The sequence below is a fragment of the Melanostigma gelatinosum genome (genome assembly GCF_949748355.1).
Source record: "Melanostigma gelatinosum genome assembly, chromosome: 22".
Classification (NCBI taxonomy): Eukaryota; Metazoa; Chordata; class Actinopteri; order Perciformes; family Zoarcidae; genus Melanostigma; species Melanostigma gelatinosum.
The window spans coordinates 7,976,608-8,264,965 of NC_136655.1; the positions used below are offsets into that span (position 1 = coordinate 7,976,608).

General features: G+C 43.4%; 8 protein-coding genes across 16 annotated transcripts in view; 3 read left to right on the forward strand and 5 right to left on the reverse strand.

The window, feature by feature from the left end:
* Positions 1-38,485, forward strand: part of wnt5b (wingless-type MMTV integration site family, member 5b) — a gene marked incomplete at its 5' end in the record, with an annotated part of 62,707 nt that extends 24,222 nt beyond the window's left edge. Inside the window, 7 exons of one of the 5 annotated variants that reach the window (XM_079294675.1) lie at positions 20,907-21,097; positions 27,920-28,083; positions 29,216-29,303; positions 29,616-29,775; positions 32,618-32,910; positions 37,901-38,059; positions 38,167-38,485. In XM_079294675.1, coding sequence (XP_079150801.1) covers positions 27,968-28,083; positions 29,216-29,303; positions 29,616-29,775; positions 32,618-32,910; positions 37,901-38,059; positions 38,167-38,466 — 1,116 coding nt within the window. In that variant the 3' untranslated portion in view covers positions 38,467-38,485. Of the gene's footprint in view, positions 1-16,457; positions 16,562-20,906; positions 21,098-22,800; positions 22,829-27,907; positions 28,084-29,215; positions 29,304-29,615; positions 29,776-32,617; positions 32,911-37,900; positions 38,060-38,166 lie in introns of those variants that run through there. The other 4 variants (XM_079294676.1, XM_079294677.1, XM_079294674.1 and 1 more) reach the window with 4 other exon arrangements.
* Positions 11,499-15,176, reverse strand: fbxl14b (F-box and leucine-rich repeat protein 14b). Its single transcript, XM_079294687.1, has one exon. The coding sequence runs from the start codon at positions 14,604-14,606 to the stop codon at positions 13,404-13,406; it is 1,203 nt and encodes a 400-aa protein (XP_079150813.1). The 5' UTR covers positions 14,607-15,176; the 3' UTR covers positions 11,499-13,403.
* Positions 38,486-44,551: 6,066 nt separating the features above from the next.
* On the forward strand, positions 44,552-62,333 carry LOC306795941 (adiponectin receptor protein 2). Its single transcript, XM_079294672.1, has 8 exons — positions 44,552-44,639; positions 51,650-51,944; positions 57,034-57,210; positions 58,331-58,502; positions 58,933-59,119; positions 59,227-59,414; positions 59,790-59,983; positions 60,255-62,333. Exons 3-8 carry the CDS (start codon positions 57,145-57,147, stop codon positions 60,381-60,383), a joined length of 936 nt encoding a protein of 311 aa, XP_079150798.1. The 5' UTR covers positions 44,552-44,639; positions 51,650-51,944; positions 57,034-57,144; the 3' UTR covers positions 60,384-62,333.
* A 23,500-nt stretch (positions 62,334-85,833) lies between these two features.
* On the reverse strand, positions 85,834-114,659 carry LOC306796168 (protein PHTF2). Of its 2 annotated transcripts, XM_079294974.1 has the most exons (21): positions 114,506-114,659; positions 111,579-111,638; positions 105,847-105,927; positions 99,426-99,482; positions 96,053-96,122; positions 95,652-95,810; positions 94,717-94,882; positions 93,316-93,477; positions 91,985-92,213; positions 91,743-91,889; positions 91,482-91,638; positions 91,269-91,339; positions 90,973-91,101; positions 90,774-90,859; positions 90,463-90,655; positions 90,187-90,318; positions 89,980-90,066; positions 89,663-89,818; positions 89,477-89,572; positions 89,219-89,344; positions 85,834-89,034 (listed from the first exon to the last, which is right to left on the reverse strand). In XM_079294974.1, the coding sequence occupies exons 3-21, from the start codon at positions 105,889-105,891 to the stop codon at positions 89,014-89,016; spliced, it is 2,289 nt and encodes a 762-aa protein (XP_079151100.1). In that variant the 5' UTR covers positions 105,892-105,927; positions 111,579-111,638; positions 114,506-114,659; the 3' UTR covers positions 85,834-89,013. The 2 variants fall into 2 exon arrangements, with proteins under 2 accessions (XP_079151100.1, XP_079151101.1); XM_079294975.1 differs by lacking the exon at positions 93,316-93,477.
* Positions 114,660-115,062: 403 nt separating this feature from the next.
* LOC306795953 (transmembrane protein 60-like) lies at positions 115,063-117,369 on the forward strand. The gene is made up of 3 exons (XM_079294692.1): positions 115,063-115,144; positions 115,465-115,556; positions 115,783-117,369. The coding sequence occupies exons 2-3, from the start codon at positions 115,473-115,475 to the stop codon at positions 116,098-116,100; spliced, it is 402 nt and encodes a 133-aa protein (XP_079150818.1). The 5' UTR covers positions 115,063-115,144; positions 115,465-115,472; the 3' UTR covers positions 116,101-117,369.
* Positions 117,370-118,795: 1,426 nt separating this feature from the next.
* LOC306796094 (uncharacterized protein) lies at positions 118,796-141,191 on the reverse strand (the record flags this gene model as incomplete). Its single annotated transcript, XM_079294872.1, has 9 exons — positions 118,796-122,873; positions 123,228-123,336; positions 123,454-123,624; positions 127,108-127,250; positions 127,575-127,712; positions 133,305-133,463; positions 133,593-134,182; positions 136,521-136,655; positions 140,606-141,191. 9 exons carry the CDS (start codon positions 141,189-141,191, stop codon positions 121,110-121,112), a joined length of 3,795 nt encoding a protein of 1,264 aa, XP_079150998.1. The 3' UTR covers positions 118,796-121,109.
* Positions 141,192-143,537: 2,346 nt separating this feature from the next.
* ptpn12 (protein tyrosine phosphatase non-receptor type 12) lies at positions 143,538-176,450 on the reverse strand. Of its 4 annotated transcripts, none has more exons than XM_079294129.1 (18): positions 175,907-176,450; positions 163,327-163,435; positions 162,565-162,641; positions 162,279-162,374; positions 161,803-161,841; positions 161,385-161,456; positions 161,164-161,223; positions 160,677-160,819; positions 159,555-159,621; positions 159,383-159,460; positions 158,768-158,866; positions 156,793-156,878; positions 152,859-153,033; positions 151,635-152,568; positions 148,902-148,973; positions 148,017-148,070; positions 147,013-147,096; positions 143,538-146,724 (listed from the first exon to the last, which is right to left on the reverse strand). In XM_079294129.1, exons 1-18 carry the CDS (start codon positions 176,006-176,008, stop codon positions 146,663-146,665), a joined length of 2,409 nt encoding a protein of 802 aa, XP_079150255.1. In that variant the 5' UTR covers positions 176,009-176,450; the 3' UTR covers positions 143,538-146,662. The 4 variants fall into 4 exon arrangements, with proteins under 4 accessions (XP_079150255.1, XP_079150257.1, XP_079150258.1 ...); XM_079294131.1 differs by having other exon boundaries at positions 147,009-147,096; XM_079294130.1 differs by having other exon boundaries at positions 146,657-146,774; positions 147,009-147,096.
* A 5,410-nt stretch (positions 176,451-181,860) lies between these two features.
* Positions 181,861-192,995, reverse strand: LOC306795920 (uncharacterized protein). Its single transcript, XM_079294629.1, has 24 exons — positions 192,398-192,995; positions 191,147-191,334; positions 190,775-190,879; positions 190,473-190,568; positions 190,222-190,332; positions 189,418-189,541; positions 188,776-189,199; positions 188,406-188,473; positions 188,064-188,310; positions 187,746-187,903; positions 186,781-187,003; positions 186,535-186,683; positions 186,125-186,216; positions 185,790-185,947; positions 185,554-185,699; positions 185,172-185,424; positions 184,959-185,074; positions 184,646-184,874; positions 184,416-184,555; positions 184,034-184,283; positions 183,524-183,642; positions 183,071-183,314; positions 182,769-182,875; positions 181,861-182,598 (listed from the first exon to the last, which is right to left on the reverse strand). Exons 1-24 carry the CDS (start codon positions 192,435-192,437, stop codon positions 182,591-182,593), a joined length of 3,795 nt encoding a protein of 1,264 aa, XP_079150755.1. The 5' UTR covers positions 192,438-192,995; the 3' UTR covers positions 181,861-182,590.
* Between the last annotated feature and the right edge of the window lie 95,363 nt (positions 192,996-288,358).

The window sequence follows — 288,358 nt, forward strand, 5'->3', positions numbered from 1 at the left end:
GTGTACGAGCCAGATTTGGCTCCGTCCTCATGTCTGCCATACGGTTGATTCCCCCCCGCTGTGCACACCCTGCAGGCCAAACACACAGCTCTCTGAGTGTGTGTGTGTGTGTGTGTGTGTGTGTGTGTTTGTGTGAAACTAGGGGGGCAGCAAAAGACCTGTAGAAGAAGACAGAAACATATTTTACCACAAAACCATGTTTTAAAAAGTAACATTGTTTTCACTGTTAACCTGTTCCTGTAATGTTTCCTTGTGGGATGAATTCACCGGTATCCTCCACACTAGCTGTAGAATAATGGACATGGATATGTTAGAAACTAGAGGAGTGTTTTACACTTTGGGAGCAACAAATAGATTTTCTTTCTTGGCATGTGGTTTGATGGGATGGGTATGTGTTTTCTTTGGTTTTGATCTTGGGAAATGTCGAGGAAAGTGAATATTGCAGCAGAAAAACCGCCTTCAAAGACAATTTAAGACAGAGATTCCTTTTTTAATAAGCATGGCAGGTTTTAGCTTTGACAGATGACAAGGAAATGGGTTGTAATGACCATAATGTGTCACACAAGTTTGCTCCTGCATTCGATGCTGTAAGGCGACTTTGCCAGAATAAAATAATGATTTCATCGATGGATGCAGGACCTTTCTGTTCACCGTGCTCAACTGACAATTAGGTATGTCAACAACAACTACATTGGTTGTTACTGTAGTTTACAACTATATTGAAGCACAAGACCGGTGGAGAAAGCAAAATCAAGATGCTAAGATACACAAATGCAGCAGAGAGGAAGAAGACAGAAAGAGAGAGTGAAGGTGGATAGACAGCAGCCTCTGTGAACCTGCATAGACAAGCTCAGTCAGGCTGCTTTGGTGAGAGAGAGGGAGGGAAAGCAAGGCTGTTTTGACAGCTCGGAGCCATCGCAGCAGCAGAAGGCAGGCTGTGTGTGTGTGTGTGTGTGTGTGTGTGTGTGTGTGTGTGTGTGCGTGTGTGTGTGTGGGTGGCTGTGGGTGCAGGCGTTTGTGCGTCTGTGCACGTACTGTATTTGCGTGTGTGTCTGCATGCACACAAAAGAGTAAGAGAGGAGGCAAACAGAGACGTTTCTCCTGATTCAGAGACAAAGAGGGTTAAAGCAAGTCGATGAAGGACAAATAAAGTAAAAGATGCGAGACCGTATCTGTGTGTGGTGTGTGTATAGATTTGTCTCAGGGCGCCTGCCACCAGGTCCCATCATGCATCATTCTGGCCACGTCGAGTAAAACCTCCTCGTTAGAGGGCTGTTGACGAGCAGACGAATGTGCCCACAGCTTGTTTTGAAGGCATTCCTCCACACGATGTCCTCTCCCTCTCGTCGTCACCGTGAAGACAGAACAAGCGGACGGCGCTCTTCATCAGCCTCGTCCCTCTTCACCTTCACACAGCTCCACGCAGTCACACTGGGGGCTGCTCTGAACAGACGCAGTCCTTCTGCAGCTGCCGCTGAGCAGCTCAGGAGCAGTTGGAGGTGAGGTGTCCTGCTAAAGGGAACCTTGACTTGACTGTATGTGTTTTTTTTCATGTGAAGGACTCATTCACACCCACTGCATCTTCCCAGCCAGTTCTGGGGATTTGCACCATTGACCCTCCAGTCTCATCCCTGCTACTTGTTGGTGCTGGCTTCAGGCTACTGTTGCTGCAGCTGTCTGTCACTGAAAGCTAATGTTTTGTGACCCAAAGGTTTTGGAAACAACGGCTTTTCGAACATAATGCGACACCATAGCTTTCTGCAAAACACATGGTGGTTAGCAAACCGTTGCCCGTTTACACTTCCAGCATTCATTTGAAATGAAGTTTCCAGTCACCTGAATAAATCCAATATTCACTCTCTTTTTGGCTGTTTTTGGTCTCCACGATCTGCCCTTTTGTGTGAGCCTGGGCCATAGTGGGTTAATAGTTATTTTCACTGACCATGTAATGTCACGTGATGCTACGCCTCATGACTCACGTGACGTTACATCTGCAGCTTAAGTTACATGACTGACTTACTTATTGTAAACCAAACCGCGATCTTTCACATACAAGTAGTCACGTGATCCACACAAAGATTTTGATTGCAGGCGCTTTCAATTTAGGTTCGGCTTCATTCAAGCTAAACTGATCTCAGTAACATCCAAACCATACACTGTTATATGGCAGTTGGTGGAAAATCAAACGATTTCCAGAGAAACAGGCGAGATTCATGAATAAGGTTTGTACGCCGAGTTTTCTACCGACGGTCTGTCTCGCAGATTCTCCTTGTATCTCCCGCCTGTGTGCCAGACAGCCAATGCACATGAGCAAACAGTGTGTGTGTGTGTGGGTGTGTGTGTGTGTGTCAGAGAGAAGATGGTTGTCATTTTAAGAGGCAAAATGATAAGAGGATTGCATGTGTGGGTGTATGCTCATGCTTGCACGTGTGTTAACAATGTACCCCTGTGTCCCCTGTGTCAAAGCCCGGCTCAATCAAGTCAACCATGCTGCGTGTGTGTGTGTGTGTGTGTGTGTGTGTGTGTGTGTGTGTGTGTGTGTGTGTGTGTGTGTGTGTGTGTGTGTGTGTGTGTGTGTGTGTGTGTGTGTGTGTGTGTGTGTGTGTGTGTGTGTGTGTGTGTGTGTGTGTGTGTGTGTGAGAGAGAGAGTGTGTGCCAGTCCAGATCAATAAGAACTAATCAATAGGAGAAGACAGCTAGAAGGACCTTGGGGACGGCAGATAGACACACACACACACACACACACACACACACAGGCCCTCTTTGTATTCCATCCTGACTTTCTCTCTTTATCTTCTCTCACTCCACCTCCCCATGTCTCTTTTCACAATGCCTCTCTCTTTTATTCTCTCCGTTTTTTCAAGTCTCTTCCTCACACAAACACTCAATGATCTCACTCTTTTCCTTTTCACTCTCTTCAGGCGACGGTCAGACGCGTCGTTATTGTCCTGCTCTTTCTCCTTTCTTCCTTTTTGCTTTTCTGCTCCGTAAGTTTATTTAGTTTTGTTTGAATTATGGCGGCTGGTTGCGTGAGGGACTGAGTTTACACTCCTCGGGTCAGGTCTGACTTCACAACCAAGATTCAATATTAGAGACTCGCTGTTCAAGTAGCAAACAAACCTTGTACCGCAGGTTGTTTTCTTCTTTTCTTTAAAAGTCCGATCACATCTGTTGAAGCAGCAGTGGAAAGATGAGGAAAGTTCAGCTGCTGGTACACATCTGAGGGCAGTCTTGAGCACATGTGCTGCATTTACTGTACGTCGCATGCTCCAAATGCTTTTCAGAAATTACAACACATGTATGGAAGCAAAGTGAGGCTGTAATCATATATTTTTGTTTTTTTAAAACCATCTGTCTGAGTTTACATGGTTTGAATTCCCCTCTTTGAAACTCCCAGTAGGTCTATTGAAGTTTAGAAAATGTCTTTTTAAGGTTTCTTTTATCTTCAATAGTTCAGATTCAGAACATTCAAACACCATCGTGTGGTAGACAGAGCTCACCGAGCTGAAGGGTTTAAAGGTGTCTGCAATCAATTTTGAGTTACTTAATTTTTGACTTGATTTTGGGGATTTTTTTGGAACATTTTTTTTTGGAACATTTCTGAAAAAATGATAAATAATTAAAATTGAATTTGAGTAATATAGTTCAAGTTCAACTTGAATTGGTTGTGAACTATGACAAAACAAACATACAAGTCTTGTAAATTGCTCCATTTCGGATAACCTATTGGATTATTCAAACTAAATGAATTCAGATGATTTTCAAAGTAAACATATTGTAATGCTATGGATAATTTGAATTCCAACATACAGTATTTAGTAGTAATTCCATTTCACAATCAGTTTCTTATGAGATTCAAAACCTTACATCCCTTCATTGCTTCCATACATGCCCATCAGAATTGATGTAAACTGAGAGAGTATGTTGTGTCCTCAACCCTGGGCCACAGACTTCTTACACATCTTCACACCTATAGGTCAATCAGAAGAACGGACCTTATTTTTGCACGAGTGTAAATCTAGTTTATGCCAAATCCTGAAATGGCAGCCTGGTTATCAGCAGGCACACCACAGCTCTGGTGGACGCGCCGGGTCTGAAGCACTTTCAGTTCAATTCACTCAACATGCAAATTTTAACTCTAATTCATTTACTGGCAGATAAGCGCGCTACTCTGTCTCAATAATGCCTTTATAGATTGAATATTAAATAACCTTTTGATGGGGATTTTCTTGTGGTTTGAATGTCCACTTCCTGGGTTAATTGGATTGAACGGAAAGTGACCTAACTCTCGGGCTCAATCAAATGCAGTGCTGGTGCAGACAAGTTCAGACCTTCACTTTATTTATCAGTACAGTATATCAGTTAATTGATATGAGTGGTCTAACTTAGAGCATGTGAAACGCTGCGGTTTCCTTTCTGTGGCGTATAATTCCTCCAATTTATATGAAAACTAATAATTCAAAGAAGAACAATTTGTGTCGGTTTTGTTCATCTGATTTTCACAACTGCAGTACGGTCACGGCTGTTAGAAATTACTCATATTTTAGGGCTCCAAAGATTATTAAAATGCAATGCAACCGAATCAAACTTTGACAAATTACATTTCATTTTAAACAAACTGAAATTTATCTTCTCATTTTTTTGTGTAAGGAAATACAGTTTCCTGTTTGAGACATTCGAGAGCTGGTGTTGGGACCCGAGCACGTCTGAGCCCTGCATAGCCTACGAACTATGACAGGAGACGGTTTCTATCCTTTCTCAAGAAGCACACACAACGTTGTGTCAGCTCAAAAGTTCACTCTATTCCTTTAACAGCTGTGTTTTTTCCACTGGCCCACAACGTATCTCAAGTGAATGATGCTGTATCATCATGAAATAATGAATTCCTGTCAATGTGGGGTTTGGTTTTTGGGTGAAGCTGTAGTCCAACACTGAGGGTTTAGATAGGAATCCAGCTTCAGCCTCCATCTCATGTTCCTCCTGCCTGCTGTTTTTCTTCCCTCCACACTGTTGTCCTCCAAACACTCCAAACTTCTACCCCAAAAAAAAGGCCCTCCTTGTTAACGTCGTGAAATCTCTCTGTTGCAACACACAGCGTTTCCTGTCAAACATGTTGCTGCAGTGTTCTGTCTCCCTTTCTGTCCGTTTCCCCTGCATGACACATTTTAAACCGAGTAGAAGAGAAAGGAAAAAGTTTATCTTTATTGATGCTTGAATGACAAGCTGAGCTTGACAGGAAGGTACAGAGAGCCCGGCAGAGATGCGCAGACGCCACCGAGTGTCTGCGTACATGCATTATGCACAGACAGGAAGACAAGCACACACAAACGCGCCACACCTCCCACGCTACCAAAACACTGTCTCGCCTGACAAATTAGAATGGGTGCGAGCCTGTCTGGGTTTTTTTTTTTTGACATTGCAGGTATCTGTCACATTCCTGTCAGAGCTTCACGTGGTTTCACATCGAGACAAAGAAAGCCAAAAAGAACCCACATGTCATCCCCTCCTCACTCTCTCTCTCTCTCTCTCTCTCTCTCTCCCTCCCTGTCCGTCCTCTCCTGTCGTTCTGCGCTGGGTACTGTCGAATGAAGCGGGAATATGGTGCAGAAGTCAATGTCACGTGCTGCATAATTCTCAGTTTTCCATTGTAATTGCTGAGGCTTTTATAAAAGATTCAGCGACAACGTCCATGGTTTGATTGTCAATGAAGCAGGGTCTTATGGTTCCAAATGAAAGATTTAGTCCGCTGTATTCTCATCCAATCCGTTGGATCCAACATTGATCACGCAGAACTGCACAGAGCGGCTAATGCTAGGGGTATAAAATGTAACAACAATGATGATTCGAGCGACGTGGCTCATACTAACGGCATAAATATTGAAGAAAAAGTCGGAGGATCTCTATCACGCTAATACAGAGAAGGATCTCTGGGGCTAATATAGCTGTGATGCTGGCGTGCGATGGATTAATATCTGCGTCTGTTGCCTAATGAGAAAAAGGCCTACAGCAGTAAGTGACCTGATAGAATAATAAGCAGCTGAACACCCAGAGGAGCGAATGAATGAAGGGTTCTCCAGTCGAGAGGCTGGAAAATAGTGTTGAAACGATTCTATTTGGATTAGTGATGAATTTTAATTTAGCCGGTACTTCTGTTTATGACTGCAAAACGATGGGCATTTCCATCAGCCTCAGTCGTACTTTGCATTAAGTGGTAATTAACAAATGTTAGCATGCTACGATGCTAACCTCAGACGGTTATTATAAACGTGCTCGCATCATCGTTGTGAGCACGTTAACGTGACATCACAGAGTCAGCTGAAGGAGGACAATCATGTTGCCTAAACTGCAGTTCAAACCACACTGTGGGGTTGTTCTTGTAGAGAACGAGCTAAGTGTGATCCACCGACTTCATCTTCAGAGAAAAAGCATAAATAGTTAATCACTTTGGGCTGGGATGACGTAATTGTTCCTCCTTTGCTGCAGAGTTCGACTTTCTGAAATGGTGAGAAGGATTCCTGACCTTCGCCTAACTTCTTACCTTTTGTAGAAAAGCAGCTCATTACTTTCTGAGGAATGTGCAGCAGAGGTGTGTGCGTGCCCGGTGTCCCACTGAAAATAATTAGCTGGTCTGTTGGGCACCGACATCTGAGAGAGGTAGAAGCAGGACTTTAGCTTTAACTTTTAGTGTGTGTGTGTGTGTGTGTGTGTGTTTAAGTGTAGGTGAGTGTTGTGCCAGCCATTGTTGAATATTAGGCAGATTTCTGTATTTTGGAAGAGTTTCTGCGTGGGTGTGTGTGTGTGTGTGTTTGTGCCCAGACGGTATTTTAACATGGCTAGCCGACTTTTAGCAGCCCACAGTTAAACAGTGACTCACAGATTCCTCTCTCTGTCTCTCTCTCTCCCTCTCTTTCTCTCCAACCTCATCTGTTTCTCCCTCGATTCTTTTTCCTTTTTCTTTTTTACCACTCCCTGGTTTTCTCTCGTTCTTTCTCTGCCTCTCCGCCCCCTCTCTTTCTCTCCCTCCAGGTTGGGTGCTGACCATAGCAGACTTCAGGACAGAGGTGATTTTACCTCTGCTCCCCCCCCCCTCTTATGCTGCGTTCACACCGGTCGCGTTGATTTTTTAACGCACTGCAAAATCGCGTCCAATGACAGGGGGAGCAACTCAACGCTGATAGGCTATCGCGCCACAGCGTCACGCGATTATTCCGCAGAAGTTGAAAAATTTCAACTCGCGCGTTGGCGATTTTGCGGCGTCCAACGAAAAAAAGCGTCCAACGCGCCGCGCCATCGCAAAATCACGCCGCGCCAGTCTCATCGCGTCTGTGCACAGACTTTGTATGTAATCTCGACGCGCGTCAAAAAATGAACGCGACCGGTGTGAACGCAGCATTACTCCGACTGTTCCAGCCATAAACCTAGTAAGTTACAATATGACCATACTATAATGGTGTCTTCTTTAAATAGAAAATGTACGTTTCATATCCCAATGGGCTCATAGAATCTAATCAAGCTCATTTTACAAAGACAAAAAAGTATAGTTGTCCCATTACATTACTTAAGTTTTTAAAAAGACTTTCTGTCCAGCTTTGATTGGTTGAGAGGCAAAGAAAGACCAGTAATAGGGATTTAAATCCCCCTGCTATATATAATCAGGAAATATATGATGTAAAATCACTTGCACAGGGAAGGTTGCTGAAACGTGAGAGACGCCCAAATCAAAAGCATCGCAAATGCTCTTGACTGGAGCTGCTGATTATATAAAAAAAGCTTCCTGACACACACACACACACACACACACACACACACACACACACAGCCCCCGGGGCTCCCGGGACTTCAAAGAGCCATCTACTGTAGGCCCACCTCAGCGACACCTCAACACCAGGTGCCGCAGAGAGGAGGAAGGAGGGGCGATGGAGGGTAGGAATGGAAATGGTGAGAGGGGGAGAAGGAGAAAGAAGAGAGAGAGAGAAAGGGAGTAGGAGGGAGACCACAGGCATTCGAAGAGGGTGAAAGAAATAACGTCAGAGGTGGAAGGAAGGAGTGAGGAAAAGCTTCAAAATTAGAAATGGATAAGTTGAGAAGAAAAAGAGAAAAGGATGAAAGCCAACAAACGAAAAGGCAGAGGCCGGACAGACGGACAACACAGCAGACAAGGAGTTGCAGCCAAAGACGGAGAGATAATGGGGGTGGAGAGCAGTAACACTCTGCTGCTAATACCTCTACTGCTTTGTTGTGAAGAACCCCAGTTCCCCTTTTAACGGTGAACAATTCCTTTAATGACAGCAGTAAAACACACACACACACACACACTGCTGTTCCTCCCAGCCCTACAGGAAATGTGGTTCAGAGCACAACATGACGAGTCACAGTTCAACTTTTACGACTTACGGGACCGATGCGCACTCACTCACACACCAGAGTTCAAACGCAAAAGCAGCATTTATAGCATGAAATGGTTTTGTTTCCCATGTTAGTGTCCTATATGGGGCAGAGATTCAGAGGCCTTTGTCGAATTTGGGTGCCTGTAAGCTTTTGAATTGACTTGTTTGTGAGCTGTCAATCATGCAGACAGGCAGGCTATGGGAGTTGGAAGAGTGACTCGCACTGAGAGAGAGTTATATTCCAGAGATGAAGCCATTTGGTGAGCACTTTGATCCCATGCAGCTACTTCAAAAAGGCACAGAGTTCTGTATGGCTTCCACAGTGAAACCTTTGAGTTACACAGGAAGAAAACGAAACCCCAAACCTGGCAGTGTTAGTGCCTTGCTCAATCTGTTGGAATATTCATCCACACAGCTCTAAGTCTCGTCCTCAAGTTGTTGATTTCTCCCCGTGAGCCAAGTGGACGAGTCATTCCGGAACGTTTTGTTCATAAATGTGTTGATCGGCATGCGGTATTTTACACATTCGGTCATCTCCACAACAAACTGTAAACACTCTACAGCTGTAAGACTTGATCCCCAAAGCACCTGGTCGAGCCCAGTATGTCTTGAAGGAATAGTTTGACATTTTAGGAAACATGCTGATTCGCTGTCTTGCTGAGAGTCAAGACAAGAAAATCAATACTGATCTCATGTATGTATTGATATGAATGTAAAGCCAGCAGCGGCTTAGCTTAGCATAAAGAATCGGTACAGGGGGAAGACTACGAGCCTTGCTCAGTCTATTTTATTTTTTTATTTTATTCAACCTTTGGTCGGAGCCAGGCTAGTGTTTCCCCCCTGCTTTCAGTCTTCATGCTAAGCTAATCGTCTCCTGGCTCCAACTTCACATCCAATGGACAGATATGTGAAAGTGGTATGAATCTTCTCTTCTGACTCTCGTCATTTTCCCCATTCGTTGGATTCAAAACGATTGAAATGTTGTGCTTGAATCCCAAAAAAACTACATTCAGATGGCATAATCAAAAACTGAATTTCATCTGCAGGACAGTGGATTTACTGGGTTTAAATGTGTGTTAACTGTTACAAAGAGAAAGCGGAACTGTGCTAAAGTGTACAATTACAAAAGCGAAACGCCAAAGCTTAATTCACAATCAGCGCTCCGTATTCAAAATGCAAATGGAGACGGCAACCTATGCAACAAGGGACGGGGCTTTGCGTTCCCCTCACAGGGAGAATTGTGTCGTCAAAAGAAGAGTTTCATCCTTTTAGAATCTGTGCTTCACAGGTGGCCCCCGCTCCACCGCCAAGGACTCACAAACTGCACAGCGAGGGAGGACAGTGAGGCGAGGTGACCGAACGTAAAGGCACGACAACCCTCCGCCTCGCTGATGTGTCCTTGGGTAAGACACACCACATCCCCCGTATAGCTCCAGCAGTGGGGATCTGGAGCCCAGCCTGACCTCTGACCTCCCTGTGGAGGGTGGCAGACAAAAAGAGATTTTCCCTGTGGGGATTAATGAAGTATCACATTCTCATTTGAATGCAGCTGATTGTATCGTTGTCCGTCTACATTTCGGCCTGCGGACCTCTGTTGGGAAAGGTCTGCAGACCCAAATGTCAAATGACGAAGAAACAATCGGCGACGTTGTCCCCCTCCCACCGCTCTGTTCATTTATCAGTATTTAAGCTCCGACTTTCTACGTGGCACACGTGTTCCCTTCTGTTTCTCTTTGTTGCCTCGATGCAGCGTTCAGGATTCAACCAAACCGACCGGCGTACAGATTGACCATGTTTGACGGTGGTCATGATGAGGCGCAGAGCACTGTATGGGCAAAAGACATAAGCATGCGTAGCTCAACTGTTTAGTCTACAAAATATTCTTTCTATTGTTCCAGACTCATTTTCAGTGGGATGCCACAGACAAATCTTTCACATCTTAGTGTGCACTCATTGCAGAGTTATTGCACAAGACCAAAGGCCAGCTAAAGCAAAGTTAAGAAACAGCACTGACATTCTCTCTCTCTGTGTGTGTGTGTGTGTGTCCTCTTTCTTTCTGTCTCCCTCTGTCCCTGTGGTCAACAATCCCTCTGCTGGCCTTTATCCCCAAATCCCCATGGACAGAGTCAGGGGAGGGAGAGTGCTTAAATGCTTTGAATGATGGTGTGGAATGCTAAAATGTGTGTGTGTAAGGGGTGGGGGGGGGGTGGTCTCCTGCCTGGTCTCGGATCTGGTATGCGTGACTGAACAAGGAGGAGAAAGAGAGGAAAAGAAAAAAAAAATCCCCCACCAGAAACCTGCCTTCCTAACTTCTAAAGACAGACAATGGCTACTGACTGGTCTGCCAACCCTCTGTGTGTGTGTGTGTGTGTGTGTGTGTGTGTGTGTGTGTGTGTGTCACTTCACACACAGGACACGTCCTGATAGAAAGCAGAATGGGGGAAATCTGCTTTAGATCTCATTACTCCACACGTGCAGCAGCACAGACGCAGCTCTGCCACATGTGAAATAAAACATTGCAAAAATAACCAAAACTAACAACCAGAACCTTCCATGCAAACCATGAAATCCAGCAAAAACACAACCCCAACCTACTTTGGGGCTTTGACACTTTCGAGACTTAAACTCCTGCATATTTGCTGCATTTACCAAAACAGACGTTGATGATTAAAAAAGTCAGCAGGGTAGAACAGCTTCCTATAATAAACGCCCCGGTGATAATTAATTACACAGGCACTGCAGCCAAATCAAGACGGCAAGCATCCATTTTGAATCTCCTCGTAAATAATAAAACAACACAACAGATTTTTCCTTTCTTGTTTTTTTTTTTTGTTCATCCCTTTTGAGAGGCAAAGGCTGGAGCGTTCAGGGACAATACTCAGAAATGCGTGGGCGGCTATTAGCACCAATACATTACAATAACAGCCCTTATTGTATTAAATGCGCTGGATTATGGACAACATGATTGTAGAACAAGCACCACAGCAGCACTGGGTGAGTGCCTTGTGGGAATAAACAATGTCAAAATGACCATGTGGAAACAGACAGCATGACAACACTGGAGAGCTACAGCTACACAAACGTAGTCCACACACCGCTCTTTTCGTTCATTATATAAATATCTTTAATTGTTTTAACCGTAAGAATATAAAACAATTTCATTTTGGGATTCTGCATTTTTTTCTTCTTTACAAACACATAATATACAGTACATCTTTTTTATTTTTCAAACACACACACAGCTTTTTCAGCAGGACGCACATCCGTATATTAATTTTTCGAGCAAGTCATTGCATTACATTAAAACGCGCACACACAGGCCTCCGTGTGTGCATGTGTGTGTGTTAATGTGTGTGTGTGTGTGTGTGAAAGAAAGATGGGGAGGTGAAGAGACGCAGTCCGCTTGTAACCCGACACGGAGAGAGAGCAAGAGAAATAATCGATGGCTCCTTATTCTAAGCATGTCTCAAGATGGATCGGGGGTATTTTTATTCAGGGAGAGATGGGGAAAAAGAAGAGGAAGAAAAAAAGATATTCTTGCCCTCCTCTCTCTCGCTCGCTCGCTCTCTCTCCGGTGAGAGCAACATGAATATGAATGCGACCTGTGTTGCCGTTAACGTGGGAAAATAAAGCCATGAGACAAACCCTGATTTGTTTGGATCAATAAAGGGTATAAGATACAGAAATCACTTCAATTTGAAGTACGGCGCTCCGAACAACATCCACTGACATTTATTTCCACCAGCATCCCTCAGAAGAAATACCGAATATTCCTACAACATGGATGTACAATGTGTTTACTAACGGCCCCATCGTGTTTGTATCTCGCGTTTTAGCGCTAATGTTCCTATACGTCTATCGCATTATTATAGGAGGTCTACAGGTATTTATTCTAAGGGAAAGCTGATGATCTCGTCTCCTTTTTATATTGACCAAAGCTTGAACACAACACAGCTCTAAAGGGTGTGAAAGTTGGACTTTATCCCGAAGGATGAGGAAAACAATAAAAGAAAAGCTCTGGCACACAAGCGGATTCATGTTGAGTTTTTTGCCTTTTTTTGCATAAAGCGTCGTCATTAAAATCTGAATAGATTTTACAGCTTGCCGTCGCTTCTCTCTCTCTGGGATATTGTTGCGGTTTATGGGGGTAAATTAACAAAAGGTAGTTAGATTGTGTCCTGGTCTCCTTTCTCCAGCTCTGCTCATGGAGGGAGGGAGGGAGGGATGGGGGGAGGGGGCAGACACAGTCCCTTTAGGCACATTTTCTCCCAGTCTCTCATTCTCGCTTTCCTTCTCTCTCTCTTTTTTTTCTTCTTTTTTTTTTACAGTATACACCCTTTTGAAAACAACCACATACGAGGTAGCCAAATGTTTTAGGCGTGATGGCTGTAGCGGAGATTAGTTGTAAAGGTCTCAAATCCAGACTCACTGTTTAAGAATAAAAAATAAAAAGTTTTCAAACCTCACTTTGCTTTAAAGCTAAAAGATGGACGCAACTTCGGATGGATGCAAGCTTCACTTTTTAAGAATTTTCTGGAAGCAAGTGCCAGTAAGCAGATTATTCAAATGACATTCTTCTCCCTTTTTTTTTAAATATGTGAAACGAGCTGATTTGCATTGCAAGTTATTCCAGTTTGATGCCAGAATGTCTGAGATATTAAAACTCAATCACGAGATCAAAGCAATTGTTAACGGGGATTTTCACGAGCTCGCAGCAAAAGTAAGTTTTAATTGCTTCCTACCGGGCAGAATATTAAGTCGTAGAAAACACTAATTGAAATCCTGCAAGGCCAGCAGAGAGAAAAATAAAACATCTGAACACAAAATATTGGTCACATGGGGAGAAGCACACCGTACACAACCACACAGAAGGGGAAAAGGGAGGTTTTTCTCTCTCTCTCTTTTAATAAGAAAAGAAGTTTACCCGCCCATCTAATACCCCTCCTCTTCCTCGTGTCCCTCTCTGTCCCCCATCCAAAAACAGAAAGAACAAAAACACGGGAAACACACTTCCAATCACCTCACTTTCTCACTCTCTGTCATCTGCCAGAGTCCCAGGTTCAACACTTTAAGGCAGGGGAGCTGCGTGATCCTCTCCAGTCCCCTCTTGGTGATCTTGGTACATCCATACAGGTCGATGCCCGCCAGCTGGGTCAGGTGGTCGGCTATGAGCTCCAGCCCTTTGTCCGTGATGCGCACACACTGTCCAATGTTCAGGGTCCTCAGCTCGTGCATCTGCCTCACCATCCGGTTTATCCCGTCGTCGGAGATGTGGCACGAGCACAGGGACAGGGACTTGAGCTGGTACAGCCCCTGGGCGATGTACGCCAGGGTCTGGTCTCCTATCTTATCGCAGAAGGAAACGTCGAGCCCGGAGAGCCTCAGGGTGCCCATGGCGAGGTGCATGGTCCCCGTGTCGCTGATGTTGTCGCAGGAGCGTAGGTTAAGACTCCACAGGGAGGCCATGTGGGAGAGGTGGATCATCCCTGCGTCTGAGATACCCCCGCAGAAGCTCAGGTTCAGTACCCGGAGCTTGGTCAGCCCCTTGGAAATGTGTTTGAGTGACAGGTCCGTCAGTTTCTGACAGTCCTGGAGGGTCAGGTACTCCAGGTTCAAACAGCCCTCTGCCGCGCTGCGGGTCATGCCCGCCAAGTGTCCAATGCCCACGTCCGAGACGTGCCTGCAGGACCTTAAATTGAGGCTCTTGAGCCTGTGGAGGCCCCAGGCTATCAACAGGAGCCCGGTGTTGGTGATGTTGCTGCAACCGCCGAGCTCCAGCACCTCCAGGTTCTTCAGATACTGAGCTATCCTGCCCAGACTGGAGTCTGTGATCTGCTTGCACAGACTCAGGTTCAGCACCCTCAGCGATGGGATCTCCTGAACGAACGCGTGACCCAGCCCGTTGTCCGTGAGGTTGTAGCAGCCGGACAGATTGAGGGACTCGATGTTGGGCATCCCCTGGATCACATAGCTCAAGCTGCGACGCAGGGACAGGATCTGGACCCTCCGGATGCCCCTGGCCTGGAGGCTGGGGAACAGGGAGGGATTGGCCCGGCGGAGGTGCAGCTTGGCCTCCACCCCCCTCCACACTGACTTGTGGTAGGATGCGTCCCTCCAAGTGATACACACTTGGGCTACCCTGCCTTTGTCCCTCACATCCAGATAGCTGAAAATCATGGCCAAAATTTCCGGGAAGAGGCACGAAATGTGCGTCTCCATTGTTTTTCAAACCCCAGGCATATAAGAATTAATACTCCACACCTCCAAGGCTGACAAAAAAAGAACCCACTCCCCTTCTCTTGCAATTATGAAAAAGTGTCAACAGTACCAGTTATCCACAGAAGTAAGGGGGGAAAAGAAATAAGAGTAGTTTGTTTCTCTCTTTTTCTCACATTGAACTGTGCAAAATCGATCCAACTCTCTCCAACCCCACGTGATCCTGTCTCGTTGCGCAGTAGGATTCAAATGCATTAAAAAAGGGGGAAAAACTAAAAAAAAAAGCGTTTATTCCTGCCTCAACTTCTCTCTCCGCCAAAAAGAGGAGGCGAGGGGGGCGAAAGGAAGGAGGAGGAGAGGAGGAATAAGCGTCAATCCTTCCCCCTCTCGCTCCCTTCTCTCAGACGACGCTTCCTTGTATTATACCTACAAAAAGCCTTCCTCTCTCGGCCGAGCGGGGATCCAGACGGTCGTACATTTCAGTGTAAGAAAGTAAAAAATAAAACCAACACTCTTAACGCCGCCTATTGGAAAACATTTCCATGATAGAAAAGCAGGAAAGATAGAGCTGGGTTGGCTTTGTAGGCAGAGTGACAGAGAGAGAGAGGGGCGTCCTGGGCTCAAAGCCTTTGTCTGCTCTTTTCAAACCGACTTGGCAGGGACCCCGGCACTCTCCCAGCACGGGAGGGGTGCAGGCAAGAAAAAGTATTAATGGTACGTGTTAAAACATATATAACAACAAATAACGTCGCTATAAGCGCAGTAAGTAACTGCTCGTACACGGAAAAGATGTGTGTTAATATTCTATAAATAACGCAGTGCGATATTAATTCGTGATTTTATCAAGGCACCCCTCTCTCCTCCATGTCAGGCAGTTGGTTTGTCCCGCCTCAGCTGGAACGGTGCGAACAGTTTCCCTTGGAAACCAACTTCTGACAATTCAGTTCACTTTGGGCTTTAACCCTTTGAGCGGACCACACAAGAAACACAGGAAAGCCAACTGGAGAAGCCCTTTTTACTCCGCTTACTTGGCATAAATGTGTAGTATTTCTTACTGCGATATCGCTGTTGTTATTGTTGTTGTGGAAATAGTGGTAGAGGGTCTCTAGAAGGGTTACAGAGCAGAATACAGTGCTCGTTGTCTCTTGTAAACATAATGTTTTTATCCACTCTCCTCTTTCACACTTGCAAAACCTCCCCCAAAAATATATTAAACACTCATTGGCTAATTGTGTTGATGTACAATAATGTACAAATAAGTAAAAAGCTGTCTAAACTCACTTCAACACACTTTATTGGCTTGGTAGGCTGCTGACTGTGCCGGTGTGTGCGCAAATGTGAGTAGTGAGTGTATGTATATATAAATCATAAAGTACCAAACTAATCACTTTGAAGCAGCTGCCTCACATCTGGCATTGCTTGAACTAATTTCTCTCAGCTGATAGTACTGAGAGTGTGTATGTGTATATCAATAATAGCTATTTATGGCAGATATATTTTCAAAAATTGCTTGTCAAAGCATTCAAATCATCAAATGCCACAGAAAAAGGTTGTGAGAACATTTTCTACTCTACCAAGTTTTAACTGTCATCCCTACAGTGGGCCTCTCTCACCCCCATAGTAGCCGTCTTAGCGTGTGGCTCAATGTATATCTATATAGGGCCGTGTGTGTGTGTGTGTGTGTGCACAAAGATAACATATGTCTGTGCATATGGGGGTTTTTGTGCGTAAACAGTATATTTTTTATATGGTTGCAGTGCTCCCTCTAGCTTTTTGTAGGCTTCTCACTCGCTCTCCCCCTCTTTGTGTGTGTGTCTGTGTCTGTGTGTGTGTGTGTGTGTGAGAGATAATATGACAGGGGAGCCGTTTGCTGAAGCCAGTGAAGTGTGGCAGAGAGGTTGAGAAAGAGGAAGGAGAGAGAGAGAGAGAGAGAGGAGGAAAGAGGCAACAGTGATCAGGTGAGGATAACAGAGAGGGAGAGGAGCTGCAGAAACAGGCCTTTTTACATGGAAAGAAGCAGCCGAGCACAACTGACAGCAACTCTCCTCTCATCCTCTCTGTTCTTCTCCTTACCAATATATTTTTTTCAAGTCTCTCTGAAAGTAATATATACGTGTAAATGTGTTTTTTTTCCTCGCTGTAATCTTCCCTCCTGTGCATACTGGCTATTAAAGGATCCCATCCTAACATGTCTACAATTGATGTCCTTTTTCTTTGTGCTAAAATATATTTCAAAGTTTATCTGAAGTCAGCAGTCTGAGTAAAACAAATACAAATTTTCAAAGTTAGTCTTTTTAGTGGAAAAAAAAGCCTTATTTTGTGTCTCTTAAAAGATTGTAAAGACTATTTCTTCATCTTCCTCGTCTGAACTTCTGTTTCTGTCTTTTGGTCCTCTCCTACACATCAACTTGCTTTTTGCTTCTTCCTCCTGCATGTCTCTTTTTCTCAACTGCAACTCATGGGTGGGTTGTGTTAGTTTCTCCCTCCCTCTCAAATCCAAATTATTGGCATGAATAATGCCCTCAATGAGGTCACCATATATTTTCATAGCAAAATGTATTAATAACAATAACCAGAAGAAAACATATATTCCAGATTTACAATCCCGTAGACATATTAATACTTGCAAAACACAAGCGGGAACTCTTATGTAATCAGCGTATGAGTCATATAAACAATGTGTTATAGAACAATCCATGTTGTTATCATGGTCAGATCTATCTGCACTAGAGGTCTGACTACACACGTTTTCATTGTGCTACAGCGCTCTGGATTGTTTGTATTTTGTCAAACCAATCACGATCGACCCTAAGCACAGGATGCATCGGCGGTGCAACACAGTGACACGTAAGAAGAGGAGAATGCACGAAAAGCCCTTTTTTTCAGATTAAGGACAACAAAATGTCTCGCAATTAATTCAGCATCTGTCATGTGTTATAAAATGTAAAATATGTACTTTTTATTGAAGTTATTTAATGCAGGTCTCACAAGCTTTCACAAGTCTATAAAGGCCCATTTAGAGACTCTTGACGTAGCGTGATTTCTATTTCAGGTTGCCATAAAAGCAACTCCCTTTATGGAAAGCTGTTGTAAAAAGCATACAATTCTTTGGTGTAAACATGGATTTGAATGTTTCAAATGTATCAAAACGACCGAAACTTCTGGATTCTAAAGTGCAAGGATTCTAAAATCGACTAAAATTGTCTGGTGACTATTTTTGATGCCCCTCTCTGCTTTTAACTTATTTCCTGTAACTTCATCAAGGACACAAACCGAGCAGTTAACTTGACTGTCCCCTGTGGCTGTCAACGCCTATGTCCTTGATGCTCGGGCGCACAGTGTGTCATGCATTTTCAAAATAGAGATCCTGCCATGAATACCAAGCTTTATAATGATTGTGTTAACGCCTTGAGTTACAGAGTAGGAGATAAACACCAGCTTCCAGCTAAATGTGGCTAAATTATGACGATGGCTCGTCAGTCAGTTTGCTGTACAGTCTGGGATTAAACAAGAGGCTCAGAAAGAGGCTTGTTGGGTTCAGAATGTAAAGAAATACCCAGCCAACATGGGTTTGAGAGTGGCACCAACACTGTGTTGTGTTGGAGGTTATGAGCAAACTTTTTAATGTCCGTACAATGTCTCTACAGCAAGATGATCGCAGACAAGAAAAGTAAAGGAAAGAGAAAGAAAGAAATAGAAAAAAAGATGGAGGATGTAGAAACAGAGAGGCGGATCTATATGCCACAGGCTTTTTCTCTTCAGCAGCAGTAGCTGAGTCTCTCTCTGCATGACCTGCCTGTGTGTGTGCGTGTGCGTGTGTGTGTGTGCGTGTGTGTATTTTTTCAGTTTTTCTGTCTTCCTCTGTCTGCCTCATATCACTGTGTGTGTATGTGTGCGTGTGCGTACTTGCACAGCATGCATTTTTTCAGTTTTTCTGTCTTCCTCTGTCTGCCTCATATCACTGTGTGTGTGTGTGTGGTGTGTGTGTGTGTTTGTGTGTGTGTGTGTGTGTGTGTGTGTGTGTGTGTGTGTGTGTGTGCGTGTGTGTGTGTGTGCGTATGCACTGCTGTGGTGTGTCATACCTCTCCCAGAAAACCTGCTGGGCCCTAGCTAGCACACACACTGAGTCTCTCTGTGTGTGTGTTTGAGTGACTAAATGTGTGCGTGTTTGATCATTCAGGGGAGGGCTCTAACTGCATAATTGCAACAACGTGCTTCATCTTCACCCCTGCAGCGGCTGCTGGTTGCCAAGGTTACGTGGGCGTGTGTCAACACGTCGCCCTGAAAGCCGACACCTTCCTGAATAGATATTACTATGACTCTGTAGATTCTCTCCCGCACGCACACACACACACACACACACACACACACACACACTCACCAACATATGAAAGAGAAAGCAGACATTAACAATGCCCTGAGGTGCACTAAGCTTATGTGTGCGTGTGTGTGTGTGTGTGTGTGTGTGCGCATGTATGCACGCACATGTCCGCCAACTGGTTACGCTGTAAGTGATGAATCTTTTATGCTGTTATGGTGTTCCCTTGCTTCACACGGGCTTCACCTGTGCAGCACTGAAACATGGCCGCGGTGTACTCCATCAGAGCTGCGTCAACACTTTTGATTAATGATGGTGATTATGACGAGATCTCGTTCAGAACTAGTTTGTAACCATTCATCAAAAGTGTTGACACAGTTCTGATGGAGCGGCCTGGTCACCCCCACAAATTAAAAAAAGCAGAATTCCTAACCAAAGTCAATTCACTTCAGTAGAACCGGCATTCGTGAATTGGCTCGACGAGGCAAAACAAGTCCGTGCTGAGCTTTTGCGTTGAGTTCAACTTGGGCGACGTATGACACGCGAATGTGTGCTGCTGACAAATTGCAAACCGTTTTGACAGAGCTGACCTTTGAAGGGAACAGAGAGCTGGAGGGTCCAAACTCGAACAAGCTATCATATTTCCATCAAACCTTATACAACCCTGCTCTGCTGAAGTACGAGCGTCTCCACAAAGAGACGCTTGGTGCGCAGGCACTCATGCCTGTGCATGTGTGTGTGTGTGTGTGTGTGTGTGTGTGTGTGTGTGTATACATAGGTTTGTTTGTTATGCACTGCCGCCCTGCTCCAGTTTTTGCACCACACAGGCTGCCCAGGTGAATGTGTGTGTGTGTGTGTCCTCAACAATGCTTTTCTTTTCTGCCAGCTCTGCAGTCTGACATGGCATTTTTTCAGCCTTGTGCTCTCTCTCCCTCAGTAGTCAGCATTTTGGCATTTTCTCAATGCGCTCTGTCATCTGGTGGCATGAATAGGCTGCATATTTTGTGTGTGTGTGTGTGTGTGTGTGTTTATCCGGCTGGTTTTAACTCTGTTTGTCTGTGTTTGTGCGCGGAACCATGAAGGTGGTAAACAGCTCTTTTTCAATCTCAGAAATGGCACTCGGTAGGTTTTTGATGTGGACATACACAGAGGCTTCCAGAGTTGTTGGCAAGATCACTAAATGAAGCTCAAGGCACGCGTTAGACCAAGCAGAGGCAAGATTGATGGAAAGAATGATCGACAAGGCAAAATCCAAAGGATTTAACCGGCATCTGCTCGATAAGTGTTCTCTCTGTTATGACGGTGTCATGCCACCCTTGTGATTCTCACAGGACAATGCATTTGATTTCAATATGAGATACAGAAATTGGCCGAGGGCGTGGTCTCTCCTGATGTATTGGACTGTCAATTTAAACTCTAGACCAGGAGTTTTCAAAGTCTCCCCTCAGACGAGGCGTGAATGATTCACTCATATGGCTTCAAGGAAGACACAGAATAAACGTGTGATATTATGAGACGCAGTGGAGTACCAGAGGGTGCACCAGTGTGTGCCTGACACAGTGCAAGGCTCCCTGGGGATTTATAGACCAAACAAATGAATTCAGAGACAAGAAGTAAATCAGGCCAGACCAGCGCAGCCTCATCCCCTGATGAAAGTTGCTCTGATTCACATCGTAAGTGTGCGTGTCCCTCTTTTAGCATCAGTATGTTCATCTCTTTACCAGATGAGTACGAGTGCCGTTTTACAATTTGTGTGTGGGTCTGTTAAGTATTCAGAGAAAAAAGTTGTACATACCCAGGGCTGAGAAATTGACATTAATTTGCTTACTTAGAAGCAGTGTGTGAGAGTATGTGTGTAATGGCGACAGAAGCAGAGAGCAAAACTGTGTGTGTCATTCAGCCAGTGTTTGGGAGTATGTGCTTGTGTTTCTACATGTTTGAGCATGTGTGTGTGTGTGTGTGTGTGTGTGTGTTAATCTCTCCAGGGAAGGGATCAGGAGGCCAGTGTAGTTTGACCAGCGGAGCTCCGGGGCAGCAGGGGCGAATCAGGGGACCTGGCTCAGCTTCAGTGGCTTCTCCTTCGGCTTGCTGATCAGGGACCCGTCTCTCCCTTGGTTCCCATCCAGTGCCAGACAAGGGCAGCCAGAGCGCTCTCAGCGGCTTCGTTTCCACCGAGGTGCCAAACATGGCCCGGCCTGCATTTATTTATCTGTTTAATTTAATCACACATCCAAGCCCTTTTGTTGGGAGACTATAAAACTTTTTAAAAGAAGAAACCTCACAGTCTTACTTTTACTAATGAAATAAAGAAGCTTATCTGACAAGCACAAGATAACAAACTGCTCTACTTGTGCTGCTGTTACACTACTTTGACACATTGTGTCCCAGATAAACATTTTAATGTTCCACAAAAGTAAAACAGGAAGTCAACATACGGCGACTCGACAGAAGTTTGTTGTTTTCCTGCATATTCTCAGTCAGTTTGCCCAATGAGGATGTTTTTAAAGCAACTGGAAAGGGTTTTAAGGCAGCATCGCCTTGTAATTGTCACACATGGCCACCGGTAGCTAAAGCAAGCTGTGAAACATTCACTTTAATGTCGTGATCGCCCCTCTGTAACATGTTAGCGTGGCAGTGGATGCTTACTGGCATTGGCTTCGCTGTTAACTGTTAACGACAAAATGAGTTCATGTTCTCTTTGCTGAAAATAAGATTTAGGCTACATCAGCTTTAAATCCTGTCAATGAAAGTGGACTGAATTTTGTTTTCCACTGGTGTAAAAAAAAGCTTCGTTTTTAGCAAAAAGCATGTTTTATTTTGAACTGCATCATGAAAATACCCCAACACGTCATCTCCATGCAGCCACAATACCTCGCGTTTACATTCTAGATCGACAGTTTATCAGTAGCTCTCAATGCACTCAAGATATGAAAAGCCGAAATACATAGCCGCCATATGCAGACATGTGAGGAGTGACTATCAATGTGGAGAGTGAAAGGAGAGTCTGCGTGTTTCGAAACATCACAGATGAGAGACGAGGGAGCGTGAGAACAGCTTTTTTTTTAGGTACCTGGATGCACTATTGGAGAGAGAGAAAGCGAGGGAGGAGGAGAGGGACAGATAGAAACATAAATGGCTGATGAATCTGGCTTTCAGTAAGAGAGGAAGGAGGAGAGAGCTTGATAGTGGAGCGACAGAACAAAGCAGAGAGACAGATGGTGATGAGCGCAGAGAGAAGTGGCTGAGAGAAGGAGGGAGAAAGGAGACATAGAAAGACTGGGAAGGAGAAGTAGAGAGGAGATATATTTAGAGGGAGAGAGAGAGAGTTTTAGCCTCCCAGCTAGAGGCATGACTCATCTTCTGCCAGCTGACAGAAGGATGGATGGAGGGAAGAAGGGAGGAGATGGACAGAGAGTCGGGTGGGGGAGAGAGATGGAGCGGCTGAAAGAGGAGAGGGGAGAGCAAGCCTGACGAAGAGAGGACAGAAAGGGGGACAAGAGAATGTGGGAGGAGGGGGGGAGGGAGGGAAGGGAGAAAAACAGAAAGAGGACTGGTTTCCATAAGACATCGTACACACAACCACACATGTAAATCAGGAAGAAAAACTAAAAGACACATAGAAAGCCCAAGGCCTCTCCAAAGCCCCTCTCAGCCGCTTCCAAGTCCCACTGCATTTCCCCCAGGGTGTGTGTGTGTGTGTGTGTGTGTGTGTGTGTGTGTGTGTGTGTGTGTGTGTAAGCAGTAAATTTCCCCGCAGGCAGCTGCATTTGGCAGTTTGTAGCTGCACGTGTGTGTGTGTGTGCGCTTGCATATGTGTGTTTTTGGAAAAGGAACAGACAAAAGGCACGAGAGCGACCGAGAGACGGGCCGAGAAAGAGATGCACATCGTGTGCAGAAAGAGGAGCAGGTAGTTTCATCATCCCATGGGTTTGCTGCGGTCGCATTAGCTTTGAGTCCTTTGCTTCTTACAAATGTATCCGTGTGTCTGCACAAACTTGGCATGTATCCCTGCGTCTGTTCTAAAGAATGATTTGAAGGATAAAAAACCCCACTGTGAACCCTTTACGTTGGAGTTAGCATGTGTTTTGTGTGTGTGTTTGTAATGTGGGAACGATTATGGATTCGACTTTCCCATGGTGGTTGAACCCCCTCTATATACAAACATCTGCCCTACTGAACTGTTCTTGAGCAAAACCACAAATCCCTGCAGGTCCCAGGGTCACTGCCCCGCAGCTGTGCCTGGCCTTTGACCCTATCACGGAGGCCGCAGGAAAAAAACAGAAACTTGTTTTTGTGTCAAATGCAAAAAAAAGAAGATGTTCAGGTCGCTCGTTGTTGTAGAACATCACGCCTTTCATTGTATAGGTAATGTGAAATGGATACATGTTCACCACTCAAATGTACAGTTTTACAGCAGTGGTGGACATGTACTCAAGTACAGATTTGAGGTACTTGTACGTTACATAAGTATTTCTATTTCATGCTACTTCTACTGCGGAATAAGTACTTTTTACTCGTCAACATTTATTTAATTGTTTTAGTATTGATTTACACACAAAACACAAGCTTATGATATGTTAAACTACCCAGCAGTATAACAATTTTTTAATTATTAGCTCCATTTTGACCAGCTACATCAGTAAAACTCGACTTAAATGTTGAGTAATATGATGTGTAATAGTGGGGCCATTTTTATGAAATATGAGTATATTACTTTTTCATCTGTACGCACGTTTTTTTAATTCAGGAGTATTTTCATGTTGAAGTATTATACTTTTGCTGAAGTAAACTGAATATTATGACAAACTACAGACATTTCTGGACTGTAAGCAGGTATGTGGATACATCTGAGCGTGTCGAGGAGTCAGGGGCAAAGGGGTTTTTTTGGTCTTTTTAACTAGAGGGTGATCAATTTTTAAGTGGCTGCCATTTCTAAAAATGGATATATGGCGTTTTGGCATGAGCCGCTTCCAGGGGATTAGCTCACACCTCATCAGCCGACCGCAGCTGGTTTCTCTGCCGGAGAGAGCTGGCTGGTTGGCCTGCTGTAGTCTGGCACCGTTGGCAATAAAAAGCGAGGTTGCTGTTAATCCAGAGAGGCGCTGCCGACTTTCTCAGGCATTGCTCCCTGTTGCATGGCTATTGCACATATCCTCTAGGGGACAAGTCCTCCCTCGCTCCCTCTCTCTCTCTCTCTCTCTCTCTCTCTCTCTCTGTGTATGTGTGTATCCATTACTTGGACACTCCCTCTCTCTTTCACCCTCTCTGTTCTCCCTCCTGACTCATTCTGTCTTCATCTCACTAGGTCCAAGTTTTGTCTCTATGCCCTCACTCCCTCCCTGCCTCAGTTTACCCCCTTTTCTTCGGCTGCTGGCTGTGCTGTAGCTGAACTGCTCCTCCTTGTGTTTCAACGGGTACATCACAAGTTACCAGTAAAAAAAAACACAGCCACGAGCAAAGTGTGGCTGTTCCAGTCCAGCATTTCTGAATCTCTGGGTCATGTCCCAGAATAAGCCGCTGGCCTGCAGAGACAATGAGCATGTTTTAATTAGCGTTTAAATTAGTTCTCAGGAGGAGAAACCTGATTATTTCAGTTTGTCTCTCAGATGTTTCAACCAAAATTACAGATGTTAAATGCATCAACTGTTTTCAAATCAGTTTTATTGCCAGGTGTGTTTCCACATACTCCTGCAATTCTTCTCAACACCTATAATGTACATTGTAGAACAAAGACTGTGTGGTAGGGGAACACTAGGGGGTGCTGTGGTGTCAGTTACAGACTGTCAGGAGTCACTGCTGTGCCCCATTCTTTCACTGTGCAGAACGTTTCAGCTGCTACAGTGCAGGCCATTGACCAAGGCGGTCAAGCATACTTTGACCACAAAAGACGAGTACAAAGACACCCTGTATGCTGAAGTGCAGTGAAAGCTGTGTGTCTTTGATCCGTTTCCTCAACATCAAATGTTTAATATTCAAGACATTTTGGACCCTTGTTGAATTGTACTTCTGAACTAATGTTTGAATACATTGGTGGAGGAAGTACTCCGATCCTTTACTGAAGTAAAATGCACATAAGTATCAAAGTGTACGTGGACAAATGGCCCCTGTGACTGGTGTATTATTTTATGTGTCATTATTAAATAAGTGATGCATCAGTGCTTCAGTAATATTTTACTGCTGTAGCCGGTTGAGGTGAAACTAGTTTTCAAGTAGTTCCAAAGTAGAAAAGAGGAAAATAACAACTTCTGCTTCACAAACTGTGATTCTTTTTTCTTGTTCATTTCTCAAACAGTTGTTTAAATGAAACCATCTGAGAAGTCCAGAGGGGCGTTCTCTATTTGGTGGAGCTGCTGACAGCTCATTGACGTCTGGAACGAGATGCATGTCTCGTAACTTATTTTTCACAAGAGGGCGGTCCAAAAAGTTTGTTCAGTCTTCAACAGTTTTGTGGATGGAAATACTCAAGCAAAGTACAAGTACCTCTACATTGTACCAGCAATACTAACCGTCTTCACCATCATTGCACTGCGTACAACAACAAAAACAGTATAATAAGCCATAAAATGATACTTTAGGTAAAAACTCCAATTAATAATCCAATAAGTGGATCCTTGTAATGTCACTGGAAAAAGCAAAGTGGGGGTTTATGTTGGGAGATGATATGTCTACGTTTAACCGGATGAGAGCGCTGTTGTCATAGTAACCTCCTCAGCATGTGACAGAGTGGTGTATAACGTGGATCGCCTTCTCGGCTGCAGGACGAGACGAAAGAAGCAGTTCAGCCGCCGTTATTTACTGAGTGATCGGTTGGACCAGTTTTAACGTTGTTACATATTATAATTATGTGTCTGTTTCCCAACGTGTATCTCATTGTTTCACTGTTTATTCACCCGCTAAACCCGACTTTGACCCGATACCCGCCCACTGCATGAGATCAATCAGATGTATAGGCAGCCAGTTAGATCACTTTGCAGAGCTGTGTGTGTGTGTAGGTGTGTGTGTGTGCATGTGTGCGCGCGTGCGTGGGGGGAAGTTTAAATCCCCCAGGAGATGAAAGGTGTGCGGTCTCTGCTTAACATTGCTGCGGGTCTATTATCATGCAGAGGCGAGTGACATCCGATTCTCTGCTGCTGCTCAGTCGCCACAAATGAGAAACGCCCACATAAATCCAGTGACGCCCAAAATAACACACTTTACAGGAATATTGTTGAGAAGATTTTAAAAAAGATCAAGAAGTATACAGGTATAATAAACCCACATCGTGTCAATGGTAAAACTGTCCACTGTGACAATTTACCACACAAGTGTGAAGCAGCAGGTTGTTAAAACAGACATTCTGTATTATTTTCAACGTATTGACGCACGCAAAATATGAATCGTTGAAATCCAAATTGGATGATTATTCTCTCATTTGTATCAGTGTTTATCAAATTGAACGAAGTTAATGAACATTATTTTCAGGAGCAATATTCCTAAAAGTAATCTAAATTGATTACAATTATTTGTGAGGTTGGTGAACTCCATGGGGACCTTTTGCTTTCTTATTGTCGAATAACGGTTATACTAAATGTAATAACTTTCCATATTTATTTTATTTTATTTTGGGGGGTTAACCTCCAACCAATTTCTCCAGGTTTTGGAGGTTTCCGTCTCATCCACCCTGCGTCCAGCGTTGGTTGCATATGGACGCACTCTTTTAAGAAGCACTGAGTCAGATCAAAGAGCCTGTTCCTCTGCAGGTTGGCCGCCCAGTTTGTCTTTGACCGGGATATGAATTGAGGAGAGCTCGCTTCAACACGCCTTTTCTTTACTCCAGGACTTTTCAGGACTCCTGGCCGTCTGCATGTGTGTGCGTGTGTGTGTGTGTGTGTGTGTGGAGGGGGCTTTATTGTCGCTGACCAAAGAGGGGATTAGACGATTTTGAGGCACTCACCTTTTATTCAAACAAATTATCCACTTCAGCTAATAAAAGGAATTTCACGCACGTGAACTCTTTTGAGGTCGATGGGGTTTTTGCAAAACGTTCAACCCCCATCGCTCCACTTTAAAACACTGCCCTGGCCATATTGTACCCACTTTAGTGACCGTATGCATAAAGATACACAAATAAAATGTTTAGTATACGGAAGTAATGGAGGATCCCTGGATGGAAAATGATCTGATGACTGGTCATATGAAGAAGGCCTTGTTTGGAAACGCGTATCAGCTGCAGTGGATATTTAGTTGAGTTGCTCAGGGAGTGATTGCCCAAAGAACACAACTGAGCTTTATATTCAAAACCTTTGAAAGCAACATCACAGGTGCTTCCAGTCTTGGCTCGCCATTCAATTCACTGTTGACTATATGTCGAATACCCATTTGGTTTAACTATATGCGCACGCACATGCAATCGTATACGCCCCATGCGCGCGCAATGTATGGCGAGGGAGGGAGAGGGCAGGAGGGTTTGTGAGGTGAAGTGGGGGTGAGAAGAAGAGTGTAAAGAGAGAGAGAGATGTGGAGTGGTCGTGAGGGGATAGGAAGGGAAGGAACAGTCGCTTTGCTGCTCAATTAGCGTTTTAATCTCCTTGTTAATCTTTTCTCAAAACAACAACGGGATCACACTTTTCCCATTGCAGCTTTGCTTTATTTTGTCTTTTTGGAGGGAGACATCCGCTTGCACTTTGCGTAAAACCCAACCAAATCATTTTACGCACGACTTTGAACTGGAGTTTTCAAGCAGTAAACTGGATTCACGTTTTTTCAACAAGCAACTTCTGACCTTTTGGATTATTACCTCTGGCCGTTTTTTCTCTTGTCTTTTTTCATCTTATTTTTAATGTCAGTGATGTTTTATAGTTTTAAATCCTAGAGACTGGAAGGACAAGTGGTCCACAAAAAAATAGACAATCCACAAGATACACTCGAACTCACTGTGTCGCCAGCACTACAGGGCTTGCGTCCAGACCCAGCGGGGCCGAGCAGGGCGCCGCCTGATTTTATGCCCATGTCTCAACAGCAGAGCACTTTCCCCAGCACCGGCTGTGCGGCGGTGACGCGGCGGACCATGGACAACAGGCCTGTCCGGAGAAAGCGAACCGGTGCCGTTCGACATCTGCTGCTGGCAGCCGCCTTCCTCGCCTGCAGCGCCCAACTGCTGGTGGTGGATGCCAACTCATGGTGGTGAGTAATGACCACTGGTAGTGCATTGATTGCTTTCTTTTTTTTTTTGGTCATTTCTTTTGTGGTGTTGTGGCTCATAAAAAGTAGATTAAATATGGCCTCCATTTAGTGGTAACAATAGGTGAGCAACTTTTTCAGAATAGGTTTTTTTTCTTTAAGTTCTACATGTTACAGCCATTCATTTGTATCTGAACGATGACAAAAGCCTTAAAACGTGTTCAAATTGTTTTTCTTTTTGCTTCTATGCTGTTGATAAGATGGCAAATGGAAAAATGTGAACTGTAGAGTTTGTGTTGCCTCTTCTGTCTCTGTATGTGTGTGTGTGTGTTTTGGGGGTGATGTCCCAGTCTTGGGTTGAGCCCTTACAGTGAATGGAACAAATGTGAGGGCTCTGTCACAATATTGACCCTGGCTGAGCCCCAAATGGCACTGCATGGCGGCCTGCTGCTGTGCCTATAGCACCGTCAATTAGCCACACTTGTTCTTGCCTTACAAGACCGCTCGCTATACGCAACAATGCCGTTCAGTTGGCTTTGTGATAATGCAGTGGAGGATGTGTGCAGGTCAGTGGAGTTCACCTTCCTGTCAGTTTATGTAGAACCAGAATAGGTAGTTCATAGTTTCCATTTAGCGGTGTACTTCTCCAACCAAATGCATTCTAAAGACAGCACCCGTGTTGCCCAAATCATGCCATAGTTTCATACATGCATTTATTATGATACATGAACTGATCTTAGCTCTTAAGATTGGGACAATCTTCACACAATTTCATTTCCCTTTCTTTAGAACGCCTTTAGGTGGCCACAGTCTGTGTGTGGGAACTCAGTTTTTCAAAGCAAAAGTGATTAAAATTGTACGATACGGGTACAATTGTTTGTGTGAAGAGGGCAGGAAAGGAAACACAAGGGGAGCGGTTGCAGAGATGAACACCAGAAGAGTCCGTCTACACTTTACAGGCCAGTTGTACTAATAAACGTGTCTGAACTTTGTCCTCTACAGCGCCAACCTCCTCTCAGAGAGGGAGAGAGAGAGTCGTTTATCGCACAGACCCTGTCTCCAGCACTTATCTTTGATCGTAACCGATTGAGTTTACTGGTTAAAATTTAGACTTAATATGGCGTCTGTCTCTCAGGTCACTAGCTCTGACCCCGATCCAGCGGCCAGAGATGTACATCATTGGAGCACAGCCTCTCTGCAGTCAGCTGTCCGGTCTATCTCAAGTAAGTTCCTGTCTGCCTGTTTCAGACCTCTTTTTAATACATTTCAAATGTCGTAAAAACTCCTCTAACAGCTGTCACAACTTGAATTCGAAAATGAATAGATTCTGAAGGATTTAGAGCTCAGTTGTGCACGGTGGGGCTCTACAACATCAGCATCAACAAGAAGAATAACGCAGAGTCTTCCTCCTCTGCACCCTGACTCTGAGGAAATCGTCAAATATAGTTGAATTGTCCCACAGGGACCACGAACGTGTTAAACCATTAATGTGCTAATCTCCGCTAATCTCTCCTATGATGCTGTGCTGTCTGCAGGGCCAGAGGAAGCTGTGCCAGCTGTACCAGGACCACATGGTCTACATCGGAGACGGAGCCAAGACGGGCATCAAGGAGTGCCAGTACCAGTTCCAACAGAGGAGGTGGAACTGCAGCACTGTGGACAACACATCCGTGTTTGGACGGGTTATGCAGATTGGTGAGTTTATTGTTTGATGGAATCAGAAGCAGAGTTAGCAAAGGCTGCTGTTATTGTCTTTCTCCCCTCTTAAAAGAACTGGCAATCAATTTGAGAGTGATTGCAGGTTTTAATTCTGTTTATTTTTTTTTTATTGTCTGCCTCCAATGGTGATTTTGTCAAGCATGCAAAAGCCCAGACGTTACACACAGACATGTCAAAACAGCAAAACACATCAAAAGCTGTACTGTGTTGTTGGCTATTTTGACATATAAAATAAGCAATGACAAAAAAGTTATTTAACAGACTGGAATACTAATACACTGTTCACTGCATGTTATTGTTTCGATGGGAAATGAGTTGAACAGTATAGCCCCAAATTGAATCCAGCAGAGTAAGTAGGGTCGGTAGAGACACTACTCCAACAACTAGACCAGTCATACAGCCTAAGACTGAGGGACAATTGTCATAATATTCCTCTAATACTGATTTATGATGTCTTTGTTTGCAAACTTTGTCGTGTTTGTTTCTTTTTTTGATCTTAGTGGCCCATCATTACAATATTCAGGGCCCACATTAACGTTCACGTTGTAGTATAATCACTACAGAATTTAAAGTAAGCTATTCTTATGTCTTTTTTACTGTCGATTTGTTCCCAATTCCTGTGAGTATGTGGAGTTTTTCATAACATCCATTAGCCTGTATGATTACAGTTGATTCAGCTGTTTTGTTGAACTAAAATAGAGTGTTAAGGCCTGTTGATTGAAATACTAATAACATTTGAGGTATTGATTTTGTATTATGTGGAGATCCTGTGATTGTAAAAAAAAAAGCACAGGCATTTCTTTTGCGCGACAGTTTAAACCACTTGTCGTTCCTACTTTACGCATGCGCAATGAAACTGATAATCTCCTCAGTCGAGTAAAAGCGACGACTCGGAACTTTTGCGCAAGGCAGTTATCAAGACGCATGAAAACTAGAACAAACAAAAAAAAAAGATTTGCAATCGCCATGCAGCAGTTTCAGTAAATCTCCACGTGTCGCTCAGATCCTGGATCAGTTTCATGTGCGTGTAATTCCCAGCAGGCGATGTGGGAAACCTCTCATCAACAAGTAAGTGTCAAATCCGCTGCGGGCAGTCAGACGAGGTGTTTGCTGCTCTGCCTCTGTCTCCGTCCCTCTCTGCCCGTCTCTCTATTGACAGTCAGTGTATCTCCAGGTTTATATGGAGGTGTTAGTCGATCCATTGTCTCGCAGCTCCCCTTTTGAAATGCGCTGATGAGCTGACACCGAGCCGGCAGATCCGGACCTGCTATTTGAAGTCTGGGCTCCGCAGTCTCATAAACCTCTCGGCCTCCCTCTCTCTCTCTCTCTCTCGTCCCCTGTCTCATTATCCTGCTGCATAATATGTGCATCAGCAGCATCCTGACTGGGGAGAGAGCTCCTAAAACCTCGAATGAATAGCTCACGCGCCTCGGCTCCGCATGCATACCTGCCTGTCTGTCTGCCCGGTGTTGATTCCAGGCTGGGGGGGGGGGGGGCTGGGGGGGGCGTCCTGTAACGATACGATAGCCTGCAAAGTACCCAGTTCAAGTATTAACCCTAACCTAAGCATAATAATATGACAATAAAATCACAAACAATCATGTCTGTTTAATAGAAGCACCCCAAAAAATAGAAAATCAATAAAAAGCCGAATATATGAAAACAAAAAACAACCTTGAAGAATGATCAAAACCACCACACACTGGTAATAAAGTGCAATTACAGCAATGTTAAAGCATTAAAAATGCAATACAGGCCAAACATATGACACTGTATACAGTTGCCAGTGAAACCAGTAATCGTCGTAATAGTCACGGCGGAGGGCAATAAGGGCGTTTAGTTGTGACTTCTCTGTGGTATCATTTGAAGGGAGAGATGTCACCTTGTATTATACGACCTCACTGTGGTCTTTTGTGAATGCAGTCTCAACCAGAAATACCTCGAGGCTGTTCACATGTAAATGTTCCGTTTCAGAGCACTTCACCTGTCAGGCCATCGCCTTTGTCCCCGAGTCCTCCTCGGCGGTTTGTGTATCAATGCAGTGAATAGACATGCAGGGTGTGTATTCCTCAGTGTTCGACGCTGTTTGAGTGAACAGAAGAGTCCTTTTGATGGACTTGTGTGTGCATCAAGGCAACTACAAAGAGTAACAGCAGTCTGGTTGTTTATTCAGAATCCTCTGTGGTTCAACATTAACATCATAAGTGTGCGTGTAAGTACGGGAGATTGGCCATTTACCTGCACCGTAGGTCTTCGCAGTGCAGCGAATCTGAATTAGTTTCTGGCCTGGAGCTCCCCCCAGGGTAAGAATGTTCTGCCTTTACCCTGATACAGCCGAGATGTTTTTAATGGTGGCGCTCGCTGAAGTACAATTATCCGCAGCATGTCTTTACTGCAAATGTGCGCTATGAATAATCCAAAGAACAAACTGTCAACAGAGTAACAGGAACATTTGTTGCCGAAAAAGAGGTTTACCATTAGGGTTGACCAGCCCAGAACTAGCACAGGTAAACAAGGATTTACCTAATTAGCTGCTGCATATATTTCATGGATCTGGTGTTTGAAGTTTGACCAGGGTCAGAGTTAAAATCACATCTGTTGTCTGTTGTTGGGTGAAGTGGTGTGGGGCTGTTTGCTGTTTGTGTGTTGGGGGGTTAACCTGAACAGTTACCCATGTTTCCTGTCAGTGAACACACACATTCCCCTAAACCCTCGGGGGGGAAAAAAACCCCAGAACACAGTGTTCCTCTACCTACTAACTCAAGTTTACAAGTTATGAATATCTATAATTTGAATGTTTATTTTCCTCTCCTCTCAGGCTCCAGGGAAACAGCCTTCACTTACGCCATCAGCGCAGCTGGGGTGGTCAACGCCATCAGCCGGGCGTGCCGCGAGGGCGAGCTCTCCACCTGCGGCTGCAGCCGTGCCGCCCGACCCCGCGACCTGCCGCGCGATTGGCTGTGGGGTGGCTGCGGCGACAACGTGCATTACGGCTACCGCTTTGCCCGGGAGTTCGTGGACGCCAGGGAGAGAGAGAAGAACTACCCACGGGGTTCTACTGAGCACGCCCGGACACTGATGAACCTGCAGAACAATGAAGCAGGGAGACAGGTACGGAGGGACACGACACACCTGTGCAGTTTTTGTCTTAAAAAATAGAATTGATATGTTCTGGAGGTGAAACTTTAGCGAAGAAGTGTGCGTGTCCTCGCTTCTTAACCCCATCCTATATCTGAATGTATCCCAAGGAATGCGTGTGTGAGTCGAGGTGGCCTGACCTGGCAGTATTTCTGAGTGTTATTTATTGGGAGGGTCCAAATGGTATAACTGCTAACACCCCTGGAGTCTGGCTAGTTCGCCAGGTCAATGCACATTCCAGTGAAGTAACACACACACACACACACACACACACAAGGTCACAATACACACATATAAATGCAGCAACACAATGTACAACAACATGCTTGATTGTAGCTCAGAAGTGAAACAAAAACAAATGTGCAATAAAGCAAGAATGAAAGTACTGGATGGATAGATGGATGTGGTTTGTTTTGTCATACTAGCATGTTCTAGTTTCTGAGGTTTTTTGGCCCTCTCTAGTTGCCATACAGCAACTATTAGAAGCTCCACAGCTGATATCGGAGCTAAAGGTGTTTGGAACTTCTTTCAGGTGGGGAGAAATGCACTAAAAGAAACCTTTCACCTTAAAGTAGGCTACACGCACGCCGACACACACGTGCACACCTTCCTCGTAAAAGGTCCATTTGCCAGTTCTGGTACACGCTGGATCAGGAGAATGTCTTTATCTTCAGTTAGAGGAGCTTTGTTGAAGCTGTTTGCGAGACAAAGACGCTGTGTGTGTGTGTGTGTGTGTGTGTGTGTGTGTGTGTGTGTGTGTGTGTGTGTGTGTGTGCGTGTGTGTGTGTGTGTGTGTGTGTGTGTGTGCCCGTGCATGTCGTCTCAGCTCCATTTGATTTGTGTGAGAGACATTGAGCCTGGTTTTGTGAGAGTGTGTGTATCAGGGGTCAAAGGTCAGGGTCTGGAGAGGTTGTGTTTCTGCTGAGGGTCCCATTGGGGCTATAGTAGAGTGTATAAGAGAGAAAGATCTATTGCTACAGCCTTGTATTGACACACACGCACACACACACACACAGTCCCTCAGCCTTTCTGTAACACACACACTCACACACTCACTCTTTTGAGTGACTTTTCCTCGTCTCTCCTGTTTGATCCCTTGTTTTCATTGTCGTCTGTCCATCGAAACGGAAGAGAGGAGAAGAGAGAGATGAAAAGGAGGAGAGCGAGTGAGAGGAAGACCGTTTTTCTTCTCCTCTTCATCCCTTCTTCTCTCTTTCTTTCGTGGACACGCCGGTTTGTCCCAATGCGGGATTTGTCTTGCTTGGTTGAACAAGGCAAACCGCGGGGCTTTTGTGGAGGTGACAGGGGTGTGCCGCTGTGTGTGTGTAGTGTGTGTGTGTGTGTGTGTGTGTGTGTGCGCTCGGCTTCATTTGATTTGTGTGTAAGGCGGATAACGTGGTCGTCTGTGTGTACAAGCGTCTGGAGACAGAGACGCAGGGTGAAGGATGGACCTCTGTCACACTCCCTTGACTCTGAAAGACACACACACACACACACACACACACACACACACACACACACTGCCACCCAGGTCCACTGTCTCCGTTTCACACAAATCAAATGAGGCAGACTTGTCACAGATAGAGACCAAAACAACGAGATGTACATTCCCAGTCTGAAGACAATACCAGGCCACTTTCGTGCCGCCTGTGCTCTGAACACAGCAGCTAACTTTCAGATTCATCTCAGCCCGTACGTCACTTTGTTGCCTCTTTTAATGTCATTACGTGAACACAAATTTATAAAATAAGGCACAACAAATAGTTTTCTTTCTATTTGATGTAGTGGTGTAGCTATTTGAAATGCCATCTTAGGCTTGAATATTTAACTCATTAGGAATGTGATACAGCTTCAATTAATTGATAAAGCAGATACAGACTATTTATGAGTATTTGCTTTGTCTTTCAGGCTATTTAAAGAAACGTTTTAGAGAAACATCTGATCCTTAGTTTGTCTTGATGCTCTTATGTCATTTCCAAAAATGATCGTTGTTGGAACGGTCTTTGATCTACAGAAAGAAGAATGAGTTACGAGCAGCATTCCGCAACAAATGCTCTCGTCTCTATCTGCAATGCAGTCGGCTGACAAAGAGCCGTCATATCTCCTCATCACGCTCATCAGCCTCAAAGGGGCTTTACGATCTGTACAGCATGCGATCCAACAGTCCAGATAAGGAAAAACTCCCCAAAAAAGCAACAGAGACGGGACACGCATTAGATGTTCACACAGAACAGTAGCATGACACCATGGAGATACAATATGACAATATACCACAGCAACAATCTGCGTGTCAAGTCCGTTTCTTTACAGCTGCAAAATTCCTGTTGCTAAATTGAAGTTGCAGTTGAACAATAGTAGAGCACGAGCTGTGTAAAAAACAAAAAAAAGCAAAGCGCAAGTCACAAAATAACCTTAAAACAAAAGGTAGGATTGAAATTGATAACAGGATTCTGACAACAAGAAGATCCGACAGGAAAATGTGTCTCTTCTTGGCTGTCCTTACTCTTCATTTATTGCTTATTCTGCCACAAAGGATGAGCTATGTTCTCTATTTCTGCCCCCCACACACACACACGGCTCCTAACCCCTAACCCTGTCTGAGCAGAAACTATTGTGCCTGACACAGAGACCGTGTCACCACCACGGATGACTGACCTTGTGTGTGTGTGTGTGTGTGTGTGTGTGTGTGTTTTTACAGGTCCAGTGTCACTGTGCCCAGCAGGCACGACCCACCAAATTGCTCAGCTTGATGCAGGACACACACAGACACACACCGATTTTTGGGGTTATTGGCAGCTTGTAATATTGATAATAGGAATAATAATCAGCTGTTACTATAACCATGTTGCTCAATTCACAAAAACAACAGCAATGGCAGTAAAGTAAAAACAGAACAGTAAGTAATAAAAGAAAAGAATACTGTAGCTCAAAACCTCCCACTGATTCCTAATATCCTTGAAAATGTTATCCACAATTTTGGGTCATGGATAAAAAAAGAGTTGCTATCCTAATTGTCTTGTGGTTCTGAGCCTGTAATAAACCTCACAGTGGGGGATCTGAGGAAACACGAGGGCTCGTAAAACAACAAGGAGTCATAAAATATGAGGATTTTCTCCTGATGATGTTTAAAACTAATTCTAACTTTTAAAAAACCAAAACAATTTACTCCCCTTAACTCATCACACCGTGAGCAAAATAGAGGTAAAAAGAGAAATACTCAACACCTTCCGAAAGCAGAGGCAGCAATTAAGAAGATTGCAAGAACCTTAAATGCTCAACACAAGGCTTCTAGCTTCACAACATGTCATTGTCCCCTGCTCTCAGTGTCTCTCTGATGGGGGGGTCACGGGGGTCGAGTCACAGGATTGGAGGGTGCCGAGTGCTATGCCTGCTGGGTAGTAAAGTAGAGGAGAGGGGGAGCGGGGTCGGGGGTGTTTGGGACGCCGGGGTTAACAGAGGTGAGAAGGTAATCGAGATCAGGCAATGTGAGGAGTGATGGGTTTCATTTGTGTGAGGGGAAAGCTAGGAATCAGAAATAATTGATTCAGCAAGTATGGTGGGAACGGCATCGCTGCAAACACGAAACATAACACAGTACATGATTAGTGACATCGTACATGGGACGTGTGTGTGTGTGTGTGTGTGACTTGTTTATTGAATGCTGCTTATTAACTAGCCTGGTTTAGCTGCAGGGGTGTGAAGGGCTTCCCCTGAAGTCCACCGCTGCCACGGCCATAAATCTTGTATTTCCTGTTCTGTTTTCTTAGCATATACGCATGTGTGTAAAAAAGAAAAAAGAGAATCATTTATAATGTTCAGACCCAGCCAAAAAAAGTGCAAACTCATGTTGCAAACAAAGAGATGAAGATGAAGATAATGGAGCAATCTGGACATAACGGGTCGGGGTGTTTTTTGGTCAAAATAGGACGTTGAGTTTAAAAGTATGGCGGGATCTAGAACAGCAAATTATGCTTCATATTTATATTTCAGTGCTCTTGTCTAGAATGTCAGTCTCGTGAAAACAAAGTAATAAGTGGCAGATTTAGGGCGATTTCGCTGACTTTATAGCTAAACTAATTATATGTCATGTTCTACTTGTCCCTTTTTAAAATGACTGCTTCCTAGCGAGGAGCTGTGTGGGAAACTAGATTTACAATAGAGCCACATTTCCTCTGGTCAGCAGCAGCCCGTCTATTCTCAGTCAGCTGTTTGTTTTAGTTTGGTGGAGCAGTGACGACGGCCGTGTCAGAGGAACAGCGTGTATGTGTGGGGCGAACATCTTTTCTTTGTTTTGCTTTGCTTTGCATTCAACTCTTTTGGTCATCTATTTTTGCCGCACATTTTAACAGGAGGGCGTTTTGCATCAGCGCACAATGGTGACAGAAAGCCGGAGACGGGAACATTTCTAAATTTGTCGCTGTTCAAAGCTAATTTAGGAGAAAATACCCTCAGAAAGTGTAGCAATGCATGTGTACCTGCGCAGCTGGCGCCTATGGGGTCTTGCCTTTTAGCCATTATTCAATGTTTTTCCCTCATATTTAATTTGGCAAATTAAAATGACCCAAAGCTCCAGAGTTCATAAATGAAAACTATATAAACTTGAGCGTTTATATCCATCATCTTGATATCCTTTTTCTTTTTTTGCATGGACAGTGTTATTGGGCACATTTATTCTGTGTAAATCGAAGCAGTTAAACATGTCGACCACTAGATGGCAGCAGTGCTGCAGCATATATAGTAGATCCACAGCACAACATACAAGTTACAGAGTTTATAAGTCTTAAACTACCAGCTTAGATGCAGTCTATGAAGCAATTTCATAAGGCCTGAGGTTTATTTTTCAGAGTTTTACTTTCCTATACACCATTGAAAACAGGAGTTTCTGAAAGGAAGTGATGAAATCAGGTATGCGAAGCACAACCACATCTGTCTACCATGTTGTCTTGTTCTCTCACTCCACCAGGCGGCCTATAACCTCGCAAATGTAGCCTGTAAATGCCACGGCGTCTCGGGTTCCTGCAGTCTGAAGACCTGTTGGCTCCAGCTGGCCGACTTCAGACGCGTTGGCGAGTTCCTGAAGGAGAAGTACGACAGTGCGGCTGCCATGCGCATTGGACGCAAGGTAACGAGCTCATAGCAGAGGGCGTCTCTTTGATGTCATGAGCAAAACAATGAACAGAATTACACAAAAGAAATAATCCCAAATCCCATTCTTTCCACTTCTACCAGGGCAAGCTGGAGCTGGTCGACAAGCGCTTCAACACCCCGACCGCGGATGATCTGGTCTACATTGACACCAGCCCCGACTACTGCCTCCGCAACGAGACCACGGGCTCGCTGGGCACGCAGGGCCGCCTCTGCAACAAAACCTCGGAGGGCATGGACGGCTGCGAGCTCATGTGCTGCGGCAGAGGATACGACCAGTTCAAGACCTACAAGCACGAGCGCTGCCACTGCAAGTTCCACTGGTGCTGCTACGTCAAGTGCAAGCGCTGCACGACGCTCGTGGACCAGTTTGTGTGTAAATAGCACGCTGGCAGATGATGGAACGGATGGAAGGGGATGGGGGGGGGCGGAGGAGAGGGAGAGATGAAGAGGTGACGGGATGATGGAGGGTGAGGGGTAGATGAAATTTCAGGGGTTTGTTCAGGATAAGTTAAGACACACAAGGTCCGTTTTCTGACCAGTTTCCCTTCTCTCCTCCATTTATACATCGCTGCCTTTTGCACATGAAGAGCAAAAGCTGCTTTACACCCGTGTGGCCCTTTTTGTTTGTGTGTGTGTGTGTGTGTGAACAGCACAATGATGGTGATGAGAGATGGGAAAGAGGACCAGACGGATGTGAAGATAGACAAAAGTAGGGAGCAAAGGAGGCATGTGATTACTTCCATGTTTTTCGGACAACTCTGATATTTGTTCTTCAGCGGAGGCATTCCTGTTTCTCACCGCTCCACCGTTACATTCTGCTTTCCTGTATGATGTCCTGATCTCAACCCTGAAAGGAAGGAAGGACAAAACACAACGGATGCCCACAGAAGGACATCAAGGATCAATGGACCTAGCAAGTGGAATAACTGGATCCGAAAAAAAGGGGACACATATGACGAGTGCGACGACAGAAATATGAGAGATGAAATAAATATATGAATAAATAATAAATAAGCATACAACTCTGATTGTTATTTAAAGAGACTTAAACGAACCTCAGGCACACTTTGGACCCATACACCTCATGTGTTCAGGAATCCCACCGATCAATACAGACATGCGAGTGTCACCGTGTCTCTTTCAAAGAACTTCTGACCTTTAACCCTGCGAGACAAATCCTCGCACACGTGAGCTGTGCCGACACTCGCGATAAGACCCGAAATGCTTCAAAGTCCACACTAAAGCAGGCGAATGAGAGCGAGGACTCAAGATATAGAAAGGGAATCGCGAAAAAGGGGATTATCTTGCCACAAAGTTCAAGGGGACAGTTTCAGAAGCCACACCGATCAACTTCCAGCTACTGCTGTTCAATAACGTCAACAGTAAAAAAAAAAAAAAACACTTAATCTTCAAGTCCAGATGGACTAACGACTTACAGGACACACTGCAGTGTAACTACTGCTGTTGGAGCAGATTTCCAGCACCTGTGACCTGACAGGTGGGTCTGAGCAGGGTAATGAGTGGACCTCTTCATCTCATGTTATGCAACTTGTTCAGTCAACAACAAAAGCCCTGTGGTGTCGTTTATTTTTTTTGGCAGTTTGGCCACCAGGTTAACACGTTATCATGCTGGTATACCATGAATTTTGCAACTTGTATGGGATGGGTTGAGAGTACTTCAAGTGTATAATGTAATGCAATCAATAGAAGCAGTATGATAATAAACACGAGGACAAAGTGAACAGAAGAGGACCGAACATGCTGTGGAACAATGAATGTGTCGGCGTGGAAAAACAGAGAGGACTGCAATTTATTAAGTGCTACTGCGGGGAAAAAAAGTAGTCGATGAGAAAAGAAGGTATATTTTATTATTGTTTTTAATTTTCTGTTTTCTATGTTTTATACATGAGTATTATTGTGTATTCTTTTGATAAACTAGTCTTCGACAACGAGGCTGTGTTCTGTTCTTGAGTGTGCTGCGCTTTGGAAACGTCTGATCCCGGCCAACAGCTTGACGGCTACAGACAAGTCTTTGTCATTTCGAGGGTGTTGTGGAAAATGATGCCTGCAGTTGTAAAATGGGGAAGTGAGGCAGTACAGGGAACTGCATTACAGCGGTGCCATTCACAGCAATGCCAAACATTGAATAGCAAATCCACACTTAATAGAAAGTGACGCAGAATTGGCTTTCACAATCAACTGAGTTTAGTCAGTTTTTTGTAATTTCATCGTCACCTCAACACTGTGTATCCAACTATCCGCTGAAAACCACAAGAACGTCGAGGAACACGCGAATATATTTGATGTGGCTCAAATTCCTGTATGCTGGAGGAAAATAGATCATTTGTCCGATGATCTCAATATTTTCACATCAATAATGTTTCTGTAATGTATTAAATACAATCAAAAAATAGGAAATTGTTCAAACCGTTTCCATATTCCGAGTTCCAGATTCATTTCATGGAGTTTTTAGTTTCAGTTCCTGATACCTGCTCACAATTAGCATTTTTTCTTTGCATTTACAGTAAAAAAAAATCCCCTATGAATCCATCCTTATTGATCGTATCAGTATTACAGTCCGACTGTGTTTATCTTTAATACTACATCACATTGTGTTTATATGTATGTATTGTTTTCTCACATAAAAAAGTAAAATATGTACGTTCTTAAAGGTGTTCGCCGTCTTCTTGCACTAAAGGATGTGACTTATTATGGCGTTCCTGCTTATTCTTTATTTTCTCACGCCTCTTCGGGACCTTTGACCCCCATCAGATGGACAAACAGCTCGTCCACTCATTGAGTCCTAATCTGCTCCATGGATGCCAGGTTGCTTTTAATTCCCTGTGTACATTTTTTTGTCCATATTTTTTAGACTCTCTTGCGATTACTTCATGGCACAAGCCGTGTGACTTCAGCTGTGTGTGTGTGTGTGTGTGTGTGTGCTTGCTGAAGATCAGACAAGTGAAAGTGTAACCTGCTGGTGTCTCGAATCCTTTTCGCCTGACAGCCATCTGCTACTGTGACTCTGCTAATTTCATTGTGCTCGTCGTCTCTGAAACAAAGGAACAAAAAGTCAGGTTGTCTTTCTTTCATTGGGCCTTTTGTTGCTCTGAGGTTATACTTTAATATGCTCGTTGTTAAATCTCTTCTGGCTGCGGTAGCCGACTTCTGTTGTGCAGGAAAGTTGGCTCTAAAATCAGGGATTTTTTGCTGACTTCACCATCAGTCTGTCTGCAGCTTGTGTGCCTGAAGTCAATCGTGTATACAAGTTCCCTAAGGGGCCACTTATTAAAAAGAAAGTCACCGCTATACCTTGGAGTTTGACTTATGTCTCCTCAGGTGTTGAGTGATCTGGAGCTTGTCCTGCAGGTTAGACCTCTTTAAAAACATCCCCCTTATCTTTCTCTACGCAGCTTTGACTCTGCTCTCAGCTAAGCAGCAGAGTGGGATGAGACATGTCGCCGCGGGTCTCTTTAAAAGGCCAAAAAGCATGAATTGCTCTTTTTGCAGTTGAAAACTAACAGTGACACCAGAAGGTATGCAAAGACTCGCTCCAGGCTTCGTAAAAAGAATAGTTTCTGAACCATCACACTCAAATGTGATGGTTCACTAAAATAATACCATTCAATGGGTAGAATTTACATGTACTGCATTATTCATTTTAGCAACTAGATATCATGAACAACAAAATGTATCATGTGTTCATCTCGTTGTGACAACTCTGATAAAAACTTTCCATGGTCCTGTGAATGAGATAATGAGGTAGGTGTGGACCTGTTTCCATCTCTTCTCTTCTGTCACACCCTGTTTGTGTGAGTGTGTGTGTTCGTTTAGGGCGTTGATATGTGGGATGGTATGTGTTACAATCGGGCTTGTCTTGCCGCGGACGTCAGCACTGTAGCTCCTGAGCTTCCCCAGCGTTTACGGAAGATGCATGTGGAAATTTGTTGTGAAGACAAGACAGTTCCTCATTGTATTAAAATCTTCACAGCAATCATACATTTGTAATTTATCGAACATTTTAGACTGACAGTTTGTTTTGCAGTATTTCAAATGAAATACACGAAACACAGATGCACCTAATGTCAGGCGTGTCTGCCTGTTTTGACTGTTCCCAGCAACACACCAGCCTCTTTAACACACATCACTGCCATCAAATGGAAAGGGTAATCCGAAGGAAATTATTTATATTGACATTAGATATTGTGTCCACTGTACATGGGGGCAATAGAAGTAGATGAAAGCAACACACAAGGTTTACAGACACATTGAAAGGTGTTCATTTAATCTTTAACATTACTTTAACCAAACTCAACGATACGTTTTAAGTAATCCACAAAGCTGTAAATGGGATTTGTTGCTCAGGTTGGTACAGCAGCTGCTTATCTAAATGATCACATTACCTTTGGAAGGGTAGTATGCCCACATACACGCAGATAGAGCAACAAAGAAACATTTAAATTCTGGATTAGCAGTGAGAACATGGTGCAATCATAAATCAAGGTTATGCAAACACCCTGCCAATTGCAGTACGTGTCGTTCACCGCGGGGCTGTAGAGCTGAAGGTCTCCCTTTATAACCAGCAGTTCCATGTTTAGAGACATGTTTAGAGGAAAAAGGCTGATTTATGAATGAGAATTAGCGATCACCATAACACAGAAGTCTCAAATTCTACCCTTTCACATTAAAAGCACAGACAATACAGAAAATGTGTTTTATAAACAGATGATGCAGTTTGATTACATTTTTTAATTCTGAGAAAATCACAATGATGCTGAGATTTCTTTTCCTTCTCTGATATCTGGTCATTCCGCTGTTATATTATCTATTGTTCCCAGAAGAAAGAAGGATAACTGAGACAAATTCCTAGAACAGACAGTATGAAAGGCCCCATCCATTATTCACAAGCGTTTTATCCTGTGACTTCAGAGAAACAACTGTTGAACAACACCATCAGGACTAGGCCATGTGCAATCACATCAGAGTATACGCTTTAGCACATTACTCTAAAAGCACATCAGACATATTGTAGAAAAAAAAATCAATGATTTGAATCTTGAGGGTTAACAAACTCCACGCCATTAACTTATTAGTTCAAAGGAAAGAAAACTTTACTCTCATCATAAATGATTCTTATCAATCAGATATGCTGATAAATAAACTTCATGCCCCAGCAGAACTCAACAATGATCCGATCAAAGTACGAACATAACGTCACGCACTATCTTACCAGAGATATACATACCTGCATTGGCGCAGCAAGATTTTCAGTCACCTCTTCCTAATGATATTTCTGAGGCCTCTCCTCCCCTGAAAAACGTGTTGAACTTGTTTAGTGGTGATGAACCAGACCGATGATACTGTCCTGAACTGAAATGAGGCAGGGAGTGTAGCAACACACCCTGCCAGAGCTTTGCATCACAATAAACTCATTTGCACAATCATGCCATCAGAGTTAACCATAATAGCAACGCAGCGGGGTGTTGGTATGTGTGTGTGTGTGTGTGTGTGTGTGTGTGTGTTTAGGCAGAGTACATCCTTGGATATGTGAACCCCAGGCCCTGGGAGCAGAGAGGGCATAGTGCAGCTGATCCAATGGTGGTGTCATTTATATCACAGTGCAAACTCCGATCACAGATATGGTAGAGTTCAACTGTCACACCACATACACGTGTTTTATTTGTGTAGCTGCTCATGTGGTGAGGATCAATGACCTGTCTGCAAGAATTACTGAAGAACGTTACTTACAATTATTATTATTACAATCGTCAACACTTTTGTTAATTAATTAATTGTAAGTATTTGTTCATTTCAGCTTCTTAAATGTCAGGACTTGCTGTTTTTCTTTGTTTTTTTATCATTATAAATTGATTATTTCTTTGTTTTTGGACTATCAGACGACATCACATTTACACATTTACCCCCATTACACATTTACCCCCCCAGGTTTGGGGCGGTATTTACATTTTGTTTTTTACCCTACATTTTTAAGACTAAATAACGTAATCATCACATAGTCTATACAGTGCTGTATAGACATATTTCACCTACAACTCTAGGCATTCGTTGGCTGACCCAACATTGTTGAAAGTTTCTTACAGAAAGCAACGCAACTAAAACCCCATTGACATAATATTCAGAGTGGCACTGCACACATCATATTTCATAACCCCCCCCCCCCCCCCCCCCTCTCATATATTTGTTTAATCTTAGAAATGTTCCTATATCCACACGTTTTACACACTTATCTATCGTGTTATTCCACACCTCATTAGAAACTACAAACAACGTTGCTCAATTTCTGGAACGTCTCTTCCTGTTCCTGGTCGTTAGTGATTGGTCGTTGGTTATCGTCGAGTGATCTGATTGGATGACTGTCCCTCATGCGCGTAGCGTCACGCGGTGATTGCCTCCCTCCGACGTCGCTGAGTCCAGTTTGGTCTAGCGACAGTCAGAAAGCGTTCAGAGTACACGAGAGCACAGCCGCGACTACAACTCTTCTAACTGCGTGACATTACGCAGAGGACGCGTTCACCGCCACACACCAGGACCAGGTGAATATCACAGCTGGCATTGTCCGCTACTGGTTGTTGTTTTTGGTTTGTATTTTGTTTCAGACTGTTGAGTTCAACCTGTACTTTCCCTGCGTAACGTCAGCGCCTCTCTGGCTGTGCAACCTGTCAGCTAGCAGCTTTGCTATCCAGCTAATTCTGGCTGTCAAAACAACACAGAGAGGCATAATCTGCTAGCCAGCGAGAACACACTGCTTTGCTCTCGCTCTCTCTCTACGAGGCGTTATCACTCACACGGAGGCAGTTTTTTTTTGGTACATTCACAGGCGAATAGGTCGATGTGGTGAGCTGTCAAAATACACACAAGCTCTGTTAAATAGTTATGTGGCTTCTTTGGGATGTCGCAGCTTTTGTTAGCGGACTAACTAGCTCGGTGTAAACAAACCATCATCACAGCCTGTCGACGGGCTGCAGTCCGTGTCTTGCTTTACCGTGGACGACGCAGCTTGGGTGACATGTAAGGTGAAATGTTTCAGGCCAAACATGTAAAACCGCTTCTTGTATACGCATGTTGATGGTGTGAAATGTCGACAGGGAGGTGGTCAGACTGGAGCTTTGGGTTTCTTTGTCCTGCTTGCTTGCCGCTGGTTTGACTCTGTAGTGTCACTTTGTGTGTGTGTGTGTGTGGTTGAGAGCATGGTTGGTATGTCTCAAGTTGCTGCTGTTTTATTAAACGTATTTGTTTTTAAATGTCAGTGGTTGAGAGAGCATGTATTACATTATGAACAACATGCTGCAAGTCGCTGCTGGAAATGGTTTTAAAACGTCATACAGTAAACTGCAATGTGTGTTTTGTTGCTCCGAGCAGAAGCTAGCATTTTCCTTAATAACCAGCCAATATTCACTGTTTTATCCTATAATTATGATGCCTTTTTTAATATAGCCAAACTCAGCAGCTCAAGTCATAGTGTTTGATTCTCTTGTTTTGTGTCTTGACATTTATATATAATTGTATGACTGCACATGCAGTATTGCATGTGTGCCCATCCCATTTCAGTGTTCCTCTGCCTCAAAGCATGAGGTCATCTCATATATATTTCACGGGCTGGGTAGCTGATAGCCTATTTGTCTTGAACCCAAACTTTATATGTACAAAAAAACACTCCCAGCCGTCCCCCCCGGCTGGAGATTAGCACATGGATATTTCATGGAGCAGCGTTTTATCTGGTGGCTGAAACGCATTTTGCAATTTTCATCAGTGGCTTCTTGTGCAGTTTGACCCGTTGTCATTATGTCCCGGGGCGTTTGCTCCTCTGCAACTTACTCAACAGCACTGGACACTTATAATACCACCCATCCCTGCTGTTATACTCAATTTGCACTTCTGCTTGTCAATGTACTTCCGTGTGCATTGAAAGAACCCACACAGGGATGCAAAGCAGATCCATGCTGCATCATTTTCATGTATAGCAACTGTGTCCCTTCACATTCATCAGGAAATTTGCTGTAATTTCCTGTTGAAAGATATTGCTATACAATTATACGAATAATTAATTCAGAGCTTCCATTGCCCGAGCTGACGTGTGCGCTGACTCTCACCCCGCTAGACATGGCTATCAGGAAATATGTCATGTTTTTTTTACTGGAAGTACAACTCTCAAGAGAATTTAATGTATAATGAAGTCAGTCTTTGACAGCGTGTCAGGCAGAACAGCAGCTAAACATAGCGTCTAAGAATAGTAGAGAGAAAATTGATTGATCATAAGACAAAGTTGCTGCCTCTCTTTCTTTTATATTGCTCCTCTTGTCTCGGCCGGAGAGCTTTCTTTGTTTCCCTCGCAACTCAAAACAGGACTGTGTGTGGTGCACAAAAACAAAACAAAAATGCGCTTTTCTCTTGTTATGTTGTTGCCAAAGTAAAAATGTACATACACGATTACACACGCATGCAGATAAGCCTGTCACTGGTTAATTACAGTGTCCATATGGACAGTAGACATCTTATGCCCTCAACACTTCCGAGCATTAACAGATCGAGTATGTTTCTGTGTGCACTAGCTTCAACAGCTTTTGTGTATTCACGTCGGTTTGCCAATATTTGTTTGTAAACGTGACCGTTATCTGATTTAAAATGAGTTAGCGAACAAACTGTTCTATGCTCTTGACCCCTCTCTGTTTTCCTCAGCCTTTATTTAGACAGAAGGCATCGGTGTCTAATTATAGTCGGTAGCTTAAAGTTCCCCTTTCATCTGATCATTTAGGGGACCTATTTTTATCTTTATGTGACCCACCTTTGGATTACCACCCAGGGCTTGAAAACCACTGCATTTGATTGCACAGAGCAGACAGAGTCTGCATGTTTTTTTGGTGGTAACTCGGACAGCTTTCGAACCAGCTTTCAGGTGAGCCTCAGCATTGTTACACCTGTTCAGAGATTCACTGCTTTAGTTATGTGGGCTTCGTTCAGAAATACATTAAAACACGCTACTGTATATCTCAGATTATCTCAGATGTCTTGTTGTGGGTACATGTAGTTTTAGCCTTTTTAAATACCATACTTACAGGTTATTAATGGAATCGGTATTTAAAATAATCGAATGATTCCCACCTTCCACCATATCTGTCTAGCAACTTGGTAGTATCTTTGCGATGTGGCTGGATGTTGTGTACACTGTGAATGAGAGAACCGTGGTGTGTATGCGCGTGGTTCACGTCACACTGGTTCTCTTTGTTTATCTCTCCATCATAAGACATGCTGGCATCAGTAACTCACTCACTGTTGTACCAGGACTGAGAAGTAACCGGGACACACGCACTTCAACAGACAACCCAGATATGAGTTGTTATTGTCATGAAATATAGATGCAGTAAGATTATTGTCTTGATATAATTACTTTATTTTAATACTGTCATTTTGTTAATGTGGGTTAAAAAAGGATAATTCTTTTGACTAAACTGTCCTGGCGTCTGACGTCTCCGTCATTCTTCATTTACTTATTACAGGTGTGTTTTCGCTAATGTCATGGTGCGGTGGATGTGGATGTTAAAGTGCAGGTCTCCGTGTGATTAGATTGTCCTATGGTGAACAGTAACAGCAGTCACATGGTCTCCAACAGCAGGTTCAGCCATTGTATATCTGCCCCCAAATACAAAGGGAGGCCTATTCCCCACCATAGGAACACACACGGCACAAAGCGCTGTAAGTCAACTGCGCCACTGAATGATTTGAGTTTGACTCTAGAGCGACGAATACAATTTTGGGGAAATAAAATGGGATTCCCAACCCTGCAAAACAGCCAATAGATAGAAACCTTTTCTTTCTACCGTAGTAAGCAAGATCGTGAAAGCAGAGACAGACGTGACAGCCGGTCAGCGGCCATGTGCAACTTCACAGTGTTTATTAAAGAGCAACGTGCGAAATCTGCTGTCACGAGACGTTCTCTTATGTGATATGTTTGTGGCTTTTGGACCGACCTTAACCGTAAGAACGACACTGCTCCCTGTCTGAGCTCTGTGTAACTAATGCTCGGCTGATTTCACAGTGAAATTTAAGTAAATATATTCGATGCCAGCGTAAGCCTTGATGCTGACTGCGAGGTTGTGAAACTCTTGCGAGTGTGATGGGTAAATACAAGATTGGGGATCAGTGTAAACCTGTTTGGACTGATTTTAAACAATGTCCTGTTTTAACATGCTCTTGTTGACTGTTGCGGGCCTCTGTCAAACCTGAAACATGTCATGGCAAAGCTCACCGTCGCGCTGCAATGCAAATGCTCTCTGTGTGTGTCAGAAAAATGGTGATCAGACAGAGATCACCATTTCACAGCAGGGGGGACGAAGCCACAGACCATATCTGACAGAGTGACTCAGGGAGTGAGGCAAGGCATGTTGCTCGACAGCCATTCACACGTTTAGTACAGTGCAGACATTCACAGGCGTGACAGATGGGGTCCGCAGTATGAGAACCAAGAAAACGGGTCCGTCTTTGTTTTCACTCCACCTCTTCTAACAGGAGAACAAATCAAGTGTCATTGACATTTCCTATTTTCTGTCTCTCCTTCGGTCTCTCTTTCCCTTTTCATCCGAGTTCCTCTTGTGTTTGTCTGTCGGTTGCCAGCATTGATTTTTTAATTTTGTTAGCCACTGATTCACGGCTCTACAGTGACAATGACTGACTCCACACTGGTTTGGAGTGAAGTCAGCTGTCTTCTGTGTTTGTGTGTTGGAGGGAGGGAGGGAGGGAGGGAGGGAGGGAGGAAGGAAGAGGGAGGGAGGGAGGTAGAGAGAGATGATGATGACATTGAGCCTGAAGAAATGCTGCAGCACATTTCTCATGTCTGTGTGGAATGATGCACGTGAATAAATGTGTGTAAACTGTTAGCATGCTAATTTTAGGAGTTAGGCTATTAAAGGACAATCTTCTCGGAGTCACTTCAGAGCTGCTTCATGGTGTCCAGAGAATAAAATATTGAAAATTAAAAAGAGGAATATATATATCGCTGACGGCACACAACCTTGATTGCCTGGTCTTTGTTATTTATCTGGGGAGAGGTTGAGAAACAATGGCTACGGGGCAGTTTCATCAGCCAAGAAAGGAAAGTGTTGCTCGATGGCACATCAGTAGAGATGTTGAGTTTTGGTGGATCCCTTTCCTACAGAAAATTCAACATTTGGGGTTGGCTCAGACCCTGGGAAGCCCCGGAGTGGGAGATGTGAATCCGTCTTTTGGTATATTATGTTCCATCATGTTGAGTCCTTTTTTATCTCAATATGGGGTCAGTCTACTCCACTCTGTCCGTCCTGCTACTGCGGAGTTGTTTTTTAAAGGCAGTGCCAACGAGTGTGTGTGTGCTTGTGTGTTTTATTGTTTTTACCCCTGACTGTAGAAGAGTACTGACAATCAAGCAGCTATTGTTGGAAGGACACGGAATGATTATTTTCCAGTGAACTTTGTTATAATTCCCTCACCACGTGTTTGTCTATCCGGCCTCCATCAGGGTGGTGCCGGAGTTTGTGTCTGGCTTCCGTGTGTGTGTGCATGTGTGTGTGTGTGTGTGTGTGTGTGTGTGTGTGTGGCGTCGACTCAAGTCTCTTAATGTTTTTTTCTTCTTCTTCCACTGCTTCCAGACTCTTATCAGACCCGCACAGAACAAAACTTCTCAGCTCGTTCAATTGTCGGGAGAGCTGTTTGTTCTTGTGTGGCAATCAGACCACGAGACTCTTATCGTGAGAATCGACTACAGCTGCAAAAACAACAAAAAAAGATCAAAAGTGCTTTATTCCTCTTATTCCCTAGTTAATAAGGAGCCAGCGTGAAATCTCACTTCTCATCATGACAGAGAATCACGGTGCAGTTACTCAAAAAGCGCGTCGATGTAATTTTCCGAAATAGTCGATTGGGGACAAAGAGGAAGGAGGACAAGTGAAGCGATTGATTGGACGGTCTCTGACTGTAGAAGTGTTTGATTTTGATTGTTAGGGAGCTCGCCCACAGGCCAGCCTTCTCACTTCAGCTCAAAGAGTCTTCTTATTCACAATAGTTTATCATATCTGTCGGTCGATGGCGTGATGAAACTTTCTGCATTTTTCCTGTGGCTCTTTCAATGATTTTTGTCTTTTTCCGTTGTGTACTATTGTCTCTTTGACTCTTCAGCCGTCTCCTTTTGTTTTAGCGTGACAATGTTCTTTCACAACCACCGAGCTGTGGTTTCTTCTCCAGAATAATCATCACACACACACCTGTTCTATGTTAAAAAAAAAAAAAAAAACCCTCAATGTCAGAATATGTTATCTGGACTTAAGAACAGATATTTCAAAAGAGATGCTTTGTGCATGTTCATAAACAGTCAGGTGCAGAGTAGCGTGTGAAGAAGGCAACTTTCTTATAGCTTTATTTACTTCAACGCTCTCGTGTGTGAGCTTGTTACCTCGTTCTTGAGTTGAAGCACCACTGGCAGCTCTACATGCTTCGATCAGCCTTTCACGAATTATGTTTTTAACAGTCCGTCTGTGTATGTTTATAAGTACATGCACAGGTGTGTATGTACATGCTTTTTGTGTTGTTGTTCCCCCCCCCCCCCCCCCCCCTTCAGTGCGAGTATAATCCCCTAGTGTATGTTTGTGGCTGCACTGGGATGGTTTAAATGAAGTGCTCGGGGACTTGTTCACATTGACTCGGCGTGTGTGTGTGTGTGTGTGTGTGTGTGTGTGTGAGAGAGAGACAGAGAAAAACAAAAACAGATCTCAGCAGAGTAAGACATGCTGACATAAATGTGCAGCTGCAGCTTTCATCATTTACGGTACATTGAAGCTTCGGCCGTGCTCCTGAGCGAGTGTTTGGAAACAAGCTGCAGTACAAACATGCAGATATTAATGGGTCTAGGTCAGGTGACCATGAGCTTATTTATCCGCATGAAGGCCAAATGTCTTCAAAAGGACTGAAAAAATAAACCTTAAAAAAAAACAAGGACTTTTTAGAAGGCTAGATTTAAAAAGGATTCATGTTAAAGTAGCTTCGTAGCAGACAAACTGAAGTGTTGAGAGAGCGATGAAGTAAAGAGAGATCTTAAGTTCTCAGCACGTCTACTTCCTGCGTGTGGATCTCTTGTTCCTGTCCTTGACACCTCTCGTCGCTGAGCAACTCGCCATGGCAGCAAGTTGGCAGCGGTACCCAATTGGCCGCCGGTGTTAGTCGCCCCAGTATTTTAAGGCCTTGATGCCACGGATTTATTAATTGACATAAATAAACCAACATCGTCTTTATCTGTGATGCAGACTAACTTGTGACCCGTTAGATTATGCCTCCACCATCATAGTTTATGTCCGGGCACTCAGGCCCAAATAAAAGACTACCTAATGATACGATAGTGCTTCATTTTACTGCGTCTCATTGCTCAGGTTGACAGCGACATTTATTGGTTATATTATGGGCTTTTCTTTTTTTCATTGTTTGGGAAACTGCTCAACATTGTTATTTCAAATTTGAGGATTAACCAAACCATGGAGATTAATTCATTTTTCCTTTTCTCTTCCTTCTCTTTTCTGCCACATAGTCCAAAAAGATCCAAAGGCTTCAAGTTTTGGTCTCATCTGGATTTTGTCATCATCATCGTCCATTAAGTCTTCTCTCCGTGGAGGCCGGTCCAGCGTTTCAAGCTGGACGGAGGAGAGACGAGCGGGGCCGAGGGCCCCGCCTTCGTGCTGCGACACAGAACTTCAAACCTCGTTGAACACGCGACGGATAGCGCGCCTACAGATCCCTTGAGGCCCCGGGAGAACGCCGACACGCCCACCTCAGGTTCTCCAACCAGTCACCTCAACACCGCAGAGTGCAACTCCCACAATGGGGTGAGCATCCAACACACACGCACACATGCTGTCATCTGGTTGGTCGGGTGCGGTATGGGTCGGCTGGTCACACAGTAAAACTATCCTACCGAAGCACACACCCTCACATAACTAATTAAGTAGGTGCTGTTAGCTGGGAAGTATATTGTTTCACGACAGATGCTGACCGGCGAAATCTTTCATCATAATAACAGAAGCATAAACGTGAACTATGTTCTTTTCCATGTTAAGAGTCACTTAAACTGAGCTTTTTGGACAACATGTGAGACTTTGGCGGGTGAATTATCATCAGAGCATTGAGAAATAAATTCATACAAGTATGTGTAACCATGCAGGTAGTTGTGTAACACATTGTCTGAGACAAGCCACTCATGACTCGACTGAAAACAGGCACGCAGACCTGTGATCTTCAATTCAATTCAATTCAATTCAATTCAATTTATTTTTGTATAGCCCAAAATCACAAATTACAAATTTGCCTCAGAGGGCTTTACAATATGTACACGTTTGACATCTTCTTGTCCCGGGACCCTCACATCAGAATCTTGATTAAATGAAAGTACCGACGTCTTCCTGGAAGGAAAACAAACCAAAATATCTGTGTGATTAGCATCCCAAGAAGGCAACCTATTGCTCCGATCAAACAAATGTAACAGACACTCTCCCCCAGAGGCATCGCTCGTGTTCCCGTTCAGACTGTGTGTGTGTGTGTGTGTGTGTGTGTGTGTGTGTGTGTGTATTGTGTCTGCTCGCGTGCACTCTCTTTTTTTCTTCTACCTGCTGTAACACGACTCTGACACCTGAGAGGACGTCGGGCCTCTTTGCCCTAATCAGCGAGGGCAGGCTGTCTTCACACCCCGCAGGCTGCTCTGTGAATCTTTGGGTATTTTAGGTGCTAGTGTTGCGTCTCGAAAATGTGTTTGTGAGCGTGCGATACAGCTTCAGGCTCGGTATCACACTGTTACTGTTTTGCAAAAGAAAAAAAGAAACAGTGAGGCGTCTCATCCGATCTGAAAAAGCTACAGGGACGATGTCTTCTTTCCAACAGATATTTGTCCCAAGTAAAATTAGTTTCCTGTTTTGCAGACCTTTCTGAACTCTTCCCTGTACGATTGTGGTGTCTGCGTGTCTTCCTGAAAGGAATTTCCAAACAATGGCGGTTTACCTGCCAACAATCTCAGCCTATTAGTAAGACATGTCTGACATGGGAATTTGGTTGTCAGACGTGTTTCAAAGAGGCCGTTACACTTGAAGCGCATCATAACGATGCCTCTGAAAGTAACACTCTAAAACACTATAGTGTTGAGTTTATGTCTTCAGTGGGGATCTATAAGTGCCAAACGTTAAGGTGTCATTAAAGTTCAGTCGACTGTCTTTTACGGATTGTTTAATTCAATTTAGGTTTTTAAGGCTTGGAAGGATTGTTGATGGCGTGAGCTCTAGGTGAGTCGGCTTCAATGCAACGTTTGTGCTCGTACAGCTAATGCAAATTAGATTTTCGGGAGAGTGAGATCATGTGACAGACACACACACACGCAACAAAACAAGGGAAGTACCAATAGAGTGGCATCAAACCTTTCATTTCATTTAAGAACGGAAATAACGCAAGAAAAAGTTTGAAGTGGCTTTTAAAAAATGAATATCCTTCATTTCAAACCCTTCAACTGAACAGTTATAAATCAGTTTTATTAGCCTGCTGATGCCGATTGTTCATGGTCACGGGCAAGAACAGAGAGAACAGTTTGTCACGTGTGCGTGTTTTGGAACATACTGTCTGTTTTTCAGGGTGGTGGCGTCTTTTTCCAAATTCTTACAATCCCAAGAGAGCATGAGTCACATGTCGAATCTCTCCGTCTGTGCTGTGCAGGGGTTTCTGTGTACAGGGGTGAGCTCTTCTCTCTTTGGTCCGTTATTAGTTCTGCTGTCATTGGTCCACAGAGTTTCAGCTGGATTCTGATTGGCCGGCAGCCGTTTCCTGGATCCCTCCCTCTACCAAACTGCTAAAGTTCCATGTTTCGCTGGAAGATTTTTCCTCGAATGTCTTCCCCTTCCTTGTTTCCTAAAACTTATCTTCCACTAACTGACTGTAGAGCTCAACACACACACACACACACACACACATGCAGAGTAGTTCAGATGTGTGTGCATGTGAAGAGTCATTGGCCAGGTCTGCATACAGAATGGTAAATGAGTCTGAGGGGAGCTGGATTTATGTTTTTTAAGTATGTGTTGGACAGAGGGAGAGATTGGTCTTTAGTGCCTCATTTAATCTTGAGCCGTCTCGAGGTTCCCCTCTTACAGGTTCTATAAATGTCCCTTCAGGCTTTTCCCAGAAAAATGTCTGCCTAGAAAACTGCGCTCTACCGAAGTACGACAACAACCGAGATCCTGATTACGCGACGCTTGTGACTGTGGCTTTGTGTCAGACGAGCAGCCAGACGGTTTTAGTCGCACACGACGAGCTGTTGCTGTACATAGTGATCTCTCAGTACTGAGAATGGAAACATGTGGTCATATCCTTGCCCGCATGCACACTTAACCTCCCTAACCTCGGCCGTAATAACTTGCTGAAGGCCGGGCAGCTGGGGTTGAATCACGTGCGGCGGACGAACTGCCTTCGTCCATGTAACGAGCGTCTAAATGCGTTCGGGATAGCCGCACTTCCGAGAAGTCCTCGGGCCGCCTGTCTGCATCTTGAGTTGTTATTAGATCTGAGTACAGCAAATCCAGCAGAGCAGTTGACGGGCAGACTCCCTGCATCACCTGCTGCTGAACATCAGCTCCGCAGCTTCCACTTACCGGATTCAGTCTGGTGCAGCCGAACAGATGTTTTTTTGCGGGAGAAAATCAGTTTCTTCTTCATTTTTTCAAGCTGACTGCTGAATATTTCTCAGTGTAGTTATTGTCAGAATATCTGCAGACAACCACAGCTTCCTCTTTCCAGCTAAACCCTGCGCGTATCATGTGGTCCTCTGAAGAATCTGTAAATTGGCTTCTTGTGAAAACATCGGATGTTGCACGTCAACGTCTCACTTCCAGTCCCGCATCTCGAGTTGCTCATCGGACTGTAAACAAAAGAGCGGCGCACAGAAAAGGAAGCGTTGGCCAGTTTAATCTGCAGGTTACACCGGAACCCCAGAGGCTTCTAGTGGTCAGACCGAGAGCCGACGGGGTTCAGAGATTGAGAGTGATGCGACTCATTTTCAGCAAGCGCACATTTTGTCTTTCTACTTCTCACGAAACAAAACCGAGCGCGACTGTACTGGTTCAGTATAAAGGCTTGTTTTCATTGAGAAGGTGGCTGATCGTAAATCACTGAACAGTGCAGGTTTGTAGGCAAAATGCTTTCCAGCCATCTCAACCTCTCCCTATCTACGTGAGTGTGTGTGTGTGTGTGTGTGTGTGTGTGTGTGTGTGTGTGTGTGTGTGTGTGTGTGTGTGTGTGTGTGTGTGTGTGTGTGTGTGTGTGTGTGTGTGTGTGTGTGTGTGTGTGTGTGTGTGTGTGTGTGTGTGTGTGTGTGTGTGTGTGTGTGACACACTGTCCTCTATTCCAATCCGTCCTGGGAGCATTTACTGTGACAGGGCAGTAGCTGTCATCCTATGTCCCTGTATGTATTGTGGGAAATGGCGGTGGGAACGTCATGTGTATCACTGTGCTTCATGCCAACATCATGTGTATATGATGCAGTGGCAGCATCCTGTACACCTAGAGGACACCCTAATGTCCCCCAGCAAAAACTCACACACACCCTTCAACAATAACCTCACAACCCACAGCGAGACTGGCAGCATCTGGATTTCTTTACATGCATGCATGGGCACACACGAGAGGCTAGTATTACTGATACACACGCACACACACACACACACTGGAATCAATGGCAGGTTTCACATCTATCTCAGAGGCCGTGGTTTTACAGTCGCTCGCCTTCAGGTGTGTTTTTAAGCTGTTTGTGTGTGTATGCGAGTGTCTCTTTCTTACTATATACAGCTGCAGACTGAGGCGTGATTAATCACAGACTATACACTCGCACGCACAGAGGCAGATATCGGACTAACAAAGTCTGACTTTAGGAACCTGAAAGTCTTGGCCCGTCTACAGACTTTGAATATGTGAGACATGTAAATGTCTCGCATGACAGACATCGCGGTCATCACACGCCATGCAGTGTGAGTTTGCTGATGGGTCTTTTAAAATGGGTTGGTCATGCATTATATATCCACAACAGGGCTTCTCTCTTGTTCTATTATCTTTCTCTGTCTCACTGCTTTTATCTACGTTTCTCACTCTTCTGTGTTCTTTTCTTTTGTTGTTCGAGTATAAAAGCCCATCTTTTTCTAATCACTTCCTTTCAGCTGAACGTGTGTGTGTGTGGTGAAGATTCTGTGTGTGTGTGTGTGTTGGTGTTGCCTCCTCTTTGTGTGCCAGCACATTATCATTTTTTTTTTGTGTGTATACCTGAATCCAAACCTAAATTTAGTGGATCAGCGTGCGCTCAACTGTGTGTTGTTTGTCTGTCAGTTACGACGAACGACTGTATTTATCAAAAAGCAGCGTATTTAATTCTGTCCCCAGCTGTGACGGCTATTGTGTTGGATTGAATTCACACCGCCCGTCTAATCTTCTCTTTATAAATGGTGTCGACATCTGTTCAATCCAAAAATTAGCTATTTGGTGTGTGTTAACTTTAGCTTGTTCTAATTCTAGTAATCAGATTTGATGACAGTGCATGCAGTTGGAGCGAAAAAAGCCCAATTGACACTAATCAGTGTTGTAATCGGCATTAATTCAGCTCTCGCACTGTGCGGTCTTTACAATGACTCGGTGCGCTGACTCAGCTGTATGAAGAACATCATTTCTGATCATATTAGGATTATGTGTACTGGGAATTGATCAAATCACAGACATTTCTGAAAATGGATATTATGCGTTTGCAGCAGGTTCAAATTAAATTTAGGACATTGATGTTCCAGTTCCATTTCACTTCATCTGTCCAATAAAGCTGAAATAATTAAAAGACGAGAGAAAATGTCCAAAAACAACAAAATCTCTCCGTCCTAACAATGTGTCCGTGTCTCTTCCTGTCAGAGGGTCCCGGAGTGCGACGAGGAGAGAAGAAGAAAAGATGAAGAGGACGACAGAGGAAGCGAAGGAGAGGAGAAGGAGGAAGAGGAGGGGAGGAGCAGCGACGAAGGTTTCATGGGAATGACTCCGCTGCTGCAGGCTCACCATGCCATGGAGAGGATGGAGGAGTTTGTACACAAGGTAATGAGCACACACACACACACACACACACACAGGTGCATGAAGTCATGTTAAAATGATAGAAATATCCTTAATTTATCTCTACAGACGTTTTGGAGCGCCACACCTTTAAATCCACCGCCCACTAAATGTGATTATCGTCCCAACAGAGATGTTTGTTTTACTACGGTGGTTTGATACAAACACTCAATAAACCACGTAGTATAATAAACCAATGAAACCATAAAAAACACGACGAAAACAGAGTTTGTGCCCCGAACAGACTGCATATGCTGGGGTTTTGCATTTTATTATTTTTCTATGCTCTGCGTTATCTCTTATACATGACATGTTGAGTGAGTCTGGGCACAAGCCAAACTGGAAAATGTCCAAAATACACGGCAGTCACTCGCAAAAAACAGATTACTAGTCACAAGTGTTTTACAGTCATTTGAGAGTGCAGAGTTACTAACAAACAGCAGATTATTGGCTTGTTCTTCTACCATTTACTTTGCCAGAGCATCATTATGGTTTGATCGATTTCACAAATTCTTTAGAAGCCAGTTTATGTCTTGTTTATGTTTCTTTATCAATATCTTTCATTATTTTGAAATGAAAATGAACTAAAAGGCATTAAGACATTAAGCGTTAGAGTGTCTGTTTGTAAGATGATACTACTGGAATGTTGACTTAATACAGCAGCTCGGACTAATATTCACACACGCACACACACACACACACACGCACACACACACACACACACTGAGAGTCTGCTGAAATTGCAAACAGCAGGTTGTAAATTAGGGAAATGAATCACTGGAGAGAAACTGTCAATAGAGTCTCTCTGTTCTCTCCATTAAGGGTGTTTGGCGTGTCGGACTACAGTTTATATATTTACGTCACTTGACCCTGATACTGTTCATTTGATACCTACACCACACACACACGTGATCACATACTGTACTCCTCCTCTTATACACACACACACACACACACATCCTATTTCAAGGGCATTCGGTAAACAACCAGCTGCTTCCAATGAAAGGCAATTTGATCCGGAGTTATTTTCTAATCAACATTTACCTTTCTCACCAGCCTTTAGGCTGATTTTCTAACCTTGTGTCCTTTATTAACCAATCAGGTGTGGGAGGGCCGGTGGCGCGTCATGCCTCACGACGTGCTGCCCGACTGGCTGAAGGACAACGACTATCTGCTTCACGGCCACAGGCCGCCCATGCCTTCGTTCCGCGCCTGCTTCAAGAGCATCTTCAGAATCCACACGGAGACCGGGAACATCTGGACACATCTGCTAGGTAACACACACACACACACACACACTCTCACAAATGCTTTTTTATTTTGACTGAGCGCCATTAGAATGAGTTGGATGTTTGTGCTGCCAACGTTGGTTTAAAGCTGCTTGTTGTTTCTAACTTTAGTTGAAGCCAAAGAGCCAGTTAAGTGTTGTCTGAGTTCCTGCTGCCACCTAGTGGTTAAACACATATACTGCACCTGCATGTCTTTGTGATTTGAGTGAGACTGCGTAAATAGTGAATACTGTTGGCGCTATTTTTCCTGTTTTGGTGTGTTTGGTTTGAATAAACATGTGATATGGCTGTACCTCTGACATCAATTACTGCATTCTGGTTACCTTAGAGGCAGACGGCATATTTGTATTTAATTATCTTGATTAATACTGAATTCTCACTTCTTGTCTCTCCCTATGATTTGCTTTCTCTGCAGGCTGTTTGTTTTTCCTCTGTCTGGGTCTGATGTACATGTTCAGGCCCAACATGTCTTTTGTGGCTCCGGTCCAGGAGAAGGTGGTGATCGGGGTGTTTTTCCTGGGAGCCATCCTCTGCCTCTCCTTCTCCTGGCTCTTCCACACAGTCTACTGCCACTCTGAGGGCGTCTCCAGAGTCTTCTCCAAGTAAGATGCACATCCTGTAAACTCACTATCTGGGATTCTACAGTAAAAAGTCCTTATGGACATCTACAGTGTCTGTAATCATCCACTCTGTGTCTCCCTGTGTCTAGGTTGGACTACAGCGGGATCGCCTTCCTGATCATGGGCTCATTTGTCCCCTGGTTGTATTACTCCTTCTACTGCTCCCCTCAGCCCTGCTTCATCTACCTGATAGTGGTGTGCATACTGGGATTGGCCGCCATCACCGTCTCCCAGTGTGACTTCTTTGCCACGCCGCAGTACAGAGGAGTCAGAGCAGGTAGCGTGAGATAGAGGACACCGCTTTATTGTGTACATTAAAGCAGCTCTCATCACAGTTTTACATGTTAGCAGTGTCTCATATTAGCAACGGATCAAATGACCATGTGTAATGTGAATGGGGTCGATTGTTTCGTTGTGTTTTAGCTCGCAACTTTACTCTCACCGCTGTCATCAGCAGACAATCAGTTCAACTCAATCGATTGAGACAGTCTAAAGCTAACATGTTTGCTGTAACGTTTTTCTGATGCGAGTATACCGGAAGAGGGTGTTGTGTTAGCATCTTTCTGTGATTGCCCTCGAGTGGCCAAAAACAGATCTTTTAATGCCGGTGTAAGTATTGACGATCTGTCTCTCTTTCACTGTCTGCGTTTAGGAGTGTTTGTGGGTCTGGGTCTGAGTGGCGTGGTTCCCTCCCTGCACTTTGTCATCAGCGAGGGTCTGATCAAAGCGACCACCATGGGTCAGATGGGCTGGCTGCTGCTTATGGCGACGCTCTACATCACTGGAGCCTGTCTGTACGCCGCTCGCATCCCGGAGAGGTTCTTCCCTGGCAAGTGTGACATCTGGGTAAGTGACTAACAAACACACACACTCGCACACACAGGGCAACAACATATTAGGGATGAGTTCTCAAAGTTGAAGCCACTGTCCAGTAAAATGAGAGGCGTTCTAAAGGGGATTTGGTGCTCGTAAACACTGCAACTTTCGTCCACGGGGACGGCAAAAATCGACACAAAATGAAAGTTACGTATAGTAAAAGCTAAAGCAAAACCAATATCTCTCTTTATGTCACTCTGTCTCTCACACACCTTTAATTTACTCTCTCTCTCTTTCCTAGTTCCACTCCCACCAGCTGTTTCACATCTTGGTGGTCGCAGGAGCTTTTGTTCATTTCCACGGCGTCTCAAACCTGCAGGAGTTTCGCCACAAGGCAGGAGGGGGCTGCGCCGAGGACGGCACTCTCTAACGCACAGAAACTGACTCAGCCGTTCACTCACACGCACACACAAAACCTAAGATACTCACACACTCTCGCCCTAAACTGAAGACCGACGTGGCTTGTCTGGTGTCTGTGTGCGTAAATCACAGGATTGCCTCCAAAGGGGGCGCCATTAAAACTGACTGACGAGGGTTTTTGTTCTCTTTCTGTCCCTCCGTCTGTCTCTTTCCGTCGATCTCCACCTCTTCCGGCTTTGTTGCTTCTGTAAAACCGCTCCAAGATGGTGTGTTTTATAAACCAGTTTTTGAGATTCTGCTTTCTCAAAGGAAATATCTCTGTTTGTGTGTGAGGGAGGCAAGGAGTTCAAAGCCTCCCTTCAGTCGTGCAACATTTTGTTCTGTGTCGAGTTCTGACATTTAAGAATTTGATGGTTTGATTTGAAAATGAAGCATAATTGTGGCTTTAAAAAAATACATTTTGAAGTGTTTTTGCTGATGCTGTTTTCTAAATCACACTTAAGAGCATTAGAATAGGATGAAAAAGAATTGAGTGGATTTCTTCCATGGTGGTGAAGGTTGCAGGGTGAGATGTTGGGAACTGGGGGTCACTTTTAGTAAAAAAAGAAAGAAAAAAAAAAAGTTTTCCATGTAAATAAGATTTCTAAATTTTGGGTTATAGATTTGTATGAAATATATATGAAAAAAAATGGAGGTGTTATATCTACACTTACTGAGGTGCAATGGTGAGAATAATACAATGTAACTGCGGTTGGTGGGAAGCGCTTCATGTAAACTTCATGTAGTCTGTATATGTATCATGTATATGCAAGGACGACGAGTGGAGGAAATATACAGCACAACATCAGAATCTTATTTAACAAACCGCAACTTCAAAAGTCGCTGATATTGACAAGTTAGTCACTTTTCTGGCCTAAAAAAAACTCTAAATATAAAGGAGGAGACAGCTGAACGACTGTCCTCGACTCTGTAGTTTCCACTTTTGTGTTGAACCGGCACCCTCGTGTTTGTGAAGCATCACAAAGCTGGAGAACAGATCTCAAATCAGGCCTCGTGAAGAAAAACGTTCCCATGTGAACATTTGCGCTTGAAACCAAATCTAAAGTCAAAACTATGATGTATAAAAGAGTCGTCTTGATATGTAGCCATTTTTATTTATCTTCTCATTGTAAATTGTCTGAGAAAGATAAAACTAATTTCCATGTCATCAACATAAGTTGACTCTTTTATTGTACATGCCCTGAACTGATTTGTGACATGTCAAGCATAGCTGAAAGATATTTTTTATAACAAGGCCCCAGAGTCATATTTATGATTTTTTATTTTTTTTTGTTCATTTGGATACTCTGTCTTTTTGATTGGATTGCATTTGAATTCATTCACTGCTGTTTTTGGTATTACACTTTATTTTCTACTATTTATCACTTATTTCTTGCATTTAGCCAGAAGTCATGTGATGTTAGAGTAGAGAGGCTCAGAGTACCAAGTCTCTCTCATGCTACAAATGTCAAAAAACAAGTCTCCTCTTAAGAGCTGATGGAGTTAACTACTTTAAGGGCACATGAACTGCCTCATATATGGAGACTTGGTGATTAAAACAAGGGGAACCTTTTATAAATGTGTTTTCTGGCAATACCAAAATCTCGCTCCAGCACAATGGAAACACACAACGCAACAATTCTGAGCGTATCATAGACTGTACGTCTATGATTGTTTGAAATTGAGGTTTGCACGTTTCTATTTGATGGCAGCTTTTTCTGAGCGGGAATTTGAACACAATTTCTCAGTGTTCCTTTTCTGTTCTTCATTTTTTGTTTTATCTAGTTCATTAATTTATTTCTCTTGGTGAGCGCAAATTGTCTGTTGAAGCACACGTTCCGTTATGATGGGATGAGTGATTGTTTGCAATAGACCTTTATATCTGCTGTATTGTTCTAATAAAAAGGTTTTTTAAATCTGTCATATCTGTCTTGTGGTTGAAACTGTTTTTGACTTTTTTCAACATGCTATACTATGACTGTTTTTTACTTTTTCAACATGCTATAATATGACTGTGTTTGACTTTTTTCGACATGCTATACTATGACCGTTTTTGACTTTTCGACATGCTATACTATGACTGTTTTTGACTTTTTTCAACATGCTATACTATGACTGTTTTTGACTTTTTTCGACATGCTATACTATGACTTTTTTTTGACATTTTTCGACATGCTATACTATGACCGTTTGACTTTTTTCGACATGCTATACTATGACCGTTTTTGACTTTTTTCCACATGCTATACTATGACCGTTTTTGACTTTTCAACATGCTATACTATGACTGTTGACATTTTTCGACATGCTATACTATGACCGTTTTTGACTTTTCGACATACTGTATGTACGATGACCGTTTTTGACTTTTCGACATGCTATACTATGACTGTTTTTGACTTTTTTCGACATGCTATACTATGACCGTTTTTGACTTTTTTCAACATGCTGTACTATGACCGTTTTTGACTTTTCGACATGCTATACTATGACTTTTTTCAACATGCTATACTATGACCGTTTTTGACTTTTCGACATGCTATACTATGACTGTTTTTGACTTTTTTCAACATGCTATACTTTGACTTTTTTCAACATGCTATACTCTGACCGTTTTTGACTTTTCGACATGCTATACTATGACTTTTTTCAACATGCTATACTATGACCGTTTTTGACTTTTCGACATGCTATACTATGACTGTTTTTGACTTTTTTCAACATGCTATACTTTGACTTTTTTCAACATGCTATACTCTGACCGTTTTTGACTTTTCGACATGCTATACTATGACTGTTTTTGACTCATTTCGACATGCTATACTATGACCGTTTTTGACTTTTTTCAACATGCTGTACTATGACCGTTTTTGACTTTTCGACATGCTATACTATGACTGTTTTTGACTTTTCGACATGCTATACTATGACGGTTTTTGACTTTTCGACATGCTATACTATGACCGTTTTTGACTTTTCAACATGCTATACTATGACTTTTTTCAACATGCTATACTATGACCGTTTTTGACTTTTCGACATGCTATACTATGACTTTTTTGACATTTTTCGACATGCTATACAATGACTGTTTTTGACATTTTTCGACATGCTATACTATGACCGTTTTTGACTTTTCAACATGCTATACTATGACTTTTTTCAACATGCTATACTATGACCGTTTTTGACTTTTCGACATGCTATACTATGACTGTTTTTGACTTTTTTCGACATGCTATACTATGACTTTTTTTGACATTTTTCGACATGCTATACTATGACCGTTTGACTTTTTTCGACATGCTATACTATGACCGTTTTTGACTTTTTTCCACATGCTATACTATGACCGTTTTTGACTTTTCAACATGCTATACTATGACTGTTGACATTTTTCGACATGCTATACTATGACCGTTTTTGACTTTTCGACATACTGTATGTACGATGACCGTTTTTGACTTTTCGACATGCTATACTATGACTGTTTTTGACTTTTTTCGACATGCTATACTATGACCGTTTTTGACTTTTTTCAACATGCTGTACTATGACCGTTTTTGACTTTTCGACATGCTATACTATGACTTTTTTCAACATGCTATACTATGACCGTTTTTGACTTTTCGACATGCTATACTATGACTGTTTTTGACTTTTTTCAACATGCTATACTTTGACTTTTTTCAACATGCTATACTCTGACCGTTTTTGACTTTTCGACATGCTATACTATGACTGTTTTTGACTTTTTTCAACATGCTATACTATGACTGTTTTTGACTCATTTCGACATGCTATACTATGACCGTTTTTGACTTTTTTCAACATGCTGTACTATGACCGTTTTTGACTTTTCGACATGCTATACTATGACTGTTTTTGACTTTTCGACATGCTATACTATGACCGTTTTTGACTTTTCGACATGCTATACTATGACCGTTTTTGACTTTTCAACATGCTATACTATGACTTTTTTCAACATGCTATACTATGACCGTTTTTGACTTTTCGACATGCTATACTATGACTTTTTTGACATTTTTCGACATGCTATACAATGACTGTTTTTGACATTTTTCGACATGCTATACTATGACCGTTTTTGACTTTTCAACATGCTATACTATGACTTTTTTCAACATGCTATACTATGACCGTTTTTGACTTTTCGACATGCTATACTATGACTGTTTTTGACTTTTTTCGACATGCTATACTATGACTTTTTTTGACATTTTTCGACATGCTATACTATGACCGTTTGACTTTTTTCGACATGCTATACTATGACTGTTGACATTTTTCGACATGCTATACTATGACTGTTGACATTTTTCGACATGCTATACTATGACTGTTTTTGACTTTTCGACATGCTATACTATGACCGTTTTTGACTTTTCAACATGCTATACTATGACTGTTGACATTTTTCGACATGCTATACTATGACTGTTTTTGACTTTTCGACATGCTATACTATGACTGTTTTTGACTTTTTTCAACATGCTATACTATGACTGTTTTTGACTTTTTTCGACATGCTATACTATGACTTTTTTTGACATTTTTCAACATGCTATACTATGACTTTTTTTTGACATTTTTCGACATGCTATACTATGACCGTTTGACTTTTTTCGACATGCTATACTATGACCGTTTTTGACTTTTTTCCACATGCTATACTATGACCGTTTTTGACTTTTCAACATGCTATACTATGACTGTTGACATTTTTTGACATGCTATACTATGACCGTTTTTGACTTTTCGACATACTGTATGTACGATGACCGTTTTTGACTTTTCGACATGCTATACTATGACTGTTTTTGACTTTTTTCGACATGCTATACTATGACCGTTTTGACTTTTTTCAACATGCTGTACTATGACCGTTTTTGACTTTTCGACATGCTATACTATGACTTTTTTCAACATGCTATACTATGACCGTTTTTGACTTTTCGACATGCTATACTATGACTGTTTTTGACTTTTTTCAACATGCTATACTTTGACTTTTTTCAACATGCTATACTCTGACCGTTTTTGACTTTTCGACATGCTATACTATGACTTTTTTCAACATGCTATACTATGACCGTTTTTGACTTTTCGACATGCTATACTATGACTGTTTTTGACTTTTTTCAACATGCTATACTTTGACTTTTTTCAACATGCTATACTCTGACCGTTTTTGACTTTTCGACATGCTATACTATGACTGTTTTTGACTTTTTTCAACATGCTATACTATGACTGTTTTTGACTCATTTCGACATGCTATACTATGACCGTTTTTGACTTTTTTCAACATGCTGTACTATGACCGTTTTTGACTTTTCGACATGCTATGCTATGACTGTTTTTGACTTTTCGACATGCTATACTATGACCGTTTTTGACTTTTCGACATGCTATACTATGACCGTTTTTGACTTTTCGACATGCTATACTATGACTGTTTTTGACTTTTCGACATGCTATACTATGACTGTTTTTGACTTTTTTCAACATGCTATACTATGACCGTTTTTGACTTTTCAACATGCTGTACTATGACCGTTTTTGACTTTTCGACATGCTATACTATGACTGTTTTTGACTTTTCGACATGCTATACTATGACCGTTTTTGACTTTTCGACATGCTATACTATGACCGTTTTTGACTTTTCGACATGCTATACTATGACTGTTTTTGACTTTTCGACATGCTATACTATGACTGTTTTTGACTTTTTTCAACATGCTATACTATGACCGTTTTTGACTTTTCAACATGCTATACTATGACTTTTTTCAACATGCTATACTATGACCGTTTTTGACTTTTCGACATGCTATACTATGACTGTTTTTGACTTTTTTCGACATGCTATACTATGACTGTTTTTGACTTATTTCGACATGCTATACTATGACCGTTTTTGACTTTTCGACATGCTATACTATGACTTTTTTGACATTTTTCGACATGCTATACAATGACTGTTTTTGACATTTTTCGACATGCTATACTATGACCATTTTTGACTTTTTCGACATGCTATACTATGACCGTTTTTGACTTTTCAACATGCTATACTATGACTTTTTTCAACATGCTATACTATGACCGTTTTTGACTTTTCGACATGCTATACTATGACTTTTTTCAACATGCTATACTATGACCGTTTTTGACTTTTCGACATGCTATACTATGACTGTTTTTGACTTTTCGACATGCTATACTATGACTGTTTTTGACTTTTTTCAACATGCTATACTTTGACTTTTTTCAACATGCTATACTCTGACCGTTTTTGACTTTTCGACATGCTATACTATGACTGTTTTTGACTTTTTTCAACATGCTATACTATGACCGTTTTGACTTTTCAACATGCTATACTATGACTGTTTTTGACTTTTTTCGACATGCTATATACTATGACTGTTTTAGACTTTTTTCGACATGCTATACTATGACTTTTTTTGACATTTTTCGACATGCTATACTATGACTTTGTTTTGACATTTTTCGACATGCTATACTATGACCGTTTGACTTTTTTCGACATGCTATACTATGACCGTTTTTGACTTTTTTCCACATGCTATACTATGACCGTTTTTGACTTTTCAACATGCTATACTATGACTGTTGACATTTTTCGACATGCTATACTATGACCGTTTTTGACTTTTCGACATACTGTATGTACGATGACCGTTTTTGACTTTTCGACATGCTATACTATGACTGTTTTTGACTTTTTTCGACATGCTATACTATGACTGTTTTTGACTTATTTCGACATGCTATACTATGACCGTTTTTGACTTTTCGACATGCTATACTATGACTTTTTTCAACATGCTATACTATGACCGTTTTTGACTTTTCGACATGCTATACTATGACTGTTTTTGACTTTTTTCAACATGCTATACTATGACTGTTTTTGACTCATTTCGACATGCTATACTATGACAGTTTTTGACTTTTTTCAACATGCTGTACTATGACCGTTTTTGACTTTTCGACATGCTATACTATGACTGTTTTTGACTTTTCGACATGCTATACTATGACCGTTTTTGACTTTTCGACATGCTATACTATGACTGTTTTTGACTTTTTTCGACATGCTATACTATGACTGTTTTTGACTTATTTCGACATGCTATACTATGACCGTTTTTGACTTTTCGACATGCTATACTATGACTTTTTTGACATTTTTCGACATGCTATACAATGACTGTTTTTGACATTTTTCGACATGCTATACTATGACCATTTTTGACTTTTTCGACATGCTATACTATGACCGTTTTTGACTTTTCAACATGCTATACTATGACTTTTTTCAACATGCTATACTATGACCGTTTTTGACTTTTCGACATGCTATACTATGACTTTTTTCAACATGCTATACTATGACCGTTTTTGACTTTTCGACATGCTATACTATGACTGTTTTTGACTTTTCGACATGCTATACTATGACTGTTTTTGACTTTTTTCAACATGCTATACTTTGACTTTTTTCAACATGCTATACTCTGACCGTTTTTGACTTTTCGACATGCTATACTATGACTGTTTTTGACTTTTTTCAACATGCTATACTATGACCGTTTTGACTTTTCAACATGCTATACTATGACTGTTTTTGACTTTTTTCGACATGCTATATACTATGACTGTTTTAGACTTTTTTCGACATGCTATACTATGACTTTTTTTGACATTTTTCGACATGCTATACTATGACTTTGTTTTGACATTTTTCGACATGCTATACTATGACCGTTTGACTTTTTTCGACATGCTATACTATGACCGTTTTTGACTTTTTTCCACATGCTATACTATGACCGTTTTTGACTTTTTTCAACATGCTGTACTATGACCGTTTTTGACTTTTCGACATGCTATACTATGACTGTTTTTGACTTTTCGACATGCTATACTATGACCGTTTTTGACTTTTCGACATGCTATACTATGACCGTTTTTGACTTTTCGACATGCTATACTATGACTGTTTTTGACTTTTCGACATGCTATACTATGACTGTTTTTGACTTTTTTCAACATGCTATACTTTGACTTTTTTCAACATGCTATACTCTGACCGTTTTTGACTTTTCGACATGCTATACTATGACTTTTTTCAACATGCTATACTATGACCGTTTTTGACTTTTCGACATGCTATACTATGACTGTTTTTGACTTTTTTCAACATGCTATACTTTGACTTTTTTCAACATGCTATACTCTGACCGTTTTTGACTTTTCGACATGCTATACTATGACTGTTTTTGACTTTTTTCAACATGCTATACTATGACTGTTTTTGACTCATTTCGACATGCTATACTATGACCGTTTTTGACTTTTTTCAACATGCTGTACTATGACCGTTTTTGACTTTTCGACATGCTATACTATGACTGTTTTTGACTTTTCGACATGCTATACTATGACCGTTTTTGACTTTTCGACATGCTATACTATGACCGTTTTTGACTTTTCGACATGCTATACTATGACTGTTTTTGACTTTTCGACATGCTATACTATGACTGTTTTTGACTTTTTTCAACATGCTATACTATGACCGTTTTTGACTTTTCAACATGCTGTACTATGACCGTTTTTGACTTTTCGACATGCTATACTATGACTGTTTTTGACTTTTCGACATGCTATACTATGACCGTTTTTGACTTTTCGACATGCTATACTATGACCGTTTTTGACTTTTCGACATGCTATACTATGACTGTTTTTGACTTTTCGACATGCTATACTATGACTGTTTTTGACTTTTTTCAACATGCTATACTATGACCGTTTTTGACTTTTCAACATGCTATACTATGACTTTTTTCAACATGCTATACTATGACCGTTTTTGACTTTTCGACATGCTATACTATGACTGTTTTTGACTTTTTTCGACATGCTATACTATGACTGTTTTTGACTTATTTCGACATGCTATACTATGACCGTTTTTGACTTTTCGACATGCTATACTATGACTTTTTTGACATTTTTCGACATGCTATACAATGACTGTTTTTGACATTTTTCGACATGCTATACTATGACCATTTTTGACTTTTTCGACATGCTATACTATGACCGTTTTTGACTTTTCAACATGCTATACTATGACTTTTTTCAACATGCTATACTATGACCGTTTTTGACTTTTCGACATGCTATACTATGACTTTTTTGACATTTTTCGACATGCTATACAATGACTGTTTTTGACATTTTTCGACATGCTATACTATGACCATTTTTGACTTTTTCGACATGCTATACTATGACCGTTTTTGACTTTTCGACATGCTATACTATGACTTTTTTCAACATGCTATACTATGACCGTTTTTGACTTTTCGACATGCTATACTATGACTGTTTTTGACTTTTCGACATGCTATACTATGACTGTTTTTGACTTTTTTCAACATGCTATACTTTGACTTTTTTCAACATGCTATACTCTGACCGTTTTTGACTTTTCGACATGCTATACTATGACTGTTTTTGACTTTTTTCAACATGCTATACTATGACCGTTTTGACTTTTCAACATGCTATACTATGACTGTTTTTGACTTTTTTCGACATGCTATATACTATGACTGTTTTAGACTTTTTTCGACATGCTATACTATGACTTTTTTTGACATTTTTCGACATGCTATACTATGACTTTGTTTTGACATTTTTCGACATGCTATACTATGACCGTTTGACTTTTTTCGACATGCTATACTATGACCGTTTTTGACTTTTTTCCACATGCTATACTATGACCGTTTTTGACTTTTCAACATGCTATACTATGACTGTTGACATTTTTCGACATGCTATACTATGACCGTTTTTGACTTTTCGACATACTGTATGTACGATGACCGTTTTTGACTTTTCAACATGCTATACTATGACTGTTGACATTTTTCAACATGCTGTACTATGACCGTTTTTGACTTTTCGACATGCTATACTATGACTTTTTTCAACATGCTATACTATGACCGTTTTTGACTTTTCGACATGCTATACTATGACTGTTTTTGACTTTTTTCAACATGCTATACTATGACTGTTTTTGACTCATTTCGACATGCTATACTATGACAGTTTTTGACTTTTTTCAACATGCTGTACTATGACCGTTTTTGACTTTTCGACATGCTATACTATGACTGTTTTTGACTTTTCAACATGCTATACTATGACCGTTTTTGACTTTTCGACATGCTATACTATGACTGTTTTTGACTTTTTTCGACATGCTATACTATGACTGTTTTTGACTTATTTCGACATGCTATACTATGACCGTTTTTGACTTTTCGACATGCTATACTATGACTTTTTTGACATTTTTCGACATGCTATACAATGACTGTTTTTGACATTTTTCGACATGCTATACTATGACCATTTTTGACTTTTTCGACATGCTATACTATGACCGTTTTTGACTTTTCAACATGCTATACTATGACTTTTTTCAACATGCTATACTATGACCGTTTTTGACTTTTCGACATGCTATACTATGACTTTTTTCAACATGCTATACTATGACCGTTTTTGACTTTTCGACATGCTATACTATGACTGTTTTTGACTTTTCGACATGCTATACTATGACTGTTTTTGACTTTTTTCAACATGCTATACTTTGACTTTTTTCAACATGCTATACTCTGACCGTTTTTGACTTTTCGACATGCTATACTATGACTGTTTTTGACTTTTTTCAACATGCTATACTATGACCGTTTTGACTTTTCAACATGCTATACTATGACTGTTTTTGACTTTTTTCGACATGCTATATACTATGACTGTTTTAGACTTTTTTCGACATGCTATACTATGACTTTTTTTGACATTTTTCGACATGCTATACTATGACTTTGTTTTGACATTTTTCGACATGCTATACTATGACCGTTTGACTTTTTTCGACATGCTATACTATGACCGTTTTTGACTTTTTTCCACATGCTATACTATGACCGTTTTTGACTTTTCAACATGCTATACTATGACTGTTGACATTTTTCGACATGCTATACTATGACCGTTTTTGACTTTTCGACATACTGTATGTACGATGACCGTTTTTGACTTTTCGACATGCTATACTATGACTGTTTTTGACTTTTTTCGACATGCTATACTTTGACTTTTTTCAACATGCTATACTCTGACCGTTTTTGACTTTTCGACATGCTATACTATGACTGTTTTTGACTTTTTTCAACATGCTATACTATGACCGTTTTGACTTTTCAACATGCTATACTATGACTGTTTTTGACTTTTTTCGACATGCTATATACTATGACTGTTTTAGACTTTTTTCGACATGCTATACTATGACTTTTTTTGACATTTTTCGACATGCTATACTATGACTTTGTTTTGACATTTTTCGACATGCTATACTATGACCGTTTGACTTTTTTCGACATGCTATACTATGACCGTTTTTGACTTTTTTCCACATGCTATACTATGACCGTTTTTGACTTTTCAACATGCTATACTATGACTGTTGACATTTTTCGACATGCTATACCATGACCGTTTTTGACTTTTCGACATACTGTATGTACGATGACCGTTTTTGACTTTTCGACATGCTATACTATGACTGTTTTTGACTTTTTTCGACATGCTATACTATGACTGTTTTTGACTTATTTCGACATGCTATACTATGACCGTTTTTGACTTTTTTCAACATGCTGTACTATGACCGTTTTTGACTTTTCGACATGCTATACTATGACTTTTTTCAACATGCTATACTATGACCGTTTTTGACTTTTCGACATGCTATACTATGACTGTTTTTGACTTTTTTCAACATGCTATACTATGACTGTTTTAGACTCATTTCGACATGCTATACTATGACAGTTTTTGACTTTTTTCAACATGCTGTACTATGACCGTTTTTGACTTTTCGACATGCTATACTATGACTGTTTTTGACTTTTCGACATGCTATACTATGACCGTTTTTGACTTTTCGACATGCTATACTATGACTGTTTTTGACTTTTCAACATGCTATACTATGACTGTTGACATTTTTCGACATGCTGTACTATGACCGTTTTTGACTTTTCGACATACTATACTATGACTTTTTTCAACATGCTATACTATGACCGTTTTTGACTTTTCGACATGCTATACTATGACTGTTTTTGACTTTTTTCAACATGCTATACTATGACCGTTTTTGACTTTTCAACATGCTATACTATGACTTTTTTCAACATGCTATACTATGACCGTTTTTGACTTTTCGACATGCTATACTATGACTTTTTTGACATTTTTCGACATGCTATACAATGACTGTTTTTGACATTTTTCGACATGCTATACTATGACCATTTTTGACTTTTTCGACATGCTATACTATGACCGTTTTTGACTTTTCAACATGCTATACTATGACTTTTTTCAACATGCTATACTATGACCGTTTTTGACTTTTCGACATGCTATACTATGACTTTTTTCAACATGCTATACTATGACCGTTTTTGACTTTTCGACATGCTATACTATGACTGTTTTTGACTTTTTTCAACATGCTGTACTATGACCGTTTTTGACTTTTCGACATGCTATACTATGACTGTTTTTGACTCTTTGACATGCTATACTATGACCGTTTTTGACTTTTCGACATTCTATACTATGACCGTTTTTGACTTTTCGACATGCTATACTATGACCGTTTTTGACTTTTCGACATGCTATACTATGACTGTTGACATTTTTCGACATGCTATACTATGACTGTTTTAGACTTATTTCGACATGCTATACTATGACTGTTTTTGACTTTTCGACATACTGTATGTACGATGACCGTTTTTGACTTTTCGACATGCTATACTATGACTGTTTTTGACTTATTTCGACATGCTATACTATGACCGTTTTTGACTTTTTTCAACATGCTGTACTATGACCGTTTTTGACTTTTCGACATGCTATACTATGACTGTTTTTGACTTATTTCGACATGCTATACTATGACTGTTTTTGACTTATTTCGACATGCTATACTATGACTGTTTTAGACTTTTTCCGACATGCTATACCATGACTTTTTTTGACTTTTTTCGACATGCTATACTATGACTGTTTTTGACTTATTTCGACATGCTATACTATGACCGTTTTTGACTTTTTTCAACATGCTGTACTATGACCGTTTTTGACTTTTCGACATGCTATACTATGACTGTTTTTGACTTATTTCGACATGCTATACTATGACCGTTTTTGACTTTTTTCAACATGCTGTACTATGACCGTTTTTGACTTTTCGACATGCTATACTATGACTTTTTTCAACATGCTATACTATGACCGTTTTTGACTTTTCGACATGCTATACTATGACTGTTTTTGACTTTTCGACATGCTATACTATGACTGTTTTTGACTTTTTTCGACATGCTATACTATGACCGTTTTTGACTTTTTTCGACATGCTATACTATGACCGTTTTTGAGTTTTCGACATGCTATACTATGACCGTTTTTGACTTTTTTCAACATGCTATGCTATGACTGTTTTTCACTTTTTTCGACATGCTATACTATGACCGTTTTTGACTTTTTTCAACATGCTATACTATGACCGTTTTTGACTTTTTTCGACATGCTATACTATGACTGTTTATCACTTTTTTCGACCTGCTATACTTTGACTTATTTCGACATGCTATACTATGACCATTTTTGACTTTTTTCAACATGCTGTACTATGACCGTTTTTGACTTTTCGTCATGCTATACTATGACCGTTTTTGACTTTTCGACATGCTATACTATGACCATTTTTGACTTTTCGACATGCTATACTATGACTGTTTTTGACTTTTCGACATGCTATACTATGACCGTTTTTGACTTTTTTCAACATGCTATACTATGACTGTTTTAGACTTATTTCGACATGCTATACTATGACTGTTTTTGACTTTTCGACATACTGTATGTACGATGACCGTTTTTGACTTTTCGACATGCTATACTATGACTGTTTTTGACTTATTTCGACATGCTATACTATGACCGTTTTTGACTTTTTTCAACATGCTGTACTATGACCGTTTTTGACTTTTCGACATGCTATACTATGACTGTTTTTGACTTATTTCGACATGCTATACTATGACCGTTTTTGACTTTTTTCAACATGCTGTACTATGACCGTTTTTGACTTTTCGACATGCTATACTATGACTTTTTTTGACTTTTTTCGACATGCTATACTATGACTGTTTTTGACTTATTTCGACATGCTATACTATGACCGTTTTTGACTTTTTTCAACATGCTGTACTATGACCGTTTTTGACTTTTCGACATGCTATACTATGACTGTTTTTGACTTATTTCGACATGCTATACTATGACCGCTTTTGACTTTTTTCAACATGCTGTACTATGACCGTTTTTGACTTTTCGACATGCTATACTATGACTTTTTTCAACATGCTATACTATGACCGTTTTTGACTTTTCGACATGCTATACTATGACTGTTTTTGACTTTTCGACATGCTATACTATGACTGTTTTTGACTTTTTTCAACATGCTATACTTTGACTTATTTCGACATGCTATACTATGACTGTTTTTGACTTTTCGACATGCTATACTATGACTGTTTTTGACTTATTTCGATATGCTATACTATGACTGTTTTTGACTTTTTTCGACATGCTATACTATGACCGTTTTTGACTTTTTTCGACATGCTATACTATGACCGTTTTTGAGTTTTCGACATGCTATACTATGACCGTTTTTGACTTTTTTCAACATGCTATGCTATGACTGTTTTTCACTTTTTTCGACATGCTATACTATGACCGTTTTTGACTTTTTTCAACATGCTATACTATGACCGTTTTTGACTTTTTTCGACATGCTATACTATGACTGTTTATCACTTTTTTCGACCTGCTATACTTTGACTTATTTCGACATGCTATACTATGACCATTTTTGACTTTTTTCAACATGCTGTACTATGACCGTTTTTGACTTTTCGTCATGCTATACTATGACCGTTTTTGACTTTTCGACATGCTATACTATGACCATTTTTGACTTTTCGACATGCTATACTATGACTGTTTTTGACTTTTCGACATGCTATACTATGACCGTTTTTGACTTTTTTCAACATGCTATACTATGACTGTTTTTGACTTATTTTGACATGCTATACTATGACCGTTTTTGACTTTTTTCAACATGCTGTACTATGACCGTTTTTGACTTTTCGACATGCTATACTATGACTGTTTTTGACTTTTTTCAACATGCTATACTATGACCGCTTTTGACTTTTTTCGACATGCTATACTATGACTGTTTTTGACTTTTTTCGACATGCTATACTTTGACTGTTTTCAACATGCTATACTCTGACCGTTTTTGACTTTTTTCAACATGCTATACTATGACCGTTTTTGACTTTTCGGCATGCTATACTATGACTGTTTTTGACTTTTTTCTACATGCTATACTATGACCGTTTTTGACTTATTTCGACATGCTATACTATGACCGTTTTTGACTTTTCGACATGCCATACTATGACTGTTTTTGACTTTTCGACATGCTATACTATGACTGTTTTTGACTTTTTTCGACATGCTATACTATGACTGTTTTTGACTTTTTTCAACATGCTATACTATGACCGCTTTTGACTTTTTTCGACATGCTATACTATGACTGTTTTTGACTTTTTTCGACATGCTATACTTTGACTGTTTTTGACTTTTTTCGACATGCTATACTATGACCGTTTTTGACTTTTTTCAACATGCTATACTATGACTGTTTTTCGACCTGCTATACTTTGACTGTTTTTGACATGCTATACTATGACCGTTTTTGACTTTTCGACATGCTATACTATGACTGTTTTTGACATGCTATACTATGACCGTTTTTGACTTTTCGACATGCTATACTATGACTGCTTTTGACTTTTATAGTATAGCATGTCTTTATAGTATAGCATGTCAAAACTCAAAAGCGGTCATAGTATAGCATATCGAAAAGTCAAAAACGGTCATAGTATAGCATGTCGAAAAGTCAAAAACGGTCATAGTATAGCATGTCAAAAACAGTCATAGTATAGCATGTCGGAAAAAGTCAAAAACAGTCATAGTATAGCATGTTGAGAAAAGTCAAAAACAGTCATAGTATAGCATGTCGAAAAATCAAAAACGGTCATAGTATAGCATGTCGAAAAAAGTCAAAAGCGGTCATAGTATAGCATGTCGAAAAGTCAAAAGCGGTCATAGTATAGCATGTCGAAAAGTCAAAAACGGTCATAGTATAGCATATCGAAAAGTCAAAAACGGTCATAGTATAGCATGTCGAAAAGTCAAAAACGGTCATAGTATAGCATGTCAAAAACAGTCATAGTATAGCATGTCGGAAAAAGTCAAAAACAGTCATAGTATAGCATGTTGAGAAAAGTCAAAAACAGTCATAGTATAGCATATCGAAAAGTCAAAAACGGTCATAGTATAGCATGTCGAAAAGTCAAAAACGGTCAAAGTATAGCATGTTGAAAAACGTCAAAGTATAGCAGGTCGAAAAAAGTGAAAAACAGTGATAGTATAGCATGTCGAAAAGTAAAAAACGGTCATAGTATAGCATGTCGAAATAAGTGTAAAACAGTCATAGTATAGCATGTCGAAAAATGTCAACAGTCATAGTATAGCATGTGGAAAAAAGTCAAAAACGGTCATAGTATAGCATGTCGAAAAACAGTCATAGTATAGCATGTCGAAAAGTCAAAAACGGTCATAGTATAGCATGTCGAAAAGTCAAAAACGGTCATAGTATAGCATGTCGAAAAGTCAAAAACTATGACCGTTTTTGACTTTTCGACATGCTATACTATGACTGTTTTTGTCTTTTTTCGACATGCTATACTATGACCGTTTTTGACTTTTTTCAACATACTATACTATGACTGTTTTTGACATTTTTCGACATGCTATACTATGACCGTTTTTGACTTTTTTCGACATGCTATACTATGACCGTTTTTGACTTTTCAACATGCTATACTATGACCGTTTTTGACTTTTCGACATGCTATACTATGACTGTTTTTCACTTTTTTCGACCTGCTATACTTTGACTTTTTTCAACATGCTATACTCTGACTGTTTTTGACTTTTTTCGACATGCTATACTATAAAAGTCAAAAGCAGTCATAGTATAGCATGTCGAAAAGTCAAAAACGGTCATAGTATAGCATGTCGAAAAGTCAAAAACGGTCATAGTATAGCATGTCAAAAACAGTCATAGTATAGCATGTCGAAATAAGTCAAAAACAGTCATAGTATAGCATGTCGAAATAAGTCAAAAACAGTCATAGTATAGCATGTCGAAAAGTCAAAAACGGTCATAGTATAGCATGTCGAAATAAGTGTAAAACAGTCATAGTATAGCATGTCGAAAAGTCAAAAACGGTCATAGTATAGCATGTCGAAATAAGTGTAAAACAGTCATAGTATAGCATGTCGGAAAAAGTCAAAAACAGTCATAGTATAGCATGTCGAAATAAGTCAAAAACAGTCATAGTATAGCATGTCGAAAAGTCAAAAACGGTCATAGTATAGCATGTCGAAATAAGTGTAAAACAGTCATAGTATAGCATGTCGAAAAGTCAAAAACGGTCATAGTATAGCATGTCGAAATAAGTGTAAAACAGTCATAGTATAGCATGTCGAAAAATGTCAACAGTCATAGTATAGCATGTGGAAAAAAGTCAAAAACGGTCATAGTATAGCATGTCGAAAAAAGTCAAAAACGGTCATAGTATAGCATGTCGAAAAATGTCAAAAACAGTCATAGTATAGCATGTCGAAAAGTCAAAAACGGTCATAGTATAGCATGTCGAAAAGTCAAAAACGGTCATAGTATAGCATGTCGAAAAGTCAAAAACAGTCATAGTATAGCATGTCGAAAAGTCTAAAACAGTCATAGTATAGCATGTCGAAAAGTCAAAAACGGTCATAGTATAGCATGTCGAAATAAGTGTAAAACAGTCATAGTATAGCATGTCGAAAAATGTCAACAGTCATAGTATAGCATGTGGAAAAAAGTCAAAAACGGTCATAGTATAGCATGTCGAAAAACAGTCATAGTATAGCATGTCGAAAAGTCAAAAACGGTCATAGTATAGCATGTCGAAAAGTCAAAAACGGTCATAGTATAGCATGTCGAAAAGTCAAAAACTATGACCGTTTTTGACTTTTCGACATGCTATACTATGACTGTTTTTGACTTTTCGACATGCTATACTATGACTGTTTTTGTCTTTTTTCGACATGCTATACTATGACCGTTTTTGACTTTTTTCAACATACTATACTATGACTGTTTTTGACATTTTTCGACATGCTATACTATGACCGTTTTTGACTTTTTTCGACATGCTATACTATGACCGTTTTTGACTTTTCAACATGCTATACTATGACCGTTTTTGACTTTTCGACATGCTATACTATGACTGTTTTTCACTTTTTTCGACCTGCTATACTTTGACTTTTTTCAACATGCTATACTCGGACTGTTTTTGACTTTTTTCGACATGCTATACTATAAAAGTCAAAAGCAGTCATAGTATAGCATGTCGAAAAGTCAAAAACGGTCATAGTATAGCATATCAAAAAGTCAAAAACGGTCATAGCATGTCGAAAAGTCAAAAACGGTCATAGTATAGCATGTCAAAAACAGTCATAGTATAGCATGTCGAAAAGTCAAAAACAGTCATAGTATAGCATGACGGAAAAAGTCAAAAACAGTCATAGTATAGCATGTCGAAATAAGTCAAAAACAGTCATAGTATAGCATGTCGAAAAGTCAAAAACGGTCATAGTATAGCATGTCGAAAAAAGTCAAAAACGGTCATAGTATAGCATGTCGAAAAATGTCAAAAACAGTCATAGTATAGCATGTCGAAAAGTCAAAAACGGTCATAGTATAGCATGTCGAAAAGTCAAAAACAGTCATAGTATAGCATGTCGAAAAGTCAAAAACAGTCATAGTATAGCATGTCGAAAAGTCTAAAACAGTCATAGTATAGCATGTCGAAAAGTCAAAAACGGTCATAGTATAGCATGTCGAAAAGTCAAAAACCGTCATAGTATAGCATGTCGAAAAGTCAAAAACGGTCATAGTATAGCATGTCGAAAAAAGTCAAAAACAGTCATAGTATAGCATGTCGAAAAGTCAAAAACAGTCATAGTATAGCATGTCGAAAAGTCTAAAACAGTCATAGTATAGCATGTCGAAAAGTCAAAAACGGTCATAGTATAGCATGTCGGAAAAAGTCAAAAACGGTCATAGTATAGCATGTCGAAAAGTCAAAAACAGTCATAGTATAGCATGTCGAAAAGTCAAAAACAGTCATAGTATAGCATGTCGAAAAGTCTAAAACAGTCATAGTATAGCATGTCGAAAAGTCAAAAACGGTCATAGTATAGCATGTCGGAAAAAGTCAAAAACGGTCATAGTATAGCATGTCAAAAACAGTCATAGTATAGCATGTCGGAAAAAGTCAAAAACGGTCATAGTATAGCATGTCAAAAACAGTCATAGTATAGCATGTCGGAAAAAGTCAAAAACAGTCATAGTATAGCATGTCGAAAAGTCAAAAACGGTCATAGTATAGCATGTCGAAAAGTCAAAAACGGTCATAGTATAGTAGTGATGTTACGAGATGTGCCGACGCTTCGAAGCGTGTGTCGAGTAATGGAGGGGGCGTTTCCTCGAAGCGCGTATCGAGGCTTGCTTCATTTAGGGGAGGAGCCACAACTGATGACGTCCGAAGCCTCGCTGCCCGGCTGTACCACGTGACTGCTTCGGGAAGTGGTTCAGATTTTGCCGGGAGGTTTGACAGCAATAGAAACCCCTCAGGCTCCATTCAAAATGTGGGTTGTTGGTGGAGAGTTGCGGTCAGTTGAGAGTTTGGATAGCGTTCATATAGTTTGGAGAGTTTAGAGAGAGAGAGATAGTTTGGAGAGTTAGGAGAGTGAGAGATAGTTTGGAGAGTTAGGAGAGTGAGGAGAGAAGGATAGGTGATAAGATGGAGCCAGCTCGGAAGAGGAGGATTTACCCTGTGTGGGAACACTTTGATTTGATAACTCCTAATAAGGTAAGCTTCATCTAACTCTATTTCAGACACATTAGGTTTGCTTATCAAGAACTGTATTTTTCACAGTTTCTTATTTTATTCAAAGGTGAGGTGTTTATTGTGCTCCAAGGAGTTGGGGTACAATAACAACACCTCATCCATGCTAAGGCATAACCGTGCTTTGCATGAGAATAAGGAGGAAACTGGAGCTTCACCCAGCCATGGTAAGTCATTACAATATTACAAATGCACCATCACAATTTTTCCCTGTTCACTTTTGTTTATTGTGCAAATAAAGACAGGTAACAGACACTGTATTTATTCTCTTTTAACCAGCCGAAAACAAGAGCTGGATGAAGCCCTCCTCTCCATGATAGTGAAGGACACACAGCCCTTCAGTATTGTGGATGATGTTGGATTCAGGGCGTTTGTGTCCAAACTGGATCCCGATTTAAAGTAATAGGATTTTTCAGCCAAACAAAAGCCACCGAAGCAATAAAACGACTGACCTCCGAGTGTGCCACCATTATACGGTCAAAACAAAGCAGAGAGGAAATCCCCCAGGCTTCCACCTCTCATGATGTCACAGGAGGTAATCTATTATTTTACATTTTGAGATCAATTATTCCGATGAGAACACTTAGTAACGTGATCTGTGGTTTCCTCTTAGGTAGCAAACTGTGGCATCGTTTAGACACCAGCGTCATGGAGGCACGGAAGACTCAAAATGTAACAGCAGATGCCACTGTGGAGGTCCAGCGCTACCTTTCCGAGCCAAATATAAGCAGGCTGGAAAAGCCTCTGGAGTACTGGGAGAGGCAAAAATTCCTGTATGAAAATGTATATAGACTTGCTCTTGCGTTTTTGTGCACGCCAGCATCTTCTGTAGCCTGTGAAAGGGTGTTTTCAAAGGCCGGAGAGGTTGTGTCAAAAAAAAGGAATTGTTTAAAACCAGAAACTGTTGATAAACTGTTATTTCTGAATAAAAATGAATAAAATGTCCCCTGTCCTGTACATCACTGTCCAAGTTACACAAGCATATTCAGTCCCCTCTTCCTAGTTCCACAAGCACTTTCACTGTCCTCTGCCTGCTTAAGCCCATGCCATTTTCCTAAAGTGACATAATAACATTATTACACAACCTGCCATATCATGATACTACCATTTTGGGAAAATTTACACACAGAATACATTCAAAAAATATTTTATTATGCACATATGTGATCATTTATGTACAGAAATTATTTGGTCATACATTTTTGTAATTCATAGTCATTCCCAACAGCCATAACAGACACAAAAATTCAATGCATCACATTATGTGGTTCAGATACAGCTGCCTGTGATTTTACACTTGGCCAGTAGGTGGTATCGTGTGCACATGAAGCTTCGAGAAATGAACCCTTTCTCGAACCAATTGGCTGAAGTGGTTCGATGCGTCATGAGCCTTCATCTCGCCATCACTATAGTATAGCATGTCGAAAAGTCAAAAACGGTCATAGTATAGCATGTCGAAAAGTCAAAAACGGTCATAGTACAGCATGTTGAAAAAAGTCAAAAACGGTCATAGTATAGCATGTCAAAAACGGTCATAGTACAGCATTTTGTAAAAAGTCAAAAACGGTCATAGTATAGCATGTCGAAAAGTCAAAAACGGTCATAGTACAGCATGTTGAAAAAAGTCAAAAACAGTCATAGTATAGCATGTCGAAAAAAGTCAAAAACGGTCATAGTATAGCATGTCGAAAAGTCAAAAACGGTCATAGTATAGCATGTCGAAAAGTCAAAAATGGTCATAGTACAGCATGTTGAAAAAAGTCAAAAACGGTCATAGTATAGCATGTTGAAAAAAGTCAAAAACGGTCATAGTATAGCATGTCGAAAAGTCAAAAACGGTCATAGTATAGCATGTTGAAAAAAGTCAAAAACGGTCATAGTATAGCATGTCGAAAAGTCAAAAACGGTCATAGTATAGCATGTCGAAAAGTCAAAAACAGTCATAGTATAGCATGTCAAAAACGGTCATAGTATAGCATGTCGAAAAGTCAAAAACGGTCATATTATAGCATGTTGAAAAAAGTCAAAAACGGTCATAGTATAGCATGTCGAAAAGTCAAAAACGGTCATAGTATAGCATGTCGAAAAGTCAAAAACAGTCATAGTATAGCATGTCAAAAACGGTCATAGTATAGCATGTCGAAAAGTCAAAAACGGTCATAGTACAGCATTTTGTAAAAAGTCAAAAACGGTCATAGTATAGCATGTCGAAAAGTCAAAAACGGTCATAGTACAGCATGTTGAAAAAAGTCAAAAACGGTCATAGTATAGCATGTCGAAAAGTCAAAAACGGTCATAGTATAGCATGTCAAAAACGGTCATAGTATAGCATGTCGAAAAGTCAAAAACGGTCATAGTACAGCATTTTGTAAAAAGTCAAAAACGGTCATAGTATAGCATGTCGAAAAGTCAAAAACGGTCATAGTACAGCATGTTGAAAAAAGTCAAAAACGGTCATAGTATAGCATGTCGAAAAAAGTCAAAAACGGTCATAGTATAGCATGTCGAAAAGTCAAAAACGGTCATAGTATAGCATGTCGAAAAGTCAAAAACGGTCATAGTACAGCATGTCGAAAAGTCAAAAACTGTCATAGTATAGCATTTCGAAAAGTCAAAAACAGTCATAGTATAGCATGTCGAAAAGTCAAAAACTGTCATAGTATAGCATGTCGAAAAGTCAAAAACTGTCATAGTATAGCATGTCGAAAAGTCAAAAACTGTCATAGTATAGCATTTCGAAAAGTCAAAAACGGTCATAGTATAGCATGTCGAAAAGTCAAAAACGGTCATAGTACAGCATTTTGTAAAAAGTCAAAAACGGTCATAGTATAGCATGTCGAAAAGTCAAAAACGGTCATAGTACAGCATGTTGAAAAAAGTCAAAAACGGTCATAGTATAGCATGTCGAAAAAAGTCAAAAACAGTCATAGTATAGCATGTCGAAAAGTCAAAAACGGTCATAGTACAGCATGTTGAAAAAGTCAAAAACGGTCATAGTATAGCATGTCGAAAAAAGTCAAAAGCAGTCATAGTATAGCATGTCGAAAAGCCAAAAACGGTCATAGTATAGCGTGTCGAAAACTCAAAAACGGTCATAGTATAGCATGTCGAAAACTCAAAAACGGTCATAGTATAGCATGTCGAAAACTCAAAAACGGTCATAGTATAGCATGTCGAAAACTCAAAAACGGTCATAGTATAGCATGTCGAAAACTCAAAAACGGTCATAGTATAGCATGTCGAAAAAAGTCATAAGCAGTCATAGTATAGCATGTCGAAAAGCCAAAAACGGTCATAGTATAGCATGTCGAAAACAGTCAAAAACAGTCATAGTATAGCATGTCGAAAACAGTCAAAAACAGTCATAGTATAGCATGTTGAAAAGTCAAAAACGGTCATAGTATAGCATGTCGAAAACAGTCAAAAACAGTCATAGTATAGCATGTCGAAAAAAGTCAAAAACAGTCATAGTATAGCATGTCGAAAAAAGTCAGAAACGGTCATAGTATAGTATGTCGAAAAAAGTCAGAAACGGTCATAGTATAGCATGTCGAAAAAAGTCAAAAACGGTCATAGTATAGCATGTCGAAAAAAGTCAAAAACAGTCATAGTATAGCAGATCGAAAACAGTCAAAGTAAAGCATGTCGAAAAAAGTCAAAAACAGTCATATTATAGCATTTTGTAAAGAGTCAAAAACGGTCATAGTATAGCATGTCGAAAAGTCAAAAACGGTCATAGTACAGCATGTTGAAAAAAGTCAAAAACGGTCATAGTATAGCATGTCGAAAAGTCAAAAACGGTCATAGTACAGCATGTCGAAAAAAGTCAAAAGCAGTCATAGTATAGCATGTCGAAAAGCCAAAAACGGTCATAGTATAGCATGTCGAAAAGTCAAAAACGGTCATAGTACAGCATGTTGAAAAAAGTCAAAAACGGTCATAGTATAGCATGTCGAAAAAGTCAAAAGCAGTCATAGTATAGCATGTCGAAAAGCCAAAAACGGTCATAGTATAGCGTGTCGAAAACTCAAAAACGGTCATAGTATAGCATGTCGAAAACTCAAAAACGGTCATAGTATAGCATGTCGAAAACTCAAAAACGGTCATAGTATAGCATGTCGAAAACTCAAAAACGGTCATAGTATAGCATGTCGAAAAAAGTCAAAAGCAGTCATAGTATAGCATGTCGAAAAGCCAAAAACGGTCATAGTATAGCATGTCGAAAACAGTCAAAAACAGTCATAGTATAGCATGTTGAAAAGTCAAAAACGGTCATAGTATAGCATGTCGAAAACAGTCAAAAACAGTCATAGTATAGCATGTCGAAAAAAGTCAAAAACAGTCATAGTATAGCATGTCGAAAAAAGTCAGAAACGGTCATAGTATAGCATGTCGAAAAAAGTCAGAAACGGTCATAGTATAGCATGTCGAAAAAAGTCAAAAACGGTCATAGTATAGCATGTCGAAAAAAGTCAAAAACAGTCATAGTATAGCATGTCGAAAAGTCAAAAACGGTCATAGTATAGCATGTTGAAAAAAGTCATATTATCGCATGTTGAAAAAAGTCAAAAACGGTCATAGTATAGCATGTTGAAAAAAGTCATATTATCGCATGTTGAAAAAAGTCAAAAACAGTCATAGTATAGCAGATCGAAAACAGTCAAAGTAAAGCATGTTGAAAAAAGTCAAAAACAGTCATAGGATAGCATGTCAAAAAAGTCTAAAGCGGTCATAGTATAGCATGTCGAAAAAAGTCAGAAACAGTCATATTATAGCATGTTGAAAAACGTCAAAAACGGTCATAGTATAGCATGTCGAAAACTCAAAAACGGTCATAGTATAGCATGTTGAAAAAAGTCATATGAACATAATAGTATAGGTCTGAAAAAGTGAAAAGAATTTCTTTGTATCGTATGTCGAAATAAGTCATGAATTAGTGTATGTTACAAAAAATGTAGCATAATATGACATAAGAAAGTCAAAACAGTTTTGTTCCTTCATATTTGAGTGTACACTGTTGTGAAATTCCATTATCCCTCCAGCAGAAGATAATACAGAAAGACAACAAAACAATCATTGAGTCAACATCCATTTATTTTTATTATAAAAATGTAGACCTTGTGGACAAACCAGTTCACAAAAAAAAAATCTAAATTTTTAGACTCTGAAAACAGAATGACAACATCAGAGTCCTTTACCTAGATTCATTTTCATACATACATTTTAAACTTATTTGTTCCTCAAAAACACAGTAAATCATGCCTCCCAAACGAGCGTGAGAAACAACTTTTACAAATGAATGATGAAAGCACAAAAAGCACAATGCCAAATTAAAAAAAACAATACAACTTTCCAAAGGGAAACAAATATATTTTAAAGCATAATGCTGCAAATACATTCTTTTTTTTCCAGCAGAGACAAACTAAAAGTAAAATAAGGACTTTGGTCTTCTCCCTCAAACACACTGAAGATGATTATGCTAGCAGTTAGCAAAATGCTAACTCATTAACTGAGGCAACAAAAGCATTTTAGTCACATTTAAGATATTTTCTGTGGGTATGATAGCTTCCTGTACCATGCGGGATTTACTTCAGTGATGTGAATTGTCAATAAAATTCATAGCTAGCATTCGCTTGAACAGCATACACATTAAGCTGCTGAGGTACAAAAAAAAAAAAAAAAAATCTTTTGACATTGTAACATGACGTAATATATATACTTCCATTTTAAATGTTTTTACAGTGCATATCTTCATTCAGACCTGCTTTAACTGCAGCGTTCAGAAACCTGGGACAGACAGAGGCTAGCCGACTTTCACCTTTTATTACCGTCGACACTCAGAAATCACTCATTTATTGTCCCGCCTTCTTCTGACACAGGCTGTCAAATCAAACTGCGTCTGCCTAACCCCGTCTCCTTGATCTCGATGAAAAACATCATGAGGTCAAGGAAAGACACTGACGACTGCACTTATAAGAGGCTACGGAAATATGCAATGGCGAATGTTATTGTTATGGATTCGCCTCGAGGAATCGGGGGACGGCATGATCTCCTTTTCTTTCATAAAGGATGGCTCAGCGTACCGTATGATGGAGATCAGAAAGGAAGCATTGATGCACCTTTCCTTAGCATCTAAAGAATCCAAAGAGCTCTCATCATGGCTGCCACTTAGTATAACAGAGTGAAATGACCTAGAAGTATCGAAGTAGAAAAGACGATTGGACCTCAGCCACAGTGTCAGTTTGAGAGACAAATCTGTGTTATTTTACACAGAAACAACAAATCGGGATCATCACGAAAACAAAACCACATGTGACTCAAATCTAACAAAAGGAAATGATCTTATGTTAAGTCATTTAGGAAGTAGCTTCACGCGGGAGTAATAGGCTAATGTCCTAATCTGCCCTTAAAAGTCTGCATGCTCTGCTTATAGTTATATTAAGCAGATCATTTCTGTGAGGACGTGTGACTACAGCACACACGTCTTACCACAAATACTGTCAAATCCATTGATGTGGGACATGAAACTGAAGTCGGTAAAAAAAAAAAAGATGTCAGAGGTTTGCGTTAATGCCACCTATCATCTATGGTCTATTGTTTCTTTGCATTGCTGATGTCATGAGACATTTCACCTCCCCAGTCTTCAATCTTAATCTTCAATTAAACAAAGATAAAACAGAAGTAATTGTTTTCGGTACCAAGGACGAACAATTGAAAATCACCGCTCAGCTTCAGTCACTGATGTTAAAACCCACAAACCAAGCCAGAAATCTAGGTGTAGTTATGGATTCAGACCTCAACCTGAACAGCCATATCAAGACAATTACAAAATCAGCCTACTATCACCTGAAGAATATATCAAGGATTAGAGGACTTATGTCTCAACAGGATTTGGAAAAACTTGTCCACGCATTTATCTTCAGCAGACTGGACTACTGTAACGGTGTGTTTACAGGTCTCTGTAAAAAGTCCGTCAGAAAGCTGCAGCTGATTCAGAACGCTGCAGCTCGAGTCCTCACTAAGACCAGGAGGGTGGACCACATCACTCCAGTTCTGAGGTCTTTGCACTGGCTTCCTGTCCAACAAAGAATTGACTTTAAAATCCTGCTGTTGGTTTACAAAGCACTGAATGGTTTGGGACCAAAATACATCTCTGATCTGCTGCTACCTTATGAACCATCCCGACCCCTCAGGTCGTCTGGGACCGGTCTACTTTCTGTTCCCAGAGTCAGAACTAAACATGGAGAAGCAGCGTTCAGTTTTTCTGCTCCACATATCTGGAACAAAGTCCCAGAAAGCTGCAGGTCTGCTGAGACCCTCAGCTCCTTTAAATCAAGATTGAAGACTTTTCTGTTTGCTGCTGCCTTTAATTGAACCACATTCAATTAATATATTAATCAATTTCTTGCACTGTTTTTTAATGTCTTAATTGTTTTTAAATCTCCTTTTCTTTTGCCTAATGTTTTGATGCTTTTAATGGTTTTATGTGAAGCACTTTGAATTACCTTGTTGTTGAAATGTGCTGTACAAATAAACTTGCCTTGTCCAGTAAGAACCAAACCTGGGAACTATTTTCTCAGGTAAGTCAGCAAATGAACTGTAGTTTTATGAGGATATGCTCTGCTTGCATCTGTAAAGTAGGGTTAGGGTTGAGTTGAACTCAACTGGAGACTCATCTTCCACCAAATTTACTTTGTCTGAAGAAAACCACTGGAGTAGAATGGGTATTAAAAAAAGAAGAAAAAAAAAAGACTCACGGTTGTAACAGTTTGAAATTCAGTTTTAAAATGTACTTAACATATAAATAATAACTTTACGTTATAGCAAATAACGACACAATAAAACGATAGTTGTCCCATCGGCAGCTCGATACTTTGCCTTCAAACATTGTCAATGAGCTGAAATGAAAACGGAACCGTTGCGAATGCAGCCGAGATCCTAAACCGTCACATTAAACATAACTTACGCTTAGTAACACTAACACTTGTTGTAGGCAGGTCAAATATAGCATTTGTTTGTGTCATAGAACACAAAACGTTTAACAAACTACAATTCAAATAAACCCTAAGTAGAAAACACTGAGTGGGTAAATAAATATGCTTTGAATTGCACAAAGTGAGAACGTTGAAGGTGAAAGCACTCAAATATGTCGAGACATTCGGTCTTTCAGTCAGTCGACCCGTTTAAATCAGTCAGACGAGCATTCACCGAGTCAGTCAGTGAGAGTGAAGGCCGACGCCCGTTCTCCGTTCACTGTCACGATTTAATCTTCCACAGCTGTGAACAGGAAGTAAAGGAACAGGATTAAGACACAAACAGGCAGTGGCTGGAACAAATATTTTGTTGAACAATAGGCTGTGTCCACACAGCGTCGTTTTCTGAGCGCGAGTGGTTTTTTCTATTCTCAATTGTTCCCAATGAGGAACGTCACAAGCTTCCTGGTCCGACCTGGCACACTTACCTTCAGGTTAAATCCTAACAGGTCAGATATGACTCCTGACACGGCAGACAGGATGACCACCTGGGTGATGTTGTAGAGCAGAGGGTTCATAGTCAAACCGTACAGCCTGAAAGGAGTATCCAACTCCTGGAGGGAGAGAGAAGAGGAGAGAGAAGAGAGGAATAAACAGTTAAGATTTTAAGGCATATTTAAAAGTTCATAAAAAGACTGTTGGTGCAGGTATCACAACAGAAAGAGCGTTTTGAAGACAGGCGGCACCTTGAGTAGTTTGGTAGCCAGTTTTAGGACGTTGTTCACCAGTGTCAGCTCCTCTTTCTTATTTGGCTTCTTCTCCATCTTCAGATACAGGTTGATCTGTGACGCACACACACACACACAATGGATCGACGTCAGTGTTTGGCGACATGTCGGCTGCGGGGTCACGCGTGTAAACTCTGCGTGTACCTGTTCGGTGAGCAGTATGGAGGTGTTGCTGTACTTCTTGCTGGTCTCAGAGCCCAGAGTGACGAACCGGAGCAGGAACAGAGACAGACTGGAGCACCAGATCACCAGCTCCCAGTTATAGTGACACTCCAGGAACGTTTCATGGATGTGGAGCAACTGGAAGGAGAGAGGAAAGTTCATTTATCCGTCTGTAAAAGTGGTTATTTTGGTGTAAATTGTGTTTTTTTTAGTCTAAGGCGTCGAGGCTTTCTGATGCACTTAAAGCCGCTATGTGTAGAATTTAAAAAGTTCGATGGTTTGACCCACTCAGAACTTACCTGGGCACAGCAGATGAAGACGACAGACAGAGTAAGCAGGAAGGCAGACGACACGATCACATCCACTGACCGCTGAGGACCCCGTCTCTGCAAAAGCAACAGTCCAGAGTTACACTCGGGTGTTTACGTCTCGGTGTTTCAATCCCCACAGCCGTGAATGAGCCCAACTCCCGAATGAACAGACATATATTTCACAAGGGAGGAAACCTTGAGGTAGGAGCGTAGCGACAGCCACATCTTGATGTTCTGGACTTTCTTCAGTCTAAAATGGGGGACCTCAGACTTCCTGGCTCTGCGGGCCGACGTCAGGTGACCAAACAGTTTGGCAAACAGCAGCCTCTGAAACACACGCGTATGAACAATAACCGGTTTAATCAGAACTGACAGCAGAGTTCATACTTAAAGCATCCGACTCAACGTTGGGCTTCAGTAAAGAACTCTCGCAGCTTCGCCATCAACAGCAACAGCAGGTCTTCGTCTCACCTGCTTGTAGGTCCTCTCTGCCACACTGAGCAGGAAGAAGAAGAGCCATATCAGGCAAACGCGTACCAGGAAGCTGAGGGTTACCATGGTGATGACCAAGGGGTCCGATCCAGACCCGCCTCCCAGTGCCACAGACAGCAGCTCATTGGCTGAGAGCGTGGTCAGCTGATCAAAGTCGCTGTACTGAGCCAGCCTGCAGAAACCGGACAACATTTGTACTTTTCTAACTATTAGTGAGAAAGCACGTGTCTCAAATCCCTCAATTTCTTAAATCTATTATATTTAGATGACGCGTGTTGTGCCAGCAGTACCTGTACACAAAAGGTGTGAGGCCGAGCGTCACTGAAACCACGTTCCCAAAGACCTGGTAACCAATACCAGGCGTGTAGAGATTCACCTGTGTAGGGAGGAGGACAAACAGAAAGGAGTGAATCCTTCTTTGCACAAATGTAGGTAGGCAAGACATAAGATGTATGCGAGTCCTTTAAGACCACGAGAGTCGTCACTCACTCGGTTCATGATCATCCCGCTGATCTCCAGAACGGACATGTCGGCCTTCTTACACTCGTTTCCCTCCCACACGATGGCGCTCACTCTCTCCAAACCGGGATTGGAGCTGTGCAGCCAGGGAGCGTGACCCTGAGGGCACAAAACAAAAACACACAAACATTTACATTACCTTAAACAAAAAAACATTTATCAATCAAATTAAGCGTTAAGAGTCCTATTAATATGTAGAAGTGCAAATCATCAAAACTGTCTAGCACCGAGCGAGCCACACGTCTCATGTAAGAGGCCTTACAGACCTGGTGGAAGGGGTCGTCTCTGTATTCCTTTTTAGCAGGAGGACAGACAGGCGTCCCTCCTCCTTCTCCCTCTGTAAAGAAAAGGAGTCACAGTGTTAATTCCACTACAAACACCAAACGATTACCGATGAGCAGGGACTTTAGCAGGGTCATCAAAACGAGACAAGTCACAAATGTTTCTTCAGCTGTTCTATGCCCATCCCATCTGCAGACCTGTCTCTGACGTGCAGGAGGATCTGCACTCGGCACAGTGCAGGAAGTCTTCCCACATCAGGTCCTCTGTCTCGGACTCGTGTCGAGTGCTCTCCGAGTCCTGAGTCCTCAGACTGGAACATCTGGAGCTGCAGCTGGTGCCAGACTTGGGAACGTCCTGACAGACATCAGAGACGATTGTTGTTTATTTTTTTTTTTTTAGAAGGATATGAAACGATGCCTTTGTCCCGTTTCCACGGGTTGCCTTTTGTGTGCGTTTACCTCCACAGCAAAGTGTTTCTTGTAGTGGTGTGCGTTCTTGCGGTTTCTGAGCGTCGAGTCGCTGTTCATCCTTTCGACTCCCCTGCGGAGGGCGCTGTAGGACGCTTCAGGGTCCTCCTCGCTGGACGCCTCATCCGATGCTGGCTCCTAAAAGACAGAATCCACGAATCAGCCACATCCCGCAGAGACAGACATGCTGTGGGTCTGTCGCCAAAACAGTGCTTCTGGTTCAGCTGGATCACCTTGTTGCCGCTTGCTAGCATCAGTCCCGTGCCGAGGGGTGCGAGAATGTGCGCGGGCTGGACGTGAGAGTTCCAGCACACCTCATCGGCCCGGTTCAGCAAATCACAGCGCGGCTCGTGGAGCTGAAGCCCCTCCTCGCTGCTGCGATTCGTCACCCGGCCGTCCAGCGACACGTAGCCGTTGTCCGTCTCGGTCGACTTGTCGATGGACAGCTTGGACTTCTTGGATCTGAAGGAGGAAGCAGAGGAAGGGAAGGAGGACAGGTAGAAGGACCAGCGAGAAGGAGAGATCGATAGAAAAAAAAGATAGACGTGTGCTGATGGATACAGACAGATATTTAGATAAAAAAAACACACAACGAGGCAGTGAGTTCATGCGGTGAGATAAGTCACACTGACAGGAAGCATTCAACACATCACTGTGGAACATTCATACAAAACAAACGCAGATATTGGAGATAAAATCTTGCGCAAAACGCGATGTACTGGAGCACCGACGATCAATGAACTATAGCGTCATCAACGTGCAAAACCTGGTGCAACGGAGAAATAACTGACTGAGGTGGAGGCGTCTCTTGCACAGGCGAGCGTGGCAGATAAATCGAGAGATGAAGAAACCAAATCAGGAAGTTATTTAGTGCTCTGAATGTTCCACACTGTTGTTGAAGCTGCTCAAAGTAGAAGCCTGGGGCGTAAGACAGTTACGGTCAAATTCACTTCACAGGCGTGGAATTGTTTTAGAGAGGGAAACTCTCAGATGGATGATTTTTGGGAGAACCACGGCCCACGCTTCTTTTTAAAACACACAGCTCGGTCAGCAAGTCATGCACATCAAAGTCAGCCGCACGGTCCCTTCGTTCCTCACTGGCAAAGACAAAGAGAGTGTTTTCACTGTTATACTGTTGGTGGCTCGGGAATTTAACAGTGGCGCAGACGATGTTGCTTGTCGACATCAAATGTGATGTATTCGGGTCGACCGATGAGAAATTGGGCAATTTTATTGGGGAAGATAAAAGTCAACGATGCGATAAGAAAGGAAGAGACGTTGCAGCTGACGATGCCGAGGTAAGGTCCGACTCCGGGCCGGGGTTCAGTTCTTGACATTTCAGTTAAAAGATAATGACATTAAGAGCACGTGTTTAAGAGTAACCAGTAAGATTACGAGACAAAATGTAATTATTTGACGACATTTGTTGATTTTACCAACAATAAATAAATAATATTCTCACTGAAGTTGGCAAAAACGAGAGAACTTCAATCGGTGAACTGAACCCCGGTCCCGTGTTTGTATATCATCTCGTTTTAGGAAGATGAGAAACGAAAATACACACCCAGCTTTACAGATATCATGCCAGAAATCTTGGAAGAGAGTGCCCAGGCTGTATGTGGTGCTGGCTGAGTGGGAGTGTGGCGCCCCCTCCTGTGTGTTATCGGTAGTGCTAGACCCGTCGCCTTCCCTATGCACCTCCATCTGAGATGCCTTCCTCAACTTCCTTCAGTTTGAAAAGAATAGAGAGTGGAGAGAGACTTAAAGAGGAGACTAAGAAGACTTGGCACGAAAGCAGTGCGTCCACTGGGAACCTTGGCTGCATTGTCTTATTATAATGTAAACTAGCGTTAGCAGTAAATAATACTTTAACACCCGCCAGACACAGACGCCGATACAGTAAAAAGGCAAATTCTACCAAAACCCTCATTGAGGTTGTTATTCTGCAAAAGTAGATATTTGAAGCTTGTAGATTTGAAACAATGTGATCAGAAAACATCACATTTCCACTTATAGCCTTTGGTTGCGTTACGTCAACTTTTGCAGTACATGAACGTAAACGTCGACAGAGGAGACGTGAACCCTCGGTATGATAATTGTTGTATGCGATCGTATGCAGTTTCTCTGTTTGTCTATGAGATGAAATGTCTTGGACTACAAGACGTGGATGAGGAAGAGAGAAAGACAGATATAGAGGAATGTACAGAGGAACAGAGTCTTGTGTAATTATGATTCTACCCTTAATAAAAAGAGACCCACAATGTATTCACTGAAGGCACAAAACGCGAGTAACTCCCAAAAACCCTTTCCAAAAACTGTGGCATGGTCCAATTTTCTTCCCAAGAGTCTGAAAATTGTCTTTAAATGATTATGAACCAGAAACAGCAGCCAACACACTGATGAGCTGCAAACCGACAGAGAGAGAAAACTACAAACTGCAAGTCTAAGAACTACAAAAACACACCAAGTAAAGCAAGCTACGTCCTACTTTCACACACAATGAATCCCGTCTGTCTTTAACCAGCGGCATTACATTTATCATGGAGAGACTCCAAGGCCGGCACGTCATCTAGAGATAGTAAAAGATAAATAAAAGATCCTTTAACTGTCAAAATGACTCATTTAGAAAGATTAAATGAAGACTATATTACGTCGGAAAGCTGAGAAGAGTCTGTTGATATTGACAGGAAGTCTCTCCGTGATAAATATGCTTTTATTCAGTTTGGGTTTTTGTGAAAGAAGCTGACTGAGAACTTGTCAGAAAGCAAACAGTGAGAACAAACGCAATCCAGCACTTTCTACATCTCCTGCTTGTTATCTCCATTTCCCCTTCTCGTCTTGATCTCCTCCCGTGTTTCCCTGGCTTTGATCTCTACTTCCCTTCTTTTCCACTCTCCACCCCGGTTCATCATTTCCCCTTTTATCTTCTGCACCGCTTTCCCTCAGTTCTCTCCCCCGGTCTTACCTGCGTCTCTTCCCCCCGCTGCTGGAGACGGGTTTCGGGGTCCTGGTGGAGACGATCTGACAGTGGACGGTGCCCAGCAGCAACATGAGCCAGATGGCTCCAAACACCTCGGTGGTGGGTATCCCATGAGGCTGGGGGATGATCGCGTACAGCGCTGCTGCTGCAACTGCACGTTTGGAAAATGGCATCCATTAAGAAATAGAAACGGAGAAATCAGATGACAGTTTAAATGTTGTTTGCAGTTCTTCACAGCTTCAAAACGTCATCGTTTGGGTTTTTCAGTCACAATGGACCCGACATGGATGCCCAATAGCCTTGCAGCTATATGCGATGTGCGTATAACTTCAATACTTCTATGCAAAGAAAGTCAAGGTGCTAAAGATCCAGACGTTTGTGTTTGTGGAGACCAAAAAGCGGGTAAAGATTCCACATGTGATGCTTCGTCTGCTGAGCAACAACACAAGCCATAACGGCTGCATCTTGGGTTTGTGCATCTGCACTCTGGTGCTCAAAATTAACTTGGTGAAACTGTGGTAATAATTCAAAAAGGGAAGGTTTGCGAGTGTTGTTATGCACCATGTGGGGGAAGTTAGCAGGAAGGGCGGAGGGTTAGCGAGAGAGACGAAAACAACAGTCTGCTTTCGACAGGGCTGTAAAGGGCCTCATGGTGTATGCGGTGCAAAACACTGCTCAGACATCTGAACAGCGTTTGTGCAGATATGGAGGCGTAACCTGGGAGTCCACTGCGCTTTCAAGACATTGTGCGTACCGCATGTGCGTTCTAAGAAAAGGTGCCGAAGCCGTTTAACATTTTGTGAACTTGGTTTTCGGTAAAAGATTTAAACATCGAATGAGGTTAAATTCAGACGAGATACCAGTAAACACTGACGACGATGCTACTCGAACCATGTTGTCACACACACACACACACACACCTTGCAGCAGATAGAGAGCCAGCAGTAAGAGGTAGATGGTTCTGGAGGTAACCTGGATCCACCATCGATAAAAGAACGGGAAGAGGACGACTCTGACGATGCCTTTCCGGGTCAGGGACGTCCACGGACTCTCTGGTTTGGCCTTGGCAAAGGCTGAACCTGCAGAGGAAGAGAACAAAATACACACACACTTAGTTTCTGGCTGAATTAGTTATTCTCGTTAAAAGTAATAATTTCTGCAGATCTGTTTTCTACTTCCGTCTATCCCCCTCTTTCTCGTCATCCTCTCTCGTGTGTGTGTTTTATGTTCTGTGTCTTTTAGCTTTTGCAGAAAGCCTCTGAGGTATCTAATCTAATGAATGGAAAGGAAGTTTGCACACACACACAAAATATTTTCTCACCTCTAACCAAATCCACGTCTATAAGGTCTGGTTTGACATGTCCCGTCTTCTTTGGCTTGTTCCTAAAACCCTGCAGGGGGGAGACAGAGCAACACGGAGTCAACGCCAGACAAGGAAAGAAACAGAGAAACACATTATTAATGTACACAGAAACACACACACACGGGAACTCAACTACAGGAGGCTTCTCATGCACATATGCCTTCATGAACACACACACACACCATCAGTGTTTGAGGAGGCTCACACGGCTAACTGCTCTGAATTCACTGCATTAGCATCTACTCGTACATCTACAAGATTTAACTCAGCACGACCTGGAAAGAGGTTTATACACATTAGAGCATTGAGCCGGTCTAAATGTTCATTCATCTCCCTGAGGTTTAAAGTTATAGCTTTAAAGTTGGTGCTTTGTGCAGTTTATGAGCCTGGGAGTAAAACTCCCCTGTGGCACACTGGCTTCCTGTGCCAACCAGTCACTTCCTCCTATAATGCGTATTACACTGTGTGTGTGTGTGTGTGTGTGTGTGTGAGAGAGACTGCTAGGTCAGCTGTGATGACAAACTGTACTGAAACTTTATGAACAGCTGTAAATTACGAAATTGACATGCTATTTGGTGCAAGGACTGCCTTTCAGTCAGCGACAGCAGAAAATAATAAATACAAATGAACAATTAAAGGTGTGTGTGTGTATATATACTTGTACAGCTATCTTTGGAAGGGCCATTTTGAGTTTGAGGGGGGGGGTCAGGCATTGAGTTTAATTTGCCTTAATTTGAGCGCAGAGGAAGAGACGGGACGCGGAGAGGGGAGCACCCAACATTAAAAAAAAAAAAAAAAAAAAAAAAAAAAAAGTACTTTCAATCAATACTCTGCTCTACTTGAAGGCACATTTTAACATTTTACGTTTTTCAGGATGTAAGTCACATTCAACAGGCCCGTGAAATAACACAAATCTGTCCACTTGGATCGGAGCGGATCATTCTAAAATTTACATACAGGCCAATCAGGTCTTGTGTTATCAGTAAATGGCTTGATGGAGGCCCTTCTCTCCAAATAGCCCATCCAGCAAGCGATTATGCAGTGCGTGTGTGTGTGTGTGTGTGTGTGTGTGCAGGGCTAAAAGAAGCCGATCAATAGCTTCCTCTTGGCAGTAGCTTTACCGCAGCATTAACGTCCTTCACAAATATCTGGCCTGGCCACAGCTCTTATCTCTGTGAGACTCAGAGTCTCTTATCTTTATAAACTAGTTTCTCCTCCAGTTACAAGCTGTGATGTTGCCTCAGTGACCTGGTCCCACATGCGTGAACGTCATTCATTATCAAGGAAACGGCACATATTTTAAAATGCATTTCAACAATGACAACACGAACACAAACCCAGCAGGATATGCTGTAGTTTCCCGTTTGTACCAGCGGGTGGCGACTGGTCCTTTATTAGACATCTGTTGTGCTTTTGCAAATTAACACTGTCCATTGTTTTTAAGAAATTAAAAACAGTAATCTACAGCATGATATCCTCCACGAGATTAAAAGGACGAATTGGTTATCTACATTTTCAATGAGGCTGTAAACATTACGATAAACAGTTCACACTGTGCATCTACGCAAAGATAAACTCTGCGCTGTCTGCTGCCGATACAATCTGAGAAACCAATTACTCGACAGGCGAAGAACCAAGATCGCAGCCTAGTGTTTTATATGTGTGTAGACTTTGAGCTCATTAAAGTCTCACTGCCGTTTACAGGACAAGAGGTACAGTAGAAGGAAGGAGGAGGTAGACGTACGGGGACAGAAAGCAGATATTGCTCATCAGAGGCCATCTTTATACAGATGTACACATTGAAGATCTCCTGTCACAATTATTCATTTAAAAACAACTAAACTAAATGTAATCTTGCATCAGGTACTCGGACCCAAATTTGGGAATGTTGGTTAAAAGAAAATCTCTCGTTCTATCTGAGAAGGGAGGGATTTAGAGGTGAGATGTCACAGCAGGCAGGTGAAGAGGCTCTAGTTTCCACAGCTCTGGACGAAGAGCTTCAAGCCACACACACACACACACACACACCTCTGTCCCATAAACCTCTCATTTAAACCCACAAAGTATTATCATGGGGCACTGCACATGGGGGTAATTATTATGTATCGTACTCCACAAGAGCCAAACAACTCTGACGGCCGAGTTGTATTTTGGGTAATGTCGGCAGGTGGAGTCGTCTTTTCAGAAAGTGGCGGCTATGGAAGAAAACCACCTCTGAAAACTGAACGTAAAAGTGACAAAGAGAATCTTGTTTCCATTGACAATACCTCTCCGCAGTGTCTCCACTTCCTACTACTTCCCTGTTCCTAGTTTAACCTGCTTACATACAACAGTTTGGAAAATCATAGCGCTGAAGATCCCAACAAAAAGCCACAATTGTGAAGATCATTAATATGTGCCTTATTTTGTAGCGTTGCTGTATTATGATATATTGTTATGTGTTAATGTCGCATTCAACAGACTAGAACATGATAATTAAACAAGGAAGACGAGGGAGCAAATGCACATGTCGGCTCACTAGAAGCTGGGAATGTACCTCCCTACCTCAGGTTCTTTAGTCTATTCCCAGAGGAACGCACACAGAAATGCAGCCATATGACCCTGAAATAACAGCTTTGTCTTACGTCAATCTTTAAATTTGTGCTGACCTTTACATCTGCATTGTTGCAGTTCTTTACACCCTAAAAGTGCCACCCTGATCACGTGACTCATGCTAATCCGTCTGTGTGCTCAGTTCCCTTAATTGTCTGACTGCAGTTAAAAAAAAACAAAAAAAAACACAAGTTCTTCCTGCAGCCAATCACGAAGCAGTGTTGCTACAGTGTGACTGCAGCAGAGTGGGGGTTAATAAACACAGGGCGACTGAAATGAGCGATCAAACCAACCAATCACGGTCTAGCTGGCTACAGCGTGGGAAGCAGGTGTGCACTGTGGGACAACAAGAGGGACGTCCTCCCCCGCTGTATACTCACCAGAGAAATAAACTGCAGAGAGAAGGAGGAAAAGACGGATGGAAGAAGAGGGGGATGGAGGTGAAGAGAGGAGAGATGGGCACGTGGACACCCAGCCGGGAGGGCAGAGAGGAGAGTGTTAAAAATAAATCATTGGAAAAAGAACTGGCAGCATGGTGAGAGACAGCAAAGGCAATTAAATGAAGAAGAGGGAGGAAGATGGAAGAGTGAGAGTCAAAGAGGAGAACAACTTGACAAAAAGGGAGCCAGAAGAGATAGAGGATGAGGAGAGACATTTAGACGAAGCAGAGCACAGAAAGAAAAACACAAACAGGAGAATGAAGAAAAAGAAAAGAAAGCCAACAATGAAACAAACGTACCTTTATTTCCCGCTGCTCCACTGACTTCTCCCATATCTGTTGGTCATAGGCGCCAATCTGGAAGAGCAGACGAGAGGAACGATGAGTTGGGGAGAGAAGCGCAACAGAAGGTTCTAGTTTCCAGATGCACACGTCATCGTCGAGGAACAGAAGTAATGATCCGAACCACAAGAAAAGGTTTCCTCAGACGCAGCACAAAGCTTCACTTCCCTTTAAGAAAAGGATTCACGTAGAATTAAAAAAGTTTAAATCAAAGTGAACTGCCAACGCCCCGTAGCCGCCGCGTCATCATTATTTCAAGACGGATTATATCCCCATAACAACAGATATTCAGTATTGCGATGAGTCGGCAGGAACGGATCATTATGGTTGGCGTCGTGTTTGGGAGTTCAGGATTCTAAATCTGGAGCAGTCGTGATCTCATAACACAAGTCGGATATTTACAACCGTGTCACTACATGACATGGTGATGAATCATTTCACCACAAATTAGGATTTTAATTTAGCAAAGTGTTTAATTGTTCCCGGAAAAACTATAATTAACGAGTGTAAGGGGTGCAAGTGGGTTTAAGGGGTTAAGTAGCTTAATAAAAATCCCATTGTGCCGCAACCTTTGACAATATTACATATTCGGTATCAACTTGTTATAAGCTGTCAGTGAAACTACATCTACAATGTTAACACAGAGTTAAATATTCAACCCGTGACTCAATGGTTTTATAGTCTGGATGTCTAGTGTATCATTTTGTGACTTTTTGAAAAAGAACACGATATCTTTAGCATCACTTTTCCATATTAGTAAGGCCATCTTTGAACTCTACAGTTCTGTTAGGCTGGAGTTGAAAAGGTTAACATAGTGTCGCACTAACCCACACCTGCTGAGTCGAACACATCTGACACACAAACAACAACACAGTGTTATCTACAGAAAGCCTTCTTTCACCGTCACGCTTTATCGTCTCTAAAGTTGAGTTAAGAACCTGTGAAACTGGTCCAAAAGAGTCATGGTCGACTGGAAGAAAAGAAACCCTCTGACAGTATGACACACACACAAACACACACACACACACACGGTGAAGGGGGAAATGAGACTCTGGGGAAATGCATGCAGCACCACCTGTCACTGTCTCAGAGATCAATAGACCTGCAGAGTGTGCGTGTGTGTGTGTGTGTGTGAGGCTAGTGGAGTGGTTACTATACACTTATGCAGAGTGTGTTTTTATGAGCGCAGTACGACACAGAGATGGACCGTTATCGTGGAGACGAGATGGATCTGTACCTCGTCCAGATATCGAGCCCTGAGGACGCACAAAACAAACGCACTCCCAAGATCAGACGGTGCCAATTTCACACCACGTAGCTACGATTAGCAGATAACATTGAAGGAGTAAAAAAAAAAAAAAGAAAAAAAAAAAAAAAAAGACGTGTGTGTAAGGCATCGAGTCTGGGTCAGCACGCCAGTGGAAAGTCTGCATGTTTAATGACACGTCATTAAACATGATTAGAAAGAGCAGGAGAGGAAAAGGGAGGTCAAAGAAGAACGTGAAGAGAGACGGAGTAATGGGCGGAGAGAAGAGAAAGTGTTCATGTCGTCAGTTAAAAGGCTTATTTCATAAATATCTTTATATCCCTCGATAATAAGTGTTTGTGCCTTTACTGAAATAGCCCCGACGACTATTTAAGTTCATCTGTTTCCACGTCACGGACACAGAGTTAGCACAAATGGAACATATGGTTCATCAAAGGCCTGATATATTCTGGTGTGTGCATGTCTTGTAAAATTGACGTTTTCATATCATCTACAACACTGAAAAAATATACTACACATTAAAGCTCTGTGTTATTATAAGTACTATTTCTGCTACAGGAATGAACAGCTGATCTATGCCCCCAAATGTACTTCTGTTAGTGCCGCAATACGTTCTGTTCTTTCAGCAAAATAACTTGCAATCTAAAAACCCGACAATCTGACTGGGATTTATTGACAAACGTGGGTCCTGAGGCTCCGCCAGTTGTGAACAAATGGGATATTCTCGGCACCGGAGAGCATTAAATCTGACGTCCGTCTGACTGATTGTCTGTCATTTGGGCCGGCTAATTTTCCACATCATTCAACCTATTAAAAAAAAAATACACACACTGGAGTGTGTGCGGCGGACAGCCAGAGGGCAAACATGAGCAGACTACGCAGCAGGAAGATGAAGAAGCAGAGAGGGAGAATATAGAGGAGGAGGGCAGCTATGGACAGAGGAGTCATTCTCAGACACGTACAAATCCCTCGTTACATCGTGGCGTGATGCCGTAACTGAGATCTGACAGAGTGGAATTAACACTGGAGATCCTCTTATCCACACACACGGCGAACTGATTTCATTGAGAAAAATCAGAGTTCTGCGATTTGACAAGCAAATCAAGTGCAGAGAGAGAGAGAGAGAGAGAGAGAGAGAGAGAACCAGAAGGGAAGGAGACGAGGACAAGTGTGCCGCTGCGGCAGTGCTGGGGTCACCATGACGACGGATGGAGGAGGGGGGAGACAGAGGGATTATGTCGGCGAAGCAACAGAGTTATATAACAACTGCCTCTGCAATGGAGGGCGTCTCTCACACAGATATGCTGGTTTGAAGAGGTTTGTTTTGAAGCGAGTCTCCAGCAGATAATCACCAGATTAACACGTTATCACTCGTTGATAATCGTGTATCAGTGACAATTATTTCCATTCAACTGCTCCGTTATTGTAGATGAGCTGGGGTTCAAACTTGTGGCTTCCAGCTAATCACAAACTGGATTATCAGATACTAGTGGAGCATGTCGCCCACACACACACACACACACACACACACACACACACACACACACACACACACACACACACACACTTGACTTTAAAGATGCTCCACAATGGCTCAAAGGTGTCATGGAAAAAAAAAAAAAAAAAAAAGGTGTAACTCGTAGTGACAAATCAATAGAGACTCATCACCCAGCACTGCTCATTGTTTTGGTTTCAAAGCTCACGACTTCATTATTTCGCTTCAGTCTCTTGCTCTCGCACCTGTTATTTTCAGTCACAGCAGGGTTTTTGTACACTCCCTGCTCAGCACAGACAAAGTCAGCAGCTGGTGAGCACAGAGGAGCATCGAGATGCAGAGTGAACGTTTGACTTCCATTCATCAGGCGGATCAGAAACACGACTCCTGATGAATCCTCTGTGTGTGTGTCTGCTGCGTGGATAGATAACGTGTCGTTCACACTTTATAAACCTTGGTACGCTCCACTGTGGACCAGGCTGTGATGGAAAACGCCTCAGCTGCTTGTGGGAGTCACCTATGTGCATATGTCAGTTGAGGTGTGGTGAGCGAGCTAGAAGGGTACTCTCATTTCAGAGAGGAATGTGCAAATGACTGAATGAATGAATCCAATGTTACATTTCAAAATCCTGAAACTCTGGATTATTTTCAGTGTCGGTCCATTTGTCTTTTTTGGTGAGTCATTCATTCAAGATATTCAGTTTACAGTGATACAACATATGTTTAACAAACTAATCATCGGAATTGCTGACAGTTGACTTATCAATTAATCAACAAATAATTTCACCCCAAATCCCCAAAACTACGTGGCAGCAGATTAACCCTCTGCTGTGTTTTCATGTGTGACCGTGTGTGTGTGTGTGTGTGTGTGTGTGTGTGTGTGTGTGTGTGTGAGAGAGAGAGGTCTATTTTAAGCTCAGACAGGCGTGTGTGTCAGGTTGAAAAATCCCTCCACTCGCTTAAACGTCCTGCAGGCGATTCTAGCTGCTAAAATGTTCAAATGTTCCAACTAATAACTACATATTACTGTCAATTAATCTGCCAAAAATCACAATTTTTGACTGTCCTTATTCCAGAGGACCCAAGGTGACGATTGTCTTTTGTTTGACTTTAGTTTAGTATCACATAAAAGACAAAGAAAGCCGCCAAATCCTCTCAACATAGAGGCTGGAAACAATAACAATAGAAGAAAGACAAGTATAGGAAGGTGGAACGAGACAATTTCTGTTCTTTTTTGCTTTAAAAAAGCGATTGAAACAATCTAAATTGGATTATCGAAACAGTTGTCAATTCATTTTCTGTCTACTAATCGTTTCAGGTCCAATATTACTATTAATAACTGGAAGATTAGAGCAAATTAATAAGAGTCCACCTATGCCCGTTTTGTCTGGAAAGCTGTCGGAAAGAAAAGTCCAATAACTGTGTGCATTATCCAGATTAAGAGACATGTTTTGAGGTGAAAGAAAGACAGCCTATGATATAATAAATGTTATATAAATAATACAGGAAGCTACTTGATAGATCATGTGTTGTCTCTCTAAATACAGTCATGTCCTCCGTATATAGACTCTTCACACAGAGACTTAACGTCCACAGATCGAGGATATGAATTAAAGGTGCTTACGTCCTAAAAAAAGGCCTTAAAGCCCCCACAGGAATAAACTATAAGCCGATGTATTTAACTTCAAATATATCACCGACATGCACACAGGAAGCTGGCAACACGAGACTATTAGCAAGCACTGTGTGTCAGACATTTCAAAAAAACAAGCACGTCTGTCTGGTGCTGTAGCAGCTCTAGACTGCACGGCACCGCGGTGGGAATAAAACACAACACACAGTCTATAGCGCAGGAATAGCGCAGTCAGGAATACACTGCGAGTCATAGGAGCGTGTAGGCCGGAGAGAAGAGGATCTCTGCAATGTCTTCAGGTCAGTGGGACGTCAGCTCTCATTACAGCACAAAAATAAACCTGCCCCATTGGTTTGAGACTTTTCTACCATAGTTCTAGTTGCTTAAAGCTAAACTAGACTATCTCCTGATCTCTCTCTCTCCATCGCGTGTTTGGCATGAACTTGACGGAAATTGTTTTAGAGCTGCAATGGACCCGCCTTTACCCGTCGAGGCTCGTCTACCTGCAGTGTTTTGATCAGCCCGTTAACAGTTAGCAGAGAGACAATATTTGAACCATTGGAAGGAAATCATCCTGTCCTGTTGACTCAAACAGCACAGACAAGAAAGCTCCGGTTATGACGTCGAGCAGAGAACGTGTGTTCTTAAAAACACGGAACTTTACTCCGAGAGAGACGTCGGCGACAAAGACGCACCGAGGACAGCCAGACGGGTGTCATCTGCTCATTAGAAAAGCTTTTCTCTCAGTCATGACTCAGCGGTTGTCATCACTGGTCCAGACAAGCTCAGCTAGACGCACACACACAAGACACACAATCAAGATTTATCAAAAACAATTCAGAGAAAACATTGATTTTCTGTTTTAGATCTTGGACTAATATTACAGATCTGCAGAGCTGAAAAGGTCTAATTAAAGACTTTACCTGCAATTAAATTCAGGACTTCTTTAAGAACCATAATAAAGACGCAAAGCTGAGAAAACCTGCTATTTTCAATTGACAATAGTCGTTTGTCTCGAGCAGACGGCCGTGTTTAAGAGTTCAGACCTTTAATTGGAGGCTGTAACTTCTCATACGAGTCATCTTCAGAGCGATCCGATTCCAGTGAAAGCGTGTTGACGTCCACGTCTGCCAGGTGCAAGCGAAAGATCACAGAGCGACAGGTTGTGATGACGGGACAAAAAAAAAGAAAGCAGACCCACAGATACGGAGACAGAGAAGTCGAGGAGCAATAACAACAGCAGACGAGCAGAAGAGGCCCGAGAAGAGACAGACGGGGTCGTGACGGATAGACGGGTTTGTGGGGTCAGACGGGTTTGTGGGGACAGACGGGTTTTGTGGGGACAGACGGGTTTTGTGGGGACAGGCTGGGTGTGTAAGCCGAGAGCTGCAGGGGGAGCAGCGCTGGAGTCCAGCAGAGGATCTGATATCTGAGACCATGGAACAAGAAGACACACAACACCGGCCTGGTTTCACACTGTGCCGAGCGGACCTGCCGACAGCGCCGAGGAGGTCGCTGCCAAAACACTGCGTCAGAAAGAGTCTGCACACGAAAATGTAATGACTTTTTTTTTGTTTTGTTTTTTACTCTATATCTTGCCGTGTTCAGAAAAATGAACAAATGTTTCAGCTACAATGATTTAAACAGAACTGGAGGCAGATTTGTGTGACCTAAGTTGCATATTTAGGTCATGACAACTGAGCAAACTCGGCTTCAGAAAAGTGTGATGCAGCTGAACGTTTACTTTGTTCATGCAAAGACAACATTGACAGCTGAAGGATTTTTCCAACAGCTTTTTAAACTTGGAATCAAACCGCACCGTCCACGGTGGCTCCCTAGGGACGCTTTATTTCCTAAAGCATAGATGCAAAACACTGAACAGAACATAGGTTGCAAAATACCACTGCCACAGATATTCTAATATCATTTTCTTCTCAAAAAACAAAGCAGCATGCAAATGCAAATAAAATGTACAGTGTCTTACCTTTTTCTGGTACCACACCACAGCATCTTTTACTTTGGAAGCCATTTACATTCCCCTTCTCCCCGCCTAGGGCATCTTAGACTGGAAACACACAGCGGGAGAGAGAGAGAGAGAGAGCGAGAGAGGGAGAGAGAGAGAGAGAGGGAGAGAGAGCGGGGGAGAGAGAGAGGGAGAGCAGTGTGAGTAATGAGGAGAGCGAGGGGAGGACTGAGGTCTATGTACCTGGTAGGAAGGTGTGTCCAACAAATGGAGAGAGGGAGGGAGGGATGACCCCCCCCCCCCTCCCACACTTGTATTAATAAGGCCAGCCACCTCCCTTGACACCCATCTTACAGAAACAAAAACAGTCTATTCGCCGACCTGGTTGCTTCCACTGAATCACATTGTGACACACACACACACACACACACACACAGACATGTGTTTTCCGGAACAAAATTAGGGAAAGGATGTGACTTAACTGCGTGTTAAGGTGTGTGCATGTAACCGTTATGGGTGTATATGTGAGCGTGTGTCTATATGCAGCACCAAGCCAGCACCGGGTTAGCTTAGCATACAGCTTAGCATTACATACTCGTGTCCATTGGTAATAAATTCCACCTAGCAGCTCACTTAGCACATTAGGAGCGTTCCCTCGTGAAGCCTCGCGTTGTATTCTAATCAGTTGATTGTCGATAACTGCGTCACCGACGGGAGGTTCACGTGACAGAGAGCCGGCGTGCAGAGTGTACATTGGGCCTGCAGCGTGTCACTGTTACAGTCCCAGTGTGATTACACAAACATGTCTTTGAAACAGGATCCTCTGGTGATGTGAGCTCGTTTGTTGTGGTTAAAATACAAAAAAAAAAAAAGGAACCAGAGCAGACGGAGTTTTAACTGGATCCACTTTAACAAAACCTGAGCTTCAAATGGCATTCGACACGGAGAACAACCAAATAGGACTCATTGAGCTAATCTTATATTTGATAACAGCAAACTCCCACTGCTTATGTGGGCTCAAACGTTACAATTAGAAACCTCTCACGCGTGGGTGGAGGTGGAAGACGAGGAGCCAAACGTTTGGTTACTCAGAGAAGCTGTAAAACATGGAGGCTTTGGAGGTTAGCCACTCTCCTCCCCCCTCTTCTTCCTTCCTCTTCTGTCTCTCTTTGTTATATAAGTGCAAAGTGGTGTCCTGCTGGAGTGATGGAGGGGCAGATGGAGAGTGATGGAGGTCTAAGGACAGAAGCTTACCAGTTTCCCCTTTGGCTCCGTCGGTTATCAGGAAATAACACTCAACCCAACAGATTTTTGACATTTTCTTTTCTCTTATTTGTCAAACTTTCCACTCAGAGTTTGAACCTTAAAGAGTGAAGACGTCCTGCTGTGCATGTGAAGACTCGTCGGGAAGTCAATCCCTCACGTTTGCGTCTCCAGTAAATTATGAGTCACCCTTTTCCTTCTAACATCTGTGTGCTTAGAAGTGCTGCTCCTATATTTTTCAAAATAAAGCCAATTGTGTTGCCTGTGCTGCACTTTACTTTGAAAGAAAACGTGTGGGAGAGTCATAATACTGGACCGTTAAGTCAGCTGCGCAGCTTATCTGCAAACAAGCAAACCGCAACACTTCAAGTGTTTATAAGCAGCAGGAAGGAGCGAGAAAAATGCCTGCTGTGAGCCAAGTGTGAACCGCTTCAACGTCGAGCACGGAAGTCTGCCGGCGTATGAACCAAACACACCCACAGACGGTAACGCACCAGCTGATCAATGCACAAAACTCTAAAAATCCCTGTTCCCATATCGCTAAATGCTGCATGCACGCTGCTCATGAGGTTGCAGAGTCGTGCGTGCATTTCTTCCTGTGTGTCTGTGTGTGTGTGTGTGTGCGCGTGAGTGCGTGCACTTTTGACCAAGAAGGCCAGAGACATTTTTAGCAACAGGAAGAGAGTATCTTGCTCGTCGTCTACAATTACGATCATCCCTCCTTCCGCTATCTTTCACTGCTGAACGTCTCTATTCTCCACATATGATGCACTTGTTTTTTTTTGCCGGTACTCATAAAGCATATTTAGTTCAACTTAACAGGGGGGATGCTGGTATTCACTATGCTGGTTTGTCCTTTTGATGTGCAGTGGTTACACAAGTGAATGGGTGTCAATAGAGGCCTTCGTGTTAAAACTTTTGGAGATAGAGGCGGTGAAAGAAAGGGAAAATGGCCAGACCAAGAAAAAGGGAGAGAGGAGGATGTATGTGAAGACCAAACCCCGTATGAAGGGTGAGGAAGCAAGAAACGTTTCCTTTCCTTCCTTTGTTCACATAAACACGAGACAGAGAGAAAGAGTTTACCTCTCATTCACACTGGAGTAACCCGACCGTCACACATTCACAAGGGTTTTTTTGCTGCTCTTAAACTTTTCGCAAGAAATTTAAATATTAGTGTCATATGACACTGGTGTTGGCTAGCTTACACATCGGAGGAAGAGAGCAGCTTGCAATGAGATCAAACTAATGTCGCTGATGAAGCCACATGAAATAAATGCGCTGGTGTCCAAATACTGCAGAGCGACGACTGCTGCTGCTTTGAAGAGATGTGAGATTGCACAACAATCAAAAGCATGACCAGAGAGAAGAAGAAGAAGAAAACAGACATTCATCCAGACAGACAAACCAATAGGAGCTCCACCCCGTCATTAGTGGAGCAATGTTCTCTGTTTTTAACTCTAAGACTCTCAGGCAGCTTTAAGGCTTCAAATCCTCACCACGCAGAGACGCGGCGAGAAAGAAAACAGGCAGATCGTCCCCGTATTAAGCCTCAAAGTCCTCTCATCGTAGCTCTGTGGGATGACGACACTAACACACACACACACACACGTCGCACACTATTGTCTAATGTGACTTCATACACAGGATTAGCTGTAATGTGCCGGGTTTTTTTTTATTTATGCTGGAAAAACATCAGGAGGAAATGGGCTCGTGAGTTCTTTTTCCAACACCGCACATTCACAGTGTTCCCAAAATACACTCTGGTTCACTGAAGAGTATTTAGGGAACGGAGCCGAGACAACAGACGCACACACACACACAGCTGTTTTCTCTTCAACGCCTATGAATCCTGTGACTCACACAGGTTTTCTTGTGAACCTCCTAGATTTGAGGCTACATTTCTGACCCCAAATCATATATTTCAAAACGGTTTTTAATGAATTCCTCTCAAGTTCATTTTCACACCGATTGCTCTGCTCACGGCAAACTCGCGTCAACAAGAAAGCTTCACAAACGCACGGCCATTACAAAGCTCTCAAAGAATTAAGAGAGCACACAAACACACACGGACTATTTGTGTTGCATATTATATCATATACTATAGTGGCGTTCAATATAAAATGTTTCATATCGTGATTGTTTTTGTGAAGCTGAGCTCCCTCACACTGGACACTTCTTACTCTCAATCACAGCTGTTGGTTTTCACCGCTGTGTTTCCGAGTGTGCTCCAGTAAACATCACCTCTCTAACGACTATAAACAGGAATCTATAAAAAGGCCGACGGCGGTGCCTTCAAATTCCTCCAAGTTCTTGAAATTCCGTGTTGTGTTCGAGTAACAAACCCAAAGATATTCGGTTTATCATCATACATGAAAGAAATGAAGCAGAAATCTTATTTTTCAGTTTTAAAATAACCTAAAACTTTTGAGTTTATTGGGATTTTCCAGCCACCAGGCACACAAACATGCAAAAAATCACTACTAAATGGGTGTCGAGAGGGAGGCCGGGGTGAGTGTGTGTTTGTGTGTCTAATGGAAAGTAGGTGTGTATGTGGAAGTCATGCCATGTTTTTTTCCTCCTCATTTCATTTAAGGTAATTTGTTACGCAAGCTGCCACCCGTGCCAGACTTTTTAATCCGACACCTCGCAGCTACTCTCTTTCACTCTCTCACACACACACACACACGCTCGCTCGCTCTCTTTCAATTCTTAATGTCTCACGTTATTGCAAATGACTCGGATTGGTTTCCCGTAACCGGTTACATTTTGCTCTCGGTTCAAAGTTGTTACAACACCTCATCTGTGAAGCTCCGACTACAACGTAGCGCTCATTAAATATTTTATGTCCTCTCCTCCTTTATTAAGAAAGAGCACAATTCTCGAAACATTCCGGCAGTCAACGAAAACACACGCAATTAAAAGCAGACGAAATTATTATTAGTTGATGAAATATCATTTAAGGGTTATTAAGCACTGGAAAAAACATATGTAATGTTGGTGTGTGTTAAAAACGCGACACCGTTTCTGTGGGAGTATCTTAAGTGGAGCAGAGGAGCAACACCTTAAGGTCGGCACGCTTCCTAAACCTTGTGATGTGCAGCTGTGTATACGCTTCTTGGGTCACGTTGGGTTTTAGATTTAGGGTGGTGAGGAGGTTCACGTGACAGGCGTCATGTGCTCTCTATATGGAAGCAGGGGGCTCTCACCGTCTGCTGACAGCCCCCACTCACAGTGAACGGGTGGGCAACCTTATAAATCTAACAGAAAACCATCACTGTGGGTTCATCCATGGAAGCGGCTAAATTTAGCCTTCAAAAAAAAAAAAAGAAAAAAAAAAAAAAAAAAGAAGCAGAACGTGGCAGATTAGATTGCAACTGAGCATGAGGCAAATACTGCAGGAAGGGCCTCGGGCGCTGATCTCGATCAGAGGAACGCTGTTTCACACCGACCAATGACAGAGTAGCACTTTTTACGCAGTACGTCAGAATAGAGAAGACTCCTCTTCTTCTGCTGCTTTTCTATCAGTGTAGTGTTTCTCTGGGACGTCTAATGAAAACATGAGAGGACAAGAAGAGACCTCCTCCACGAGTCTGGTAACTCGTGATGTGTAACACAAGCTGCTCTCTCTCTCTCTCTGGGTGCTCCATATTTCATGATGGGTGCAGGTTACATCTCTGAGTTGGGCAGAGGGGGGAGGGCATGTGTGTGTGAGGGCATGTGTGTGTGTTTAAGTGAGTGAGTGTTTGTGACGCTGCTCAATCGACGGTGAAGGGTCGGCGGTGCTCCAAGAGTGTATGTGTGTGAAGCAGAGGGGTGGTGGGAGATGGGGGGGAAAATCAGGTTTTCCATCTTGTAGGCGGATTCCCTGACAATCTCAACTGACACTATACTTGACCTATACAGGGCTTGATGATCATATAGCAACAGCACACACACACACCATCACGCAATGAGCAGTAAAGCATGAAATTAACTTTAGTCTTTAATGACTTAACGGCCTTTTCTCTTCAGGGAGACCGTCTCAAAGCGTCCCAGTTAAAGATCAAATCAATCATCTTATGTATATTATAATTAAATCATGCTTCTATCTATCTGCGTATCATTCGGAGGGTTTTTGTCAAATTTGGGACAATAGAACAACAATACAATGCATTTCTGGAAACACTGAGTCACATCAATACACACGCAGAACAAGAAAAAGCCTCGGATCTCACGCTCCCCTCAGACGGGAAGTATGGCCTTTTCCACATTCTCCTATTTTTCAATCAATCTTTCTCACGCAGACATAATAAACAGTACTCATGAACTACTGTGTGTGTGTGTGCGCGTGTGGGCAGCTGACACCCTCTCAGCAACAAAACATAAGTTGTTGAAGCATGTGGCGCTCATACAAAAACTGACTGTGGGATTTAATGTGGGGGGGGGGGGGGCTACAAACTAGTAAACACACACTGTCTCTCTCACACACACACACACACACAAAGACTGACCTCTTGTCAGGCCGCGTAGCCAACTGGTGTTTTGTCCTCACAGCCAAATCAGGACAGGAGCTGGACATTTGGAAGAGAGAGAGAGAGCGAGAGAGAGAGAGAGAGAGAGAGTCAAGACTGTGTGGCCTTTGTGGGAAAAACCACGTTTGAGATTCAAAGCAATGACTGTGTGTCGCACACAGATGAAAACATGTCATTCAGGAGAGACAGACACTTCATTTGGTCAACAACTACAACTTCATCCGGTTTGAAAAGGGGATCTCACACACACACACACACACACACACACACACACACACACACACACACACACACACACACACACACACACACACACACACACACACACACACACACACACACACACACACACACACACACACACACACACACACACACACACACACACACACACACACACACACACACACACACGTTTAGTCAGAAAAACAACCGGCATCATCAACATAGTCTTTATCCTTCACATTTCCTGATGATGACAGACTAACGAGGAGGGTAACGCATAGTTACACTGCGCTGTATATCTCCTTAAAGCTACAACGAGGAACTTTCATTTTGCCCCGCGGACGAGCACCAGAGTCTCTTTAGAAAACCGCTCATTTTACTGCAGCAGAGTCCGACAGTCTGGCTCCACGCAGACCTGGTTCTGGTTCTCCCGGGCCTCCCTTCCCCCTCCAGCGGGCCCAGCAATACGGCCCCGGTTCTCCAGCAGCATTGGTGTTGGTTCTCCAGCAACGTCGAGGCTGAATTTGAGGGGGCTGATTTGGGCATTTCTGATCCCCCCCATCCTATCTGTGACACTTGCTCTCATAGACTTAAACCCGAGCAGCAATGCTGCAGGCCATTCTGCAGCTGTAATAATACAAGACGATATGGCGGTCCGTGTTGTGATGTAACTACAGTGCAGCGGGTGATGCAGATTGAAGCTGCACAATGAACACAGCATCCTCAAAAAGACGGGCAGAAAGAGTGAGAGAATAAGTAAAAGAGACAGACTGGGAGAACAAAGACATACAAAGGAACACGCTGGTCAGACAATAGACTGCAGTCTGGCTCTATAGATGCTAGAACAACACACACACACACACAGCAAGCACTGCAGAACTGCTGCACAGCTGTGCTGACTGACAAGTGCTGGGCTGTCAATCAATCAATGTCTCAAAGGCTATGTAGTCCCATCCACACGTGTGTGCATGCAGGTTAGGGAATCCCAGGTCTGTAAAGCAACCCGCTGGATGAAACACAATGCCGGTCTTGTCCACATACTATAAGCAGCAGCAACGGTGATTTCATCTCCCGTCTATGGACAAGTCACAAACACACTACCCGTGTGCAGCTTCCTGCTATTTCCCACTGAACTATACAACATAGGTGGCACCTCGTGGCATGTTACATACACGACTGAAATCAAATTTGTTTGCTTCACAGTTACAAAGCAGTGATATTCATAAGTGTTTGATTTTTAGAAATAGTTAAGTACTTCTTGAACTCTTATGATTACACAATGCTGGTACACGTGTCTGATTTGTATACTTGACCCCGTATGCAGGTGACAGGAAGGTATTAATAAATGATTGGCTACAGCCCGAGCATAGTCTCGTCCAACAACTGCGACAGTAGACGGTACTGCAGACGGTTAGTTTCTGCTTGTGTCATTGTTTTACTAATCTAATACAGTGTGATCTGAGTTTTCTGCTCTTTCAGCCTGTATGGACATGTTTTGTGTACAAACTACAGGTTTGATGGGAAAAATAGTAATTTAAAGCTTTATATATATTCGCCTGTCCCGGCTCTGCTGCACGTTAACATTATGGATTTGTACACAGAACGCAGTCAGGAGTAGTGAGGACCGGTTTATTTAGGGGTGACATTATGATCACAATGGAAAATGTGGGTGAGTGATGAGAGCGTTAGTCGGACACGAGAACAGACGGGCTGGCTGGATGGCAAATCATGTTGGATAATCAAGTGACCTGCCAAACTGTGAGCCTGACCGCCTGAGACTGTTTCCCCCCCACTGCTACCTCAGGGACACAAGATAAGTAGAGGAAAAATAAATAAATAATATATATATATATATATATATATATATATATATATATATATATATATATATATATATATAGTAGAATTTAGACCTGAAATTAATCCATTAGTCGACTGACATACAACTCATTATTTTAATAATTGATTGAATGTTTTTAGTGGTAATGCAAGCTTTTAAGAGCTTCCGGTCTCTGAGAATGATGTATTGGTTTTCATGAGTCTTGCTGCCATGCAATGTTCTGCATAGCTTAAGTCTAGTGACCTCACTAGTGAAGGAACCCAATAAACCCACTCGGATCCTTACGCATCTCACCTTGTGTGACCCATTAAGTAGGTAGATGACACAAAATAGCAATAATTACATCGATAACATTTGGTGTGTGTGCCAGATTAACTGTTAAGATTGGGGTTTTTTTTTTTATCATAAAATATCTTTTAGATTTAAGGTGCCTCACCGTGGGGACTCCTGTAATGGGAATAATGGTTTGTTGCAGCTATAGTAGGATTTAGGTGAGGCTAGATAATGGTAAATGAAAGTGAAGTAGCCGAGTCAGTAATGTTACAGCTGTGAAGTAACGTTACAGTGTGTCCTTCACTCCTAAATAGGGCATCACGACCTGTGCAGAGCTGTGAATCAGTTAAAAGGCAGCTAACCGCTTAGCTAGCCTCCGTTAGGATGCTTTCACGGTATTTTTTAAACACTTTCCATGGTTTAGTTCACACACACTGCTCTCCTCATGACGCTAGCGCAGGTCACGCTAACAACATAGCGAGCTAGCGTTAAGCTACCGGCAGGCACAAAGAGCCCCACACAGCTGGCCCCATTAAACCCTGATCAACATGCAGCCGCTCAGTCGTACCTGCTTTCCAGAGACGGAGGCTCCAATGTCCCTGCGCGGATCCACACTGCGCTTTATAAACGTGGTTTAACGCTACACTGAGCTAGCCAGCCTGGTGCAGTGTCTGGAGGAGATGCTCGGGGTCTGCTCACCGATGTTTGAAGAACTAGCTTTTACTTTTCAGGCTCTCATGCGTACAACTTCAGCCCTGGCCCGTAAAACACCATATAAACGCGCCACGAAAAAGAATGTAAGCCGATAAACGTCGGCGATGAAGTGTAAACGACAGAAAGCGGGCTCACGTGACACTCTAATTAACAAATTCACCAAAAAGCAAATGCATATCAGAGCCTAATTTCACCGTTTAATGTGATGTCACGGTAAATCGCATATTACACACAACCACCGTGAGCGGTAGATATAACTTTACCGACCTCTAGTGGACTTCAAAACACACTACATGGGAAAAACGAAATGACGAGTTTGCGCTTTTACAAAAATGTTACGGTACGACCCCAAGCATGATGGAGGCTAAACACACGTGACATACAAAACCAGCACCAATTGGCTTCCAGGGGGCGTGGCCACAGATAACGGACTCTCCGTCTGTTCTCTTTAACGGACACGTCTGTAGACAATCATGTGAATTATCAAGAATCGGTGAGTTTTTGGTGTCGCGTTGTGCCGCACAGGGAGACGGAAATGACGGCCACTGATGTAGAAACACGCTGAAGTCAGTCAGACGATGTCTTACATTAAAACACCAGCTTTAGCGTCATGCTATCGAGCTATAAAAGCTAGCTGCTAATTATAACACAAGCTAACCATCGATGATTGAAATCAATTGATTTAATATTGATGCTAGATAGTATTTGTGGGATGTGGTTGGAGGTGTTTATAGCTATAAGCAGCTGTTTTCTTGCTGGGATCACAGTCATGAGTGTCTTCATTGTGTGTCTCCTCCTCTGATGTGTCTTCAGTCAGTGAGATGTCTCTGGCTCAGAGGGTTTTGTTGACCTGGGTCTTCACCCTGGTCTTCCTCATCATGCTGGTCCTGAAACTGGACGGGAAGGTAAAGGTTTCGCTCTCTTGATGCCTGTCAGTGTGTCCTTGTAAGCTTCCTATTTGTTCACCCTATACTTTAGCAGTTTGGCCATTTACTGGTGTGTTTACTCAATCCCATCCTTTCAGGTTTCACATCTTTTCACCCAAGCAACAAATGGACCCATCCCCACTGAAACAAATGGTAAATAATCACCTTGTTTGTGTCCATCTTCTCCCCTTTCCTTCCTCTCCAGGTGCAGTGGAACTGGTTCCTCATCTTCCTCCCGGTCTGGGTATTCGACGGCATCCTCATCCTCATGCTTGCCATCAAGATGGCGGGCCGCTGCAAGCCCGGGTACGACCCTCGCAACGGCTCCCCGGACCTGCGCCTGCGTACCTGGTACCTGACGGCCATGCTGCTCAAGCTGGGCTTCTGCCTGACGCTGTGCGCCAAGCTGGAGAAGCTGGCCGACGTCAAGCTGACTTTCGTGTGCATACCGCTGTGGACCATGTTGCTGGGGGCGCTGGTGGAGCTGGGGATGAACATCTTCCCTGAAAGGAGAGAGGCCTAGGAAAGGATGCATCGTTACACACCAACGCAATCATCAGTTCAGACATTAGTATTCATTTTAAGAAGAGACTTTGTGTAGAAATACAAATCAGTGTGTTCAGACCTCGGTGGAGTCTGCTGTCTGTCCATTCGTGTTCAAAATAACAAAACAAAAAAATGGCAGTATTTTCCTTGCCATGCCAAAAGGGGATCAACTGTAAATGTATAAGACTACTGTGAATCGAACACTGGAAGACACAATAAGCTCCTCTGATGTCTGCTTTTTGTTCTGAAGATGTTTTGGGAGGAACTGAGTGGTGTTTAGTTGTGACTTCCTGTATTTAAGTTTCATAACATTGAAACTCTTGGTACTCTTGGCCATTATGCTTCAGGCAGTGGCGGCTGGCAGACAATGTTCTAGGTAGGGCCATCCTATCAATTTCAGCAAACATCCCAGTATGATTTAATGTAAGTATCAAACACGCATTATTACTTGGCGGTTAAATATTTAACATGTATTCCAACACGAAAAAAATCAGTAAATAACTTATATAATATAACATGTTCATTTATTGAGATGCCCCTATGGACCTTGGATATCATATTTTACACATTACTGGGTACATTCCATAGTTCAAAAACACAAATATTGACAATTTGTATAATTTATGATTATCATTTTTTCCTTTTTTGTGTGGCTCGTGGTGGGGCCATGCCCCATGGCCCTCTATTGACCAGCCGCCACTGGCTTCAGGTATTGTGTGGCTGTATTTAAGCACAAACTTCTTTTTCATTCCCGATACTGTGGAGATTAGTTGGCCAAATATTATTTCACAAGTTACAGATTAACTTGAGGCGTTGAAGCGACGACGGCTCGGATTGGCTGCAATTGTATCATTTAAGAAATTGTTGAGGACATAAAAGCATTTTCCCGCGGGGCTGCCCTCCCTGCTCTGTACAAGGTCTCTTTTGTAAATCACCTGCTCCGTGAAAATCACTGAGCTGTTATTACTGTTGGTATGACGATAAAGAACACGTTTCTTACTGTATATTACGTTTAACTATTGGGGTTTAAATGTGCATCACAATACTTCTATCGGCAGTTTCTAGTGTTGTCATCATGGTTCCATATTTCAACTTTATGGTACGGCTGACACTGTGCATGAGTGACATTTGTTTTGTGCCATTCAATTGTTTTCATGAGTAATTCAAAGACATTCTTTGTATTGTTTTGCACTGTGTTGAAATGAGGAGTAAGTGATTTGATGAGTCGAAAGTGTTTGATATTTAATGCACGTCTTGTGAAAAAATGAATGGATTTATGTACATTGAACTGTGGGTATTTGTCTCAAACGGTCATGCAAATACACATTCAAGTATTTCCATACCCCGAAGGATCGAGTTAGGTACCGGCTATATAAAGCAAAGTATTGTGGGGTTAGCATGCTAGCTGCTAATGTAAATTAACTTCAGCCTGCAAAAATCTAGTACTATGTAAAGTACTATGCCGTAGTGAAGGTAACTAAGTACATTTGCTCAGGTACTTTTTCATAGTTACAATCTTGAGGTATTTGTTCTTTACTTTATAGTTCCACTACATTTCAGAGTTAAATACAATACTTTTTACTACACGACATTTATTTGACAGGTAAAGTTACTGGCCTCAAAGAAGTGAAATGACAATCTTTTAAAAAAAGAGCAAATATTAGAGTAAAAAGTAAAGTAAAAAAATATTAAACTTTATATAAAGGAATAAAAACCAGTTCCAAACATCAGTATATACTATATAAAATACTTTTACTTTTGGTACTTAAAGTATATTTTTCTGATAATACCATCATTTAAGTAAGAATTTCACTGCAGGATTTCTACATTTTATTATTCAGTATTTTTATATTTTTGTAAAGGCACTTTACTTGTGGAGGATCTTAATACTTCCTGTACTCAGTGTGTTAGAGTTAGGAAATAGTTAAGCCCACATTCATTTCACAGCTTCACTATTGATGAGTACCGTTTCTGTATAATTAGTACAATGACAGTCTGTATCTCAAGATGTTTTCCAAGTATTCCCTCCCAAACTCTCTCTCTCTCTCTCTCCCAACTTCCTGCCTCACTCCCACTCCCCAGTCTGTAAAGGTCAGCTGAGCGCCGCTGTTATTCCTGCTGTGTGTGTGTGTGTGTGTGAGAGAGGATGAAAAGAGTTTAAAAAAAGGCTGTTTTGAGTCGCCGTTGACCCGACACACACACACACGCCTTGAATTATGGGGCTCTACTGCACTGTGGTGTGTTTGAGTCGTCTGCTCACATCCCGCCAGGTAAATCTGCTGAGCTCATTGCTGCAGACTGCAGTGAGTGGGCGGCTTGCATAACAGCAATACACAACGGGAACACAAAGGCGGGTATACGCCACACAAAAGCATGTAATTCATAGTACTTTCATATTTTATTTGTGTATATTTTAGCTCTTATTTGAACTATTATATTTTTTTGATTTTAATTGTGCTTTTACTCATTTTTTGAATTTCTTTTGTTTTTAAACCGATGGCTTACATACGAATCAGGGACTCCACTTGTAGAAACACTGCTCTGTAGCGCTACTAGTGGTCAAATACTCCACCGAGTGCCTTTAAGTTTGAGGACTTTTCCCGACCAGCAGACCAAGAAACATCAAGTCGTACCACAGCATGTTCCATACATTGAACCTTTTATTAGCTAGGCTCATATTTAAAGTAGAAACCACACCACAAGTTGTTTTTCCTCTTTACAAAACGTTGTATGTACACTCCAGTGCTGACAGTTACAAATCACAGAAATAAAATAGAAAGAAAAACTAAATTTCTTGAGATAAATAAACTGAAAAGAAACGGCGGCCCATGAAAACTTGTTTTCAACCATCATTTTGTCACATTTGTACAAAAAAAATAGACGTTCCTGTCATTTTTTCTGTAACATCAGAAACCCAAAAAGCATACAAAGAGCTGCAGAGTTAATATCACCTCGCTCTCCTCAAAGCCACAAGGGGAAGAGTTCTGTCTCTGAAATGAAGTCCTCTGAGTCAAACTGACTAAGAGAGCTGAAGTATTAAGTTTCATTTCCCCAAGATTCTCCACGCTGGCGGTGAAACTAATCATTAGAACACAAGCCTGCTTTCAGGACACGGTCTCGCCGAGTCATCCCGAGTTACGCCGCAGATATTTGGAGACTTTTCAGCAGCTTTAGAGACCAATTTAAGGCTTTGCTCTCATTTTCCAGGGAAAACTTAAATCTGGGACTCTTAAAAAACATTAAAAAAAACTTCAATTGAAGGACAGAACTCCTCGCTCCGGCTCTGGACCATTTTAGGAGTTCACAGTTAAGGACAGGCACTGGGGAAATGTTGTGGGCTACATTAGCATGTAGGCTATACTCCGATAGTGATGGTAAAATCAAGACATCAATGACAAAAAATAATAAATAAAAAACATCAAAATGAGATGGATCTGAAAATCTAAAATCAGACGTTATCACTCTGAAAAACATAATTCATAGTTGCTAACACAGAATTTCAATAATTTATTGTACTTTTTAAAAACAACAAGAGGTCACTCCAGTCCCCTGGTTGATAACTAAAACATTACAACAGACAGGACGCTCCACACTACTTCAGATAAATACATAAATAGTGCTTTGGGAAAGAATTCTCGACGGCGTAGCTTCTGTGTCCATAAAGAATAAAAGCATTCGTATCAGAGATGTCTGAGGCCGGAATGATGAACATAATATGGTGTCGGAAGAACCGGAAACTGCCCCGTTGATCCTCCGACATTAATTAGTATCTTCAATAATATCAACAGTAGTGGATATACATCCATTTCAGTTATTCTTATCCCTGAACAGTAACCTTAAAAAGGTAACTAAAGATTCAGGATTGTGTTTTAGGAGACCAGTATATTCGTGGATGTGTGTCCTGACTGTATTTCTTTTCCTGAGACTCTGAAGGCCGGTCTGTTTCACAGCCTTGGCTGGGTCAAATGTGTCCTTGGCTGTACAGCAAGTGCTCTGTTTCCAAAATTAGGAGAGAGCCTGGTGCACATCCAACAGACACTGAACTACACTAAGAGCTCCGGCTCTGGTGTTCAGGGCTACCGGTACAAGACAACCGCAATACGTTTAGGGAGTAGCTTGACATTTATTGGAAATGTGCTTATTTGTTTTTTTTTTAAGATTGTTACGACTCTGATGTCTGTGTGGTAACTATGAAACTACCGGCTTTAAATACGCCACACAAACACCATAGGGACTGATTACAAAAACCCCATGATTCAATAGGACACGACCGGCCTGTTATCAATCGCTTTGAAATTAGAATAAAAATACTGATTTGGGGAAATGCATTTGCATTTATATTCAGCAGATTATTGCTCAAAGTACAATATCTTTGGAACATACTGCGATATATTGTAATGTTTAAGGTGTATCCGTACAATCGAGTAGAGGAACTGTCGTAACATGACACCAATACAATAGTGTGTATATCATTATTCCACAAACAGTCCTGGGCACAAAGTATAAACTCGGAAAAAAGCCACGGAAATGGAAGCATTAGCTGCAAGTTTCACAAAAATGTCGTCCTCACGACCCTTTTGTATATAAATATCTGACACAATAATTACTTTTTTTTCTCCTTCCGACCTCTGATGACTCACTTAAAAAACAGAAGCAGACAGCAGTTTGGCAGAACGGGGAGCTCAAACCGTAAGCTTGAATATTATCTTCCTCATAGTCAAACTGGTGTAACACATGACTGAAATATCAAAAACTACGAATAAATGCGATCACTATTCAATATCTGTGACCCACAAAGCATTCAGTATAATGTAAATCAGTCCAGTCAAGAGGTCTGAGGTGAATAAAGTCCGACTGTGTTCATCACGGTACACACAGTCTTCCTCGTCATTTCCTTTTTACATCGCTTTATACAACATCACAACCAAAATAAAACCTTCTACATATACAGTCGTTTAAAAACAGCTTCGTTAAGTACAAAAACGTCTATAAAATCAGATTCTGCTGCTCGTCGTGGCTTCGGGGAGGGAGGAGGACCGAAGGGGAGGGTTGAGGGGGAAGAGGAGGAGGAGGGGGAGGCGGCGAGGAGGAAGGAGGAGGAGGAGGCGGGTAAGGGAACGACGGAGGCTGGTACTGCGGTTGCAGCGGGTAAGGGCTGGGGGGCTGGGAGAGGTAAGACTGAGGGGGGGGGAAGTGGTGAGGGGACAAGTGGGGATGCTGAGGGGGGAAGAAGGCGTTGGTGTGCGGGGCGAACTGGTGGTGCTGGGAGAGGTGGGGGGGGAGAGACTGGGAGCCGACGAGGGGGGTGTTGGGAGGCTGGTAGTACGGCTGAGACGGCGCGCCGATGTTCGGTTGGTGCGGCGGATGCAGGTGCAGCTGGCTCATGTGAACCGCTTTCTGACTGTGGTACGAGTTCAAAGGCTGGGGCTGAGCGGGATGACTGGACAGCGGGTTCGGGGGGAGGATCGGCGGCCTATGAGGGAGATGGGAGTGTGGCAGGAGAGGGGAGAAAGAGGGCGGGAGCATGTGAGGGAGGTGGGGAGGCGGGAGATGCTGGGGCGCGTATTGCTGCATGTAAAGTCCTTGCCTCGTGGGGCCGTGCGCCGGACGCATCTGCGGCTCCTCGGGCGTCCTGGCGTCGGCGCCGTGACCCCACCTCTCGTGGAGCGCTTGCGTCCACAAGTCTGTCGCCGCTCGAGCCGCCGGGTGGGTCCGCACGTCGGCTTGCGAACTCGCGCAGCTGCGCGTTTGTGCGTCCGTGGCGGGCGACCCGTGTGGCGCCCGTACGTCCGACGGGACGTCCGGGTTCAGGCGGGGTGAGGCTTTCGGACGGTCCGACGGAGAGGAGGGAGGTTGCCGAGAAGTCGAAGACACGCTGGAGGGAGCGGGCGTGGAGAAACGCGAGTCCGCTGCGGGCTTGGGACGAGTCAGGGGAGATGGAGCCGAGGTGGACATGGAGGAAGATGGAGAAGAGGTAGAGCATGGAGGAGCTAAAGAGGAGCGCAAAGGAGTGACGGCTGAAGAAGAGGAAGACTTGGAGATGGGCAACTTAGGAGCTGAAGAGGAGGACTTCCCACTGGAAGACATCATTCTACCGTCCAAATGGTGGTTGTGGTGATGATGAAGGTGCTTTGACGATGCGGCTTTGGGTTTTGTGTTCTGATGAGGAGGATGAGGCGCAGGAGGGAGCGATGAAGGCGATTTGTTCTTGCAGAGAGGAGGCGCCGGAAGTTCTGCTTTCACCTTTGCAGGAGGTGAATCCTGCCGTTTGGGTTTTCCTCCTTTCACCCTCTCATTGTCCACCTCTTTGTCTCGAGGGCCGCTCGTGTTCGAGTCCACTGAGAGAGCCGGCGGAGACAAAACAGGCGGGCGATGATGATCCCGTTCCTCCTTTTTGACCGCCGGCAACGTCCCGTTTTCTGCCACACCAACCTCCTTCTTTATACTCTCCATCACTCTTTTCTCGCTCTTCTTTTTTCTCCTCTCCTCTTTTTCCTCTGCCGTTTTTCTCTCCTTCAACTCAACCTCCTCTTCCTCCTCCTCCTCCTTCACCTCCTCATCCTCCCTATCGTAGTATTGTCTTAAGCGGACGTGCCATGCCAGGCTGCAGACGGACGACAAGGTCTTGAACTGGTGGACCACGTTGCGAGGGATGAAATAGACGTCGTTGTGGCACAGGCGGATGCGGGCGTAGTGGATGCCCTCGCGACGCATCTGGTTCAGTTTGGCATCATCGACCCACTGCACACACTGTAAAGAGAGGGGGGGGGGAACGTACGCTCCAAAATTAAGCCTAAAGAATAATATATTTAATTACTCTGTACAACCTTTCTTTAGTACAGTAAATACATATTTATGGACCAGAAATCCTTATAAATTGAATTAAATTAAACTCATCCTGTCTGCAGTTCAACCTTGCTCCACCATGTGGCAGCATCCACAGATACATTTAACTCTACACCTACAGTCAGTGTTACACAGAAAGTGTTTAATTAAAGAATGAGGAACGACCCTGTCTGATTTGGGACATAATAAAGGGTACGTCACTGTCTTCTCTGCCGTATAAGCAGCGCAATGCCTTCTGTGTGTGTGCAATGTACACACCTGAGACAGCGGAGGCTCGTATAGGTCCAGCTGCAGCCTCTCAACCACCTGAGGGAAATCACCAGCGTGGAAACACACGACGTCTTTGGTTACACGAGGAGGCGCCGAGCTGAGAACGAGGGAGGGCCCGAGTAAGAAGGATCACACATCCCTTACTACCTGAGAGTGTGATATCCATCACTACCTGTACCTGCACAGTGTGATCACACGTAGCTCCACCTCCTACCTTTGTCCGGCCCGTACGGCCTTCAGCACCCCCACTGCCGCTGTGGTCTGTCGTTCGAAGCCCTGACCGATGTGGTCTGCGTGGGCCCGGGTCCGGTCCTCAAACAGCATCTCTCGGGGCTCGCTGGCCCTCGGCAGCGACTGCAGCAGGTTCTTCACCTCGTTGGTGGAGCTGCGGCAGGACAGATAATAAAGACTGTAGAACTGTGTGGAGACTCTTGTTGTGGTTCTCGTCAGAGAGATTCCCCGTCTCGAGTTCCCTGCTGTCTAAATAAAGACTAAATACGACGACAAGGTGAGAGGGCAGCATTGTTTATTTCTTTTGTTTGCTGTCTGCGGGGGCAAAATAAAAGCACCAGACTTACATTATCAATAAATTAATTCAATATCAAAGTAGTTGCTGATGAATTGTAATTTTACTACATAACAGCAACAATTATTGGGCGCTTTGCAGCAATTTTGGTAATCAAATAATAGCAAAAATACATTTTTGTTTGATACTTTTAAAGTAATATATTATATTACATTTGTTGGTTCTTATTTCTTAAATGTCAGAATTTGCTTCTTTTTTAAATTTATCTCATTGTAAATTAAATACCTTTGGACATAAACTGAGGATAACCTTGAGCATAGGAAAATACAGTTTTTTATTTTACTATTTTCTCACATAATAAAGAAAACGATCAATCAATAATGATTTTAATTGTTCATTGCAGTAAGAACAGTTTTAGTGGACATCATTAAACATCTTTCTGGTGTACTCAACGAATGTGGACATCCTAACTCGATGTTCCACAGCACACTAAAAACATAATCAACGTCTTATTTAAATTCTTCAAAACACTGGTAACAGAGAAAAGAGGCCGAAAAACTGGAAATCAGTGATATCCTCTATAAAATAAGCATTTTAAATAATGAAACGTAAAGTGCTGGAACACGACGACGGTTTTGCTGCATGCATACAGACCGAGGAGCAGGAAAAAAAAAAAGGAGCGCTGTTGCCAAACAATAGAAGTACTGCAGTCAGCTCACTACTGGATCAGTGACTCACACTGGAGCTGCAGTCAGATTCAAACAAGAGTGGAAACACACACACAGTCTGTGAGAGATTCCTTCGAGAGTGTAACACAGACAGAACAGCAGTGAGACTACCGGTGTCGAACACTTAATTGTGCATTCATTCATTCAGAGATAAGAGCAGAGAGGCAGGAGTTGGTGGAAAGGGAAGAAAGAAGCAGAGGAAAATAGTGGGGGGGGGGGGGGTGACAACACACTCTCTCACAAACACAGTTCAGTGTGCGTGAGCTGACTACAGGCTGACAGTATTGAATGTAAAACCAGTAAAGCCGACATACATACATACATTCTCACACACACACACACACACACACACACACACACACACACACACACACACACACACACACACACACACACACACACACACACACACACACACACACACACACACACACAGACACACACACACACACACACACACACACACACACACACACACACACACACACACACACACACACACACACACACACACACACAGTCCTGTTGTTCTGACTCAATGTGCGTCAGGATTGCAAGCGGGCAATCCGTCTCTGCACAAAGTCGTTGAGGTAGATCCCTGTACGTTTATGGGCAAATAAAGTGGTGGAGAGAGAAGAGAAGATGATGGAGGGATAAAGAAAGGGGGGGAGAGGTGGAGAGTGGAGGGATAAGGCGGTAAAGGGAGTGTAAAGAGGGAGGAAGGAGAGACGGAGGGGAAAACGTCCTCGGACAACAAACACGGTTACAAGTCCAGATTTAAATGTCTTGTTTTGCTCAACCAAAATAACCTAAAGATATTTAATTGAGAAAAGTAGTGAATCCTCTCGACGGAGAAGCTGAAACCACAAAAAGTGTTTTCTTAAAAAATGTGGCTCAACTGACTGATTAACAGACAGAGCAGGCTGTGGTTTGACGTCTTACTGATGGCCGCCCGGCTCTCCATGGCCGTCTGTCATGCAGCTTGTATCCGGACAGGAGCAGCGCGCTCTGCGTCAGTCTGACCCGTTTGAGATGGAAGGTTGCTGCTGTTGCTCTGCAATTATTGTAAAAATCTCTGGCAGCGTGGCGCTCCTTCACTACGAGCTGAAGTACTTTGTTTTTATGTTTTTTTCATCGTCTGACCACCATAATCAGAGTCTCACAACAGCTCGACCTTCTCACTGAAACCACACACACGAGCAAAAATAACAAATAACATCACGTCCTCTCTTCCGATACTTCTTCACAGTATTTCTTTCAAACACTTCCTTGTCAAATTCACACACACACAGACGTAAACAAAAACATTTGCACAGCTCTGACACACAGAGTCTGTGCTTTTTTATAGTTCCTGAAAATAACGGCATAGCAACTACAATAAATCAACTTAAAGCAGGAAACAGAAGACGGACCGTAAGAAAAACAGAGAAAGAAAGAGAAGAGTGCACCTTGGTTTGTAGATGACACTGTTTACATCATGGTGATATATAATAAAGGGATGAGAAGAGAATAGTTTAACCACCTCTCTCTATCCATCTGTGTCTCTATAAAAACAGATTCCTTCAGCCCCAGCTGTTGCACAAGTGCTTCTGACAGCACACGCACACGCACACGCGCACACACACACACACACACACACACCTTTAAAGCCATCCCCGTCTAACACCGATGCTTTACGTGTTCATGTCTCGACAGGCTGGATTCAGGTGCAGACGACTGATAGAGTGGCTTTACTTCCTTTATCGCTTCCACTTTTGTTCACACAGGAACGTTTGAATGAATGAAGCTCTCTTAGATGAATTTATAGACAACGCGGTTATTAAGGTGACACCTTTTTTTTGTCCAAACAATAGTCCAAAGATATTCAGTTAATTATATAAAAACGGAGAAAAGTAGCAAATCCTCACAAACCAGAAGCTGGAACCAGTTTGGCATTCTTGCGCTAAAATCAGAAATTATATTTAAAATAAATCCCCAAATATCACTATTGATGTGACTACCAATCAGCAGAGAAGAGAGAGAAATAACTGCTGAATGTGTGCGGCGTGTGGCTGGCAGCCACGTGAAGTAGCGTCTGATGTCGACTCTATTAACACAGCGATGATCTCATCTGAGCGGTGAGCCGCATACTGCTCACATCACACACACACACTCTCTCTCTCTCTCATGGCCTCGCTCACAGAAACCCCGTGCTTGTGAGACGGAGCTTATGTGTGAGCAACAATGACTCTGTGGCAGACACCAACAGAGAGGGTGTAATTGCCTCGGCCGGCGCTGCTCCGCTACAACAAAGCTTCACGCTTCCACCACGGCTGTTGCTTCAAATGTGCGAGCGTGCTTTGATACCGTTTTTTCCCCGTAATCAGTCCTCGTGGGCTGTGCGTAGAGTAGAGAGACAGGCCGGCTCAATAAAGGTACACACACACACACACACACACACACACACACACACACACACACACACACACGAACACCAGAGACTTGTAGCCCGTGCAAACATTCATAGAGAGCAAAAATCGCAAAAATTGCAGAGCTTAAGGAGGATCAAAAATATTGTCTGGCTTGGTTTTGTGTGTGTTTTATCGGTGTGTTGGGTAAAGCGTGGTGTGCTCACCGTTTCCTTTTAAAAGGGGACTTTGGTATGTCGGCTACAGGTATCATCTGTTCTCCCGGTCTGACCCACATTATCGGACCGTCGTCACTCTCCGTGGGATTCATCCGGCTCAGATTGGAGAAGGTTCCCCAAGGGAGCGTCCGCTGCAGCCAGACAGAAGAAGAGAGGAAGGGGGGGGGGGGGGGGGGGGGGGGGGACAATCAAAGCAAGTTAGCACATCTTCCTGAACGGAAAGCTGCATCAAGTCGCTGACACACCTGACAACTCAACAGCCGTCACTTAGAATATTAGGCGGGTCGTTGATGTTTGTGTCGAGCAGCATTTCTTCCATCTGTTCCGTTTCCAAACAGTCACGTCGGTGTAAACGCAGTTAAACGTTCGGTCGCATCAAGTTTATACCTCAGTCACTCGCCCATCCCACAGCGCTCTGTTGCTACGTAGACGCTGTTCATCCCGTCCCGACTCACCTTCAGGAAGGGCGACTCCTCCAGCATGCCAAGGAATTCTGGGAAATAATCGCCGACCTCCTCGTCCACGGCTCCCACCAGGCTGATCTGTCTCATTGCCCCGGCTCTGTATGTTCCATTGCTGAAGGTCTTCTTCACCTGCAGCAGGAGGAACACAGCATTAGACGAGGACATCGGGACGCTACTTTAACACCACAGCAGCAATGTGAGATTGGTTACACTGCAATCAATTATCAATCAGCGGTACAGGTTGCACACATTGGTACACATTTCAAATGCATTTAGTATTGTTTGACTGAAATAAAATCCAGAGGAATAACAATAAAAAAACAACCAGACACTGACATGGAAGCTGTTAATCTCTACTGGGTGTCAAAACAGAAATAGTGTGTGTGTGTGTGTGATGTTTCTGCTCCACTGGCATGACTCAACAGACTGTTTGCTGCTCTTTACTTGGCTGAGCATAGTGTGTGTGTGTGTGTGTCCCATACCCTTGGCCCTCAACAGCGTCTTTGTGTGTCTGTGTGTGCGGTGCGTGCAAAATGTGGCCTGCACTCTTGGCTGATCAGTGTGTGTGTGTGTGTGTGTGTGTGTGTGTGTGTGTGTGTGTGTGTGAGAGACAGGACAGTGTGTGTTGGCCAGATCTTTGGCTGCACGCCTCTAGTGAGTCATCACTTGACAACAAGGCAGAGAAAGAGAGAGAGAGGGTGAGAGAGACGGACCAGAGGGAGGAGAGCGCGAGGATCCACTGGAGGGAAGGAAAGAGGGACAGATGGAGAGAAAGAGGGAGAGGAAGTTTAGGAAGACAAGCTATCAAAGAGACAGAAAGGGGAAGATGGAAATAACTCGGAGGGAAGAGCAACGGGGGAAGAGGGTAAGCAGGTGAAAATGAAGATACCATTTTTTTGGGAATATAAAAGACAGAGCAAGGACAGGAAAAAAAAAAGAGTTGAAGGAGAGAAGAGGACAACAGAGAGATCCATCAGATAAGAGAAAGTGAAAAGACAAAAAGGAGGGAGGCGGAGCGAGGGAGTGTGAAAAGAGATGAGGGCAGGTTAGACAGGATGGGAGGAGGGAGGTAAAGGAGGAGAAATGAAGATGGAAACGATGCATTGTAAAAAGCCTGAAGGGGAAGGTGCTCTGAGGCTCCCAGGTGAGTCCTTGAACAAGACACTAAATCCCAAAACAGCTGCTCAGCGGCCAATCATGCAAGAGTGCAGCTCATGGTGCGCGCGCGTGTGTGTGTGTGTGTGTGTGTGTGTGTGTTACTTCTCATAAGGGATTGTCGTTGGTCCAGTACCGTGTTATTTATACAGGCTGGATAATTAGTAGAGAATGACCGGAACAACTGGATTACAGATCACTGTAACGTTTAGCTAAATTAAAATACTTCAACAAAAGAAATCGTTGTCAGCCGACATCATTTTTTAAAAACTATTCACAAAATGTAAACAAACACTGTAATCTAAAACACCAAGATATTTCATTAAAAGTGACATAAAACAGAGAAAAGCGCCAAATCCAGACATTTCACAAGCTGGAACCAACAAATGTTGAACTTGTTTTGCTTAATAAAAGATTCAAAATTGTCAATTCATCACCTGCCGATGGACTTAACCATGACTCGACTAACTGCTTCAGCCATAGTTTGAAGAACATTCTGTTATTACTCAAACCGGTCCTCACTGCACATAGAAGACAAACTACATATTTAAAAGTCAGCATGCTGTCTTGTCAGCAGTAATGAGCTTTGTATAAAGATAAAAAAAAAGCTCCTGCCTGTGCACTTGCAAATCAATCTAATTACATGCATCGAATAACTGCCTATTGGTGTTCATCCAATCTATCATAAATGAACTAAATAAACCAGTTCATCGTGTACAGATGTGGTGCGTTCGTTCACTTCATTTCACTGCATCTGTGTAATATCCTCCTCAGACGATGATGACTAAAGGCTTGAAATACTCACTCTCACACATCACAACTTTAAATCGTCTCACCGAGTCAATGACCTAGATACTGAGAGGAAACTGTGTTTGTCTGCACACATGGATGCAAATGCCTCCATGCTTACAAGCGTGTGTGTGTCTCAGCCGGTGTAGTCGTACTTACGACTGTGTGCTCATGAGCGCCTGTCTCCTCTTCATCAGTGTGCGTTTACATGGTGCATAATGAAAGAGCAGAATAACTCTCATGTCGTTAGCAAAGGGAACGCTCTCTCACTATCACGGGAGAGGTTTCAAATCAATGGAAACATTTAACAGTCGGCGATTCGCTCACACACTCCGACGATAAGTGAAGACAAACAGAAGGAAACAGGAAATGTGACAGATTTCCTCTGAGCGCTACTGTTCAAGGCGCACCAGTGCTTCCTTGCCTCAGCGTACCGTGCACGTTGCACAAATGACCAACAGCGTTTAGGTTACTTCTACGGGTAAACGTGACAATGGGCTTTGTTTCAAATGGGCCGATACTGCTGCACACATGCAGAAGACGTTGAATGAATACCAACAAGTAACAATAAAATAATAAAAATCATGTACACAACAGAAACCGTTTATTTACATCCATCTATAATATACTGCATCTCGTTTGGTATTCAAGGGCCGCAGTTTTAGCAGATTGAAAAGACGACGTCATTATATGTAATTATCATTGCTGTCATCACTGTATTTGGCTAAAAGCAGTAAGTCTCCCTCCTCGTCTACTTCTTGCTCAGATTATCTCTCTCCCTCACAATACTCACGTCCCTATTAGATCAGGCCCGTCTCTGTCCTGGTCTCTGGTGCAGCCCCTGTGACCACTTGTTTATTCTATAACGAGTTTCCCTCCTCCCGTCAACACATCCTCCACTCTCTCCGGCCGAGTTCATGTCATGACATCGTCTGGCGGCTCTAGCTGACCTCAATAAGACCTCTCTACGTCCGTCCGTTTCTTAACTCTCTTTCCGGATCATTACGTCCACTCCGTCTCTAGAGCACTCTGCATATTAGCTGTGCCTTCATCACAACTAAGTTATCTGCTGACTGGTGCTTTACACACAATCGCACAACTTGCATAATCTCTTCCTCAGCTGACCCACAGACACAGCAGGCATGTGAGCGCACAAACACAAATATAAAGAGAGAACTCAAACGCACAGGGGCTCACATGCACCGTGTAAACAAAGCACATAAACTCAGATTACAACACACACACACACAGCGGGAGAGTGACTTCATCAGTCATTACGTCATCATATCATTACATAGGTAACAGTAGTTTGTTGCTATTGCGATCCTCTGATAATTAGCCTGCTTGCAACTACTTTACAAGCAGATTCTGTTATTTTTCCTGCTTTCTTTACCTCTTCGGATAACATTCTGCTGATGAACCATTTCTAGTAAATGTATCAGTGAACTGCTTGGTGCCTCCATCAGATCTGATAATAACTGTTCTAAAGGGAATTATCATATAGATCTATATATATAGATATATCATATCATAGAAACCGAACAGTTGAAATTCATTTTAACAAAGAATTCTCCAGAATTCTCCAAAGAATGTCCCTAAAGACCAGTGTTGTGAATGCTCTGACACAGCTTTGAGTATAAACATGAGCGCAATACGAGCATAGATTCATATGAAATTGAACGACGTCAGAATGAGGCCTAATCTGATGTCGTTAAAAAATAATGACTTGGTAACTGAACCGGAAAGACCAAACGACCTCACTGTTGGAGCACATCTTGTATAGAGTGTCGGGCTGTACTCGCCCTGAGAAAATAGAGTGCTCTAATCTTCTATAAGCCTGCCTTCAGTCAGGCACTGAATACAAAACACTCACAGAGCAGCTCGGATACCTGCAGTCAAGGGCTGAACACGCCCGGCTCGTTATAGAGTACAAGTGATTGTGTGTTACACTCCAGCAGCCCAACAATAAGCAGAACTTTACGGCAAACACCAAAGAACAACGATAGGCCTTTTCCTCTCTCACACACACTTACAGAAAGCAGCTGTCCAGTCGTTTGCATCTGGAGCAGAGAACCAAACAGAGAAGAAACACGAAGAGGAGAGGGATAAAAGAGAGAGAACGGCAGAGGAAGAGCCGAGGAGAGAGAGAGAGAGGTGAAGGAAAAATATGTGAGAGAAATCATTAATCTGTCTGTGTGAGCGTACCTGTGGTGTGTGTGTGTGTATATATCAGAGAGGATGCTCACATCTGTTAGTGTGTGTCTGCTTCCCAAGGTCACTGCTGAGAGCTAGGGGGGAGGGGGGGGGGGGAATTAACAAGACCAGTGGACAATGACGTTAGCTCTGCAAGGAACACTACTCTTAAAGGGACAGCTCGGGACACAGGTTTGCAGGGAAAGCTCAATCTAGATGTGTAATTCATTCATTATCTTAGTTTCGTTAATGCAGCAACATGCAGACATCAACGGTGCGTTTGTTGAAGCAGAGCTGGCTGAAACTGAAACAAACACACAGATTAACGTCATGAATATTTCATGAAAAGAAATGAAAAGCCAGGAGAGCGAAAGAGAACATAAACCGCTCTACCCCCTGTAGTCACACACACACACACACACACACACACAATTGTTGCTGGCATTGGTAAGTCCAATCAATAGCATCAATGTTAAAAGCTCAATAGCTCCCGTGATTAAAGGACAATCACCTCAGAGCAGACAGCCTTGATTGCCTGGTCTTTGTCTGTTATTTGGGGAAAGGTTGAGAAACAACGTCTACGGGGCCGTTTCATTAGCCAAGAAAGACTAACAGGGAAAAAAACAAAAGGTGTATATACGACATCCACGAGGCTTTCATGAGCCTTATGAATGTGTGTCGGCAGTTCTCGCAGTACTAGAAATTCAACATTTGGGTTTGGCTCAAACCCTGGGAAGCCCCATTTGTTGTGGGAGATTATTTGTTGGGTTTATTATGTCCCATCACGTTGAATCCTTTTTATCTCAATATGGGGTCCGTCTGGTAGCTGTGGGGCCGGCCCTCACGTTGGAAAAGAGAAGGTTGTGTCTCAATACGAAGCCACTCGGGGAGGTTTGAGGCAACAAAAGGCCTTTTATGAGTGAACTATGGACGTGAGACGGCTCTGAACGAAGAGGTCTGGCTGGAGGCAATCCAGACACCAACCGCAATACAACACAGACACACACTTCTTGTCTTTCCAGTTGTCCTCAAACAGTTGTGCAGTATGCGAGCAGTGGGAAAGAGGCTGCCATACTTTTGCTTTAGGAAAGAAAAGGAGAAAAACTACTTTTCGTGTTAGTTTTGACTCTCGAAAACAATCAAGCGAGCCGTCCCCGCCTGTGTGTCCGGCACACGACTCTGCCGCCATTGTTCATGTTGACATTTACTCTGAGGAATCGGACATCAGTATAAATGCCAAACGCTAATTAATGCGGGACAGATCGAGGCAGATGCACACAGCAGATGGCCTCAGCAATACAACTTTTCATCTGCATACAGCAGTACTCCGGTCTTTTCCTTCAATCGATCAGGTCCTGTTCAGCCAAATAGATTATACACAGAGGACAGAATGGAAGAGGCTTGGAAGCATTGCTGCTGTGCTATTCTGAACCTTCTTTTCAATTTTCAATGTCTGAAAGCTCACCGTCTGTTCAGTGCTCTCTGTGTCAACCGACCAAAGACAAACAAAACGGTGTAGATCAGTTTTTCTGTCCCACCCACATGTCCTCTGTGTGTGTGTGTGTGAGATTGTGTCCGACTGACCCGAGAGTAGAAATTAGCCATAGTGGTGGTTTCTATGTCCTTCTTGGCCAGTATTTCCAATTTGACCGGAGCCGATGGGAACTTGGTTGAGAAGTAGTCCAAGAAGTCCGGCAGGTAGCCGGCTTCCCCGTGGACGATCCCCATGACGTAATGAGCTGCCTGGAAAACAAGGACAGCAACAAAATCTAAATATTAGAAACAAAAAAATACAAATGAAACAAATTCTATAAGGTGAAAGCACTTGACTGCACTGAGCTCAACACCCGTGGATCAATATGTCTGCCGTACCTGGGAAGAGTCCTCACTGAACGCCAAGGTGACGAACTCCTGGGCAAACCTCTGCCTCTGGCTCATGGAGAGAGAGGACAGCTGGGATGCGTAGGCATGGGCCACCAGGGCTCCTCCGTTAGGCTGGTGCTCGACGTGGATGTACGGAGCAAACTCCAGGCCCGCCATGCCGGGGTTGGTGCACCGCGGCTGGCGTTTGGTTTGGGAAGGCTGCGGCATCTTCATGGAGCACGACGGAGAGTTGGGAGAGTCGAGGGGGCAGGAGTTAAAGGAGGATTTGGGGGTGAGAGGAGGGGAAGAAGGTAAGAGATGTGCAGCTTTGTTGTTGGGCGGAGGGTAAACCGGCAGAGGGGACTTAAACGGAGACAGGGCGGAGTTGTGGGCGGGATCAGAGGAGGAGGAGGAACAAGAGGTGGGAGGTGGAGAGGACGAAGGGAGGAGAAGCAGGCCGGTGCAAACGGTTTGGCAGGAGCGGTGGTACATCTTCACCCGCTTGTGCTTCTCCCCCTCTTTGTGTTTCTTCTTCTTTTTCTTCTTCACTTTTTTGATTTGCAGCTCCTCAGAGTTGATCTTCGCTTTCTCCTTTTCATCTGGACGGAGTGACAGCGAGAGAGAGAGAGAGAGAGAGAGAGAGAGAGAGAGAGAGGGAGTATGGAGACAAATCATTCATGCAAGCTTTGTAAAAAAAAAAAAGAAAAAAAAAAAGAAGAAATCTATTCGTCTGCTGTCTGATGGATCAACAAACCGACCCTCAGCCCTCTTCATTCCCTCGCTGTAAGAAGACCATTTTCACTGAATTAAGTCCCCTCAAAATGACGAAAGCTCAGAAAGCACTTTCAGAAAAAGCATCTAAATAAAGGTGAAGAGAATCAGGAAAACGTGCTGATTAAGCGGAGTCAATAAAAAGAAACAATACACAATTTACTTTTTTTTTAATGATCAAAACAAACGTGATAATTCCCTTTTTAAAAACACATAAAACAAAAATAACTCCTAACTAGTTGTAGCGTGGACAGATGACTCATAGCGTCTCCCAGATGGGGTGCATCTCCTGGGGGTGCATGCGGTGAAATAAATGGCATCCCTGAGAAAAGCAGATATGAACGAGGCAGGAAATACGCTTTCCAGTGACATATCTGAATGGAGATAATACCGTACATGGTGGGCCGTCTCTACGAAGCCTGAGGCCGGACAGAGCGGAACATGCAAATTTATGCACAGCGCTACTGTTAGTAGTGTGTGTGTGTGTGTGTGTGTGTTAGAGCTGTTCACATCTATTTGGAAATGTGTTGCTGGCTGGCCAGGAGCGGTTGTGTAAACAAGTGGACATAGATACATTTACAGGGTGCGAGTGTGTGTGTGTGTGTGTGAGAGTCGCTTTGATAGCTGCTGCCTCAGCATAATTCAAATATCAGATATCATCTCATTCACACACACACACACACACACACAGCTTCAGTGTAGTTTGTACCCCACACACGTTCATCGCCAGATAAGGCGGGAATGAAAGACAATGAAAAAGACCAGAGTGTGCGTGCGTGTGTGGAAGCAATAAAGAGGGCAACAGCGAGAAGGTATTTGCCATACAATACCTAAGCTACTAATCCAAAAGCTCTTTAACACCCTCCCTCCCCCCCCCCCCCCCACACACATACGCACACACAAACAAACACACACAAACCTTAACCTTCAGCAATCCACAGAAGAGCAGTGAGATATGGAAGAAATGTGCAGTGTGCGATAAATTTGTTGGATCGGTGATATAAAATGTAATAAACAGATATAAGGATGCAAGTCTCACGGCTCGTACAAACTTCAAATATAGATACGGACAATAAATCTATTTTACAATGTAATGAAAAGATCATTTCAAACTTAGGATCAGATTACAATATTAACAATAGTCTACTTATCCAACATTCAGACACACACTAAAACGCACTATAAAAATGTACAAATACAGATGTAGTCAAAGTACTCAGTGTTGACTAAGTATAACATGTGTGAGTTTGTCGTGTGCCTGCGGCTGCTAATAATAAACCTTCCAGCAATGGCTCCTTCGTGGCCAGTCGATTGCAGGTAGATGGAAAAACCTCTCCAGCGAAACACGTGTTGTGTAAGAGGCACACAGCCAGTACATCTATACGGTCTGATGGGAGCTTCACAATATGTTTTACACATTCTTATCATGTGTGTTTATTATGTCCAATGGTACTTCTCTCTCTCTGACTGAACATCTAACTTCTCCCCCCTCCCTCCCTAAAACTTAAACTTAACTTGAGAAGGTTCAACTTGTAGAACGACTTCCTTTTTGAGATGGATTGAGCAAAAATTATCTCGAACAGAGTCAGGAGACAGACTGAACCTAAGTGAGTCTCATGGTGCTGCTGCTGAACGTCTCTCCGGGAAATTGTTATCGAGACGAACAGGAAGATTGGAGCAACAGGCCGTCTCTCTCTCTTTTGTTACTGCGCTGTCGTCTGTTGTTCATCTTCTATTATTTGGCCATTTCGCTCCGTTCAGTCTTTCTCAAAAGGAGGAGAAATTAGAGCTTCTCTGCAGAGTCATCGCGGTCATGTTTTTAGTGACCGGACTGAATGACATAATGCGTCCAGTGTTTTGTGTGTACTAATTGCTTTTTGTACTTACTTCCTAGCAGTACATTCTGTACATTACCTCCTAAATGTATGCAACCTGGATCCAGATAAGTGGCCTAAAATGGATCGCCGGATTAACCAATTAAGGGTGACATTTGTCCGTTATGAGTCGATAAGCAGTAGTGACAGTGTGAGCGATAGATCTCATGCTGCTGACTGAAGAGGCTCCTCTACAAACAAGTTCACCAACGACACACCAGGTCATAGCGTGTGAAACGTCTCCGACCATAAATCACCTGGTCTGCATGAATGCGTGTGTGTTTCCACCAACCTCTAATCGGCAGCTTGACTCCTCCGTTCTCCCTCTTGATCTCGTTTATCACTTTGTGCTTCTTCTTCTCTCCGTCTTTGAGCTTCGGCTTCTCGCTCTCCTCTCGGCCTCTCTCGGTCGCCTCGTCGGAGCGCTCTGTGGAAGCAGAGAGAGAGAGAGAAAAGGGGCTTTTGGGTCTCGATGGTTGAAACACTTAAAGATTTACACACACGTACGCTACGCTGAACACACTCGATTTACTTCGATTTTCTTCTTCTAACCCCTTAAACTAAACGCTCGCCAAGTGCTTCACCTTGGCCATCACCCTCACCCTTAATCGTGTTGGTCTTCCTCCTACAACAAATCCACCTCTCCACCGAGCCTCTGCTCGTATCTCTCGTGTTTCCACGGCGCTGTAATGACCTTCCGATACTCAACCGTAAGAGCTACATCTCGTCAACACACACACTTCACGTGTCGTCGCCCTAATTTATCCCCGTGTTCAGAAAAGAGCTCAGAAAACGTCACCTTTCATAAAATAACTTTCATTTGATCAAACCTTTTATACATCTCCTCCTTTGATTCTTTCTTTCCTTTCAAACGCACATTTAAAAAAAAAACTCTTGTGCTGATTCTCTCTCTCTTTTCCTTTCCAAAGAACTTTTTGTGGCTTTGAACTCAGTCAGATCCATCTTTTAGAAGAGGAAGCTGTGTTCTCTCTCCTGTGGACGTGTGGAGTGGGCAGAGTGAACACAGTGGGGTTGGACGCGCTGTGTGCACGATCAAAAGAGAGAATGCTTTGAAAGTAAAAAAAGGCTTAAAAAGGAGCAGTAGGACAATTAGAGGTACATCGATACACTTACATTTCAACAAACACCTCGGCATTCTGAAGCTCAGTGGCTCGGTTTTCATTCACTACCTAACATGCAGGTATAGAAAGAGGAGACTATCACATGGAGAATCACACGTTCCAAACATGTAGAAACTATTTGACCCTTTGTCGGGGCAACGTAACACAACACCAGAGGTGTGAATGAATCAGATATCATCGGGATCCACGCAAGTGAAACTGCTTCTCGGTGTTTTTGATTTTGTTTTCTGACTTTCTTGCCGCGGCCGGCGTTTGAAGGGGAACTCTCGCTGTGTGGATGATCACAGGAGAGAAAACACTTTGAAAGACACTTCACTAACTCCAACTGCACTGGTCCCCGCTGAAACATGGGGCAGAGACTCATCAATCCCGAAAGTCAACTCCTCGTTGCGTTTGCTTTTTCAATTGAAGTCTACAACAATCTTCCTCCAATCACCAGTTCTCAAACTTAACTAATGAATTACATGTAACCTGTGCTTACAGGAGCAGCATAGCGTTTAATGCTGTAGCCCAGCCACTGGGTCAGCAAGCCAAATGCATGCTGGGATACGCGAGACAGGATAACCTGATCAAAAACAATAGATTCAAGATTTCCATTAAACCTGCGAGCGGTAAGGTTCCAAAGCCCTTTTAATATTATTAACATGACTTCTATTTAGCATATTGTCGGATCTTATTATGCGATTTAATGATTTGTGAATCTTAATTAACAAATAGATAAAAACGGTGCCATATTGTAGGAAGACATGCAGTAAAAACATCACACGGCTGACGTTAAACTGAAGCGGATAGATTTTGAGCTCTTTTTTGTTTTTGGACTCGCTGTAACAGGACAGGTAAACCTGCCCGCTGGGAGCATCCTGCTAGTCCAGATGGTCGGGGATTCTGTCAGCACGGTGCATTTACATGCACACACACAAAAAAAAACTAAGTACTTGAACTACTCCCAATAACTAAATCCCTAACACAAACTAAACAGCCGTATTACTCGTTTAACAAGCTGTTTTGCATCAGGTACCAGCCTTAATCTGTTACAAACGTGTAATTGTAAGAACATGTAAATGCAGCAGGTGTCAACGAACAGCTCAACTTGGTCTCAGTGGGGATTGAACCTGTAACCTTTGAGTTAAACTATTTATTTCACGCTAGATCCGCCGGCCTAACGCAGTGATGTGTCCCTGTTCACGGTACTTAAGTCAGGACTCGTGTCTCTTATTTCAAGACCAAATGTAAGCAGGAGTCACTGCTCCCTGCCAGTTGGCTTAAGCCGCGCTCCAACCGCCAAGCTAACACTAATAATATTATTGAGATGATGCGATACTGTTGGAGAAGGTCAGGGCACCATCATCTTCAGAGCAAAGCCGTGTCCACATGTTGAATGGCAGTCTGACTAACAGGCGTATATTAGAAAACAACATTAAAATTGTGTTTTTCCAGCGTCACCATAAGCCTGAGGTGTGTCACAGTCAAGGAAGAAGACTGACACACGGTTACCGGCAGCTCAGAACGGAGCGTTTTTAATCCTCCAAACATTTTTTGCTTCGGGATTAATGTGTGATTTCCAGCAACACATTCACACGCTTTCTCATCTTCACAAGCCACTCGCTGTAATTACAGTTTCCCTACTGCTGGCCATTGAGCGGCTCACTACGGCAATTACAGGTTCAGCATTTTTTTTGCTCATGAGCACCTCAGCGGGGCTGTTGAAAGAGTGCAATTATGTATTCTTACTTAAGGCTGCATCTCAATTCCCCCCTCCAGTCAGGTTCAGAGATGGTCTTTTTTTAGAAAATATTCTCAACAAGCTCGCATACACCATTAGCAGTTTAAAGATGAACATAATGAACGTAATAAAACTGCACTAATTGACTTTTAGTCTTATGATTGCTCAGTAAAAAATGGATTATTTACAGAGTTAAAAGACACGGTTCATTTAACGTCAACATTGTTTTTTAAATACCCACTGTTGTGTTGTGCTTGTGTGTAAAGACTAACACCAGCCTCTACCTGTTTGGATGCACATCCACCACAGGCTGCTTACTCAACCGTTTGTGGTGTGTTGGCGTTCTCGCCGACTGTTCAGAGCATGTTGTGACCTCCGAAACTACCCAACTGGAAAAAAGGGGTGGACATCATGCACTCACACACTCGCGTGTGTGTCGACTCAGTGCCACCGCGAGTGTCTAAAAACACTTGCACACGAGTAACGTTTACACACAGCAAATGCAGAGATTTTGAAAACACTACACTGGTGTTGACGATGACAAGAACAAGCCACAGAAAATATAACAGCTCAAATCAAAACGCCTACAAATGACACAATGGCTTCAGCACTGTGACCCTGTAAGTCATTTAAAATGATTCCTACCCAGGAACAAAAAAATATCTTATAATGTAAACAATTTGTAATTTTACTAATGAGCCAGTGTACATTATGTCTATGATGCCACATGCATGTTGATCATTGATTTATTGTATAATATATTCATGATGCATAATAAATGTAGGCTTTTATGTAAAAAAATTAAAATAAATAAATATATATATATATACATATATATATATATATATATTTTTTTTTTGTATTATTTTATTCTACGGATTAAATGTATTTTCCTATCAAGTAACGTAGCAGTGGTTGAATGAATCTGCTCTGCCTGTCGAACATGGAGTAACAACACGCTGTGGCTCTCCGTCTGTCTCCATACAGCCGGAGGTTACAGAGGGGGGCGTGGTGCTCCACCACAACAACACTTACCCTATAATGGCGGGCGGCTGTCATATTGTTATGACAGCAGCGTGCAGGAAATACAAAATACACAAGGCGCATGAATGTAACATGATAATTGTCCACATTCGTTGCGTTGATTATAGCTTTTTTATGCCGTTTATAACACGTTTGATTGACTCGGTTACTGTTAAACATATAAGAATAAAACGAGTTATATGTTTGCAGCTACGACTTAACTACGTTAACAATTCCGCAGCAGCTGGTTGTAATTGTAATGGCCAGGTCGCGCGACTACTGCCCTGGACCGTCGTAGTGGCGCTCGAGGGGTTCACGAGCGGGTGAACACGCGACGAACGCGCTGGCAGCCATAGCCCGCAGAAAACATCGACTGAACCGGGCTTTATAGAGTTGTGTTTATTACCTGCTTGTAATAAACACAACTCTAACTTTATGAACTCGCTTTTAAGTACAATTTAAAGAAAAATAAATACACCGATGGCCTACCTTTCGGTGGCAACATGACATCCCCATTCTCTCTCGTCACTGCAGAAGTGTGATTAATTCTGCTGATATCGTTGTGGTTGTTGTTACTAACGTTACTCGCGGGTCCGGAGGTCACCGATACTTTATTATATTTCCTTTTCTCCTCTCCGCCTCCTTTCTCCTTCTCTCGCTGTTTATCTTTACTCGGTTTCTTGGGTTTGTGGAGGAAGAAATCGCTCTGTTTGAATACTTTATGTGTGTTAGTCGGTGGTTGGAGTCCACCGGTAGCAGGCACCGGAGGATTGTTGCTCGTCTTCACCGGGCTGAAGCTCCACACGCCCGCCCCGCTGCTGCTGCCGTAACTCTGCTGGAGTTTCTCGCCTCCCACTCCTCCGTTCCCGCTGAGTTTCTTGGGCTTAACACTCCGCTCCTCGACTCGGACCTTCTTGGGCGGCGGTGCGTTGAAATCCCGGGAAGACAGCGTGCGGTTGTCCGGGGCTCCTCTCGCCTCGGTCGGCTTGACGAGCAGGCTTCTGGCGGAGGCGACCGCCAGCGCTACCGCAGTAGCAGCTCCGGTGGGGTGAACGGAGCCCAGCGAGTCAGCCATCTTGAGGCTTCTCTCTATTTACTCTCTTCCCCCAACGGCCGCCGCTGCTGTTTTTTTTTTTTTTTTGCGCGACGAGCAAGGAGGCAGTGAAGGGGCGGTGCTTAATTTGATAGACAGGCAGTCAGGCAAGGGGGCGGGGTTGAGGCTTGACTGACAGGCAGAGGGGGAAAAACTATAGGCGGGGCTTAGCAGCAGTGTGTGTACTGTTGTATTTTGAGAACATTATGAGGAGCAAAGTAAATAAAAAGCATCACGAGAAACATTCTGAATATTTTAATGTTTTAAATGTCATTTAACAACCAAATATTTGTAATCCTTATCTGTTCTGGAGGGAAGGAACTTCAAACTGTTTTGGTTGACATCCGAATCATTTAGTTTGCATTGAAAGTAAATGGTCTGCAGATTAAATGATAAAACAATTAGCTGCAGCTATAGTTTAAAGCACTCAATTTCATTGCAAAATAGATGACCAAAAAGTCCAAAACATTTTGTTTTATTTCAGCTTTAGTCTTAAATCCACGTTCACCTGACCACAACTAATTGACGGAACATGTAGGGAAGTGTGCTGGCGGCAAAACATGGGTTCACTGAAACGTTCCCATCAAAGGGATAAGTCTGCCTTTCATCTGATCTTCATAACTGGATGTGATTAACACTGTCACACACACACGAGGAACACATCATTATACATCACTTTGGATCCCCCGGAGCTGTAAACACTTTGATTTATCGACATGAAAACATGTTCCTTCCCTCAGACCGATTGGCCGAGGCCCGTCAGTGACAGCCAATGTCTTGAACACTAAACATGAGGCGACTGCACGGTCATAAACACTGACAGGATCATTGTACGATGCCATTATATGCCCTGTGTGAACAGTAACCATCTCTAGAAGAACGCCGTGAAGTTAGTGTCTGCATCACATTCTTCCAGCATATGTGACTCATACGCCTAAAAATAATTCTTACTGTATATTCGAGGCTTTTGAAGCTGACACAGTTTTCAGTTCCTTCGGATGGCGGTGCTGCCTGCTGCTACTGCTCACACACACACCCTGAACACTGATTGGCTATATTTATAAGTCATTACATAAGATGTTAAACTGCTCCATGGGAAAACTGAGGTGACCCAGTTAAAATAGCAACCTGGCTTAATTCATACAACACAGAGAGAGGGTGTGTGTGTGTGTGTGTGTGTGTGTGTGTGTGTGTGTGTGTGTGTGTGTGTGTGTGTGTGTGTGTGTGTGTGTGTGTGTGTGAGAGAAAGAGTGTATTTAACACATCTCAGAAAAGGCAAGGAGTGAAATACAGGGAGGCAGTTTAAAAACTGTGCAGGTGGAGTGGTGCGAGGTCTGTGGAATGAAAGTACTGTATCCTTCCTTTTAATGCAGAATGAGCGTGAACTGCTATTTTCATAATACATCCATTTATAAGAGTGTTATAAAGTCGTTCTTCTCAGATAGAGTGTGCCCTTTTTGTATTTTTCTTGTTGGATGCTTTCATCAAGACTTCAAGTGATGTTTCACTATTAGAGCAAACTGAAAATCCATCAATTAATGTTTTCCTTGCATCTTCACTCGTGATCTATACTTTATTCCAAACATCCCTTTACAGGTTTGTAGGTCTGCAACAGGTGCTTTTAATCAATTGCCGTTACCAAAGAGGACCGACACAAAGCGGCCTAAACTCTGCTGTACCATAAATATTGTAATAAACGGTATACTTGATCTGAAATGAGCATTGGCTACGTGTCAGCAGAAGCAAATAATTACATTATGTCTTCCCACCTGCTGTGCCTCTCTGTGTGTTTAGTGAACGTAAATGTGAAACCTTCAAGCTCTTTGTAAGACGGTGAGCGACTGTTTATACCACCTGCAGGGATTAATTAATCGGCATATTAGTGTGTGGATACATTCGTCTCACAAGATCTTCCAGGCGTGAGAGGATCTCCTGCTGTGACCCCCCCTCTATACACACACACACACACACACACACACACACACACACACACACACACACACACACACACACACACACACACACACACACACACACACACACACACACACACACACACACACACACACACACACACACACACACGTGCAGAGCTATCAGCAAGTAGACAGAATAAATTACTTCATTCCTTGTGGCTTCAGAGACAAGTCAAAGTGATTTATTAACCGATCTATACTGTAAATAAAAGCTGTCTACACATACACACACACACACATACACGTACACACAGACACATACAGAGTCAAAAACAACCTGCACACGTACTTTTTCATACATCATCTCATACGAATAAAAACAAAGAGGCGTCTTTACTTAATGTTGATTTTTTTTTAATGATTGATTTCTGCAACATACAAACATTTGTGTGTGTGTTTATGTTTGTGTGTGTCAGGAGGGGCACGAGGTGTGTGTGTGTGGGGGGGGGGGCTGAAGGAGAGTCCCACAGTAGGCGTTGAGCAAGCAGCAGCGAATCACATCGTTCACGCTCACGCCGCTATTGATGATTGGAGGAAATGGGACAAGGGGAGGGGCAGGCTCTCACTTAAAGGCACAGGTGGGCTCTTTTTCTGAGATCAAGGCTAGTGTGCATGTGAAGGGGTCAGGTAGCTGGAGGGGCAGGTGGTCGGTAAACAGAAACAAATGGAGTTGGAAAAAACGTTTCCCTCAGAATGTCTATTCGTCAGTTTTATTCAGCGTATTTCGTAAAGTTGACCCACTGACTAGTTAGAGATGCATTGCTCGAGTGAATTGATCCGATGGCACAAAGATAGGCATGTTGAAAGCGAGAGACGTTTAAAATTAGAAGAGCAGAGAGGACGGTGGGAGGGGGTTGAAAGAGAGGAAACAGCAAAGGTGAAGTCTGAGCGAAGTGTAAAAGAGTGAGACGCTCCTCGTCCAGGACAGGAGATCCATCTCTGTTGCATGTTCTACATTAAAGAGCTGAGAGACAGAAAAACATAAATCAAAAAGGGGGGAAAAAAAGAGAGGAAATGATGAAGAGGTGGAGAAAGCATGTGAGAAGAGGAGAGGGAGTTTGGCTGGGGAGCAGTGGACCTGTGACGCAACAAACAACCGTGTATACAAAAATAACTTTTAAAATGCCATTTACAAAAAAAAAACACCATTATTATTATTATTATCATCATTGATATTATTATTACAATCTTATTCGAAGCCCGTTGTAGCTATCTTATTAAGGGGGGCTGGAAGGCAGTCAATGCTTCTCTTCTGCCAACCAATTAAAACACATTTTTTTTAAATCTTTTGAAGCATATAACTCCAACATAGGAAATAAAAACAACCCTGAAATATTTGCCAGAAGCAAAGACAAATAATTTACAGTTCGAAGGGGAAACACTGCGCAGGGGAGGAATCATCATCATGCACTGACTTTCTTACATCTTCTGTTAATAAGAATATTTAAAGAGATAACAAAAGATCTGAAATATTATATCCCGAAACTGCCCTGTACAGTTTTTTTTATCTTTATAAAACAATGCATATACTGTATAGTTATGGTAGCTAATGACGTTAGCAGAGAAAAACAGTAGTCCTGGGTCCCTATCATCGTTGTCTCACACAGACAGAAGCAGATACAGTATGATTTAAAAAATATTTGGCCCTCAGATGAAACACCACACAAGTCGGATTTGAAGAGAATTCGTGGGGAAACCAGACTTCATATGAATCTGTCGAGTCCCATAAGAGTCTCGGGTGATGTGTAACATTCCTACTCCCAAACACTGGAGGTCTATCGTGAGTGAACCGGCTGCTAAAATAAAACCATTGACTCGCATGGTCGATCATCCAACAGGAGAATGAGAACAGAACAAAAACAGGATGGTGCCGAGGACAAAAAATAAATAAACAGGAAATATGAGTCGCATGTAGCAACCAAGAGATGCCAAATCGACACAGAATAATGAACTGATGAGAGAAGCCAAATTAAGGAGGACTGTCGTTGGCCGTCGCCTCTGAGAGGCAGACTAAGGCAGGCTCATGTTTCTGCTTTGCCTTTCTAACTAATCTTTGCTTTTTATGATGAGAATTTGAGAAGGGGAACGTCACTCTTTGGTTCAACTTTTTGCAAATCATGCATGAAGTGTGACAGAACTCCGAGGTTTCAGTTGGCAGCGTCTCTGCATTCAGCTTGGTTGTCTAAGACGTCAACATGATGATTTCACAATTAGCAGATATTCAAACGAACAGTTCGACATTTTGAGAAACAGGCTTGCAGCCGGTTAGCTTAGCTTAGCATAAAGACTGGAAACTAGAGGGAAAAGGCTAGCCCGGCTGAGTTCAGAGTTCTTAAAGTCCGCCGACCGACACTTCCACAGCTCACGAATTAATGCTTCACATGTTATTTATTTTATAAGTGCAAAAAAAAACAACTGAAGTGTAAAAACAAAAATGTACAAGTGTCAAGTCTAAATGCTAAGCTAAGCTAAGCAGCTCCACACACAGACACGAGAGACATGAAACTTCTCAACAAACACTCGGCAGGAACGCCAAATACGCGGAAAACAATTCCGTTTCCAGCCAGTTAAAAAGGAGCCAGCCGACTACCGCAATGACCAAACTACGTCAACCTATGACTCTGGTAAACAGCGAGGTCAGCATAGAAATATAAAGTACTAGAGCTGAAGTCACTGCAGCTAATACAGGAATAAATCCTACAGGAAACCACAACGGGAGTGAGGAACAGGTAATAAGGTTGTTAACATTCAGCTTTAGTGCCTCCGTTTCTATGCTGAGCCTTTGTAATGTAGCACCAGCACACTGAAAGAGAGGTGGGGGGGGGGGGGCACCCTGGCAACCTGTACATACCCAACAGAAAAGGTTGCATCATGGGTAATAGATTATCTAGGCTTGCTTTGAAGATTGTTGTTCATTCAGAAGAAGGGATCCGCTTCCCACAGTAGCTTTTACGATTAAAGATAATTCCTGATTTATGATGAAAAAAAACGTGTTTTTCCCCCTTATTTGGCGTGAAAGACAATTTCTATTGACCATGTAAGGGTCCCTCTTAATTTTGCCACACGCATTTTTTTTGATGAGTCTAAAGCGCGAGAGAAAAGCAATACGTTTTCTTTTTTTAAACTCAAGTCACCAAAACAGGAATTATCCTTTAACCGTTAACAGGAAACCAGCGTCTATAGAAGTGAAAACCTAAAACATCAGCAAGCGGAGCAGGAAACCGTGGACGAGCCACTTGACCAGTAAGTGTTCATCTGCTTTGCACAATGTCACTTTGAAGGAAGGACTGAGGAGGAGGAGTTGCACAGAGTTACACAGAAGGCGTTTTCTGTGTAAAACTGTGCTGTCTGTGTAGCATCTATCAACTAGGTTTTTTTTTTTTTTTTTTTTTTTGGACCAGCCAGGTGAGATCGGTAGCATCCCATCTCCCGACAAGGGAGGACACCGTTGTGTGGACGGGCAGTCGGACCGTCCCATCATGTCCACTCCAGAGGGGGTTCCCGAGGGCCTTTGGGCTGAATGCAGCGGTTACCGAACCCTGACGGAAGACGGAAAATAACTGCTTAGCTGGGTTTGTTTTGCTCCAAACTGAAGAAAAACACATGCAGAAATCTGGTGTGCCGTCAACTGTTGCCTGGTCTCAAAAAACAAACTTTTTTCTGCACGCGCAGCTAATGCCGCACGTCACATAAGAAAACACGTTTGTCAGCAAAGTTTTCTGCAGAGAGACTTTAAAAATCATTACTTGATGTTTTTGAATGAAAAGTAGAGCAACAGTCACAGAGGGGGAATCATGTAAAAGAGGTAAGACAGCAGACTTACCCACCCAGGTCTGCCTTGCTGTCTGTTGCTGTGGTGCCAGCAGATGCAGGGTCAGCTGGAGACGTCTTCTTAACACACTCCGACACGTCTACACACAAACACACACACACAGGCCGGAAGCATTGTGTGAATATCAGCGGTGTTAAGTGCTCAGGAGGTGCTGCATAACAGTTTGAGTGAGGTAAGACATATTTAAACTGCATTCGTTTTACTGCGAGAGCTCCTAAGTTTGATATAATCACTACCAACCTTTTCTATTTCTTTATTTCAGTTTAACGTAGTTGGTATTGGAAATACTAAACGGCGGATCAATCAAGTGTTCCACTCACAGATCATTTCATAATTAGGTTTGAATGTATGTATTAGTGCGATACATTTTGGGATGATTTCACACACGTAGGCGTCCACGCGTTTAACCTCCAATGCAAAAAAACACCACAGCACACGTACGAGAACATGTACATGACTATGTGGAGCTTTACACGCTGATGAAAGAAACTTAGTTCGTGACAACTGAAGGCCGTCGACCAGCAGGAACAGGAATGAAACTACATTTGTATTCTTTGTAAACGCTCCTGTTGAGTTACATTCATAGCCAGTAAAAACAAATCATTGCAGAATTCAAGTCCAACAGTTTCTTTCGATTATTCTCTCTCTGTCTCACACACACACACACACACTCTCCGGTACTGAAACTACTGAAGCACTAAATTGCCATCATCACACAATCATTGCGTGACTCGGCACACACACATTTTTCATTTCACCTCTCGACAGACATGTTTTATCTTAGCCCGCCATTTTCTGCATCTCTTCCTCTCTTGTTATTACTCTCTCGCCCCCCCCCCCCCCCCCCCATTTTGACGAATTGCCGTCTTATCGCGGACGGGCTAATTTGTAAAAACACTGAAGGTCCGTCTTCCCGCTCTGCTCCGCTGACTAGCTACTGTGAACCAGCTTATGAACACAAGGGCAAACAAGCAGGGACTCCGGCGCAGACGTCCGTACCTTTATTTGAACCGCTCCATTCAGCCGCGGCCGACGTTTTCACTTCCAGAGGGTCTGTGGGAGAGAGAGACAAAGAGTGAGATTCACAAAGAAAGGACCGATGTCAAGTGAACAACTACACTTCACCTCGACACACATTCATACCTCTCACGCACCCACTCGCCTCCATTGAGCCACCTTTTCCCCTCAATACAGCGTCACAGTGGGGATGAAATCCTCCACTTTGGGGCTTAAAAAAAAAAAAAGGGAACTAAGGCCTCATACTCATCTGTATTTAGACTGAGTCTGTGCACACAAGTCAGAGCTATGATCCTTCTTGATCATAAAACAGCAGATGATGAAAATACAGATAATGTCCGGCAGTACAGTCAAAAATCTAATTTTTGTATTTAAGTATGCATGCTGATGCTTTTGAGGATACTTTGTTGAATGTAGTATGTATTTGCCACTAACTAGTCTTTCTATTAAGATGGTCTCCACAGGAACCCTGCAGGTCTGAAATGCAGTCTGCCGATGGTGCCCCCTAGTGTTGTAAAACTGGTAAAGCCTCACAAAAGAAGTGTGGCCAGAGGCCTGATTCCTGCAGTGTGTGTGTCCATCTGACAGCTTGAAGCGAGGATGAGAGAGACTGCGGTCCTACCTGTTCGAACATGGTAAGGTACCAGATAAGAGGAGCAGATACAATGGGAATAGAAAACCTCCTTTTTCAGACCACCGACTGCATACCAACCATTAGTTCAGTCTCAAGTCAAAAAGCCTCATATATTCAGTGATCCATCCACCTTCTGTGACCAGCCATATAAACACACACCAGGTCCGGGAGGAGACCCAGTGGATCCACTGCGCCGGAGACACACCTGTGAATCTGGACCAATGCAAACGCACCTGTGGCCAGCAGGAAGGACTCGGGGGTTCTCACTGGGAGGGGGGGAGGGGAGTCGTCGCTGTCCCAGCAGTCTGGGTTAAAAAGGTCAGAGGTCAGATGAGAAGCAACGTTAAGTTAACAAGTGGCCCGAAAAAAAAAAAGACAAGAGATCGATCAGTCAAATGTTAACGATGCAAAGAAAAGCTCACGAGCTGAAACCGTTTCCTTGATTCCTTCTCTAATGATAGGGGATTACTAGAAAACAAAAGTGATACAAAATGTGTTTCGTCACCTGACAAATTAAATTTAAAACGGACCGATATCTGTATTCCGTCATTACATACTTTTTTGTTTATTTTTTGTTTCTATTGCAATTTTGAGCAGTTTTCAGCAACATAAAAAGTGAAATCAGCTGTTGAAAAGCACTTAAATTACATTTGATGAATTGCTAAATACACACGTCGTTTTTTCCTTTTTTATTTATTAACCATGTTCTCAACACAACATACTTATTGCTTTGGTAACACAGCATCGGAATACGTTTATGCCAATAAAGCCATTTGAATTGGAATTTTAGAAGATACACTCATTTGCTACAAAGCCTGAAAATGCATTGATTCTGCATTTTTATCGTCCGTTTTCCATAACTGTGAGGGATCACATGGAACTCATCAATACTTGTGTCTGTAAACAGACAGAAATGCATTTACAGATACCAAATACTGAGAACTGTGTTCACGCTGATATTGATGCTAAGAACTGTAGAGGTTTCTGTTAGTTTCAGGACTTTGTTTGACGCGTAACCATAAGTAATAATTCACATTTAATAACTGACTTTTACTGGTTAATAAATAAATGTGTGGTTTAGTTACAAGTTGTTTGAGTTGCAACTAAAATCGTTGACAGTCATGATTATATTTCCTTATATTCTCCTAGTTTGATCCTTTTAGCATTTGATAATATCTATGTTGCCTTCAGATAAATCACACATGGGTCACTATTGTTATGATTAGCTCCTGCTGCGACATCTTACGAGATAGGAGGCAATGCAAGAGGGACGTGTAGAAGAGGTCTTCGCCTTCGAGTATGTCGTCGTCATTGAACATGGCAGAGATCATCCATCGACTGCGAAATAACGGCTCTTTTATGGCTAATCGTCTGACCTGCAGCCGGTCGTTCCCGCTGTGATGATTTTATCTTGCTGGTAGTTTCAGCCAACAGTGGAATTACTATCACGTGAACATGTGAAGCTACTAATGATAACTGAATACTGAGCGTTTAAACATCCATTACTGATAGCAACGCACGTCTTTTGACTGGCATGTTTAAGATCATTTTTAATTGTTTATTTCATTGTTGTACTTATAATTGTTCATTACATTTTCAGATAGGAGAGTTGAACTTTAGTCGTCCCATAGTTTTAATATTGTAGCTTTATATAATTGTAACACTAACATAGCACGCATTGGTTTCCCACTTCTGAACCGTTTATATTTCCTCTCGTTAGTCAGAGTGCTAAAGCCTCTTGACCTGCACTACCCCGTATAAAATGTGCAATTTAAATAAAGTTTGACCGATTCATTGACAATTCAACCAACAGAACAAGCAGCCACCAGCCTTCGCTTGACAACAAGCAGTCGTTAGATTGTTGCAACCAAACAAACAAGCAGCCGTCAGCGTTTCATGACCCGACTCCAAAGCCCCAGCACATGATGAGCCAGAAAAGCCAAGCAGACCAAAAAAAAAACCCCAAACCAATCGTCACAGGAGGCTAAATTGGTTCAAATCATGCACCTGCACAGTAAAATCCAAATATCTAAAAATGCAGTTAGGTTGTAGTTCATCACGCTTTGAACCCAGTCGAGATCAAAACCGTTGCAAGACAAAGTCCACTTCAACCACAGCAAGAAATCTCTCACAGCACAACATCTCGGGGTCGCGGTGGTGACAGTGAGGCCGTTACCGCAGCACAAACAGCGCGACGCGGCTCTGCTCAACCCAACGTGCGCAGAGTCGGCCAACGTGTGTTTATCAGTCTCATGCAGTGTTGATCCTTCACCATCCAACATGCGAGCGCGCACGCACGCACGCACGCACGCACGCACGCACGCACGCACGCACAGGAAATAGGATTTATTTTGTTCTCTCCCGGTCGAAAATCCACTCACTTTGACAAAAACACACACAAGCTGAAAGAGAAGGTTTGACAGATGTTTGCCCGTTAACATTTGCAGCATTCCTCGCAGACTAACCAATTAGTCACACAGCCATGCTTGAAATGAGACTGGAACTACCTCACTCTGTCTCTCTCACTCTTTTCTTGTTATTCCTTCATTCCTGGTCTCTCTAAGCCAAGCAGTATAACAGTGTGTGTGTGTGTGTGTCCACAGACATAACTTATCATTAGCATGTGGTCTGTCTGAGACCTCTTGTCTCCTTACTGACCCAGATGATGACTCTACCGTGTGGTTTCTCTGACTGTGTGTGTGTGAGGATAATAAAGAGTTACTCTCAGTGCCTTCACCAGTTTTAGTGAGTAGAACTTAACTGGACTCCTCAGAACTGGGCTGAAACCCCCATCAGTGTTAAGTTAGTCAAATGTTTCGCGAACAAATCAATCTGATGTCTAAATCTGATTTGTTTCGTTACTCCAGACGCTTATTTATCGGACTTCCTTCTAAAGTGGTTAATTGATTTTTGTCAGGAAAGCAGCCAGTTCGTTAAAGGACATTAAATAAAAGCAGCTGACATACTTGCAGAGCTCTGCCCTGCGATGGACATGGGCGACACCTTCCGCACCGGCTGCTGGTCTGCGTGGTGAGACGATGTAACCATGGCCGTCGCGGTGGAGACATTAGTACGACAACCCTCCTTTCCTCCGGTCATCTCACCGTCCCCCTCCTCCTCCGAATTATCCGAGTGCAGGGGGTTGGTGAAACTCAGGGCAGTCCTAACGGGTGTCGAGGAGGAGGACGACGAGGAGGAGGAGCGGTGGGAGGAGGAGGACGAGGACGGGGCGACGTGGTCCGAGGAGGACGACGAGGAGGTGGTTTTGGGGAAATGTTTTTCGGGGCTGCTGCAGGCCTGAGCCCACGCCGCGTGGCCGGCCTTCACCTCCACGCTCTCCCCTCCGTGCGTCTCCCCCTTCTCGCTCATCACGGGGAGGTGGTTCGGTCTGGCTAGCACGACCACGTCCGCAGGACTCTCCCCACACCCGCCCGCTCCCCCCTCCGTGCCCGAGTCCTCCGACAGCGAGGAGCTAGACGTCAGCAGGGATTGGCCGGAGCGGGCTTTGAAGGCGTGGGTTCTCTGCAGCGCTGCGGCGCTGTTGGGGGAACTGCTGCCCACTCCGCCCGCTACTACGACGGAGGAGGAAGTGTCAAAACTACGAGGTCCCTCCTGCAACGGCACCTTTTTAATCTCAATGCTCAGCTTCCTCTCGATCCGAGGGACCCCGGAACATTCAACAGCCGGAGAGAGGGGCGAGGAGGGAGTCAGAGTCTGGCTTTGGCCCGATTCGGATTTCGTCGATGTCGATTTGTTGTTGTAGTTGTCATTGAGGTCCAGGTTTGAGACCTGAGTCTGTTGCTTTTGACTTAGTAGATCTGGGTCTTTCTGCTCTGCGGGACTGGTCTGATTGTTGGGACTGGGTTCTGACTGGTTCTGCTGCTGGTCCGCGTCTTTATTCTGAACGGAATAAAAAACATTCAAGCACTTTTTGCAAACGCAGCATCATCTAGAAAAATGTAATTGGGGCATGTCTGAAAGGGAGGCAAGAAAAGTTGATCCAGCAATTTCTTCCCCCTAAAAAGTGTTAAACTCCCAGAACATTTAACTACAGGATCGCCAGGTTAAGATTGTAAAAGGACACTACAACGAGATCAGCGCTATTTCACATATTTTTAGTAATTGCTAACAAAAGAAAAAAAAAACAACATAATATTTCAGGATTATCATTTGCAACAGAAGTAACTCACCTGTGTGGTATCCAGGACGTGTATGACAGGTTTGGGGTGGTAGCGGTCGTTGTCCTGCCGCACGTTGGTGACGGTGGGGAAGGCTGAAGGTGGAGACGGGGTGAGAATGGGGGGCACGGGGTGAGGCTCCGGGGGCTGGAGGATCTCCTCCTTCACATCACCTTCTGCCTGCGAACTGGACAGAGAGACGGAGAGAGACAGAGAAAGAGAGAGAGACAGAGAAAGAGAGAGAGACAGAGAAAGAGAGAGAGAGACAGAGAAAGAGAGAGAGATCATTCATTGGCACGCTATTTTAAGTTATTCTAAAAATAAATGATGAAACTAGGATGATGAAATGTACTAATACTAAATATATTACATGCACCAATGAAACTAAAAGGTAGGATCTGTTCATGTTCATGAACTTTCCCACCACGAGGTGGCAGAATTTAAAAACTTGGAGGCAAATTACATGTCTTCAGATGTTACTTTATATTTCGCTCATTTAGTTGATTTGAGGCGGACATGCTCCGATATTGTTCAGCCAACTGAAAACAGACGAGTACAGTATAGTATCTGCATAAAGATGTGATATTATATTATACTCATTGTTCACACGCACAGTAATAAACCACTTATAACCACACTTATAGGTAAACTGTGTAGGAGGTGTGAATTATACACAGGATACTGAGGTTGTGACCACACAGCAATGGAAAGTTAAACATTAAGATAATGTTCCACTCCACAGAACATATACGGTACATGCATGCAAATATACAGAGTAAAAACAACTAAACAGTGAAAGGATGTGGTGGTGTACTAAATCAGAAGTGCATGTCTGAAGCAAGAGATAACGTATGACTGCGTGTGTGCGCGTGTACGACATACAGATAGAATGTCAAACAGAAGATGTTGAAAGCTAGGAGGACAGGGGACTTCCTTTTGTTGAGCAACATTGGAGTTGCAGTCACTTCCTCATGAAGCCACAGAGAAGCTGCCATTGGCCGACGCTCCTCTATGACAGAGGCTGCGATCCGCCGTGTGTGTTTTTGTTTGTTAATGCAAAGCATGTAATGATTAACACTGAATCACCAGACTTTTATATCTTTTGTTATAGCCTGAGTGGGGAGGTCAGAGGTCATGATTGCTGGATTCCTGTTGAGATTAAACTCAGGAGCTTTTCTAACGTAAAGTTTTCATTAACGAGAACATGAATTACTCTCGACAGTTTCTCCCTCTATTTACCGTCTTCATTGCCCGAGCAGGCAAAAGATTATTCACAATATTTAACAAGAGCACAGACGATTCCCACTGGCGCCGATTGTTTCCATGGGGATATGAATCATTTATTCTCTACGATGAGATAAGATTCAATTAAAAATCTGTCCTGAAGGAAAGCTGAGCGATCACAGGAGCAAAAATAAATGTTTGTATTTTCTTTATAAATGCCGTATAGCGGGATCTCTAAGCATCTGCGACTATTTTAAAACCCGATTCAAAACGCATCACACGACACTAACCATGCACTCCGTATTCTTCTACCTAAACTCACCCGTATGTATGCATTGCAAACAGATGCACGCCTTCACAAGAACTTAAATTATGCACCACCCGCACACACACACACACACACACACACACACACACACACCACAAGCGCACTGTGCCCTCAACACGCATGTCCTCCAGATTGAAGTAGCTGCATTTGTAATCAGTGTTGGGTCACAGTGGCGAGATGCGCTAGAAGGAGATAAACCTTAAAGAGACACTTCGTGGTTTCAGGTTGTGACGAGGACCGATTCATACGGACACCGAACAGAAGAGCAGCAAACCTCAAACCACACAGATCATGACTGAAACAAACGTGTGTTTTGGCTTGCTAGATAAGATGATAGTCAATGTGACTGTCTGCAAATAACCATGAACAACTCTCTGTGTGTTTGAGATGAGTCTCCTCTTCAGCACAGCGTCACAATAGAAACTCAAAAATAATGTATTGTATATTCATTTATGAATAACAAGCCTTCGAAGATGGGTGTGGTCCAAAGAGAGGGCGCCGGAAGGAGCTCGGTAAATAAAGAGGCCGTGCCATATTTGTGCTAATATGAAAGAAGGTTTTCAGGACAGACAACTAAATGATTCACTTTGAGAAATGGCAACACGTTTGTCGACAAAACCCCTTTTTAAAATTTAAAAAAATAGCAACATTTTAATGTAGCAACACAGCGACTGTACAAAAACAGACCAAGAATCTGACAAACCACTATGCGCCACCTTTTGGTACTTGAACATCTGAGATATTTGAGACGCTACAGACACATTCTGGTCTGAAAGTTTGGAGGATATAACTCTTCAGGGTGTGGCTGTGAATACGTGTGTGTGAGAAAGCCATGACTCAGTATCTGCAACCTTGATGCCAGCCTCAATGGAGTTCCTACAGTACGTTTCTCTCTCTAACACACACACAACAAAAATGTCCTCTTCCCCCTCCACACACACACACACACACACACACTCTTACACTGCTGAAGTGACCCAGGGGGAGTGTGGCCGACAGAATGTGGACTATGTTGTTAAAAATAGCTCTCACCATCACTAAAATACTCCCAGGCTTAACGTAGGCCCTATTATTCCTCTAGGAAACACACACACACACACACACACACACACACACACACACACACGCTGAGATTTAGTCTTCCAGGGAAGCCACGTATTTTGGCAGCAACTCAGAGCTCAAATGTGTCTGTTTTACTTCGAGCAGGAAAGAACCTCTTCAGTAAACAGATCGCTTGCAGCTACATCCCAAAATTAGGACCTCTGGGAAAAAAATGAAAAAAGTGTGCTTTCCCATGAAAGCGGCGGCTGAGTACGGAAGAGAAATAAAACACACAAAAGGTCATATTGGCTGCGATACATGTTTTTTTTTTTCCTGTTATGAATTAGGATCATTTAAATATGTAAATTACATTGTTAAGCACAGAGCCAATGATTCACACACAGACACACATGATTTCAAACTGGACGTTTTTAGACAATGCTTTTGGCAACATGTAATTAAGTGAAAGCGTCTCCTGGCATCAAGATGTCCCCTGTGACTTTAAAGCCACAGCACTGGGGCAACACATTGAGCATCAACCCGGCTCCTTTTAAAAAGCTGCAAAACGTATGTTTTGTTTTTTCCCGTTTCAACAACCTTCTGTGGATAAATCACAAGAAGAGGGAAAGGGGGGGGGGGAATGATTAAAAAAAACGAGAGGAGAGGGAGGAAAATGGGGTGGAGAGAAGGAGAGGATAAGAAAGGAATGAGGAAATGTGGGACGTGTGCCAAAGAAAGAGTTAATTAAAGAGGAAAAGTGATAGAGAGGGTAAACTGTGCGTTTCTGCATATGACAGATACCAACCAGATGCCTGCAAGTGTGAAAAAGTGCATATTTGTTCTCAGTGGGGGTGAAAGCAGATATAGCAGTTCTACTTCAACTAGCCGAGGGTAGTGGAACACGCAACGCCACCGAGTGTTGCAGAGTATTCTTAATAGTTGCAAAATGATCTATAAATACGGCTCCTCCTCGGGCCACGGCAGAAGTTAACTTCAGTGAAGTGGAGGCTGGCTGCATCTGTGGGCTGACGGGGGAACTAATGTGTCAGAAAGCTCTGGTGAAACACACACACACACACACACACACACACACACACACACAACGCCTGCTGCTTCTGTTCGGTCAGTTTAACAGGTTTCCATTGTGCGCTCCACACAAACTGTTGTGCCGTGATTTCTTTCTGTTGCTGCTGCGTTCCTCTCACTAAAAACACAACACCCACTGTGTTCTGTCACAGGCCACCTCACACCTTCTGCGTGCGCCCGTTTCATTCATCAGTGTGGAGGATGAGCGCATCCGTTTTTGGGAAGTTTTAGGAGCTTTTACCCGTCCGAGCGTGGAACGCGTCTTACCTGCGTACGCGGGGAGGTTTGGGAGGAGGGGCGTCCCATCTCTCGTCATCCGACTGCTGGGCCGCTTTATCTGGACTGCTCTCGTTCTGGACACGTCACACACAAACAGAAATAGACACGCGCGTTTGAGTTTAATGTGCAACTAAATACACAAACAGCCAGAAGTGCTGCTACTAAATAAAAAGAAGTGGCAGTTTAGAAATGTCAAAGATTTGTTTTAGGTAGTTTAGAAACATTAGAAAATGTGTCCCCCGCACTGTTTATGTCCCACTTGGCACATTCTTTAATAACCAACAAAAGTCATAAAAACATCTGGCTGCTGCTCGGCAGTGTGAGTTTCTCTCAGATTTGTGCTTCTCTTATACATTGTTGCTCGGGCCACATTAGTACATTTTACTTCCAAAGTTTTTAAGAAACTTCTGAGTCGGCCTTGTAAACACCTCCATCGAGCTTTGAGTCGCAGATGAACACGCCTGAGCTGCAGTCAGTGTGTGTTTGTAAATATATCATCTCCCGAGGAACCAACTTGAAGGAAAGACGGGAGGATGCGATTACATCTCATTTAACTTCATGTGTTAACGAAGACTCAATCTGGTAGGACGAGGCTACTTCCTGCAAAAACGACAGCGCCTGCAGAAACACCCGTGTGCGGGATGCGTGTGCGTGTAGGCTTATTGTTCGTACCGTCATTGAGAGCACCTATGTGGGTGTTTTAGTCACCAACAATGGCTGACTGTACGTGAGTCAATGTGTGTATGGACTGAGTCAGCGCAGCACACTGATAATGTTTTGAGTGCGCGCCGCTGGACTTGCAACTTTGTGAGATAATGACAAGGTCATAAAGAGAAAACTAAAAATGCGCGTGTCCCTGTGCATGTCTTCTGCAGAGATCTCCCTTTCCCAGACGGATGCGAGTCTATTCTCAGACTTCTCAGAGTGCATCATGGGAGAGGGGCGACGTCATCGGGGCTTCCTGAGCAGGAAGTCGACCCCTGGGTCGCGGCCAACGCACTCTGTCATCGCCCCGCCGCCTTCAGTTTGGTCGGTCTCAGCACACTGTCTCATTGATGCTTCTGACGCTCTGGCTTTTGTCTTCTCATATCTACATGACTGAGCTGGGGAGCAGCGGCTCTGCGACTTTAACTCTATGTTCCAGTCGCAGTGCGGTTTGGAACCTTTCCAGGAAAGAGACGCTTATTTTGTTACCAAGTAGCAGGGAATCCCCCAAATTCGACCTGAATAAAATATGCATTTGTGAATCATAACATTACTTCTTGTAACGCTTGGTGTGAAGTAACGAAAGTGGAGCGCTTCTGGAGCTCCACTTCTTCTAGCTAGCAGCCTCGTGACTTTCAAAGGCGCTTCGCCAACTCTGCTCCATAATGATGGGCGATGATGGACGTTTTTTTCCCGTCCGTCTGTCACATGCAATATTCCAACACCAGGTTGTGATGCAATCATTGCAGCAGTGCAGTTAACACCGGGGCTGCTTCTTTTTAGGTTTGGTTGCACTTCTGGGGCAATGGGAGGAGGAACGGGGACAATTAAGGATACGTTGTATACCGTGTGTGTGTGTGTGTGTGTGGGGGGGGGGGGGGACAGCGGTGAGTGACATAGCTAAGCCTTTGTCTAGCTCTTTAAAAACAGGTCTGACTGTATGCGGTCCTCTGAGAGTACCCTGCAGAGGAGAGATCTCTCATTTCGGCACAACCTCGGAAACTCTTCTTTTTCAGTCTGTGTACAGAGCAAACTTTTTTCTAAAGGCCTCTCTTCCCTCTCTCCTCTGCTCCCTCCTACCCTCTCCCTCCCCTGTGACTAATTTATTGTGAGTTTTCTTTCTCCACTCCAAGTGTGTTACTCAGCAACATCCTGTCTTTCTTTAAACACCAGACAGCATGCACAATATGCTGCGTTGTGTGTGTGTGTGTGTGTGTGTGTGTGTGTGTGTGTGTGTGTGTGTGCGAGCGTGTCATACCATGCCCTCTTGTATCTTCGTGTTGGTGGGGCTCTCCAGTAGCTGCAGTTGTTTCTCAAAGAGCTGGGCGATGGCTCTGTGAACTAACTCGTACTGCTCCTGGAGAGACAAAAGACGAAGACGTAATGAGATGAATGGAGGAGAGACGAACGAGGGGAAAAAACGAAAGGCTTCCAGCAAATCAATAAAAATGCAAAAGCGTTCTCATGTCTAAGCTCAAAAACATCCATTTACAAGGCTGTGGAATACAACCTGTGTGAAAACAATAGAGCGGCGCTTCCCTGATGCACACTGATTGAATCTCATTACTCTCCCCCGTAAGGCAGTAAGTGTATTGCTTTTTCGGAAATGACATTAGAGTTACCGGCTTCCAGCAGTCTCTATCAAGGCAATTCTATCAAGTACCTAACGGGGCTCGGTTTCCCTCTCAAAGCCGGGACACGTGTGAGGGAGGGGAGATCATGAAATAGGCATGAAAGCTACAGAGGAGGCTGGGTGCTTTGTTAAAAGTCAAGACGTTCGTCACATTTGAATGGATGCTCGTTAAAAAAAAAAGAAGGTACAAATAGGACAGGAGAATGTAAGTGATGTCCAGCTGAGGCCACTAGAACAAACCTTGGTCTGTACAGCGGAGTGTCGTTGCGTCCTCATCTCTTGGATCAACCGGAAAACATTAAAATCTTCTGGTATTTTCTTTAAAAAGCACACAAAACATAACAGTCATTCTCACTTGAACCTAAAAAGGTATGTTTTAGGTATGTGTAGGAGTGTGTGTGTGTTTACATACCCCAGCTTTGAGGAGGTTCCACGTGTAGTCGATAGCACAGATAGCTCCCGTCCTCCCACAGCCGGCACTGTGCAGTCACAGTCATACGGATTAGATTCAACAGAGGAAGAGCACGTGGAAGTAAAGACACAAACACACTTTTTCCAGCTTCCTTCCTCATCACAAACACCACCTCTGGATTCAACTCTGTTCTCAACCACATGTATGAACGTTTTGTATGCAACAACACGTCGACTAGACAGGATGGAGACAGGAGCCAAGCATCATGTGGCATCACGCATACAACTTTATCTCATGCTGTCAGAGAGCCTCTGCTACTCTAACGAGCACAGTTTCTCCACCCACAACCACACACACACACACACACACACACACACACACACACACACACACACACACACACACACACACACACACACACACACACACACACACACACACACACACACACACACACACACACACACACACACACACACACAGCTCTAAGTCCTGCTGTGTAACAGAGGAACCAGGAAATGTCCTCCGGCTGCTCATTAGAGTTCATTACACACACACACGCACTTAGAGAGGACTTAAATCTACAGCCTCATGAATCAGTGAGTTTCATTCCTGTCGACGACGTCGCCATCGAGTTGTTTATTGGTGGAAACGGTGAAGTCATCCTTCGTCATGCACGTAGCATTGCTCAGAAGGCCTCCAGCAATCGTATCTAATAACTACAGCTGCTATTAGATTCTCAGCAAGTAAGTCAAAACAATGAAATGTTCAATATGAGATCTAGCTTTTTCCAGGAGTAGACGTGTAGTAGTTGTTGCGTGTCGGGTTTAGCCGCTGCTGGAACATAGATTTAAAAAAAAACACACCAACCACCCGGCCACCTGTTGCACATTCTCACTGCCTCCTCACGATGAAAACACCGTCAGTCTCATGAATCATTCAATTCGAGAGCACGTGCAAGAAAAAGTGTGATTCAAGAGTCAACTGGAGCCAGCGATGCCAGTGCGAGGCTTCATTTCATGCATAATATATACACTTCTCATGAGTGTCTTCTTCCCCAGACGTTGTCTTAGTTACAGTATGTGCGTACGTGTGTGGGAGGACGTTCTGCACTGCACCTACCTGCAGTGCACACATATCGGGACGTCGTCGTTCTCTTGGTATTCTCTCATTAGTGCGATCATATCCAGTATGGAGTCAAAGGACGAGGGGACGTCGTGGTCGGGCCAGTTCATGTAGTGGAACTGCGTTATCCTCCGAGTTTCCTGCAGGGGAGACGCACGCATGGATGTTTTCAAAAGGTTTAAAGAGGGTTGATGGAAGGTCAGCGAACTGAACCACAGGGCCAAGAGGAGGAAGTGAATACGTGGGCGATATTTAAATGTCAGCATTTATTAGCTTTTAGTGGAGCTGTGCGGGGATGATATCAACATAGTTCTGTTTCTGTGCAAAATGTCATTGCCCAAATGTATTTCTGCATCGTTATGTGAGATACTTCGACATAAACACTTTCAATATAGATTTTTTTGACAGTGAGGACTGGTTTTATAAAAAATGCTTTCATCAAGTAGTCTGAAGAGCAGACGGAGCAACAAGTCAGAGAACTCACGTTCTCATTCTCCACCGTCAGAGTCCGGAGAAAGTAGTCTGTTCTGGTCTGCTCAGATTCCTAGAAAACAGAGAACATTCACACAATCCTTGACTGAAGCGGTCATTAGAACAAAATGTGAGAAATGTGGGAGTCCAGAACACCAGACCCCCCCCCCCCCCCCCCCAGCTCTCTCTCACACACACACACACACACACACAATCAGAGATTTGTCTACTCACACAGGAGATTCTGAAAGGGCCAAAACTCATTGGCTCCTCCCCGTGCAGCGGGAAATACCGCTCACACTTTTTCTAACCGGAGAAGAAACAGGAGTTAGCTTTGGCTGAGACACAACATACCAGACACACATCACAGCTTCCTGTGCACGCACACACACACACTTTCTGGCTTGAAATAAACAATTAACGTCACATGTGAAACGGTGGCATTTACAGAAGGACTAAACACACGGATACTATACTTTATATACATACCGGTACATGTGCAACACAGACAAGTATAGAGGCATCAATGAAGGCGATGATAATTATATTTTCCGTGTTAAGACAAACAGGCCGATGGGGCTGTACAGACTCATGAACATACACATTCACGCACGCAAACATTCAACAAAGGGATTGAACATCGCGGCCTTACCCTTCCCATCTCAAACTCTCGACAAGCCATCACAATAACCTGCGGAGACACAAACAGGAAGGATTACAGTCGATATTTACAGCCAGCCACTCACAGGTAAGTCTTACATTTCACTAAATACCTATTCCTGTGTGTTCTATTCATGAAATGCTGAATTAAATTGTACACCGCTACAGCAGCAGAGCGGACTTCAGATATTTCCGGAGCGCTACGTTTCACTCTTGCATCTTTATCTCTCATCATTCAGGAGCAATCATCGCACCTTTCAGAGGGGCTGCGGTAGTTAAAACCGAATCACAGGCCCCTCCCCTTTCTGCCCATCTGGTTCAAGCTATAAGCACTCCCCACCTGCCCCCGACAAGCATATTAAACACTTATTCATATTGCTTTAATCATCACGCCCGACGCCCGCAGTAAGCAACAGCTTTCTGTCGCTATACTCAGCGACATCCGACCAGCCAGCGAGCCACACTCACAGCGACGTTGTACTCCCAGTTCATCCTCCAGAAGTCGATGACAGTGTTCTGCAGCGGGCCCTGAGTTGCAATGTAGGCCTCTGGGCCGTCCATACCCTGAAGGGAGGGATGGGGAGAAAGGGGGAGAAAAGGCAGTGTCACATTCTGCAAAGAGACTTTATCTCCACACTGGATGTTCCTGCGATTCATATATGGCACTTTATTCCACGAGAATGTCTCCCGCGCTGTAATCAAAGTGTCAAACAACAAAGGAAAGGAATTTCAGCAGCTTTTTTTTTTTTTTTACCTTGACGAAGTTAGCATTTACGTAATCTGTGTCCTGATTGGTCGTTTTTAGCGTCAGCTTCACCCTGGTGTGATCAACTGGGGATAAGAAAAGAAAAGAAAGAAAAAAGAGAGAAACGTATTTACTTTGATGCATTTGAAATATTTTCTACTTGCAGAAACAGTTGATGAAATAAGACGAGAGAGAAAAGAACAGACGGAAAGACAGACAAATGGATAGAATGTGAAATACTGAGAGACACAGACGACAGACGAGGACAAAGTGAAGAGAATTGTAAAATAAAGAGGTTAATTGACACACGCAGCTACATCCTCATTCCTAAGTGTGTGTGTGTGTGTGTGTGTGTGTGTGGACACATCTGTTACGGATGAAGCGGTTCTTCCTTTGCCTTACCAGCAGCTCATTCACTAAAAGCCTTAATGAACGGATGAAACGACAGAGGAGGAGAAGAGGATACAGATATAAAGGAGGATACAAATATACCCCCCCCCCCCCCCCCCCCCGAGGTCATGAAATACAGCGAGACCATTACACAACCTATCACTACGTACTGGCTATCTGTAACAGAAAGTAGAAGTGAAACGAGACACCAGACCACACCGGCTGATACAGCCAGACACATGATGCTACGACGCATGTGATGTTCTGTTGCATGCAGCTAACAGATGCATTGTTTTCATGGTTGGACTTTTAACAGCACTTGTAGTGCGAGTACTAGAGGCCACGCGAACAGACTAATTGTCAGCATGCATTTGTACTTACATGGCAGTATATCTTTATATCGGTTCTTCTTGACATTCTCCTCCTTCTCTCCTACGTTGGTGGGGTAGATCTTCTCCGTCCGATATTTCGTCGACAACCGTCGTAACCGCTGGAATAAACAGCACAAGAGGGAATGTATTTAGTGGAACGTAATAACGTATCTTTCCTTTTCCTCCTCTCTCCCGCCTGCACAGATTAATACGGAATTTGTTCGAGAGTATAAACGGAGCAACGCGGGTTCCACTCGTGGAGGCAGTACTTTTGTTCGACGGCACACAGATGAATGACAGCGGGGCAGGGTCAACCTGTGATACAGGTCAGACAGAAGTCGGAGTATCGCAGCGCTAAAGATACAAAGAAAAGCTTCACGACAGAGATCCAGAGAGCAGCGACAAAAGCGTTGGACGTGAAACTTAAACCTGTGGTGTTGTACTGTTAATCTGAGTTTCAATTAAGCTTTATTTAATGTATATTTGCTCAGAAGCGCACATACGTATGTATTATAGTGATTAAACTCTTCTGACACACTCATCCTTCAACACAGCACCCCCCCCCCCCCACACACACACACTGCTGCTCCACTTTGCATGATAGCGCATCAAGATAAGAAGATAAATGCAGCCAAGTCTAACAGGAGCCGACATTGATGAAGACACATGCAGTTAATGGGAGGAGAGTCTGGCAGCAGGTGTCTTAGACCATTGCAAGTTCATGTTTTTAGCTCAAATCCTTTCTCATACAGAAGTGGTTCAAGGTGCTTTACACCATAATAATAAAAACAGAAAGGCCAACTGGTGAATGCACGCATACAAATACAAAGACGTGCATGTAGGCGCCGATGCACACGCACAGTTTTTATGGCAGTATTTGATTTACAGGATGTTTTGCATCAAAGCGATGAGGTGATTTGTCAGATATTTGATTTGTTGCATGAAAGGACTTTTCAAGGCCACTTTCTCTCTGCTAGTCCCTTTGTGGTGCCTCTACACCACCAGGTCACACTGCGACATTAAATTACATAAAGCAGGAAAGCAGATTTTACTACCAACAATATACCAGGAAACATTAACAAAACGTATCACATCCTGCTGAAGTCACCACTGAGTCAGTGTGCTACAGATTTCTATTGTACTCCTGCATCAAGCATCCTTTCTGAGAGGAAAGAGGCTTCGGCCGCTGAGCACAGTTGGGGTGCTGAAAACACTTTGTGATCAGATGTTAAGGGTGCTTTCACACCGGACCTGCTCGGTACAGTAAAAACTAACTGGGGTCCGTTTGCTCGGGTAGTTCGGTTCATTCGGGCGGGTATGAAAGCTGCCAATCCAACCCAAACAACTGAACCGAGACCGCCTGAGAAGCAGGATCTCGGTCCGCTTCACCCTGTTGGGGTTCATTTGAGATGTGAAAGCAAGCGAACAGCAGGATTTTATGACAGCAGATGTGTGATTTTAGAAGATTTTAGGCCAAACTACCAATAAAAACATCTGTTCAGGAAGCGACCTCACCGACCTGTAGAAGGCCGTGCATATAACCTTCACACAGCTGCTGTGTTTGTATCCGACTCTGTACCGACAGCTCATTAAGTCCATTAAAAAGAGTGTGACGGCCATCAGTAACACGCCTCATGCACAGCTCTGTGTGCTCCTCGACGTTCGCATCTGTGAGTAGACTACTTGCAGTCTAATAATATTAATAATACTTATAATCAGTTATTTCTTCGTGGGCTTTGCAACACCGGTTTAAATGGAATTTGGTTCCCCATGCGACGGTAGATGCGGGACGACAATTTGGTCCGGATCAAACCAAGCGAACTACAGCTCAACTACAGGTTTAGGGGACTTTCTGAAGCTTCCAGTGAATTCCATCACTCATGCCTTCTCTCTTTCTGAGACAATTAAGCGTCACTCTACTGTTTCTCTCTCTCTCTGAGAAAGTCAGTGTGGGCGTTCGGAGCCTCGTGTGAAAAACCGGTCCCACCTCTTCTCTCTGGCACCAACTGCAGGCTTTCCTCGTGTTGCTCTCACACACACACACACACCCCTGATTTCCTGAGAACTCTCAAACCTCAAGACTCGTCTTCCTGTCCCCGTTCCTCTTTTCATTTTTGTCGTAACTTCGTAGCTATTGCGGAGGAATACGCAACAACACGCACGCAGACACGCAATGCAAAGACACATACCGACAGAAACGATTGCAAAAAACATGGATGTGATGAAAATGATAACTACAACATCAACGACAGCATTGCATAGTTGAGGATAGGGATGCACTGAGACCCGGGTAATACGGACTTAAATGGTCGGATCGGGAATTGTGACAATGGAGCCGATCTATTCAATGTTTAGATACCAAATACATTATATACACTTACATTTTTATTCCTTGCTGGATTAAAAAGTTGTTTTTTTTAAGTGTAATAGCTGTTCATTTTGAAGATGTTTTACCAAGTTGCTGGTGTACGATTTTAATGAATTCATAACAAGTTGGTTCATTTGTATCGATGTCTTCATTTAAAAAGGTTGGATCGTTGCCAGTTGAGAACTTCTTTCCTTTAGTTACAGCTGTTTGTCGTACATATTGTTTTCGTATACACACCGGTATCTTCCGTGCATTACATGTCAATCTAAACTGTGCATAAGTTAGAAACACTTCAAAAGAGATGATTCCCAGAAACCACCACAACTCTCACTTCCTGTCTTCTGTTCATTTTTTTCCTCTGAAAGTTGTCTGACACGGGGCTTCAGTGCTTTCATAAACTGACGAGCTGACTGCTGTACTCACTTAATACACTACTGACATGCACACACACACACATAAACAGCTTAGACTCGCGGCACAGAGGCACCCTAAAGACATAATGAGTTTTTCGGCTTTCATTTTGCATCACTCGTCTTTCTAAACCACCACCACGACGACGAGCTGAGGGAGAGGAAACAAGGGAGAGGAAAGGAGATGGGGGAGGAAGAGAGGTACACACAGAGACTGTGGGCGGCAACACAGCTGTGCATGAGTTCATTTGTGTCTGTGTGTGTGTGTCTGTGTGTGTGTGTGTGGTAATAGCGTTGGAGCTCCTCTGGCCCCATGTGAATTACATTTCTAACAGAGGTCTGCTTCTGTGCTGGGCCAGAGCCCGGGAAGACACACACACACACACACTAACACAGGAAACCACAATGAGCAAGAGAAGGCAGGCAACAGGGATTCGTGATGGTTTGTGATTCTCCCAACCCACAAAACGCATTATGTGGAGACAAACACGTGCACTATTGTGCCTTCTAACGCTGTAAAGATCACATGTACTTTATTTGAATGTACCGTTTGAAGACCATGAAATCTGGCATTTCGCAGCACCTCGTCAATGATTCGTTTCGGCCCTGAATCGCTGGTTTTCATCTATACGTGATAAGACTACGTCAGCTCACCACTTGTATAATCATGGGGTCAAATTGAGGATTAGCAACAGAAAAACAAAAACCGAGGAAATAACTTCAGTACCCCGCTCAAAGACGAGAGAGGCACAGGTGTATCAGCCGACCGTCTGTTTAACGGCTGACATCAGGTTAAAAAAGCCACATCAGACGCAAACGGTACATGTTTTGCTTCTATGTACCTTATTTGACTGATTGTGGAAGAGGCCTTTGTAATATGTTTATGGCAGTATGCCCACTTACTACAGCTGTCAACTTACCAACAGATGTAGAGAGGAGCGGTTGCTTGAAAACTAGAATTGTTAAAAGCTGGTTTCGCATCCTCCATTTGTGCTCGAGCAGCAACGCAAAGGGAATGACACAAAGATTAGTAAATGCATCGGTGGTTAGAGTTGCGTTCCATGATAATGGAAAATAAACATCGCACATATGAAAGCTTTATTGTATTGAAAGCTTTTTTAAATTTGATACATCATTATGAAAAACTAACTTGGATGGAGACCCAGCTACCTTCTGTCTTGGCATTTTTCTCTGTACTTTCCACTGTCACGCAGACAGACCCTGTTTCTAATTCCTCTTACTTCCTGTTACGTAAAACACACACACACAAAGATAAATAATGGGTAAGCCTGGAGGATGCAGAAGAAATAAAGCAGAGGGAGAGAGTACCTTTTTTTAAACAAACCAAGAGAGGTGGGGTGTATGGGAACGAGGAAAAGAGCGATGAGGAGGAGAAGAGGTGTTTAAGATAAAAGGAGTGGTATGGAGAAAGAGGGGGGAGAAACAAAGGGGAGGTGAACAGGGAAGAAAGAGGGAGAGCCAAGGCTTTTAAGAGGCTCTTGGTTACTAAGCCAATGGGGGTTTTTTTTACTCCTCGTCTCTGTCGTCTATTCACACACGCTGTCGCTTCGCACTAGCTTATGATCTGCACCGATTCTCATAATAAATTCATCCTTTAAGTCATTTTTTTCAAGCACAATTGCCAAATATGTGGCGGTTCTAGCTTGTTAAATATGTGGATTTGATGCTTTTCTTTATCATATACGATAGTAAACTGAACATCTTTGACTTTTGGATTGTTAGTTGCATAAAACATAAGTTTGAGCTCTGGGAAAATAGTGTATTTCTGATATAAATCCTCTTATTTAACAACAGTATGTTACGTGTACACAAACACGTAGAAAACATTTCTCTTCACGGGAAAGGGAAGTTACTGAACCACTAGAAAACCCATCAAACCATTTTCTATGGTTTTCACACAGTAAAACACTAGAACGCACCTACGCTGCACTGTTGTGGTCTAGTCTGCAAAATAAAAAGTGCAAGGAATATTACCCACATTTTAACAGCTGATGGACATTTCTTAGAAGAAGATGTTCACTTGCTTAAACTAGTGTTCAACTTTTCGGACAAACTGAGTTACAGTAGTTTGGTCAGCCGAGGTCATCTACCGGTGTATCAATGGTGGTTTTTGTTTTCTCCTTCGGTCTTAGAATTAAAAGCAAAAGTGATCGAGTGTGGAAGGAACAGGAGCAACGCGAAAACGATTTTATATTTCTACCTTCCTACTCCCTTCTGCACCTATTATTTTTGCAACTTCCCATCAGTTAGAGGAGTAAAACAGCATGACTGAGTTGGGCAGTTTCCTGTGAACACTCGACTTCCACCATCTCTCACACACACACACACACACACACACACACACACACACACACACACACACACACACACACACACACACACACACACACACACACACACACACACACACACACACACACACACACACACACACACACACACACACACACGGCGTTGCCCCAAAAGAGCCCAGTGCCTACTTCACAGACCCCCTTCAGGGTGTGACTGAGTCATGTGTGCGTGTGTTCGCAGACACATTTCTTCACAATGACTTGACTTGGCCTGAAATAGCGCCGAGGATGCCGGGCCAGTTACTGGACACAGAGCGAGACAGATGGAGAGACGACAGAAAAAGAAGATTGGGAAAAAATGTCGAGAGATGGAAAGAGCAGCGGAGAGGTAAAAGAGAGCGAGAGAGAGAGATGTAGCTGTTCGTGGGTCTAACCTACTTTCTGTCTCCTGCCTGAATAAGTCAGCATCGCTGTACTTCACACTGAATTATTCACACACACACTTTTTTGAAGTCAGCCGTAAGCACTGATCGGCAGAAAATATGCTCTCCCTGCAGAAGCCATGGGAAAGTGTGTGTGGGGCCAGGAAGTGAAGGTGTCGAGCGCCAGAGAGAGGCCGTGCTGACGGTCACCTCACACACACACACACACACACACACACACACACTAAAATAGGTCACCTCTTACAAAGCACTCTGAAAAATCAATCTCCCGTGCAGCGAGCATGCACGGAAAAGATGCACTGCTAAAAGGGTCGGTATGAAATCAGACAAAAAGGCTGCAACGTCATGTTTAGTTGTACAGAAACAAAGCGACTGAGCGCACGAAAAAACTAATGTGGAGTAGTGCCAGGAAGGGGGTTGTGATATAAAACCGGCAGACACTCTAAGAAGTTCCTTCTCCGGTCCAAGAAATCGTCCAGCAGTTCAGGTTAGTTTAACGGTTAAACAGAGACGAATAATCAAGCTTGATCACTCAGGAAATAACATGAGACACAACCCTGACCTTTAGCAAGAGTCAGGGGTCCTGGACTGTGTGTGTGTGTGTGAGACCTCGTCGTTAGCTAAAGATCCCGACAAAGATAATGTCCGACGACAAGCATCAGTTGCCAAACTGCATACTCGCATGCACACATCCATGCATTGTGCAGTCATTTCCACTTCATGGCTACTGGCCAATGTAGGTCAGTGGAGCACTGATAGCATGAGTGGGCATGAACGCAAGCACGCACACACACACACACACGCACAGCAGAATGTGCTTTCCTTTAATTAGCCATCAGGCTTCCCTTTATCTGTATCCGTCACTCTTTCATTTTCAGTTCCTAAACCATCCAAATGTCTGACTCTTATACAAATCACTCAGGCAGAGATGAGAGTACAGTCGCATCTTGTATGTGTGTGTGTGGGGTCGGAGATAGAGGGTCACACTAACTGCTGGAAACACCTGGCCTGAACCGAAAGCAACCGGTTCAACCAGCCATTTAAAACCACAGTCACCTCTGGGTGCCCACTTCCTTTGGGACCTCAAATCTCTGCTCGGCATGTAGAGTACTCGGTACACAGAAAGTCCTTCTCATTTGGCTTCCTTTGAATAACGAGTCAGGGATGTTGTGGCTTTTAAAAACGTCGGCGGACAAAACAAAGTGGACAGAGAAAATAAACGCAGGAGGAAGGACGTAGTGGGGAAAGAGATGAACTGAGAGATGTGGAAAAACATTCATCTTCTGGTTAAAGTGTCAGGATATCTGTTCGGGTGTGTAAATGCGTTTCCTCCACCTGTTTTTGTGTACGTTTTCACGGGTCAAAAAGGGTCTTACGAAATATGACACACTGGAAGAAGACACGTGTGGTTTTATAGTTTTAAAACCACACGTGTCCTGGAGTGAGACACTGAACCCCCCAGTAGTGCTATTCTGCAGCTGACCACCATGTGACTTTCCCTATGAAGATCTGAATATCATTATCTTCACAGCGTGACCTCCTCTCCCGTCACCATCACGTCTGTCTCTGAACATCAGCTCAGAAACAATAAACGCTCTCTGAAGCTCACTGCAACTCAAAACACAACACATTCGATATCATCCAGGAACGCATTACTGACCGAGAGCGGAGAGGAACCCACGACTCTTAGAAGTGTGACGTGTTGGATTGTCAGTTACCATTGTTGACTCCGCGGCCACACCGAAGCAAACACACAGTGTACATTTTTTTCAGGTATGTGCCTGGTGGTGGTTTCCCGCTCTTGGGCTCGGCCTGCTGCAGGAAGCAGATGTGGTTAAAACCGCATGTAATCCCAATCAGCTGGGACAGGAGCTCATTGTGCGTTTAGTGTTTGTGTGCATGTTTTTAATCACTTCCCTGCTCTGATATTCATAGTCCATATATGGGGGGGGGGGGGGAGGCTTGTGACACCAGAGGAAATTGGGAAGTCTTGTTACAGTAACATGAGGCGGGCTTACAGTGGTTGACACACACACACACAGCAGCCGACCCCTGCAGTGTACCCCCTCTCCACCCACGCACGCAAACAAGCTAATAAAAGCGTACAAACACGCACACCAGGTTTCTCATTCCGTAGCCAGTGATGGAAGATGGCAGATTTGAACAATTATGAACCCAAATTAAAAACTTAGGATGTATGATTTTCTTTACTGTCTTAGCTGAGTTAATCTCAAACAACCCTGAACACAAGTCCACTGAAAACACACAAGATATAAACTGGCACTTGCCTGCATCCCTGACCAGTGAGATGTGTGTGTGTGTGTGTGGGCTTGTAATACATGGGCATAAAGGCTTCCAGATCATGTGCTGCAGGCTCAGATATGTGTGCAGCCACTTAAAATGCAGACACAAAACTCACAGAAGACGAGGGGAAGCCCCCTGGTGACTCTGGAAACAGCTACTACACACAAACCCACAAGAACACACACAGACACACACACACACACACACACAAGCATGTTAGGCATCGTCCCATCTCATTTTCTTGCCTCCCCTCTGAGTATTTTATGTCTGCCCAACAGGACACACGTTTAGAGAAGTGTGTGTGTTTGCACTTTTTCACTTTCTTTGATGTGCAGCTCGGGAGTAATCTGCTTGCAAAGGTGAGGCAGGAACACACACACACACACACACACACACAGATCACACATGACTAAACCCTTTCTAGACTACAATGTTGAGCCCAGTGTTCCCAAAAGCAGGTACGCGATTATGCCCGTGTATTTAGAAACAATATCACGCAGAACTGATCACACAAGTTAGATTGTATTGTTAGAGTGGTTTATTTACATCGTGCTCTTTATTTAATCTCTCATTTCCAACTTGAACCACTTCGTAGCTACATTTTACTGGACCTGTGAAATGATTCTTAACACCTCTATAAAAGACACTCAACGTGTCTCCTTCTAGCTCATAAATGGGTCGCAAAACACCCAGGCATCTGTTCATATGCAGACGTCTGCTCATGTGCCACACGGGGACGCATGAACAGACGCCAACATCTCAACGTGTTTGGAGAAATGTATTCTCAGCTCCGTGTTTGACAACAAGTTCGATTTTGCATACGAGCCGGCTGCTGCCAGCTAACGGTGCTTACAGCGCTAACAGCGAAAGAGCTGACACAGCAAACACTGTTTACCTGAGGGTGGGGTGCCACGCTTTCGTGACACATGTACAGCAAACACGGTGAGGCATTGTTTTTTTTAAAGTCTTCTGTAATTGCACGTTTCTTTCGGGCTGCGTGGTGGCAGAGGGTTTCCCATAACACTGAGGTCACAGGCTCTACCCCTGCAAGCTTGCATGTCTGTCAACAGCTGTGTGCGCAATCAACCTGGTCTCGAGCTAAACTCCACTCCTAACACCTCTCACTCACTGCCACCGCAACACAAATACAGGACTCTTCATAGATCACCGTGTGCCCTTAAATGTGCTTTGTAGCGAGTAATGTAGCCAGTATTAAAGGTTGTCTTGTATTCAGGCCAGTCGCAGTTTACCTCAAGCAATCTTACCCGGATCTTCAAAATAAAAACGGTTACATTTCCTGTTATATTTTGACAGAAGAGGATACATTTATGTAAACCCAAATGTTGAATCTGGATGTGCCCATATCGTTGCCTCTGCAGCTGGCTATTTGTCTCGGTCTCTCTTACATAAGCGCACTAATAGCTGGTTTTGGGAAGTCGTGGGTTGACGGAGCCGGTTGATAACCCGCCCTGTGACACAAGTGAGATTGCCATTGTTTGGTTTTGTGAAACCAGCGACTGCAGAGATGCCCCGTATTTTACAAAACCTGCGTCATGAGACAGACTCCGGCACTCGACAGTACATGTTTGGCCTTTCATCCCATTTGTATCCCTTAAAATGACGCGATCGTCATCGGACCAGATTGGTTACAATGATCATACGTTTTAGTGATGTGTGACGATAAAGGTAATTTCATATCTCGATAACAATATCTATATTACGATATAGCACGTTCTATGGCAATTCAATAAATGAATAGTATATGTGAAAAAAGAAGACACTTTTCACATGCCAGATGGAAAAAACAAACAAATTCAAGTGTTCGTGTGCCATTACAAACAGCTGCAGAAGGAGTATCGAACGGAGCATATAATATCCGCCTTGTTGCCCTTTCCAGCGCATTGTAATTATGCCAATAAAATATTCCATATTTAAAACAATAGGCAGTCAGAGTGGGTGTTCTGGTGACTCAGTGTGTGCAAAGGAGCACACCCCATGTGCGTGTGGCGTTGTCAAGCTCGACTCCAGCAAGCGAGAGCTTCACGCGAGGCCGGCAGCAACCGGCTGAAGCACTGACTTCACATGTTGGCTGACGAGTCTCGACCGCGCTCGAGACTCCGACCACCGGAGCTCCATCGTCTTCATAATACAGATGAAAAACTCTTAATTCACCCGCAGATGTTGCCATCTGAAGGCAAATTTAGCTTGAAGACCCCATTCACATGAATACCATGAACCTAAAGCTTCCATGCACAAAAATATAACTGGATTACTATAAATGTATTTCACAAATAGTTGAAATAGAAGCCTTTACATGACATTTACGCGAGCAGTTTTATAGTCGTGTTGCTGTCTGGAGGGATGTGTGATAGCCAAAAGGCTGAACAGGAAATGTGTGTTTCACTGTAGAAAGGAATTATTGTGTTTCATGCCAATGAAGCTCATTTTGAAAAGGAAAACTGAACAGACATCACGTGAAGAATCGAGGCATGACGATTTTACAGTAGTAACCCGGGCTGAAGGGACGTTTTGTTGGGAACACTGATAAAGAAACCGAAAGGTTCCCGCCCACAAGCTATAAGATCGCCTCTCCTACGGTTCCTCCCAATGTCGAGCAGCACAGGACTGTGTGCAGCAGGCGGTTTGACAAGTTGTGAACGAGAGGCGCTTAAAGAAGAACCTACGTTTACACCAGTCAACTCTACACGAAGAATGTACGATTAAGAGGAACCAGCAGCCAATAAAATGTTCTCTGAAGAGATACTACAAGATTGTTCCATCTATGTGTCTGTAATATAGAAGTTCATCCATAAAGAGCTTCATCAATGCCTCCCGCACAGCACCAACGCCCCTCGTAGTCTTAGGTTGAAGAGCAACATACGCTACCTCCCTGTTTTACGACACACGATCATCCCCACGTCGTCAGCACACAACTGGACACACATGAGAGCTTTCCTCATTTTCCGAATTTGATACAGTCCTATTTTCAGCGTGAGGAGCCTGACAAATTGTGTAGCTTTTATCCAAAGTGTGCCCGGGAGTTGATAAAGCTCCGGGTTTAAAGCCAGGACAAAATGTTATGAAATCGACCAAGAAAGAATGTTGCAAGCTCCAGCAAGCAGCTCGGATGAAGCAGGGAAGTAAGGAGAATGAAGTGTGTGTGTGTGTGTGTGACTGTAGGCAAGGTTAACCCAGACACTGATTCACCTCTTTCACAAACAATCAAACTTCTGTACAAAAAACCCCCCCACCAAACCAACATTTAACTTCCCTGTGACATGATGTGAATCAGAAAGGAAATCCAAACCTACAGTCTGCAGCTACAACTCGTTCAACTGTTTCTTTCTGAAACCTTCGGAGGCTTTGCTCGGTTACATTAAACTCACAAATGAAGTGTGCACGCGTCCTCCAGCTAGCATTCCCTAACGTATCCCCCCAATCAACACCTAATATGACCGCATAGTGATGCAAATGGTGTTACAGGAGCACCGTGCTGGTTGTGGCTATTTCAGCAATTTCACAAGCCTGGGACGAGTCCCGTTTGGTGTCCTGGAGTTGCAGAAAAACAACATCATCCAGCGATGCATTGTGGGTCTGACTGCAGGTCAGCGGTCATCACGAGGCAAACAAAATATGTTATTGTCTCTTTCCACATGTAAGAAAGTAGTAAAGTAACAAAATACAGCACTGTAGAATTTGGTATTATATCCTTGTCAATGTTGACTAAAACATGGAATCACAATCACAAACAGGATGCATGTTGCAGACCACAACTATGGAGGGACAGCAAGAGAAAAGAGAGACAGATTAGGTTTTGTTTGTATCCCCTCGAGGAATATACACTCAGTTGCCAGTTTATCAACATGGCCGGTCTAATACAGCAGCCCTGCTCTCAATCCAACCCTCATGAAGGCTATGATGTTAAACTTGAATCAACTCCATGGTCATTTTGGAGACTAGATTGTGGTGCAGTTCAATTTGATGGCATTATATTGTGTCTCAAATATGTTGTGCACCCTATAAACTGAGTGTATTGAGCCTGAAAGCTGGGGAAAAACTATATTTAGCAAATAAAGCTATCGATTCAACGGTCTTTAGGTTAGATTTGTCATCCACTACCGTACACATCGGCCCGAAACCTCTACTAAGTAAGCAACTGCAGTCATTGTATAAATATTTCATATAGATTTTCTAGCAATAGGCTAAATACAAAATGATGCATTTTACAGGTACACCACAGGAGATGATAGTAGAATGAAGCTCAGTGGACGGTCACTGCTCATTGAGTGTGACAGAGGACAATGAATCACTGCACTGTATCCTAACAATCAGGCATGGTTATCAGACAGTGAGCAATAATAACTGCACTTTAGCACAGCATTTACCTACAAGCTAAGCTATCCCTGGAAAAAAAAAAAACAGCCCAGGGGGCGCTGAGAAGTCACGTGAACGTGTCTTGTTTTGCTGTTGTCTCTTAATTTTTTTGAATAAAAAGGAGTCGGTAGTGTTTCTGTGGTTTGGGAGACAATGCTAGGCCGCCATGTAAAGCCTGGAAACGGGAAGGGAAGAGGAAGAGGGCAGTGTGGCCGCCCCTGCCTCACCTCCTGGGGGACACGGGAGACCAGGAGACGGGGGGGTGGGGGGGTATGGTGTGGAGGAAAAAGGGTGGAGGTTATGATGGGAGAGAGGTCTGGTGGAGGTGGGTGTATGGTAATAGGAGGCTATAGGTAAGCTCGTGTAAATGTTGACCCACCATGAAGTCGCTGCCGAAGTTGTCCTCTCCCCTCTCCTCGTCCCCCTCGCTCATGGCCTTCACCCCCTGGATAAACTTTCTCAGGATGCCGGCTTGGTCCATCCTTCAGTCCTCTTGTAACGTATCCCGTTGCCTTTTTGTAAAAAAATATATATCAGCCTCCCAAAGTAGCAAGGGAGGAGAAGAAAAAATAAAACAAAAAAGGGACACAAGGGAAAAGGGGGGGAATAAATAAAAATAAATAAGCTTCACGGATCTTCCCAGAGACTCATCGTCGGTTCATAACACAACACCTTCTTCTTCTTTTTTTTATTATCGCCCCATGTTGTTTCTCCCTTTCCTTCTTTCTTCTGGGCTGTTTTCCACAACGGTAACGATTCGTCCCAAAGAAAAGCCGCCGCGGCCGGGCGTTCACGTCCGCAGACAAGTGTGCAGCCGCGGTGTCACATAAAGAGTGCACACCGGGCTCTGTGGGGAAAGAAAAAGAAAAGAAAAAGGACAAAAACCTTCTGGTCCGGTCAGTCTATCTACCCCTCCCTGTCTACCTCGGTTGCCACATTCACACACACTGCTGCTAGTTTATTCGCTACTGGGGAACATCCGGACTGGGCAAAGCCGAGGGGGAACAAGACCCTCCCCTTCCACACTATAGCTGTCTGTGATTGGACAGCTGAAGGCAAACAGGGGAATTCCATTGGCTAACGTAGATGTAGCTCTGCCAAAGCACCACGTTTGATTGGATTGAATGTGTGTCTCTCGTTTTGATGCGGTTCGTAGTCGGCATCGGTATAATAAACCACATTTCTGTGAATAAAAGAAAGAACCAAATTACTGTAAAAAAACAACAACTAGATAATAAGAGATATATAATTATAAGAATATGTCCAGTAATCCTTTTTTTCCTGGAAGTATTTTATTGCTTGGAGTATTTATACTTCAAATGTGTTGTGTGTGTGTGTGTGTGTGTGTGTGTGTGTGTGTGTGTGTGTGTGTGTGTGTGTGTGTGTGTGTGCGTGCGTGTATGTGTATGTGTGTGTTTTAATATGTAATTAACTGCCAGATAGACCAAAGATCATTTTCCAACTTTCCATAATTTCTACTCAAATATAAAAGTTTTGTCACTTTGCAACATGTTTTTATTTTCTTGTCATTCCAATAAAATATTGGATTTTGTCTTTGGAACATATGTCAATTGTGTTCATTTTCCAGCCATATGTTATCCTATGAAAAGACTGTATATATATATATATTATACAGTTTCCATATGTATTACTTTTTGGAGTTAAATCTGATTGTTTTAAACCTGCCGTGTTATGATTTTAATTTTCCCATTAACCTCTGGTCCAAAAGCAATCCTGACTAACTTTATACTCTTACATCTAACCTTACTGTCATTTGTCTAAAACAGTTGCTTACCCAAGTAGCAACCAAACAAGCAGTAAAGTGTTCTGTGCTTAGTCGTCACTGAGAATAATCCTGTTCAATTACTGTAAATCATTGATGCATTGATGTGAAAGCATTTCTGTTATGTAAGCGGTCCAGGTGGCGCTCTGTCTAATTCCTTCAAATCGTTTTAGTGGTGGTGGGAGTCACATGTAACACATTGAAGCCACTGACCTGCCCCACTATCTCCAAATATTACACAAACATACACGTTTGTCTCTGTCAGGAGATACAGGAGAGTACAGGTTACAGTAAGCCTCTTTCTACCGTTTAATAATCCGGTCATTCAGCCATAACGCTGTTATTGATTCAATAGCACTAACACAGTTAGATGGACGGACGGACGGACGGACGGACGGACGGACAGACAGACAGACGGACAGACAGACAGACAGACAGACAGATCGATAGATAGATGGATAGATGGATAGATATTTGAAGGCCAGAGTAAATAAGCAGCTAACAGCCAACAGATTAGTAAAATATATAATCTGGATGAAGATACAGACAGAAATAGAAACAAACAAATTCATCATGAAACCTCCCCACCGGTGGTCACTCTGTCACATACGTAACATATGTTGTTTTACACTGAAGTGATTGGTGTTTTGCAACTGAATTTATATTAATATTTATGCTAATTATGAGCATCCAGGTCATTTACTTTTAGTGGAATTGACAAACTGGTGAGAAAAACAGAGCTACGGAGATGGAGAGAAGAAACAAAAAACAAATGGTGAATTGGTATTCTCGATAGAGCTTCCGGGGGACGGAAACTCAATAGACACTTCTGCATGATTAACTCTCTTTCGATAAGCACACACAGAAGGGGAATCAAGTGACATTGTTGTCCTTTAGTTCTACCAGTGACAACAAACAAACCCGTCTATTCAGGCCGAGGAAGAGGGAGAAGGAGAAGGAGACGCTGTCACTGAGCCAACAAGCTTTCCACACACAAGCCGCTTCTTGTTGCTCTCGTCTTTAAATGTATTTGCTTGTTATCCTCGGTAAATTTCCCATGTTTTCCTTCTGTGTTTCTGTCCTCTCTTCAGTTGCCAGACATGAGCAACACAGTTGATTTCCCTGTCTGACAACAGAGTCTTCATCCCAGCCAATAATTGCACAACGTGGAACATTAACAAGACGGAGAGAACACACAGCATGCAGTCTGTCAACAAGCACAAGGTGACATATTTACGTATTTTGTGCAGCCAGCAGTCGAAAACGCAAAGATATTCAGTTGACTCACAAAAACAAACCTTTTTACTTCCCTGTATCAACGTGATCTCTAATTCTCTAATTCATATTTACAGCCACAGACAATACAGTCTTTGATTATTTGCCTGAAAATGGAATTTAGTAATAATATTCATGTGCAGACAGAATTGTTGAACGGGCACTATTTGCATGTTTTCATTTGATCTCTTAAGTTATTTCATATTTTTGTGCCAATAAACTCTCTAACTGACCGATTGCAGTGAGGTCAGCTCTGTCTTCATGTCACATTTGTGTCCATGCAGTGTCTGTACAGAGGAGTGCGACCATGTGACTGAATCATTATGCGTGTCTGTGTTTGGGGTGAGATTTGTTTCTTTTCTTCCACAGTTCAGTGGAAACAGGTCAAGCAGACTGAAGCGATGAACACACCGAGTACTCTACTTAGTGAGTGTGTGTGTGTGTGTGAGTGTTATGGTTATATGGGGAATAATATTTTAAGAAAAGACCTCGTGGCCTCCTGTTCTCAGCACTTTTTCTGTTTTCTCTGTACTGTATCTGACCCTGACCTTTGACCTCCCGGTGGAGAAGAGGGGTCAAAACAGGGATCAATTACATATTTTATTAATATCCCCGTTTTCTTCCTTAGCCACTCGCCCCTGTCTATCCTCTTTGCCTCAATTACACCCCCCCTCTCTCACTCCCCCTTTGTTCTTACTCCCCGCTTTTATCTCCCCCTCCTCTTCTCTTCCTCCCTTTCTCTCCCCTTTTACTCCCTCTCTTTTCTCTTTCTATCTCTCCCTTTCTGGAATGTGCTGCTCAGAAGCAGCTGAGTGGAGGAATGTCGCTGTAACAAGCCCATACACAACCCCGAGGGAGGGAAGGCTCCCTACACACACACACACACACACACACACACACACACACACACACACACACACACACACACACACACACACACGCTATCTTTCTTCTTCGTGGCGTGTGTTCTTTGACTTCTTAGCCACTGCTAAACGACAAACTCCCTCCTTCCTCTCTCCCTTATGTTCTGCCTTTCACACATGTGTGCCTGCAGTGGCGGGCAGAGAATGAAGCTGCATTTTTGAGGACATAGCAGGATGCGTATATCTGGCCTGGGCACGCACACACACACACACACACACACACACAAAACGAGAGAGAGAGAGAGAGAGCGAGAGAGAGAGAACGTGAGCCTGCCTGTTGCAGTAATGAAGTAGGGTGTAAATGTCTGCCCTCAGGGAGGAATGACTCAGTTGCATGTTACACAACCCCGCCATGCCCCCCTCTGTTGTAGGCTCACTCAGAATTCACTCCTATACAGAGTTACCAATAAGAAAAAGAATAAAAGAGAGGGGAACCATAACAGATGATGCCTCCATACATGTGACATTATCCTATCATGCTCTGTGACAGGTGACCACATCCACAGGGCACGAAGGGTCACTGAATGGTTTGATGAGTACGAAAATCACAACATGTGGTTTTCATGCTATGGCCTCAACATATATCAACGTAATTGAACAGCTATTTTGAAGAGCACTGTAAAACAAAACGGCAAATGACAAAAAGAAGCGGGAACATAGAGCTCCAGAGGCTTGGAGAATGTGTGTTGTGCTGGCCCAACTTTTTATAAAGGCACTTTATACGTTTTTTTCCCTTACATTCCTTAAAAGGAGAGGAAGAAACTGGAAAATATATTTCTATCTGGAGGCCCAGAACGTGCAGATGTCAGGTCGAATATCAAAAGTATTGCGATGCCTCACATAAAAGTAACACGTTAAGTCTAAAAATACAATATTTATTGTCAAACATCAGTAAAGTAAAATATGTAAAGCATTTTACTGAAGGACGGTACTTGTTTCAATGTAGTTTGATTGCAACACATTCGCAAATAAATGTTAGCTGGCAGTATCTCAGTATTACAGGGTTCGAGTCTTTTTAGGTACGCTGAGCACTGTGGTGCCGCGTGTAATGCCAAAAATTGCCAAAACAATAAAATAACAATATATATATATGTATATATATATATATACAACAATACACATATATATATATACTGTGCATAAACATACAAACAAAAAAGTCAACATCACTGGAGTTACATGGACTTATTTAATGGTATCACACGTTTGAATCTCAGCCTTATTATCGATTATATTATATATTATACATCTATTATATGTGTGATATGAGTGTAGGAAACAGTGTGAGGGTGAGGTGGGTGATGTGGCACTGCTCGGCCTTTTATGTGCATTTGTGTGTGTGTGAGTGTGTGTGTGTGTATATAACCCTTCCCTCAAAAGATTCCAGCCAGCCTGTCTCTGTCTTCACCAACGTTACACACACAGGCACAAGTACTTACACACACACACACACACACACACACACACACACACTGGCAGGCAGCCAGACATTGGCGGTTGGACGCTCTGTCAGATTTAGACACGTAATTACTGTCCCAGCATTTTGAGAGCTGCATGTGTTTGTCTCTGTCTGTACTGCATGAGTGTTTTACATGGAGTGTGTTTATGTCAGTGACACTGGTACACCGCTTTCCTGCTTGGATATCGACACATGATTGTAAATGGTCAACAGTACCTGAAGTACATTCTGACACACTGTTTTAGGTCCAGTCACTGTAGACTAACTAGTTATCCACTGGCGCCACCCAGTGGGAAACCTTTTGAGAGTTGCAGTGCAAATAGATGATGTTTCAATTAGGAAGAGGTGAGGGCACTGAAGTGAAAATCAGTTGGTTCAGTGAGATCCAACATCACAAATGATCCTTTGTAATATTTTTTTTATGATATTAGTGGAGCACTTATCCTTGAATGAACAACAATCTCAGTATCTGACCCAACGTGATAGACAACATTTCTACTTCCTGGGATGACAACTCGCTGGGAATGATTCGTCTGTCAGAGCTGGAGGAGGATGAGCTTCACCCGCCTCCTGTTCAACGCCAGCTTCAACGTGACGTCTACACGGTCCTGTCAGAGGAAGGTTCCTCTGGTACCCAGTGGTGCTGGGCTGGTTGATGCCAGCGAACCCAACATCATAAATGAAAGGAAAGCCTGTACCTCTCTGCTTCAGTGTCCGATACACTATTAGTGTGACTATGGTTACTGTGCATGGGAGTTTTTTTGTCATGTCTCAACAAAACAACACTACCGGTATGTCAAACTCATGGCCTTGTGGCAGGATACCGTTGGCTGAACTTGTCACGCAAAAAACACACACAACAAATCACGGAAATGAATCCTCAATCAAACATTTGACGTTTCTTTTAATGGGTGTAACAAAAACCTAGACACGTTTGTGGAAAAAAAGAAATGTGCTGAAGAGGAACATATGCGAAGGAAATTATAAAACTTTGGAGAACATGCGTAAACAATAATTTAAATAAATACAACATTGGCCCAGATCAACTCATACCGTGTAAAAAATAAGCTCGGTGAACTCAACTTTCACCGCTCGGATTCAAACATTGTAAACATGTGCAAAGACAGAAGATTTAGGTGAAACGTAAATTAAGACCAAAAAGCAAACGTGCGCTGTGGTTACACAAGAGGCCTGGCGTATATTTCTTTCTTTGTGCGTGTGCTTTGAGTCGCTCACTATAGTTCAAGTACAAAATAAATAAATACTGGCAAAAACAGCATTTTCTTTGACTCCCACTACATCAAGATCAGAAATTACTTTTTGTCCCTGTGAGCCCTGAGCTTCCTGGTTTGAGTTTCATGGCTCTATTGTAAATAATACAAAGACACTCTGGAGGAGGGACGCGGACACACACACACACAGACACACTACAGTGTGTATGAAGAATGTTAAAGTATTTGAAGCACATACAGAGGCAAACGTCATCCGTAAACAACTGCACACCACAGCTCTGAATGTTAACAGTTCCTGCTCGAGTGTCCTTGTTTCTTCCCTTCTGGATGTTCCTCAGTCGCTCTGCGGCTGCTGTGTCCTCGTGATTTCACTCTACGACGACGGACAGTTTCAGGTCTCTAGATCGGACATTTCAGACATAAAGTTGTGATTATGACTCACAAGCAGTGATATTTTGAGAAATACAGTTATTTGTTTTCTTGTTGAGAATTAGATAAGAAGATCAGGTTTTTATGTATGTAGCTAGAGCCAGCAGCCAGTTGTCTTATCTTATAATGCGGCTTCTTACCTACGCCATCAGCTGTATCGTCGGCCAGGGGGTCAGAGTTCATTACATACTTGCTGCCAAATATCTGCACCAACTGGTCAAAGAACTTGCATTCCTGTTTCTCTCCTCTGGAAACAGAATTTCAGGGATTGTTATGAGGAGACAGCAAGTTTCTTCCACAAATGAAAGTGTACAACTGCAGTGGATCAAATGTTATGAGGTTCGAAAACTGTATCAAGAATGTAGAGGTTTAGACCTGCAGCCTGATCCAACCACATCCCCCCCCCCCCCCCCCCCCCCAGCATTGAACTGCGGGTACTTACTTTCTGCCTTCTAGGAAGTGTCGGAAATTGGCCCTCAGCCTCTTTATTCTGGTCTGACACTGTTCAGGAGTGCGCAGGTAGCCCTGGCTCGCCATGACCTCGGAGATCTGGATGAAGATGTGTTTGTTCTTTGTGCAGCCTTTCAAGGTCTCCTGGATCTCCTCGCTCCCCCATATGTCCAGGAGGACCTCGGTCTCCCCGTCGCTCCAGGCCAGCTTCGAACTGTCCGCCACCCACTGGGCCCCTGAGGATACGAACAGAGTGGATGTCTCAGAATGAACAAAAACAATCTGTACAGTTTATAGAAAACAATTACAATAATGACAAACGTCTACAGGCAATTGCATACACTTATAGATCTACCATATACCTTAACATGAGAAACAGGCTGTCATGACTGCTGGAATAACTGTATCATAGTCAGTTTGATGGTTTTATTTTGAAAGGTCTCACCTTTCTTTTGGGTGCAGTCGTCTGGCTCATCTGGGACGGACGTGTCTGGGACCAAGTCGTCCATTTTCAGCTCCCTCCCGAAGATTTCATTCATCTCGTTGAAGAATTTATATTCCTCCCTGAATTCAAAGTGAAACAAAACTGGCAGTTAGCTTGAGATTAGCTGGCAACGCTAATGCTAACCAAATCCCAAACATTGTTTCAAGACATTTAAACAACACTGAGCAGATTTTAACAATGAAAGTTGGTCAAAGTCAAATACTTGTGGTCACATCAAAACAAAACCTATTTTAAAACTGCTTTTAAAGTTTGTTTTAAATCAAATGGAAACTACTGATACAAAGGAAAAGCTGCATGTATGTATGTTGGTATGCATGCATGTATGTATGCATGTGTAACAGAGTTAAAAACATACATACATGCATGCATGCATGGCTCTGTACAGAAACTGTACAAACCAACAAAACCAATCACATAAAGAAAATGATTCATCGTGTTGTCATCACTGACTTTTCATGGAGGAAGCCATGTTTAAGGCGTTTGATGCGAGTGTAGCACTGCTCCGAGGTCCTTATGAATCCTCCGTCACTCATCTTCTCAGAGATGTACTGAAACACGTGGCGGTTCTTCAGGCAGCCCTTCAGGGTGAGCTGCACGTTGTCTTCACCCCAGACCTCCAGCAGGGTGCGTGTCTCCTGGTCGGACCAGGGCATCTTTCTGCTCTGGTCAGCCAGGAGGTGGCTGGATGAGGGCTGCTCGTCTAAGTGGAGGAACCACAGATTTATTGTTGGGCTTGGATCTTTGAAGGGAATTTATCATCTGCACAATGACGCCGTGTACAACTGCAGAACTGGTGTGGTGACACTAATCGATTGATCAAAGTTGAACCTACACATGTCAGGATCGGTTTCCATCAGGGGATCCAAGGAGGCGTCAGCGACAGCACTCTCCACTTCAGGACACACAGAGTTATCACCCAGCACCGGAGCCAGGAGGTGGAAGTATCGGAACACAGTGGGCCGTCCTCCATTTCTGGAAAACGTAAATAAAATGCAAGCTGTGATACAGCCTGCTTGCGTGGGGGACGGTGGTCTTCATTTTGACCAGGCCATTTTATTTTACCTCCAGCTGTTGCAGTAACGCCTGTAACTCTTCTTCAACCTTTTGATCCGGGAGTGGCACTGCTCCGCCGTCCTCGGGTATCCCGCGGCGGCCAATTTCTCCGATATGTCGGTGAATATGTGCCCGTTGCGGACGCACGTTTTCAGGCTGTGCTGCACGTCGTCTGCAGCCCACACTTCGACGAGAGCGAACGTCTCCTGCTCCGTCCACGCTGTGTTCACATCCGCACCTATTCCAGGTTGACGCAGCCGTTAGAAAGACTTTGTGTCGACACAGTACTGCCGTGTGAATGAATGAATGAAGACGACTGTACCTGGGTCCTGGTCCGCTTGCTCGTCTTTTTCATCATAATCATCAATAGAAACCTCCTCCTGACCGAGTATTTGTTCCAGCTGGTGGTAGAATCTGCAATCTACTCTTCTTCCAGATCTAGACGGCATGACCAGACGTAAATACGAACCATGAGAGTCATACTGGATTATACATGCAAACAGATATAACATGCAAACTGAACATTTGATCTCACTTCTTCCTGTCGTAACACTGCTGAAAGTTGTTCCTCAGCGACTTGATCTTGCAGCGGCACTGCTCTGAGGTCTTCGAGTAGCCGAGGTCGCGCATCCTCTGCGAAATGTCGGCGTAAATGTGTCCGTTGTGGATGAAACCCCTCAGCGCACTCTGAACGTCTTCGTCGCCCCAGATCTCGATCAGCACCAGGGTCTCCTCATCGGACCACGAGCCAGTCGCCGGTTTCTCCGTTGACGTGCCGATTTCTCCATCTTACAGCAGAAACACGGCACTCGTCACTCTCTTCTATCAGTTTTGGTACGAATGCACACAGTGTAATCTTGCGTAATGCTGCCCTACTATTCACCGCATGAACTCGATGAAGGAATATCGTATTTTACCCGTTTCAGCCACCGATTCACCGTTGGAGTCTTCCGATATTTCGATGGAGTCTGTCACCACAGTGGAGGATGTCGACGGCTGCTTGTCCAGGATTTGTTCCAGCAGATCATAGAATTTAAAGTCGACTCTGTCGGTCCCCGATGAGCTACAGGCAGTAGAGACAGCTGTATTAACACACAGATGTCCTGCCAACAGCACAGCGTACAAAAGGAGTGTTCGGTTTGCTGCTTCTTACTTCAGGTTGTCCTGACAATGCCGGTAGTTGGCTTTCAGGCGTTTGATCCGGGTGTGGCACTGCCCCGCACTGCGGGAGTAGCCGTTGGCGGTGAGTTTCTCCGATACTTCGGTGAAAATGTGACCGTTGTGTGGGTAGCGTCTCATGCTCTGCTGGACCTAAATGTGGGGGAAATTCTTAGCAAAATGTGGCAATATACAAAAAATATGACAATTAAAACGGATGAGGATAGCTTGCACATAGAGGCTCTACTTAAGGACTGCATATATATCGCTCTCATTTCTTTTTTAAACGTGTTATTATCTTTGTGGCCTATGTAGGTCCTTGTGCTCTACCTGTGGGTCTCCCCAGATCTCTAGCAGGATGACGGTCTCCTTGTCCGACCAGGGGACTTTCTTCCTGTCCTCCTGAACGCCCACAGCAGACTCTGATGTGACAGATAGAAAATTGAACACTTTAAGGAATAACTTCATTGAGTTAATTGTTTTGTACTAGCCACACTGCTCGACAGCTGTATTTTTGTTGAATATGCCATGATGCTGTTTGACGACGTTTTGAACGATAACGATGAATGTAAGTATACTGTGCATGCCATTAAAGTGCCATTGAATCATTCAAAGTGATTATAATGGTGTTATAATCTTGTTGTAACTAAACAATAAGTAAATAAATGAGACATTGACAACAGAACTGTTTCGTATTCTATTCATATTTATAATGTAGTCCCGCTGTCAGTAGGGTTTACCGATATCCTGATGGGAAAAAGGTGGTGAGTCGTTGTCTTCAGGCTCTCCTGTTATATCCTCCAGCTGCGGCACTGAAGGGAAGTCCTTCACTAAAAAGCTTCCCAGTTCATTGTAAAACTTGCACTCCACTTGCTCCTGTCCCTTCATGCTGCATCGAGAGATAAGAAGAGTGCAGATGTATACTGTGAATCGGCAAATACCACAAACGTTTCCTTTCATTCCTTGTTTGCTGGAAGTATACATACATGTTTTGGTAGCATTGCCTGAAATTTGATTTCAGCCTCTTCAGCCTCGTTTGGCACTGCTCTGGCGTTCGGGAGAAGCCCTGGGCGGCCATCTTGTTGGATAAGATGGAGAAAATGTGTAACGTCCTGTGCATTCCTCTCCTCTCCTGCTGCATCTTTTCTTCCCCCCACGTGTTGATGAGGGCCAACGACTCAAAGTCTGTCCACGGGACGCTTCTAGTTCCTGAAACGAAAACATGGATCACATTGTTTCTCAGTACAATCTGTGAAACAGTCCTTTTACTGGAACATGTCATTTTAACACAACCCTGTGTTATGTTTATTATTTTTGTGCTTTGGGAAGCTCATGAGTACTTTGGCGCATTAGGCCATTGAAGGACAAAAATAACAAATACCTAAATTGGGAGCCGGGTGAGGGGACAAATTATCTTAAAAAAAAAAACTGGAATTAAGACAAAGTTAATTTTCTTATTTTTATCTCAGCGAATATCCAAGTTTTTTCCTCCTGAATTTACAATTTATATCTATATATTTTTTTATATTCGCCCCCTTGTATTATTATTTATTTAGTTTTACCTACAATTGCCCTAATAGATCGTTGTATATATGCATATATAGGCCAAATATCAGACATATAATGCCTGCTTTGACTTGAAACGTTGAATAAAATAAACTAAACTGGAGCTGCAACAACTGGTCATTTAATCAGTTGGTGGGTAAAACAAAAAATCAATTGGCAGAAATTATTATTACCGGTAGTTATTTCTCAAGCAAAAACATTGTCTGGTTGCAGCTTCTTCAATGTGAAGATTTGATGCTTTTTTTGTCATTTATGATCATAAAATTATCATATTCAAGCAATCATGAATACATGCAGTGGGAAGTTATAACAGGTATTTTTCACTATGTTCTGCTGCTTTCCTAAACAGACCCCCCCCCCCCCCAATAAAAAAGTGAAATTGTACCGATCCTATGGCCGAGAAACTGCAATTCCTCATCGCCGTCTTGTGACTCATCTTCATCGATGACCTCTTCGACATCATAGGTGACCTCCGGAGCAGCCGAGGGGCCGAGTACCCGCTTCAGCTGCTCGTAAAACTTATACTCCAGTTTGGAGTTCCTCCTGGTGTTAGAAAAGGTAAAAAAAGGCAACGGGGGCATTTTGCTGTTTTACAAATTACAGCTTTGACATTTTCGGAGGGAAATAAAGTTATCTGATAAACTGCAACGATCGGACAGAAAGACGAGCGGCGAGGAAGGAGGACAGTTCATTTAACACCTACTTGTTGTTCTTGCGGAAGCACTTCTTCAGTCGCTTGATCCTGGTCTGGCACTGTTCCACCGTTCTCACGTAGCCTCTCTCTGCCATCTTCTGAGCGATCTGCGTAAATATGTGACGGTTTTTCAAGCAGCCCTTTAAAGCCCGCTGCACAGAGTCCTTCCCCCAGATGTCGAGCAGATTGAGTGTCTCCTCGTCCGACCAGGGAACTTTTGTGTCCGTCACAACCGGGAGGGAACCTTCCTGAGAGTCTAAAATACAACGAGCAGAGTTAGTCAAAGGCCTACGTTTAGATTGATCCGACTGACAGCATCCAGTGATCCATCAAAAACAAAAGGCCACAAACCTGTGTATTCTCCCCATATTGAGATGAGAGGAGATTCACCTGAATTCTCATCATCCACTGACGAATCCCTGTGACGGTGGAAAATCACAAAAGGATCAAATTGACAGATTGACAGACACGCTTTCTCACTAAAGTCATGGGACGTCATTCTCTGGCTGCAATGAATATCTGTGCCAAATTTCATGGCAATCCATCAAATGGTTGATGAGATATTAAAATCTAGATCAAAGCTGGTGGACTGACACGGTCGTCCTCAGAGCCATGCCGCAGATATGGATGAAAAGGGAATGGAACCCCGAGTGATGAAAATAAACCAGAAGTGATTACTGCCCACAGAACCAATTAAACACAACGTTTCTGGTAATCTTACAAGAAAGCCGTCGCCTCCGCAGGCTGTTTTTTGGGAATCTCCACGCCTCCGCTCAGCTTCCTCTTCCTGAGAACCCGCCCTCCTCGCAAGCTGTGGCTGTTGTCATTGGCTGCCGAATCCTTGTTCGCAGTCTCGTTGGACGTAGTGAGGTCTATGGAGTCTTTCCCGTCTCTAACCTGCAGCTGCCAGCTGCCCGAGTCTCTCGTCTCCTCCAGCCTTTGTCTCACGGTCTCGGAGCTCCTCCTGATCGCCCTCTCCAGGCTGCTTGTGTCGAAGAGAGCGTCGAGCTGCCCTTTGTGCTCTGGAGGGTTTGAATCTTTGGAAGCAGGTGTGCATGAGGCGGTGGCGTTTGTGACAGGTTTGGTCCCAGGAGGCAGAGACAGGGAGGAGAGGATGCAGTCATCCATCGGTAAAAATCTAGATTCTACAATTAAGAAGAAATAAGGTTGGTTCAATCATTATTGAACTGACAAGAAAAACTCTCAATTCGATCAAAATACAAAGAGGAAAATGAGCGGTTGCTCCAAGTGCATCTTCGCTGTCTCTTCCAACCTTTTATAATTAATGCTTTAACACATTTGGTCTTCTAATCTGCGATTATTTCCGTTTCAGTGTCGACCGTACAGTTACAGCACACGGTACCTTTCTCTGCAAAATGGCCGAGGTTTCTGTGATGTTCAAGTACACCCTTCATGTCGTCTGGCGGGAAAAAGGATTGTAGACATTCGTCTAGGAATGACGGAGTGTCTCCAAGCCAAGCTGCCAGCTGAGAAGAGAGATCAAGTTCCTACCTTTAGTAATCCTGCACTCATTATTCTTTTATTTGCACTGCCAAATGACTCACGGTGAGTTCAAATAAAAAACAACAACTCGGTATCACGAGGGGTTGTGTATTTCCCCCTGAGACACTGTGTTGCACCTGTATCCAGTTAACCCTCCTCTATATCTGTCTCTGGGTCAGTGGTGCAGACAGAGGAGCCCCTGCACTGAGCCTGTGTGCCGCAGTCAGTCTAAGAATAATGCCAGAGCCATTTCCTGGTGACACACTTCTCTTGCGTTGCATTTTGGTGTATTGTGGTGGAGGAGTAAAACAAGTAGTGCAGACCTCCGACAGGGCCTGGCATTCTCCCCTGGTAGCCTCACATCAACACTGCAGAGGGCAGGTAACAAAATAGGGATATAACAGAGGCCGAGATACGACCCCGTTACATAAGCGTGAATGTGAGCAGCAGCGTGGCTGCAGAAAGAAGCAATGGCGTAAGGTCGTAGGGCCACTAATGTCTGCTTTGAGTCTAAATGTAGACAGTATATTTCATGCAAAGTGTATCAGACATGTTGGCGACATTCAAACAAATAAATAACACACACGATTAAGATCACAGACGACTTCTGCAATTATTACAAATTCCTTGTCGTTATCATTATGTCATTTCTGTAATGTGGCACCTGTGTGAAGTCTGGAACTGGCAGCAGCTCCTCCAGTCTTGATATGAACTCCCACACCAGCATCTCAAGTGCAGCGTTATACTTTGGCCCAAAATACGCGGGGAATATTTCCTGCAAATGAGAAAGAGAGGCAGACAGATTAAGAGAGAGTGAGAGACATTTAGTTGGTGGACAGTGGACAGGACAATGTGGAATTACGATCAGGCAAAATGAAAGAAAAACAACGCAATAAGGAGTGAGTCTTCTCTCACTTGGAAAAAATATTTTCTTTCCGAGGGATCCTCCAGTAATGAATGAACCAACTCCACAAAGTTCACCTCCGATTCCTCCACCTGGTTTATGGTTACCTGTTCCACAAACAAACACACACACACACACACTCTCAAATCAAGGGCACCGATGACAAACGCCATTTGAGCCGACTTTTACAACTCAATACAAATTCTAGAAAACAACTGTTCCCACCGGTCGTGAGACTCGATCGGTCATAACCGAGTAAACTTCCACACCGGACAAAGAAAAACCGTGTGTTTGCCAGCGACAGTTTACTTACATGGTGATCCTTGGCAGTGCTGACGGGAGCTTTAATTCTGTCCAGATGTGGCTGAATGGTCTGCAGGTCCACTGGGAGCTCACCTCGACACATCTCCAGAACCAGCTGGATGTGCACACACACACACACATAAACAATAGTCCTGGTTCATAAAGCTCCTGGTGTAACACCGGACCTGTTGCTACTCTGCCCACCTGATTTAGTATACGAAATAAATACACATATAAGTGAGATACTACCCTCACGTCACTCATCGTCTACTTAAAAAGATTGTTTATACATTTTAAACCTGAGCTTTGACCCGAGACAAATACCTAGAATAAGTACACGCGTCACCTCGGCGTGGTTCAACAGTGATTATATATGACTGACCCTGGCCCTGAGTCCCAGGATGAGCTGAGCCCTCTGACTGTAGCTCATCAGCTCTGGGACCAGTTCCGTCACCATGGTAACAAACTCCTCCAGCATCCCATAGTGGTCCACGAGTCCCTGCTGCACTACTTGCCACACTGCGGCTGACAACAGCTGCAAGGGCGGGGCGAGGAGGCGTAGATAGTGGACTGGAAGATCATTACCGGCGGTGGAGGAGGAGGAGGAGGAGGAGGAGGAGAGAAAAGTGTAAAAATAAACATGTATCAACATTTCATGTAACTGGCAATTCAAGTTGTTTTGATGCAGCCTGTTATTACCTAAAGAGGATTAATGTGCATCCACAAGCAACAGGTTCACATTACCCCACAACCTGATAGAAACCCAGAGCAGGAGTAAACAGCTCAAGGCAGGTAACCCAATAACCAGGTAACATGAAACACCTGCACACATGTTATCTGGACTCCTACTTGTGAAAGGTATATAATTAAAGGCCACATACTAAAACTAAATATGTATTTCAATGGTTCACATATAAAGGCTGCTGGCTACATAATGTCGCTTCTCTAACGTGCACTACTGGATTATTATGCTGCGGCAAAAGGAAACCGTTTCGTGAATATCGTCTGCTGTAGTATAAAGACAGTAGCTGCTCAAACATTGACCTGCTGGACCTCAGTCTGTCTGGTAGGAGACAGGCTGATGTGTTTGTTTTTCTACCCACTAAGCTGAATTTTGTTGTTTAGACCAGGACGAGTGATCCAAAGCCCACTTCAGAAATGTCACTTACTACACTACATATAATTCAACAAGCAATCTGTGTCAACAACGACACATTACACACTATGCATGAGTGAATAAGATGTATTGTGGCAATATGACATGACAAGTGCTGCTCTCAGGTGCACCGAGAACAGCATCCATCAAACTCACAACAAACTCGCATCTTGTTGAATGCTGGAACTATTCAACCGAGCAGGAGATTGGATTTCTGAAATAGGACTCTAATGACATTCAGATCGATGTTATACAGCAAAACTATGCCGGCAGATCGATGAGCATCTGATGTGAGTGATGGAAGTCAATCAGCGCTGGAGATGCCACCGTAATAATAAGATCATTGTGGTTTAGGTTGACACGCTGCAGGAAACATGTCACAGAACATGAGCACTTCATTTAAGGTCACTGTGAACTCACTGGTAACACAAGAGATCGCGCGGATCGTTATGAAACGTGATTTTTCACGACACGCACCTCGACTGGTTCCACTTTCAGTTCCCCGGTTTATTTCCATTTAGCAGCTGACAAGAAGGAAGAAAAACAACCCGAGCCGATGTCTCCCCCCTCCGGGTTGTAGCGATGAGGAAAAAAAAATATCACAACAGCTAATGAATGAATTCTGCTAATTTATGATGAGTAAAACATCCACGAGCGATCGCCAACCCGCAGAAACGCGATCGCAGTTTTGCAGGAAGCATTGAGAGGCTCCTGGTTTTTTTCAAATCTCGCTTCAGGAGGAGATACAGAACAAAGGGTTCTGGTCTCATCCGCCTCAGTCCAGATCACGGAAAGCCCTCTTTCCTGGTTGGCTGACGAAGACCGGATCAACTAGGACGTTCAGATAGTCAGACTAGAGGGCGCCATTGTCTATCCATTTAGCAAAGGTCTGAGGTGGATGTTTCCTGTTAGAGAAGTATGCAATTGTTTACTGAAGTAAGTGAGCAATACCAACATTTAATAGCACTGCATTACATGCAAAGGTGCTGCATGATCAAAACACTTAAGTTAAGTGCATTAATGAAATGTACTTAAATCACTTTCCACCACTGTATGTATATATGTATGTAATTATTTTCTTATGAATTTACTTTTTAGACCCTGAACTCCACCTCCTCAGTACCTGTCTGGCTAATGTCCTCCATCTATTTATGTGTGTGTACATGCATATATATATATATATATATGTACATATACAACGGTTATGTGTAACACAAATGTAATTCACGTTAATCTTACGCTACTTGAGATGAATTGCTCTTCATTATCTTCAAGTCAGCAAAATGAGACGTCAACTTCTCACTGACCTCTTATTTTGAAAACAAGGAACCGGAAGTGCTAGCTAACGAGTTTTTATTGTTGCCTAAAACGTTAGCTAGAGTAGTAGACTATCCTCAAAGCATAACGTTAGGTGAATGAAGTCTAATGGAATGAAGCGTACAGGTTTACTTACAAGCTCTCAACTAAATCAATAACCTGCTATAACGGTTAGCAAAGCTAAACTAGCTTACGCGCTCCTGAAATGGAAAAACATCCTGGTCTGTAGCTTAGCTAACGTTATAGCTAGCTAACTCCTGAGTAGCGTTATGAGTATAGCTAACGAATGTTAACACTACTTATTTGAGACCATTTAGTAATGTTATGCCGTTCTTAGTAGTTCTGCTTGGCCGCGGTACAGCTCGATTTGGTCGTAATGTAGCGATCAATTCAGAGACGAGTTGGGGTTGTTGTAACATTGCTGCTTCCTCGAGTAAACACTGACCCCTGTTGGACAGGAAAACACAGACAACAAGCTCATTAGGCTCATTACCGCCCCCTGCTGCTTCGGAGTGTAGACCAGAAACTACCCATTAATCCCGTCTGCATAATAAAACCACAGAAAATTAAACTGCATGCACTACTTGATCATTAATTATCTTTGTATTCAATTATTTGTCGTCCAGCTGTCCATTTTTAATTATAACAGCCTGAAAGAACATTTCATCTGTATAAAAGTTCATGTGATGTTGTGTGGACAAAAAAATTAAAATGCAAGTTGCAGTTTTGATAAAGTAATTTATGAAACACCAATGGTTCCAGCATCCAGATGTGAGGGTTTGTTGCTTAATTGCTCATTGTAAATGATAATGTGGTTGAGAAAAATGACAACTTTCACTTCACCTAACCATTCTTTCAATGGTAACTTGTAGTTAAGTACCTTCAAATTAGCATTCCCTGACCGGGAATCGAACCCAGGCCGCCGCGGTGAGAGCGCCGAATCCTAGGCACTAGACCACCAGGGGCACTCTGGCTCAAATAAAAACTGCATGAAATTATGTTAATAAACCATCACAGTGCCACAAAATGTGGCTGACAAAAATGACAAATTTCACCAAACCATTCTTTAAATGGTAACTTGGAGTTAAGTACCTTCAAATTAGCATTCCCTGACCGGGACTCGAACCCGGGCTACGGCGGTGAGAGCGCCGAATCCTAGCCACTAGACCACCAGGGACACTGTGGCTCAATTATAAACTGAATGAAATTATGTTAAGAAACCATCACAGTGTCACATAATGTGGTTGAGAAAAAGGACAAATTTCACTTCACCTAAACCATTCTTCCAATGGTAACTTGGAGTTAAGTACCTTCAAATTAGCATTCCCTGACCGGGAATCGAACCCGGGCCACGGCAGTGAAAGTGCCGAATCCTAGCCACTAGACCACCAGGGACACTCTGGCTCAAAGAAAAACTGCATGAAATTATGTTAATAAACCATCACAGTGCCACATAATGTGGTTGAGAAAAATGACAAATTTCACTTCACCTAAACCATTCTTCCAATGGTAAATTGGAGTTAAGTACCTTCAAATTAGCATTCCCTGACCGGGAATCGAACCCGGGCCACGGCAGTGAAAGTGCCGAATCCTAGCCACTAGACCACCAGGGACACTCTGGCTCAAAGAAAAACTGCATGAAATTATGTTAAGAAACCATCACAGTGTCACATAATGTGGTTGAGAAAAAGGACAAATTTCACCCAACCATCCTTTCAATGGTAACTTGGAGTTAAGTACCTTCAAATTAGCATTCCCTGACCGGGAATCGAACCCGGGCCACGGCGGTGAGAGCGCCGAATCCTAGCCACTAGACCACCAGGGACACGCTGGCTCAAAGAAAAACGGCATGAAATTATGTTAAGAAACCATCACAGTGTCACATAATGTGGTTGAGAAAAAGGACAAATTTCACCCAACCATCCTTTCAATGGTAACTTGGAGTTAGGTACCTTCAAATTAGCATTCCCTGACCGGGAATCGAACCCGGGCCACGGCGGTGAGAGCGCCGAATCCTAGCCACTAGACCACCAGGGACACTCTGGCTCAAAGAAAAACTGAATGAAATTATGTTAAGAAACCATCACAGTGTCACATAATGTGGTTGAGAAAAAGGACAAATTTCACTTCACCTAACCATTCTTCCAATGGTAACTTGGAGTTAAGTACCTTCAAATTAGCATTCCCTGACCGGGAATCGAACCCGGGCCACGGCGGTGAGAGCGCCGAATCCTAGCCACTAGACCACCAGGGACACTCTGGCTCAAAGAAAAACTGCATGAAATTATGTTAATAAACCATCACAGTGTCACATAACGTGGTTGAGAAAAAGGACAAATTTCACTTCACCATTCTTCCAATGGTAACTTGGAGTTAAGTACCTTCAAATTAGCATTCCCTGACGGGAATCGAACCAGGGCCACGGCAGTGAAAGTGCCGAATCCTAGCCACTAGACCACCAGGGACACTCTGGCTCAAAGAAAAACTGCATGAAATTATGTTAATAAACCATCACAGTGCCACATAATGTGGTTGAGAAAAAGGTCAAATTTCACTTCAGCTAACCATTCTTTCAATTGTAACTTGGAGCTAAGTACCTTCAAATTAGCATTCCCTGACCGGGAATCGAACCCGGGCCGCGGCGGTGAGAGCGCCGAATCCTAGCCACTAGACCACCAGGGACACTCTGCCTCAAAGAAAAACTGCATGAAATTATGTTAAGAAACCATCACAGTGTCACATAATGTGGTTGAGAAAAAGGACAAATTTCACTTCACCTAACCATTCTTTCAATGGTAACTTGTAGTTAAGTACCTTGAAATTAGCATTCCCTGACCGGGAATCGAATCCAGGCCGCCGCGGTGAGAGCGCCGAATCCTAGGCACTAGACCACCAGGGGCACTCTGGCTCAAATAAAAACTGCATGAAATTATGTTAATAAACCATCACAGTGCCACAAAATGTGGCTGACAAAAATGACAAATTTCACCACACCATTCTTTAAATGGTAACTTGGAGTTAAGTACCTTCAAATTAGCATTCCCTGACCGGGAATCGAACCCGGGCTACGGCGGTGAGAGCGCCGAATCCTAGCCACTAGACCACCAGGGACACGCTGGCTCAAAGAAAAACTGCATGAAATTATGTTAATAAACCATCACAGTGCCACATAATGTGGTTGAGAAAAATGACAAATTTCACTTCACCTAAACCATTCTTCCAATGGTAAATTGGAGTTAAGTACCTTCAAATTAGCATTCCCTGACCGGGAATCGAACCCGGGCCACGGCAGTGAAAGTGCCGAATCCTAGCCACTAGACCACCAGGGACACTCTGGCTCAAAGAAAAACTGCATGAAATTATGTTAAGAAACCATCACAGTGTCACATAATGTGGTTGAGAAAAAGGACAAATTTCACCCAACCATCCTTTCAATGGTAACTTGGAGTTAAGTACCTTCAAATTAGCATTCCCTGACCGGGAATCGAACCCGGGCCACGGCGGTGAGAGCGCCGAATCCTAGCCACTAGACCACCAGGGACACGCTGGCTCAAAGAAAAACGGCATGAAATTATGTTAAGAAACCATCACAGTGTCACATAATGTGGTTGAGAAAAAGGACAAATTTCACCCAACCATCCTTTCAATGGTAACTTGGAGTTAGGTACCTTCAAATTAGCATTCCCTGACCGGGAATCGAACCCGGGCCACGGCGGTGAGAGCGCCGAATCCTAGCCACTAGACCACCAGGGACACTCTGGCTCAAAGAAAAACTGAATGAAATTATGTTAAGAAACCATCACAGTGTCACATAATGTGGTTGCGAAAAAGGACAAATTTCACTTCACCTAACCATTCTTCCAATGGTAACTTGGAGTTAAGTACCTTCAAATTAGCATTCCCTGACCGGGAATCGAACCCGGGCCACGGCGGTGAGAGCGCCGAATCCTAGCCACTAGACCACCAGGGACACTCTGGCTCAAAGAAAAACTGCATGAAATTATGTTAATAAACCATCACAGTGTCACATAACGTGGTTGAGAAAAAGGACAAATTTCACTTCACCATTCTTCCAATGGTAACTTGGAGTTAAGTACCTTCAAATTGGCATTCCCTGACGGGAATCGAACCAGGGCCACGGCAGTGAAAGTGCCGAATCCTAGCCACTAGACCACCAGGGACACTCTGGCTCAAAGAAAAACTGCATGAAATTATGTTAATAAACCATCACAGTGCCACATAATGTGGTTGAGAAAAAGGTCAAATTTCACTTCAGCTAACCATTCTTTCCATTGTAACTTGGAGCTAAGTACCTTCAAATTAGCATTCCCTGACCGGGAATCGAACCCGGGCCGCGGCGGTGAGAGCGCCGAATAATAGCCACTAGACCACCAGGGACACTCTGCCTCAAAGAAAAACTGCATGAAATTATGTTAAGAAACCATCACAGTGTCACATAATGTGGTTGAGAAAAAGGACAAATTTCACTTCACCTAACCATTCTTTCAATGGTAACTTGTAGTTAAGTACCTTGAAATTAGCATTCCCTGACCGGGAATCGAATCCAGGCCGCCGCGGTGAGAGCGCCGAATCCTAGGCACTAGACCACCAGGGGCACTCTGGCTCAAATAAAAACTGCATGAAATTATGTTAATAAACCATCACAGTGCCAGAAAATGTGGCTGACAAAAATGACAAATTTCACCAAACCATTCTTTAAATGGTAACTTGGAGTTAAGTACCTTCAAATTAGCATTCCCTGACCGGGAATCGAACCCGGGCTACGGCGGTGAGAGCGCCGAATCCTAGCCACTAGACCACCAGGGACACTGTGGCTCAATTATAAACTGAATGAAATTATGTTAAGAAACCATCACAGTGTCACATAATGTGGTTGAGAAAAAGGACAAATTTCACTTCAGCTAACCATTCTTTCAATTGTAACTTGGAGCTAAGTACCTTCAAATTAGCATTCCCTGACCGGGAATCGAACCCGGGCCGCGGCGGTGAGAGCGCCGAATCCTAGCCACTAGACCACCAGGGACACTCTGGCTCAAAGAAAAACTGCATGAAATTATGTTAAGAAACCATCACAGTGTCACATAATGTGGTTGAGAAAAAGGACAATTTTCACCCAACCATCCTTTCAATGGTAACTTGGAGTTAAGTACCTTCAAATTAGCATTCCCTGACCGGGAATCGAACCCGGGCCACGGCGGTGAGAGCGCCGAATCCTAGCCACTAGACCACCAGGGACACTCTGGCTCAAAGAAAAACTGCATGAAATTATGTTAAGAAACCATCACAGTGTCACATAATGTGGTTGAGAAAAAGGACAAATTTCACCCAACCATTCTTCCAATGGTAACTTGGAGTTAAGTACCTTCAAATTAGCATTCCCTGACCGGGAATCGAACCCGGGCCACGGCAGTGAAAGTGCCGAATCCTAGCCACTAGACCACCAGGGACACTCTGGCTCAAAGAAAAACTGCATGAAATTATGTTAATAAACCATCACAGTGCCACATAATGTGGTTGAGAAAAAGTTCAAATTTCACTTCAGCTAACCATTCTTTCAATTGTAACTTGGAGCTAAGTACCTTCAAATTAGCATTCCCTGACCGGGAATCGAAGCCGGGCCGCGGCGGTGAGAGCGCCGAATCCTAGCCACTAGACCACCAGGGACACTCTGCCTCAAAGAAAAACTGCATGAAATTATGTTAAGAAACCATCACAGTGTCACATAATGTGGTTGAGAAAAAGGACAAATTTCACCCAACCATCCTTTCAATGGTAACTTGGAGTTAAGTACCTTCAAATTAGCATTCCCTGACCGGGAATCGAACCCGGCCACGCGGTGAGAGCGCCGAATCCTAGCCACTAGACCACCAGGGACACTCTGGCTCAAAGAAAAACTGCATGAAATTATGTTAAGAAACCATCACAGTGTCACATAATGTGGTTGAGAAAAAGGACAGATTTCACCCAACCATCCTTTCAATGGTAACTTGGAGTTAAGTACCTTCAAATTAGCATTCCCTGACCGGGAATCGAACCCGGGCCACGGCGGTGAGAGCGCCGAATCCTAGCCACTAGACCACCAGGGACACTCTGGCTCAAAGAAAAACTGAATGAAATTATGTTAAGAAACCATCACAGTGTCACATAATGTGGTTGAGAAAAAGGACAAATTTCACTTCACCTAACCATTCTTTCAATGGTAACTTGTAGTTAAGTACCTTGAAATTAGCATTCCCTGACCGGGAATCGAATCCAGGCCGCCGCGGTGAGAGCGCCGAATCCTAGACACTAGACCACCAGGGGCACTCTGGCTCAAATAAAAACTGCATGAAATTATGTTAATAAACCATCACAGTGCCAGAAAATGTGGCTGACAAAAATGACAAATTTCACCAAACCATTCTTTAAATGGTAACTTGGAGTTAAGTACCTTCAAATTAGCATTCCCTGACCGGGAATCGAACCCGGGCTACGGCGGTGAGAGCGCCGAATCCTAGCCACTAGACCACCAGGGACACTGTGGCTCAATTATAAACTGAATGAAATTATGTTAAGAAACCATCACAGTGTCACATAATGTGGTTGAGAAAAAGGACAAATTTCACTTCAGCTAACCATTCTTTCAATTGTAACTTGGAGCTAAGTACCTTCAAATTAGCATTCCCTGACCGGGAATCGAACCCGGGCCGCGGCGGTGAGAGCGCCGAATCCTAGCCACTAGACCACCAGGGACACTCTGGCTCAAAGAAAAACTGCATGAAATTATGTTAAGAAACCATCACAGTGTCACATAATGTGGTTGAGAAAAAGGACAATTTTCACCCAACCATCCTTTCAATGGTAACTTGGAGTTAAGTACCTTCAAATTAGCATTCCCTGACCGGGAATCGAACCCGGGCCACGGCGGTGAGAGCGCCGAATCCTAGCCACTAGACCACCAGGGACACTCTGGCTCAAAGAAAAACTGCATGAAATTATGTTAAGAAACCATCACAGTGTCACATAATGTGGTTGAGAAAAAGGACAAATTTCACCCAACCATTCTTCCAATGGTAACTTGGAGTTAAGTACCTTCAAATTAGCATTCCCTGACCGGGAATCGAACCCGGGCCACGGCAGTGAAAGTGCCGAATCCTAGCCACTAGACCACCAGGGACACTCTGGCTCAAAGAAAAACTGCATGAAATTATGTTAATAAACCATCACAGTGCCACATAATGTGGTTGAGAAAAAGTTCAAATTTCACTTCAGCTAACCATTCTTTCAATTGTAACTTGGAGCTAAGTACCTTCAAATTAGCATTCCCTGACCGGGAATCGAAGCCGGGCCGCGGCGGTGAGAGCGCCGAATCCTAGCCACTAGACCACCAGGGACACTCTGCCTCAAAGAAAAACTGCATGAAATTATGTTAAGAAACCATCACAGTGTCACATAATGTGGTTGAGAAAAAGGACAAATTTCACCCAACCATCCTTTCAATGGTAACTTGGAGTTAAGTACCTTCAAATTAGCATTCCCTGACCGGGAATCGAACCCGGCCACGCGGTGAGAGCGCCGAATCCTAGCCACTAGACCACCAGGGACACTCTGGCTCAAAGAAAAACTGCATGAAATTATGTTAAGAAACCATCACAGTGTCACATAATGTGGTTGAGAAAAAGGACAGATTTCACCCAACCATCCTTTCAATGGTAACTTGGAGTTAAGTACCTTCAAATTAGCATTCCCTGACCGGGAATCGAACCCGGGCCACGGCGGTGAGAGCGCCGAATCCTAGCCACTAGACCACCAGGGACACTCTGGCTCAAAGAAAAACTGAATGAAATTATGTTAAGAAACCATCACAGTGTCACATAATGTGGTTGAGAAAAAGGACAAATTTCACTTCACCTAACCATTCTTCCAATGGTAACTTGGAGTTAAGTACCTTCAAATTAGCATTCCCTGACAAGGAATCGAACCCGGGCCACGGCGGTGAGAGCGCCGAATCCTAGCCACTAGACCACCAGGGACACTCTGACTCACAGAAAAACTGCATGAAATTATGTTAAGAAACCATCACAGTGTCACATAACGTGGTTGAGAAGAAGGACAAATTTCACTTCACCTAAACCATTCTTCCAATGGTAACTTGGAGTTAAGTACCTTCAAATTAGCATTCCCTGACCGGGAATCGAACCCGGGCCACGGCAGTGAAAGTGCCGAATCCTAGCCACTAGACCACCAGGGACACTCTGGCTCAAAGAAAAACTGCATGAAATTATGTTAATAAACCATCACAGTGCCACATAATGTGTTTGAGAAAAAGGTCAAATTTCACTTCAGCTAACCATTCTTTCAATTGTAACTTGGAGCTAAGTACCTTCAAATTAGCATTCCCTGACCGGGAATCGAACCCGGGCCGCGGCAGTGAGAGCGCCGAATCCTAGCCACTAGACCACCAGGGACACTCTGGCTCAAAGAAAAACTGCATGAAATTATGTTAAGAAACCATCACAGTGTCACATAATGTGGTTGAGAAAAAGGACAAATTTCACCCAACCATCCTTTCAATGGTAACTTGGAGTTAAGTACCTTCAAATTAGCATTCCCTGACCGGGAATCGAACCCGGGCCACGGCGGTGAGAGCGCCGAATCCTAGCCACTAGACCACCAGGGACACTCTGGCTCAAAGAAAAACTGCATGAAATTATGTTAAGAAACCATCACAGTGTCACATAATGTGGTTGAGAAAAAGTTCAAATTTCACTTCAGCTAACCATTCTTTCAATTGTAACTTGGAGCTAAGTACCTTCAAATTAGCATTCCCTGACCGGGAATCGAAGCCGGGCCGCGGCGGTGAGAGCGCCGAATCCTAGCCACTAGACCACCAGGGACACTCTGCCTCAAAGAAAAACTGCATGAAATTATGTTAAGAAACCATCACAGTGTCACATAATGTGGTTGAGAAAAAGGACAAATTTCACCCAACCATCCTTTCAATGGTAACTTGGAGTTAAGTACCTTCAAATTAGCATTCCCTGACCGGGAATCGAACCCGGCCACGCGGTGAGAGCGCCGAATCCTAGCCACTAGACCACCAGGGACACTCTGGCTCAAAGAAAAACTGCATGAAATTATGTTAAGAAACCATCACAGTGTCACATAATGTGGTTGAGAAAAAGGACAGATTTCACCCAACCATCCTTTCAATGGTAACTTGGAGTTAAGTACCTTCAAATTAGCATTCCCTGACCGGGAATCGAACCCGGGCCACGGCGGTGAGAGCGCCGAATCCTAGCCACTAGACCACCAGGGACACTCTGGCTCAAAGAAAAACTGAATGAAATTATGTTAAGAAACCATCACAGTGTCACATAATGTGGTTGAGAAAAAGGACAAATTTCACTTCACCGAACCATTCTTTCAATGGTAACTTGTAGTTAAGTACCTTGAAATTAGCATTCCCTGACCGGGAATCGAATCCAGGCCGCCGCGGTGAGAGCGCCGAATCCTAGGCACTAGACCACCAGGGGCACTCTGGCTCAAATAAAAACTGCATGAAATTATGTTAATAAACCATCACAGTGCCAGAAAATGTGGCTGACAAAAATGACAAATTTCACCAAACCATTCTTTAAATGGTAACTTGGAGTTAAGTACCTTCAAATTAGCATTCCCTGACCGGGAATCGAACCCGGGCTACGGCGGTGAGAGCGCCGAATCCTAGCCACTAGACCACCAGGGACACTGTGGCTCAATTATAAACTGAATGAAATTATGTTAAGAAACCATCACAGTGTCACATAATGTGGTTGAGAAAAAGGACAAATTTCACTTCAGCTAACCATTCTTTCAATTGTAACTTGGAGCTAAGTACCTTCAAATTAGCATTCCCTGACCGGGAATCGAACCCGGGCCGCGGCGGTGAGAGCGCCGAATCCTAGCCACTAGACCACCAGGGACACTCTGGCTCAAAGAAAAACTGCATGAAATTATGTTAAGAAACCATCACAGTGTCACATAATGTGGTTGAGAAAAAGGACAATTTTCACCCAACCATCCTTTCAATGGTAACTTGGAGTTAAGTACCTTCAAATTAGCATTCCCTGACCGGGAATCGAACCCGGGCCACGGCGGTGAGAGCGCCGAATCCTAGCCACTAGACCACCAGGGACACTCTGGCTCAAAGAAAAACTGCATGAAATTATGTTAAGAAACCATCACAGTGTCACATAATGTGGTTGAGAAAAAGGACAAATTTCACCCAACCATTCTTCCAATGGTAACTTGGAGTTAAGTACCTTCAAATTAGCATTCCCTGACCGGGAATCGAACCCGGGCCACGGCAGTGAAAGTGCCGAATCCTAGCCACTAGACCACCAGGGACACTCTGGCTCAAAGAAAAACTGCATGAAATTATGTTAATAAACCATCACAGTGCCACATAATGTGGTTGAGAAAAAGTTCAAATTTCACTTCAGCTAACCATTCTTTCAATTGTAACTTGGAGCTAAGTACCTTCAAATTAGCATTCCCTGACCGGGAATCGAAGCCGGGCCGCGGCGGTGAGAGCGCCGAATCCTAGCCACTAGACCACCAGGGACACTCTGCCTCAAAGAAAAACTGCATGAAATTATGTTAAGAAACCATCACAGTGTCACATAATGTGGTTGAGAAAAAGGACAAATTTCACCCAACCATCCTTTCAATGGTAACTTGGAGTTAAGTACCTTCAAATTAGCATTCCCTGACCGGGAATCGAACCCGGCCACGCGGTGAGAGCGCCGAATCCTAGCCACTAGACCACCAGGGACACTCTGGCTCAAAGAAAAACTGCATGAAATTATGTTAAGAAACCATCACAGTGTCACATAATGTGGTTGAGAAAAAGGACAGATTTCACCCAACCATCCTTTCAATGGTAACTTGGAGTTAAGTACCTTCAAATTAGCATTCCCTGACCGGGAATCGAACCCGGGCCACGGCGGTGAGAGCGCCGAATCCTAGCCACTAGACCACCAGGGACACTCTGGCTCAAAGAAAAACTGAATGAAATTATGTTAAGAAACCATCACAGTGTCACATAATGTGGTTGAGAAAAAGGACAAATTTCACTTCACCTAACCATTCTTCCAATGGTAACTTGGAGTTAAGTACCTTCAAATTAGCATTCCCTGACCGGGAATCGAACCCGGGCCACGGCGGTGAGAGCGCCGAATCCTAGCCACTAGACCACCAGGGACACTCTGACTCACAGAAAAACTGCATGAAATTATGTTAAGAAACCATCACAGTGTCACATAACGTGGTTGAGAAGAAGGACAAATTTCACTTCACCTAAACCATTCTTCCAATGGTAACTTGGAGTTAAGTACCTTCAAATTAGCATTCCCTGACCGGGAATCGAACCCGGGCCACGGCAGTGAAAGTGCCGAATCCTAGCCACTAGACCACCAGGGACACTCTGGCTCAAAGAAAAACTGCATGAAATTATGTTAATAAACCATCACAGTGCCACATAATGTGGTTGAGAAAAAGGTCAAATTTCACTTCAGCTAACCATTCTTTCAATTGTAACTTGGAGCTAAGTACCTTCAAATTAGCATTCCCTGACCGGGAATCGAACCCGGGCCGCGGCAGTGAGAGCGCCGAATCCTAGCCACTAGACCACCAGGGACACTCTGGCTCAAAGAAAAACTGCATGAAATTATGTTAAGAAACCATCACAGTGTCACATAATGTGGTTGAGAAAAAGGACAAATTTCACCCAACCATCCTTTCAATGGTAACTTGGAGTTAAGTACCTTCAAATTAGCATTCCCTGACCGGGAATCGAACCCGGGCCACGGCGGTGAGAGCGCCGAATCCTAGCCACTAGACCACCAGGGACACTCTGACTCACAGAAAAACTGCATGAAATTATGTTAAGAAACCATCACAGTGTCACATAACGTGGTTGAGAAGAAGGACAAATTTCACTTCACCTAAACCATTCTTCCAATGGTAACTTGGAGTTAAGTACCTTCAAATTAGCATTCCCTGACCGGGAATCGAACCCGGGCCACGGCAGTGAAAGTGCCGAATCCTAGCCACTAGACCACCAGGGACACTCTGGCTCAAAGAAAAACTGCATGAAATTATGTTAATAAACCATCACAGTGCCACATAATGTGGTTGAGAAAAAGGTCAAATTTCACTTCAGCTAACCATTCTTTCAATTGTAACTTGGAGCTAAGTACCTTCAAATTAGCATTCCCTGACCGGGAATCGAACCCGGGCCGCGGCGGTGAGAGCGCCGAATCCTAGCCACTAGACCACCAGGGACACTCTGGCTCAAAGAAAAACTGCATGAAATTATGTTAAGAAACCATCACAGTGTCACATAATGTGGTTGAGAAAAAGGACAGATTTCACCCAACCATCCTTTCAATGGTAACTTGGAGTTAAGTACCTTCAAATTAGCATTCCCTGACCGGGAATCGAACCCGGGCCACGGCGGTGAGAGCGCCGAATCCTAGCCACTAGACCACCAGGGACACTCTGGCTCAAAGAAAAACTGAATGAAATTATGTTAAGAAACCATCACAGTGTCACATAATGTGGTTGAGAAAAAGGACAAATTTCACTTCACCTAACCATTCTTCCAATGGTAACTTGGAGTTAAGTACCTTCAAATTAGCATTCCCTGACCGGGAATCGAACCCGGGCCACGGCGGTGAGAGCGCCGAATCCTAGCCACTAGACCACCAGGGACACTCTGACTCACAGAAAAACTGCATGAAATTATGTTAAGAAACCATCACAGTGTCACATAACGTGGTTGAGAAGAAGGACAAATTTCACTTCACCTAAACCATTCTTCCAATGGTAACTTGGAGTTAAGTACCTTCAAATTAGCATTCCCTGACCGGGAATCGAACCCGGGCCACGGCAGTGAAAGTGCCGAATCCTAGCCACTAGACCACCAGGGACACTCTGGCTCAAAGAAAAACTGCATGAAATTATGTTAATAAACCATCACAGTGCCACATAATGTGGTTGAGAAAAAGGTCAAATTTCACTTCAGCTAACCATTCTTTCAATTGTAACTTGGAGCTAAGTACCTTCAAATTAGCATTCCCTGACCGGGAATCGAACCCGGGCCGCGGCGGTGAGAGCGCCGAATCCTAGCCACTAGACCACCAGGGACACTCTGGCTCAAAGAAAAACTGCATGAAATTATGTTAAGAAACCATCACAGTGTCACATAATGTGGTTGAGAAAAAGGACAGATTTCACCCAACCATCCTTTCAATGGTAACTTGGAGTTAAGTACCTTCAAATTAGCATTCCCTGACCGGGAATCGAACCCGGGCCACGGCGGTGAGAGCGCCGAATCCTAGCCACTAGACCACCAGGGACACTCTGGCTCAAAGAAAAACTGAATGAAATTATGTTAAGAAACCATCACAGTGTCACATAATGTGGTTGAGAAAAAGGACAAATTTCACTTCACCTAACCATTCTTCCAATGGTAACTTGGAGTTAAGTACCTTCAAATTAGCATTCCCTGACCGGGAATCGAACCCGGGCCACGGCGGTGAGAGCGCCGAATCCTAGCCACTAGACCACCAGGGACACTCTGACTCACAGAAAAACTGCATGAAATTATGTTAAGAAACCATCACAGTGTCACATAACGTGGTTGAGAAGAAGGACAAATTTCACTTCACCTAAACCATTCTTCCAATGGTAACTTGGAGTTAAGTACCTTCAAATTAGCATTCCCTGACCGGGAATCGAACCCGGGCCACGGCAGTGAAAGTGCCGAATCCTAGCCACTAGACCACCAGGGACACTCTGGCTCAAAGAAAAACTGCATGAAATTATGTTAATAAACCATCACAGTGCCACATAATGTGGTTGAGAAAAAGGTCAAATTTCACTTCAGCTAACCATTCTTTCAATTGTAACTTGGAGCTAAGTACCTTCAAATTAGCATTCCCTGACCGGGAATCGAACCCGGGCCGCGGCAGTGAGAGCGCCGAATCCTAGCCACTAGACCACCAGGTACACGCTGGCTCAAAGAAAAACTGCATGAAATTATGTTAAGAAACCATCACAGTGTCACATAATGTGGTTGAGAAAAAGGACAAATTTCACCCAACCATCCTTTCAATGGTAACTTGGAGTTAAGTACCTTCAAATTAGCATTCCCTGACCGGGAATCGAACCCGGGCCACGGCGGTGAGAGCGCCGAATCCTAGCCACTAGACCACCAGGGACACTCTGACTCACAGAAAAACTGCATGAAATTATGTTAAGAAACCATCACAGTGTCACATAACGTGGTTGAGAAGAAGGACAAATTTCACTTCACCTAAACCATTCTTCCAATGGTAACTTGGAGTTAAGTACCTTCAAATTAGCATTCCCTGACCGGGAATCGAACCCGGGCCACGGCAGTGAAAGTGCCGAATCCTAGCCACTAGACCACCAGGGACACTCTGGCTCAAAGAAAAACTGCATGAAATTATGTTAATAAACCATCACAGTGCCACATAATGTGGTTGAGAAAAAGGTCAAATTTCACTTCAGCTAACCATTCTTTCAATTGTAACTTGGAGCTAAGTACCTTCAAATTAGCATTCCCTGACCGGGAATCGAACCCGGGCCGCGGCGGTGAGAGCGCCGAATCCTAGCCACTAGACCACCAGGGACACTCTGGCTCAAAGAAAAACTGCATGAAATTATGTTAAGAAACCATCACAGTGTCACATAATGTGGTTGAGAAAAAGGACAAATTTCACCCAACAATCCTTTCAATGGTAACTTGGAGTTAAGTACCTTCAAATTAGCATTCCCTGACCGGGAATCGAACCCGGGCCACGGCGGTGAGAGCGCCGAATCCTAGCCACTAGACCACCAGGGACACTCTGGCTCAAAGAAAAACTGAATGAAATTATGTTAAGAAACCATCACAGTGTCACATAATGTGGTTGAGAAAAAGGACTAATTTCACTTCACCTAACCATTCTTCCAATGGTAACTTGGAGTTAAGTACCTTCAAATTAGCGTTCCCTGACCGGGAATCGAACCCGGGCCACGGCGGTGAGAGCGCCGAATCCTAGCCACTAGACCACCAGGGACACTGTGGCTCAATTATAAACTGAATGAAATTATGTTAAGAAACCATCACAGTGTCACATAATGTGGTTGAGAAAAAGGACAAATTTCACCCAACCATCCTTTCAATGGTAACTTGGAGTTAAGTACCTTCAAATTAGCATTCCCTGACCGGGAATCGAACCCGGCCACGCGGTGAGAGCGCCGAATCCTAGCCACTAGACCACCATGGACACTCTGGCTCAAAGAAAAACTGCATGAAATTATGTTAAGAAACCATCACAGTGTCACATAATGTGGTTGAGAAAAAGGACAGATTTCACCCAACCATCCTTTCAATGGTAACTTGGAGTTAAGTACCTTCAAATTAGCATTCCCTGACCGGGAATCGAAACCGGGCCACGGCGGTGAGAGCGCCGAATCCTAGCCACTAGACCACCAGGGACACTCTGGCTCAAAGAAAAACTGAATGAAATTATGTTAAGAAACCATCACAGTGTCACATAATGTGGTTGAGAAAAAGGACAAATTTCACTTCACCTAACCATTCTTCCAATGGTAACTTGGAGTTAAGTACCTTCAAATTAGCATTCCCTGACCGGGAATCGAACCCGGGCCACGGCGGTGAGAGCGCCGAATCCTAGCCACTAGACCACCAGGGACACTCTGACTCACAGAAAAACTGCATGAAATTATGTTAAGAAACCATCACAGTGTCACATAACGTGGTTGAGAAGAAGGACAAATTTCACTTCACCTAAACCATTCTTCCAATGGTAACTTGGAGTTAAGTACCTTCAAATTAGCATTCCCTGACCGGGAATCGAACCCGGGCCACGGCAGTGAAAGTGCCGAATCCTAGCCACTAGACCACCAGGGACACTCTGGCTCAAAGAAAAACTGCATGAAATTATGTTAATAAACCATCACAGTGCCACATAATGTGGTTGAGAAAAAGGTCAAATTTCACTTCAGCTAACCATTCTTTCAATTGTAACTTGGAGCTAAGTACCTTCAAATTAGCATTCCCTGACCGGGAATCGAACCCGGGCCGCGGCGGTGAGAGCGCCGAATCCTAGCCACTAGACCACCAGGGACACTCTGGCTCAAAGAAAAACTGCATGAAATTATGTTAAGAAACCATCACAGTGTCACATAATGTGGTTGAGAAAAAGGACAGATTTCACCCAACCATCCTTTCAATGGTAACTTGGAGTTAAGTACCTTCAAATTAGCATTCCCTGACCGGGAATCGAACCCGGGCCACGGCGGTGAGAGCGCCGAATCCTAGCCACTAGACCACCAGGGACACTCTGGCTCAAAGAAAAACTGAATGAAATTATGTTAAGAAACCATCACAGTGTCACATAATGTGGTTGAGAAAAAGGACAAATTTCACTTCACCTAACCATTCTTCCAATGGTAACTTGGAGTTAAGTACCTTCAAATTAGCATTCCCTGACCGGGAATCGAACCCGGGCCACGGCGGTGAGAGCGCCGAATCCTAGCCACTAGACCACCAGGGACACTCTGACTCACAGAAAAACTGCATGAAATTATGTTAAGAAACCATCACAGTGTCACATAACGTGGTTGAGAAGAAGGACAAATTTCACTTCACCTAAACCATTCTTCCAATGGTAACTTGGAGTTAAGTACCTTCAAATTAGCATTCCCTGACCGGGAATCGAACCCGGGCCACGGCAGTGAAAGTGCCGAATCCTAGCCACTAGACCACCAGGGACACTCTGGCTCAAAGAAAAACTGCATGAAATTATGTTAATAAACCATCACAGTGCCACATAATGTGGTTGAGAAAAAGGTCAAATTTCACTTCAGCTAACCATTCTTTCAATTGTAACTTGGAGCTAAGTACCTTCAAATTAGCATTCCCTGACCGGGAATCGAACCCGGGCCGCGGCAGTGAGAGCGCCGAATCCTAGCCACTAGACCACCAGGTACACTCTGGCTCAAAGAAAAACTGCATGAAATTATGTTAAGAAACCATCACAGTGTCACATAATGTGGTTGAGAAAAAGGACAAATTTCACCCAACCATCCTTTCAATGGTAACTTGGAGTTAAGTACCTTCAAATTAGCATTCCCTGACCGGGAATCGAACCCGGGCCACGGCGGTGAGAGCGCCGAATCCTAGCCACTAGACCACCAGGGACACTCTGACTCACAGAAAAACTGCATGAAATTATGTTAAGAAACCATCACAGTGTCACATAACGTGGTTGAGAAGAAGGACAAATTTCACTTCACCTAAACCATTCTTCCAATGGTAACTTGGAGTTAAGTACCTTCAAATTAGCATTCCCTGACCGGGAATCGAACCCGGGCCACGGCAGTGAAAGTGCCGAATCCTAGCCACTAGACCACCAGGGACACTCTGGCTCAAAGAAAAACTGCATGAAATTATGTTAATAAACCATCACAGTGCCACATAATGTGGTTGAGAAAAAGGTCAAATTTCACTTCAGCTAACCATTCTTTCAATTGTAACTTGGAGCTAAGTACCTTCAAATTAGCATTCCCTGACCGGGAATCGAACCCGGGCCGCGGCGGTGAGAGCGCCGAATCCTAGCCACTAGACCACCAGGGACACTCTGGCTCAAAGAAAAACTGCATGAAATTATGTTAAGAAACCATCACAGTGTCACATAATGTGGTTGAGAAAAAGGACAAATTTCACCCAACAATCCTTTCAATGGTAACTTGGAGTTAAGTACCTTCAAATTAGCATTCCCTGACCGGGAATCGAACCCGGGCCACGGCGGTGAGAGCGCCGAATCCTAGCCACTAGACCACCAGGGACACTCTGGCTCAAAGAAAAACTGAATGAAATTATGTTAAGAAACCATCACAGTGTCACATAATGTGGTTGAGAAAAAGGACTAATTTCACTTCACCTAACCATTCTTCCAATGGTAACTTGGAGTTAAGTACCTTCAAATTAGCGTTCCCTGACCGGGAATCGAACCCGGGCCACGGCGGTGAGAGCGCCGAATCCTAGCCACTAGACCACCAGGGACACTGTGGCTCAATTATAAACTGAATGAAATTATGTTAAGAAACCATCACAGTGTCACATAATGTGGTTGAGAAAAAGGACAAATTTCACCCAACCATCCTTTCAATGGTAACTTGGAGTTAAGTACCTTCAAATTAGCATTCCCTGACCGGGAATCGAACCCGGCCACGCGGTGAGAGCGCCGAATCCTAGCCACTAGACCACCATGGACACTCTGGCTCAAAGAAAAACTGCATGAAATTATGTTAAGAAACCATCACAGTGTCACATAATGTGGTTGAGAAAAAGGACAGATTTCACCCAACCATCCTTTCAATGGTAACTTGGAGTTAAGTACCTTCAAATTAGCATTCCCTGACCGGGAATCGAAACCGGGCCACGGCGGTGAGAGCGCCGAATCCTAGCCACTAGACCACCAGGGACACTCTGGCTCAAAGAAAAACTGAATGAAATTATGTTAAGAAACCATCACAGTGTCACATAATGTGGTTGAGAAAAAGGACAAATTTCACTTCACCTAACCATTCTTCCAATGGTAACTTGGAGTTAAGTACCTTCAAATTAGCATTCCCTGACCGGGAATCGAACCCGGGCCACGGCGGTGAGAGCGCCGAATCCTAGCCACTAGACCACCAGGGACACTCTGACTCACAGAAAAACTGCATGAAATTATGTTAAGAAACCATCACAGTGTCACATAACGTGGTTGAGAAGAAGGACAAATTTCACTTCACCTAAACCATTCTTCCAATGGTAACTTGGAGTTAAGTACCTTCAAATTAGCATTCCCTGACCGGTAATCGAACCCGGGCCACGGCAGTGAAAGTGCCGAATCCTAGCCACTAGACCACCAGGGACACTCTGGCTCAAAGAAAAACTGCATGAAATTATGTTAATAAACCATCACAGTGCCACATAATGTGGTTGAGAAAAAGGTCAAATTTCACTTCAGCTAACCATTCTTTCAATTGTAACTTGGAGCTAAGTACCTTCAAATTAGCATTCCCTGACCGGGAATCGAACCCGGGCCGCAGCGGTGAGAGCGCCGAATCCTAGCCACTAGACCACCAGGGACACTCTGGCTCAAAGAAAAACTGCATGAAATTATGTTAAGAAACCATCACAGTGTCACATAATGTGGTTGAGAAAAAGGACAAATTTCACCCAACCATCCTTTCAATGGTAACTTGGAGTTAAGTACCTTCAAATTAGCATTCCCTGACCGGGAATCGAACCCGGGCCACGGCAGTGAAAGTGCCGAATCCTAGCCACTAGACCACCAGGGACACTCTGGCTCAAAGAAAAACTGCATGAAATTATGTTAATAAACCATCACAGTGCCACATAATGTGGTTGAGAAAAAGGTCAAATTTCACTTCACCTAACCATTCTTCCAATGGTAACTTGGAGTTAAGTACCTTCAAATTAGCATTCCCTGACCGGGAATCGAACCCGGGCCACGGCGGTGAGAGCGCCGAATCCTAGCCACTAGACCACCAGGGACACTCTGACTCACAGAAAAACTGCATGAAATTATGTTAAGAAACCATCACAGTGTCACATAACGTGGTTGAGAAGAAGGACAAATTTCACTTCACCTAAACCATTCTTCCAATGGTAACTTGGAGTTAAGTACCTTCAAATTAGCATTCCCTGACCGGGAATCGAACCCGGGCCACGGCAGTGAAAGTGCCGAATCCTAGCCACTAGACCACCAGGGACACTCTGGCTCAAAGAAAAACTGCATGAAATTATGTTAATAAACCATCACAGTGCCACATAATGTGGTTGAGAAAAAGGTCAAATTTCACTTCAGCTAACCATTCTTTCAATTGTAACTTGGAGCTAAGTACCTTCAAATTAGCATTCCCTGACCGGGAATCGAACCCGGGCCGCGGCGGTGAGAGCGCCGAATCCTAGCCACTAGACCACCAGGGACACTCTGGCTCAAAGAAAAACTGCATGAAATTATGTTAAGAAACCATCACAGTGTCACATAATGTGGTTGAGAAAAAGGACAAATTTCACCCAACCATCCTTTCAATGGTAACTTGGAGTTAAGTACCTTCAAATTAGCATTCCCTGACCGGGAATCGAACCCGGGCCACGGCAGTGAAAGTGCCGAATCCTAGCCACTAGACCACCAGGGACACTCTGGCTCAAAGAAAAACTGCATGAAATTATGTTAATAAACCATCACAGTGCCACATAATGTGGTTGAGAAAAAGTTCAAATTTCACTTCAGCTAACCATTCTTTCAATTGTAACTTGGAGCTAAGTACCTTCAAATTAGCATTCCCTGACCGGGAATCGAAGCCGGGCCGCGGCGGTGAGAGCGCCGAATCCTAGCCACTAGACCACCAGGGACACTCTGCCTCAAAGAAAAACTGCATGAAATTATGTTAAGAAACCATCACAGTGTCACATAATGTGGTTGAGAAAAAGGACAAATTTCACCCAACCATCCTTTCAATGGTAACTTGGAGTTAAGTACCTTCAAATTAGCATTCCCTGACCGGGAATCGAACCCGGCCACGCGGTGAGAGCGCCGAATCCTAGCCACTAGACCACCAGGGACACTCTGGCTCAAAGAAAAACTGCATGAAATTATGTTAAGAAACCATCACAGTGTCACATAATGTGGTTGAGAAAAAGGACAGATTTCACCCAACCATCCTTTCAATGGTAACTTGGAGTTAAGTACCTTCAAATTAGCATTCCCTGACCGGGAATCGAACCCGGGCCACGGCGGTGAGAGCGCCGAATCCTAGCCACTATACCACCAGGGACACTCTGGCTCAAAGAAAAACTGAATGAAATTATGTTAAGAAACCATCACAGTGTCACATAATGTGGTTGAGAAAAAGGACAAATTTCACTTCACCTAACCATTCTTCCAATGGTAACTTGGAGTTAAGTACCTTCAAATTAGCATTCCCTGACCGGGAATCGAACCCGGGCCACGGCGGTGAGAGCGCCGAATCCTAGCCACTAGACCACCAGGGACACTCTGACTCACAGAAAAACTGCATGAAATTATGTTAAGAAACCATCACAGTGTCACATAACGTGGTTGAGAAGAAGGACAAATTTCACTTCACCTAAACCATTCTTCCAATGGTAACTTGGAGTTAAGTACCTTCAAATTAGCATTCCCTGACCGGGAATCGAACCCGGGCCACGGCAGTGAAAGTGCCGAATCCTAGCCACTAGACCACCAGGGACACTCTGGCTCAAAGAAAAACTGCATGAAATTATGTTAATAAACCATCACAGTGCCACATAATGTGGTTGAGAAAAAGGTCAAATTTCACTTCAGCTAACCATTCTTTCAATTGTAACTTGGAGCTAAGTACCTTCAAATTAGCATTCCCTGACCGGGAATCGAACCCGGGCCGCGGCGGTGAGAGCGCCGAATCCTAGACACTAGACCACCAGGGACACTCTGGCTCAAAGAAAAACTGCATGAAATTATGTTAAGAAACCATCACAGTGTCACATAATGTGGTTGAGAAAAAGGACAAATTTCACCCAACCATCCTTTCAATGGTAACTTGGAGTTAAGTACCTTCAAATTAGCATTCCCTGACCGGGAATCGAACCCGGGCCACGGCGGTGAGAGCGCCGAATCCTAGCCACTAGACCACCAGGGACACTCTGACTCACAGAAAAACTGCATGAAATTATGTTAAGAAACCATCACAGTGTCACATAACGTGGTTGAGAAGAAGGGCAAATTTCACTTCACCTAAACCATTCTTCCAATGGTAACTTGGAGTTAAGTACCTTCAAATTAGCATTCCCTGACCGGGAATCGAACCCGGGCCACGGCAGTGAAAGTGCCGAATCCTAGCCACTAGACCACCAGGGACACTCTGGCTCAAAGAAAAACTGCATGAAATTATGTTAATAAACCATCACAGTGCCACATAATGTGGTTGAGAAAAAGGTCAAATTTCACTTCAGCTAACCATTCTTTCAATTGTAACTTGGAGCTAAGTACCTTCAAATTAGCATTCCCTGACCGGGAATCGAACCCGGGCCGCGGCGGTGAGAGCGCCGAATCCTAGCCACTAGACCACCAGGGACACTCTGGCTCAAAGAAAAACTGCATGAAATTATGTTAAGAAACCATCACAGTGTCACATAATGTGGTTGAGAAAAAGGACAAATTTCACCCAACCATCCTTTCAATGGTAACTTGGAGTTAAGTACCTTCAAATTAGCATTCCCTGACCGGGAATCGAACCCGGGCCACGGCGGTGAGAGCGCCGAATCCTAGCCACTAGACCACCAGGGACACTCTGGCTCAAAGAAAAACTGAATGAAATTATGTTAAGAAACCATCACAGTGTCACATAATGTGGTTGAGAAAAAGGACTAATTTCACTTCACCTAACCATTCTTCCAATGGTAACTTGGAGTTAAGTACCTTCAAATTAGCGTTCCCTGACCGGGAATCAAACCCGGGCCACGGCGGTGAGAGCGCCGAATCCTAGCCACTAGACCACCAGGGACACTGTGGCTCAATTATAAACTGAATGAAATTATGTTAAGAAACCATCACAGTGTCACATAATGTGGTTGAGAAAAAGGACAAATTTCACCCAACCATCCTTTCAATGGTAACTTGGAGTTAAGTACCTTCAAATTAGCATTCCCTGACCGGGAATCGAACCCGGCCACGCGGTGAGAGCGCCGAATCCTAGCCACTAGACCACCAGGGACACTCTGGCTCAAAGAAAAACTGCATGAAATTATGTTAAGAAACCATCACAGTGTCACATAATGTGGTTGAGAAAAAGGACAGATTTCACCCAACCATCCTTTCAATGGTAACTTGGAGTTAAGTACCTTCAAATTAGCATTCCCTGACCGGGAATCGAACCCGGGCCACGGCGGTGAGAGCGCCGAATCCTAGCCACTAGACCACCAGGGACACTCTGGCTCAAAGAAAAACTGAATGAAATTATGTTAAGAAACCATCACAGTGTCACATAATGTGGTTGAGAAAAAGGACAAATTTCACTTCACCTAACCATTCTTCCAATGGTAACTTGGAGTTAAGTACCTTCAAATTAGCATTCCCTGACCGGGAATCGAACCCGGGCCACGGCGGTGAGAGCGCCGAATCCTAGCCACTAGACCACCAGGGACACTCTGACTCACAGAAAAACTGCATGAAATTATGTTAAGAAACCATCACAGTGTCACATAACGTGGTTGAGAAGAAGGACAAATTTCACTTCACCTAAACCATTCTTCCAATGGTAACTTGGAGTTAAGTACCTTCAAATTAGCATTCCCTGACCGGGAATCGAACCCGGGCCACGGCGGTGAGAGCGCCGAATCCTAGCCACTAGACCACCAGGGACACTCTGGCTCAAAGAAAAACTGAATGAAATTATGTTAAGAAACCATCACAGTGTCACATAATGTGGTTGAGAAAAAGGACTAATTTCACTTCACCTAACCATTCTTCCAATGGTAACTTGGAGTTAAGTACCTTCAAATTAGCGTTCCCTGACCGGGAATCGAACCCGGGCCACGGCGGTGAGAGCGCCGAATCCTAGCCACTAGACCACCAGGGACACTGTGGCTCAATTATAAACTGAATGAAATTATGTTAAGAAACCATCACAGTGTCACATAACGTGGTTGAGAAAAAGGACAAATTTCACTTCAGCTAACCATTCTTTCAATTGTAACTTGGAGCTAAGTACCTTCAAATTAGCATTCCCTGACCAGGAATAGAACCCGGGCCGCGGCGGTGAGAGCGCCGAATCCTAGCCACTAGACCACCAGGGACACTCTGGCTCAAAGAAAAACTGCATGAAATTATGTTAATAAACCATCACAGTGCCACATAATGTGGTTGAGAAAAATGACAAATTTCACCTAACCATTCTTTCAATGGTAACTTGGAGTTAAGTACCTTCAAATTAGCATTCCCTGACCGGGAATCGAACCCGGCCACGCGGTGAGAGCGCCGAATCCTAGCCACTAGACCACCAGGGACACTCTGGCTCAAAGAAAAACTGCATGAAATTATGTTAAGAAACCATCACAGTGTCACATAATGTGGTTGAGAAAAAGGACAGATTTCACCCAACCATCCTTTCAATGGTAACTTGGAGTTAAGTACCTTCAAATTAGCATTCCCTGACCGGGAATCGAACCCGGGCCACGGCGGTGAGAGCGCCGAATCCTAGCCACTAGACCACCAGGGACACTCTGGCTCAAAGAAAAACTGAATGAAATTATGTTAAGAAACCATCACAGTGTCACATAATGTGGTTGAGAAAAAGGACAAATTTCACTTCACCTAACCATTCTTCCAATGGTAACTTGGAGTTAAGTACCTTCAAATTAGCATTCCCTGACCGGGAATCGAACCCGGGCCACGGCGGTGAGAGCGCCGGATCCTAGCCACTAGACCACCAGGGACACTCTGACTCACAGAAAAACTGCATGAAATTATGTTAAGAAACCATCACAGTGTCACATAACGTGGTTGAGAAGAAGGACAAATTTCACTTCACCTAAACCATTCTTCCAATGGTAACTTGGAGTTAAGTACCTTCAAATTAGCATTCCCTGACCGGGAATCGAACCCGGGCCACGGCGGTGAGAGCGCCGAATCCTAGCCACTAGACCACCAGGGACACTCTGGCTCAAAGAAAAACTGAATGAAATTATGTTAAGAAACCATCACAGTGTCACATAATGTGGTTGAGAAAAAGGACTAATTTCACTTCACCTAACCATTCTTCCAATGGTAACTTGGAGTTAAGTACCTTCAAATTAGCGTTCCCTGACCGGGAATCGAACCCGGGCCACGGCGGTGAGAGCGCCGAATCCTAGCCACTAGACCACCAGGGACACTGTGGCTCAATTATAAACTGAATGAAATTATGTTAAGAAACCATCACAGTGTCACATAACGTGGTTGAGAAAAAGGACAAATTTCACTTCAGCTAACCATTCTTTCAATTGTAACTTGGAGCTAAGTACCTTCAAATTAGCATTCCCTGACCAGGAATAGAACCCGGGCCGCGGCGGTGAGAGCGCCGAATCCTAGCCACTAGACCACCAGGGACACTCTGGCTCAAAGAAAAACTGCATGAAATTATGTTAATAAACCATCACAGTGCCACATAATGTGGTTGAGAAAAATGACAAATTTCACCTAACCATTCTTTCAATGGTAACTTGGAGTTAAGTACCTTCAAATTAGCATTCCCTGACCGGGAATCGAACCCGGGCCGCGGCGGTGAGAGCGCCGAATCCTAGCCACTAGACCACCAGGGACACTCAGACTCAAAGAAAAACTACATGAAATTATATTAAGAAACCATCACATGGTCACATAATGTGGTTGAGAAAAATGACAAACTTCACCTAACCATTCTTTCAATGGTAACTTGTAGTTAAGTACCTTCAAATTAGCGTTCCCTGACCGGGAATCGAACCCGGGCCACGGCGGTGAGAGCGCCGAATCCTAGCCACTAGACCACCAGGGACACTGTGGCTCAATTATAAACTGAATGAAATTATGTTAAGAAACCATCACAGTGTCACATAACGTGGTTGAGAAAAAGGACAAATTTCACTTCAGCTAACCATTCTTTCAATTGTAACTTGGAGCTAAGTACCTTCAAATTAGCATTCCCTGACCAGGAATAGAACCCGGGCCGCGGCGGTGAGAGCGCCGAATCCTAGCCACTAGACCACCAGGGACACTCTGGCTCAAAGAAAAACTGCATGAAATTATGTTAATAAACCATCACAGTGCCACATAATGTGGTTGAGAAAAATGACAAATTTCACCTAACCATTCTTTCAATGGTAACTTGGAGTTAAGTACCTTCAAATTAGCATTCCCTGACCGGGAATCGAACCCGGGCCGCGGCGGTGAGAGCGCCGAATCCTAGCCACTAGACCACCAGGGACGCTCTGGCTCAAAGAAAAACTACATGAAATTATATTAAGAAACCATCACATGGTCACATAATGTGGTTGAGAAAAATGACAAACTTCACCTAACCATTCTTTCAATGGTAACTTGTAGTTAAGTACCTTCAAATTAGCATTCCCTGACCGGGAATCGAACCCGGGCCACGGCGGTGAGAGCGCCGAATCCTAGCCACTAGACCACCAGGGACACTCTGACTCACAGAAAAACTGCATGAAATTATGTTAAGAAACCATCACAGTGTCACATAATGTGGTTGAGAAAAAGGACAAATTTCACTTCACCTAAACCATTCTTCCAATGGTAAATTGGACTTAAGTACCTTCGAATTAGCATTCCCTGACCGGGAATAGAACCCGGGCCACGGCAGTGAAAGTGCCGAATCCTAGCCACTAGACCACCAGGGACACTCTGGCTCAAAGAAAAACTGCATGAAATTATGTTAATAAACCATCACAGTGCCACATAATGTGGTTGAGAAAAATGACAAATCTCACCTAACCATTCTTTCAATGGTAACTTGGAGTTAAGTAGCTTCAAATTAGCATTCCCTGACCGGGAATCGAACCCGGGCCACGGCGGTGAGAGCGCCGAATCCTAGCCACTAGACCACCAGGGACACTGTGGCTCAATTATAAACTGAATGAAATTATGTTAAGAAACCATCACAGTGTCACATAATGTGGTTGAGAAAAAGGACTAATTTCACTTCACCTAACCATTCTTCCAATGGTAACTTGGAGTTAAGTACCTTCAAATTAGCGTTCCCTGACCGGGAATCGAACCCGGGCCACGGCGGTGAGAGCGCCGAATCCTAGCCACTAGACCACCAGGGACACTGTGGCTCAATTATAAACTGAATGAAATTATGTTAAGAAACCATCACAGTGTCACATAACGTGGTTGAGAAAAAGGACAAATTTCACTTCACCTAAACCATTCTTCCAATGGTAAATTGGACTTAAGTACCTTCGAATTAGCATTCCCTGACCGGGAATAGAACCCGGGCCACGGCAGTGAAAGTGCCGAATCCTAGCCACTAGACCACCAGGGACACTCTGGCTCAAAGAAAAACTGCATGAAATTATGTTAATAAACCATCACAGTGCCACATAATGTGGTTGAGAAAAATGACAAATCTCACCTAACCATTCTTTCAATGGTAACTTGGAGTTAAGTAGCTTCAAATTAGCATTCCCTGACCGGGAATCGAACCCGGGCCACGGCGGTGAGAGCGCCGAATCCTAGCCACTAGACCACCAGGGACACTGTGGCTCAATTATAAACTGAATGAAATTATGTTAAGAAACCATCACAGTGTCACATAATGTGGTTGAGAAAAAGGACTAATTTCACTTCACCTAACCATTCTTCCAATGGTAACTTGGAGTTAAGTACCTTCAAATTAGCGTTCCCTGACCGGGAATCGAACCCGGGCCACGGCGGTGAGAGCGCCGAATCCTAGCCACTAGACCACCAGGGACACTGTGGCTCAATTATAAACTGAATGAAATTATGTTAAGAAACCATCACAGTGTCACATAACGTGGTTGAGAAAAAGGACAAATTTCACTTCAGCTAACCATTCTTTCAATTGTAACTTGGAGCTAAGTACCTTCAAATTAGCATTCCCTGACCAGGAATAGAACCCGGGCCGCGGCGGTGAGAGCGCCGAATCCTAGCCACTAGACCACCAGGGACACTCTGCCTCAAAGAAAAACTGCATGAAATTATGTTAAGAAACCATCACAGTGTCACATAATGTGGTTGAGAAAAAGGACAAATTTCACTTCACCTAAACCATTCTTCCAATGGTAACTTGGAGTTAAGTACCTTCAAATTAGCATTCCCTGACCGGGAATCGAACCCGGGCCACGGCAGTGAAAGTGCCGAATCCTAGCCACTAGACCACCAGGGACACTCTGGCTCAAAGAAAAACTGCATGAAATTATGTTAATAAACCATCACAGTGCCACATAATGTGGTTGAGAAAAAGTTCAAATTTCACTTCAGCTAACCATTCTTTCAATTGTAACTTGGAGCTAAGTACCTTCAAATTAGCATTCCCTGACCGGGAATCGAACCCGGGCCGCGGCGGTGAGAGCGCCGAATCCTAGCCACTAGACCACCAGGGACACTCTGCCTCAAAGAAAAACTGCATGAAATTATGTTAAGAAACCATCACAGTGTCACATAATGTGGTTGAGAAAAAGGACAAATTTCACCCAACCATCCTTTCAATGGTAACTTGGAGTTAAGTACCTTCAAATTAGCATTCCCTGACCGGGAATCGAACCCGGGCCACGGCGGTGAGAGCGCCGAATCCTAGCCACTAGACCACCAGGGACACGCTGGCTCAAAGAAAAACTGAATGAAATTATGTTAAGAAACCATCACAGTGTCACATAATGTGGTTGAGAAAAAGGACTAATTTCACTTCACCTAACCATTCTTCCAATGGTAACTTGGAGTTAAGTACCTTCAAATTAGCGTTCCCTGACCGGGAATCGAACCCGGGCCACGGCGGTGAGAGCGCCGAATCCTAGCCACTAGACCACCAGGGACACTGTGGCTCAATTATAAACTGAATGAAATTATGTTAAGAAACCATCACAGTGTCACATAACGTGGTTGAGAAAAAGGACAAATTTCACTTCAGCTAACCATTCTTTCAATTGTAACTTGGAGCTAAGTACCTTCAAATTAGCATTCCCTGACCAGGAATAGAACCCGGGCCGCGGCGGTGAGAGCGCCGAATCCTAGCCACTAGACCACCAGGGACACTCTGCCTCAAAGAAAAACTGCATGAAATTATGTTAAGAAACCATCACAGTGTCACATAATGTGGTTGAGAAAAAGGACAAATTTCACCCAACCATCCTTTCAATGGTAACTTGGAGTTAAGTACCTTCAAATTAGCATTCCCTGACCGGGAATCGAACCCGGCCACGCGGTGAGAGCGCCGAATCCTAGCCACTAGACCACCAGGGACACTCTGGCTCAAAGAAAAACTGCATGAAATTATGTTAAGAAACCATCACAGTGTCACATAATGTGGTTGAGAAAAAGGACAGATTTCACCCAACCATCCTTTCAATGGTAACTTGGAGTTAAGTACCTTCAAATTAGCATTCCCTGACCGGGAATCGAACCCGGGCCACGGCAGTGAAAGTGCCGAATCCTAGCCACTAGACCACCAGGGACACTCTGGCTCAAAGAAAAACTGCATGAAATTATGTTAATAAACCATCACAGTGCCACATAATGTGGTTGAGAAAAAGTTCAAATTTCACTTCAGCTAACCATTCTTTCAATTGTAACTTGGAGCTAAGTACCTTCAAATTAGCATTCCCTGACCGGGAATCGAAGCCGGGCCGCGGCGGTGAGAGCGCCGAATCCTAGCCACTAGACCACCAGGGACACTCTGCCTCAAAGAAAAACTGCATGAAATTATGTTAAGAAACCATCACAGTGTCACATAATGTGGTTGAGAAAAAGGACAAATTTCACCCAACCATCCTTTCAATGGTAACTTGGAGTTAAGTACCTTCAAATTAGCATTCCCTGACCGGGAATCGAACCCGGCCACGCGGTGAGAGCGCCGAATCCTAGCCACTAGACCACCAGGGACACTCTGGCTCAAAGAAAAACTGCATGAAATTATGTTAAGAAACCATCACAGTGTCACATAATGTGGTTGAGAAAAAGGACAGATTTCACCCAACCATCCTTTCAATGGTAACTTGGAGTTAAGTACCTTCAAATTAGCATTCCCTGACCGGGAATCGAACCCGGGCCACGGCGGTGAGAGCGCCGAATCCTAGCCACTAGACCACCAGGGACACTCTGGCTCAAAGAAAAACTGAATGAAATTATGTTAAGAAACCATCACAGTGTCACATAATGTGGTTGAGAAAAAGGACAAATTTCACTTCACCTAACCATTCTTCCAATGGTAACTTGGAGTTAAGTACCTTCAAATTAGCATTCCCTGACCGGGAATCGAACCCGGGCCACGGCGGTGAGAGCGCCGAATCCTAGCCACTAGACCACCAGGGACACTCTGACTCACAGAAAAACTGCATGAAATTATGTTAAGAAACCATCACAGTGTCACATAACGTGGTTGAGAAGAAGGACAAATTTCACTTCACCTAAACCATTCTTCCAATGGTAACTTGGAGTTAAGTACCTTCAAATTAGCATTCCCTGACCGGGAATCGAACCCGGGCCACGGCGGTGAGAGCGCCGAATCCTAGCCACTAGACCACCAGGGACACTCTGACTCACAGAAAAACTGCATGAAATTATGTTAAGAAACCATCACAGTGTCACATAATGTGGTTGAGAAAAAGGACAAATTTCACTTCACCTAACCATTCTTCCAATGGTAACTTGGAGTTAAGTACCTTCAAATTAGCATTCCCTGACCGGGAATCGAACCCGGGCCACGGCGGTGAGAGCGCCGAATCCTAGCCACTAGACCACCAGGGACACTCTGACTCACAGAAAAACTGCATGAAATTATGTTAAGAAACCATCACAGTGTCACATAACGTGGTTGAGAAGAAGGACAAATTTCACTTCACCTAAACCATTCTTCCAATGGTAACTTGGAGTTAAGTACCTTCAAATTAGCATTCCCTGACCGGGAATCGAACCCGGGCCACGGCAGTGAAAGTGCCGAATCCTAGCCACTAGACCACCAGGGACACTCTGGCTCAAAGAAAAACTGCATGAAATTATGTTAATAAACCATCACAGTGCCACATAATGTGGTTGAGAAAAAGGTCAAATTTCACTTCAGCTAACCATTCTTTCAATTGTAACTTGGAGCTAAGTACCTTCAAATTAGCATTCCCTGACCGGGAATCGAACCCGGGCCGCGGCGGTGAGAGCGCCGAATCCTAGCCACTAGACCACCAGGGACACTCTGCCTCAAAGAAAAACTGCATGAAATTATGTTAAGAAACCATCACAGTGTCACATAATGTGGTTGAGAAAAAGGACAAATTTCAACCAACCATCCTTTCAATGGTAACTTGGAGTTAAGTACCTTCAAATTAGCATTCCCTGACCGGGAAACGAACCCGGGCCACGGCGGTGAGAGCGCCGAATCCTAGCCACTAGACCACCAGGGACACTCTGGCTCAAAGAAAAACTGAATGAAATTATGTTAAGAAACCATCACAGTGTCACATAATGTGGTTGAGAAAAAGGACTAATTTCACTTCACCTAACCATTCTTCCAATGGTAACTTGGAGTTAAGTACCTTCAAATTAGCGTTCCCTGACCGGGAATCGAACCCGGGCCACGGCGGTGAGAGCGCCGAATCCTAGCCACTAGACCACCAGGGACACTGTGGCTCAATTATAAACTGAATGAAATTATGTTAAGAAACCATCACAGTGTCACATAACGTGGTTGAGAAAAAGGACAAATTTCACTTCAGCTAACCATTCTTTCAATTGTAACTTGGAGCTAAGTACCTTCAAATTAGCATTCCCTGACCAGGAATAGAACCCGGGCCGCGGCGGTGAGAGCGCCGAATCCTAGCCACTAGACCACCAGGGACACTCTGCCTCAAAGAAAAACTGCATGAAATTATGTTAAGAAACCATCACAGTGTCACATAATGTGGTTGAGAAAAAGGACAAATTTCACTTCACCTAAACCATTCTTCCAATGGTAACTTGGAGTTAAGTACCTTCAAATTAGCATTCCCTGACCGGGAATCGAACCCGGGCCACGGCAGTGAAAGTGCCGAATCCTAGCCACTAGACCACCAGGGACACTCTGGCTCAAAGAAAAACTGCATGAAATTATGTTAATAAACCATCACAGTGCCACATAATGTGGTTGAGAAAAAGTTCAAATTTCACTTCAGCTAACCATTCTTTCAATTGTAACTTGGAGCTAAGTACCTTCAAATTAGCATTCCCTGACCGGGAATCGAAGCCGGGCCGCGGCGGTGAGAGCGCCGAATACTAGCCACTAGACCACCAGGGACACTCTGCCTCAAAGAAAAACTGCATGAAATTATGTTAAGAAACCATCACAGTGTCACATAATGTGGTTGAGAAAAAGGACAAATTTCACCCAACCATCCTTTCAATGGTAACTTGGAGTTAAGTACCTTCAAATTAGCATTCCCTGACCGGGAATCGAACCCGGCCACGCGGTGAGAGCGCCGAATCCTAGCCACTAGACCACCAGGGACACTCTGGCTCAAAGAAAAACTGCATGAAATTATGTTAAGAAACCATCACAGTGTCACATAATGTGGTTGAGAAAAAGGACAGATTTCACCCAACCATCCTTTCAATGGTAACTTGGAGGTAAGTACCTTCAAATTAGCATTCCCTGACCGGGAATCGAACCCGGGCCACGGCGGTGAGAGCGCCGAATCCTAGCCACTAGACCACCAGGGACACTCTGGCGCAAAGAAAAACTGAATGAAATTATGTTAAGAAACCATCACAGTGTCACATAATGTGGTTGAGAAAAAGGACAAATTTCACTTCACCTAACCATTCTTCCAATGGTAACTTGGAGTTAAGTACCTTCAAATTAGCATTCCCTGACCGGGAATCGAACCCGGGCCACGGCGGTGAGAGCGCCGAATCCTAGCCACTAGACCACCAGGGACACTGTGGCTCAATTATAAACTGAATGAAATTATGTTAAGAAACCATCACAGTGTCACATAACGTGGTTGAGAAAAAGGACAAATTTCACTTCAGCTAACCATTCTTTCAATTGTAACTTGGAGCTAAGTACCTTCAAATTAGCATTCCCTGACCAGGAATAGAACCCGGGCCGCGGCGGTGAGAGCGCCGAATCCTAGCCACTAGACCACCAGGGACACTCTGCCTCAAAGAAAAACTGCATGAAATTATGTTAAGAAACCATCACAGTGTCACATAATGTGGTTGAGAAAAAGGACAAATTTCACTTCACCTAAACCATTCTTCCAATGGTAACTTGGAGTTAAGTACCTTCAAATTAGCATTCCCTGACCGGGAATCGAACCCGGGCCACGGCAGTGAAAGTGCCGAATCCTAGCCACTAGACCACCAGGGACACTCTGGCTCAAAGAAAAACTGCATGAAATTATGTTAATAAACCATCACAGTGCCACATAATGTGGTTGAGAAAAAGTTCAAATTTCACTTCAGCTAACCATTCTTTCAATTGTAACTTGGAGCTAAGTACCTTCAAATTAGCATTCCCTGACCGGGAATCGAAGCCGGGCCGCGGCGGTGAGAGCGCCGAATACTAGCCACTAGACCACCAGGGACACTCTGCCTCAAAGAAAAACTGCATGAAATTATGTTAAGAAACCATCACAGTGTCACATAATGTGGTTGAGAAAAAGGACAAATTTCACCCAACCATCCTTTCAATGGTAACTTGGAGTTAAGTACCTTCAAATTAGCATTCCCTGACCGGGAATCGAACCCGGCCACGCGGTGAGAGCGCCGAATCCTAGCCACTAGACCACCAGGGACACTCTGGCTCAAAGAAAAACTGCATGAAATTATGTTAAGAAACCATCACAGTGTCACATAATGTGGTTGAGAAAAAGGACAGATTTCACCCAACCATCCTTTCAATGGTAACTTGGAGTTAAGTACCTTCAAATTAGCATTCCCTGACCGGGAATCGAACCCGGGCCACGGCGGTGAGAGCGCCGAATCCTAGCCACTAGACCACCAGGGACACTCTGGCGCAAAGAAAAACTGAATGAAATTATGTTAAGAAACCATCACAGTGTCACATAATGTGGTTGAGAAAAAGGACAAATTTCACTTCACCTAACCATTCTTCCAATGGTAACTTGGAGTTAAGTACCTTCAAATTAGCATTCCCTGACCGGGAATCGAACCCGGGCCACGGCGGTGAGAGCGCCGAATCCTAGCCACTAGACCACCAGGGACACTCTGACTCACAGAAAAACTGCATGAAATTATGTTAAGAAACCATCACAGTGTCACATAACGTGGTTGAGAAGAAGGACAAATTTCACTTCACCTAAACCATTCTTCCAATGGTAACTTGGAGTTAAGTACCTTCAAATTAGCATTCCCTGACCGGGAATCGAACCCGGGCCACGGCAGTGAAAGTGCCGAATCCTAGCCACTAGACCACCAGGGACACTCTGGCTCAAAGAAAAACTGCATGAAATTATGTTAATAAACCATCACAGTGCCACATAATGTGGTTGAGAAAAAGGTCAAATTTCACTTCAGCTAACCATTCTTTCAATTGTAACTTGGAGCTAAGTACCTTCAAATTAGCATTCCCTGACCGGGAATCGAACCCGGGCCGCGGCGGTGAGAGCGCCGAATCCTAGCCACTAGACCACCAGGGACACTCTGGCTCAAAGAAAAACTGCATGAAATTATGTTAAGAAACCATCACAGTGTCACATAATGTGGTTGAGAAAAAGGACAAATTTCACCCAACCATCCTTTCAATGGTAACTTGGAGTTAAGTACCTTCAAATTAGCATTCCCTGACCGGGAATCGAACCCGGGCCACGGCGGTGAGAGCGCCGAATCCTAGCCACTAGACCACCAGGGACACTCTGGCTCAAAGAAAAACTGAATGAAATTATGTTAAGAAACCATCACAGTGTCACATAATGTGGTTGAGAAAAAGGACTAATTTCACTTCACCTAACCATTCTTCCAATGGTAACTTGGAGTTAAGTACCTTCAAATTAGCGTTCCCTGACCGGGAATCGAACCCGGGCCACGGCGGTGAGAGCGCCGAATCCTAGCCACTAGACCACCAGGGACACTGTGGCTCAATTATAAACTGAATGAAATTATGTTAAGAAACCATCACAGTGTCACATAACGTGGTTGAGAAAAAGGACAAATTTCACTTCAGCTAACCATTCTTTCAATTGTAACTTGGAGCTAAGTACCTTCAAATTAGCATTCCCTGACCAGGAATAGAACCCGGGCCGCGGCGGTGAGAGCGCCGAATCCTAGCCACTAGACCACCAGGGACACTCTGCCTCAAAGAAAAACTGCATGAAATTATGTTAAGAAACCATCACAGTGTCACATAATGTGGTTGAGAAAAAGGACAAATTTCACTTCACCTAAACCATTCTTCCAATGGTAACTTGGAGTTAAGTACCTTCAAATTAGCATTCCCTGACCGGGAATCGAACCCAGGCCACGGCAGTGTAAGTGCCGAATCCTAGCCACTAGACCACCAGGGACACTCTGGCTCAAAGAAAAACTGCATGAAATTATGTTAATAAACCATCACAGTGCCACAAAATGTGGCTGACAAAAATGACAAATTTCACCAAACCATTCTTTAAATGGTAACTTGGAGTTAAGTACCTTCAAATTAGCATTCCCTGACCGGGAATCGAACCCGGGCCACGGCGGTGAGAGCGCCGAATCCTAGCCACTAGACCACCAGGGACACTCTGGCTCAAAGAAAAACTGAATGAAATTATGTTAAGAAACCATCACAGTGTCACATAATGTGGTTGAGAAAAAGGACAAATTTCACCCAACCATCCTTTCAATGGTAACTTGGAGTTAAGTACCTTCAAATTAGCATTCCCTGACCGGGAATCGAACCCGGGCCACGGCGGTGAGAGCGCAGAATCCTAGCCACTAGACCACCAGGGACACTCTGACTCACAGAAAAACTGCATGAAATTATGTTAAGAAACCATCACAGTGTCACATAACGTGGTTGAGAAAAAGGACAAATTTCACTTCACCATTCTTCCAATGGTAACTTGGAGTTAAGTACCTTCAAATTAGCATTCCCTGACCGGGAATCGAACCCGGGCCACGGCAGTGAAAGTGCCGAATCCTAGCCACTAGACCACCAGGGACACTCTGGCTCAAAGAAAAACTGCATGAAATTATGTTAATAAACCATCACAGTGCCACATAATGTGGTTGAGAAAAAGTTCAAATTTCACTTCAGCTAACCATTCTTTCAATTGTAACTTGGAGCTAAGTACCTTCAAATTAGCATTCCCTGACCGGGAATCGAAGCCGGGCCGCGGCGGTGAGAGCGCCGAATCCTAGCCACTAGACCACCAGGGACACTCTGCCTCAAAGAAAAACTGCATGAAATTATGTTAAGAAACCATCACAGTGTCACATAATGTGGTTGAGAAAAAGGACAAATTTCACCCAACCATCCTTTCAATGGTAACTTGGAGTTAAGTACCTTCAAATTAGCATTCCCTGACCGGGAATCGAACCCGGCCACGCGGTGAGAGCGCCGAATCCTAGCCACTAGACCACCAGGGACACTCTGGCTCAAAGAAAAACTGCATGAAATTATGTTAAGAAACCATCACAGTGTCACATAATGTGGTTGAGAAAAAGGACAGATTTCACCCAACCATCCTTTCAATGGTAACTTGGAGTTAAGTACCTTCAAATTAGCATTCCCTGACCGGGAATCGAACCCGGGCCACGGCGGTGAGAGCGCCGAATCCTAGCCACTATACCACCAGGGACACTCTGGCTCAAAGAAAAACTGAATGAAATTATGTTAAGAAACCATCACAGTGTCACATAATGTGGTTGAGAAAAAGGACAAATTTCACTTCACCTAACCATTCTTCCAATGGTAACTTGGAGTTAAGTACCTTCAAATTAGCATTCCCTGACCGGGAATCGAACCCGGGCCACGGCGGTGAGAGCGCCGAATCCTAGCCACTAGACCACCAGGGACACTCTGACTCACAGAAAAACTGCATGAAATTATGTTAAGAAACCATCACAGTGTCACATAACGTGGTTGAGAAGAAGGACAAATTTCACTTCACCTAAACCATTCTTCCAATGGTAACTTGGAGTTAAGTACCTTCAAATTAGCATTCCCTGACCGGGAATCGAACCCGGGCCACGGCAGTGAAAGTGCCGAATCCTAGCCACTAGACGACCAGGGACACTCTGGCTCAAAGAAAAACTGCATGAAATTATGTTAATAAACCATCACAGTGCCACATAATGTGGTTGAGAAAAAGGTCAAATTTCACTTCAGCTAACCATTCTTTCAATTGTAACTTGGAGCTAAGTACCTTCAAATTAGCATTCCCTGACCGGGAATCGAACCCGGGCCGCGGCGGTGAGAGCGCCGAATCCTAGCCACTAGACCACCAGGGACACTCTGGCTCAAAGAAAAACTGCATGAAATTATGTTAAGAAACCATCACAGTGTCACATAATGTGGTTGAGAAAAAGGACAAATTTCACTTCACCTAAACCATTCTTCCAATGGTAACTTGGAGTTAAGTACCTTCAAATTAGCATTCCCTGACCGGGAATCGAACCCGGGCCACGGCAGTGAAAGTGCCGAATCCTAGCCACTAGACCACCAGGGACACTCTGGCTCAAAGAAAAACTGCATGAAATTATGTTAATAAACCATCACAGTGCCACATAATGTGGTTGAGAAAAAGTTCAAATTTCACTTCAGCTAACCATTCTTTCAATTGTAACTTGGAGCTAAGTACCTTCAAATTAGCATTCCCTGACCGGGAATCGAAGCCGGGCCGCGGCGGTGAGAGCGCCGAATACTAGCCACTAGACCACCAGGGACACTCTGCCTCAAAGAAAAACTGCATGAAATTATGTTAAGAAACCATCACAGTGTCACATAATGTGGTTGAGAAAAAGGACAAATTTCACCCAACCATCCTTTCAATGGTAACTTGGAGTTAAGTACCTTCAAATTAGCATTCCCTGACCGGGAATCGAACCCGGCCACGCGGTGAGAGCGCCGAATCCTAGCCACTAGACCACCAGGGACACTCTGGCTCAAAGAAAAACTGCATGAAATTATGTTAAGAAACCATCACAGTGTCACATAATGTGGTTGAGAAAAAGGACAGATTTCACCCAACCATCCTTTCAATGGTAACTTGGAGTTAAGTACCTTCAAATTAGCATTCCCTGACCGGGAATCGAACCCGGGCCACGGCGGTGAGAGCGCCGAATCCTAGCCACTAGACCACCAGGGACACTCTGGCGCAAAGAAAAACTGAATGAAATTATGTTAAGAAACCATCACAGTGTCACATAATGTGGTTGAGAAAAAGGACAAATTTCACTTCACCTAACCATTCTTCCAATGGTAACTTGGAGTTAAGTACCTTCAAATTAGCATTCCCTGACCGGGAATCGAACCCGGGCCACGGCGGTGAGAGCGCCGAATCCTAGCCACTAGACCACCAGGGACACTCTGACTCACAGAAAAACTGCATGAAATTATGTTAAGAAACCATCACAGTGTCACATAACGTGGTTGAGAAGAAGGACAAATTTCACTTCACCTAAACCATTCTTCCAATGGTAACTTGGAGTTAAGTACCTTCAAATTAGCATTCCCTGACCGGGAATCGAACCCGGGCCACGGCGGTGAGAGCGCCGAATCCTAGCCACTATACCACCAGGGACACTCTGGCTCAAAGAAAAACTGAATGAAATTATGTTAAGAAACCATCACAGTGTCACATAATGTGGTTGAGAAAAAGGACAAATTTCACTTCACCTAACCATTCTTCCAATGGTAACTTGGAGTTAAGTACCTTCAAATTAGCATTCCCTGACCGGGAATCGAACCCGGGCCACGGCGGTGAGAGCGCCGAATCCTAGCCACTAGACCACCAGGGACACTCTGACTCACAGAAAAACTGCATGAAATTATGTTAAGAAACCATCACAGTGTCACATAACGTGGTTGAGAAGAAGGACAAATTTCACTTCACCTAAACCATTCTTCCAATGGTAACTTGGAGTTAAGTACCTTCAAATTAGCATTCCCTGACCGGGAATCGAACCCGGGCCACGGCAGTGAAAGTGCCGAATCCTAGCCACTAGACGACCAGGGACACTCTGGCTCAAAGAAAAACTGCATGAAATTATGTTAATAAACCATCACAGTGCCACATAATGTGGTTGAGAAAAAGGTCAAATTTCACTTCAGCTAACCATTCTTTCAATTGTAACTTGGAGCTAAGTACCTTCAAATTAGCATTCCCTGACCGGGAATCGAACCCGGGCCGCGGCGGTGAGAGCGCCGAATCCTAGCCACTAGACCACCAGGGACACTCTGGCTCAAAGAAAAACTGCATGAAATTATGTTAAGAAACCATCACAGTGTCACATAATGTGGTTGAGAAAAAGGACAAATTTCACTTCACCTAAACCATTCTTCCAATGGTAACTTGGAGTTAAGTACCTTCAAATTAGCATTCCCTGACCGGGAATCGAACCCGGGCCACGGCAGTGAAAGTGCCGAATCCTAGCCACTAGACGACCAGGGACACTCTGGCTCAAAGAAAAACTGCATGAAATTATGTTAATAAACCATCACAGTGCCACATAATGTGGTTGAGAAAAAGGTCAAATTTCACTTCAGCTAACCATTCTTTCAATTGTAACTTGGAGCTAAGTACCTTCAAATTAGCATTCCCTGACCGGGAATCGAACCCGGGCCGCGGCGGTGAGAGCGCCGAATCCTAGCCACTAGACCACCAGGGACACTCTGGCTCAAAGAAAAACTGCATGAAATTATGTTAAGAAACCATCACAGTGTCACATAATGTGGTTGAGAAAAAGGACAAATTTCACTTCACCTAAACCATTCTTCCAATGGTAACTTGGAGTTAAGTACCTTCAAATTAGCATTCCCTGACCGGGAATCGAACCCGGGCCACGGCAGTGAAAGTGCCGAATCCTAGCCACTAGACGACCAGGGACACTCTGGCTCAAAGAAAAACTGCATGAAATTATGTTAATAAACCATCACAGTGCCACATAATGTGGTTGAGAAAAAGGTCAAATTTCACTTCAGCTAACCATTCTTTCAATTGTAACTTGGAGCTAAGTACCTTCAAATTAGCATTCCCTGACCGGGAATCGAACCCGGGCCGCGGCGGTGAGAGCGCCGAATCCTAGCCACTAGACCACCAGGGACACTCTGGCTCAAAGAAAAACTGCATGAAATTATGTTAAGAAACCATCACAGTGTCACATAATGTGGTTGAGAAAAAGGACAAATTTCACTTCACCTAAACCATTCTTCCAATGGTAACTTGGAGCTAAGTACCTTCAAATTAGCATTCCCTGACCGGGAATCGAAGCCGGGCCGCGGCGGTGAGAGCGCCGAATACTAGCCACTAGACCACCAGGGACACTCTGCCTCAAAGAAAAACTGCATGAAATTATGTTAAGAAACCATCACAGTGTCACATAATGTGGTTGAGAAAAAGGACAAATTTCACCCAACCATCCTTTCAATGGTAACTTGGAGTTAAGTACCTTCAAATTAGCATTCCCTGACCGGGAATCGAAGCCGGCCACGCGGTGAGAGCGCCGAATCCTAGCCACTAGACCACCAGGGACACTCTGGCTCAAAGAAAAACTGCATGAAATTATGTTAAGAAACCATCACAGTGTCACATAATGTGGTTGAGAAAAAGGACAGATTTCACCCAACCATCCTTTCAATGGTAACTTGGAGTTAAGTACCTTCAAATTAGCATTCCCTGACCGGGAATCGAACCCGGGCCACGGCGGTGAGAGCGCCGAATCCTAGCCACTAGACCACCAGGGACACTCTGGCGCAAAGAAAAACTGAATGAAATTATGTTAAGAAACCATCACAGTGTCACATAATGTGGTTGAGAAAAAGGACAAATTTCACTTCACCTAACCATTCTTCCAATGGTAACTTGGAGTTAAGTACCTTCAAATTAGCATTCCCTGACCGGGAATCGAACCCGGGCCACGGCGGTGAGAGCGCCGAATCCTAGCCACTAGACCACCAGGGACACTCTGACTCACAGAAAAACTGCATGAAATTATGTTAAGAAACCATCACAGTGTCACATAACGTGGTTGAGAAGAAGGACAAATTTCACTTCACCTAAACCATTCTTCCAATGGTAACTTGGAGTTAAGTACCTTCAAATTAGCATTCCCTGACCGGGAATCGAACCCGGGCCACGGCAGTGAGAGCGCCGAATCCTAGCCACTATACCACCAGGGACACTCTGGCTCAAAGAAAAACTGAATGAAATTATGTTAAGAAACCATCACAGTGTCACATAATGTGGTTGAGAAAAAGGACAAATTTCACTTCACCTAACCATTCTTCCAATGGTAACTTGGAGTTAAGTACCTTCAAATTAGCATTCCCTGACCGGGAATCGAACCCGGGCCACGGCGGTGAGAGCGCCGAATCCTAGCCACTAGACCACCAGGGACACTCTGACTCACAGAAAAACTGCATGAAATTATGTTAAGAAACCATCACAGTGTCACATAACGTGGTTGAGAAGAAGGACAAATTTCACTTCACCTAAACCATTCTTCCAATGGTAACTTGGAGTTAAGTACCTTCAAATTAGCATTCCCTGACCGGGAATCGAACCCGGGCCACGGCAGTGAAAGTGCCGAATCCTAGCCACTAGACGACCAGGGACACTCTGGCTCAAAGAAAAACTGCATGAAATTATGTTAATAAACCATCACAGTGCCACATAATGTGGTTGAGAAAAAGGTCAAATTTCACTTCAGCTAACCATTCTTTCAATTGTAACTTGGAGCTAAGTACCTTCAAATTAGCATTCCCTGACCGGGAATCGAACCCGGGCCGCGGCGGTGAGAGCGCCGAATCCTAGCCACTAGACCACCAGGGACACTCTGGCTCAAAGAAAAACTGCATGAAATTATGTTAAGAAACCATCACAGTGTCACATAATGTGGTTGAGAAAAAGGACAAATTTCACCCAACCATCCTTTCAATGGTAACTTGGAGTTAAGTACCTTCAAATTAGCATTCCCTGACCGGGAATCGAACCCGGGCCACGGCGGTGAGAGCGCCGAATCCTAGCCACTAGACCACCAGGGACACTCTGGCTCAAAGAAAAACTGAATGAAATTATGTTAAGAAACCATCACAGTGTCACATAATGTGGTTGAGAAAAAGGACTAATTTCACTTCACCTAACCATTCTTCCAATGGTAACTTGGAGTTAAGTACCTTCAAATTAGCGTTCCCTGACCGGGAATCGAACCCGGGCCACGGCGGTGAGAGCGCCGAATCCTAGCCACTAGACCACCAGGGACACTGTGGCTCAATTATAAACTGAATGAAATTATGTTAAGAAACCATCACAGTGTCACATAATGTGGTTGAGAAAAAGGACAAATTTCACCCAACCATCCTTTCAATGGTAACTTGGAGTTAAGTACCTTCAAATTAGCATTCCCTGGCCGGGAATCGAACCCGGGCCACGGCGGTGAGAGCGCCGAATCCTAGCCACTAGACCACCAGGGACACTCTGGCTCAAAGAAAAACTGAATGAAATTATGTTAAGAAACCATCACAGTGTCACAATGTGGTTGAGAAAAAGGACTAATTTCACTTCACCTAACCATTCTTCCAATGGTAACTTGGAGTTAAGTACCTTCAAATTAGCGTTCCCTGACCGGGAATCGAACCCGGGCCACGGCGGTGAGAGCGCCGAATCCTAGCCACTAGACCACCAGGGACACTGTGGCTCAATTATAAACTGAATGAAATTATGTTAAGAAACCATCACAGTGTCACATAATGTGGTTGAGAAAAAGGACAAATTTCACCCAACCATCCTTTCAATGGTAACTTGGAGTTAAGTACCTTCAAATTAGCATTCCCTGACCGGGAATCGAACCCGGGCCACGGCGGTGAGAGCGCTGAATCCTAGCCACTAGACCACCAGGGACACTCTCGCTCAAAGAAAAACTGCATGAAATTATGTTAAGAAACCATCACAGTGTCACATAATGTGGTTGAGAAAAAGGACAAATTTCACCCAACCATCCTTTCAATGGTAACTTGGAGTTAAGTACCTTCAAATTAGCATTCCCTGACCGGGAATCGAACCCGGGCCATGGCGGTGAGAGCGCCGAATCCTAGCCACTAGACCACCAGGGACACTCTGACTCACAGAAAAACTGCATGCAATTATGTTAAGAAACCATCACAGTGCCACATAATGTGGTTGAGAAAAAGGACAAATTTCACCTAACCATCCTTTCAATGGTAACTTGGAGTTAAGTACCTTCAAATTAGCATTCCCTGACCGGGAATCGAACCCGGGCCACGGCGGTGAGAGCGCCGAATCCTAGCCACTAGACCACCAGGGACACTCTGACTCACAGAAAAACTGCATGAAATTATGTTAATAAACCATCACAGTGCCACATAATGTGGTTGAGAAAAAGGTCAAATTTCACTTCAGCTAACCATTCTTTCAATTGTAACTTGGAGCTAAGTACCTTCAAATTAGCATTCCCTGACCGGGAATCGAACCCGGGCCGCGGCGGTGAGAGCGCCGAATACTAGCCACTAGACCACCAGGGACACTCTGCCTCAAAGAAAAACTGCATGAAATTATGTTAAGAAACCATCACAGTGTCACATAATGTGGTTGAGAAAAAGGACAAATTTCACTTCACCTAACCATTCTTTCAATGGTAACTTGTAGTTAAGTACCTTCAAATTAGCATTCCCTGACCGGGAATCGAACCCAGGCGCCGCGGTGAGAGCGCCGAATCCTAGGCACTAGACCACCAGGGGCACTCTGGCTCAAATAAAAACTGCATGAAATTATGTTAATAAACCATCACAGTGCCACAAAATGTGGCTGACAAAAATGACAAATTTCACCAAACCATTCTTTAAATGGTAACTTGGAGTTAAGTACCTTCAAATTAGCATTCCCTGACCGGGAATCGAACCCGGGCTACAGCGGTGAGAGCGCCGAATCCGAGCCACTAGACCACCAGGGACACTGTGGCTCAATTATAAACTGAATGAAATTATGTTAAGAAACCATCACAGTGTCACATAATGTGGTTGAGAAAAAGGACAAATTTCACTTCAGCTAACCATTCTTTCAATTGTAACTTGGAGCTAAGTACCTTCAAATTAGCATTCCCTGACCGGGAATCGAACCCGGGCCGCGGCGGTGAGAGCGCCGAATCCTAGCCACTAGACCACCAGGGACACTCTGGCTCAAAGAAAAACTGCATGAAATTATGTTAAGAAACCATCACAGTGTCACATAATGTGGTTGAGAAAAAGGACAAATTTCACCCAACCATCCTTTCAATGGTAACTTGGAGTTAAGTACCTTCAAATTAGCATTCCCTGACCGGGAATCGAACCCGGGCCGCGGCGGTGAGAGCGCCGAATCCTAGCCACTAGACCACCAGGGACACTCTGGCTCAAAGAAAAACTGCATGAAATTATGTTAAGAAACCATCACAGTGTCACATAATGTGGTTGAGAAAAAGGACAAATTTCACCCAACCATCCTTTCAATGGTAACTTGGAGTTAAGTACCTTCAAATTAGCATTCCCTGACCGGGAATCGAACCCGGGCCACGGCGGTGAGAGCGCCGAATCCTAGCCACTAGACCACCAGGGACACTCTGACTCACAGAAAAACTGCATGCAATTATGTTAAGAAACCATCACAGTGTCACATAATGTGGTTGAGAAAAAGGACAAATTTCACTTCACCATTCTTCCAATGGTAAATTGGAGTTAAGTACCTTCAAATTAGCATTCCCTGACCGGGAATCGAACCCGGGCCACGGCAGTGAAAGTGCCGAATCCTAGCCACTAGACCACCAGGGACACTCTGGCTCAAAGAAAAACTGCATGAAATTATGTTAATAAACCATCACAGTGCCACATAATGTGGTTGAGAAAAATGACAAATTTCACCTAACCATTCTTTCAATGGTAACTTGGAGTTAAGTACCTTTAAATTAGCATTCCCTGACCGGGAATCGAACCCGGGCCGCGGCGGTGAGAGCGCCGAATCCTAGCCACTAGACGACCAGGGACACTCTGGCTCAAAGAAAAACTGCATGAAATTATGTTAAGAAACCATCACAGTGTCACATAATGTGGTTGAGAAAAAGGACAAATTTCACCCACCCATCCTTTCAATGGTAACTTGGAGTTAAGTACCTTCAAATTAGCATTCCCTGACCGGGAATCTAACCCTGGCCACGGCGGTGAGAGCGCCGAATCCTAGCCACTAGACCACCAGGGACACTCTGGCTCAAAGAAAAACTGCATGAAATTATATTAAGAAACCATCACATGGTCACATAATGTGGTTGAGAAAAAGGACAAATTTCACCCAACCATCCTTTCAATGGTAACTTGGAGTTAAGTACCTTCAAATTAGCATTCCCTGACCGGGAATCGAACCCGGGCCACGGCGGTGAGAGCGCCGAATCCAAGCCACTAGACCACCAGGGACACTCTGGCTCAAAGAAAAACTGAATGAAATTATGTTTAGAAACCATCACAGTGTCACATAATGTGGTTGAGAAAAAGGACGAATTTCACTTCACCTAACCATTCTTCCAATGGTAACTTGGAGTTTAGTACCTTCAAATTAGCATTCCCTGACCGGGAATCGAACCCGGGCCACGGCGGTGAGAGCGCCGAATCCTAGCCACTAGACCACCAGGGACACTCTGACTCACAGAAAAACTGCATGAAATTATGTTAAGAAACCATCACAGTGTCACATAATGTGGTTGAGAAAAATGACAACTTTCACCTAACCATTCTTTCAATGGTAACTTGGAGTTAAGTACCTTCAAATTAGCATTCCCTGACCGGGAATCGAACCCGGGCCACGGCGGTGAGAGCGCCGAATCCTAGCCACTAGACCACCAGGGACAGTCTGACTCACAGAAAAACTGCATAAAATTATGTTAAGAAACCATCACAGTGTCACATAATGTGGTTGAGAAAAAGGACAAATTTCACTTCACCTAAACCATTCTTCCAATGGTAACTTGGAGTTAAGTACCTTCAAATTAGCATTCCCTGACCGGGAATCGAACCCGGGCCACAGCAGTGAAAGTGCAGAATCCTAGCCACTAGACCACCAGGGACACTCTGGCTCAAAGAAAAACTGCATGAAATTATGTTAATAAACCATCACAGTGCCACATAATGTGGTTGAGAAAAATGACAAATTTCACCTAACCATTCTTTCAATGGTAACTTGGAGTTAAGTACCTTCAAATTAGCATTCCCTGACCGGGAATCGAACCCGGGCCGCGGGGTGAGAGCGCCGAATCCTAGCCACTAGACCACCAGGGACACTCCGGCTCAAAGAAAAACTGCATGAAATTATGTTAATAAACCATCACAGTGCCACATAATGTGGTTGAGAAAAAGGACAAATTTCACCCAACCATCCTTTCAATGGTAACTTGGAGATAAGTACCTTCAAATTAGCATTCCCTGACCGGGAATCGAACCCGGGCCACGGCGGTGAGAGCGCCGAATCCTAGCCACTAGACCACCAGGGACACTCTGGCTCAAAGAAAAACTGCATGAAATTATGTTAAGAAACCATCACAGTGTCACATAATGTGGTTGAGAAAAAGGACAAATTTCACCCAACCATCCTTTCAATGGTAACTTGGAGTTAAGTACCTTCCAATTAGCATTCCCTGACCGGGAATCGAACCCGGGCCACGGCGGTGAGAGCGCCGAATCCTAGCCACTAGACCACCAGGGACACGCTGGCTCAAAGAAAAACTGCATGAAATTATGTTAAGAAACCATCACAGTGTCACATAATGTGGTTGAGAAAAAGGACAAATTTCACCCAACCATCCTTTCAATGGTAACTTGGAGTTAAGTACCTTCAAATTAGCATTCCCTGACCGGGAATCGAACCCGGGCCACGGCGGTGAGAGCGCCGAATCCTAGCCACTAGACCACCAGGGACACTCTGGCTCAAAGAAAAACGGCATGAAATTATGTTAAGAAACCATCACAGTGTCACATAATGTGGTTGAGAAAAAGGACAAATTTCACCCAACCATCCTTTCAATGGTAACTTGGAGTTAAGTACCTTCAAATTAGCATTCCCTGACCGGGAATCGAACCCGGGCCACGGCGGTGAGAGCGCCGAATCCAAGCCACTAGACCACCAGGGACACTCTGGCTCAAAGAAAAACTGAATGAAATTATGTTTAGAAACCATCACAGTGTCACATAATGTGGTTGAGAAAAAGGACGAATTTCACTTCACCTAACCATTCTTCCAATGGTAACTTGGAGTTTAGTACCTTCAAATTAGCATTCCCTGACCGGGAATCGAACCCGGGCCACGGCGGTGAGAGCGCCGAATCCTAGCCACTAGACCACCAGGGACACTCTGACTCACAGAAAAACTGCATGAAATTATGTTAAGAAACCATCACAGTGTCACATAATGTGGTTGAGAAAAATGACAACTTTCACCTAACCATTCTTTCAATGGTAACTTGGAGTTAAGTACCTTCAAATTAGCATTCCCTGACCGGGAATCGAACCCGGGCCGCGGCGGTGAGAGCGCCGAATCCTAGCCACTAGACCACCAGGGACACTCTGGCTCAAAGAAAAACTGCATGAAATTATGTTAAGAAACCATCACAGTGTCACATAATGCCGTGTGCGGCACGGTGGGAGAGTGGTTAAGATCACTGCCTCACAGTAAGAAGGTACTGGGTTCGCTTCCCAGTCAAGGTTTCTGGTTTCGATTCCTGGTACAACCTGTGTTGAGTTTGCATGTTCTCAGCCGTGGCCGCGTGGGTTTCCTCCGGGCACTCCGGTTTCCCCCACCTCGGAAAAACGTGCAAGGAATGAATGGTGAATGCTTGGTGTGAATGCGAGTGAATGCTTGGTGTTGGTCGGAGGGGCCGTTGTGCACAAATTAGTTGCCACGCTTCCGTCAGTCTGCCCCAGGGCAGCTGTGGCTACAGACGTAGCTTACCATCACCGGTATGACTGGGCGAATGGTGTGCATGGATCCTTGTAAAGCGTCTTTGGGTACCTAGAAAAGCGCTATATAAAATAAAGGATTATTATTATTATTATAATGTGGTTGAGAAAAAGGACAAATTTCACCCAACCATCCTTTCAATGGTAACTTGGAGTTAAGTACCTTCAAATTAGCATTCCCTGACCGGGAATCGAACCCGGGCCGCGGCGGTGAGAGCGCCGAATCCTAGCCACTAGACCACCAGGGACACTCTGGCTCAAAGAAAAACTGCATGAAATTATGTTAAGAAACCATCACAGTGTCACATAATGTGGTTGAGAAAAAGGACAAATTTCACCCAACCATCCTTTCAATGGTAACTTGGAGTTAAGTACCTTCAAATTAGCATTCCCTGACCGGGAATCGAACCCAGGCCGCGGCGGTGAGAGCGCCGAATCCTAGCCACTAGACCACCAGGGACACTCTGGCTCAAAGAAAAACTGCATGAAATTATGTTAAGAAACCATCACAGTGTCACATAATGTGGTTGAGAAAAAGGACAAATTTCACCCAACCATCCTTTCAATGGTAACTTGGAGTTAAGTACCTTCAAATTAGCATTCCCTGACCGGGAATCGAACCCGGGCCACGGCGGTGAGAGCGCCGAATCCTAGCCACTAGACCACCAGGGACACTCTGGCTCAAAGAAAAACTGCATGAAATTATGTTAAGAAACTATCACAGTGTCACATAATGTGGTTGAGAAAAAGGACAAATTTCACCCAACCATCCTTTAATGGTAACTTGGAGTTAAGTACCTTCAAATTAGCATTCCCTGACCGGGAATCGAACCCGGGCCACGGCGGTGAGAGCGCCGAATCCTAGCCACTAGACCACCAGGGACACTCTGACTCACAGAAAAACTGCATGAAATTATGTTAAGAAACCATCACAGTGTCACATAACGTGGTTGAGAAGAAGGACAAATTTCACTTCACCTAAACCATTCTTCCAATGGTAACTTGGAGTTAAGTACCTTCAAATTAGCATTCCCTGACCGGGAATCGAACCCGGGCCACGGCAGTGAAAGTGCCGAATCCTAGCCACTAGACCACCAGGGACACTCTGGCTCAAAGAAAAACTGCATGAAATTATGTTAATAAACCATCACAGTGCCACATAATGTGGTTGAGAAAAAGGTCAAATTTCACTTCAGCTAACCATTCTTTCAATTGTAACTTGGAGCTAAGTACCTTCAAATTAGCATTCCCTGACCGGGAATCGAACCCGGGCCGCGGCGGTGAGAGCGCCGAATCCTAGCCACTAGACCACCAGGGACACTCTGGCTCAAAGAAAAACTGCATGAAATTATGTTAAGAAACCATCACAGTGTCACATAATGTGGTTGAGAAAAAGGACAAATTTCACCCAACCATCCTTTCAATGGTAACTTGGAGTGAAGTACCTTCAAATTAGCATTCCCTGACCGGGTATCGAACCCGGGCCACGGCAGTGAAAGTGCCGAATCCTAGCCACTAGACCACCAGGGACACTCTGGCTCAAAGAAAAACTGCATGAAATTATGTTAATAAACCATCACAGTGCCACATAATGTGGTTGAGAAAAAGGTCAAATTTCACTTCACCTAACCATTCTTCCAATGGTAACTTGGAGTTAAGTACCTTCAAATTAGCATTCCCTGACCGGGAATCGAACCCGGGCCACGGCGGTGAGAGCGCCGAATCCTAGCCACTAGACCACCAGGGACACTCTGACTCACAGAAAAACTGCATGAAATGATGTTAAGAAACCATCACAGTGTCACATAACGTGGTTGAGAAGAAGGACAAATTTCACTTCACCTAAACCATTCTTCCAATGGTAACTTGGAGTTAAGTACCTTCAAATTAGCATTCCCTGACCGGGAATCGAACCCGGGCCACGGCAGTGAAAGTGCCGAATCCTAGCCACTAGACCACCAGGGACACTCTGGCTCAAAGAAAAACTGCATGAAATTATGTTAATAAACCATCACAGTGCCACATAATGTGGTTGAGAAAAAGGTCAAATTTCACTTCAGCTAACCATTCTTTCAATTGTAACTTGGAGCTAAGTACCTTCAAATTAGCATTCCCTGACCGGGAATCGAACCCGGGCCGCGGCTGTGAGAGCGCCGAATCCTAGCCACTAGACCACCAGGGACACTCTGGCTCAAAGAAAAACTGCATGAAATTATGTTAAGAAACCATCACAGTGTCACATAATGTGGTTGAGAAAAAGGACAAATTTCACCCAACCATCCTTTCAATGGTAACTTGGAGTTAAGTACCTTCAAATTAGCATTCCCTGACCGGGAATCGAACCCGGGCCACGGCAGTGAAAGTGCCGAATCCTAGCCACTAGACCACCAGGGACACTCTGGCTCAAAGAAAAACTGCATGAAATTATGTTAATAAACCATCACAGTGCCACATAATGTGGTTGAGAAAAAGTTCAAATTTCACTTCAGCTAACCATTCTTTCAATTGTAACTTGGAGCTAAGTACCTTCAAATTAGCATTCCCTGACCGGGAATCGAAGCCGGGCCGCGGCGGTGAGAGCGCCGAATCCTAGCCACTAGACCACCAGGGACACTCTGCCTCAAAGAAAAACTGCATGAAATTATGTTAAGAAACCATCACAGTGTCACATAATGTGGTTGAGAAAAAGGACAAATTTCACCCAACCATCCTTTCAATGGTAACTTGGAGTTAAGTACCTTCAAATTAGCATTCCCTGACCGGGAATCGAACCCGGCCACGCGGTGAGAGCGCCGAATCCTAGCCACTAGACCACCAGGGACACTCTGGCTCAAAGAAAAACTGCATGAAATTATGTTAAGAAACCATCACAGTGTCACATAATGTGGTTGAGAAAAAGGACAGATTTCACCCAACCATTCTTTCAATGGTAACTTGGAGTTAAGTACCTTCAAATTAGCATTCCCTGACCGGGAATCGAACCCGGGCCACGGCGGTGAGAGCGCCGAATCCTAGCCACTATACCACCAGGGACACTCTGGCTCAAAGAAAAACTGAATGAAATTATGTTAAGAAACCATCACAGTGTCACATAATGTGGTTGAGAAAAAGGACAAATTTCACTTCACCTAACCATTCTTCCAATGGTAACTTGGAGTTAAGTACCTTCAAATTAGCATTCCCTGACCGGGAATCGAACCCGGGCCACGGCGGTGAGAGCGCCGAATCCTAGCCACTAGACCACCAGGGACACTCTGACTCACAGAAAAACTGCATGAAATTATGTTAAGAAACCATCACAGTGTCACATAACGTGGTTGAGAAGAAGGACAAATTTCACTTCACCTAAACCATTCTTCCAATGGTAACTTGGAGTTAAGTACCTTCAAATTAGCATTCCCTGACCGGGAATCGAACCCGGGCCACGGCAGTGAAAGTGCCGAATCCTAGCCACTAGACCACCAGGGACACTCTGGCTCAAAGAAAAACTGCATGAAATTATGTTAATAAACCATCACAGTGCCACATAATGTGGTTGAGAAAAAGGTCAAATTTCACTTCAGCTAACCATTCTTTCAATTGTAACTTGGAGCTAAGTACCTTCAAATTAGCATTCCCTGACCGGGAATCGAACCCGGGCCGCGGCGGTGAGAGCGCCGAATCCTAGCCACTAGACCACCAGGGACACTCTGGCTCAAAGAAAAACTGCATGAAATTATGTTAAGAAACCATCACAGTGTCACATAATGTGGTTGAGAAAAAGGACAAATTTCACCCAACCATCCTTTCAATGGTAACTTGGAGTTAAGTACCTTCAAATTAGCATTCCCTGACCGGGAATCGAACCCGGGCCACGGCGGTGAGAGCGCCGAATCCTAGCCACTAGACCACCAGGGACACTCTGACTCACAGAAAAACTGCATGAAATTATGTTAAGAAACCATCACAGTGTCACATAACGTGGTTGAGAAGAAGGGCAAATTTCACTTCACCTAAACCATTCTTCCAATGGTAACTTGGAGTTAAGTACCTTCAAATTAGCATTCCCTGACCGGGAATCGAACCCGGGCCACGGCAGTGAAAGTGCCAAATCCTAGCCACTAGACCACCAGGGACACTCTGGCTCAAAGAAAAACTGCATGAAATTATGTTAATAAACCATCACAGTGCCACATAATGTGGTTGAGAAAAAGGTCAAATTTCACTTCAGCTAACCATTCTTTCAATTGTAACTTGGAGCTAAGTACCTTCAAATTAGCATTCCCTGAACGGGAATCGAACCCGGGCCGCGGCGGTGAGAGCGCCGAATCCTAGCCACTAGACCACCAGGGACACTCTGGCTCAAAGAAAAACTGCATGAAATTATGTTAAGAAACCATCACAGTGTCACATAATGTGGTTGAGAAAAAGGACAAATTTCACCCAACCATCCTTTCAATGGTAACTTGGAGTTAAGTACCTTCAAATTAGCATTCCCTGACCGGGAATCGAACCCGGGCCACGGCGGTGAGAGCGCCGAATCCTAGCCACTAGACCACCAGGGACACTCTGGCTCAAAGAAAAACTGAATGAAATTATGTTAAGAAACCATCACAGTGTCACATAATGTGGTTGAGAAAAAGGACTAATTTCACTTCACCTAACCATTCTTCCAATGGTAACTTGGAGTTAAGTACCTTCAAATTAGCGTTCCCTGACCGGGAATCAAACCCGGGCCACGGCGGTGAGAGCGCCGAATCCTAGCCACTAGACCACCAGGGACACTGTGGCTCAATTATAAACTGAATGAAATTATGTTAAGAAACCATCACAGTGTCACATAATGTGGTTGAGAAAAAGGACAAATTTCACCCAACCATCCTTTCAATGGTAACTTGGAGTTAAGTACCTTCAAATTAGCATTCCCTGACCGGGAATCGAACCCGGCCACGCGGTGAGAGCGCCGAATCCTAGCCACTAGACCACCAGGGACACTCTGGCTCAAAGAAAAACTGCATGAAATTATGTTAAGAAACCATCACAGTGTCACATAATGTGGTTGAGAAAAAGGACAGATTTCACCCAACCATCCTTTCAATGGTAACTTGGAGTTAAGTACCTTCAAATTAGCATTCCCTGACCGGGAATCGAACCCGGGCCACGGCGGTGAGAGCGCCGAATCCTAGCCACTAGACCACCAGGGACACTCTGGCTCAAAGAAAAACTGAATGAAATTATGTTAAGAAACCATCACAGTGTCACATAATGTGGTTGAGAAAAAGGACAAATTTCACTTCACCTAACCATTCTTCCAATGGTAACTTGGAGTTAAGTACCTTCAAATTAGCATTCCCTGACCGGGAATCGAACCCGGGCCACGGCGGTGAGAGCGCCGAATCCTAGCCACTAGACCACCAGGGACACTCTGACTCACAGAAAAACTGCATGAAATTATGTTAAGAAACCATCACAGTGTCACATAACGTGGTTGAGAAGAAGGACAAATTTCACTTCACCTAAACCATTCTTCCAATGGTAACTTGGAGTTAAGTACCTTCAAATTAGCATTCCCTGACCGGGAATCGAACCCGGGCCACGGCGGTGAGAGCGCCGAATCCTAGCCACTAGACCACCAGGGACACTCTGGCTCAAAGAAAAACTGAATGAAATTATGTTAAGAAACCATCACAGTGTCACATAATGTGGTTGAGAAAAAGGACTAATTTCACTTCACCTAACCATTCTTCCAATGGTAACTTGGAGTTAAGTACCTTCAAATTAGCGTTCCCTGACCGGGAATCGAACCCGGGCCACGGCGGTGAGAGCGCCGAATCCTAGCCACTAGACCACCAGGGACACTGTGGCTCAATTATAAACTGAATGAAATTATGTTAAGAAACCATCACAGTGTCACATAACGTGGTTGAGAAAAAGGACAAATTTCACTTCAGCTAACCATTCTTTCAATTGTAACTTGGAGTTAAGTACCTTCAAATTAGCATTCCCTGACCAGGAATAGAACCCGGGCCGCGGCGGTGAGAGCGCCGAATCCTAGCCACTAGACCACCAGGGACACTCTGGCTCAAAGAAAAACTGCATGAAATTATGTTAATAAACCATCACAGTGCCACATAATGTGGTTGAGAAAAATGACAAATTTCACCTAACCATTCTTTCAATGGTAACTTGGAGTTAAGTACCTTCAAATTAGCATTCCCTGACCGGGAATCGAACCCGGCCACGCGGTGAGAGCGCCGAATCCTAGCCACTAGACCACCAGGGACACTCTGGCTCAAAGAAAAACTGCATGAAATTATGTTAAGAAACCATCACAGTGTCACATAATGTGGTTGAGAAAAAGGACAGATTTCACCCAACCATCCTTTCAATGGTAACTTGGAGTTAAGTACCTTCAAATTAGCATTCCCTGACCGGGAATCGAACCCGGGCCACGGCGGTGAGAGCGCCGAATCCTAGCCACTAGACCACCAGGGACACTCTGGCTCAAAGAAAAACTGAATGAAATTATGTTAAGAAACCATCACAGTGTCACATAATGTGGTTGAGAAAAAGGACAAATTTCACTTCACCTAACCATTCTTCCAATGGTAACTTGGAGTTAAGTACCTTCAAATTAGCATTCCCTGACCGGGAATCGAACCCAGGCCACGGCGGTGAGAGCGCCGAATCCTAGCCACTAGACCACCAGGGACACTCTGGCTCAAAGAAAAACTGAATGAAATTATGTTAAGAAACCATCACAGTGTCACATAATGTGGTTGAGAAAAAGGACTAATTTCACTTCACCTAACCATTCTTCCAATGGTAACTTGGAGTTAAGTACCTTCAAATTAGCGTTCCCTGACCGGGAATCGAACCCGGGCCACGGCGGTGAGAGCGCCGAATCCTAGCCACTAGACCACCAGGGACACTGTGGCTCAATTATAAACTGAATGAAATTATGTTAAGAAACCATCACAGTGTCACATAACGTGGTTGAGAAAAAGGACAAATTTCACTTCAGCTAACCATTCTTTCAATTGTAACTTGGAGCTAAGTACCTTCAAATTAGCATTCCCTGACCAGGAATAGAACCCGGGCCGCGGCGGTGAGAGCGCCGAATCCTAGCCACTAGACCACCAGGGACACTCTGGCTCAAAGAAAAACTGCATGAAATTATGTTAATAAACCATCACAGTGCCACATAATGTGGTTGAGAAAAATGACAAATTTCACCTAACCATTCTTTCAATGGTAACTTGGAGTTAAGTACCTTCAAATTAGCATTCCCTGACCGGGAATCGAACCCGGGCCGCGGCGGTGAGAGCGCCGAATCCTAGCCACTAGACCACCAGGGACACTCAGACTCAAAGAAAAACTACATGAAATTATGTTAAGAAACCATCACATGGTCACATAATGTGGTTGAGAAAAATGACAAACTTCACCTAACCATTCTTTCAATGGTAACTTGTAGTTAAGTACCTTCAAATTAGCGTTCCCTGACCGGGAATCGAACCCGGGCCACGGCGGTGAGAGCGCCGAATCCTAGCCACTAGACCACCAGGGACACTGTGGCTCAATTATAAACTGAATGAAATTATGTTAAGAAACCATCACAGTGTCACATAACGTGGTTGAGAAAAAGGACAAATTTCACTTCAGCTAACCATTCTTTCAATTGTAACTTGGAGCTAAGTACCTTCAAATTAGCATTCCCTGACCAGGAATAGAACCCGGGCCGCGGCGGTGAGAGCGCCGAATCCTAGCCACTAGACCACCAGGGACACTCTGGCTCAAAGAAAAACTGCATGAAATTATGTTAATAAACCATCACAGTGCCACATAATGTGGTTGAGAAAAATGACAAATTTCACCTAACCATTCTTTCAATGGTAACTTGGAGTTAAGTACCTTCAAATTAGCATTCCCTGACCGGGAATCGAACCCGGGCCGCGGCGGTGAGAGCGCCGAATCCTAGCCACTAGACCACCAGGGACGCTCTGGCTCAAAGAAAAACTACATGAAATTATATTAAGAAACCATCACATGGTCACATAATGTGGTTGAGAAAAATGACAAACTTCACCTAACCATTCTTTCAATGGTAACTTGTAGTTAAGTACCTTCAAATTAGCATTCCCTGACCGGGAATCGAACCCGGGCCACGGCGGTGAGAGCGCCGAATCCTAGCCACTAGACCACCAGGGACACTCTGACTCACAGAAAAACTGCATGAAATTATGTTAAGAAACCATCACAGTGTCACATAATGTGGTTGAGAAAAAGGACAAATTTCACTTCACCTAAACCATTCTTCCAATGGTAAATTGGACTTAAGTACCTTCGAATTAGCATTCCCTGACCGGGAATAGAACCCGGGCCACGGCAGTGAAAGTGCCGAATCCTAGCCACTAGACCACCAGGGACACTCTGGCTCAAAGAAAAACTGCATGAAATTATGTTAATAAACCATCACAGTGCCACATAATGTGGTTGAGAAAAATGACAAATCTCACCTAACCATTCTTTCAATGGTAACTTGGAGTTAAGTAGCTTCAAATTAGCATTCCCTGACCGGGAATCGAACCCGGGCCACGGCGGTGAGAGCGCCGAATCCTAGCCACTAGACCACCAGGGACACTGTGGCTCAATTATAAACTGAATGAAATTATGTTAAGAAACCATCACAGTGTCACATAATGTGGTTGAGAAAAAGGACTAATTTCACTTCACCTAACCATTCTTCCAATGGTAACTTGGAGTTAAGTACCTTCAAATTAGCGTTCCCTGACCGGGAATCGAACCCGGGCCACGGCGGTGAGAGCGCCGAATCCTAGCCACTAGACCACCAGGGACACTGTGGCTCAATTATAAACTGAATGAAATTATGTTAAGAAACCATCACAGTGTCACATAACGTGGTTGAGAAAAAGGACAAATTTCACTTCAGCTAACCATTCTTTCAATTGTAACTTGAAGCTAAGTACCTTCAAATTAGCATTCCCTGACCGGGAATCGAACCCGGGCCACGGCGGTGAGAGCGCCGAATCCTAGCCACTAGACCACCAGGGACACTCTGACTCACAGAAAAACTGCATGAAATTATGTTAAGAAACCATCACAGTGTCACATAACGTGGTTGAGAAGAAGGACAAATTTCACTTCACCTAAACCATTCTTCCAATGGTAACTTGGAGTTAAGTACCTTCAAATTAGCATTCCCTGACCGGGAATCGAACCCGGGCCACGGCAGTGAAAGTGCCGAATCCTAGCCACTAGACGACCAGGGACACTCTGGCTCAAAGAAAAACTGCATGAAATTATGTTAATAAACCATCACAGTGCCACATAATGTGGTTGAGAAAAAGGTCAAATTTCACTTCAGCTAACCATTCTTTCAATTGTAACTTGGAGCTAAGTACCTTCAAATTAGCATTCCCTGACCGGGAATCGAACCCGGGCCGCGGCGGTGAGAGCGCCGAATCCTAGCCACTAGACCACCAGGGACACTCTGGCTCAAAGAAAAACTGCATGAAATTATGTTAAGAAACCATCACAGTGTCACATAATGTGGTTGAGAAAAAGGACAAATTTCACTTCACCTAAACCATTCTTCCAATGGTAACTTGGAGTTAAGTACCTTCAAATTAGCATTCCCTGACCGGGAATCGAACCCGGGCCACGGCAGTGAAAGTGCCGAATCCTAGCCACTAGACGACCAGGGACACTCTGGCTCAAAGAAAAACTGCATGAAATTATGTTAATAAACCATCACAGTGCCACATAATGTGGTTGAGAAAAAGGTCAAATTTCACTTCAGCTAACCATTCTTTCAATTGTAACTTGGAGCTAAGTACCTTCAAATTAGCATTCCCTGACCGGGAATCGAACCCGGGCCGCGGCGGTGAGAGCGCCGAATCCTAGCCACTAGACCACCAGGGACACTCTGGCTCAAAGAAAAACTGCATGAAATTATGTTAAGAAACCATCACAGTGTCACATAATGTGGTTGAGAAAAAGGACAAATTTCACTTCACCTAAACCATTCTTCCAATGGTAACTTGGAGTTAAGTACCTTCAAATTAGCATTCCCTGACCGGGAATCGAACCCGGGCCACGGCAGTGAAAGTGCCGAATCCTAGCCACTAGACGACCAGGGACACTCTGGCTCAAAGAAAAACTGCATGAAATTATGTTAATAAACCATCACAGTGCCACATAATGTGGTTGAGAAAAAGGTCAAATTTCACTTCAGCTAACCATTCTTTCAATTGTAACTTGGAGCTAAGTACCTTCAAATTAGCATTCCCTGACCGGGAATCGAACCCGGGCCGCGGCGGTGAGAGCGCCGAATCCTAGCCACTAGACCACCAGGGACACTCTGGCTCAAAGAAAAACTGCATGAAATTATGTTAAGAAACCATCACAGTGTCACATAATGTGGTTGAGAAAAAGGACAAATTTCACTTCACCTAAACCATTCTTCCAATGGTAACTTGGAGCTAAGTACCTTCAAATTAGCATTCCCTGACCGGGAATCGAAGCCGGGCCGCGGCGGTGAGAGCGCCGAATACTAGCCACTAGACCACCAGGGACACTCTGCCTCAAAGAAAAACTGCATGAAATTATGTTAAGAAACCATCACAGTGTCACATAATGTGGTTGAGAAAAAGGACAAATTTCACCCAACCATCCTTTCAATGGTAACTTGGAGTTAAGTACCTTCAAATTAGCATTCCCTGACCGGGAATCGAACCCGGCCACGCGGTGAGAGCGCCGAATCCTAGCCACTAGACCACCAGGGACACTCTGGCTCAAAGAAAAACTGCATGAAATTATGTTAAGAAACCATCACAGTGTCACATAATGTGGTTGAGAAAAAGGACAGATTTCACCCAACCATCCTTTCAATGGTAACTTGGAGTTAAGTACCTTCAAATTAGCATTCCCTGACCGGGAATCGAACCCGGGCCACGGCGGTGAGAGCGCCGAATCCTAGCCACTAGACCACCAGGGACACTCTGGCGCAAAGAAAAACTGAATGAAATTATGTTAAGAAACCATCACAGTGTCACATAATGTGGTTGAGAAAAAGGACAAATTTCACTTCACCTAACCATTCTTCCAATGGTAACTTGGAGTTAAGTACCTTCAAATTAGCATTCCCTGACCGGGAATCGAACCCGGGCCACGGCGGTGAGAGCGCCGAATCCTAGCCACTAGACCACCAGGGACACTCTGACTCACAGAAAAACTGCATGAAATTATGTTAAGAAACCATCACAGTGTCACATAACGTGGTTGAGAAGAAGGACAAATTTCACTTCACCTAAACCATTCTTCCAATGGTAACTTGGAGTTAAGTACCTTCAAATTAGCATTCCCTGACCGGGAATCGAACCCGGGCCACGGCGGTGAGAGCGCCGAATCCTAGCCACTATACCACCAGGGACACTCTGGCTCAAAGAAAAACTGAATGAAATTATGTTAAGAAACCATCACAGTGTCACATAATGTGGTTGAGAAAAAGGACAAATTTCACTTCACCTAACCATTCTTCCAATGGTAACTTGGAGTTAAGTACCTTCAAATTAGCATTCCCTGACCGGGAATCGAACCCGGGCCACGGCGGTGAGAGCGCCGAATCCTAGCCACTAGACCACCAGGGACACTCTGACTCACAGAAAAACTGCATGAAATTATGTTAAGAAACCATCACAGTGTCACATAACGTGGTTGAGAAGAAGGACAAATTTCACTTCACCTAAACCATTCTTCCAATGGTAACTTGGAGTTAAGTACCTTCAAATTAGCATTCCCTGACCGGGAATCGAACCCGGGCCACGGCAGTGAAAGTGCCGAATCCTAGCCACTAGACGACCAGGGACACTCTGGCTCAAAGAAAAACTGCATGAAATTATGTTAATAAACCATCACAGTGCCACATAATGTGGTTGAGAAAAAGGTCAAATTTCACTTCAGCTAACCATTCTTTCAATTGTAACTTGGAGCTAAGTACCTTCAAATTAGCATTCCCTGACCGGGAATCGAACCCGGGCCGCGGCGGTGAGAGCGCCGAATCCTAGCCACTAGACCACCAGGGACACTCTGGCTCAAAGAAAAACTGCATGAAATTATGTTAAGAAACCATCACAGTGTCACATAATGTGGTTGAGAAAAAGGACAAATTTCACCCAACCATCCTTTCAATGGTAACTTGGAGTTAAGTACCTTCAAATTAGCATTCCCTGACCGGGAATCGAACCCGGGCCACGGCGGTGAGAGCGCCGAATCCTAGCCACTAGACCACCAGGGACACTCTGGCTCAAAGAAAAACTGAATGAAATTATGTTAAGAAACCATCACAGTGTCACATAATGTGGTTGAGAAAAAGGACTAATTTCACTTCACCTAACCATTCTTCCAATGGTAACTTGGAGTTAAGTACCTTCAAATTAGCGTTCCCTGACCGGGAATCGAACCCGGGCCACGGCGGTGAGAGCGCCGAATCCTAGCCACTAGACCACCAGGGACACTGTGGCTCAATTATAAACTGAATGAAATTATGTTAAGAAACCATCACAGTGTCACATAATGTGGTTGAGAAAAAGGACAAATTTCACCCAACCATCCTTTCAATGGTAACTTGGAGTTAAGTACCTTCAAATTAGCATTCCCTGGCCGGGAATCGAACCCGGGCCACGGCGGTGAGAGCGCCGAATCCTAGCCACTAGACCACCAGGGACACTCTGGCTCAAAGAAAAACTGAATGAAATTATGTTAAGAAACCATCACAGTGTCACAATGTGGTTGAGAAAAAGGACTAATTTCACTTCACCTAACCATTCTTCCAATGGTAACTTGGAGTTAAGTACCTTCAAATTAGCGTTCCCTGACCGGGAATCGAACCCGGGCCACGGCGGTGAGAGCGCCGAATCCTAGCCACTAGACCACCAGGGACACTGTGGCTCAATTATAAACTGAATGAAATTATGTTAAGAAACCATCACAGTGTCACATAACGTGGTTGAGAAAAAGGACAAATTTCACTTCAGCTAACCATTCTTTCAATTGTAACTTGGAGCTAAGTACCTTCAAATTAGCATTCCCCGACCAGGAATAGAACCCGGGCCGCGGCGGTGAGAGCGCCGAATCCTAGCCACTAGACCACCAGGGACACTCTGGCTCAAAGAAAAACTGCATGAAATTATGTTAATAAACCATCACAGTGCCACATAATGTGGTTGAGAAAAATGACAAATTTCACCTAACCATTCTTTCAATGGTAACTTGGAGTTAAGTACCTTCAAATTAGCATTCCCTGACCGGGAATCGAACCCGGGCCGCGGCGGTGAGAGCGCCGAATCCTAGCCACTAGACCACCAGGGACACTCTGGCTCAAAGAAAAACTACATGAAATTATATTAAGAAACCATCACATGGTCACATAATGTGGTTGAGAAAAATGACAAACTTCACCTAACCATTCTTTCAATGGTAACTTGTAGTTAAGTACCTTCAAATTAGCATTCCCTGACCCGGAATCGAACCCGGGCCACGGCGGTGAGAGCGCCGAATCCTAGCCACTAGACCACCAGGGACACTCTGACTCACAGAAAAACTGCATGAAATTATGTTAAGAAACCATCACAGTGTCACATAATGTGGTTGAGAAAAAGGACAAATTTCACTTCACCTAAACCATTCTTCCAATAGTAAATTGGACTTAAGTACCTTCGAATTAGCATTCCCTGACCGGGAATAGAACCCGGGCCACGGCGGTGAGAGCGCCGAATCCTAGCCACTAGACCACCAGGGACACTCTGACTCACAGAAAAACTGCATGAAATTATGTTAAGAAACCATCACAGTGTCACATAATGTGGTTGAGAAAAAGGACAAATTTCACCCAACCATCCTTTCAATGGTAACTTGGAGTTAAGTACCTTCAAATTAGCATTCCCTGACCGGGAATCGAACCCGGGCCACGGCGGTGAGAGCGCCGAATCCTAGCCACTAGACCACCAGGGACACTCTGACTCACAGAAAAACTGCATGAAATTATGTTAAGAAACCATCACAGTGTCACATAATGTGGTTGAGAAAAAGGACAAATTTCACTTCACCTAAACCATTCTTCCAATGGTAACTTGGAGTTAAGTACCTTCAAATTAGCATTCCCTGACCGGGAATCGAACCCGGGCCATGGCAGTGAAAGTGCCGAATCCTAGCCACTAGACCACCAGGGACACTCTGGCTCAAAGAAAAACTGCATGAAATTATGTTAAGAAACCATCACAGTGCCACATAATGTGGTTGAGAAAAATGACAACTTTCACCTAACCATTCTTTCAATGGTAACTTGGAGTTAAGTACCTTCAAATTAGCATTCCCTGACCGGGAATCGAACCCGGGCCGCGGCGGTGAGAGCGCCGAATCCTAGCCACTAGACCACCAGGGACACTCTGGCTCAAAGAAAAACTGCATGAAATTATGTTAAGAAACCATCACAGTGTCACATAATGTGGTTGAGAAAAAGGACAAATTTCACCCAACCATCCTTTCAATGGTAAATTGGAGTTAAGTACCTTCAAATTAGCATTCCCTGACCGGGAATCGAACCCGGGCCGCGGCGGTGAGAGCGCCGAATCCTAGCCACTAGACCACCAGGGACACTCTGGCTCAAAGAAAAACTGCATGAAATTATGTTAAGAAACCATCACAGTGTCACATAATGTGGTTGAGAAAAAGGACAAATTTCACCCAACCATCCTTTCAATGGTAACTTGGAGTTAAGTACCTTCAAATTAGCATTCCCTGACCGGGAATCGAACCCGGGCCACGGCGGTGAGAGCGCCGAATCCTAGCCACTAGACCACCAGGGACACTCTGACTCACAGAAAAACTGCATGAAATTATGTTAAGAAACCATCACAGTGTCACATAATGTGGTTGAGAAAAAGGACAAATTTCACCCAACCATCCTTTCAATGGTAACTTGGAGTTAAGTACCTTCAAATTAGCATTCCCTGACCGGGAATCGAACCCGGGCCACGGCGGTGAGAGCGCCGAATCCTAGCCACTAGACCACCAGGGACACTCTGACTCACAGAAAAACTGCATGAAATTATGTTAAGAAACCATCACAGTGTCACATAATGTGGTTGAGAAAAAGGACAAATTTCACTTCACCTAAACCATTCTTCCAATGGTAACTTGGAGTTAAGTACCTTCAAATTAGCATTCCCTGACCGGGAATCGAACCCGGGCCATGGCAGTGAACGTGCCGAATCCTAGCCACTAGACCACCAGGGACACTCTGGCTCAAAGAAAAACTGCATGAAATTATGTTAAGAAACCATCACAGTGCCACATAATGTGGTTGAGAAAAATGACAAATTTCACCTAACCATTCTTTCAATGGTAACTTGGAGTTAAGTACCTTCAAATTAGCATTCCCTGACCGGGAATCGAACCCGGGCCGCGGCGGTGAGAGCGCCGAATCCTAGCCACTAGACCACCAGGGACACTCTGGCTCAAAGAAAAACTGCATGAAATTATGTTAAGAAACCATCACAGTGTCACATAATGTGGTTGAGAAAAAGGACAAAGTTCACCCAACCATCCTTTCAATGGTAACTTGGAGTTAAGTACCTTCAAATTAGCATTCCCTGACCGGGAATCGAACCCGGGCCGCGGCGGTGAGAGCGCCGAATCCTAGCCACTAGACCACCAGGGACACTCTGGCTCAAAGAAAAACTGCATGAAATTATGTTAAGAAACCATCACAGTGTCACATAATGTGGTTGAGAAAAAGGACAAATTTCACCCAACCATCCTTTCAATGGTAACTTGGAGTTAAGTACCTTCAAATTAGCATTCCCTGACCGGGAATCGAACCCGGGCCACGGCAGTGAAAGTGCCGAATCCTAGCCACTAGACCACCAGGGACACTCTGGCTCAAAGAAAAACTGCATGAAATTATGTTAATAAACCATCACAGTGCCACATAATGTGGTTGAGAAAAATGACAAATTTCACCTAACCATTCTTTCAATGGTAACTTGTAGTTAAGTACCTTCAAATTAGCATTCACTCTCCCAAAGTTGGCTCCGGCCAAGCAGTTCATTTCACCTTTGCATACCCTGAAGAAGGATTCAACACAGACCTCGGCAGTTAGAGAACCAGAGTCTACCTACGTCACCATCAGGGTGCTACAACCAATTGGAAGTAGACTAAGTATTAATCACAATATCCAAAGGAAATAGGACTATTGTAACAATGGCTATGGTATACACAGTCATACCGGGGATTTACATTTCATAACAAACAATAAAACAAATAACTCCTCAGATTTTTTACACTGCCTGGCAAGTCTTCAAATATTCCATTATATACCACTTCAAATATACAATTTCTTATTTTCACCACCAGAGGGAGACACACACCTTGTTATATTCCAGCCAAACCTTGACAAACATACCGACAAAGGGCCCTATAAGAAATTCACTTGCTTTAACTTCCCTAATGGCATCCCTCCCAGGAAACAGAACTCAATAATTCATAATAGGCACTCATAAATTTCAATGAGCTCCTAATTAGGAGGAGTCTACAGTCATTGTCTCTAAGGCTCTTCTAACAGGAGGAGAATCCACCTGACAGATTGACAGAGTCCTTGTGGCAGATTGCAGCAAATCACCTAATTATAGGAAGTCAAACTTTTGGCTTTTAATGATGATTATCTTGGCTTCATTGGATCATTTTTAAAACGAGGATGAGAAAGAGTGTGTGACAAATGTCCAATCCATTAATCCAACATTTTCATAAATACAATATATTTTCAAAACTTTGCAATAACGTCTTTCCAAATAAAACACGTTATTTTATAAGCCCATGTTTTAATTGGGACGATGTATAAATTAAAGAGAAAACTAATAGTTCAGTTAGTTGACTTAGTTGAGCAGTTTGTGGTTTCCAAATTAACTTGCTTGAAATAACTCCTCATAAGATACAACTTGGGGAAAAGTTTGACATTTTGTGCTTATTCGCTTTCTTTCCTTGAGTTAGATTAGAAGATTGAGTCGACTCTCAAAATTGTCTGTTCCATGGAAGCTGGAGCTGGCCAGGAGGCAATTAGCTTAGCATAAAGAGTGGACCAGTGGTTAAACAGCTTGGTGAGGATGTAAAATGGCGAGTTGACGTTGTCACTCTCAGCAAGAAAGCAAATAAACGCATTTCCCAAATTGTCAAACTATTCCTTCAAAGATGCCAGACGGATGATAACCTCTGATGATGTAAAGATGTGATATTTTCATAGCGACAACCCAGAAATATTGATATTAGCATGCCAGGCACACATGCTTGGCTGAATTACTGCTCATACCTCGGGGAGAACAACATCCAAGTGTAGTAAAGCAGACAGTGTAATAAAAGTAATCACTAGTGGAGTTCATTTACAGCAGTAAAACAAAGGTCAGTGACATCCCCGTTCGGAGTGTCTCATGGATATTAAGCACTATTTACTGAAGGTAGATCATTTAGTGAGATAACCCTTATGGACGGCTGCTCGTTGCTGTGGAGAGACATCCAGAGGTATTTTGTATGTGTGTGAGCACATGAGCTTTGACTTGGCAAGAGACAACGGACAGGTGGATGCTCAGCCAGCCAAAGTCCCATTACTTGCTCAGGGGGCAGCAAGTGTGGGTGTCAATGAGTGTGTGTGGCGCGCGTGCAATCATGTGGTAATTACTTTTTCGTTGTGTGTGTGCATGTTTGTGTGTGTGTGTGTGTGTGTGTGTGTGCAGACCGGGTGATTAGAGATGGGTAGCGGGTGGAGGGCTTGTCAGAAGTTATCTTCCCATCTCATCTCATCATAGGCAGTCTGGCGGATTCCCTCGATGGCTCAACAGCCCGACGCTGCCGTGCTGCTGTCAATCGGGCCGTCAACGCCTGCAGAAATCGATGCCAATCTCCCTCAGTTTCTATTTTTAACCAAGGCTCAGCACCCAGGCCTTTGATAAGGATGCTGCCTTCTTTTGGCTCTCCTCTTTGCCTCGGATGAGCAGCCCCCCCCCCTTCCAACGTCTTTCCTGCTGATGAGAGGTGATAAGAGACAGACGAGATGGAGCTAAAAGCATAGACCTGCCTGACACTCTGAAAAAGGCTTTCATGGTGGAGAAAGTGATGATTGGTAGCGCTATTACGAGTGCCATACGGGTTGTAATATTAATAGTCAAAGACATGATTGCATTTAAATTGTCACTATTACCACTGGTACTTCTGATATGATATGCTACTACCTTTACTCAAGTCTTTCATTGACAATAATACAATAAATATAAACCTGGAACACAGATTATTTAGATTGAGTACAATAATTAGTATTGGGAGTAAAATGTACTTGGGTATGAGAGTAAAAAGTGCCCGCTCTTTCAGGATGTGAAGATGTTTTTAAAGTATTTTATCATTTTTAGGGGAAAAAATGGAAATTTGAACATCAACATTTTGATGACAACAGCTCCGGTGCAACCTCTTTAGGGGCCTCAGGGCAAATATTTGCTGTTGGGCAGCTGCTGTCTCCAAGTTCCCATCACGAACAGTAAACACAGCACACTAGATGGCATCTTTATTATTTTCTGAGTGCCAGGGACCTATATTAGAGGTGCACATTCACCAACAAATGTGCAGGTAATTTACACTTCTTCCATGATTGGATGGTATGGTCAAATTGCCTAAAATATGAGAATAGTTGACAAAATGTCCACTTAGTCGCTCTGGAGCTTTCGATCACATGATCTACATCAGCGGATGGAGTTCGCCCACACTGCAATCCATCCCTGTGTGAATCATGGCCTTTGTAGTCACCACATCTCAACTGTAGGAACACCACGAACTACGTTTCGTTCCTTCACTAAGGGTTGAGACTTGTAGAAGCTATACCACGAAGCTGTTGTGGAGACACTGTATGTTGTTTTACCTATAATTTGAAACCATCTACATATACTGGAGTAGAACATACTGAAGTAGTATCGTGTTACCGACACAGAACTTTGATTAAGCACAGTACAAGAAAAAAAAAAGTCTTTATCAGCACCTGGCTTGTTTCTCCTCCTCTGCTTGTACTTCCCTGTCTGTTTCCTAGATGTGTTTCCTCTACAGACTCGACGGTGCTTTGTCACCGCTCAGTCTTCATTACAAAAGGAACTCCTGAAAAATGAATCCCCCCCCCCATGAGCTAAACTTCAGATGTTGCACGTTAATAATCACGATTGCCCTGCAAGTTCTGCGTCGACAGCAATCATGCGCTGATGAGAGTGAAGTTGTGCTAATTAGAAAATTCAGATCATTCGATTTTAGGAACTGTGGAGGACGTCATTGCTTTGAGAATACTCTCTTAAGTTGTCCTATATCAGGAATCATCTTTCAGCAACAGCTATGTGTTTTGAGCACCTTAACCAACGCTGTATTACAGCACCATCCTAATATGTAAGATATAATAAAGAATCAAGTGTTTTCACTGGAAAACGGGAATATCCCCAAGCTTCGGCTATCACCTCCATTTACTTTACTTTGAAGGAAATATCTTCCAGCGTTTCTTTTAGTGCTTGTCTGCCTTAAAGTTCTTAGTAGAACTCGATTCAAACATTTTCCCTCTAATTGGGTGTTTTTGTGGATGCCGGATTAATCAGCCGCAGGGTATTCAATGTTGTTTGGGCAGCTGAGAGGTAATACAGCCATCCATTAACATATCATTAAAGAGTCCTAAGCACTGTAATTGCAGCCAGAACGCTGACGCTACACTCTCATTAAGTGGACTCGAGGAGAGGAGACGTCTCGTTGTGATGGCTTTCAGGAAGATGTTGAGAAAAATCGGTGTAACTCAGCACACTGTTGTCACAATGGGACGTCCTCAGGTCACACTGTGAGCAGAGATTGTTTCCAAAATGCCACGGTCGGCTTCTTTTGTGGCATCTGAACTTTCATCATTCAGAGGTTGCAAAAAGAAGAACTACAGGTGCTTGCTACCATAACAGGTTTTTGGCAGGCAATGGCAATGTCGGTCTGTTAGTCGATCCATCACTTTGGTCCAAACTAAAATATCTCAACAACTATGGACGAATTGCAGTTGAACAGAAATTCATGATTCCAGAGAAGGAGTCCTGTTGACTTTGGTAATCTGCTTTACTTTCTCTAGCGCCACCAGCAGGGTAACCTCTTCTTTTGTGGCATCTCTTGACAACCATTCCTTGGATTTCCTTCAAATTTGGCACATATCGACAATCCCAAGGCGATAATTAACATTTGGAGTCTTGAGTGAAATGTCCCAACAACTACAGGATGGATTGCTGAAATTTGGTACAGACCAAAATGGTCCAAATACTGGTCCAATACTTTGGTTTGTGACCAAATAACTGCAAAACTAATGATATTCCCATTCGTCTTAGCTGTACTTTGTGTTTATTACCAAAACCCAGCAGTATTCAAATACTAAAGTGTCTGGCTTCTGTATGTGGTCATTTGATGAAACACAACTTTATTTAGGAAAATACACCATGTGAGAGCATTATGAACTAAAACAATGGTGGTACAACTGATTTTGACACATAAAGATTGTAAGATTCAAAGGTCAGATTCTAAATTTTTTCATGTTCTCACATGGTGTATTTTCCTAAATAAAGTTGTGTAACGTAAATGAACATGGAGACACGTTCATGTGGTGTTTTTTTTTAAGCAAATGAAACAAACAAATTTTTCAAAAGAATGTTCATATTGATATTAGAATGGATTCGATTTTTCATCTATTTCATTACAGAAACTAAACTTTATGACAAAAACGTCATCATCTGCCCCTGGGCATACAACTTTGAGAAATTTTAGAAAACCTCCACAATAATGTTGACTTATCCTCTGTATCTGTACTCTGCAGGACTCATCTGTGTCAATATTTGACAGACTTTCTGGTTTAATTGCAGATTCCCTTTTGTGCACTCGCTCAAATTCCAGGGATTATCCAATTACTGCTTGCATGCCGACAAACAAGGGGGCCTCTTTGCCTTTCACTAATTGGAATGAGGAGTAGTGCCAGTGCTCAAAGGAAAGGCCCATCACTGAGAATTATTGAATAGAGAAGGAATAAAAATAAAAAAACGGATATGTGCTCTGCCTTGGGCTGCTTGTGGATTTCCTCTGATTTCATCAGACAAAAGATGGCTGAGGCGATTCCCCCAGACAACAGCCAGCTGGTGTGTGTAGGCGAGCTTAGCTGCCCAAAATCTCTGAGAAAAGAAAGTGAAAGAATCACGCTGTGCCTCTGCAACTCATCACCTAAACAATCCTTCAGCCCGCCCGCTGTTAGACAACTTTGTGGTATAACACGGTGCAGCCAGGAATCATCTTTATTTGTCAGTGTGCAATTGTGTCGTTATGTATGGCAATTTCATGGCTTATAGCAGATTTAATGTACACTGAACATGAGCAATTATGTCAATGAAAGGCAATTTGAATTGCGCTTATACCTCAGGCTACTAATATTTTAAACACGTTTTACTGCTGTATTCCTGGTGCTCTCTAACTGTTTGTACTCATTATTTAGCTACATGTACTCATAAACCGATCTGTCATGAGTTTTTATTATATCCAGAGGAAACCCGTGTTTATTGGTGTGTACATTTGGGGTGTGCCTGCGTGTGGCATTGGAAACACACACAAACAGAGTTGACAGACAAATGAAACAAGAGATATGCGGCAGGTTGAACAGGCGTGATTCATAATTTATTGAGCGGCACTGACGTTACAACAGGGAACAAATGAAGCAGAGAACACAAAAGAGCATTATTTATCACAGAAAGAAAGTGTAGCCTGAGGGAGGTGGATACAGTAGCTCAGCACTCACACTATACTGTACACAAACACGCTACATTACATAGCAGCTGTCAGATGAAAAATCCCATTACTCCATTTCTGACAATTTTCATGTTTTTACCTGAACTTGATGATGATGTGACCTTCTACAGCTCAATCAAGTTTCATAACCCGAGGACCCAATTGCATAATTTTTATTTTTTTTAAGGCTTTTGAAGTGAAAATGAGTCTTACTTCGCTGAACATTTTGACATTTTGAGATTTATGAGGTTTACAGCAGAGTCAAAAGGCGTACACAACCTTGGGCGAAACAGCGGATGGCAACAATCTATTCAAACATAACTTCCCCTTCATATGCCAAGCTGTTTTAAATAATGCAGGCTCTTTCTCACTGATGGTTGATTCCCACCTTTCGATTCCCACGGACCCCCACTGGTCCAGAATCGAATCCTCTCAGCTTCCTCTCATGTGTCCTTCCTGCTCTACTATTCTCTCAGACCTCCTCATGTCATTACAAGGAACTCTCTGTCGGAGTGACAACCTGACAAATAAATGAAACCGAAAAATGCAAGCCTAAGGAACTTCCCATTCCACCCCGCTGAATTTTAGATCATAACAACTTACAGCCTTGAATAAATCATTAAACCTTAGTCGACCATATCAATTGCAATTTCATCTTGAATAATTATCCCCCCCTCATATCGACACAGAAGTAATGTCACACAATTGCAAGTATTTGTCAAATTTTTGTAATATCTAGGGATTAATAATTCAGTTTCTGGTTTACGACAGCAACCCATTTAGGTATTATTCAGATTCTGCTCAGGAGGAGAAAATTAGGAACTTATTTGACAGCAATTACAAACAGAGGGTTGACATTTAAACCCAAACCCCACAGCACCCAACTTACACAAGCAGGACCATTTGAATATCTTGCATAATTGGTTGGTACCAGCTTCATTTCAGGCAGAAAGTTACTGCAGATGAATACCATTATAGGCTATTTTGAGTTGTCCTGGACATAATTTATGATTGGACAGGAATTTAAGGGGTTTGCACTGAGCCAAGTTACATTTTTCAGGCTGGTGCTAAAAGCTTTCCAGGAACAGTGTTGGTCTGATGAAGAAGAGTCCTTACATGTGAAATGGATGACCAAAAAACAAGTGGAAGTATGAATTGACAGAAATAACAAAACAAACGAACAAAAAACACACAGTGCTGTCCAGTAAAAACCACAATCAAAAGCCAAAAACCTCCAAAACTGACTTTACACTAATTGCTTACTGCAGACATAGACAGTCACTAGCTGATGAACATGGTGCAGCATTTAGCAGCCGTGTATTAGTCTATGGAGCTGGTGGAGACCAAAACAGAGCTAATAGTTGATCAATCATTGAACTTGCACTCCTAAGGTGGACACAAACACAACTTTACAGCTTTTTTCTGATGCTCTCAAGTCACCAAAAACTCAGTTAATACAGGTTTAAACAAAGCAAACTGTATAAAAACCACCGGAGTTTCTGGAAAAAAGAAATCACAAAGCTTAGCTCATGAAAAGTTGTCGTTTTGGAGACCCCCAGTTTTTACAGGACAGCAATGGCACATGAAGTTGATTTTGTGATATGCAATATTTCTAAATATGTCCAAAATATGATTTTTTTTATAAGTGAAATGTGTTTTAGGGGTAAAAGATTCACAAGAGAGGTATTATTTTCACACTTTTGTTTCTGTATGTTCTCATGGAGGATAGAAGGTCCCTTCACATTCTGCACATTATCAAACATAGATGACCTACCTCTGCAAGTTGTTTCATTTTAATCGTGGCAGCCACTCCTCCTGATCTCTATTTTGAGAACTATCCAGCTCCAGTTTTGCACAGCGACCTCGGGGTAGAGGAATGCAGGAATGAGTTTTAAAATTCAGGGCACGTTGAGCCAGCATGCCGGTGGGAAACCTTTGTGAAAAGTAGGTCTATTCACAACTTTGTGTCAGCCCACACGAACAGCACCATTCTGCTCTATTGTCCTAAAACCGACTGTTCAATTGGGCAATATAACCATTTGAAGAAGTAATTTAACATTTTTCCACATTGCAAATCTGGTGTGAAATGATAACCTGAAACAGTAGCCACTCCCTGCAGTGATTACCCCATACTGTTTTTACTGTGTGCATATTCTCGATAATGGGCGGGACCATTGATGTGAACACGGCAGCTGTCATATCCACAGGAAGCTCGCTGTGTGTGTTGGCCAGCGTGTTGAGCACTCACCGCGTGTTTAGTGGCTTCTACTCCTACATGAACCCATCTACCATCACGTAGGAATAAAAAGCCATAAGACACAACAGTAATCTCACAGGAGGGAGGAAAGAGAAGTAGAAATAGTGACGGTGGACTCCAAGTCGCAGGAAAAAAGGAGGGGTTGTCCTCGCATCAAGAATAGTTGGTAATGGTTGAAAAAAAAAGAGGATGTGTAGAGGAAGGGAACAAGGGAAGGAGACAGAAAAGGAGCTGATTTCATTGTCATTCAAAAGTCAGAGGCAGCCCGCAGGTGATACAAGTATTTATAAGACCATGTCCTCTGTTTGTCTTTCTCTCTGTTTGATTATGTGCTTCTGAGTGCAGGAAATGAATATGTATTGCAGGTATTACCAGACCGAAATTCCTCTGCGTGTAAACTATATTTGATATGCTTGAAGCAAACTGCTTTGATGAACCTAACCAAGCTCCATCTGCTCTGTTTCCAAATACACACATTTTCTCGGTCTTACAGGCAGCTGCACATGTTTTAATTTGAAGTTTACGGCAAATGTCATCTCGTCTTTCTTCAGATGTTGCATGAATAAATATCTACCCCTTAAAACTGTGCGTGCTTCTAGTAACATCCTCGTCATAGTTGTCTGTTCTCAGCTCTCCTGCAGCACGAAAGACAGTCACGCCTGTGTGTAACGGGGTTACAGTATGAGCGTATGCACGCACAAGTCAGGCACGTCCAGATAAATATGTATGACTCCACCGCGGTAGGTTTCCTGCTTTGTATGCTAATGATCTTTTACAAGTTTAATAATGCAACTGTGGTGCACCGAGGGTGGGGAAGTGGAGAAGTGTGGTGGTGGGGAGCTGTCACACCGAAGAAAGGACCTGCAGATCCTCGCAACTCCTCATTGAGGCCTCATGGCACGAGGAGTGAGCACCGAGGTAGCAGATTACATTAAAGCCTTACTAATTAGTCTGCAAAAAAGGTTGGATTTCAATACACTTGGTTTAATGATTGTAAGGGTTGCAGTTCCTCTTGATGGAATAGTGCCATTTTGTTACGTATTTGACAGAAAGCATAATATGAATACATTTGGCAGCTGTAATTACTATCTAATGTGCAAATAAAGATGTTACATCTCATAAAATACGATGCTCTCGTATGAACTAATCATAAAATTGGTTACACTTCAACCAGGTGCAACATTGAAATGCTAGTACTTTTACTTTTGCTAGTTTAAGTACAGCTTCCTCGCATTCATACTAGGACCTGAATACTGTCATGTTGTAAATAATGATGCATTATTATAGTGAATCACTTATACTGCTGATAATTACATTTTTATACTTAACTAGGATTTATACTGCATGACTTTTATATTGCAGTATTGCTACTTTTAAGCAAAATATCTGAATACTCCTTCCACCTCATGTACTTTACTTCCATACTTGCTACGTTTCAATTACAGTACATTTCAGAGGACTATATTGTACCTTTATTTGTGAGTAATTGTATAACCTGCGCAAAATACTTTGAAATTAATATTTTACATACAAAACATACGCTCTAGTGGTACTTTGACTAAGCAGTAAGCAGAGGCTTATCAAAGAGAAAAGCCATGGAAAAGAGTTTCGTTGGTTCGGTTAAATGGAAGGAAGCATGATGATGAGCGAGGGTTCACGTTGGCGGGTGTTTTATCTGCACACTGTGTTTTCGGAAACACATCCTCGGTGTCAGGTGAACATGGACGGCAGTGTTCAGGCTCCCGGTGTCTCCGCGTCAACTCCTGAAGGATCCTGCGACAGAAACAGAAGAGAGGAGACGTGAGGTGAGTTCACAGAAGAAGAAGAATTCAACCTGAATGAGAAGGGAAAACATATTGCACCACTGCAGCTCTTTGGGTATCTAATGAGTCAATGTTACGGCTTCACAGTTGAAGTGAGGGTCGTTAACTTTTCTTTGTTAAGTATCTACACTGCCAAGCACACCCTGGAAGACATTTCTGATTCAGCCGTCAACCCTAAAAAACGTTTTCCTTCTTCCTGAGAACTATGAAGTCTCATAGAGCTCATACAGCGATTTAAGAGACACACCCAGGACTCACAGCTTCAAACAGCCATTAACCACAAACCAATTATGTCCCTTGTTGAGCAGCAGCTACTTCTTGATGACAGGTGCGGTTTACCTCGCCTAATGAAAAGTTAATAGTGAGCACAATCCTGCACCTGCTAACGTCTCCGCTGAGGTGGAAATTGTTGACAGTGGGTGAATTCAGGATTAAAACTATCAAGCATGGCTGAAATACTCCATTATTCTGCTTCTAAAATATTGCACCTACACATTTCTCAGAGAGGAGCCAACCATCCTCAGGAACAAACAAAAAAAACTTTAGCTTTTAATGTATCATCTAAAAGGCTCTGGAAATTGTTTGGGATAACACTCCACACAATGAGCTGTGACATCTTCATTGAAAAGTGATTGATTGGGCTGCCAGGGAGAGAGGCTGTTTGAGAGACAGATCACTCAAACAGTCAAGCTGTAAAAGCCCAATAATATGATGAATGGTCTATTTACGCAACAGATGAGGAGAGACTTGCATAAAGATTAAACGTGTGGTGTTGGACGTGTCCTGGTCACAGAATAGATAGAAATTTGAATAATATGTCTGTGTTCTCTGTCAGGGAGCAAGTTGGAAATACATTTTAAGTTGCGTGTGATTTTCGACTTCGAATAACGCGGCTCGGCTCGTTCATCACCTCGGATTGTCTTTCAACAGGAAAAAAAGAATGGGTTTATTGATCCCGACAATACTCTTCATACCGACACAAATCCCACAAACAAAAGCCACCAACGTCTCTCAAAGTTCATGCAAAAGAAATGAAAAGTTTAAGACACATTATCATTATGGCAAAGCCATGATTAGTCACACATTATTCTCCTTCACTGGGGGCCCTTGTGTCTTTACACCCATGTATCATGAGTGGACTATTTAACACGTACAACACGCACGAACCGTATCTAAAGTCAAGCCACTAATCACTTCACCAAACAATGTCTCTGCGGATCGAAAGCAATGCTGATATATAGTGACCCAATTTTTTACCCATAGCATCTATAATTGATGCGCAATAGATGTAGCAGCCTCAGATCTGATAAGGGCTTGGCTCTGATGGATCTCCAGATAGGCTTTCGCGGGGGGAACAGATGTAGAATGGTGCATCAGAGAGGGATGGGGTTGCCAGTGATCGTTTCCACCCTGCAGCGAACAAAATAGCCCTCATATATCCCTGTAATCTGCATTAGCGGCGGAGCACAAGCCAGGAGACAGCACAGAGGGGGATGAGTAATGGGGCTACCGCTGATTTGGCAGGCCTATATTACACCTCAAAACTGAGGCATGCCCAACTGGCGAGAATATGAAATGAGGATGTCACAAATGAACATCATTCCCCCGGAGCGCAGTATTTATCAGCCGATAGTACACCCAAAGACGTGTTTTTAGCAAGCTACAGGCCGTTTTTACTTTTTTCTATGTCCTTCCAGTGGCTTGAGTAACATTTAACTCAAGAAACTGTACTTTGTTGAGAATATGGGAGCTTTGCCTTCAAGGTTACAATAATAAACACTTGATTAAACTAAAAGGAACACAATCGCGGGATCGTGGTCATTGTTAAAAAAGACAAATGTTGGCTGTCGTTTGGTTTTCGAACCATCCATCCACCTCAACCTCCTCTCAACACAAGCTTTGTTGCTCTATAGCACCACCTGACTTCCTCTTTATATATGTTTTGGTACTTTTAGGGCCCGAGTACTTGTGGCTTGTGTTTCCTGGCACATTTCTGCTCGCTTTCTATTTCTGCCCGGTTCTCAGTAGGTTGTGGGATGAGTAATGACCTAACATTGCTTTGGCATCTTCTGTCCGTATTACAACCAAAAAAAATGGAGCCACGAGCAACTCTCTGTCTGGGGAGTGTATGTACGCGAGAGCCAGGGCAAGAAACTAATCTTTCTGTCCAGCAGCCACAGTGGTGTGTACATCCTAAAATACATCAGATCCAAAATAAAGTGTATAACACACCAGTCCCAGAGGTCTACTTTATGTCTATACTCTTTAGTCCTTCTTCTGAGTCAGGCTTAACAAAACGAGAAAGAAGCAGTGGAGTTTTTTTCAGCCGAATATTTTTAATGATGTAAGCAAATTCCGTAAGACAACAAACTATCGCTGTAACCCAAATCGCAGAAATCTTTTCATCTCATGTCAAACAGAGCTGAAGCCGAAGAAGTGAAGATGTCAAATGAGAGCATAACAAGCACAGCGCCTGGCGTTAAACTATTGTAATGGCTTGTAACAGGATATGCTTACTTGCTGTCTGGAATTAAAGCGTAGATATTACATCCCTTGGGGCCAATCAAGTGGTTATGTGTGTATTCTGCTGGGACATTAACGTTCTCCCACAAACCCCGTTTGTGTGCTTAGTTTCTCCGTGTTTCTGTGTGTGCGTGAAAGTAGTTTAATTTCCTCTCATAATTCATGGTTTCCCACATCAATAGATTGATTCTAGTGCACTCGTGTTTCTATTTACAATTAAAATATCTCATCAACAAAACACACAGCTCAGGGAAAGAGTACAGTATCTACACTCTGCTAATGTTATTATGTGTGCTCCACTTTGAATAGAAATGCGATTATCAAGAGGAGAGATACATAACAAAAGGTGTAAAACGTTGTACTTCTTCACCTGATACAAGCAGCTCATTTAATCAGCATTGGGTCCCTGAAAACATCGGCATATGGTGGCATGAAATCTACATCGTGGAGTGATGTGCAGGAGCATCTGTACGCCGAGCCACCAGTTTCTCTTCAGCCTTTACAGGATATGTGTACGCATGCAGGCCGCTGCCGTCTGGCTTCTCATTATCGGAGCGACAAATCAGAAAAATGGAAATGTTGAAAAGCTGCGAATCAGAATAATAATAAGTCCAAACAAATAAGAGCTGAAGTGCTACCTCAGATAATACGTCCATGGGGATGAATAGGTGTAGGATTGTGTCCGTTTAAACCTTGTCTTTTATTGGGCCTTTGATGTTTCAAGGGCTTTCATTAGCATCCTGCTTCTGGAACAGCAAATTCACCCTTTATTGAGCGTTGTATGCACAACACATAGCAAGTACAGGTTTTGGAGTCATTAGGACACCAGGATTCTCATTAGGTTATTGTTAAAGTGTGAATGTGAGAACGCACCTCTCCAGTAACCTTTATACTCCCACTGATAGCCTCTAAGTTCCTGCCGCTGCAGTGTTTTTCCACTGCAGGGTATTAGAAAATTGCTTTTTCCATTTCCTTGCGTCTCTACGACAAAAAGTGCTTGTGGAAGCATTTTTGTCAGCGAGTGGAAGATTAACTCCAGATTCCCTTTTCAAGTGCAACAACTGACCTGCAAAGGTGAGAGGTGTTGTTAATGTGTTGCACTACTTTGTAAGATGCCCTTTAGTGGGAGCGCAGTAGCATTGGCAGCTAATTGGATTGAGTTATTATTGCTGATTGGATATTGTGTTGATGTAACACAGTTTACAAAGACCTTAATAGTAAAAAGCAAATCTCGCGGAACCAATTAAAAAAATCAATTCAAAGGGTAAGAATGCCCTTGTGCCTTTCTCTTTTCTTTTTGTTCTGCTTTTTATCCCTCATTTTCATGTTTCACTGGCTATTTTGTTTGTTTTTATTGTTGTTTTAATGGCCAGCCTAACATCTGGCTCACTTTATTCTTGCCAGTGTACATTCTACACTGTAAAGAAAGGATGTTTGTTTGTTGGGCCGCAAAATGAAGAAATTATTAATGGTCTAGAAATTGAAACCATCCTCCCAAGTATGCAACAAATCACCCGTATCTACCGTACTCCGTCCTTTCTTTGTCTCGCGCTTTCATTATTCATTGAAGGTTTTCTCTCTCCCGTTGACTCCAAAGTGAGAACATTTTCATGAAGGCAATAAAGCGCTCATCAGCAGAGGCCTGAAATTATTTTTTAATATGACGACATTTTAATGAGGACTGAAGGAGATGGCTGGTTTGGCTGATGGCAGCATTTATCAATGAGTGGCAGGGAGGAACTAATGGCACTAAATAAGATGGGCAGCTATAGTCTCCCTCTCTCTCTCTCAGTGTGTCTCTATGTCTCTCTCTCTCTCTCTCACAACACATTCTTTATAATCTTTATTTGCAGGAACTACATAAAAGTCAGCCAGCATTCAGGTATTAGTGAGATACAAGCCGTTGCCAAGGCCTATATCTCTATAACTCTAGTTGGCCACACTTGACCTTTTTTGTGTACAGTTACACACTCCATCTGTCCTTTCTCCATCCCCCTCTCAGTCCAAGTGTTGACCTGTTTTGTCACTGATTGGAATATCGTCTGAGGATTGTACAGTGTTGTTGCTTGAGAAACTCTGACAGATGCGAGTGCTAAGATGGAGTGCGTTGCCAAAAGATTGTGTTATTGGGCCGGAGAGGTTATGGCCTTGTCTGTCATCTATAGATATTCAAGGTTTCCAAAGTAGTTTGTTATGTTCAATGCAAATGACATGCCCTTTGTAAAGGTGAACCAAGCCTCAAAACAGCAATACAGCTGAGACATGTTGTAAATTAATGTCACAAGGGGTGAAAGTATATATATAATACTGTCAAGATGTGCTAAATTACTGCTAGAATGTGTTCTTGAATGTGACTTTCACTTGAAGCTTTGAATCTAATAAGTTGTCAAGCAAAAGAAAAACCAAAGGCTTTGAAATTGTAGTAAAGTTATGATAAGCAGCAAATTAATGTCGGAATAATGTCACTCACTGAGATGCTTTGCTCAACACAGTGTGATAAGTACAATGCTTACGACCTATATTACACACTGCGTTGCTTTTTATTTCTTAATGAGACTTTGCCTTCATGATCGTAGTCCAGCGAGCGGTCAGACCTGGCTGACTTTGCTGCCCAAGGACAGCAAGAAAGCGGTTTGTGGAGGAGAGCTCCCTGCCCACCTGACGCTAAACTCAACCACTTCTCTGCCTCCTTTCCTCTTTTGCCATACAAGGTCGTCTCACGCCGGCTACGCCTCTGCAATTAGCATGCAGCCTGTGGCGCGGCCTGTCTGGCGGCGAACACACGCGCACGGCGCTCTGCTCCCCTAATGAGATGCCAGTCAGTGGCGCTCACTGGAACTGTGAAAGTAAAAAAAATAAAAAATAAAAAACCTCCCGGGGTGTTTGTGCACCACCTCATGGGTGGTAGAGGAGACTATTGAAGTGCACACAGCCGGGCTGGCCGGGCCAGGGCAGGCCACTCATTTTACATACGCTATTTGCCAGAGGCTTTCATCCAAATGGTGGCACTCTACCATGAATGCATGTATTTGTAGCATGTGTTGCCCCGTAAGGTATTGTAGCCCCTGCACTCGCTTTGCCAGAAAGAGCTTCAAAATGGCCGTGGATGCAGCAGCTGTGAGCACAGAAAAGAGCCAGTTGGAGAGTTTAAAGAGTTGCTTGTTCTGAATTTCCATTGCGAAATTGTCTTTAAAACGATATCTTCAGTTCATCTTGCACAGCAGCTGGATTCTCGCAATGTCACGAGAACGTGCTAGAATTTCAGGATCATATGTCACACGAAAAAAATATGAAAATCGATCTTGTCAGGCTATACAAGTGTCTTGTGTCTTGCGAGACGTGCCGAGCTCCTGGCAGCTACGGGATTGATTTAGGTGTGACGAAACGACACAGAGAGGCCACTGTGTGTTCCAAACGACAATGGCGGCTCCTAGAGAGGTTAGCGTAGACCAGGGGTCTCAAACTCATTTTCACTCCGGGCCACATCAGCATCACGGTCGCCCTCAAAGGGCCGGTTGTAAATGTAAGACTGTGTAAATGTAACTACTCCTAACATATTGGTAAATAACTGTCTCTGCATTTGATTATTGTTTATTCAAGTGTAAAAATATTGTACATGCAGTTATATAAATGTAAACATATATTTAAGCACATTTCTGTTATTATAACTTAAATCCTTTTAATTTAGGGTTAAGAAACCCACATTAGTCTATCAAAGATCAAACTATTAAAGAAAATATCAAAGACAAATATCAAACAAGTTATTACAATAACTTTGTTCAAAGCTTAAAATCCTTTCAAGGGTGCGTTTTGCACAATCCCACTTGAAGTATTTCATGTGTTTTAAAGCCACGTTTGAAGTAGTCTTCAATGTACTCACAATACATTTCCATTTCAAATGTACAGTAACCAGCCAAAGAGCTGCTTCTGTGTTTAAGTATCTCATCATTATGACTTTCTATCTCATAACTTCAACTTTCTATCTCATAATTTCGACTATGGGGATATTTTTATTATCAAGTCTAACTTTAAAAAAAAAAGAAATACATTTTTTTTTTTTTTTTTGCTGGCGGATTCGCGGGCCACATGGCCACATAAAATGACGTGGCGGGCCGGAATCGGCCCGCGGGCCGGGAGTTTGAGACCCCTGGCGTAGACGCTTCAATAGCGTCAGTTATATCGGAAGTGGAGAATATTTCTTTGTTGAAAGAAGAACGGCACTGAAGGCTTTCCTTGATGGAAAAGATGTTTTCAGTCTTCTACCCACTGGCTTCGGCATGAGTGTGTTTGAAACATGGTTCATCCAATTGCAATAGTTTCCAATGACGGCTTCTCAGATGCTTCTGTGGAACAGACCGTCTGGCGGGTCAGGTTACTGATGTAACAATCACACTTCTGCTATGACTTATCGCATTCAGGTTTTTTGCATCACTTTCGCAGACAGCTCTATATACTACCCATGAGCCTCGGCTGTTGGAGAAGAGGCTTGTCAGAGGTGTGGATCATCAGAGCGGTAGCAAATTCAAAAGGCTTTCTTGTTGAATGTGGTGCATGTCGTTAATTGCTGAATTTGACTGAAATTGACCCAGAATCTAAAAGTAAACAGATTTAAGCTGCAATTGTTTTCTCAACCATGTAGTGTTTGCCCTCCGCCTGCTAGTAGTGCCAGCGGTATGGTATAATCATTTTAAACCTGATGATTGGATATTTCTTACCAAAAAGCACCTTGGGAGTTATAGTTAACTTCATTGTAATAATTATAACTGACAATATGAAATTAGTATTATTTGGTGCAACCTACAGCATCAACAACAACATCAACCACTGGTTTTAGAGTATAGTTCCAAAATTATAACATCTTCGTTGGCATTTGACCGCCTTTTCACCCCACAATAAAAATAAATATGGAAGAGACATCAATGCACCCTATGGTGATAAAATATTCATGCCACCACTGGTTAAATTAGCTTTTTACTGCATATTAATAGTCCTTCTGTGCAGATCCAGCAACTTACATACAGTGCATACTGTTCCTTGACCCAGCATGAGGCATAAAAATCACAAATCACATTTTCATACAGTGAGGAAATCATAATGCAGCTAGTCTCTACTGCTGCCTACAACAAATAAAATAAGCTTTTAGGACGCGTGTATCTGTATAAAAACTTAATCTCACTGCAAAAAGGCTCTAAATAGCAGCCATTAGGTGCTATTAATATAATAGCTATAATATGAACACTACCTCTATATGAAATTGAAAGAGTAGTCTCTCTTCACGGTTTTTGAGTCAGATCTGGGTCTGATCCTCTGAGGCGTTGTGTACACACAGTGTGCCATGTTTTGACCCAAATTGCTATTTTTCTGCAAAAGGGGATTGATGTAACTAGGACTTTGGAGGAATGTGTACTCGATGTTTTACCCTGTAATGTGAAATATTCTTTGAGAGCTTGCGGTCCTAAATGCTTGCCATCCATCCATCTATCTATCGAAATAAAAGGTTAAACAAAGGACAAACACAAAGGGTGAGCAGTGTACAGCTGATCATGCACATCTTAAAACAGCCCTGGGGGTTAAAAACGTGAAACAGCGACACGCCTCACAAAGCCTCCGTGCCTGCTAATGGACCCCTGTTTGTAATGGCATCCGTACAGCACCGCTTGACGAGCTGCCAAAGGGGGTGTTCTGTTATTGCGGAGCCAATCACCCACTAAGTATTTGCTGGCTCCTATTTCCTCCCCGTTAATGTGCGAACCTCCCCAATGCCGCAGCTAAATCGACTCTGTACGCCTGACTTGTCACCCTGCAGCGACGCGCAGAGAATCCCAGAGCTGCATCGTCGGAGGGCAGCCCGACGTCTCTGTTGCCATGGATTCGTCTACGGGCAGGGATGCGGTCGGGCGGGTTATGATGCTTTTACTGCAACCCCTAAATCATGAAAAGTGATGGTGTTGGATGATTAGGATGATGAAGATGAAGTGACCTTTGCAAGGGTGTTGTGAAGCCGTGATTGCTCACTTTTATGCGTCTTTGGTTCCACTGTGTCAGATGGTGTGTCGGACGGGGAGTGTGTTTGTAAACTGCTTCAGTACCAGCAAGATTGAGTTGGTCATAAAGAAGTCAAAGGTGGAAAGAGGTCCGATCAAGTAAAGGTGTTGTATCGGCAGAAAAGGAATCAGTATTACTGTGGTGATTGATTAATCCTAAGAGTGTTTTTTAACCCTCCTGTTACTTTTGGGGTCAATTTGACCCCATTCAATGTTTAACGTCTCTAAATAAATAATTGACATCATTTTTTTTGCTTCATATTTAATGACTTTTCCTAATTTAACGGGGACAACTGGGTAAACATAAAATGAACATGATGATATGTTTTCAATGTCCTGTACACATGCTGTACGCATCGGTGTTCTTTGGGGTCAATTTGACCCCAGGCTGTTTTAGCTGTGTAAAACATATAAGGTCATCCACAGGTCAGACACAAAATCTACAAAGTAACACATTTGATCCAATTTGGGTTTGGTGGGGGGTGGAGCTGGTGCTACTGTGAGAGCCTGTGAGTGCTATAAAAGCTTGGTGCTTTGGGTGGTCTCTCTTTCTGCTCCCTCTCTCTCAACTGAAAATGACTTCTAAAGAAAGATATTCTGTCAGTGAGGTGTTGTCACAGCTCTTTGACCATGAAAGTGACATAGAGGAGGAGAATGTCTCTGAGACAGAGGATGATGTTGAGAAGGACCCTGATTATGAGGCATCCTCCTCTGATGAGAATGAGACACTCATTGTTGACCCTCCTGTTGTCTCTCAACCACCAGCAAACACTCTACCTTCCAAAAATGGAAAGTTATTGTGGTCCGTCTCCCCACTTGAACAACAGGGTAGACTTAGTGCTTCTAATGTCATCAAAATGGTTCCAGGTCCACCAGATACGCTGTCAGCCATGTCAATGACATGAAATCAGCATTTGAGCTCTTCATAACACCATCAATTGAAAAGGATATACTTGAGATGACAAATTTAGAGGGCAGGCGTGTGTATGGGAAGAGTTGGAAAGACTTGGATGTGACCGACTTGCAAGCCTACATTGGGTTGCTCATTTTGGCACGAGTGTACAAGTCAAAAGGCGAAGCAACAGCAAGCCTTTGGGCTGCTGACACTGGAAGGGCAATATTTCCAGCCACCATGTCTCTAAACACCTTCCATGTTTTCTCACGTGTCATACGCTTTGATGACAGAGAAACAAGGCAGGGCCGAGGAGAGCGTGACAAACTTGCAGCAATACGGGATGTATGGGACAAGTGGGTTCAAAGATTACCCTTTCTTTATAATCCAGGCCTCTACGTGACTGTGGATGAATGTCTGGTTGCATTTCGTGGACGCTGTCCCTTCAGACAATACATTCCGAGCAAACCGGCCAAATATGGAATCAAAATATGGGCAGCATGTGATGCACAGTCTAGCTATGCTTGGAATATGCAGGTGTACACTGGTAAATCCCCTGGAGAAGCGCCTGAAAAAAATCAGGGCATGAGGGTGGTACTTGACATGGCTGAAGGACTGAATGGTCACAACATTACATCTGATAAAATGTTCACATCGTACGCCCTGGGTGAAGAACTTCTCAAAAGGAAGATTACCATGTTGGGGACAGTGAGAAAAAACAAGCCGGCGCTTCCCACTGAGCTGCTTTTGATGAAGAACATCTTAAATTTTTGCCTTTACTGACAAAGCCACTGTCGTCTCCTACTGCCCCAAGAAAGGGAAACATGTCCTGCTGATGAGCACCATGCACAAAGATGCTGTCCTGAGCACCAGAGAAGACAAAAAACCACAATTGGTCTTGGACTACAACGAGACAAAGGGAGGTGTTGATAACCTGGACAAGGTCACAGCCACATACAGCTGCCGACGCATGACTGCCCGTTGGCCCCTTGTAATTTTCTTCAACATCATTGATGTGAGCGCCTACAATGCTTTTGTAATATGGAGGGAAATGAACAAGGACTGGAACAGCGGAAAACTGAGTCAAAGGAGGATTTTCCTGGAGCAACTGGGTTACGCGTTGGTGAAACCTCATATCGAGAGAAGACTGTGCCTTCCGAGAGCATCAACAGCTGCTGCAACCGTTGTGAAGGACATCCAAACAGAGACATACACCCCAACTCCTCTAGTGGTTCAAACTGGAGGCAAGAAACATGGCAGGTGCCAGGTCTGTCCCAAAAGAAATTACTCCAAGACCACCAACACCTGTGTGAAATGCAAGAAATACATCTGCAAGGAACATGCATGCACTCTCTGCACATCATGTGTACAGTAGTGCAAACAACAGGCTGGAATGTACCTTCTGGTGGCCTGAAGGAAAAATAACATACTGTTCATATTCTGTCAGTTCGTATTCTGTCAAACTAATTTTAGTGACCATGTAACTTTGTTTTTTACTATCTCGCACATACATATTCGCATTAGTAGCATAGAACAATCCCTGATGCACACATGTCTTTTTTTTTATAGTTTTTTTGTATATACAGAAGTGTTATGTGTTCTTTACTGATGTTCTGATGATGATGATGTTCTTTAAAAAAAATAAAATCCTTCAAAATTTTGGAAATTAGTTTTGTTTTTCCTGGGGTCAAATTGACCCGAACATAACGAATGTTACTAGTCTTAATAACATAAATAGTTTTTCATTCCAAACTTTACAGATAACAAAAATATGTACTTAGAGATAATATAAAGCCATTAAAACACCAACAAATTATCTCTTTTAAATGATATGTCAATCAGTGAGATTTTATTCTGATCTGCATATTTCTCCATAGTCGCTTAACAGGTATTCCCGGATGTTTAAGGGGGTGGGTGTCTTTTTTATTTTTATTTAATGCACTATTTAGGTAGTCAACAAACAAGCAAAAAGTCCCGAATACATAAACTTGGAGAAAAATTAGAATTATGATCATTTTCTGGACGTTGAAATTGCTGGGGTCAAATTGACCCCAATAGTAAAAGATGTTAGTAAATTTGAAGGTAACAGGAGGGTTAAAACAAAATGCCAAACATTCTGGTGTCAGCTTCTTCAATGTGAGGATATGATTTCTTTGTCTTATAATAATAATAATAAATCTTATACTCAGGGTTTTTAAGAGTTTCTGTGTTTTCATAGCCAACTTAATAATGTTGTGAGAGCTACTGGCCACAAACTTGATCAGAGAAAAACAAATGTATCCCTTGAGTTTAGATTGACGTGTGTTCTCTTTCCTGACTGTAGCAGCTGCTAACTTGCTGCTTTTAATGAGTTACTCTACTTCTGTAAAAAGCCATTGTTGTTCATGAGGCTTGGGCTTCGTTATAATTATATAAAGCTTAATCAGAACAGCACACTGAAACGCAGTGCTGCGAACGGCCCAAACAGACATCCAATAAGACGGAACACTAATGAGGATAACAAAATAAATAAAAGCCAATTAAGCAAAGTTGCATTCATACACTGTCACTTTGTTCAAAGTTATCGCCCATTTCTGAATAACTTTCAGTATGGCCTGAAAACCTCATGAAAGCTACAGTTAATATTATTCTGTGATGACTGACTATGGTAACGGCCCTTTTTTCAAATGGGGTGTATCTCATGCTGGATGAAAAGTTTGAATAGATTTTTCCAGCCAGGTAGCCATGTCAAACTGAAAAGTGCACCTGCACGGTAAGCAGAGAGGTTCCCTGCTGATAGGAGCAGCAAAAAACAAAGCTATGAGAGGCAAATAAACCCTGAAAGATGCGAGTCCTCCAGAGGTCTGTGAGGGAATGAGTAATATGTGGAAAGCGAGTCGACGGCTAGAAAGCCCAGACATACTTTGCCCCCCGTTATCGGCCTGCGCAGATGTGCCTTAGCCTCCTCTGCTGCGCTCCCATTCGCCACATCCATCACAGAAGTGCACCTGGGGAGATTGAGAGGACGGTGCAAGCGCCAAGCTCACCATCTGCCTTCGTTTAGAAATAAATGACAGGCCCAAACCTAGTGGGAGCCCGCCTCATTCCGCTGCCAGCGCCGGTGCGGTGACGGGTCCGCCCAACCTTCCCTTTTCCCTGAAATCGATGTGTGAGACCCCTGCCAGTCATGCTGGAGTGTGCCTCGGCGAGAGACTTGGAGTGGATTTGGTCGCTGAAGCACATCCCTTTACTCAGGGGAGCGGGCAGGTGGAACAGCGTGGTGAAACCAGCTGTCTCCCCACTGATTACAGCAGCCAACGGGCAGAGTTGGAAAACTCATAGACTCGAGGTGGATCCGACTGGAAAGCAGCTCAAGCTCCACTTTATTTGATTAGAGCTTTATTGATGATCTACGATAAAGAAACTCTCTTACAACAAGCTGGGAGTTTTATGGGCTGTCTGCAGGTAGCGCTTTTATTCCAACATATTTCTACTAATTGATGTTTCACACACACATGCAAAGTCCACTGCAGAGGGAAACAAAACAATTTAGCAGTTCTCCCAAGGTGCAGATTAAGGAATATTAAGTAGTCAACTGAACCAAATAGACAATCCAGCAACTGTGCGAATGATAAAAGAAGCCAGAAGAATCATAAAACTAACAGAGACATAAACTTCAACAGGGAGAAAAACTACAGCCCAAATATCATGTGCCAAAAACACAAAAGACCCTTCCCCTATACTGGTCCTCAATCTCCTGGAGGATGATTCGCTCTAGATTTCCAGGCAAAGCGTTACTTCAAAGTTCTCGTACGTGACAGCTAATATAAGTTTGGCCCCAGAACTGAGACGAGAGGTGGACTTTATTAATTTCATGGATTTGGAAATGAGCCGTGGTGATAAGGCTATCACTCTCTTATCTGGGGATGGCGGGGGCGTAATTAAGCCGATAGCCGGCGATGATGAGGATGTGGTGTGAAAAGAAAATCCTTGGGGATGTGAGGGCGGAATCTTCAGGGCTCGTTTAACAGAGGGATGATTAGATTGGCACTTAATTGCCACGTTTTCTATTTTTAGGGTTGGGAGGTTTTCTTATGAGCCTCCCATCCCCACGTCTTCGATTTTCTTTCTTCTTCTTTTGTGGTCAAGGTCAGTTTAAAGAATAGTTCGATTGTTAAATGGGCTGAGAAGTCAAAAGTGCATGTGGCAGGTTAGATTGAGGAAGGGTAATGTGTCCACCTTCCTTGCCTGTGTGGATATCTGGGAGATTGGGGTCAAGAGTAGCTGGACTGCAGTGTAATGGCACAATACAGCATGTTTGTAAGAAATGGCGTTTCATCTCTTGAACTTTACAAAGAGCCTCAGACTTTGATAATTGTTTTGCAGCAACAAAACTGGCTTACAAACCAGTTTGTATAGATTCCTCGCCTCACTGTCTCACTCTACCAAAAAAACCCAAACTCAAAGCCTGGACATCTTCTGAATCCTATTTCATGTCAGATAATGACCAAGACGACCAGACCAGAGCTACAGAAAATAGTTTCAATATTCTCTCTCCAGTGGCGAAGGTAGAACATATAAAATACACTTCATTCCAATCAGAATCGGCAGCACAGAGAGTGAGTCACTCGTTTTCACTAACAACTACTGTCACGGTAATCAAGATAGAGGCAGAGGAGCCCAGCGCTGCCCAGAACGCAGGCATGAAAACAGAAAGTCTCTACAGTCTTTACAGCAGCAAGATGGCGTGTTCGCCATCAACCCAAAATAAGCTGCAGTGCCCATGTTCAACATCATAAAAGGAAAATGTCAGCCGGTGCAACAGTGTGGCTCATGGATGCGCTTTTGGACGACAATGGAGCTCTTTGGCACAGAGGAATAAGCTGTATCAGACTGTGGCTACTTGGACAATACTCGATGAAATAATTGTTGGTTGTGTTTTTCATGGGATTTGTTGACATTTGCCAATTGCAGTGCCTCTAATTCTGACTGCCATGTAGTTGTGCAACACCTTTGAGTTACTAGACAAAACTAATTATAAACTTGAGTACGGTGGCATTTCCTCAGGATGTATTTGTATCCTAGGAGAGCAGTAAGCTTTGATAGGGTGAATTTAAATGACTTGATCACCAAGATATGACTGCAAAACGAGAGGCAATGCGCAAAACTAATGAAGACCTTTGTGCGAGACAGATGAGAGAATATTCCTCTGGTGCCCCCTGACACCCACAATACCTTCCAGTGTAAACATCTCAGCCTGCGAATCGGCAAAGCCTGCCTGTAAAGCCATAATCCGTGCTCCTTCGACAGATGCATAGGAGAATAGAGTGTTAACACCCTGGTTGACACACTCCTGTGTTTCCCCCCCAGCATCCTCGGGGGTTTATCGTTCCAGCATTCATTCCATTATCCCCAGCACACTGGAGGATGTCCTCGGAGCAAGGGAACGAGACGACTTGTCAGGGTCGCAGAACAAAGAGGGAGCATGTCGAGCAGCGGATTAGACTGGGAAGAGGAAGTGTGGGGCTTCGGGGGGATGGATATCAAGGAAAAGGGGATGCAGGAGGAGAGTGAACGTGAGGGATGTACAAAGCGAAAGAAAGAAAAGGGGAGCGAGGGACAACTTCTTTCTTGTTTCACAGCTTCAACGTTGATTTTCCCCTCTGCTACTTGTACCTGATGAAACCCCTGTTTTTCATTTACAAAACGTCCTTTGGTCTTTTTTCTTCTGAACCTTTTTATGTTACAAAACCTTATGAGGAAAAGGGTTATTCTCTTTTTGATTCTGTTGTCTGCAGCGTTTTGATTTGTGCCCCACTAGAGGACGGCTGACATTGTACAAAGAAGGGAAAAGTTACTGACTTATAAAAGGAGGCCTGGAAGAATGACAAGAACAAAAGGACCTTTTAATGTCGTTTGTTTTAAATCTTTTTGGCTTTTTGTCAGGTAGATTATTTCCCCCTATTCTTTGCGATCTACTTCCTGTCTCATCTAAAATGTCTGCTTGGTTTTCATTTGTTTACTGGATAAAAATGACTTTGACTATTGTCAAAATGGTTGCTGGTAAATTTTCCGCAAATCAACTGGTCATCTAATCAGCTAATTGTTTCAGCTTAGGTAATATGTTATTACCTGTGACACTAGATGTTACATTTGAGCTTATTCAGCTCTTTCACTTACTAAAAATGCCTAAAATCTGATATAATTCAGTTGTGGGCAGATAGATAATGAATATAAATGAATCCCCCTTAATGCTGAACCTGATGAGGTTTTTTTCCTGGCTAATATGTAACCTGATACTCTAAATTTAAATTAGCAAGTGGTATTATAGTGTTTAATCTGAATTTGAAACGGGGCTTTTGATTCTTTAAATATTAATGTGTGTCATTCAAATTCAATTAAAAAACGTTTTTACCATTCTTCATACTAGCAAATCATTTACTACTATTGCACTATAATCTGCAAAAGGTAGAAATGATCGCCTTTTTTACTTGGACTTTGTATTTTCAAACACATTTTGCAACTTGTAATGACCCAAATGCAATACTGTTGCCTGAAAAGTTCATGAAAAGTCAAATTTAGGCTTTAAAGCCACAAAAAATGTTTTCCACCGTGACAGCACGATCTAATGTATAACCCTTATGAACTATTAAAAAATGTGAAATTGCTCTCGCTTCATGTCTACATCATTCACAGCGGGAAAGCAACAACTTCACTTTTCTCTGTCAGTCAAACCAAGTACTCAAAAACACTGAATAATTAATGATTAAGCTTTAAAAAAGAAAAGGACTTGATTTGTGATTTGCAAGATTTTCTGGTGACTAAACAACAACAATGTTTGAAGGGGGGGATAAAAGACGACGCATGAAATATTCAAGGGGGAACTGTGATAAAGCGAGGCTTGAGCAAAAGGATCTGTTTCACACAGTCAGAGAGCACAACATTCTTGTGACCCGAATCGAAAGCACTGCACAGCAATACATTTACAGAAATTGGTGTTGATGCACTTTGCCACATGTGAAATAGAGCATAAAGAGATACAAAAATTGACAAGTTAGCAGATATCGGAAAACCTCAACGTTAATCTTCAGTTATTTTGATCATTAACAGTGTTTAGAATCTAGATCATGAATCAATGATTAGCGATACTTGTTACGACGTATTTCTTTTCCGATTGATCTTAAAACTATTCAGAACGTCATTCTGAAAGCATCATTTTGTTTTCTTTTGTCTTTTTTACATCAGACAATGTAACTTGTCATACTAAGAAAAGAACAGGTCTCACCAATAACATTAGCGATGGCTAGTTTCCCCAGTTTCCCAGTGTGCACAATACCAGGACCCTGAAACTGAAGCAGCTAAATATCCAATATTCACCCTTTAATAGCTCCGTTTTTTGGTCTCCACCAAGTCCTCCACCAAGGGAAATATCTGTCTAATTAGCTGCTAAATGCTCCAGTATGTGCATCACCTAGCTGCTAAATGTGTCTGTTTGCGGTTTGGTGCCGAGCATGTAATGTACAGTGGGTTTTCACAGCTTTTTCGCTGAAAACAGCTGCCTGCTGCGGCAGAAAACGACGCCGCGAAAGCGGACCAAAAATTGCAAGACGGACAGTTCAACGATGAGCTGAAACTCGCTAGCAAATCCAGAGGTGTGCTGCAGGTTAAGAGGTGCGACCCCTTTCATATTCTCACATTGTCGCGATAAGTTGTCATCAGACAAATTCTGCTTTAACAACGTACAGCAAAATGTACATGCTTACGTGGAAAGTTTTCCTGACTCGGCTGCTAATAATTATGGTATAACTAATGTAACGGTCACGTGACTTAAACATCAACATTTTACCCAGCTACAGATTGTGCCAGATCTGACTCTAAATAAGTTGAAATTTTCATCCTGTACCAACAGCAAAATATCTACGTACTTACACCAGTGTGTGCGCCTGAACTTACACCATCTGTTCAGACAACCGCGGCTCATGATCTCACACTCGGGGTCTCTGTGAGCTGGAGCCAATTTTAGGTGACGCTATTAGAAGCCTTGCACAAGTCTGTCTGCACCGAGTCAGAACGTTTTTTACCAAACTGAAAAAGTCGAAAAAGTTATTTATTTTCTACAACATGGACCAGATCAGGGATTTTTCCAGAGTTATCACGAGTAGACATCATCTTTGGAAAGGAAAAGTTGTCTGCAACTATTAAACAACATTCCTCATCAGTCCATCATGTGATAAGCCGCACACATGCATTTCCTCATTTTCCGCCTGGAGTCCACAGCAACACTGACTTCTACAGCTGGCAGCTATCAGCTACCTCAGCTCAGCCGGCGTGTTGTATAACAGTGTGAACACCACTCGCTGTCTGGGGGAGAAGACACATTCGAGTTTACAGTAGAAGTCTGTCGAGAATAGCAGGTGGATAAAGTGACAAGAACATTTCTGGAAATAAATAAAGGCAGATATGGATGCACGGACTGAAAGCTCGACTCGGATGTCAACACCATATATTTTAGAATTTGTTTGGAATCTCTTGTCAGCTCTAAAGCCCATTTCTCAAAGCAAACAGACGACATGATGACACTGATGTCTACTTTTCCTCAATCTATAGGTCTCAGCTGTCTTAAGATTTAAAAGCATGCCGCCTTCTTGTCAAGACTGAAGCGAATAACCATGACAAACAATGTGTGACTCCTCATTTCAAGAATTATTCTACTTTGAAAGATATAGTTGGAAAGGGCTGTGGACCAGAAAGGATGACACAACAACCTCTTTCACTATAAATATCAAGAAAAATCCAAATACTCGTGCCAAAACTTAAAATGAACTCCAAACATGTGTGGAGTCGACCTGCGGCGCATAGAGAATCAAATATGCATGATCTCGCCGTAAAAGCAACCTGCGGATCGGTCACACTGATGCTAACAAGGGGGATATGAAGTAGATGTAACAGACGGAGGGCGAGGCAGAGCAAACACTGCGGCAGCAGCTGCTCTCTGCAGTACAACCATTAAGACGGGAGGAGGCAACGCTAGGAGGAGGCGCATAATGAATGTGCATTGGTGGTGCGCCTCAACATCTGTGCACCCCAAAGCCCTGCCATACCTTCACCTTCACGTTAGATGCACATTTTTTTTTTTATCCGCACCCTGCTGCTTCATTTCTTCACGTTTTTTATTCCGTTTGCGACGTAAAGAAGGTGGCGGTGGGAGAAAGTTAAAACCCAAGAGACAGAGACGGGGGAAGTGGGAGGAGGAAGAGCATCCCCATCCCCATCCTCCTGCCTCCTCAGATCTCCACCCCCCCCCCCCCCCCCCTTACAACTTTTCTTTGGGGGCTTCTTATAAACCAACCATCTATCTCCATTATGCCCCCGAAATTGCTATTTGTCGCTTTGCGGGGAAGAAATAATCAATATGTCTTGTGGGGGCAGCGAGCGCATTAGAGGAAGCAAATTGATGTCTCTCGCCCCAGCGCTCCTCACCCAGCACACTGCACCACAGCTAATGGAAAGCCTCGCTCGCTGGCAGACAGGGAGCCAGCATGTGTGTACGTGTGTGTGTGTGTGTGTGTGTGTGTGTGTGTGTGTGTGTGTGTGTGTGTCAGAGCACAAGAGTGACTGAATGAGTGAGTGGTCGGGCAACAGGGAATTTGTGAATGCAAAGTGAATGCCAGTGTTTGGCTGTGTTTGTGTGGTCGTGTGTGTTTGTGTGTGTGTGTCCTGTTTGTTTGTGTGTGTCCAGTGTCGACAGAGCCTTATCTCTCCCAGCCATCCGGTCTTAGGTGTTTGGGCTGTCAGAGGCAGATAGCCCTGTCACTACCGTAGCATCCCCTTTCCCCGAGAGCCTTGAAGGCTTCCTATACCGACTGACACTTCCAGAAAATCCCCACCTGATAAGTGCATTGCAGACGGACGTGACTGGCCCAGTCGTCTATCTCCTCCGCCTGGCTTTTATTTCATTACACATTTCAATCGTTCTCGATCGCGGGCCAGAGAAAGTAAACATCCTTTTCTTGACCATCAGAGTCAGTATTGGCTGTGTGTTGCCGTGGAAGAATTTCATTTTTTTCATCCGTTTCCTGCAATCTGTCGACATACTGTATGAAAATGAAAAAGGCGACAGCAGCAGCTAACACCCGAGTGCTGGGTATTAATCAGGAGTAACCACAGCCATTGTTGCATTTACAGTTTTATTCTATTGCATTGCACCCAAACATCGGCCTTTAGTCTCTGGATTACACATAAAGCACCTTTTCTGGATTAATGGTTGAAAACTGCAACGAGTATTATTCCGTTTGAGACTCCAAATGTTTTATGTAATTATAAATTGAATATTTTAGGTTGTTGGTTGGACAAAACAAGCAATATGAAGATGTCAGCTTAGGCTCTAGGAACTTGTAAATGTCTCTTCACTGATTAAACTTGCATTCTGTATTTTGATAAAATAATAAAGCAGATGGAGCTGGCCAGGTGTCATGGAAATCTTTATTTTTTTTTAGCAGTTTGGGAACTTCTTGTTAAAATCTGTGATTAAATTATCAGTGATTAAAAATAATTAGTGGCAGCTCTCTAAGTGTGTCCCTCTCAACATATCAATTTCTTTCTGAGTGGGTAAGGGAGCAGAGATGACAAAATGTGACGCGTTTAAGTTTGATTCAAATCCCATGACGTGTGTCCCTGCCGGTTCTTTAGACGGCCACCGCAAATGCAAAAAGCACAAATGCAAAACTGACACCACAGAGGCAGCAACAGAATCGCATCACTGTCACCGCATTATGATATGAGAAATGAACATATAAATAGTGCGACTGATAGTACGAGAGCCAGAAAATAAATTCATCTTTCTGTCATACTCTCACACACGCGCACAAAATCAATCTCTGGCGGTGTCATCGGGGCGCTCAGATGGCTGTGTGTCATCTCAGACACAGGACGGGGGGGGGGGGGGGGGGGCGTCACAACAGGATTCTCAATTAACCATTTACTCGCTGCAGAGGGCATTAGGGGCCTGTCAATCCTCATTTACCCAGGCTGCACTTGCACAAAACTAGATCCATGACCACACACACACACACACACACACACACACACATTTGGGATTGGCTGGTTTTAACCCGGGCCAGTTTGAGATTTCATCTACCAAAGCTATTTAGACCTGTCCTGTTCTTTTCCTCATTGTGAAGTGTTGTAAAAGATATTTAAGGTATAAGAGATTTAAAGTGTCAGAAAATTGGTCTTATTATAAACAAATCCCATGAAAAAAACAAAACCATGAAACCACCGTCCTGCCAGGAGCTACACACTTGTCTTGGGTGTTATAAAATACCTGTGACTACTGCAGTCATTTGTCCAGGCTAGAGACAGAAGCCAGATGTCAGCAGGTTGTTTTGTCCAGTGGGAAGTGGTTTTGCACAACAATGGAAGTTTATGGCACAGAGGAATATATCAGGTTTTATACATGGAAAATAAGTTGCTCGGATTAAGTTCGGTTTTTTTTTTCATGAGATGTTTTCACAATTAAAACATTTAACATACAAGTATTGAATACAATTTCTGGCATTAGAACATGTTACTGGGGTGTATTTTGAGGACCATTAAGCTCAGCAACATCCAGCCTTTTTCCTTTTCACTGCACTTCCCAGTGTTTACCTGTGAGTCACACAGTGCCTCCACTACTGTGCCGTCTGTCTCTCTGGATTCTCCGATGATGAACTTTCTTTGTTTCCTCCTGGTTTTCTGACACGCGGATTAGGTTAA

Coding starts and splice junctions, on each gene's coding strand:
- LOC306795941 (XM_079294672.1), top strand. CDS start 57,145: ATGGGAATGACTCCGCTGCTGCAGGCTCACCATGCCATGGAGAGGATG. Junction 58,503..58,932: donor CATCTGGACACATCTGCTAG/GTAACACACACA, acceptor CTTTCTCTGCAG/GCTGTTTGTTTTTCCTCTGT. Junction 59,120..59,226: donor GTCTCCAGAGTCTTCTCCAA/GTAAGATGCACA, acceptor CCCTGTGTCTAG/GTTGGACTACAGCGGGATCG.
- fbxl14b (XM_079294687.1), bottom strand. CDS start 14,606: ATGGAGACGCACATTTCGTGCCTCTTCCCGGAAATTTTGGCCATGATT.
- LOC306796168 (XM_079294974.1), bottom strand. CDS start 105,891: ATGGCTTCCAAAGTAAAAGATGCTGTGGTGTGGTACCAGAAAAAG. Junction 94,883..95,651: donor GGCTCTCTATCTGCTGCAAG/GTGTGTGTGTGT, acceptor CCAAACGTGCAG/TTGCAGCAGCAGCGCTGTAC. Junction 90,067..90,186: donor CGCTACGCTCCTACCTCAAG/GTTTCCTCCCTT, acceptor TTGCTTTTGCAG/AGACGGGGTCCTCAGCGGTC.
- LOC306795920 (XM_079294629.1), bottom strand. CDS start 192,437: ATGGAAATAAACCGGGGAACTGAAAGTGGAACCAGTCGAG. Junction 189,542..190,221: donor CAGTTCCAGACTTCACACAG/GTGCCACATTAC, acceptor CTCTCTTCTCAG/CTGGCAGCTTGGCTTGGAGA. Junction 186,684..186,780: donor AGGCAATGCTACCAAAACAT/GTATGTATACTT, acceptor CTCTCGATGCAG/CATGAAGGGACAGGAGCAAG.
- LOC306795953 (XM_079294692.1), top strand. CDS start 115,473: ATGTCTCTGGCTCAGAGGGTTTTGTTGACCTGGGTCTTCACCCTGGTC. Junction 115,557..115,782: donor TCCTGAAACTGGACGGGAAG/GTAAAGGTTTCG, acceptor CTTCCTCTCCAG/GTGCAGTGGAACTGGTTCCT.
- ptpn12 (XM_079294129.1), bottom strand. CDS start 176,008: ATGGACCAAGCCGGCATCCTGAGAAAGTTTATCCAGGGGGTGAAGGCC. Junction 163,436..175,906: donor ACTTCGGCAGCGACTTCATG/GTGGGTCAACAT, acceptor TGTTTATTCCAG/CGGTTACGACGGTTGTCGAC. Junction 160,820..161,163: donor TGACGGTGGAGAATGAGAAC/GTGAGTTCTCTG, acceptor TCTCCCCTGCAG/GAAACTCGGAGGATAACGCA.